The sequence below is a fragment of the Rhamphochromis longiceps genome, linkage group LG14 (assembly GCF_057381845.1).
Source record: "Rhamphochromis longiceps isolate RC_006_pf linkage group LG14, R_longiceps_female_GT1.1, whole genome shotgun sequence".
Lineage (NCBI taxonomy): Eukaryota > Metazoa > Chordata > Actinopteri > Cichliformes > Cichlidae > Rhamphochromis > Rhamphochromis longiceps.
The window spans coordinates 19,383,253-19,626,877 of record NC_140570.1 but is presented as its reverse complement, the minus strand read 5'-3'; the positions used below and the strand labels follow the sequence as shown (position 1 = coordinate 19,626,877).

Here is a 243,625-nt window from a genome sequence, read left to right as displayed (position 1 = left end):
CGCTTCCACTTTGTTATAATACCACTAACAGATTACTGTGGAATATTTAGTATTTAATTTCACAACTGAACTTGCACAGGTGGCGTCCTATCACTGTACCACGCTGGAATTCACTGAGCTCCAGAGAGCGACCCATTCTTTCACAAATGATTGTAGAAGCAGTCTGCATGTCAAGGTACCCGATTTTATACACATGCGGACATGAAAGTGACTGGAACACCTGAATTCAATGATTTTGATGGGTGAGCGATTACTTTTGGTATTATAGTGTAACATTAGTGGGCTATGACCCTTATTAGGTGCCGTGGTAATCACACAGAGCAGATTAAAGCAAATCGACTGTGTGTGATATTATACAGGTCAACCTCACAACAACAAAGTAGAATGCTTAGGTCATCAGTAACAAGGGCTACCAGCTAATGTGACCCATGGCACTGTCACTGCCACTACAAGGCTAAACATGCACACTGTCTGCTGGATTCATCTGTAGAAAAGAGTTTGCTGTTTCAAGTCGTAATACTGCTACCCTTCCCATTTTATCCGAGTCTTTTTTACATATCTTAAGGCTGTTTCCTGTCCCAGTTGTTGCTGTGGCAACCCTTCCTGTGCTCTTATCGTTAAACAGCAGTCTCCCCTTATACAGCCCGACAGTCACATCCCAGTACAAACAGCCAGACATTTGTCCATCCATCCACCATACATCCATCCATCCTGAGTAGTTTTTGAATTACCCAAAGAGAGAGAGAGAAAAAATCCAACAAAGTACACTGCTCTGAGTCCCTATGGACACGGAAAAGACTGAATATGAAACATAGAGCGAGATAAACAAGAGTGACCAGAATTAAGATTGAGCTTTAAAAAAGTGAAGTAAACAGAGAGAGACTGTAGGGAAAGGCAGATCAATCAGAAAAGAGAGAGAGAGAAGGTCAGAGAGAGACGGGGCATGTTGTTTGTTTGAGCCCATCATTCCTACACGGCTATTTTCGAGCCTGTCAGCAGCTTCTTATCTTTTCCTTGTGGGCAAACACACACAAAATGTCAACTCACTTTATCTTACAGATTAGGCTGCCCTCGGGCTATTTTCATTTTTTCTTAAACATGCATACATTTAAATGACTGTCGTGCAGCCCCAGTAGTGAGGCTTTCTCATTCTTGACCTGATTCTCTGCTTCCTCATCTGTGCCTTAACCCTCCACTCAGTCTCTACTCCACTCACTCACACTCTTTTAGCACTTTCCTTTAGATCGAGGTGTGTTTCACGCGGTCTTTCTGTTATTTCCTTCTTATTCGCATTGACTCAGTCTCCCCTCTTTGTGGCGTAATGATTTCTGTCTTTCTCACAGCATCAGGAGGAATCATAACCCAGCGGTTAACTGAGAAACCAGGAAATTAAACCTGGAGGGAAACATTCAAGGACCTTCATTCAAACCTCTGTTATGATATTGCTCTCCTGCCACTTCTTGTATATTTTATATTCCTTTTGTCATCTCCCTTTCTCTAATGGCGTTTAAGTGTACTTCTGGAAGCAATGGTAAGGAGGCTGTCAATTTTCAATCTTTTTTTGTGATTTATTAATAATAGAGTTAGTATCTTACGATCATAATACCTACCCGTGCTTGTGCTCTAACTGATTTATATATATATCTCCTTCTCAGCTGACTGGTGGTAATCCTTGATGATTTAATCTGGAAGATCTGAGGAGTCTGACAAAAGCAGAGGCAATGTTACAGATTAAACTGCTGCTCTCCCGCCTTATTTCACAGGACTTGAAGTTATTCATTCCATGTGTTTGTGTAATGTGTAATGTTTAGTCATATTACAATTACCCATGTTTTTCTAGTTTAAAGGTCAATCAAATGGCTAAATTAAATTGTAAAAGTATTGCTCATAGTGGCCCTTCAGCACTACTGAAATGTTGAGCGTCTTTAAGCTTGTTTTGGTTTATTGCCCTGACAAAGCTAGCATTAGAGAGCACATGGTCATTTTAAAAGCTTGCTTTTTAACATTTTTGTGTTCATACGAGCTGCAGTGCTGTTAAACTTGTCAACACTGAGTGCGTTTTTGTCTATCAAAACTTAAAGTTGAGTCGAAAGCACGATTTAATCTAGGGAGGAGGTTGAATTGTGCTTAATTAGCCTGGACAGTAGCGGGGATGGAAAGAGTTGGGTGAACTGATTAAGCGACAAACAGATTTCAGTGAGAAGAGAAATACACTTGACAAAGACAGACAGCGCCAGACAGGAAGATTTGAGGGGGCAAACTGATGGGAATTGACGGAGAGGAGAAGACTCATGAAGACAGAAAAAAAAGGCCTTAAGACAGAAGTGAGCGTTTGAGAAAAAGCGACACATGGGCAGATGATGAGGAGGTGGAGGATAGCTGATGAAGTCATTGAGGCGTGTAGGAAAGAATGGTGAGAATATGACCCTTAACTGAGACACGCTGTAGTGAGACAGCATTGCCCTACATCGCACACAGTGTGAACTGACATGCAGCAGAGACGAATGGGAGGAGCGCTGTCAATCTGTCCTTTCTTTAAAAAAAAGAAAAAGAAATTGTCTCCTCTTCTCCAGACAACTTCCAAGATAACAAAACAGCTTCTTTATGAGTATTTAGTCTTCAGCCACTTATATCACTCACAGAGTAACATGTGGCTGTTTTACTTTGTTGCCCACACGTGGGTGAGGATTGTCCTTTGGCCACTTTGGAAAACATTGCACAGTTTTTCTTCCCTTTGACTGATTCCTCTAATTACCCTTTTTACTTATACGCACACACATACAAACACCCACGACCTGCAGCTCTTCCTCCTTGTCCCTTGCCCCCATCTTTACCCTCTTTCACACTACATTATAGAACAGCTTTCATTTAGGTATGAATATTAGATATTTCCTTTGAATAATGGAGAGAGACTTTATGTGAGGAATCTGCAGACATAGAGAGAAAAAAGGACAGTCCTGCTCGCGGGTCTTCACTTGCACATTTAAAATAGTCCAATAAAAATGACATTCTCACATCCAAACTGTCCCATTAAATAAATGATTTACTTAAAGTGCAAGGCAAGAATTCAGGTCTGTGTCTTTCTGTACACTGTGTTGCTTCAAAAGGTGGGAAACTGGAGGTGTCTGCTTGCAATGCAACTGCAGCTCTTTCTGATATACTGCGAAGAAAGAGTACTGTGTTTTCTGAGTGATACCATATTACAGCAGTTAGTGAAAAGACACCGATTTTTTTCTTTATTGGGACATTTTATGGTGCTTGGTGCTCTCTAGACATTATGGCGGTGGAATGCATTAAAAGTTTCACACATGGCTTCTAAAAGAATGGAGACAAAAAACAAATATCAGACTTTCTTTTTTCAGTTCTCGAGAAGTCAGGTTTGAGAAATTACGTTTATAGTTGCATGATATTGGAAGAGAACAGGGAATTACAGAGAAAAAAGGAGAGCGAGGAGGGTACAGGAAAAAACAAATAACACAAGCCCCAAGGCGCAGGATACACTCAAATTTGATAAAAGTGATTCACTGCTGTGTGTGTGTGTGTGTGTGTGTGTGTGTGTGTGTGTGTGTGTGTGTGTGTGTGTGTGTGTGTGTGTGTGTGTGTGCGTGTGTGTAAAGGTGTGTGTGTACAGGTGTGTGTAGGTATTACTTATAAGAGTTCATTCTGGCAGGAACCTCATGGCACACTTGATTCTCGCAGCCTATTCAATTACCTGAATTATCCGGTGCACACACACACACACTCTGCTGTGTTTTTGGAGCTTGAGAGGACATTACTTTGACTCTCATACATTTAGTTGGGAACTTACCCTAATCACAAGTCACCATTATGTTCACAGGATCAATCATATCCATGTGTCTCCTCATTGTAACAAGCTATGCAATATGCTCTGGCATGGAATGTATTGCACAGCTCTTCATTTGCATAATCATTATGTCTTTATGCAAATCAGAAGAGTCAAGTGTGACTCAGTGCCTCTGGAAAATCCCAATAATCTTTTAAACTAACCTTTCCTTATCTACATGCCACTGCTGTTTAATTAGCAGTGGCATGTAGAAAGAACACAGAGTCAACTTTAAATGCTTTCAAAAACATGCCAGTGAACTATTTCTGTAACAGAAGCAAATTTTGCAACCGCGTTGCAAACTTTACAGTTTATTTTAAATCGGACTGTATGTAAAGGATGGACACCATCAGCATGATATTACCAATTGATTTTGGCCACCATCCTGTTGTTTTCTAAGGAGCTAAGAGTGATCATATTTACAAGGATAGGAAGTTGCATCCATAGATTCATTAGCACAGTCGCACATACCTGCTAGTGAATGTTAAATAAGCTAATAACTTCTCTTATCAAAACTGGTGCTCTGACCTCTTGGCCTGTAACTCACAGCGGGCTTTGATTTTTTGCCACATAATCCCACACAGCAAACCTGGTTGTTCACTGGCTCATAGCAGACATAAAACTTAGCAGAGAGCTGCCAGTCACAGAGTCGTTGCAACTTTAAGTCTAAGCGGCACCTGAATGGATGAGTCATTAAAAAGTTGATAGCCTTAGTTAATGCAATCCTTTTTGTACAGACTACATGTCTTTAATGCTTGTAATGTGGGCATTGTAACACTGCAGTCTATGGGGATTGACTCGCTTTACTCACCAGCCTCAAGAGGTCACTCCAAGAACTGCAGTTTTTGGTACCTCCATGAAAACCTGCAGAAAACCTGCAATTAGTTTTTGTTCAATTAGCCACAGCTGAGTGTATATATGGTTGTAAGAGACTGCTGTACAGGGATAACACCTGCCAATTATAGCATGTTTATCTTCTTTTGAAAGCTGTGAAGTGGCAACAACACACTGACGTGAACATGTACTATCACACCTATCCTTGTGCTTATTTTAAGCTGCATCTTCAGGCGAAATTTTAACCCTTTAAGACCTGTGAAATTACCAATAAGTTTGATGTGTCACATGGCCCTCTTCCTATTGAAAAAACAAAAGTTGTATCCAAGATGGCCAACTTCTAAATGGCCACCATGGTCACCACCCATCTTGAGGAGTTTGCCCCCTCACATATACTAATGTGCCACAAACAGGACTTTAATATCACCAACCATTCCCATGTTATTACGGTGTATCCATATAAATGGCCTACCCTGTACATTACATTAGCAGTGGCATGTAGAAAGGATTAAGGCTGGATGACAAGAATGTTACTTATATGCAACAAAAAAAATAACTTTTACACATGCTCTTTAGGACATTTTCACTTGAATTCATCATAAGTTACAAACTTGTAAGCTTCAAAAACAGAAAAGCCAGAAACTCTAAAATAAGTCATTTCTATACTCAGATAACAAGCCTCACGCAGAAAGTGGCGATAAGACGAAGCATCTCATCCCAAAGCAAACAACGTGATCTGCCAGACCTGCTGATGGTTCTGTTATTGATTTGCATGTATTGCAGCCAAACAAAAAACACAATTATTATTATTAATGATTATTTAAAAGATGTATATATGAGTATTCTGTACACTCACATTTAGCCAAAACACTGAATATTTCAATTATTAGTGAATCAATGATCTTAAATGTAGGGCTAACTGTAAAGTTGAATTCTGCAATTCTCTGCACAACGTAAAGTGCTCCCACATACTTGCTAACTGTTCAAATAATTACTCTGAATTGTATATGTGAACACGGACTTTGCTTTGTTTAATGGGGACAGGATGTTGAGAGCAAAAATCCCCAGGGGGATTTGCACCCTGATCTTTCATGTTGTGAGGAAATAAGGCTAAAATAAACGTGCTTTCACCCAGGTTCAAATCTTGGCAGCGATGTATTTGGCTCGGCCCGTGCAACAAACAGAGTTGGCAGTGACTGCAGATAGGAACACTGCCAGTCATGTCCTGGTCACTGTATGGCTGCCAGCGGTTGATCAGGACCCCTGTTTTGAAGGGATGGAGCAATCTGCACGAGGCAACATGAAACTCTCGATGTGAAGCTCCACACTGTGTATCTGGTAACTGCTGATCTATGCTCTCTTCAGAGAATGACAAGGCTTGGCCTGGACACAGAATACAAACATACATGATGTGAATTTGTTAATGAACTGCTTTTTTCTTTTATACCACATGCCTGTGTTAACAGTGCTTTGTGTACTACTTTTGGATGCCTATCAAGCAACTACAGATGAAAACTACTTGCAGAGTCAAAGTACATTTCAAGTGCACATGCATTGGTCCTGAGCCTGTGCTATAAAATAAGTTTAACATCTTTATATCTGCATGCACTTACCCCAACATCTTCAGTCAGGATAATACACAATGCTCAACTAATTTCAACTTATTTATCAACTCATATCGACTCATCAAAAGTTAGCTCAGGGTTTCCTCTACGGGTTTAGATGAAAGAGGTAGTGTTGGCAGCATCTGACCAATCACAAACATGGATAATTACTTTCAGCAGAGCTGCTGATTTCACTAATAAAGATTAAATTATAATATTAGAAAAATATGAAGCTATTAGACTCCAAGAAGGCTGCATAAGCACACAATAGTCAGAACTCATTCCCCGGCCTGATGGTGCAGGGAAATAATCCTGTCATCCACAGGAAAAATCCCCAAAGTTCAGGTGGCAAGCCGAGGAGATGCAAGAATACCCATCTTCCCTGCAACCTCTCACTGAGGGAATCTGCAGACTGGCACAGAGTCCATCCCCTCTCCATGAGACTGGTTCCAGAGCCCAAAATGTGCATTGAGGTGAGCCCATCTATATATCAACTATATCAGTCTCCTTCCCCACCAGAGAGGTGATATTCCATGTCCCAATAGTTAGCCTCAATAACAGGAGATTGGACCACCATGGCCCCCCGCTGCACAACATACATTGCACCCAGCCTTTACAGCGACTCCTGGAAGTGTAAGCCAACAGGTGGCCAGGCCTATGTTGTTATTTTGGGCTGTAAATGTATCCCAGGTACATTGGTACGAGAGAGTTAATCATGAAAGCAAAGTTGGAGGAGATGGCTGGGGAGAGGAGGTCTGCACGTCCCCATGGCCTGGACCCGGACAAGTGAAAGAAGATGGATGGATGGATGGATGGATGGTTGGAGTAGTAAAACACATAATACAGACTGAAATCAACACAGCTGCTCCAGACAAAGCAGCAATATAAGAAGAAAAGCACTGTACAGTAGTTAAAAGTGCTCTATGAGCGTGTGAGTCAGTAAGACTGGAGAAAACTACTATATTAATAATATTTTTGACCTATTTGAGGCTAGGAAAGAAAGCTAGCAAAAATGCTACCTGTATAAGTTAACCAACTTCTCAGTATCAGAACTCTATTATTAAGACACGGGAGAAACTGATGGATTATAATGAGCATCTGATTCCATTAGTGTTTAAGAGGCAGTTATATTGCTTATTCCTTCAGCTGCAGCCTCAGCGGTGTCTCCCAGTAACAGTCTGAGAGAAACTGAAGAATAAATCTAAAAACAGATTTTAAATACAGAATCAGTCTACTTGCAAATTTGATGTAAGGTCAGTTTTAGGATCATATATTTTTACCTATCAAAGAATAAAATCATAAAATTGTTTGTAGCCAACAGGGAAAAAGTTAAGAAATAAAATTCCTTGTAAGAATTTATATTTCTTACTAATTATAAGTGAGATCTGAACACATTAGACACAAAAAAGACTTTACGCCTCCCTATCATTGTTTTCATATTTCCATTCAACACTCTGGCCAAGCTCTGAAAATATTCATGTTTTCCCTGATCATACTCTTGTTTATCTCTCTCTTGAGGAAAGAATATCAAATAAAACAGAATCAAACACACATTTGTCATTGTCTAAGCTAAAGGAGGATTTTGGAAAGTGGGAGTCCTTGCCTCTTTCGCTGGGTGGTAGATTAAATATCATTAAGATGACTATATTTCCTAAATTTCTATATCTTTTTCAGTGTCTTCCAATTTTTTTTAACTAAGTCATTTTTTAATAATCTAAATAGTCAAATCTCCTCCTTCATTTGGAACAAAAAACCACCTAGGCTGAATCAGAGTGTATTACAAAGACCGCGGGGCGCAGGAGGCTTAGCACTCCCATATTTTTTGTTTTATTACTGGGCAGCTAATATAAGAGCATTATTGTACTGGATAAAAGACCATGATAATTTATCATCATCATGGGTAACACTGGAGCGGCTGTCGGTGAGTCAATCCTCCCTGAGGTCTTTGCTGTGTGCCAGATTACCTCTGGCGGGACCGATCTCCAGCTTCACCACGAATCCTCTTGTTGTCCACTCACTGAAATTATGGTATCAGCTCAGACGGCACTTTAAACAGACTGAACTCTCTCTTAATGCACCACCGCATAGACATTGCATGTTCTCCCCATCCTTAATGGACAAGGCATTTAACATATGCACAAAGCTTGGAATAACATCAATGACTGCTCTTTTCACGGACAATATCTTTTCCTCATTTGAACAGCTGGTGAACAAGTTCAAGATCCCTCAGTCACACTTTTTCAGGTATCTACAACTCAGGAATTTTGTTGCTTCTAATACTGACTGCTTTCCGTCCTGTCCACCTCCATCCCTTTTGGATGATATTTTTGATTTTAAACCAAATGCTAAGCGGGTTATAAGTGATGTTTATGAGCTGTTAAGTAATTTTAGGCTGTCCACATTGCAATCACTTAGGGAACGATGGGGAAGTGATCTTGGCCAATGGATTGCAGATGACACTTGGCATAAGATAATCAATAGAATTTCTTCGTCATCTATTTGCCTTAAACGTGGTGATTCAGTTCAAAGTTGTTCACCGTCTCCATTGGTCTAAAACTAGACTGAGCAAAATCAAGGATGGGTTTGACCCCACATGTGACCGGTGCAAACGAGAGCCTGCTTCCCTATTTCACATGTTCTGGGCGTGTCCAAAACTGGGTAGCTTTTGGAAAAGCATATTTGAAACCATGTCCAACATATTTGATGTTCCAATTGCACCCTGCCCGTTTATAGCTATTTTTGGGGTGACACCTTGTGATGCCAGTCTTTCCAAATCACACTCTGATCTTCTGGCCTTCTGCACTCTTTTGATATATAGAATGATATTATTGAAATGGAAAGAGCCACTTCCACCTGTATATGGGCAATGGGTTAAGGGTGTCATGTACTATACTCAGCTGGAAAAGATCCGCTACACTGTAAAAGGTTCGGTTCGGAGGTTTTATGACACATGGCGACCTTTTCTTACTTACTTTGAAAGATTAAGTCCGGATACTATTGCTTAATGTGCGTGTGAGTGGGGGTTTTTTTGGGTTTTTTTGGTTTTTTGTTGTTGTTGGGGTTTTTTTGGGGGGGGGTTTCCCTTGCCGTTGTTCATTTATTTTATTATTTACTTTGTATCTGTAATTTTATTTTATTTTATCTCTTCTTTCCTCTCTGGCTGGGTTTTAGTTACACTGTTCTGGATGGGTGGGGGGGGGGGGGGGGGGGGGGCACGACTGTTTGTTAATATTGCCATAATTGTTGTTGGAAGCAATTCTTTGTTCAATAAAAAGGCCTTGATCAAAAAAAAACACACACATTTGTCCACTTCTGCAGATAAACAAAGGGAACATTGTGAAGACTACCACAATAAAAGTATAATAGAAGGAAAGCTCTTCAAAAAGAACACTTTGATGATCTCACAATCGTGAGTGTGTGTGTGGTATGTGGCTTCTCTACAAATTAGAAATGATTTTTGTGTGCACTGGAAAACCCATCCTGGAGATTAGGTCAGACAAAAAAAGGCAAAAAAAGAGGTGCAAAAAAACAGGAAACACATGTTAGCAGGGGCTACATAGCTCACCTTTGAGTATCTATCGCACACAGTGTATTCTGAGAATGTTTTGATAGCCCTAGGGTTGTGTTGATAGATTCATACAATAGAAACCCAGAAGATACAGAGCAATGTCTCCTATCACATCAAAGTAAAGGTAAGGTAAATGTGAGAAGCACTGCGCCTCATCTGTTTAATACTAAAAACTGGAAAAGAAAAATGCGATTTATCAGAGACAGGACTTAGAGCAGGACTGAGATCCTACTGTCACACCAGCTGTGGCTCAGTGCACCACTGTCAGTGAAAAATGCTAATATGCTAATGTTTAATAGGTATAATGTGTACAAAAACACAAAGTACAGCTGACGCTAATGGTAATGTTGTGTTACGTTTGAACCAGAACTCCCAGGACACTGATGGAAGACGGGACACTGGAATTAACTTAAGAGATTTATGACAATAATTCAGACCGACTTAAATTCAGGGTGGCTGGATCGAGAGGCCAAGGATTGTGAGTACAGCAGAGTGGGCATGCCAAACTAGAACGGAGCACTTGATGCTGAGACGCTTGCTGGCACAAAGTAAAGGTCTAGGGCACAGGAGAGCCAAGGTTATTCAGACGAAAAACAAAAAATCAATACACAAAACCGAGAAGGAGAGATTCACGAGGGAGCCTGAGCAATGCAAGTGACAGAATGATCTGGAAACGAGTGTGAGAAAGAGCCAGGGTTTAAATGCAGCATGTGACTGATTAGCTGACTGGAGACAGATGCTAGAGCTAGAGAACCAGGAGGAGCAGGTTGCCAAAACCCTGGGGAGACACAGGACCCCCCACACTCACACACACATACACACACACAGTGGACAGATAGCAAAATCAGGTACGCATGGGAAGCATAAAGGACCAGATATTTTTGAAGGTATTAGATAAACTGAAGTGAGAAGACCTCCAAATTGATGAGGATTCACCTTAACAGGGAGATGAACGTGTGTGCTGGTGTCACTGCAATAACAGTAGACCAGCGGGTTAGTATTGGATTTTGTGATAGGAAAATATGTAACAGGTCCATTGGCGAGTCATTACCCGGTTAACTTTGAAGGTGAGCTCTCTAATACATGTTCAGATAAATGAATGTTTTTTAGTCCAAACTACAATCTTTTCTTAATTCTGCAAAGTAATTTAGGTGCCTAAATATTAACCATGTGAAATAGTAAATGGACTGATACATATTTATACACTATTTATACACTGAGCACCCGAATCACTTTTTTCAAGCCTCATTCACCGACTCACACACATTCACACAAGCGCCTTTTCTATGCTTTAACAAATTGTCTGCCATGTAAGCACTCCGATGAATGGCTCTGAGGCAACTCAGGGTTCAGTGTCCTGCCCAATACTTGGACATGTAGACTGGAGTAGTCGGGTATCGAATCGCAAACTTTTTGATTGGTAGACAACCTGCTACCAGCCAGCAGCTATGGCAATTTAGCAATTTAGCAACCACCATGAAATGAGATGACACATCCATACTCAGCCTGATAATGTTTGGAGGAGGATTTCTTCTGGTGATACTTGTGCAGGGCTCTAGACTAACTTTTTGCCATGGGCGTACCGGTACGCCTAACTTTAAAAAGTTAGGCGTACCGGCACAAAAGTTAGGCGCACACAAATTTTATAATAATTTATATAATATAATGTGTTTTTCTGGATACACTGTGATTTTTCAGCATTCAAAGATTGATGACACCGTGTCAGAGCACTGGCTATGAATTTCAGAAGGATCAGGCCTTAACTTAACAGAAAAGTTAGCAATAGTTCTTTTCCTATTACAGCTACATCCACTTCTGTCGTGCCTAGGCTGCTCACTAGGGCTGGGTATCATCACTGATTTCTATAATCCATTCGATTCCGGTTTTCAAAGTCCCGATTCGATTCAACTTAGCCTCAGACAGTCAGAAATATTATAATTCTGATCATTTATCAGTACTGACTTCTTCAGAATTGTGAACATCACAGCAGATGCCTTTGTGTGAAAGTAACTGAGAATAAAACACAGAAAAACATGAAGGAGATTTTCCTGGTCTGGCTTTTTATAGCAGATAACCTTAAAAATATTCTACAATGTTCTGCATATAAAGTTTAAATTTCTTCAGTATTGAACAACAGAAAAAATAGGCTTTCTTGTCCGAGGTCATTTAAGTGAAAAAAAGAAAAGAAAAAGACAGCAGCCACAGCGCTGAAAACAACGGTAGACTGGTGGGTAATAAGCGAATGAATAATACAGAAAACAGAGATTGGAGACGGGAAACTGTTCTTGAAGTAAAGAGAGAGAGAGAGAGAGAGAGCTAGCTGTGCATGAAGTGTGATTTTAATAGTCGTGGAAGCAAAACAGCAAAATTCATGACGACATTGATCAAATGTGAAGCGCAGTTTGCTGCTTCTTTTGCTGCTGGCTCGGTGGATTTTGGTTGGAGAGAGACAAAACCTGCAGCTCAGAATCAGCGCAAAAAGACGTAATCACAGCGCAGACCGGACGCATCAGAATCGCTAAGCTCCGACAGCGTGTCCGTCTACGGGCCGCCCGAGAAAGACAAAGTTGATTCTGATGCGTCGGTCCGTTCTGTGTTTACGTTCAAGGTTCAAGGTTCAAGGTTCTTTATTATTTGTCACATGCATAGTTATACAAGTATAACACACAGTGAAATGTAGCCTGACACGCTCCTCGACATGTGCAAAAATTGGGGGGGGGGGGGGGGGGGGGGGGGGGGGGGGGGTGTAGAGGAAGAACATTTTATATATATATATATATATATATATATATATATATATATATATACATATATATACATATAGTATATATATATATACATATATATATATATACATATAGTATATACACTGGGTGAATGTGCAGTAGTAGCAGCAAGCAGGTGAATTCTGTACATTAATATGAATAGATATCTGACTATTTTACAGGATAGACAATATAAACATATTTAAAATTAAAGGAATTGAAATGTACATTGTGCCTTGGTTTAGTGTCTGGAAGAGTCCTGTCTCAGTCAATTATAGATGATGTGAGAGGGCGGGTGTGTGTGTTTAGGGCACGGATGGCTTGGGGATAGAAGCTCCTCTTGAGTCTCTCTGTCCTTGCCCGGAAGATGCGGAACCTTCTACCAGATTGCAGAAGTTGGAACTGTTTGTTGCCTGGATGGGACGGGTCCTTCAGTATCTGCGCTGCTCTAGTCCGGCATCTCCTGGTGTAGGTGTCCTGAAGCGGGGGGAGAGCAATCCTGCAGCAGCGTTCTGCTGTACGGATCACTCTCTGGAGAGCTTTTTGGTCCTTCACACAGCTGTTCCCGAACCACGATGTCATGTTCTGTGTGAGGATGCTCTCCACAGCGCCTGTATAGAAAATCCTGAGGATCTTTGGAGAGACCCTGAACTTCCTCAGTTGTCGTAGGTGATACAGGCGCTGCCTAGCCTTTTTGGTCTGGACCTGAATGTGGGCAGCCCATGTCAGGTCTGAGGAGATGTGGACACCAAGATACTTGAAGGACTGCACCCTCTCCACTGGAGCTCCATTGATGATAATGGGCTTGTAGTCTCTGTGCTGACCCCTTCTGAAGTCCACCACCAGCTCCTTGGTCTTGCCAACGTTCAGCTGGAGGTGGTTGTCCTGGCACCACGATGCCAGATTCTTCACTTCATCCATGTAGGCCGCCTCATCGTTGTTGGAGATGGCACCCAACAACACGTCTTTGTGTGGAGTCCGTGTACCTGCTCTCATTTGCTGTTTGGTTGTTGTTGAAATGGTTTTGTGAGCTTTAATCTGAGAATCTGGCGTTTCTGGCCAAACACAGTTATATTTAAAAGTCCATTCAGGATTTAATGAATTGATATCGCTTTATTCAAGCTACTCACCTCCCACTTCCACCTGCACTTTCAACTGGACCGCGGCCAATCAGAGAGGTCCCGCCCCTTACTATCTCTGATTGGTTTAGTCCACGATAGGGGCATAATGTGTGTCTGTTGTTGACCACAGGGAAGGTTGCAGATTTTTTTTTTTTTTGCTACCCGAACAGTTGGTCGCACAGGTGCAACCAAATATATTTTTTTAGTCGCACCACTGAAAAATTTGGTCGCATATGCGACCAAATTGGTCGCACTCTAGAGCCCTGTTGTGGGATCAACAGCTGTAGTAACATGTGCCCAGAAATATGTCTGAAGGTTCTCAGTCATCCAGGTCATTGTAGTCAAAGGAGCTTGGAAAGAAAAGCGTCTGGACTTCTTTAAGTTACTTGAAGACGTTTCACCTCTCATCCGAGAAGCTTCTTCAGTTCTAAGGTCAAATGGTGGGGAGTCCCAGATATAAAGCTAGTGGGAGTTTCCCCCCAAAGAGGGGGGAGATGGCAGACATTATAGATGTCTGCCATCTATAATCCAGTTTTGAGTTCCCTCCCCAGACGCCTTAATCCCCACTCACATCCTGGGCCATCTAACCTCAGGAAATCACATGACAAGGTGGGGCCAGGTTTCACATTGAGCTCACCCGAAACCCTGGCTGATTAGGTCCCACACCCGCTTTCACAGCTTGGCTCATGTGATTAGAGGATCATCAGGGGGTCCTTTGTCCCTCTTTGGGGGGATACTCCCACTGGGTTTAAATCTGGGACTCCCCACCATTTGACCTTAGAACTGAAGAAGCTTCTCGGATGAGAGGTGAAACGTCTTCAAGCAACTTAAAGAAGTCCAGACGCTTTTCTTTGCAAACTCCTTTTACTATGTGCCCAGAAACAACAACAGAACAAATCTAGAGATCACCACAGTCATTTGTCTGGACACCCTGCATACATGTACCCAGCAACTGACAGAAATTGGACCAATGGTGGACCAATAGTACATTTCCTGCCATTTCCTGCCTACCTACAAGGGTAGGTCTCTCCTTTTCAGGGAAAATAAACTGAATAATCCCAGTGCAGTGTAACGAATTTCATAGGTTTGCAATTACATTCCCAATTGCTCAGTTTCAAATGCTCGAGTGCTGTCTATACTCACTGATGATCTGATTATAGATTATAGTTAAAATATGCACAACTTTATCACATCAAGATAGAAGATGTCATTAAATTTAACAAGGAGGCATTTCTGATCAGCTACACGCAGCAGTGTATGTTAGTGAATGACTGAGGCATGAAATGACAGATGGGAAGCACTGATCATTCAGATTATCACATCGATGTCCTTTAAACCAGCGGTCCCCAACCCCCGGGCCACGGACTGGTACTGGTCCATGAGTCGTTTGGTACCGGGCCACGAGAGTTGAGGCTCAGGTGTGAAATGTATGGTTTTGAGGGTTTTTATCGGTTTTCAGCGTTATTTTGTTATCGTTTATATCGTTAACTCGGTTTTCCTGGGTCTTTTCATGTGTGTTATGAATAACTCTTCTTTTTTTTCAGTACCGGTACTAGTCTTATTTTGTTGTATTTTTCCGCGACACCTTAAAGGCCAGTCCGTGAAAATATTGTCGGGCATAAACTGGTCCATGGCGCAAAAAAGGTTGGGGACCTTCCTGTTTGCCCCAAATTTCAACTTTGATTTTACTAAATCACATGGAAGATCTGTCATAAGAAAATCGCTGTTTGGAGGACAACAACTCATATATTAGGAATGCATTTTAATATTGAAGAAGTCTTGAAGAATGTCCTGTCCTGAAGTCTTGAGTTTACCTTAAATACAAAGGATCTGCACCAAAAAGTATGTTCTAGCATTGTACACCTCATGATGCTTGAATGAGCCTGAGACTTATTTGATAAAACTCTATAAGCAGCTAAATAAACAGTGAATAAAAACTCCATCTAAACTGCAGCTGCAGAGACATCTGTGCTCTTTGCACAAGTAAACACAACAAGCATCTCACTTTATCCTTGGCTACCTTCTAAAAACCCTTTACATTCCAAGGTTGTTTCCCTGACTTTGGGGAAAAACACACAGCCACTCATGTTATGGGAAAGTTAACCGCACTACAGACCCTGTTTACTTTGGGCTTTGGTATTTCAGCAGGTGCTGTGAAAGAATGCAGTGGAGTTTTTCTATAATAATGGTTATGTAGAGTTTCAGGATGAAGGTGAAATGTCTCCTAAGGAGACTTGATTCAATATGACTGTTGTTCAATATATGTAGCATCAATATACAGCAAATAATAATTCTTATTCATTCTTTAATTCATTTCATTTCAATTGATTTGATTTTAAATCCTTATTCTTGACAGTTAGACACTTAGGCCCCATCATATCTTAAAGATTTCATAGTGTCCTATAATCGAAGCAGAGCACTTCGCTCTCAGACTGCAGTCTCACTTCTGACTCTGAGTTCTGGGAGGCAGAGCCTTCAGCTTTCAGCTCTCCTGTGGAACCAGCTCCCACTTTGGATTCAGAAGACGGACACCCTCTCTACTTTTAAGATTAGACTCAAAGCATTCTGATAGAGCTTGTAGTTAGGGCTGGGTCAGATGACTCTGAACCCTCTATTACTTCTGCTGCTACAAGCTCAGGCTGCTCATATTATACTCTATAACCCTTATGAGCTGCTGAGGTTGGCCCAGAAGTCAACAAAAATTAAAAATTAAAAAAATACAAGACAGCAGTAATCCAGGAGTTTCGGTTGTTAGCACTTTTGCCTCACATCAAGGAACTCTCGGTTTGAAACCTGAGTAGGGCCCTTCGGTGTGGAGTGTGCCGTTGAAAACCACACTAGGTTAAGGCTGCCCCTGTCAGCCCAGGACATTCCTGGAAAACAAATTTTTAATCTCAAGAGTTTTCTGGTTAATAAAAGTATTTAAAAACAACAACAACAAAACATCACATTATCATTATATCAGAAGTGCAATGCTGCAAATACCCAATTGTACAAAATATGCAAACACTTACTGGCGTTGCTGTCATAATTAAAAAATGAAATTCTTTACATCAGATCCTAACAAGATAAAATTGAAAAGCATCTTCAGAACAGCTTGCCCATAATAGACCATTCCTCCAGAACAGAAGTGTCTTCAAGGCCAAACAAATCAGACACGACTTCACCTAAGCAACCGGCACAAACTGAACACCTCTGAGCAACACTCCCCTCTGCACAACAAATTTATGCTTCCCCACCAGTATCGGCTTTTTGACAAGATCTCCAAAATGCAATCACTTCCTCCTTTTTATTGCTGTCAAAATCCTTTTTGTGCAAAGCAACTCCAAAAAAAAAAAAAGATGGAGAGGACAGACCTCAAAGCTCAAACAAATTGTGCAAAGCCATTTGGAGGGCTAGGTGACCACAACCTCCTCTAGTCTATTCTCCAATTGTGTGGGCATTGCACAAAGCTGTGGGGGTGGAGCCAAAAATGCCCTTTTTATTATTGTAAGACAAGATGTTTCCCATCATCTGTATTGTTAGAACACAGTCATTTCGATGACAGCTTTACCTACATTTCAGTAATGATAACTGTTATTACAGTTTATTATCGCACTGTTTGCTGTTATTACCTGGATGTGAGCATTTATTCTTAGTGCGATAATCAGCCTGCATGTTACAGAATACTGTAATGGCATTTTGCTTATCTACGTGTGTGTTTGTGTGTGAATGCACGAGCCCCCCCCGCGGACAGGTTATCTGCCCTATGAAAGGAAGTCTGCTCTCTGACACCTCAGCGTGACTGCCATAACTCATAACTTACAGCAGCCACAACACACACACAGGCACACACACAACAGATACAGTGTGCAGATAACGATAAATGAATGCACTCAGCTCAACACACATTTAAAAAACAGAGGCAGTCAGAGAGACACACACAACTCCACTAAATAAAGTCCAGACTGGCTGCCCTGAATGCCCTTCAGCTACATAATTTACGGTGAGTGTCTGCGAGTGTCTGACCTGTTTTTGATGATGTTGGTGGAAACTTGCAGAGCATTATTCATGTCTGTACAGAATCCTGACTCAGGGACACGCATTTTTTTATTCGAATGTAATACAATGTGCTTGACGGGAAAAGTTTATTTGGCTTTTTTTGACTTGGCGCTTCTAATGTGAAATGTGTTTATCTAAGATAATTGCAACCACATTCTGCAGTGCGGGGAGTCAATCATGTGGTGTGATAAACCGAGCTCGAGGCCCAGCTGCTGATTCTCAGTTGCGGTGGTTAGTATTAACAACCAAGTTGTTTGATCAAACCTTGACATCGGCAATATAATTTAACGGCGCTTTAAGAAATGACAAGGCATGGTGTATGATTTATCTACCCCTGTGGTAATTTGCTGTCAAGATTCATCACCCTTCCATATTTTATTGAAAACTGTGATTATGGTGAACTTGATAAAACATGCAGACAGGATGTTTTTGTGCTGTACCTGTGATGTGCAAGACTTCATTCGCATCATAGCGTATCATTCAGATGTTTAATGCATACATGTACGACGTAGCAACAGATTCACGGTGTGAGGGAAATCTTGTAGAAATGACAGATTTATACTTTAATGAGGCAACTTTGAACAGACTTCAGCTTCTGGACAGATACAGTTCTTAGCCATTAATAGACTTCACCTATAGACTTCAGTTCAGCATTCAATACAATCCACCCCTCACAACTCATCAGGAAACTGACAGACCTGGGCATCAGTTCCCTCATCTGCAAATGGTTACTGGACTTCCTGACCAACCGCCCCCAACATGTCCGGCTGGATAACCGCTGCTCATCTACCATCACAATGAACACCGGTGTACCACAAGGCTGTGTGATGAGCCCTTTCCTCTACTCCCTCTTCACCCACGACTGCAGACCTGCTGATGGTTCCAACACCATCATTAAGTTTGCAGATGACACCACGGTGATTGGCCTCATCAGTGACAACGATGAGGCCGCCTACAGGGAGGAGGTGGATCGTCTGGCTGAGTGGTGCGACACAAACAACCTGCTGCTTAACACCGAGAAGACCAAGGAGCTCATCGTGGACTACAGGAGGAATGCTGACCCACATCCACCCATCCACATTAAGGGGACGGCTGTGGAGCGTGTGAGCAGCTTCAAGTTCCTGGGAGTCCACATCTCCGAGGATCTCACCTGGACGACCAACTGCTCCAAGCTGGTCAAGAAGGCTCACCAGCGCCTCTTCTTCTTGAGGACTCTGAGGAAGAACCACCTGTCCTCAGACATCCTGGTGAACTTCTATCGTTGCACCATCGAGAGCATCCTGACCAACTGTATAACAGTCTGGTACGGGAACTGCTCTGCCTCGGACCGGAAGGCGTTGCAGAGGGTCGTGAAAACTGCCCAGCGCATCGCCGGAGCACCACTTCCTGCCATAAAAGACATCTACAGGAAGCGGTGTCTGAAAAGGGCTGGGAAAATCATCAGAGACCCCAGTCACCCATCACATGGACTCTTCACCCTCCTGCCCTCTGGGAGGCGCCACAGGAGCCTCCGGACTAAGACCACCAGGTACCGGAACAGCTTCTTCCCCACAGCTGTCAGACTCCTGAACTCTGCCTCCTGACATCTGACCCACGTTAACTCATGGACTGAACATACACACACACACACACACACACAATGGACAACTGTACCCTCAAACACACAATAATAACATGGAGTGAACCACCACTCACAACCACTAGCACTTTATATAGCCTCTGTAGAAATTATCCACACCCTCACTTATCTTAACTGCACTACTGTATAGCTCTGTGTAAATAATCATTCTGTACATACGATAATTTTTAACCCTACAACTGTTTACAACTTGCATAGTTCCCATTTCTGTATAGCTGTATATCCCAGATTCTGTAAAGTTATTTATTTCATATTCTGTATAGTTTTTCATATTTATATCCTGTTCATATCCTGTACATAGCTTGTACTCACTACAGCCTGTACATACTTATAGTTATAGAATATTCACAACATACTTCATACCGTGTACATTATAACATAATAGACCCATTTCTGTAATATACTTACATATCTATATTATTGCTAATATATATTGTAATATATCTATATCACTAAGCACTTCTGGATGGATGCAAACTGCATTTCGTTGCCCTGTACCTGTGCATGTGCAATGACAATAAAGTTGAATTCTATTCTATTCTATTCTAATTAAATCTGCCTTTAAAGCCATAATAAGAGAAATGTATTACTCCTAGATGTTGTACAGCATACTAAACCAAAATAAGGCCCGTCAACCACACTTTCACACCGGACAGTAGTATGTTGACCAAAAATGTCCAAAAGCATGAAGTTTCTTTAACCAGAACTTAAAGCCTGAGCCCAACATCTGAAACACACCAACCCCACACCCTAATCCCCCCTCCACCAAACTTTACACATTGGATTGCCAGACAGAGAAGCGTGATTCATCACTCCAGAGAACATGTCTCCACTGCTCTAGAGTCCTGTGGTGGCGTGTCTTACACAACTGCATCTGCAGTTTGCATTGTGCTTGGTGATGTGGGGCTTGCATGCACCTGCTCGGACATGGAAATCCATTCCATGAAGTTCTCTACGCACTGTTCCTGAGTTAATCTGAAGGCCACATGAAGATTGATCTGCAGCAATGGACTCTGCAGAAAGTTCTCAACCACTGCCCATTATACACATCAGCATTCACTGATCCTCCTCTATGATTTTACCTGACCTACCACTTTGTGGCTGAATTGCTGTCATTTCCAATCGCTCCCACTTTGTTGCAATACCACTACCAGCTGACTGTGGAATATTTAGGGTAGATTTATGACTGGGCTCATTGCACAGGTGGCATCCTGTCAGGGTACCACTATGGAACTCATGAGAATGACCCATTCTTTCAAATGTATATGCAGAAGCAGTTTGCATGCTTAGTAGCTTAATTTTACTTTCCTGTGACCATGAAAGTGGTTGGAACACCTGCATTCAATGAATTAGATGAATAAGTAAAAACTTTTGGCAATATAGTGTAGATTTTCAAAGGGGGTAATCCCCTACTCAGATCACAATACTCCCAGAGGAGTGTGGCATTATTTACTGGTAAGGACACAGTTGTATTTTGGTAAAAGATCTATAGTCACTTAGAAAAGCACATTACCCTTCTCTCTTTTTACTTTTACTTATACATATATTGTGCTTTTTACTCAATTTTGGCACTAGTAGTACTTTTCTTACAATGTGCATCATTCACCCCCTCACACAAGTGTTGTGTCCTATGCCTAAGCACTTTTTACCTAACATTTCACACTCCAATAGATCCATCACAGGCAACTCAGGTTTCAGTAACCTGCCCGAGGATACTTCAGCATACAGGCTGGAATAGCCAGGGATCAAATCGTTGAACTTCCGCTCTACCTCCTGAGCCGCCTCCTATATCCAGTCAACCACTTGCTGTGACACTCTCGGAATTCCTTCCACCAAGAAGGTTTCGGTATATATGCTAACTGCATGTTGTGTATGCTGGTACAGTGTGGATTGAGAGGGTACGTAGGTGGGTTTTTATATTTCACATGGTTTCTGCTTTGTTACTATGTTTGTTTGTTAAAACATGTGAAAGTGACATGTTTGCAACTGTTGTGAGATGCTTTATGAATACAGAATAAAGTCCTAATAAAACAACTTTCTTTCTTTTAAAGCCACCATTGTTTACAGAGCTCGTAGCTGTAATCTTTACATGACTCAGTTGCCTTTCTTTTCAAACCAAATTTGAAATCAAGAAGATTCCTTTTGTCTTTAAAGCACTGAGTAATATGCTTTCCTTTCTTAAGCTCTCAAGCTATGAGCTCTCTATATGAGCTCTCTTGCACTCTTGTCACCTTGTTTCGCCAAGGTCAGCTCATAGTTTGAAGTGTTTCTCCTGTCTTTTTATCATGTTTTTTTCCATAATTAATAATAAATGTTCATAATAATAAATGTTTTCCATATTATCTGTGTGATTGCTAAGTAAACAGCTGTGTAAAAGTCTAGTGTTGTCACAGGAAAAACAGAAAAGTAAATAAACATTTATTTGGTAAATATTTCATCAAATAAATGTTTTTATTTGGTGAAAGGGCTGGACTGCAAACAAGCTAGTTCTCCACCTGTCTACTATGAAGTCATACTGTTGTAATAGATGCAGTATATATACCATTGTCTTGTTAGAGTATGCGAGGCTTTCCATGAAAAAAAGACATTGTCTAGATGGGAGTATATGTTGCTCTAAAGCCTGTTTATACCTTTCAACACTGATGATGCAATTCTACATGTGCAATCTGCAGATAGAAGAAGTGGCTGATATAACAAAATCCTACCAGTGACTCAACAAAGATGGACTGCAGTATAGCACAGAGGCACTTGATGCATAATAGCAGGGTGCAAGATGCTAGCAGGCAGGGCATAAATACTGAGCGGAGATCTTGTGGGACTTCCAGATACAGACAGATAAACTGGTGATGGCTAATCATACATAGTCATAGACATAGTAGCAGTGGACAAGCAGAGGAAGGTGGCTGCAGTGAAAGACTTAGCTACAACAAGTGAAGAAGGAGCATGCAAGGTCAAGCAATAGCAAGGGCTGAGAGAGGAGCTAGGGAAGGTATGGAGACCGAAAGCAACAGCGGTCCCCATGGTAACTGGAACCATGGGGGCAGTGATCCCAAAACTGGTGGCTCCAGCAAATCTAGCTGATCCAGATCTAGAAGCCAGCGTAGCCTAATTCAAGCAAGTTCATTCACCCTGAGTTCAGCTCAACCAAGTTCAGTTCAAACACCTTGTCTGAAATGAAGAGGTGGATACTGTCAATGGCTACAGGATTTACTAGGTCCAATACACAGACACACAAGTTATTTTTCAAAACTCAGAAACAGGCTGAAAGGCCGTTTCCAGCACTTTGTGGAACCACTCAGGAACATCCTAAGTTTCTGACAAGGTCCTGAGAATTGTAATAGCAAAAAGCAAGACGGGAAAGGCAGAAATCTGACTTGTGTGCGTAGGACTGTTAAAAGCATTTCAGAGCCATTAACACCATTTTCTCTCCCTGCACAGTCTTTTAAAGGCAATACAGTCTGACACTCTTTCAGACTTGATGTGTGCTGTGACTGTGTATCTGTTTCTAACAGAAAGAGTGAGATTGTGTTGGATGACGATGAGTCAACTTCACACTCCTCCCTTAAAGAAGTTGTCATCTTCCTCAGCCTATCCCTCTCTCTTTTTCTTTCCATCTTCTCCATATTTGTCTAACTCTAGGCAGATGTGAACATTCTCCCATTTCTTTCCTCCATTAGAGGAGCCCTATTCAGGCATATTATTTTTTTCTGACTCACAGCTTCCATCAATTTCTCTCTCTCCATGTTGCTCTCCTGAAATTCTTTCTCCTTAGTGTTTTGCCCTTGTCTTCCATCATATTAATTCTTACTTTTCATCTTATCTTGTTATGCTCTTATTTCATCTTCTATCTGCACCGGTAATATTTTCCCATTTTCAATTTTATGCTAAGAAATGTGACAATGAAATGCTTAGCTGTGCTAAGACATTGACATTTAACCTTTTTTACTTTCTCCACGCCTGATGGACTAAAAGCCTACCACAAGAAGGCTATTAACAAATACTTGCACATCTCAGTATTTGATATCGCTGAAATGTATTCAAAAGATGCCAAAATATAATCCAACCCTAAATTCACTGCATGTCTATACTCACATTTCTCGGCTCATTCTTCACTGGTTCAGCTGTTTTGTCAGACTGCATCTTGTCTGCCTGCTTGGCTGAGTTTATCTTTACTAATGAAGCATATTAGTGACAGAAATGCTGAGCTAATCTTTCCCTGGCTACAGCACTGAGCAGAATTGCAAAGACAACTGAAAAGACAGTTTAATGCTGGCTGTCTAAACTCTGTTGCATGATCTGATCTGAGTTATCTGAAGTTCAAATATTAGCATCCCAACAACATTCAGCAAACTGGCGAGAAGGATTTATGGTAATGATTTAAATATATCTTAATCACAAATAAAATATCAAAGTTTTCGAGGCATTTGGGGACAACTGCAACAATTTTGTGTTCCTCAAGACAGAGGATTGGGAAGAGATACTGTGGGACAAGTCTCAGTAACACTCTGCTGATGCAATCCTGATGATATAGACAAAAGTCAAAGATAGCAGTGTCTTACACTGAGATTCAGTGGAACATGCACACAAGAAAACAGTTATGAGCATCATTACTGACTCAGTCTGACACAAAGCTACATAATTATTGTTTCATATACACAAATATATAATATATGTTAGCATGCACAGGAATTAGAATTTTGTCAGGAAATGGTTGACGACAGGCAGTGGAAAAGAAGCAAAATTCACAAAAGGGTTTGACGACAATGGACAGACACCTTCCTCACTGTATTCATTGTTAAGTCAATCAAAAAAAATGGACACGTCTTGAAAAAGAATGTGTATGATTTCTGAGACTGAGAATGACTTGAGGGTGAACCTTTAAAGCATTTTGGGCATTTGGGATTCCCCAATCCTGTTTAAAGCTGGATTTCATTTAATAACCATTATTATTTTAACTTTAACCTGGTTTTCGATCAAGCTCGCTTCATAAATTAAAGGGCAACTCACCTGACATATTACAATCTAGTTATAAAACGCAATCCATTTTTTTTTTGTTCCTGGAAAAATAAAAGGGATAGAGGGACAGAGAGCCTGCTGTGTTTGTTTACAAAGTAATAGGCAAATTTATCAATCTTATTTTGATATATAGTGGGTAGAGCTTCCTGAAGTGCAGTGCTATGTTGCTTTAAGTCTAATAGCTCAGTCACAGTAAAGTGAAAATAGGAGAGCAAACTTCCACCTCAGAAATCTTGACAACCACTTTGCAGTCGCAAGACAATTCCACAGGTACCTTATCAGATGGATATATTCTGGTTATATTCCTATATAAAACGCAAGGTTACAGAGCACCTGCATGATTTCACTGTTAAACTACCATCCTGTGGCAATTACATCACTATTTGTGAAGGAAATTCTGAATTTCTGTATCAGATCTATGAAGTTCTGGCTGGTCTCTAAATGCAAGTACCGTAGTTAACGTGCATTTCTGTTTGTAACACTGCAAACTGTTATCATACAAAAACCCACAGACGCTTAGATTAACTAGATTAAAGTAAAATATTTGCAAAGTTTTATGTTATTTCCCCTTCCCCTTCTAAAAATCTACCTATTAGCCTGAGCAATAAAAAAAGCAAATTGTGCACAATGATCATATTTATTTAACCAACATAAGCAACACAAAAAATTGAGTTTCTGGTGTTCGTTTGAGGCATTAATTTATGCAACTTTCCCATCAATTAAACAAAACAAAAACAAACTTCCCTTGGCAAAAAGGGTAACCAAAAAAGCTTTAAAAATCACGGGTATGGTACTTGCATATTGGTAAAACCTGCAAAAAACATATTCAGCGCTGATAACACAGTTAAGCTATTACTAGTTTTACAAATACATTTACATTTGTGTGAAAAAGTAAAACACCCAGTGAACACAAATAAACTCGTTGCAGGCCTGAGTATGATGTACTGCATGTAAGCGAGCACACCATCCTTCCTCACTTGCAGTGCTATAACAGGGTTTCTCACCCTAGGCAATCAATGCTCCTTTATACTGTAGTTACTAAGAGTCCAACAATCCACAGTGGCAGTGAAGAAAAAACACAGCCAAACTCTGCATCCATGAAAAAGCAACGTTGGTCTGTCCAAGAGCAAGAGCCGAACTATGTTTCACTATTTCCCACTCTTCTCTGTCTCTCTCAGTTCTCAGTTCATGGGTAAACACTGGATTATACTGCCCCTCTTCTAAACGTATCGATGTCCCAACCAGTCATTTCTTTTTCACTCTGAGGTCTAACAGGTCTTCTTCTCTCTCTCGTTGCCATTTGCGGTTGGGACAGCGAACTGTGAAACACTACAAAGATGAAGGCGCACCAGGGATTACATCTGCTGTAACCTTGGTGATGCATACTCTCATCCCTCTGTGAATAATCACAGGAGGCTTTTCTCTGCTGGTTCCTGGTAACTCAGACAAATCATGGGGCTTACAGCTCGTTTAGCAACAGGAATACTCTTAGCATCCTCCCCATCGCTGGACTCGCAGGTCATTCGGATAGCTCCCACGTCGAGTCCTCTGACAGTTGTGTAATACCATCAATTCCCCCTCACGCAGATAAATCAAGGTTACACATCCTTCCATCGCTGCACACCTTGGGTTATTACTTCCCTCCCCACAGACTGTATCAGGCTTAGCCTCAGCCTGGTTCAGTGGACGATATGAAGGGGTCTAAACCGGCTATTCACAATTATTACTGAGTGTTTGCAATTCCTCTGCAAGAACAGAGAAGATCCTACTTCTCGCTCTGGGAAACATAGTCCTTTTTGCTCATCAGTTACTTGTTCCCCAGTGTTTTTTCTCTTTTATAAGCTGGGGCAATTGAAACAAACACACAGAAACACTTTACATGTAACTGTATCTACATTTACACCAACTATGAAAATGTGAAAATCTCAAAGTATCATAGCGGTTATGTCAACAACAGTTTTTCCATGTATTTGAACATTTCACCATTGGGGGGTTTACCCCACAGTTACAGCATGCTGACTGTCTTATTGCCGTTTTATCGCTGTGTTGACGCACTTTGAAGATATCAGTTGACTGCAAGAGGTTAAAGACCGGTCCTCCTCTTTGAAGCAACCATTTCAAAGGGAACGAGACTGCAAGTTTGTTGCACACAGTTGCAATCAAAACTGATGTTTTAAGCCAACTTTAAAAGAGGAAAGTTCAATACATGATTAAGAGAAGTTAATTTGAGCCAAAGTTGTTGCTTTATTTTAACTGGTAGGGCTAAGTTGTGATTGAGCTGAAGGCTGAGCTCTAATAGTCATGATTTACATGTGTCAACAGCACAACAATCCTTTACTGAGCAAGAAACTGAGTTTACTCTAATGTGGGAAGTGCAAAATCATCACACCTCACCTTAAATAAATGTGAGGGAACATGTTCTAGTAGAATTGGAGCAGAAACAAGACATTTGATGCTATTAAAATGTAAAAGAAGAACTTCAAGAATATCAGGGAAAAGATATTTCTAAGGAAAGCAGACTGTATTGTGGTGAGTACTGACAGTTCAAGATGATAATGTCAATAATTCTGTTCACCGAACAAAGGCGCTTTTTTACTTCTCTTCTTCTTTCAGAAATTCATGAGTCAAATTGGCCAATGTCAGCCCACAGCAGGCATTCACTGCTTGATTGTTACTGACACAGAACTTCCCCAACTGTGACTCCTCTCTGACATAACAGCAGCCAAGGTCATTTTGCGTCATAGAAAAACAAACAAAGAAAGAAACAAAATGGGCACAGGTGTGGAAAAATAGGTGATGACAACGCTTTGGTGGTGCAAACTCCCCCCACTGCGCCATGCTCTGTTACAAAGTTAGATCCCCTTTGAGCTGGCAATTTCTGATACTTTTATCACAAAAGAAAAAAATTATTGAGTTCCACAGTTTGCCACAAAAAATACAGAAAGAAATCATGGTTTCTGGATGTGGAAATAACAAAATAAATTGCTAAATCCTGCAAGAAGTGGGTCTGATATTGCACCTTAAAGCCTCTACTGCTACACAAGCCAGCAATGACAAACCTCAGATTCATTAGACTCAAATAACTGCATGCTCTCAACTTTTAAGTCACTTTTTTTCTCACTTTTTTTGTGTAAATTCTATTATCCAAAGAATTTCATCAACTGTAATACCGCAATGCTTCTCTGACACATGCAGATTGGATCTCTTTGCATGTGACGGTTGGTCACACGCAAACACAACAAAGGCCTTTTATGCTGTCTGAGCATGTGTATCGTCTCCACTGTAAGACTCGTGACCGTGTGCGCTTGTTCCAGTGATCCACGGTTTGTCTAAGGGCTGGTAGACAGGCCGCGGTCATAAATATGCCCAGCTGTAACCACGGTGATTTGCAGGTTTGGAGAAGCCATAAACACGGCCACTGAGCGGCCCGCTGTCCGTAGAGGAGGCTGAATTAAGTGGTGAGTGTGTGGATCTGTGCGTGCTTGTGTCTATCCATACTGGAATGTGTGCCTGCGAGCTTCCTCAAGGGTATTCTTCATTGGAGATGGGAGCAGTTTGGTCACTGGGTGAGGGTTTGAGGAGTGGTGGGGGAGGGTCATTAATCTATGCTGGTCCATTGGCTGTAACGGCGGAGGGGAGGGGTTAGTGCAGCTGGTCAGTTAACTGCTGTCAGCTTTCTAATATGGAACATTCTTCAATATTAGATGGCGAGTGCATGATCACTGGGGCCCAACCAGATCCACTAAAACACTACATCTTCTCTGTCCTGCATCTTTTAACCTCTCACATTTTTTTTGTTGTTTATTATGCAGCACGGTCTCTGGGTAGGTCGAAGATGGAAGAACATACTTGCTCTGCATTTCAATAATGCAGCAAGAACAAACTCGTTTGAACTGGTTAGCAGAATTATTGCAGACTGTATTGCAATACAGTTTGGCTACACAACCTGAGATGCAGAGGATTAGGCTAGTGTGATCCACATGCCTCAAATATAGAACTCTATGTGACCTCTTCTCAGGTTTGACATGTCTTTATTGTGTTTTTTTACCATTTATTTAACCAAAATGTCAAATTCTTGATATTGTGCCCAGCACCGGAGCTTCCAAAGAAAATCCACGCAAGCAAGTGAAGGATATGCTCCGTCAGAAATGTTTCAAACGCACGACAATCTTGCTGTAAGCCAAGAGTACTAACCCCTGAGCCAGTGTGCTTCTTACAATTAATTTGAGCACAGAAAAGCTATTCAATGTTCCAGTGATACATGCAGTACAGTATGGACAGATGCCAATTGTGGTCACAAGATGATTTCTGATTGATTCTGACTGAAGACCGTATGTAAAATCAATACAGAAAACAGCTTTTAGATGGTGTGTGTGGCCTGTGATGGTGGGATCGATCATAGATGGGAAAAACACAGCAAATAGTTTGCCCGAAAGTTCAATATCTGTGATGAAAGTCTCCGTCGCCTTCAAATGGATTTCTAAACAGTGTCAGATCTTAGAAAAAGAACAACCAAGTCCAGAGAAACAGTTTGCTGGAAAAAAAAACATTTAGATGATGTGACTTCACACTCCTCTGAGAGGTTATTACACCATTATATACCCTAATGGACTCCATCTCTATTATGCTGGCAACAGCACCTCAGCTGAAAGTTCTCAGCGAGTTTGTTTCATGTGATATACATCAAACACATTTACACTGAAAATGCAGCTTGTGATTAGCATGAATTAATTTCATATCAATTCTATACAACGCATAAAGAGAATTTATAGCAGGAAGTCGTGCTGGCGTCCATTAACTTTTGTTGTTTTGAATAGGTACAAAATAATACCCTGGTGCTAAGTGCTCTTAGCAACAGCCTGGGTCATCTATTGAGTACATGCATTTCATAAAAATGTCTTTACAACCACAATAATTTTGGCCATAATGACCACTACATAGCCCACTGTAGCTGACTTTAGACAGATGCTGGGCAAAGTGCACAAACTTCCAACCCATATTTTTAAGCTCCTGTGCAAATAGCCGTCAGAACAGAAGCTAGTTGGACATTTGCTCTGAAAGCTATTTGGAAAACAAATGTGACTTTTTTCTATTTTGTAAGAGGAACTGGCTCTGGCAACATTTTAAAACACTGATCGAAGGAAACCACAAGATACTTTAAAAAAAAATTGATAAAGGATTTTCTGGGTAAGGTAAAGTAATTTATCTTAGCAGGCTTCCTTAGATAAGACCAAACTAAGCTATGACTTATACCTATATAAGTAAGCTAAGTCTGATATAGAAGCTAAGCTTTTAAAGGACTGTCAAATAGAGCCAATACCTCATAGAAAGAAAATTATTTCTGGAGCAGAACGCCCCTCGAAGTATCCTTATTTTAAATTGTTTGGATCACAGTAATATACTGTACAGTGGTGTGGTTGTTACCAGTGTTGCTAACCAAAAGGTTTTGTGTTTGAATCCTGGGACCCTGCCGTGTGGAGTTTGCATGTTCTGCCTGCACCTGTGTGTAATCTGGCTTCTCACCACAGTGGCTAGGTAAGTAAGAAAGTAAGGTTTATTTTTAAAGTACCTTTTACAAAAAGTGGTCAAAAAGCATTGTACACAAAATGGAGCAAAACTAAATAAGAAAACATTAAATAACATAAAAACAATTGTGATTCAGAACAAATTCCATTAGAAAAAGAAACAACCTCTGCTCAAAAAACTCTGCTGTCTCCGTGCTGACCCTGCTGCAGACTGACTACACCCCACCCCACGCCCCAGGACCTCTGGGATAGGCTCCAGCCCCTTAATTGGTGACCCTCAATTGAATTAGTAGGGAAAAATTGAGTGAATGGATGCATCAGAGTGCATCAGAGTTAAAATGTGCCATAGACACCTTGGGGTGAGGTTGGGTGAGGGCTGAGCTACCACTGCCAGAGTTTCTGAAAGTTTTCTGTGCTGCCTAGAAATCAGGATGCAGTCCACAGTGCTGCTTACTGATCACACAGCGATACTTCCCCAAATCAAATCATTTAAGTTTAAATCCCTTGAGTTATTCACAGAGAGTAAAACGAACCAAAGCGGTGGGCGTCTGAAATTTCCCCAGTATTAACAGAGGGCAGAAATCGTTCATGGGTCCAAACTGCAGTCAGTGTGAGACATCACATTGTTTACACTGAAGCCGAGAGCAGAGTAAATGTTTTTCATGTCATTCTTTTTATTTTTTCACAAGTATTGAGTATTTTCTATGTACATTTTATGACAGAGCAGACTCAAAATGATGATTTTCTTCCTGATCAGTTAATCAATAATCTATGCTGCTCACATTATTAATACGAACCACAGAGTGATTGCAGGTCGCTTCTTGTTTCCCGTCCCCTCTGTGGACTTGTGCATGTAGCTCAAAACCTTTGATCATGTGGATTGTCTGCAATGCACAAACTGTACAACTGAGAAAGCAATTTTTCCTCATGTTATTTTTTCTAGCATACATGCATATATGTGCACTTCATATGTATAAAAATTAGAAACCTGACTGGTCTGAGTTCAAGTCCACAGCTGTCAGTATTTTTGCATGAGCTGGCTTTTAGTTTTGGCAAGATCTCACATAAAACATCAGAGGACAGTAGTTCATTTATGATTTACAGTTACACAAACTCATACTCACATACTTTACTTTAAAATATCTCATTTTTTCAAGCTAGTTTACAACACTAAATTTTAACCCCATCTCCCTGGCACAGGTAACAAAGTCTCATACAAAACATGACCTAAAAAAAAAGAAATCTTTTGATCTGAGCCAGTTCAACCACACAGTAGGTCTCAAATATTGTATCAGAGATTGCATGAGGTCTTCAAAGGAACCTAGTTAATACAATAATCTCAATAGTTTGCACAGAGGTCATTAATTCGAGTGAGAAGGGGGCAACAACGTAAGAAGGGAGTGCAAAATTAGAAATTGTAAAGAAAAAAAACTCAGAAGGTGAGGCAAAAAAAAGGGAAAAGGTGATACCGCAGAGGGGAGAATAAGAGGTGTGAAGGAGGAAAAGATAAGTGCAAATGACAAGAGAACAAAGTAAAGTTGAGACTGAAGGCAGCAGAAGAGGAGAGGAGCGAGGAATAGAAGCGATTCAAAGCAAAAAGAGGAAAAAAAGGGGAATGAAATCCCTCTTATGGGTGTTTGTGCCTCCTGAGAGGGTCACAGATTGAGGAGATGAGTGACCTTGTGGTCATCTGTCAGCCCCTCTGACTATGCTGGAGGCAGGATATCTCTCCAGGGAAAGGACACACTAGAACACACACACGCATGCACACACTTGAACTCACAAACCATCGTACAGTATACTGAGGAGAACATATGCATACTCCCACATTCTCACTCACACGTTTGCACAGGAACAAAACAAAAAGGATGAAATCATTTGGAGCACAACACAAAATACGTGTTGTGAGGCAACTGAAGAGAGACTGCACTCTTTGCAATGAACAAACAAGATCGCTTCATGTCACATCCTGAAGGCTTTCACTGTAAAAAACTGCTGCCGTCAACTTTTCTGTACTAGGCTGTCTCATACTGGTTCCCAGAGGTTTGTACACAGGCACAGTTTTACATATGTGACACTCACATGAGAGGAAAACATGTTTTTCTATAGATATTTTAAATGTAATATCGTGCACAGGCCAACAGACTGATTTTAAAGGACTTCAGACAGGGACAGGGATATCTGGCAGTAGTTAAAACTGCATCTCGTGCCCTTCATCAGCATGTAATCATGAAAACCATCAGCCTGCGGTCACCACTCAAAATGTATATAGAAAACTGAACAGTGAACAATTTTCATTACTATTTTATGCACATAAAAAACAAATGTAAAAAGGAAAATGTCTCTTTGAAAACGTTTGTTTCATGTTCTGTGCAGTCGCTCCAGAAATCAAATGGCTCTACACATTATCAAAGGAAATTACATTAGCTACAATACTGAACTTTTTTTCCCTCCTATGATTACACTGTATTTGTTCTCAAGGCACGAGGCCAGAGCTTCTTTTACACATATATATATATAGGATATATAAGATATATTTAAGATCACTTAGACCCCCGGAGAGCAGTCATTTTGGTTTTCTACCTTAGACCCCCGCGGAGTCATCATTTTGCGTTTCTACCTTTAAAAGCCGGAGAGCAGTCAGTCAAATGCTGGAGTCGTTCATATGTATATTAGGTCGTTACCTAGGAATTCTGGAGGGAGGGGAGTGGGGGTGAGTGATTGAGGGGGTTTGGGAGTGGAGTGTTTCAGTTTGCCATCTTAGGGAGAAATCAACACATGTCCTTTGTATGTCCTTTGTTGCTGACATTTATTGATGAAAACAGTACAAAAAACCAACCATTTGTACACATATTTACAAATAATGATAAAAAGTGAGTGAGTACATTTCAACATTTTCAGCAATCACTCACAATCCTGGCACTGCCACGGTATCTGTCGTCTGCATTTACCACATGTGTACCTGTAGCAGTGAACACATCGCACAGTGGCCTGATTTTTCTTGCATTTGTGTTTGACCTGACACGTGGCTCTTTTTCCAGGGCTCGGTGTGGAGGGTTCTGCCCGAAGCAACTGATCTTTTCTTGCCTTCTTCGCAGCTACATGAGAGTGAGCCAACTCTGTTGCAAGCGCCACCAGGAAGTCCACCCGTCTTTCCTTCGTCCCGGTGCATGCTTGATACAGCACATGTGCATTCAGTGCTGCCATGTCAATCATGTTATAAAACACGGCGACTGGCCAGCGCCGTGTTCCTTTGCGGACAGTGTACTCCCGAACCATCTGGTCCATCACATCCACGCCACACTTTGTTTTGTTGTAAAGGGTGACAGTGTTTGGCTTCCTTTTGGTGGTGTTATCAGTCTGAACCACGCTGTGCATGCTGCTAAGAATATAGACTGTCTTCTTCCGTTTGGCCGCATATGCCGTCAGCGTGGCAGCAGAGGTTGAAAACACCTAAGAAATAAGATAAATTGTTATTTTCATAGCCCTTTTACACACAATGAAACACATAAACATAGAACCACAAAAGACCTGCAACATACCTGAGTGGTGAATACATTGCGATCTGTCTGTCTAGTGGATTGAGGAATTTCCCTGCGAATCCTGTTGACTGTGCCGAGGATGGTGGTTTTCCGTCTAAGAAGTTTTTGTGCCAGTGAAAGCGATGTGAAAAAATTGTCCGTGGTAACATTTCTGCCCTTGTCTAGGAATGGTTCCATCAGCCTCATTACTACATTTTCAGAAAGTCTCTCCCCAGTGGGACGACTGGGGTCCTTGCCAAGATATGGGAAGACATTGCAAATGTACTTGGATTTTAGGTCGCAAGCCACCCAAAACTTGATCCCAAACTTGTCCGGTTTACTTGCAATATACTGCAGGAAACAGCACCGAGTCTTTGATGGGAAAAGCTGTTCATCAACGGTGATATGTAGACCAGGGTTGTAGCACGTGATGCAGTTGGTGACAAATGATCCCCACACACTGGAAATTGCAGCGAACTTATCAGTCTTTGCTCGATCACTGCGGGTGGACTTGTCATCAAAGCGTAGGTGTTGCATGATGTTTTGGAAGCGGTTTCGTGCCATAGTTCCAATTATCTGTGGGTTTCCCAGGTTTGCTGACCAGCAGTCATTTAGAGATGGAACCCTGTTAACCCCCCGCAAGATGACAATTGCAATAAATGCCATTAGTTCAGGGAGGTCCATGAACCAATGAACATGCTCCATGCACCACTCAGCAGGCCATTTGTAAATATGTGTACAAATGGTTGGTTTTTTGTACTGTTTTTATCAATAAATCTCAGCAACAAAGGACATACACCCATGTGTGTTGATTTCTCCCTAAGATGGCAAACTGAAACACTCCAAGTTGGTGACTTTTGGAGATTTATTTCCCTGGATGATTGAGAATGCATCAAGATGAAACACAAAAGGAAGTTCACAGCTTTTAGCAGCTCCCCCACCCCCTCAATCACTCACCCCCACTCCCCTCCCTCCAGAATTCCTAGGTAACGACCTAATATACATATGAATGACTAGCCAATTTAGCTTCCACTTCCACCATTTGACTGCTCTCGGGTTTTATAGGTAGAAAGGTAGAAGCCTGGGGATGCTAGTGTTAAACCTTTTCGCAGTGGGTCCCTTGCAATTATTTTAATGGGCTCTGGGGATCCTATGTTGTTATTAGGAGAGGAATGAAATGATCATCTTGGCTAAAGCAGCAGCTGACCACTAATACATTGTCTCATTATATCTTGTACTCTCATCTTGGATGGCAGCGCTGTGGCAAGGAAAGGCCCATTACGAGAGGAAGCTAGCATGAGGTAAGTAGTGCTCCTCATAATGTGTGGGACAAAGACATAACCTTTGTAGTTTAGCCTCTGTAACACCACCATAGTGGATTGTAAATCAAACAATCAATATGGGGCAGACTAAAGTGCAGACTTTCCGCTTTAATTCAAAGGGTTTTAGAAGTTTGTTTGCTCTGGGTTTTTGGGGGTTTTTTTTTTTTGCATGAATTGTTGAAGAATTACAGACATTTGAATCTACAGTCCCCCTTTTTTAGAAGTTCAAAATGAATGGGACAATGGATCAACAAGCTGTTTCTTGGCCAGTTAATGTCAGATAGGTTTGATAACTTTTAGAGGTCTGCAGAAGGGCAGTTCTGAACACCCAACAGATGCTCAAGAAAACTTGACCTTTGACCTTCACCTTGAGGTCGAGGTCACTGAGATTCTAACTGGTCCAAGATGTTTAGCAGATGAATCCATGGTATCAATTTCAAAATCCTAATCGCCTTGTTCTCGAGTTACCACTTCCACAAACTTGACTGTCCACCCCGTCTGCCCGCCCGCCGGCATGGTGACAACACCCCAGTCGGCATGTTTATGCTGAGGGATAAAAAAGGAAGTGTCGAGCTCTCCAGGGCCAAAATAATAAAATACAACCTGACACACTATTTAATAACAAAAACTCAATATCCTACATAATCAATCAAAAACCACTATCTTTGGCTCCTCAGTCACTAACACTGGAATTGAACAGATAACGGACAATTAACAGGTAACAACTGGCAGTATTTGTGATGAGGGGTGTGGCAGACCCAGTCTGAAACCAGTGGATCTGACACTATGATAAAATAGTACAAAGCATTAAATATGACAGTATTAAGTGGTCTTTTCATATCACCAGGAACTTTAATATCGCTTAAAGATAAACAGACACTATATGTACAGCTGCAGAGCGTGCATTAAGCAAACATGTCTTGGTACAATATTTTTCAGCTGCTGTTGCCTTTGGGTCAATCGAACTTGCTCACTGCCAGGTAGATCCCACTTTTCCTCTCTTGCCTCCTTGCCAGTAGTGTTCGCATCTCTCTCTACACCTCCTCCATTTTGCTCTCCTGCAGTGTATTTTCTGCATGTTTCCATCCGGCTTGACTGTGTTGGCTTCTTCCTCTCACTTCCCACCCCTGAAGAAAACTCTCTGTTGAGTTTGGACACACTGAAGCGTTTCTGTTGTCGTTTACTGGGAAAACAGCGCAGTGAGACTTCTGAATCAAATTGTGAAGCCCATGAAGGTTCCAGTCCTGTACTGCTTATTAAAATATGGCAAGTGCCCAATAAGGGAGTGTCTCTAACATTTTAAAATCTGGGAAGCAGATATTTTATCAGCCTTGTTTTATGGCGAGCCAACACATGTTGGCCTGGTTAGCATGCTGAATGCCAAAAGTTAAAATACCATTCGACACGCCGTGAAAGGAAGACTAAATGTAGACCAAACCTGACTCCAATCTGAGGAGGCCTGATTGTATATTTTACAGTATAGAAAAACAAATGACAAGGTCCTGTTCATTCCTGTTTATTTCCTCATGTTTATTTGGACGAAAAAGCCCCCCACAAGTGTTAGAGACATTATCAGACAGAAAACAAAATGTTTATGTCTCACATATGCACGGTTTACATAAGCATTATTGTATTGTTGCTTAAACAACACAGAAAATCCCCAAACACTTGTGGACGTCATGGAGGAAGCTCGGGAAGAATGGAGGGCGGGTCAAGACAAAGGCAAAGAAAAGGCCAAGATTTTTTTATTATTATTGAAAAGTGGGAGTTTTTTGAATGCTATGCGCGCACTAAACGTGGCGGTTTACAAACGGATTACAATGCTTTGCTGAGGTAAATCAGAAATCTGTCTATCGCAGGAATCTGCAGCGTGCCGCGTTTACATCATTGCTCTGACGTTTCACCGGATTACTCATGTCGTGTGGGTTTGTGATCAGAACTCCAAACAAACAACCTGCAAAGGCAGCTGCTGAACACCGTCGCAGCAGGAGTTTTATCACAATAGTTTCTCAAACCTGGAATGCTAATTTGAGATAAAGACAAAACTCTGTAAACACATTACCTTGGAAACAAGCCCTTGGCAAAAGCCTTTTTTTTCTCCCCCCTCTGCTGCAATGCTGATGTTAATTTTCCACCGCTGCCTACAGGATTAGAAGTCATCAAAACGCGAGGAAGAGTTGTGAAACAGCGCTCACTGTTTTGAATCCAATTTCAACGTCTCATTTTTGAGCAGAGAGAAAATAATCAGCCTTTAGATTCCCATTTTGACTTGTTACAGTGCAATCTAATGAAAACATTAAAGATCTTTATGCTGTTAAGGAAATACAGGACAAACTGGCAGTGTTTCCAGTACCGTAGCAGGTATAAACCTTTCTATAAGCTCCCTGTGTTTCACTTTCTCCCTCCCCTGTTGATTCCCCATAACTCACTCACTACTTGTCCTCACTCCCTCCATCCATCTTTCCCTTTAACCTGTCCTCCCAAACCCTGTCACCTTAGCCACACTCATTTTCCTGTTTCTCTTCAATTTTCTCGCCCAAGTTTTACGGCCCTTTTCTCGCTCTTTCCCGTCCCTGCATCATCACCTCCCTCTCTCCTCCTCTGCCTCCATCCTTCTGTCTGTCTCTCGCTCGCTCGCTCTCCCTCTCTGACCCAGAGGGCCATGTTTCGCTGAAATCCAATCCTCTCTCTTTTTTAAACCTGCTGTTCCATTTCACTCCCATTTTGTCACACTGCAGTGCACACACAATACCCGCTCCTCCCTAATTTCAACTCTCCTCTCCGTCTCCTCACACACACACACAGATGTGATCACACTTTCATACACTGACATTAACAGACATTTGCGCAAAGGCATGAGAAAAATTGAAAAAGTGAGTGGGGGAGGGGGGAATCTTAATTAAGCCATCAATCAAGCTTGATGCTTATGATTGGATTCATACACAAGCGCCCATACACACCTTCCAAATCACACGCCCACACTTGCAGCTCAGCGGCCATCCATCACAGCTTCACTGACTCTGTTCAACCTCAACTCAGAACCAATCACACAGAGGTTAGGGACTAACTTGTGCATGTGTGTGTATTTGCGTTACAGAAAGAGAACTGACACTGAAGTGCATCATGTCTGTAAAGCCCCTTTCAGCAGAGCTGTGGGAGAGGCAGAACACAGTGAACTGAGATCTGTACAGTTCACTGTCAAACAGTTCTGACTACTAATAGTATGTGACGGAGGGTCAGCGCCATTCTGAAACACCACGCACAAACACACACATCTCTTTTAGTACTTTAGCAATGTTATTCTATTGAAGGCAGGAAAGATGGTTTTTATTTTACCTTTATTTTGAATAAATACGTCCAAAAGTACAGCAGGGAATACAATGCCTATGCAAAAAACATTTTTTAATATGTAATAAACACAATTTTCTTGTGAGACTGGAAGTAGCAAGACTTACTGACAGTTTTAGTGTAGTAGTGTTTCTTGGGATCCAAATAATAATGCATGTATAGTTTATTAACAGTATCACCGCTGTTTGTCTTTTAGCTTTTTATTCAGTTTTAGTGTCGTAGCACAACCCGAGAAAGCATCAGTTATTCTTTGGTCCTGTTTTCCTTCACTCTGGTCCTTTCCCTTGTACTCTGTTATACAAATGATATGATATAAAGCAAATGTGTTTTAAAAGGTTTGGTCTATGAGCTAATGCGCGTCACTGAAAAATTACCCTGACATATCAGAGTGCTAACAATCCATCTGGTTTATTTGTTGCCCTGGTCAGATACTGAGCACAGAAAATCCTTTTTCTCTCTGTGACTCTCGCCACAACCAGATCCCGTCCTCTTACTGCTGTTTGAGAAAAAGAGCAGCTCCACACTGTATCCACTGGTTGGGGTTCGCTCCACAGGGCAGAGAGATGTGCGTGACCACCTTCACCCTCTCAGAGCTGGTATAGAGAGGCAGACAGATACTCTCCTCTGCTGCAGTGCAGGCAGCAACAGAGTTCTAGGATGAAGTAGAAATTTAGTGTATGAGCGTAAGTATGCACAAATACTGTATAGTCACAGAGTTTCATGCTAAATGATTAAAAATTGACATATCTCACAAACGTGATAACAAATAAATGACAACTTTCTGCCACTGCAATGTAACTGATTAGATAAAACATATAAAACTTCAGTCATTGGTCAGTGAAGACCTGGCAAACTCTGGTCACTAGGGAAAATGTGAATTCCTAGACCAGTTGGCGAGTGGTTGCTGGAACTTGCTGGCTGCCTCTAGGTTAAATCAGTCGCAAAGAGAGATCAAAGCAATCGCATTTCAGTGTAGCCTCTTTGCAACCAATCTCACAGCAACTACTCGCCAACCAGTCGAAAGGTCTCAAGACCAGCCTGTAGAGCCCAGTCAACCTCTTAAGTCTGACATCATTAGCCATTTCTTAGCCCAGCAAAGAAGGAGGATGAGGATTAACTTTTTTCCCCTCAATAAACGTTCGTGTGCGGGTCCCCGATAGGCAGAGACAAATGCAATCACATGGTAAGAAGAAGACGCCAAAAACTGACCCAACTTCAGCAAGAGAAGACCTGAGACGATCCATCTACAACATGAGTTTAGACATTAATATGCTGCTGCATGGTTTGGATGACTCGCTATGAACAATTCTTAAACCTAAGCTTGACGTCCACACTGAAATTTTAGTCAGAGCGATTCTTTTCTGGAGCACTCATATATTTGGTGTCCGGCAAACCAAGAGTCTGTGGGCTGTAGTTACGTGGAAGGGTTTTAAAAACTGACCATAAAGACATGTTGCACATGAATAGTGCTAATAAAAAGCCAGAGAGGCCGACGATGACCACTAATTCTTTTTAGGGACTGACAGAAGATTTTTAAGACCAATACTAATATTCGGTCTTTTACAAATATGGCAAACAGACAAATGTTATTTATTTCATATGTTATTTATGAATTGTTACTAAAATAATTAACAATCCAAGTTAAAAATAAACGTCTCAATGTCAACACTGAAGCTGTATAGCGCCCTCTGTTGGACAAACTATGCAACATCAACACTGAAAAATGTTCTAACGCAGTTGAAAGACGATCCTCTCGTCTCTTCATTACTTTTTAAATTAGTATTTATCAGCTGTTACATGTTAGCAAATATCAGCCATATCAGTCAGATATTTGGCTGGGCTCTACCTGTGTCACTGAAGCCTAAACAGCAAAAAACTCCCATCTGCACAAATCCCCAGAGCGTCCTCCAGACTTTGTGTAATTTTGATAAAAATTCATATTTCCACCATAACGCAACATCCAAGGTCAAAGAACAAGTACTTCATTAACAGAGTAGTCAACTGACATGAGAGCACCTGGCAACTGTTTAAAAAATGATCTAGTCATTTGTGTCACTTTTCAAATAAAATTGCAAACAATTGCTGCCAAAACCCTAAAATGTAAACAAAAAGAATTCTGTTTTATACAATTTATTAGCTTAAACTGTACATGTTTGGGTTTTGAAAGACGACGTTGCTGTGGGCTTTGGAAATCTTGAACAAAACATTTAAGATGATTACTGTCAGGTGCTGCACAGTGTGGTTCTCTCTTTTAAGAACACATGCATACCTGTGGAACCCAGGCCATGTAGCACGTAGGGACAGCTGACACGCTGGGAGAATCATGCTGGTTCTCACAAAGATGGACACCATCAAAACTGCAACCCTCCAACTGGAGACCTCCAATCTACAAAGAAAATGCAAATGATAAGATGAACAAGAGAAACAGACACGCGAAAATGGAACAACAGGAAAACAGCTACTCTGTGACTTAAACGCTGAACACTGGTGGGAGCCCTTCCCAGATTAACTAGCATGCTACATACTACATGAAAGAGACATCAAGTGAAGTCAGTCTAGTGACTCAGGGATTTTCCACAGTAGGACAGACAATAAAGGGAACTCTGGCGTCAAATCAGACACACACATACAAGTACTATATCACCATAATCTGGGAAAGAAAAACCCAGAGAGTGAGAGCAAGACACAAATCCAGAAAATGTTTTTACATATTGTGTGTGTGTGTGTGTGTGTGTGTGTGTGTGTGTGTGTGTGTGTGTGTGTGTGTGTGTGTGTGTGTGAGTGAGAGAGAGCTCATTGCTTCACAACAATTATATCCTTTCACTTTCTCTGTCAGACGTCTGAGTGTTTTCCCCTTCCCTCCCTGCAGCTGCAGCCTCTTTGTCAGCACCAACACCCTTTCCTTCTCTCTTTGTGTATTTTAACTAAGCGCATGTCAAACTGTGCCAATTTTTATTGGCATGAGAGTACTAGAAGTATTGCCTCAAAGTATTATATTAAAGACAGTCATATCACCCTTAAATCAGAGCATAAAATGAATAACTGATGACTGAGAGGAGTGCTGCACAGTTCTGTTTGGTCAGAAAGGACTAGAATTACACAATATATCCAAAACGCACCAGAGACCTGAGCTGGCTGCTGTCAGCAGCGGCTTTGTCCCTAATAAAGGCTTTATTCACACCAGGGGGATCTTTGCACATTTCCAAAAGTGCAGTTTGGGTTAGCTGAGTGATCCCCATGTCCCAAAATCAGGCATAATTCTGGGTAACGTACCCTTCTTAAAGAGTTGAGTTCTGGCACAATGGCTAATTCTTTGCTTTTCTTTTACCCCCAGTCTCTCCTTTTTCTTCAGTCTTGTAACTCCTGCCTCCTTACCTGCATCTGTATCTATTCTTGCTGTCTTCTCCTCCAATAATTATCACTCAGCCAGTGTACCTTGGTTATAGCAATTGTATTCTTCTGTAGATGGAGGTGAGGATCTGATGTTTGCATGCATGAGCAGTAGATGACTGGCTTTACCTTTACTTGTAGTTTTGCTTGTGCAATTGAACTCCTCCATGACGAAACAAACACCAAACTATCCATAGAACAGGACATGGTCCTTAAAAAAAGCAAAATGAATATATGTATTTTTAACATTGATATATACACTTATTCAATCCCCTATGAAGGTGTCCAGTGTGTGTGTGTGTGTGTGTGTGTGTGTGTGTGTGTGTGTGTGTGTGTGTGTGTGTGTGTGTGTGTGTGTGTGTGTGTGTGTTACCTGGCAGTTTCCTGTCTCAAAGCATTAAGAAAGGTATCAGGGTGAAATAGCTCAGATAGATCTAGGATGTCTGACAGGAGTGCCTGTCTATTTGCACGTTCCACCCAACTCTGTATGAAAAGAAAGACAGAGAAACAGAAACAGAGAGATGTGTAGACGCAAAGATTAATGAGCCAAATACTTTGCAAATTACAAATAAAGACTCAAAGCTAACACATAATGCAGGCATAAAATCTGTAACACAAAGGCGTCACACAGTTTTATGTCACATGGAAATACGACACAGATTTGAATTCTAAAAAACTTGTTTACGTTACATGCTTGTGCTTCTCATAAAATAAAACATACAGTTAGATCCATGTGCTTTTGGGGTTTTTTTTGTGTGTGTACCAGAGCTTATTCTAGTTTCAGTTAAATAATGACTATGGGCTTAAAGTGTAGCACAGGTTTAATTGGAGGGGTTGAACAAAAAAACCAAACACAAACAAAAAGTGCATGAACCACAGTAGGTGTCTTTATAAACAGAGGCTCAGATGTAATTGGATACATAATTATAAAGCTGTTTTATGGCCAAGTGTGGGCTACATTTTTTCATAAATTAGGTAGGTCAGATGTCCGGATATAAGCTGAAGAGTGGAAGCTGTTTGGGTTAATCCAAAATATGCTGTCAAAGGAGCACTCACTGCAGGAGGAACAGGCCGTCCTCAGGCTACATACACTAAACAAATCCAACAGAGAGGTAGCAGGGACTTTAGGAGTGGTCAGATCAAGAATTGAGTGCATTTGGGACACACCGGTGAGCACCGCAACATAAAAAGGTTTAGACATCCACTGAAGATAACAGTGCCAGATGACCACAGGGTCCTTTCCTATGAAAAAAACCCTTTAGAACATTCAGCCGAGTGGAAGGACAGTCTCCAGGAGGGGACTGACGTCACATCTTATGAAGACTCTAGAGCGGCTCTTCCTCAACCTCCTCCGACCACAGGTACAACATGCCCAGGACCCACTACAGTTTGCATACAAGGTGGGTGTCGGAGTGGAGGATGCCATCCTGTACCTCCTACACAGAGCCCACTCACACCTGGATGGGGGAAAAGGCACGGTCAGGATCCTGTTTCTTGACTTTTCCAGTGCCTTTAATACCATCCGGCCCTGTATGCTTCAGGAAAAACTGAACAGGATGGAGGTGGACCCCTGCCTGGTGGCTTGGATCTCCGACTGTCCCCTCTTCTCTTCACCCTGTACACCTCTGACTTCTGCTACAACTCTGAATTATGTCATATTCAGAAGTTTGCAGATGACACGGCCATCATGGGGTGTATCTGGGATGATCAAGAAGAGGAGTACAGAAGTCTGGTGAGGAACTTTGTCGCATGGAGTCACACAAACCACCTGCAACTCAACACCTCAAAGACTAAGGAACTGGTTGTGGACTTCGGGAGGTCCAGAGAAGGTCCACTGCCGGTTCAGATAGAGGGGGAGGAGGTGGAGGTGGTCAACAAGTACAAGTACCTCGGGCTGTGGGTGGACAATAAACTGGACTGGTCATGCAACACAGAGCACCTGTATAAAAAAGCCCAAAGCCGACTGTACTTCCTCAGGAGGCTGAGGTCTTTTAACATCTGCAGGAAGCTCCTGAGGATGTTTTACCAGTCGGTGGTTGCTGGAGTACTTTTCTATGCTGTGGTGTGCTGGGGGAGCAGCACAGCAAAGAAGGACTCATCCAGGCTGGAGAAACTGATCAGGAAGGCTAGCTCTGTGGTCGGCATGAAGCTGGACACTCTGGTGACAGTGGCAGAGAAAAGGACATTAAAGAAACTGATGGACATTATGGACAATGCTGGGCATCCTCTGCACACGGCCATAAACAATCAGAAGAGTCTGTTCAGTGACAGGTTGCTTCTCCCCAAGACAAGAACTAACAGACTTAAAAACTCCTTTGTCCCACACGCCATCAGACTGTTTAACTCCTCTCTGGAGGGGAGAGGGAGGGGAAACAGGAGGACAAAGGAGGGGGGAACAACTAAGCTGTAGTGCCTCTGCACCTCACTGTACAATACCTTGTGCAATACTTTTTGTAAATAGTCAACAGTGCAATAGACTCAATACTTGAAATGTGCAATTCACTTGTATTTTTATTTTTTATTCCTATTTATTCTATTTATCCCCTTTGTATATTTTATTTATATTTGTCTCTGTATTTATATATGTGTGTGTGTGTGTGTGTGTGTGTGTGTGTGTGTGTGTGTGTGTGTGTGTGTGTGTGTGTGTGTATATATATATATATATATAACAGTTCTGTAACTGTAACTTTGGTCGTTGCTGTGCTTTTTTTGGAAGTCGAATTTCCCAGAGGAACCCACCCGAGGGATTAATAAAGTTCTATCTTATCTTATCTTATCTTATCTTATCTTATATCATTATCCAGGTCTACCATAAAGAGAAGCATATTCATTACAAGATGCAAACCAGTCACCAGCCTCAAAACAGAAAGAACATATTAGACTTTTCCATAAACACAGCGTAGGACTTTGTTCATTTAAAAACTGCATTGTATATTTGTTTGGGTCATCTTTCTCTAAAATTAAAGCTTGTTGTGATGATCTGAAACAGGTGAATGTGACAAATATGAAAAAAATAAAAAAAACGAAAGAAAACGAAGAAATCAGGAAGGGGGCAAATAGTTGCAATCCATCAGGTTTTGAGAAGTAAATTAGCAGAATATTCTGCAGAGTTAATCACCTGGTCTGAGTCGATCAACAACAACTGAATGGAGCAGCAGTAATGGCCAAAAACATACACACACACAGCAGGAAAACCATTATTTGGGGAGGGCCACGAGTGCCACACTTCAGGGGATCATTTAAAGAAAAGGATTTTTACAAAGTATTTATTAATATGTTGATTTGTCCAATTACATATTGAACCTCTAAAAACACCGAACTGTTCAGAAAAACATTTCAGCTAATATTTTTATTCAAACCTTTAAATAAAAGGTGAAAGGTTGAGATTCAAACTCATATTCATCATGTAACTGTAACTTGACCACATTTTGGTGAACAGCTAAAATAATAAATAATGTCACAGTCCAAAAACACGTGGACCCAGCATGTATCTTTCAGTGGAATGGTTCCTAAATTGGACAGAGTAATTTTTGTCTCAGTTATTGTGTATTTGTAAAGTGAAGCCAAAGGGTTACAAAGGAGAGAATAAAATGCACAGCCTAATGTAGCTAATAGACCATTTAATGCCTCACCTTTTTATCACCGCATCAACAAGCTGATAAAACTGGAACACCAATTATGCACTAATGGGAACATAATACACATACAGACGCACGCCCACAAACCTCGCAAAGCCCAACGCCATTTTATGAGCGCGTGGACAGGGTTAGTGGTGTACATTTACTGAAGCACTATTCTGAGGTACAGTTTTAATGTACTTGATTAAGGTATTTCTATGTAATGCCATTTCTATTTCTATCCTTCTCTTTTAAGTAATGAGTATGTGTTTCAGCACTTTGTAAGAGAGTAATTAAATACAAAACAACGTGCAGTGCTGCTTTTCCCAAAGTATATCTGTACAAGGTCTGCGCATGAGACCAAAAACCATGCAGAATATTTTCTACAGCAATTTCTTAACTGTATTTATAATCAAGTATTAAGATTTGCCATCCCAACTTTAAAAATAATCCTGGAAACACTCCCAGATTCTTGGGTTTTGTGCAAAAACAGTAAAATAAAATAAATGCTTAACCCAGACAAACAGTGATGTTAAACATAATTCTTTGTGTAACTCTGCACAGATGGACTTGGAGCTTTGTTAGCCCCGTCCAATATGTTGATGCAGTCTGCTATATTCAGCAACATCTGCTTTGATTAGATGTCGGCCATCTATTGTGTCACAACAAAAAGGGATAAAAAAAATTATTAAATTGTGTGGCAAGCAAAAATACTTTATTACTGGTAAATGTTGCAGAGCACAACTGATTTCACTGTGCTTTTAAACTTTATAAATACAAAAGATTATTTAAGCCCGATTGGCTTCAGTTCTAAGATTTAATGTCAACTGAAGAAAAATGCTGACAAATGGAGGCAGAATGAGCAAACATTTTATCTGTCCAATAGAGATCCAATCTCTTTTATTAATAGATTCACTTTTACCACAGAATCAGTCTGCACTGGCTTTAGAGATAAACTGAGATGAGCTTTATGTCAAGAAGAAATGTGCATAAATCCTAGCTTCACATACACACAAGTACACACTTGCAACCGGGCGCATGTGGGCACACATAATCAAAGCGAGGCATGCACCAAGAAAGATTTGGGTGCATTAATAATAAAGCGAACCGAGTTGTGCTGATGTTGCTCATGCTATTTGTGCGTATATACTGTATGTGTGCAAGCATTTGAGTGCTGTCAAGGTCGTCCTGTTCGTCTGGGTGCACTGCTGTGCTGTTGGCTTTTTATTCTTCAGCAGCTCCACACAGCTGCAGCTCTGGAAGAGTCCGCCTTTATTGCGCTGATTAGCTAATAGAATACAGACATGCTGCAAACAGAGATATCACTCAGTGCTGATGGGCAGAAACAGACAATTAAGGACAGCGCAGCCTCTAGACAGACACATACTAAGACAGATGGAGTGTAGGTAGACAGGGAGGCTAGAAGACAGGGCAAAAAAAGAGAAAAAACAAAAATCGAGTATCAGGCAGACATACACGCAAACAGATGGGTAGACAGGCAGGCCAGCAGACAGACAGAGGCAGGGAGGCTCGCCCACGCAGATAATGAAATGCATCCACACAGAAATAATTTCTGAACGTGAGGGTGTATGTGTGCATTCTAGTCTGCCAGAACATATTGAAGTACAGTCAGACACAGTTGAGCGGAGATAGAGAGGAATTTCCGCCAGAACCCTTATTTCCTGGCACCAACCTAAGGCTGACACTTCCCAGAACCTCCTGCTTTTATAGAATAATCCCCTTTTATTTATGTACCCCTATTGAAAACAACAAGAAATTTTCTGGCAGCGTTTTAATAAACACATTGCCTAGACCACCCTGTATGTCATAACGTAAAGTACCGCAAATTCAGCTTAAAGGCCTCTTGTTGTTTTGAGATCCGTTTATAAAAAGTGGAATTCCACTTCATATTTTATGATCTCTGAAATGCGAGGTTCTCTTTAAATCCTTTGGAATTAAAATTTTTAGAAAAGAAATCTGTTAATATTCATCACTGCTGAATGACAAAGCTCTGGGTAGGATAAATGCATGATGAATTTAAATGGATCCCTCAAAGGCTGATTAGAAAACTCTTATACTTCTTAAGTCTCCTTCCGTTGAGAGCAGCACTACAGAGGATTCTCAAGGCCATCTCAATTTTTAACTCAGGCCATCAGAAAATACCATGTGTTGTTGAGGACAAAGGTGCTCTTATAGTAGTGGGCTCTTGTGAATTTCAGCCCGTGAAGAAATAATTAAAACTAAATGATAACAACTGTTACACACTAAGGTGCAAAGCCTTTTTCTTTTGCTTCTATGGAGCCACAATTTCTTTTCATTTTTCAAAGTGATCTCAAGCAATAGTTCTTCACATTTTTTTGAAGGTCTTTCAGTGTTTTTCTTTGGGCATTGGCTGCTTTTACGCTCAGTTTCACTCCAGTCCTTGTACCTGACCATTTTCAGGGAAATGTTACTTTTTGGTTGTCAAGCCACTTAAATACTGACCTATTATTCATTCATGTGTAGAAAATGACACCTAACATTAAGAGATAAACCTGTGCAAAGAACCAACACATTATTTACAAAAGTGGAAAAGACAACACATATATTTGCACGAACAAGGTGATTCCAAAAGAACAATTAGCCAAAAACGTGCCATATCTCGGAACGGTGTATAGAGTTTCGTTAAAAAGCCTGAGCGTGGGGGTCACGTGACGTCAATGGCGGAGTAGCTGTGTTTCTCGCCCGCTCCCGCAGCTTGGCATTTGTTTAGGCCTTTATATGTCTTGTTTGGTTAAAGTCTCTGTTTATTTCGACTTTTAAACTTCGTACGATGCCAAGCACCCAGAAGAAGCTCAACCTTGGGTCGAAACCGGGCAAATCCGGAGAAAATCACCCTCCGCTCAGCGATCATGCTGTAGCGGTTATGGCGGAGGCCCAGTCGCCCCCACTTCTCGACCGAATGGACGTCGACAAATTGGTGGAGAGGATATCGGCGGAGGTGCTGAGGGCGGTGGAGGCCTCCTTTGAGAAGAAGATTGATCCAGTTCTGAAAAGACTGGAAACATGCGCAGCTAACATCTCTGCATTGGATGTTAAAATGAAGGAGGCAGAGGCACGTATATCAACGCAGGAAGATGTTACAGCGGGATATGGCGCCAAGATTTCTGAAGTGGAGCTTAAGCTGGAGGCCGCTTTGGATAAGATTGATGACTTGGAGAACAGGAGCCGACGGTGTAACATACGTGTTATTGGGCTACCCGAAGGCAGTGAAGGTACCAACCCTGTGTCTTTTTTCAAAACGTGGTTACCGGAGTTGGTGGCTGTGAGTTTCAAGGGCGGCGCTGTTAAAATCGATCGCTGCCACCGGGTGCTTGCACGCCTCCCTTCCAGTGCCCAGCGGCCCCGCGCGGTCATCATAAAGCTCCACAACTTCCAGGATAAAGCACGGATCATGCAAGCGGCTAGGAGGAAGCAGTCCTTATTTCATAATGGCATTCCTATTATGATATTCGAGGACTTCTCCGCCGCTGTTCTGAAGAAACGCCAGGGATTCTACCACGTCAAACAACGCCTTAGGGAGATGGGTGTCCCCTTCGCTATGATGTACCCGGCTGTCCTTAGGATCAAGATCGATGGCCAGGAGAAATCTTTTAGATCTCCAGAAGCAGTCTCAGCTTACCTGGATAACGTACCTCAAGGGGCGGGGCCGCGCTCATCCTCGGTGGCTCCAGTGGACTGTTGATCTGTGCTCCTGTCCCATACCTGAGGCATTCGCCAATCCCTCGTCTCCTCCTCCTCCTTTTTTTTTTTTTTTTTTTTTCTTTTCCTTCCCTGTTTATTATTATTGTTATTTTTTCTGTTTGGTTCCTTTTTTTTTTCTTTTCGGGTCTGTGCGGAGATAATAACCCCATACACATAGACTATTTTATTTAGCCATTTATAATCCGAATTCTTGTTTTAGCTGCGGGCGGGCAACTGTTTCACGTTACTGATTAAGAAAAGACTCGTACTCTGGTCCAGCATCTTTCTATGTCCAAGTTGGAAAGTTTGCTTGCGCCCCCTGCTGGGCGTTGAAGACCTTTGTCTGACCTCTATACTTACTGGTTTCTTGACGGTTCTGTTTCTTATAAATAGTTTTCTGTTAATTGTTAGCAGAGCAGGACGTTTGTTTTTCTATGTGTATTTTACTTGCCACTGGTGTTGTAGAGCAGTGTTTGGGAGCCCTACATATCAGCTATGCTTTGGTCACCTGAGCGTGGTTCCATGCTTATTTAAAATGTTGTATGATAAGTGATAATTCAATGTTGAATGTTTGTTCCTGGAATGTAGGAGGTATACATAACCCTGTTAAACGGAAAAAAATATTGAGCTTTCTTAAGAGGGAGAATGTACATGTTGCCTTGTTGCAAGAAACTCACCTGTCTCCTCAGGAGCATCTAAAACTGAAACGTGATTGGGTCGGTCAAGTTTTTAGTTCCTCCTTTACGAGTAAGAGCCGCGGTGTAGCCGTTTTAATACATAAACACCTACCGCTGACAGTTGACCAAACAATTTGTGATAAGTCTGGTAGATATGTTTCCTTAAAAGGCACCCTAGGTGGTCAGGCGGTGTCATTTCTGAATATTTACTTTCCGCCAGTACAGTCTAACGACTTTATTGCTCATACTTTCTCTTCCTTTTCTGATTGGGTTTGTGATAATTCTGTGATAGCTGGTGATTTTAACTGTTATTTTTCTACAACTAAGGACAGATCCCCTCCTAAACAAATTCAAATGTCTACAAGGGCCAAAGCACTTTTAGATACTTGTAACGAACTTGATCTGGTTGATACCCGGCGGACTCTTCATCCTAACGATAAAGAATTTACTTTTTTTTCCGGTGTTCATAGAACAAGTAGTAGGATCGATCTCGTTTTCACCCCCAAGCGATCACTGGGAAACATTTTGAGATGTACAATAGGCGATATTATTATATCAGATCATGCGCCGGTTTTTGTTCAGCTAAGTGATCTAAATCCTGTCCCTCGGTCTCATACCTGGAGATTTAACAATTTTTTGATTCACGACCCAAAATTCGAAATATTTTTAAATGATCAGCTTGAACATTTTTTAAAGGTCAATGCAACCCCTGAAGTTTCTCCAGGCCTGCTTTGGGACACCCTGAAGGCTTACACCCGTGGACTGATTATATCATATTCAGCAGGCCTGAAGCGGAAAAATCAGATGGAACAACGGAAATTGGAACTGGAATTGCACGAACTGCAAGCTAAACATAATGAATCACCTTCAGAGCAATTAAGGAATGAAATTCAGGTGGTTAAAACAGCTTTGGAGGCACTATTGACAAGAAAGGCTGAGAAATCTCTTTTCTTCATGAGGCAGAGGTTATATGAGTTTGCTAATAAACCTAACCGCTATCTGGCCAATCTTCTTCATAATAAGGGTGCTGGTTGTAATATCCCATGTGTTAGAGACTCATCTGGTTTACCTAAATATGACAATTTAATTATTAATGATACTTTTAAAACTTTTTATAAGCAGTTATATACCTCCCAGTTTAAACCAACATTGGAACAAGGTATGCATCACTTCTTCTTAGGACTAAATTTACCTAAAGTTACTGAAATCCAAAGGGATGATTTATGTAAACCTATAACGCAAAGTGAAATTTTGAAAGTTATTCAGATGCTTCCAAATAACAAAGCCCCGGGTCCAGACGGGTTCACGGGGGAATTCTTTAAGAAATTTAGTAAGATTCTGACTTCCCCACTGTATAAGATGCTTCTGTCCTCTTTTGAGGCAGGCACTCTCCCCCCCTCCTTAATGGAGGCTAATATTTCGCTAATTCTGAAGAAGGGGAAACCTCCAGAAGAATGCGCCTCCTATAGGCCTATATCTGTTTTAAATCTTGATTTGAAGATACTTGCTAAGGTCCTGGCTGTACGTCTTGAGCCAATACTACCTTCGATCGTTGAGAATGATCAAACTGGTTTTATACGAGGGCGGTATTCCACACATAGCGTGAGGCGCCTACTTAACATTATTCAGCACTCATCTTTGTTTAACCCTGAGGCTCTAGTCATCTCACTTGACGCTGAAAAGGCCTTTGACCGTCTGGAATGGCCGTTTCTTCTTTTCACACTTCAAGAATTTGGTTTAGGTGACAACTTCGTTAAATGGATCCAGATCCTTTATACTTCCCCTCTTTCGGCAGTGATTACCAATGGTTATAGGTCAGACAATTTCAGTATTGAACGTGGCAGTCGACAGGGCTGTCCGCTGAGCCCTTTGTTATTCGCCCTGGCTATGGAACCCCTTGCCACAGCCATTAGGAAGGATGCTGCTATTGAAGGACTCTGTTTGAACAATTCTCAACATAAGATTTCACTTTATGCAGATGACGTCTTAATTTTTCTAAATTCTCCTGCTCACTCAATTCCTAGATTAGTTGCGTTAATTTCCCAATACGGCTCCTTCTCAGGCTACAAGATCAATTTTTCTAAAAGTGAGGCTATGCCCCTCTCTGTTCTAAATGAGGTTGATCCAAACATTTCTCAGCCTTTTCGTTGGTCTCCCTCCGGTTTCACTTATTTAGGGGTAAAGATTTCACCGAATCTAAAAGAAATGTATAGTCTGAACTACACCCCTTTAATTCAGACCATCAATCGCGATTTGGGTAGGTGGTGCAGCCTCCCTCTGTCTCTCTTAGGTCGTATTCATCTGGTCAAGATGAATATCCTCCCTCGCCTCTTGTATTTATTCCAGATGTTACCGCTTGCTCTGTCCAAAAAGGTTTTGTCAAAATTAAATGGTTCAATTATTTCTTTTATATGGCGTAAGAAAAGACCTAGGCTGAGATACAGTTTTCTGTGTTTGCCTGTTCAGAAAGGCGGTCTTGCCGCTCCCTCCTTCCCACAATACCTCTTGGCTGCACAGTTTAAATTTCTTACAGAATGGTTTATGGACGATCCGGATTCCATTTACCTCAGCGCTGAGTCCGCTTCTTTAAAGGGCATTCCGTTGCGGAACCTGCTATATATTTCCTCAGGTAAAGCCACAGTTCTAACACAAGATAATATGGTGCTAAAGAATATGCTCGTTATTTGGCGCAAAGTCAGGCGCCTGGAAGGATATTTTAATTGTTTCTCCCTTCTTACTCCTATTCATGAAAACCCTGACTTCTTACCTGGTCTTCAGGCTGGTTTTGCGGACTGGTCTCAAAAAGGGATTAATACAGTGGGTGATCTTGTTCATGAGAACTCTCTTCTTACTTTTAATCAACTGAAAAGCAAGTTTGGTCTGACCAATAAGGATTTTTTGAAGTACTTTCAGGTAAAGCACTATATTACTTCTAAATTGAAGGATTTGAATGGAGGGTTTGGTCTTTCTCCTATAGAATCACTCATGGTAAAAACTACCCAACTAAAATGTATCACTAAAAAGATTTATAACATTCTCTCTGATCTTAGAATGGATAACTCTAACAAAATCAAGGGCCAATGGGAATCAGACGTAGGCGCTATAGATGCTGAAGCTTGGGATGAGTTGTGTTGTCGTCCTTTTAAAGCCTTGGCATCTAATTCTATTTGGGAAAGGCAGTTTAAACTTATAAATAGGCTTTATATTACACCCGAGAAGAGACACATAATGTATCCAGCTTTGCCTAATCTCTGTAACAAATGTCAGTCTGCTGTTGGTTCCTTTTTTCATTGTCTGTGGAGCTGCCCTGTTATTCTACAGTTTTGGAGATCACTTATAGACAAGCTATGTACTATATTTAATTGCCGACTGCATCTGGGTCCAAGGACTTGCCTGTTAGGACTGAACGATGAGCTACCTGCCGGCTTTCGCAGCAAAGATCTCCTTCACATACTGCTGCACTACGCTCGAAAGTGCATTATGGTACTGTGGATTTCTGATAAGGCCCCATCTGTCAACCAGTGGCTACAGTCTGTGATATGTATCATGCCAATGGAAGCCTTCTCTACAGCACTTAAGGACAAACCTTTCCTTTTCTATCGCATATGGGACCCTTTTTTGGCCCACCTGAACACTCCTTCTGCTCAGAGGTTGAAATCGGGCTTACGGGATTTAGCCTGGCAACAAAGGGACGATTGTTAACCTTTTTCATTGTTTATTAATATTGCTGTTGGCTTTCTCTTTCTGCCTCCCACGTCCTGCTATACATGTAGATGCATCTTTGTCCTGTGTATGTATATGCTGGTGACTGCTGTTTTCCTGCTCTGCAATTAAAAGTTCAAAAAAAAAAAAAAAAAAAAAAAAAAAAGCCTGAGCGAACTGGGTAAGTAGAGTACAGGACTGTCACAGTCCTCTATTTCATCTGACCCTTCAGTTGATCCATCTACTGAAGCCTCATCAGAATTGCTCTCTGTGGAAGGGTAGCTATCAAGGAGCCATTCTTGAGGAAGGGAAACAGGGAGAAAATGCTTAGGTATGCTAAATTACTGGACTGAAAATCAGTGCCAATAGGTCTTTTGGAGTAATGGATCCAAATTAGAAATTTGGACAACAGTGAGTGTATATAGCCATTTATAATACATGATTGAAGCTCTGACATGTGGCTGTATTTCAGCCAGTGGGGTTTGGGATCTTGCCAAAATTTTATGTAATTATCAACACTGCAAAGTACTATCAGATAATGAACCACCATGCAATACTATCTGGAAAGCGTCTGATTGGCAACAGTTTAAATTTTCAAGCATGATAATGATCCCAAACACACTGCCAGTGTAGTAAAAACATACCTGGAGAGTAGAAACACACAGTAGAACACTATCAGTGATGGACTGGCATTCCCAGAATACCGACTTGAACATTATTGAAGCAGTGTGGAATCATCTTTATAGAGAAGAGAACAAAAGGAAGCCAACATCCAAAGAAGAGCTTTGAATATCCTTCAAGAAGCCTGGAGACCTATTCCAGAAGACTACTTAAAGAAATTACAAGAAAGCCTGCCTAAAGGTGTTCAGGCTGTGTTACAGAATAAAGGTGGCCATAACAAATACTGAGCTTTGTGCCAACTCTTTTTTTTTGCCTTATGTACTGATTTTCCATATATTTCGGCACCCATTTCCCATTGTAGCATTAAGCCTCAAAACATTTGCACTTTTCCATCCATCCATTCTCTTCCTTTTATCCTTTTCAGGGTTGTGGGGGTGCTGGAGGCTATTCCAGCTGTCTTAGGGCGAGAGGCAGGGTACATCTAGTACAGGTCGTCAGTCTGTCACAGGGTTAACATATAGACACACACAACTATTCGCACTCACATTCACACGGGGCAATTTAGGGTTTTCAATTATACTAACTCCATGTCTTTGGACTGTGGGAGGAAACCAGAGTATCTGGAGAGAACCCACGCACGAAGAATGCACTATATTTGTCATGTATTGCATAGCATGTTAATAGATGTTTGTCTGCTTTTTATAAATATTCTTTTTGTGACTGTGGTGAAAAGCAGGTTCCTAAAGAAAGACAGCAGATTATGTCTTTTTGCTATACCATCCATCACGTGTTACCTGTATGGCGAGGGCCCGTGTTACGACTGCTCTGAGGTACTGCATTGGCTCCTCTGGTCCCTCCCATTTATTCTGCCATGTTAAAGGACACTGAGACAAGAGGAAACAAGCACAGAGAATAAAGGTCAATGCAAGCAATAATAAAAGCAAAAATCACAAAAATGAGTATAAGCAAAAGAGTGATGTAAACCATGTTTTTTAAAAAACAAAACAAACAAAAACAAAACAGGGGTACTCTGCAGGTTTACTCTGCCACTATGTGAACCTGCCTCTATGTCCTTCTCCTAACCATGCTGGCAGCCAAGCCACAGTTAATCTGCAGGAGGACTGCAGCAACATCAGCCCCTGTCGAGTTGCCTTGACACGATTCAAAATACAAATTTAACAATATGTGTAAGTCACTGAAGGGCACGCTGCGCCCAGCTACATCCTCACTGTGGTCCAGCTAAAATGCAATCTATATTTAAGTTTCTGTGATGTCACTGGTGACATCCTCAATTTCTGTCATGACATGCAAAAACAGTTACAGCTGGGTGATACTGAGATAAATCTCAGGCACTATTTTATATATTGTAAAAATACTGAATATATTTGTGACTTGTTACAATGCTAACTTAAACTTTACAAGTGAAAAATACTCTTGTGTTCATAAACAGTACTGTCTGTCTGTCTCCTGATGTAAGTAACTGTTGCAGATCCACAGACAGTCTTGTCTGTGCAGCAATATCTGTAATGTCTTAATTTGGAAGTCACAGACAAATGTAAAATGTTTGCAGGGTTGGGAAAGGAAAGCTTTCTCAAGAGAAGAATGTTAACTCCTGAACACGTTAGGCCGTGTATGTTACCGTTAAACAGAGATCAAAGATTTGACTCACACACACATGCACAAACATGCACAGCAGGAGGCTGAGAATTGAGAATTTGGTGTTATTTAGGCATGAAAGCCATAATGGAAATAAAAGAGACTTTGCATGTCTCTCAGCTGCAAGTCAACCATTCACTCACTCACTCTCCTGCTGCGGGGATGGGTGTGTGTATGTATGTGTGTGTGTTGCACTGAAGTGTCTTAGGAGGAAAAACGTGCTGGTTTAAGTTAAGTCACTGCCATTTGTGGGGTACAAATAAGTGTAAAATGCTGTTTTAATTATTATTTTTTAACAAGATAAGGGTGGCAGAAAACAGAGACACAAACCAAATGTATACAGGAGTGCAATCAATATACACCGATCAGACATAACATCATAACCACCTACCTAATATTGTATTGGCACCCCTTTTACTCAATTGAATCCTGGATGCTCAATTGATTGAAATCTGGGGAATTCAGAGGCCAAGTCTGCACCTCATACTTGTTGTTGTTGTGCTCTTCAAACCATTCCTGATCCATTTTTGCTTTGTGGCATGCCACATTATCCTGCTGAAAGAGGCCACAGCCATCAGGGATTACCTGATATGTTAATGAAAGTGTGTACAAGGTCTGCAACAATGCTTAGGTAGGTGGCAGGAGCCAAGATTTCCTACCAGAACATTGCCCAAAGCAGCAAACTGCCTCTGCTGGCTTTCCTTTTTTCTGCATCCTGGTGCCTCCTCCCCAAGCGAGCAGTGAACACACACCCGTGTCATGCACATGATATGCATCAGACCAGGCCAACTTCTTCCGTTTCTCCATGGTCTAGTTCTGATACTTATGTGCCATTGCTGGGGCTTTCAGCAGTGGATATGGGTCAGCATAAGCACCCCGACTGATATATCCCGCCCACTAACAGGTGCCATAATGAAGAGAAAATCTGTCTTAATCACGTCAGCTGTAAGTGGTCTTAATGTCATGCCTGATCGATGTACAGTGGGGCAAAAAAGTATTTAGTCAGCCACCGATTGTGCAAGTTCCCCCACTTAAAATGATGACAGAGGTCAGTAATTTGCACCAGAGGTACACTTCAACTGTGAGAGACAGAATGTGAAAAAAAAATCCATGAATCCACATGGTAGGATTTGTAAAGAATTTATTCGTAAATTAGGGTGGAAAATAAGTATTTGGTCACCTCAAACAAGGAAAATCTCTGGCTCTCACAGACCTGTAACATCTTCTGTAAGAAGCTTTTCTGTCCCCCACTCGTTACCTGTATGAATGGCACCCGTTTGAACTCATCATCTGTATAAAAGACACCTGTCCACAGCCTCAAACAGTCAGACTCCAAACTCCGCCATGGCCAAGACCAAAGAGCTTTCGAAGGACACCAGGAAAAGTATTGTAGACCTGCACCAGACTGGGAAGAGTGAATCTACAATAGGCAAGCAGCTTGGTGTGAAAAAAATCAACTGTGGGAGCAATCATCAGAAAATGGAAGACATACAAGACCACTGATAATCTCCCTCGATCTGGGGCTCCACGCAAGATCTCATCCCGTGGGGTCAAAATGATCATGAGAACGGTGAGCAAAGATCCCAGAACCACACGGGGGGACCTGGTGAATGACCTGCAGAGAGCTGGGACCAAAGTAACAAAGGTCACCATCAGTAACACACTACAACGGCAGGGAATCAAATCCCGCAGTGCCAGACGTGTTCCGCTGCTGAAGCCAGTGCATGTCCAGGCCCGTCTGAAGTTTGCCAGAGAGCACATGGATGATACAGCAGAGGATTGGGAGAATGTCATGTGGTCAGATGAAACCAAAGTAGAACTTTTTGGTATAAACTCAACTCGTCATGTTTGGAGGAAGAAGAATACTGAGTTGCATCCCAAGAACACCATACCTACTGTGAAGCATGGGGGTGGAAACATCATGCTATGGGGCTGTTTTTCTGCCAAGGGGACAGGACGACTGATCCGTGTTAAGGACAGAATGAATGGGGCCATGTATCGTGAGATTTTGAGCCAAAACCTCCTTCCATCAGTGAGAACTTTGAAGATGAAATGAGGCTGGGTCTTCCAACATGACAATGATCCAAAACACACCGCCCGGGCAACAAAGGAGTGGCTCCGTAAGAAGCATTTGAAAGTCCTGGAGTGGCCTAGCCAGTCTCCAGACCTCAACCCCATAGAAAATCTGTGGCGGGAGTTGAAAGTCCGTGTTGCTCGGCGACAGCCCCAAAACATCACTGCTCTCGAGAAGATCTGCATGGAGGAATGGGCCAAAATACCAGCTACTGTGTGTGCAAACCTGGTAAAGACCTATAGTAAACGTTTGACCTCTGTTATTGCCAACAAAGGTTATGTTACAAAGTATTGAGTTGTATTTTTGTTATTGACCAAATACTTATTTTCCACCCTGATTTACGAATAAATTCTTTACAAATCCTACCATGTGGATTCATGGATTTTTCTTTCACATTCTGTCTCTCACAGTTGAAGTGTACCTCTGGTGCAAATTACTGACCTCTGTCATCATTTTAAGTGGGGGAACTTGCACAATCGGTGGCTGACTAAATACTTTTTTGCCCCACTGTATGTGTTGATAATATGTTGAATAACTACTTTTTGGTTACAAACCCAAGCTACTATGATGATTATTAGTATTGGCCTGCGAATTACTACAAGTGGTACTGAAAATCTAACTGATACCAGAGATTACTTCACCTTTAATCAAAAAGCCATTTCCTCATCGGTCACCATGTCCTGATAATCATGCTCTTTCTACCAAATGAAGGTAGGGGTAACACTTTTTCTGTCTTGCAGCACTGCTTATGACTCTCATACAACCCAAGCCCCCCATCAGAAAGTAGGTAGTTTGGGTTCTTTCCAATCATGTAATTATTTTTTTACTGCACAGCTGAGAGAAAGGGCAGCAGAGCTGATCCCCTCAGAACTGTGTCTGCTACACTTTTACATTATCACAACCATAAATGGAGCATTTTTCAAATGCATAAATCGCATCATCAGCTCATTCTAACCTTCTCTGATTTAAATGGGGTTAATTAGTAACAGTCGGTTATAATAGAAGCCCAAATGCAAAATGGCATTAATCCATGTGATCTGCTCATTGTATGCAACAGTATTTCCTGTAAAGACTCCAATCTAATTCATATTCTGTTTTGTTATAAAAGACACTAAATGCTCACTTAACTGTGTATCTGTTGTATGTAATTAGGATTTTTTCCAGTAATATTTAAAAAATTTAATGTGTAATACAAATTCAAGGCCTTACCTTAAGAAGCACCCGCTTTTATTTTACCAGTGCTATATCTGATCTCATATTTTAATTTTCTGCTTGTGTAAAAATGCTTCTGTTTGGTTCAATTTTCAGTGACATTTGTAGTAGTAGTAGTGCCCAGTCGCAACATAAGAACTTTAACAAAAAGAAAAGAAAAACAAACAAACAACCCCCCCCAAAACAGTGATTTTCTCAGCACCAAACCTGGCCACAGTGAGACAGAAAAACTCCTCAGTCAGGCACATGGAGGACAGCCAACTGCCTTGAACTTTTGGTGTGAGGGAAGAATATCATTGTCTGTTTAGTTTGCCCCCCTGGAAACCTTGGCTTTATATAGTCATAAATAACTGAAGCTGTACATACGTAATTACTTACTGCTTGGACAGTGATAAAGTTTCTTTAAAATACTGAGGTTTAAAATAATGTTAGAACCAAATATTATAGTCACGTACTGTAGCATTGCAGGGAGAATCGCATTTAGGCCAATTCACTCAGGGGCTTCTTGTCAGTGATGTAAAAATACTGCCAGCTAGGGTCACAGAAGTCATCAGGTGTTTGTTAAAAAATTTAGCTGCCAGTAAATTCGATGTATGCCGAGAATTTTGTGTTTCTGCAAAATGTGCAGCAGGAAACATAACAGCTGCTGCTGCTTTTTCTATGGTTCAACAACCTTTTTATACTCTAGGCAATATCTTTTTTCGCAAAACTCTGATTTAATTGTCAAGCAATGCTCCCTCTCTGGGAGAAGCTTCACATCAGAGAGCTTCAAACAATATTGTGGGTCAAAATTAATGATCTTTTTTTAATATAAAAAAAGAAAAAAAGCTATGATAAAAAGTTATGACACTGAAAAAATTCTCCTGATCTATACAGCTAACAAAATGCATTTCTGTCTTTAACAAAAAGGTAAAACACAGTATCTTGATTATGCATATTACAGAAATTAAATCTTTAGACAGGCCATAAAGAAAAAGGCTCAGAATAGGCTGAACAGAACTCTTATAAAACTTGTGTAAAAACTGTGATTGCATCTGTTTCATATACAGCACTGAGGAGTTACATAGGTCAGTTAAAATGGACGACAAGGTATGATCTTTTAGGAAAACAATGTAAATAATGTTAAAGGTTAAACACTTAAAAGTGGAAATCAGACTTTTAAAAAAAAGTTTTTATTTAGACCATAGTGTGCTAAAAGCTGATGGACAGTGTTTTGGGGTTTTTTGTGATACCGAATTATAATTGAGATATAAATTAGATGTATATTAGAGATATAATTATAAATTATAAAACAAATGGCTTTGTTTTATTTTATACATTTGTACAGTTCCCATTGATAACTGACTTAATTGTAATTACATATATTTTTAAACCACTAACATATTTTATTATTTTGAAATTCGGAATAGATTTTAAATATCAGAACATGATAAAAAGTCCAGTCTTTAGTAGGTCTTATAAGGTACACATAACCTGAGATGAACTACAAAGCATTACACATTACACAGTGACATTTATTAAAACAAACAAACTACCCAAAATGTAGAAGACGTGTGGAAAACGAAGTAGACCCTTCTTGTTTCAATAGCAATTAAGAGGGTCAGTACCAGCAAGGTGGTAATAAACCAATGCATAGTGGTCATCAGCAAGTACGAACACTAGGGATGGGTACCGGTGTCCGGTGCCATGATGGCACCAGTTCTGACATAAACGGTAGTAACCAGACCGAAAAGCAGCGCACATTTCGGTGCTTTATTTCGGTGCTTTTTTTTCCTGAGCTGTGATACACTTCTAGCCAATCATTTTACGTTTCCGAGGATAGTAGGCGGGCCCAGGTACGTACGTTCTTTTAGAGCAGAGCTACAGATTAAAAATGTCCAAGGCGAAGCGGTCAAAAGTCTGGTTGTACTTCACAGCAAAATATGCAAACTCAGCAGCCTGCAACAAGTGCTTTAAGCTGATACTGTGATACTGTCAAAGGAGGTAACACCTCAAATCCGATGAAACACCTGGCGACGCATAGCGTTTTTTTTAAAAGCCCAGAAATGCACCGTATGATAGCTTGCTGCGAGACCTCACACCGAGCACATCTACTGCGGGTGGGTTGCCTGTTATGCAACATCCCCCAAAAACACGAAGAGGAGAGTCCTGGCCCCTAGCCCTGCCAGTGTAGCAGAAATGATGACGGATGATGATGATGGCAGCAGCACCCGTTCTTCTCTGCGTGAGTAGCTTAATGTTGTTCGTGTGTAATTTACGTTGAGTAGGCTAACCATGTTATTAAATTAATGCATGTAAGGTGAACTAGCAAACATCATCATAGCTACATGCGGCTGTCTTCTTGTTTGATGGCAGATACTCCCTTCACCCTGGCCAAAAAGGCTAAAATGACCAAAGAAAAAGTGGAAAACAGTTAAACATGAGAGGTTTTGAACAAAGTTTGTGTTTTTTCCATTGTTTAAGCACTGCTTCCAGAGTGATACTGTATATGCCCCATAGCTGCAGAAAAGGCTAACATTGTTATCTTTTTACAAAAAACAGCTGAACATGAGAGGTTTTTGGACCAATTTTGTGTTCTCCATTCTTTAAGCACCGGTTTGAGCACTGTTTGAGCACCGGCACCGTTTCAAAAGTACCGGTTTGGCACCGGTATCGGATAAAACCTAAACGATACCCATCCCTAACGAACACCTCTATAAAAGCAAAGGTTGTGGCAGTTTGCTGGTCTGGAGCATGTTAAAAGAAGCTTTTGTTGTTGCCCATCAATCTAGGAAGAGTTATAAGGCAATTCAAAAGATTTTAAAGTCTATTTATTGATAAAGATTATTCACAAGTGGAAAACATTCAAAATTGCTGCCAATCTTCCCATCAGTGAACATCTCAGCAACTTCCCCCAAAAATCACACCGTGCAATGCTCAGAGAAACTGCAAAAGGGTTGGATCATAGATTCTATAGGTTTCAGAATATTATCTGTTGTTCTTTGAATAAATGAGACCAAAGTCGAGATGTTTGGCCATAATTTTGTTTGGAGAAAATCATACACAGTATATCGGCACAAACACTAACTGTCAAGAATGGTGACAGAAGGGCGATAATTTTGGCTTGTTCTGAAGCCACAGGACCTGTGCATATTGAAGTCATTGAGTTGACAGTCAAATCCTTTGTATTGTTGTATTGCTGTTGTTTATCTGAAGTTGCATTTTCCTAATTTGCCTGGTAAGAACCACATGATTTTTTATTATGTCCTGATAATATAAAAACCTTAGAATAGACAGAGGGTGCACTTTACTTTTTACCATAACTGCATATTAAAAGAAAAAGCTAGCAAGATAGAGAAAATGTAAGGAAATCAAAGATTGGAAAATGTGACAGATAAAGACTGGAGCTGGTCGAGAGGGCAACGGAGATACGACTAAAAAAACCTGCTGATTAATACAAAAAGAGAGAGAAGGCAAGCAGCGAAACAGGAATTATGCCCAAGGCTTCTCTCTGGAGATTACACACAGAAGGAGTGAAAGGTTGGATGTGTCTCTTCTTCTCTACCTCATAATATCCCCTTTGTCCCCAACTCAGCCTGAGGACATACAAGGATACATATTGTGTTTGCTACATGTCTACATGTCAGCTCTGTATACTGTGTATGGGCCTGTCCCTGTGGCCTTCATTTCACCACAGAATAAAAAGAATTGCAGTCCCCCTCTAAAACAATATGGTAAAAAGAAAGCTTTACTTTACATTGTCACTGTCACTGAAGACAGAGCTAACTGTGTATTTTATGGTAAGAGTTAGAAACCTTCAGCAGCATTGTAAAAAGATTTAAGATAAATGTGAGTTAAAAGATGCATTGCATACAGCATTTGGGACTCTGTGTGCATTTGTAATACTATCAGGGTAAGGCCTTCCATTTTATTTTCAATTGTATTCCACATTTATTGCACTAAGCCCCATTTAATAAATCATCATGAGAAACATTAAAAAAACTCTAGATAACACATGTACTCAAAAGCATAAAATAGCACATAGAGTGTTAGGGTTGAGTTTCTCTGTCTTTTGCCTGTCTTACCTCTTGATTTAGTAGGGCAGTGGCCAGTTTCTGGACTTCTGGAGTTAACAGTTGAGTCCCTCGGATGACCTTGCTCAGTGCGGCCAGAGACTGGTGTATACTCTGTGATGACACTTACAGTTTACATACAGTACATACTGTGCAAAAAAATACAATCATTAAAGTCATCAAACTCATTAAAGATATATGCTGTACACTCAAGCCCCAAAATACCATGACATTCATTCACATGATCCTGACCACAACTGTATGTTTCATAATGAGGCAAATGGCTATTGGATGCAGGTAGTGATCAAGCCTGCTTCCACTGATTGCCTTGGTTCATTTAACCCCCCCCCCCCACAACAAACAGATAACTGTGAGTGTCTAGAAATGAATAAAACTATTCCATGAGATAAGTAACATACTTAAACAATCAATGAAGGGAAATTAGCTTATGCATCTCCATGGCTTTTAATCTTAATCAGTTTTTTCAGAAGAAACAAAGCAAGCTTTATTTACATACAAGTCTCAGTCTTTTACTCCATGTTGAATTAAACACGGTGGGTACCACTACCTAACCCCCCCCCCCCCCCCCCCCAAAAAAAAAAGTATTCGGATACTGTAATTATGTGGTAGCCCATTTTGAATGTAGCTATCATTTCTAATGTTTTTACCCACCTGGACCAAGCGGATGGCATTGAACTGTTCCAGAGAAATGAATGAAAGGACTGGTGATTTCTGACTCTCTGTAGGTGGGTCCACCTTCTGGTGGATTAGTGTAGAGCCCTGATAGATGAGAGACATGAGAGAAACTATGAGAGAGCTATAGCTATTTGAGTCTACTTGTTCCAATACAGAAATGATCACTGTACATCAATGTGAAGTTGTTCAACGTGATCACCTTCATCCTATGAAAAAAATATTTCTTTCTGACGAGTGCTCTCTTTCAAGATTACAATGCTCTCATCTGTAGTTAACTGTATATAAATTGCACTGACGTGAAATGACAGTGCTCTGTACCACAATCATCGAAACAGAATGAGGGGATGGTTCCACCCAGTAGAGTTCATAAGACTTTCTGAGGGGCTTTTAATGTGTTCTAGTTCAGTGTATGGAACTTAATGTTGATTTCTCATTTCATTTGCAACATGTATTGTCTACATAATACTCAGAGTAAGATGTATGTTCACTTTAGGAACTCCTGCTACATTAGCATGCTATCTTTCCCCCCTTATACAGTACAATGGTAAAATATTATCTATGGATTTCCATATGGATCATTGTATATATGCATATACTAAATTCCTACAGTAACATCATATTACTAAACAGAATTTATTTTCTTGCTCCACACAGTGCAAACACAGGGGTGGAGGTTGAGCACTTGTTTACATTAGATAAACACTTTGTGTTCTGTATACAAAGTATACCATACAGTATACAAATAGGTTACAAAAAATATACAAATAAAAAATAGAAAAGCTTGGATTTTGTTGTAATCTATTAGAACCATCACACTCTATACCTGGATTCTATTTCGCTTTCCTTGCAACAACTCAGTTAGAGAAAGAGGCAAAAAAAGAGAGGAAGAGAAGGATAGCAGGACCAAGGGATGAAGACAGACAATGAAGAAAAAAGCTGGTTGGACGGGATTCAGATTGACTAGAGCTAAGCTATTGTTTCCATTTAAAAATGTAACTAAAAAGCCAAATAAACAGTCTCTGCTGTATCATGCTCTGCCCATGTCTTTCCAGACTACATAATGATTTGCCAAAAATAAATGTGTCTGTACATTTCCACACACACACACCTCTCACATATTTTCCACAAACCATAAAGGTTTGCACACACAACCAATGCACACGTGCAAGTACGTGCATTTAAATGGCACACTGGGAAGTTCAGATCCACTGAGGGTCAAACAACAAGGTTGGTTGATGACAAAGGGATAGTTAATTGAAAGCAGCCAGAGGTTGATTGTGATCTATGGAAAGCTTGCTGGTGACATAATGGCAACAATTAACACAGTTAACCATTTTCCTTTCAGTAAGTACAAAACAACTCCATCTACAAGAGACTGAAAGAGCAAGAAGAGAGACAGAAAGAGAGGAGACATAAGTGTAAATGAGAGAGGAGACAGTAAGCATGTGTGCTTGACAGCATGAGAGGCAGAGAGAGGAGACTGATACACGGTGACTAAATTGTTAAAGGTGGAGGCAGATGTCCTTTTAATTTGAAAACGTGCCAGTCTCCAAGCAACTGCACACAGCAGTACTTCTTGGCCAAGCAAGCCACTGTGTGTGACAGCCTTTGACAGCACTAGTAATATCCGATTACTTCCCACAACTTTTAATTAGGTGTCACGACCCTTGTTGTCTGTTGGTTTTGTTAAGTCCCTTTGTGTTCCTAGTTTTTCCATTACCCCCCTGCCTTCTGTATTCCCTGTCCCCTGTCTTCATGTTTAATGTTAGTCTTCATGCTTCAGTTATTTTAATTGTCTTTGTGGTAATGCTGTTTTACTTGGAAGGTTAGTTGTCTCACCGTGGCTTTACTTCCTGCTTTTGGGTCTTTCCCTCTGCTGTGACCCTCATGTTGACCTGTTTTGATTGTATTCAAATGTGAACAGTCTGCCCTGTCTGTGCATATAGCCTTGCCTCTCCCCTTCTCCATTTACTTCCTGTATATCTACGTATTGTTCTTTTTTGTTGCCAACTGGACTGTGTGTTTCTCCAATTTTTGATCATTCAATAGTTTTCCTTTTTTTATTTAATTTGCCTCAGAGTCATGCACTTTGGACCTCCACCCATTTCTGATATTACAACTAGTTGTTGTTGATGTGCAGTGACAGTAGAAATGCTGCAGTATTAGTACGGTTTGACTTTTTAAAGTTAACTAAATCAAGGCAAATGAAGTCCTTTAAAAGCTACAGATGCAGCTTTCCAATTTGGTTTGCAGGAAAAGGGCAACAAAAAGTAATGGGTCAATAAAAAGTCAATATGAAATGGTAAAGACAGCTAACCTGGTTGAGTTTCTTCCATAAGTTCAGGATAGGTGACAGTCCATTTGACCAGAGCTCCCTGTCAAACTTTGAACCTGTTGCGACTGAGCGACTCAGGATGCGCAGTTGAGAAATTACCTGTAAACAATTAAAACACAAAGAGTCAGTGGTATGCTGCATGTGCTCCTGTAAGAATAAACGGCCTATTTTTTAAAACACCACCCATATAATTTGAAGTAGGCACATGAATTTTGACTCCCATATGTAAAACCCAAAACACTGTTTCAGGCCCTGTAATGTTGAAAAAAAGAAGAAGAAAAGAGAACCATAAACACGCCTCCTTACATACCTAATCAGCCAAGCTTAGCTTCAGGATTAGAATCTTGGACAGTACTTTTATCTAGACTCAGTGTGTCTGTGTGTGTGTTTTGTGATAGTGCAAGTTTCCACTTATGTCTGCGTTACAAGTAAAGCAGCTTGTCTGATAAATGACTTTCATTTGGTCCAGGAGAACTCTTTACTAACATTTGTTTTATCTTCTCTGCTCAGGAGGAAAACGGTATATATGTGCATTTGCACACATGTCTGTTCGAGTACATCAAAGAGGGAGATGAAGGTAGGATTAAAAAAATCCTAATCTAAAATTGAATTGACAGCAATATGAAGGAGGTTGATATCAAATATAAGGTGATTCAAATAGTAATTTAAATATATTAAGATAACCAAGATTTTAATAAGCTGAAATTTCTGCCATAATTGTCTGGGGATAAAAAGTTACTGGACATTACACAACTTCATGCAGTCAATTTACTCAGTTTTTCACATTATTTCAGTATAACAGTATTCTAGTTTAGGGTTGTTAATAAGTCAAGCTGATTGATAAATTGAGCATAACAGAGTGAAAATCACAGATGCCACAGAAGGCACAGATGTCATTATATCTAAATATATAATCAGAAATGAACAGAAGCAGTATACGAGAGAGCTTCTATGTGTATATGCAAGATTTGGAGAAATAAATCTCTCTGCATTTAATGTCTTTTTTTTCTGTTATTGTAGTTGTAATGGCACAATGATACATTTTCACATGCTAGTTTTATCCAAAGTGCTTATCTTTGACATTGTGCATAAAAACTATGAATGCAGGAAATCATACCTCAAGCCTTTTGTAAAGACATTTCAAACCCGTGTCAGGTAATTGGTAAGATTAGACATTTATATTTAATGGTTTCCACAAAATCTGCAGACTTTTCCCCAGGACCTCTTTAGTGTATGTGGTTAACAGCAGAACTCAAATACAGTGAGAGTAAAGAAGGGACACATTTTGGGGAAAAGGGAGAGAAAAAGAGAGAAGATGAAAGTGACAGTGACAAATGACACCAGGATGGGAGACAATGACATATGGGGGAGATAGGTAGAGAAAGAGACACAGTAACAGACTCACATAAGTGGTCTTGTGGGAGTCGTATGAATTAAACTAGGTTGGTGGTTCCAGTGATCAGGAGACCACGCTATGAGTGAATTTAATTGTATTAAAACCCACATGGGGATTGTCCTTACAATCTGTAAAGGTTGCGTGTGGTTGAACTGAGGATAATTACAATCAGAAGACACAAAAAAAGGAGCAGCAGCTACTTTCAGCTGTTCACTTATTCACAAGGTTTCGCCACAGTTCCACATGTTTGATTTGACAGTTGTTGTTTTTTTTCTTTTAAATGCTGGATGTCCTTACTCATCCGAGTCCAGAAGGATTTGGGTCATCTCCTGGAATGAATGGATCTTTTGCTTGTAAACTCCGACAGTGTGGAATCACTTAAAATCACAAGATATGCAAAGTGTAAAAATCTTCTGAGAAATCAGTATCTGTATCAGTAGAGATCTTCAATGCAAACCACCAGCGACCACAGAATTACGCTATCGGTCAAAGCAATTATGAGGAGAACTTTGGTGCAGCAAATCTCTCCTAGTGACAGCCAGCAACCAGTCGCCAACTGGTCAGGGAATAGACATTTGTCCCTAATGCAATGTTGACCATCTCCGGACCTGTGTGACTGAGACTCTACCTGATGTAAATGTGGCCAATCTCACATTGAAGGTCATCATCTCAGACACTGACCTAAAATCTTCAGTATTTTCAGTGGACTCTAAGGGGCACAAGATAAGATCATCTGAATGTTCTCCTTCAGACTCCTCAGGACGATACAGTAGATCTTTACACTGACAGTCTCATCCTGGGGGTCAACTGAATGCTGCCTTTGAGCTTGGAAACTGCAAAATCTTCAACAGAAAACCGCTTGGTCACAGTCAGTGACGATCCTTCACATGAAATTTGGGTCAGTTTTAACAAGAAGATGATGCTAGCTCTAAGTTTGATGTCAGTGGTAAAATCACAGAGGGCATAAAGCAGGAAGTGGCAGTAGCAATCTAAAAATAGCTGAAAGCTCTCTGGATATGTCCCAGAACATGATCTTGAATGTAGGATGAGCAAGATTTTAAAAAGATCATACCTTGTACAAACAGAAAAACGCAGCAAAACGAGCTCATTGTAATGTCATCGCAATGTCACGTATTCCATTTTCATTTCATTCTTGCTTTGGTTCTATCAGCATGTTTCTTACGAAAACAATGATTTGGTTCTTTAAAATAAATGAACCCTTATATGTGCTCATGTTTTGGTTACTCATCCAATTTACACTAAAGCATCTTTATTTTCAAAAATGAATTCTTAACAACGATACCAGGCTTGAATGGAAAACAATGGAAAAACATATACATGTTCTTTTCTGCACAAACGACAATGATAACAAACATGCTATTGTAAAAAAAAAAACTCTTTCTCTAGTGCATGCAACAAGCAAGGTTTAATTGTGGTGTGTGTGTCACATTTATACTATTTCATCTTTCCTTTAGGGTTAAAAAGATCTTGGATTTTGCTTCCTCTTATAGATTTTGTAGCATCTGGCCAAAGTCCAGGCCAGTTCCTCAAAGACAACTGGCTCTTATGCAGCTTCCTTCACATGTATTATAGGTCAACCTTTCTACCATTTCGACATTTGCACAATATCACAAGTGGCAGAATCAAATCAAAACATATTTTTCTGCTTCACAGAAAATCTGTAAAAGAATAAAAATCAATAAGTCTCAGCCTGAAAAAAATAATTACCTGAATGTGTAAAGTAAACACCAAAGACAGGTTCTATCCAAACACTACACACAGATTCATATATTACATAGACTATATAGTTTGTATTATTAGATGTGAATATTGCAAAATTCAAATGATATGTTCACAGTCAGTGAACAATGCAGCCATGCAACCTTCAGTCTATATCCTGCTTCTGTCTTTTAAGATTTTCATCTCCCTCAAACTCACACTAACACACACACACACTGAAATAAAACATATTGTGTGTTTATGTGAGACTGTGTTACACTGTATTACATCAGAATCTGCAGTGACCATAAACCATTAAACACATTCACACATACACACCAGGGTTTTCCATCCTCTATAAAGGAAGAAAGTACTTGGCAGATTCAACTTACTATGCAGATTTTGCTCAAAGCTCCATAGGCTGAAAAACACCAACATCCATTTTAATCAGCTACAATCATCTATACAAACTGTCAGACTCAATATCTGTGAAGTAGTGGTAAATGTATTTACGGCTGAAATGTTATTAGAAACCCTCAAGTTGCTTCGGTTTATTGTCGTAAATGAACAAAACAGATTGAGTGCAGCTTTTGCAGAGTTTGCTTATATAGCTCAACGCAAGAGCTAACACAGATACACATCAATCTTATCTGATGCAAAATATATAAAATATTGCCATACACTTGTTCGGATGATAAACGTCAACTTTCTGATGTTATCAAATGTTCCTTAAAATGATAACTACATGCAAAAATCATCATATTGTGAAAAATGTTATTTTGAGATTTGCATGAGACATGATATTGAAATGAATGAAATTATGGTTTACAAAATTAGGAAAAAAATATTATCAATGTTATTATTTATGCAATTAGTTTATGTAAGAAAAATATTTTATTAATTATAAGTCATATTAATATGGTATCAAAACTAAACAGATGGTTCACAGTTGATTTTATCACTGCCATACCACCAACAAACGCATACATTCTTTAAACTGAATTATAAAGTATCATAAATACAAGTTTCAACTTTATAATATCCAGGGTTCATTTATTTTAATGTTTAATAAATACTGTGTAATGAATGTATAAACAGTTTTATAAATGTCAGCTGCAACTTCTAATGACATCCTGATAGTGTTTACAAACTAACTATTAACCAAATATTAAACATTTTTAATTGTCAATGACTTGTTGCCTTGACGAGAACAAAAGTTTTTGTATTTACTGTCAATGTGAAAGTTAGCGCCGTAGTACATTGAGTCTCAAATACCCAGATCCCTCGTCTCCTAGGCCAAAAGCAGACTATGCTTGATAAGTTTTAAATGAGACATCTACGTAATTCTACATGCAACAAACTTTCAACATCCATCCATCCATTCGCTTCCGCTTATCCTTTTCAGGGTCGCGGGGGGTGCTGGAGCCTATCCCAGCTGTCATAGGGCGAGAGGCGGGGTACACCCTGGACAGTTCGCCAGTCTGTCGCAGGGCCAACACATAGGGACAGACAACCATTTGCACTCACATTCACTCGCACATTCAAACCTAGTGGCAATTTGGATTATCCAATTAACCTATCCCCACAAACTTTCAACAACCATAGCTAAATGAGTACTTACAGCTTGCAGGTAGTTACATTACATGAGAGTACGGTATGTGCTTAAGTGTACTGGGCATTTTTTATGAGCATGCGGTACTTTTGAGTCTTTTCTGGAGAATATTCTCATTCGTTGTCATTGTTTTGGAATGTTGCAATAATAATAAACATACATGTGAATAAAGCGAGCATATTTGTCCACCCGAATACTGGTAAAATTCTGTTAAAATACATGTAGAATAGATTAAAACATCTGCTATAATTCACCAGGGCGAACGGGCAATCATATGATTCATGGTGATAAAATATTTAAATCAACTAAAAACCCTAGCCAGTGGGCAAAGGCGGTATTTGTCATTGGATGATTGGAAAACAGACATGAAACAAACGCCCAACAGTTAGCAGTAAGAGAAGGGGTATCTTTAACCAGACTGCCCTGAACTCTATTTTTCCAAACTGTGTTACACCTTCTGCTCAGCTTCTCTGTGGAGAAGGATATATGCTGCAGCAGAATAAAGACCCTAACCTCAAAGCTTTGCACCTTCTGCTTGAAGATCAAAGAGGAGGACTGACTTCAATGATTGTGACTTTTTGACAGTCACCTGACCTCAACTGTACATCTATGGCGGCACTTGAAAAAGTGGAAAAAGCCAAGTATTCCTGACATCACAAGGAGCTCTTTGGAACACTGTCAAATCACGCTGAGATAACATGGCTTATCATGTGGAGTCTACGCCAGCACTGCTGCTCCATCCCTCCAGTGGAGTTCCACTGACTTATGGGATCAGTGCCAAGGCGCACTGAAGCTGCTCTAGTGACACATGTTGACCCAACACCTCGCTAAGACAATTCGAGTTGATTTTCTTTTCATTTTTCATCTGTATACATGCAAGACTGATGTGAGCTGCAGGCGATATGAGCACATGTGCTTGTGTGAATAGGCAGACTGCTGTGTGTGGGTGCACCTGGGAGCTGACGATTCTCTGGGAGGATCTCGCTATGTTGGCAGGCAGACCAAAGAATGCTGGCCTGTCATCCTCTGGGAGATTCTCTATTACTCTGCGGTAGTCCTGGGAAGACACGCAGACCCATACAGGTCACACATTGACACACCCATATAAAGAGAGAGAAAATTAAAGCATTCTGCCAATTTATATCATGGCTTTAAGACAAAATACATTTTTCCATTTCTAAGCAACGATATCAAATTGAAAAGTAAAATCTTGTGGCATGCTTGTTAGATTTCTGTGTGGGTGTATGGGATTAATAATGCAATACTGAGCTCATTAGGGTGTGTTGTTTGTAACAGTTTGATGCAGGTTTTTTAACAACAAATATTTGCCTTGAATAGGGCTTTAAAAGCCTAAATTACTAAACTGATCTCCCTCATCACTCACTGCTAAATGCTAAATTCTAGCAATAGACTGTCAATTCAAATGATAGATTTCTATATTGATTGTTTTTTTAAACAAATGACCTCTCAGTGATTCTGTGGAATGAACTAACTTCTGGAAAAGAAAATATAAACAGAAAGCAGAGCAGCAGAAAAACAGAACCACATAACCACTTACTTGAGAGTTATTGCTGACATTTATTTGTAGTGGCTACTTTATAAACCAAGCGAAAATGAAGCTAACACCAGACAGAAGTTAAACACAAACCCCAGCTAGTGAATCTAATCAACCGTTTTTGCTTCTTTGTCACTGGACGTGGGCTCATGAAGATGTAAACAAACTATATAAACTTTCACCTTAAGCTTAAAGATGCATATATTTCTAATGCACGTATATATCTTAATAAAAAGTATATGTACAACTAGGTGTTACATGATGAGTGTTCCCAAAAACCTACCAATATGGCACAAGAGTTTGGGAGGCTTATCTGAGGTGGAAAGAATCCTCCTCTGCTTTTTCTCTGTCCAGCAGAGTGGGAGGATGAAAGGAGACGTGCGGAAAAGAACTGCTCAAGGTAGGAGCGCAAGATGCGGAGGTCAGACGGGTTGTCAATACGTCCCCCATAGATAGCATTCTCCAACAGACCATGGACAAACTCCCACTGAAATTGTTTACCACCTTAGAGATATCGAGACATATAAATACACAAATAAAAAGCAGGGTCCACACAGAAGGTAAATAACACAGAGATGCGAATGCTGAATTGCCCAGGGTATGCTCTTTCATAATTGGTCGTCAAAGAAACACTGTCATAAAAGGCAATCAAAGAAACAAGAGATTATCATGTGCAGACAAAAATGCAGAGCTTTCTGCTGAATTTACACATTTCATCAGCGTCCTACCTTCAAAAAGCCTGTCGATAATCTCAAAGCCAGCACGAAGGTCTGACAAGGAAAACTCATAGAACTTTGTCCAGCCCTGCAGATAAATCAGAGATAAGCGTACAAGTCAGTACAGAAATGACAAATGAAAAGTGACAAAAAACCTCTGGACTTTATTTAGATCCAAAACTCCATCGAAATTTAAAATCCAGATGGAACTGAAAGTACAAAGTTTAATAAGTCGATAAAACACACATTTTCACAGCACTGACCATTTCTGTAAAAACAAAAACAAACGAAAAAACATTTTTATTTTTTTAATTTGATTACATCACTTCACTTAATCACCTGTTGTAAACTGCCCACTGTAGGTGGATGAGGTGAGAGGTGGAGGAAAACTGTGTGGGCATCTTTCAGTGATTAAGTGTATGTTGTTTGTCCAGCAATTGTGTGCCTGAATGTGCGTTCAAAGACTTTTGTGGGACACGTTTCGCAGGGCCTAATAAATTCGCTTACAGTATAAGTGTCAACATTCACAAGTTTGTAGGCTTTTGTATTAAGAAAATGCTGCTTATTGAGCCACTGTTTAATTTAATGTATGGGTTATATTTGTGCTTACTGACTGTAAGCACTTCAGATGGTGTGCTATAAAATCAGTAATTTACCAGACATAGCTAACCAGTCAGCTTGTTGTCCTTTGGCCAAATGTTAATCATTCATACACACACACACACACACACACACACAGACGCAACTTTACAGATTCCCTTTCATTAGGAATATACACAACCTTGGAAATAGAAGCCTGTCCGCTTTGCTTCATTTTAATTCTACTGCCTTTGTCTTTTTAAAAGAAATATTTTTTGCAGTGGCATGTAAAGAGGATGAAAACAAGAGAATAAATGAGATGGGGAAGAAGAACAGTAGATGAAGCAAGAAGAAAATGAGTGATGGTGGAGTGGACAAGAGGCGCTGCGACTGTTTCAGTAATTAGGTGATCATGTTCTTGGATGAGAAACAACATTACCATCTCAAATGAAAACACTTACCAGAGATTCAGTGACTGAGCAAGAAAGAGAATGAGAGAGATAAAAACAGCAAAAGAGAGACAAGAAAACTGCAGACAGGCTAAAACAAATATCGGGGGCCGGAAAGGAAAATGGATTTTAAATAAAGGGGAATGCTGGCAGACGAGGTATTCTATGATTGGTCCTAAATTTGAGAAATGCATCAAGTACCATATACTGACACATAAATGACATCTTAAATTTGTTGAAGTCTCTTTTTATCTTTATATTTCATTAGAATGTACTCAGATTGCTTAATGTCAAACAAACCAGCACTTCTAAAGTTAAGAAGCTTTTTTTTTTTTAGTTGATTGGTTCATAAGGACACACGAGGAAACAAGGAAAGGTAAGAATCAGCCAAGACTGATTTCCAGTGAATCTCGTTTCGTTAGGATTTGAAAGGAACAAGCATAATAATACACACCTTCGGTTTTTTCTTTTATAATGTTGTACTCAGCTGTACACGTCAAAAGGGTACAAAAGTCACAATGCTGCATTAAGAAAAGAGCAAGAACATGCTTACTTTCTCTCCCCCGCACACCTGAAGCTGTGTGAGGTAGCAGTGAATGTCAGACTGTCACTTTACGAAAGCTATTTTTATGGGTTATTTCTGCATTCATGCAGACATTTTAAACCTTCAACTCTGATTTAATACATGAAATATAAAAACAAGAATTAAATACATTTTTGGAGTTGTTGATTAAAAAATTGTTATTGGTGTTTTTACACACGTTTTAAAGCTGTTTTGGGATTTTGGCATTTTAAAATTCTAATATCTAAAAAAACTCCTTGAGCTAGGTCCTTCAAATATTTTAGGGTACGTGATTGTATGAATATGGACTCTCAGGAGTGTCTCAGGTTAACATATAAAGATGGATGCTTTAAGTCTACAGAATATTTCCATATCCAGTCTCTGACAGCAGATTTGAAGGCCTGTGGAAACCTGATTGTTGTGGGTAGGCTGGGTGGGCAGATTTTTTATATTTTTTTTACTTACAGCTTCTCATAGACAAGGTGCATAACATTAAAAAAACACAGTCAACATCAGGTAAATTATTTAACAGATATTAAAGCTTGATTATGAGATAAAACATTCTTCCATCCATCTTCAGTGTGACATTCCCAGAATGTTTTTACAAAATGCAAGTTTCTATTAATATTACATCCAAAATTTGGCATGGCATTCTCTCTCATTTTCCTATTTTTGGCCTGAGGCTCTGAAATTTTGTATAATTATCATTAATAAGTGTATCATTCCTTAAGATGTTTTCAGTCAAATCAGAGATCGTCATTTGGAGGGATTTGATGAAGTGATATGGAATGACCTCAATACATCAATGCCCGAAACTGAGAAAATAAACAGCCAGATTTTATCTATAGAAATGGTGATTACAGAAATTAAACAATAAAATACTGATAAATACCTCTAAGCACTTGCTTTTAAATAACATATCAGATGCCTTTATTCTCATGCCATGGTCATTTTTAACCTAAAAATCTCAAGTTTGGGCATTTGTGCTTTCCAGCCTTTATCTGGATTTCTTTTGGGAGCCTGGATGACCATTTCCAAGAGCACCTCAAAGGACTCAAATCCAGCACGTGTTCCTACTTCAATACTGCTTAAATGCTTTTATATACGTTACACATTCTGAACTCGCATGGACTAAAAAAGCTCTACTTCCACTACGTGCCATGAGTCAAGACAGAGTTGTGACAATTTAATTTCCTTTCGACTGGCCACCAACATCAAAAGTATTCCATACTTCACTGTCTTTTATATTAGAAATAGCACACACATTGCTCTATAAGCAGTATGCATGACAAGCATCAGGTGCCTCACCAGTGTGGGGTTTATTGACCAAACTCAGTGTGTTGGCCAGCAGACTGGGTTACTACAAAGGCTTATATTGGCTGGATGTAAACATTTACACATGCATGGGTACATGCACACAGCCATGCACACACCCACACACACAGAGAGACTCAGTTTGTGTGTTTGCCTAACAGAGCTGTCATGCTTTTTTCTGTTTATTTCTTTTTTTTTGTAGGTTTTTATTTCACATTAATTTCAGGTTTACAATTTTTAAATGTTCATTCATGTTCAAACCTACATATTCAGCAGGGAATCAGGTAGTTATTTCTCCCACTGTATACTCTTCAATACTACAAACCCACTGAACATGCATTTTGGAATCTAATGTAAAATCCTTGTCCCATAGATGGCATCTCTGTATGTTTTACAATTGATTTCAAGATTTTACTGATTTATTGTGCCCAAGAACTACACAGCAATGATGCTGATTCAATATAAGCTGGTTTGGAGCCTTGGACCCTCAGGTGGGTACCTTCTGGCTGTCCCAAAGTCAAGGATTTAATCTAAAAGTGACCCTTCATCTTTGGAACCACCTGCCTGCAGAGATAAAGCTTGCAGAGTCAGTGACTTGCTTTAAATCCCTTCTTGAAAAACATTTCTACATAAAAATGTGTTCAAAGATTATTTTTATTGCTATGTTGCATTTCTTTTTTCTCTTTTATAATTTGTAATTGATCTGTTCATGTTTTTTATTATTGCTTTAATAGGTATTAATTATATTAACATATTTCGTATTTCTTGTTGTTTGAAGTCTGTCTTAAATTAACCATCATTTCATGCCTTCCTTGAATACTGGGCTTAATCTTAAACCACTATTTGAAAAAGGTATTTTCCAGATACTGATAGGTCTGGGAATGAATTTTGGTCATCCTAAATTTTAGAAACTCATAGCAGCAACCTTTCACCACCCCTCTAATGTGACATCCTTTATCAATCGTTAATCCGGCTACAGGCCCATCTATCAGGTTAATTATATTTTATATAGTTTAGAACCATGTTGACTATTCACAACAAATATTTTTAATTGTCCAGTGTCTGAGTAGGTTCTCAGTCATCCAGGTAATGGTAGTCCTTAAAAGCTTGAAAAAAAGAAGGTAACTCAACTTCTTCAAGTTTGTTTAGATGTTTCAGTTCTCATTCAGTTCTGAACAGAAGAGCCTCTTTAAAGTTGTTTAATCATTTTGTACGCCTTGATTAAATGGGTTAGACACCCTCTCTCATCAGAGGGACAAATCATTTTCAAATGATTTGGAATTTGAAAATGTGCTGTGTGCGTAGTAACAATGACAAGGTTGGAGTACTCACTCACATGACGATTAAGCACTAAGAACTATGATTATGTTAAGTATTTTACCTGTGGGATGTAGTTTCGTCTCTCTTGACAGACGGCATGGAACCAACCCAGACAGAAAAGAGACTGGGCTCTGGCCAGAATACCTCCTGCACACAATCAGTCACGACGTCACAACACAGAAGCTGTGATTCTGGTTCACATGACAAGCTGCTAAAGCTAATAGGCAGTGATATCACAAACAGTGATTATACTAGTGCAAGAACACGTACTTATATTATAATCAAAGAAAGTGAACTGTCATTTTACAAGACAGATTATTTATAATATAAGCATCAGGTCTACTTGTCAGCTATCTCAAAAGGCTGACACATGATGAGTTCAGAGATGTATATTCTACTCTGACGTATCAATTTCAGAGACGAGAGACAACCTTTACTGATCTGCTCTGGAGTCCAGGACTCATATGTCCTCAGCAAATTCTTCTTTAATCCAGGAGGATCCTGGAATTGTGAAAGAAAGATGTTGGAGGAGGAAAAGTGAAAGTGTGAAAGGTGTTAATCCTGCACATTATTCACATGTAAATTCAAAGCTAAAATTGCAAACATAAAAAAACATCCTAAGCTCCAAACACAAATATTTTGAACAAATGCATTCATACACAAAATACTTATGACCGTAGCAAAAATCTGGCAAAGTATGACAACTGCGAGACACTGAAAAAAAATCATAGCAGGAAGGCTGAAAATCCTTTCTGCACTTATTAACTGTAAGGTAAGTTATTTGTAGCCCATCAACTGACTTATTAAAAAAAGGAAGAGCTAAATTAAATATAAAAATAATTCTTTAGTTCGACAGTGTTGAACATATAATTAACCACAGGAAGGACTGGAACAGAAGCTTCTTGACACAGAGTACTTTGGTACTCTTGCAAGAACAGATTAGACTATACACAGAACTACTACATGTGCACATAACTACTGAATATAAATTATATAAATGTTTTGGTATAATTTAGCTGAAGCATCTGCCACATGATCCAACACATATTGTTCCTCTAAACAGTTCTCTGAACATTTCATTCCTCTGCCAACAATATGGCCCATTTGAGTTAAAACCAATCAGTATACATCGACTTTGTTCAAACATAAACAGCTTAGCTGAAGATCTTGTACACCATCTGGGGGGTTTCACAATGCACACTGCCAGTAAGGCGTACACAGAATTTGCCAAAGTTGATCAATGTACTGGATAAGTTGCCAAATCAGTAGATTAGATATATTTGTTTAGGTGTAGCACAAATCAACCAGTTAACCCATTTAAATAAATATTACATACATATATCAGTTTATAGCTTCAGATATTAATGTTAACACTTATCCTGGAGCCGAGACATTTTGTATTGCAGTAAGCCAGACTGTGTTATAATGTGTATAAACACATGTAAACTAACAGATTTTTCCAAGTGTTTGTGAAGAAAAAGAAAAGATGAAAATAGGGAAACAGACAGGAAGTTCATGCAGCATGCTTGGCTGCTGAAGCAGCTAACCCCATGAGCACAACTCGAATCAGAAACACACAGAGCACTAAAGCAGCGTCACTAACACACAAACTTCAGGCTTCTGTATCTCCTGGCGTATTATATGGAGTAGGGGAGATACAGATAGATAAATTCTGTTTCCAAGGATGATTTGAGATACTGTATAAAAAGTGGTAATAAGTATAAGGATATGTAAGCATGTGTACAGAATGCCTGCAAAAATGTGTTGGAACAGCTCTAATTTGTGCAGTGGGTTAAAACACCAAACTTATGGTATTGGATGTGTATTTGTGTGCGTGTGTGTATACCTCATAAGTGATCTTAAGGCTGGACTGCAGCAGAATGGGGGGAAATCTGGGGTGAACTTCTGCTGTCAGCCAAAGACGGAAGCCTGCTTTGGGCCGTAGCACATTTAGCTCCTATAGAGGAAAAAGAGTGTGCACATTAAATAGATTAATATATATACCAATAAATCAATGCTGAAATCTGAGTTTTATGACATGCATCCAGCACCACTGCTTCCCAACCCACATATCTGTGCAAATCTTAAATATTTCAAACTATAAACCTTACTCAGTGGTTGACATGATGAAACGAGTGCAAGAGTCTAAAAACGGCACCAAACTCAAGAAATGCGCCAGTGTTGTGTCTATGCAAAAAATAACTTAGCACAGAACCAATGTTAAATTGTATCTTTAGGCACAAAATATTGTTGAAAAAACTCATTACTTTCAATTTCTTTGGCTGAATATTTGAAAAGTGCCTAAAATACAGTTTGACAGGCATAAAAATTGTATTTTTGTATAAACACTATGATTCCAAAAGAGCTATTAGCTGAAAACTTGGCATATACCAGCCTGGTGTGCTGTGTGTCATTAAACAGTTTGGTATGGTGTGCCAAGATTAATAAATAAATAAAAAGAGAGGAGTAGAGGACCAGAGAAGTGATGGTTGGCCTAAAAGATCTACATCTACAGCACACAGATAGGATCTGAAAGTTATGTCCTTAAGAAATCTGAAAAAAAATAAGCAAAGATCTGACCCAGGAGCTTGGAGATGCATCGTAGCTGGATAGAAAAACACACACTGGTACATTATCACACACGGATTGGCCTCCCAAGAGTTCAGAATTTAAGATTATTGAAGCAGTATGGAATGATCTTGACAGAGCGGAACAACAGGCAGCCAACATCCAAAGAAGAGCTTTGAATGTCCTTCAAGAAGCCTGGAGAACTATTCCTGAAGACTACTTAAAGAAATTACAAGAAAGCCTGCCTAAAATAGTTCAGGTTGTGTTACAGAATAAAGGTGGTCATACCAAATACTGACCTTTTATATTGTATGTTTGCAAATTTCAAGAAATCACTGCACTTATTTTCCTAGCAAAATATAAAGAAATGAGAGGTGCCTCAAGACTTTTGCAAGGTGCTGCATGTAGGGAAATTATACTAATTAAACTAGACTTTTGAGCAGTATACTTCAAGTAAATACATTTCATCCTTTCATGTTTTCCGTCTGTCTTTTTATGTAATTGTTTCTCTTTTAGAATCATTGCACTGTGATAAATTCTCCACAATGACAAACCCATTCACTTCACATTCACTTTTCTTTTTCTTCTTTCAGCATCTTTTTTTCTCCTGACTCCATTACTCTCTCAATTTCTAGCTTTCTTTCTTTCACGTCTCCCCTTTACATTCCTTCCCCATCTCTTTCTATTTTTCTCAAAGACTCATGGTTAAAAATAGCCTGCTGGCACCTTAGGGTCTTGTGTCATCTGATCTCATACAAGCACAGACACACACACACATACAGTCAAACTGTAATCAATGTGTTTCTGCATCATTTAAAGCTCAAGTCATCCTCATGACAGCTCACATGATCCCCAAAAAAATCAAAGACCACAAGAACTGATGTCCCTTGAAGAAATACTTGATGTCCCCCATTGTATGTGGGTGTGTATTGCGTAAGTGTGTCTACGCATATGTCTGTCTGAAGCGTCGTCAATCAGAATTCCACTGCAACAGATTATAGCGTTGCAGGATGGTGTACGACCAAGAAGAAAACAACGAGGAAAAGAAAATGTGTAGATGTGTGGATAGAAAGCAGGAGCAGGAAGACGCTAGAGAGAGCATAAATCTATTTTAGTATTCACAAATCAAAATCTCTCTTTGTTGGAGTATATCCACACTGTCCAGAGTGTGAAAGCCAAACCACTCATGCACAAATAGATAAACTAAATAGGCTCTGAATCAGCACACCAGTGATAAGAATTATCCTTGTAAAGACACAGATATCATATTTCGATCAGTTACTAATTACATCACAGCAGATATTCTGAAACACATCACTGGCGGTATCTGATTTATCATAAAAAGTGTGGATCAAATTTTGCCATTGTTTCCTCATACTGGAATAATACAGACAGAAGCAAATTGATTGCAAGAGTGAGGGAAGGATCCATAAGTAGACAGATGGAGTGACTGATGTAAAAAATGAGACAGAAAATAGCACAAGTGGAAGAATATGAGTAGACAGCAATGAGAGGACATCTGCCCTGCCAACTCAGATTATGAACACTGACCACTCTTCTCTGCAGTCTCTCCACCTCTATTTCCATCTCTTTAAATGGCCAACTGCTTTAGTGAAGAAAGGAAACACCAGAGAGACAGATGGGCAAGAAAAAGAAGCTGGAAAACATAGAGCGGGAGAAACGGTAAGCAAAAGGACGAAGCTACAGAAACTGAAGCGTATACTAAAACACACCCCCTCTCTTGTTAGAATGTTGCGGTTCAGTTCATTTTCCCTGTTTTTTTTCTATTTTCATCCTCAGTTTCTCCATTCTTTCCTACGCTCCGTGCCTCCCTCGTTCCTCACATTGCGTCAGCTTTTCATTTCAAGCTCGAGTGCTGAGGCCCCAACTACATCGGTAGCTGCGCAAAGAGGGAAACAATGAAACAGCGAGAGAAAGGGAGAGACGGAAAGAAAGAGTTATACTTGTAAAATTTAGGGAGGGGTGTGAAAACCTGGTGAGAAGATGGCGGGGGTATAGAGTTGGAAACAAATAGAAAAACAAGCAGATAAATCCAAAGTGAAATATTAGGAGAAGAAGTAGAGGAGAGCTGTAATAAGCCATGGTTTAAGTCACACTCAGGGAGGGGGGCGCAGAGCTGACACGTGGGATCTCTTGGCTATCTCCAAGGCACGCACACAGGCACACATATACAGGTGAGGGCTATGCACAAACAAACACAGACACGGGGGGTAATCACAGCATGAAGTGGTTCCTCTCGATATGGTACCGTTATCATCCTGCACTGTCCCCGTTGGGTTAGGCAGGAGGAGACTCAGATTCCCACTCTTCGGTTTGGTCACCTGTTGGTCGACACTGTTATCAACAACCACTACTTAAGGACAGGCTCCAGCACTCAGAGTCCACCAGGTTGTGTGCCTCTTCAGAGTGGTAATCGGGCTTTTTTATGGCTCCCCAGCATTCTCGCAGATTTTTTAGTGTAATATTCTTGTTTTCCTGCTTTTCAGTACTTCCCCAGTGGCCAAAGAGTGGCTCCCCACTCAGTGCAACTCGCCTGTTTCCATCGAGCAGGTCTGTTCAACTTCACTGAAGAAGTCTATGTCTCAACTCACCTGCCTGCCTGCCCAACCTCCTATAACTAAAACCAATCATTCCCAGACTTACAAATTACTCCTCTCCCAGTGACTAACCTGCTCAGTCTTTTGGATCTCTGCACGATGACATCTTCTCTCCTTGAGTCAATAAACCAGCTAAACTTTGAAACTGTCTGCTTTGGGCTTTGCTTCCCATTATCGCTTTTTTTTTTGGCATCTGACAGATGTGGCCTGCTACAGCAACAAAAAAATGAAACTGAACCCCGGGAAAAAATAAAATAAAGAAACAACCAAAAATTTGCAAGACACAAAAGAATCCTATTTATTGTAAGATAAAAGCCCATCTTCCCTGAAATTAAAATATACAAGACATCACAACATGATAATCCACACATACTTAAAGCAAGATCCAAACACATATACACATAGACACACACACGTAAATGTCCAGAGAGACAAATGTAGAAACACAGCGGCATAAACAACACCAAAGAGTCTATTGTGGGCAGGCAGAATAGCAGAATACAAAATGTGTATGTGTAGACAAAGGACAGAAGGTAATTTTAGATATGGAAATTTGGGCAACCAGCAGAATGTGTTCTTGGCTTTGTTTTTGTATGTAGCAGTTTTGTAACATTACAGATAAACACTTACAAGCTGGAGTGAACCCCCCCGCCACCCCCCTCACACACACACACACACACACACACACACACACACACACACACACACACACACACGTTGATGTAATGTAATATCATTTTACATTAATGCAGAGCTAGTTAATAAAGTCCAGCTGTTGACTGACACAAGTTCTTATCCATGAATAAATAATCTATTCAGACTAACTAACTGACCCCTTTTCAGGTTCTATTGTTCAACCATTATTAACCCAAAAAATAGTTCAAAATACAAAAAAAAAACCTCACTCAGACGCATGAACACAGATAAAAGCTAACGGCTGATCCTCTGGCACTAACACAGAGTACCGTAATTGTCGGGCTATAAGCCGCTACTTTTTGCACAAGCTTTGAACCCTGCGGCTTTTAGTCAGGTGCGGCTTTTCTATGGATTTTCCATGATTTTTGTGATATCGTAAGACGATTTGTTTTGTTTGTTCCGCTGTTGTACGGCACTACGTTGCCTGGCGGAAGGATCGAGGTTCAAGAGTGGTATGTTAGTCACATGTCCGTCCGCCAGGCAACGTAGTGCCGTACGAAGTAGCGCGAAAAACAAACTTCAAAGTAGCGCTACGCATTCAGCGGGAGGCGTGGATGATGAGCGGCGATAAACTTGCGAAAAGCAAGTTATGCCCAACTCCACCGGTGGATTCTGACATCGTGGAAAAGTGCGAAAACATCCACGATCACCAACGGATTTTGAAGGGCTGGACTGCTGCATGATGGAGAGGAGGACACCGCCACGGCCCTTCTGAGGGTGTTCGACTCTGACACTGACAACGAGGATTTCTTTGGTTTTGAAAGTGACAACGAAGGAGAGAAGCGGAGAGTGGATGACGAAGCCATCCTGAGCCTGTTCGTTTCCGACATTGGAGAAGAGGACTTTGGTGGTTTTAGAGTGCAGGAAGAAGAGAAAGATGGTGAATGACTGACTTTTCTTCTCCGTGTCACTTCACCTGAGCCTAAAAGGTAGTCCGAATCTATTTTTCTGGTGTGCTGTAGGTTACTGTTATGTACTACATGTGCAAATATGTACCCATAACTTGTTTTTCAAAATATTAATAAAAGTGATGTCTCCAAACAGCCATCTCTTTCCTGACAATTCCCTTTGTGCATATTCTCTTACATATGATAAGTCAACATTGAAACACCTGCGGCTTTTAGCCAGGTGCGGCTAATGTATGTACAAAACAGGATTTTCCCCTGATTTTAGCTTGTGCGGCTAATATTCAGGTGCGCTTTGTAGTCCGGGAAATACGGTACTCACTTTTTCCAGGAGGGGAAGCCATGCGGTGACAAGGTGAAGGTTTTTCAGGCAAAGCCAGTCTCCATTTCGGGAGCATTCTCTGAGTGTAGCTAAGGCTACATCAGCCTGCCCCTGACCCATGGAGATCTACACAGAGAGGGAGAGCAGGAGAAGTGGGGGGAGAGATGGAGGGGTGAGAGAGAAACAGAGAAATTGGTATGAAACTTGATTACTACACTGTAATAACTCACAAGTTAGGCACATATCTGATTCAAGTGAGATTATCACTGAGTTTCAGCTTTTAAATTGTGATAATAACCACATTGTATTACTTCAGCTGTGTAAGAGCATCTTTTCTCAGACTTATATGCCAAATAAACATATGTCAACAACTATTTAGCAACAGGACATTTTGTAGCACCTTCTGTTTTCCCCTTTAAGGTGTGTAGTATATTACTAGATTCCAGGCTAGACTAAATTGAATGGGCTAGATTCTATAGTTGTGATCTTGCTGTTATGATAAGAAAAAATCCACCTGCACTTGATAATCTGCTGCGACTTCTACCATTTTATACTGTTATTCGCTACCTCATGATAATTGTCCCTGCCAACAGTTTCGGCTGCTAGTTCTGCGAGCTCCTGGGAAGGGTCTGCCCCTGGAGAGATGATGATCAACACTGGCTCCCATTCCATTGTCTCGGTGTAGAGACGCCGCAGATTCAGAGGAGGGGGTGAGAGCTCTTTCATAGCTGCACAGAGGAGGAAAAAGGGAGTAGGAAGATGACAAAAAGAGTCAGAAAAAGGATCTGTAAAATGTGTGTCAACATTACGTTCAAATTTGATACGGTACTCAGAGTCAGAGTAAGTGGATATATTGTGCAGGGAGGATACTAGCAATGTATAGAGCAAGGACTGAACACAGCAGGAAAGAAGAAATAGAGGGAAATGCTAGTACATAGCAGCAAAGCGGTATTTGGTGAGGGCAGATGGGTTAGAAGGAGACATAGATGAGATAGACAGGGAGACAGAGAGAAGGAGGGGAAGACAGCACCTAAAGGGGTGGTGATGTGAAGAGAGGTCTGGGGTAAAAAAGAAAAAAGGGAAGGATGAGGGAAAGTGGAAAGAAGGAGGTAATGGAGAAAGGGAGATGGGGAATAAGAGGAAGACACTATGAAAGACAGAGAGAGAAAGTTTAGGAGGGTGATGTGCTATGCATATTGAGTACTAGGTATGCAGCAGAATTCACCACACAGAGAAGAACACCTTTTCAGCCCCCTGGTGTTGAGAAGCCAAGCTCTTACTATATCAGTGTGTGTGTGTGCGTGTGGTGTGCAACCCCTTATTGAGAATACTTAAACTCTAATCCCGCTGTAATATATTGAATCACATATCAGATATGGGTTAATAGTGACACACATGCAATGATCCAGGCACGCCGAGCACGAGTGGCTGTGTTAGAAATTCCTCTGTGATGTTTTTTGTGCAAGTATCAGCAGATATTGCTTTCAGATACGAGCGTGCGCACACAAACAGACACACACACGCACAGTGCTGTCTTCTCTGGTTGGCGCAGCTGCCCCATCCTGAACATTCTTTTGGTGTCTGCTGCCAAATGCAATCTGCTGCACTGAAGTACACATGCATGCACATACACAAGGTCTTAGTGGAGAACATCGCCGAGTGACCTTTTGCCGCATCGCTATGGCAACACTAAGAAAAACAGTTCTCCGACCACATGGCTTGTGATGTGTCTCTGCAAAGTAAGGGAGAATTGGCAGAACGTGGGCCTGCACAATTACATACACAACTACCTTTGACGTGCGCAGGTAATCAGTATTCATGCTGCAGACCAGCATCCTCCGTCTGAATAGCAAAGTTCACCTTGGCCTTTACAACATGCTATCAAAAAACAGGGCTAAGATGAGCCTGGAAAAGGACAGTACTGGTCTCTCTGTGGTTCAAACAGTGCTGTTGAGGAAACACTGAGCGACTGTGAAAGAACGGTGCTCACATACAATCCTTGGCATTATGAGCATTCAAGTCTTTCTATAAAAATTTCATTATCTTTCTGTCAAAGTCACTATTTTTGTGAAAGAGGTTTTGTGTGTTTTGAGAAGTTGTATGAGCAAGCACCGAGTCTCTATGTGTGTGTGTCTGTTGTATTCACTCAGGCATGCCTGGGTGTGTGAGAGCAGTGCCCAGGCCTGGACTGGAGGGATTGAGTGAGATTAGCTGTAAGAGGATTACAGACCATGCCTCATTAGCATACTGATTTACTGCCAGAAACACATACACATAGACACAAAATCTTCTTCTCTTCTGTTTCTTTTTCATCTGTCTGTCGCTCAAGCTCTTTCAAATATACATGCACTATTATCCACCTCATCCATTGTACACGCAGTACACTGTTATCAGTGGGTTACTGCACGTGTAAGGATTGTGCAGATGAACTCTGTATAGTGATTTTTTTTAAAAGTCTACCTATGTATAAAAATAGATACACAGATGTGATACTTGTGTTTGAGAAATAAGCTCAGTCCACAACAGAAAATAACACCACTAAGACAGAGAGATGGAAAATACATACACACACCGGACCCTTTATTAGGTACACTTTGCAAGTATTGCCTTCAGAACTGCCTTAATTATTAATGGCAAAGATTTAACAACATTCTTTTGAGAATTTGGTCACATAGTTGCTGCAGATTTGCCAGCTGCTCATCCATGATGAGAATCTGCCGTTCCACTACATTTCAAAGAAAGCAGTTTGAGATTATTTGAGCTGTTGAAAGAAACCATCAGAAGATGGGAACAATGTGGTCATAAAGGGATGGCTGTGGTCAGCAACAATACTCAATTAGTCAATTAGTAAGAGGCCCAAAGTTTTCCAAGAAAATATTTCCCACACCATTACACCACCAGCTTGCCGATTTAAGGCAGGATGCATCCATGCTTTCATATTGATTACTGGTCCTACATCCGAATAACGCAGCAGAAATCAAATCTACTCAGACCAGCAGGGTTTTCCAATCTTCTTCTGTCCAATTTAAGGGATCCTGTGAAAATTGCAGCCTCAGTTTGCAGGTCTTAGCTGACAGGAGTGGTACGCAGTGTGGTCTTCTGTTATTCTAGTCCATCTGCATCAAGGACTGATGTGTTATGCATTCAGTGATGTTCTACTGCATAACCTGGTTGCAGCAAGTGGTCATCTGAATTACTGTTGGTTTCCTTTAGCTTGTAGCAGTCTTGCCATTCAAGTCTGACCTCTACCTTCAAGGCCTGGATCTCACAATTTTGATGACCAGTTTAAACTTCAGCAGGTCGTCGTGATCATACAGCAATTTGCCTAAATGCAAATTGCTGCCATATGATTGACTGATTATAGCTTAATACGTGTACCTAACAAAGTGGCAAATGAGTATACATTTCAGTTAGGAAATTATTTTGGAAATGTTTGACATTCACTGCATTCTGATCATATGGAACTGACAACAAAATGAAATGAATTCAAATGATTTTATTGTCAGTGTAAAATTTTTATCTGCAATTAACAACAATGCCAGAAAATGGAAAACCCACAGGGGTCCACATCCATTCCTTGGTAGTTTAATGCACCGGTGCAAAGGTGACTTGGAAATGTTTGCACAACCAAGCAGACATTCTGTTATGATAGATATTTGGTTAAGAAAGCAAACTACAGGGACGAGTGCTTCAGACTTGACATGGGGGTCATCGATGGAAACTTTGACAGATAAGCACAAGGACAGTGCATAACTCTGACCTTAAATTCAACAATCTAGTGAATTCCTCAAAGAGCGAGCAAAGCTGTACCCAGAGATCACACTGCTTAAGTGCAATATTTCCACTGTGTGGTTTCACAGGTCAAACAGAGAATTCAAGTATAGTTTTGGTTGTTTTGGCTGACGCTTTGGTCTGAAACTAAGGTATTGGCTATCCTCGTGTTAGAAAACATGACGCAAAACAAGAGTTACAAAGATATTTTGGATGCGTCTGTGTCAGTAGGAGAGAGAGAGATGAAAAAAGAGCACAGACAGAGATTTGTGTGCATGTGTGCGTGTGTGTGTGGCATTTACTTAAGGACAGTGACATTCTTGCAATGATGAAAGACAAATAAAGAGAGGATGCGAAGGACTATTGTGAAAAACTATAAAAATCACACCATTGATGGCAAGTGGGAAAATACGGCTTAGAAGTCCTGAATAAAAGCCTTGTCTGAGAATATTTTGTTTGAGTAGAGTGTGAAAGCAGAAGGTGCACTTGAAAAACAAAGCACCTTTCTATATAGTGGAGTGAAAGCAGAAAAATACTTTACTGAAAGGAATAAAAGAGGACATCTTCATATGTTTATATCTCATTATTCACAGCAATCACAATAAATTTCAATGTGCTTCAGTTTATCATTTCAGTCACATTTTGGTTTGTTTACTTTCAACATCTGCATTATATTTTGCATAAGAAGAGAATAAAGAGTGTTGGTGTATTTATTTTAATGATCTTGGTCTGACTAATTAGGGCAAAAAAGAAATCTTGTAAGCATCACTAAAGATGAAAGACACTGTGAATTTGTTGTTTTTAACTGGGAACCTATTTTTTATGTATATTCAGGTGCACAGCAAATATGAAAAGAACACACAGTAGTAATCTGAAACACTTACCTAGGGTTTGAGATGCAAAACAAGTCATGGCACTCTGCAGCCGGTCTGGTCTGACAGCCTGAACCAATAACAGCTGGAAAAAAACAAAAAAATCCCCACAAACCGATAAAATAAAAACCTTATGTCAAAGCAGTATGCGACATATTCCAAAGAGTCAGGTATTAAAAAGTAATTCCCTAAATTATTCATAGATCCACAGTCTGACTCACAGGGTGAGGGTTTGAGATCTTCTTTTTAATACATTTTAGAATGAAATATATATGCAAACGAGTATGTCACCTGCATGTAATGCATGTATTTGACTTTACAGATAAGTGGCTTCCAGTGTCTTTCTTTGTCTTGAGAATGGGTAATTTTTTTTATTCAATCTGGAACCAGGTGGGGAATGGTGTTTTTTTTCTTTCTATTTGACCATGGATTAAACAAAGAAAGATTGAAGAATTTTTTTATTATACTAAAATAAATTAGAATAGAATAGAATTCAACTTTATTGTCATTGCACATGCACAGGTACAGGGCAACGAAATGCAGTTTGCATCCATCCAGAAGTGCTTTAGTGATATAGATATATTACAATATATATTAGCAATAATATAGATATGTGAGTATATTACAGAAATGGGTCTATTATGGTATGTTATAATGTACACGGTATGAAGTATGTTGTGAATATTCTATAACTATAAGTATGTACAGGCTGTAGTGAGTACAAGCTATGTACAGGATATGAACAGGATATAAATATGAAAAACTATACAGAATATGAAATAAATAACTTTACAGAATCTGGGATATACAGCTATACAGAAATGGGAACTATGCAAGTTGTAAACAGTTGTAGGATTAAAAATTATCGAATGTACAGAATGATTATTTACACAGAGCTATACAGTAGTGCAGTTAAGATAAGTGAGGGTGTAGATAGTTTCTACAGAGGCTATATAAAGTGCTAGTGGTTGTGAGTGGTGGTTCAGTCCATGTTATTATTGTGTTTGAGGGTACAGTTGTCCATTGTGGGTGTGTGTATGTTCAGTCCATGAGTTTAACGTGGGTCAGATGTCAGGAGGCAGAGTTCAGGAGTCTGACAGCTGTGGGGAAGAAGCTGTTCCGGTACCTGGTGGTCTTAGTCCGGAGGCTCCTGTGGCGCCTCCCAGAGGGCAGGAGGGTGAAGAGTCCATGTGATGGGTGACTGGGGTCTTTGATGATTTTCCCAGCCCTTTTCAGACACCGCTTCCTGTAGATGTCTTTTATGGCAGGAAGTGGTGCTCCGGCGATGCGCTGGGCAGTTTTCACGACCCTCTGCAACGCCTTCCGGTCCGAGGCAGAGCAGTTCCCGTACCAGACTGTTATACAGTTGGTCAGGATGCTCTCGATGGTGCAGCGATAGAAGTTCACCAGGATGTCTGAGGACAGGTGGTTCTTCCTCAGAGTCCTCAAGAAGAAGAGGCGCTGGTGAGCCTTCTTGACCAGCTTGGAGCAGTTGGTCGTCCAGGTGAGATCCTCGGAGATGTGGACTCCCAGGAACTTGAAGCTGCTCACACGCTCCACAGCCGTCCCCTTAATGTGGATGGGTGGATGTGGGTCAGCATTCCTCCTGTAGTCCACGATGAGCTCCTTGGTCTTCTCGGTGTTAAGCAGCAGGTTGTTTCTGTCGCACCACTCAGCCAGATGATCCACCTCCTCCCTGTAGGCGGCCTCATCGTTGTCACTGATGAGGCCAATCACCGTGGTGTCATCTGCAAACTTAATGATGGTGTTGGAACCATCAGCAGGTCTGCAGTCGTGGGTGAAGAGGGAGTAGAGGAAAGGGCTCATCACACAGCCTTGTGGTACACCGGTGTTCATTGTGATGGTAGATGAGCAGCGGTTATCCAGCCGGACATGTTGGGGGCGGTTGGTCAGGAAGTCCAGTAACCATTTGCAGATGAGGGAACTGATACCCAGGTCTGTCAGTTTCCTGATGAGTTGTGAGGGGTGGATTGTATTGAATGCTGAACTGAAGTCTATAAACAGCATTCTGGCATAGGTGTTGTTGTTGTCCAGGTGTGAGAGGACAGAGTGCATTGCGATGGAGACTGCATCCTCTGTGCTCCTGTTCCGGCGGTATGCGAATTGGTGGGGGTCCAGGGTGGGGGGGAGACAGGATTTGAAGTGTGCTAGGACCAGTCACTCTAAGCACTTAGTGATGATGGGGGTGAGTGCTACTGGGCGGTAATCATTGAGGCAAGATGGGTTGGAGTTTTTGGGTATCGGGACGATGGAGGTGGATTTGAAGCAGGCCGGTACCACAGCGTGGGCCAAGGACAGATTGAATATGTCTGTGAGCACTCCTGCAAGCTCCCCAGAACACGCTCTGAGAACACGCCCGGGGATGCCATCAGGGCCTGCAGCCTTGTGGACATTGATCCTGCTCAGCACCGCTCCTACATCGGTGGGGGAGAGAGTCATAGGTTGGTGGTCTGGCGTCATGTCTGCTTTGGTTGTGGTTGTGGGGTTCCCTCGCTCAAAACGAGCATAAAAGTTGTTGAGCTCGTTGAGGAAGGAGACATCAGAGGATGCGGGGGAGGGTTTGGTGGTCCTGTAGTCTGTGATGGTCTGAGGGCGAGGTCCTCATCTGAAGCTGCCCAATCACTTTGGCTACAGTCACACAGGCCCAGAGAGGGTTGGCAACCTGCTGGCAGCCACTGGTTGCAAGGAGTAATTTGTATTCCCCAACTGGTTGGTGAGCGGTTGTCTGAGGTTTTGGGTAGTTGCAAAGGGAAATTGGTCATAAAAAGGTATAAAGGTGCTGCACTGAACATTCCCCTGTGATTGGTGCTGGAAGTTGCCTGTAGTTTGCATGCAAGATCGCAACTTGTCTGCAAGTGCTCAGCAACTATATTCAAGTAACAGTTAAATTGTGAAAAGTGTGTCGCAAGCTTGAAATGGAAACTATTTGCTTTCACAGTAATAGCTGTATCTGTTAAAACATGTTGGTTTTAGCAGTGAATCACACCTTTTACTTTGAAGTTCCCACTGGCCTTTTTTAGTTTTCTGGTGATCAACTGGCATTTGGCAAGTGTTTACAGACAAGTCAGCATTTTTCATGCAAACTATGGGAGAGCTCGGCAATCTGCTAGTGACCAAAGCATTCACAAGGCAGCTTTTGGTGTAGCAATCACTTTGTGACATTTGTTGACAGTCAGCAACCTTCAATAAAAACCTGCCAACCTAATACACATTTTTCTGGGGTCCTAGGTTTATGTAACCTAGATCTTAAATGTACTGTATGTATGCAAAAGCAAAAATCGATTACACAAACAATTACATCTATAGCCAAGTTAATATACATATACATAACTTCTGTACCATAATATTATGTATTTGTACATATTATCCTTTTAAGTAATTATGATAATAACTATCAAAATAAGAAGAAGTAGATACAAATTATATCTGGAGGGTAAATAAAAATGTTTAAAATAGCAGGCTGTCTGTTGTTGTAACAGCAATCAGTTTCTAAGCAGAAACAGGAGTGACCTATGCTGAAAGGTTCATCTTGAACCAACAAATGCGGGTGTTCAATGATTCTGTGGCTCACAGCTAAAGAAGTTGATTGAAAGCTGACCTGTTGGAAGGGAGTAATCTTCTTGGCAATGGAAGATGGGATTTCTTGTTCACAGTGCGAGCTCTGCAAGAAGGACAGCCAAAGGTCTGAGTCACTTAAACAGAGGGTCTGGTAGAGAGCCGGGAACGTAGCCTGCAAAAGAGAGGGGGCAAAAGTTAAAAGGGTGAGAGATGTAAGATGAATAGATCCAATCTTTAGCTTGGTAAGGACTGGTTCACTGGCAATCTATTTAAACACCTTTAAAAATGCATTTTTCATGGTCAGGAGGCAATATTCTACTGTTATGTCTGTGCTGCATATTGCGGCAGACGGTAGATGATGTTAACATGGAACTTTTAAAAGAAAATCCATTTCTATCCGAGCTGAGCATGTATGCTTTGTTTGCTATTTTCAATATCAGTGCATTTACTTTTAAAATGGCCACTGCTCCGTGCCTCTCCTGATCAATCCAAGAAGGGAACTCCTACCAAGACAGGGGAGACGTTAGAGAGACAGAAAAATATGTGGTCTTCTTGTTGTTACAAGAAAAAGTTGAATTCTTACCTCTTTCTTAAACATTTCTCCTACGATGGACCCAGTAAAGACATCCCATTCCTACAACAAGCAGAAGAGTTCAGATTAACACATTGAAAGCTAAAAAGCATAGCAATCGATTGTCATTGGAATAGGTAATAAAATCCTAAAAATGAACAAACAAAATGACTCACGTTCTCGAGGAAGAGTTCGGGGTACATGCCTTTCACAAAGTGTATAGCAAACATCAACTGGTCAGCCTGCCACAGATGTAATGAAAGGAAGTGATAGAAAAGGAGAGAAAGAGAGAGAGAGAAAGGGTGGGAAAAAAAGGGGTTATTTATCACTAGTGATAAAAGTTGAGTTCTGACATGTACAGGGCTATACTTTCTGCTCAGATTCAGCCAAATGCTTCAAAACCGACGAAATGAGCCTTCAAAGTACAAATTGTTATTTTTCAGGTTTCAAGTTTCAAGTTCCCCCTTGTGTTATTTTTGTCTAATATTTAAATTTTAAATATGAAATCAGGAAGGGGGCGAATGCTTTTTCATGCCACTGTAGTACACACTAGATGAAGGATGCACAATCACCTTCTTTTAAAGTAAAATAGGACAATTTTTAACAAGTTTAAAGCCCTCTATGATAAAAGTGAAAAAATAACACTGAAATATATTCTGTACGTACATAAAGGCAAATAGTAAAAATACATGTAAAATTAAAAAAAATAAACCAGTTTGAAACAAAGTAATTATAGTAACTTAGTTGCACCAGTAACTCTCAAGAAGTTCTTTCATTTCGAACATGCTTAATGTAAGACTTCAATGAGTCACGACTTTCTAATATAGCTCACATCTTACGTCTGTGGTGGTATAAATGGCCCATAACTGGCATTATATAAATCTATTGATTCTACTGAATTCTCATCATTTGCATGTAACAGTACCACAGTACTCAATAAACAAACACACAATGCACCTAATAACATTCACAGTGGAATACACCCACATTGCTTCTGTGACCGCCACACATATTTATGTTAATCTAATTTCATGCACTTAACAGCTGGCAAGGGCAACCACATTAGAATTAGCATGCTTGTCCGTAATAAGTCTCAATGCTCTATAAAGTGGGCAAAAAGAGGTTAAATGTGTTAATCAATTCAGCCGGGTTATTCATAGAAGCTGATGTCACTGCTATCAGATGCAAAGATTGTAGTCTGTCAGAGAACAGCTATTCATCATTTGGGTGTAGAGCAGGGCGATATGGCCAAAAATATTTATCACGATATATATTTGAAAATTTGCGATAACGATATAACCGACGATATAATTGATGCGAGACAAAATACAACTCCACAACATTACTAGCGCAAAAAGACAACCTTCCATTTATTTTCACTTAAACAAGAAGCTGGTTTTTATGTACATTAAAGCTTTATAAAAATGTAACAGTGCAAATGCAAATTCCTTGCTGAAAGTTTAACCAAAAGGCATTTCCAGTAGAAATGGGCTGACATATCCTGAGCATAACCATGTATAATATCCACTGAAGTTAAAAAGAGGTGCTTTGCAACATTAAACTGCAGTGTGCAGTACGTATTTTTCGGACCATAAGGTGCACAGGATTATAAGGCACATTAAGCGAAACAAAGCAGTCAGATAAATCAAACTTTATTAAACTCATTCTTCTTGCTTCCTCCACTTCTGTACCATTGATTCATTAATGTTGAATTCTCTGGCAGCTGCTCTATTCCCATGTTGTTGCAGTCTATTAATGACTAACCTCATATTGTGGATGGATTATCTCAGTTGTTCTCCTGACTGAAGTTTGGTCCGTTTACAACATCCTGCCATGCAATTGCATTTGTCTCTAACCATGAAGAACCTTCACGTTAACTTTTATAAGTGGAAAAGTGTTAGTGTTCGTCCTCCAGCGTCACTGTTTATGTTATGCTAACATAGCTGTGTCGCTAGCGATCACGTAGCACATCATTATATACCAGCTAGCCCAACTTCCGTAACCCTACAAACGTCACTGCTGTTTAGTTTCCTGTCTTCATTTATGTTGGAAGTGATAGCAGAACTGTACGTTTGATTTTTTTCAGAAATCTCTCAGTCAGAACATGCTATATCATGCTTAGGTAACTAGCGAAACTAGCGAGCTAACTTCCGCTAGCTTCCTGCTAACGTCTAACTCCGTTAAATGTAATAACTTTAGTTTTCATGGATGCCTGGAAGTTAAACTTCATAGTTACACCTGGTAAAGCAGCAATGCTGATCGTTTTATTAAAGATGAAAGAATTTAGACAGTTTTTAACTCTAAGTGATGCTGCAGTGTTGTTTGACCTGAAGCCTACGGAGTTTAGGACCCAGATTACTCCCAGATTTAAGAGCATCTTAGTCCGACAAATACGACAATAACAACGGCCGCTTGCATGTTCTGCAAAAAAATGTGCTTTATTGTGTATCTGACGGACAAACACCAAACCAGTTCCACATCACGGAAGTTGCACCATTTTTACAAACCAATTCTGGTTCATCTGTTTCACTCAACAATCGGCCATGTGCGTATGAAAACAAAGGCACTGCGCATGCGCGTTTTACTCCCATTCTATCGCGATATTTCATTTTCCTATCGTTGCCTAACATTATACCGGTATTACCGTGAACGGTATAATATGGCCCAGCCCTATTTGGGTGTATTTATTGGATGATTATCTAACACATGGTAGCAAAAGAGGAGGTGCACACAGGGCTCCAGAATCTATTTATAAATTAATTTGGGTGCATTTTAAACTAAATGGTAAATGGCCTGTATTTGTATAGCACTTTATTAGTCCAAGGACCCCAAAGCGCTTAACACATCCAGTCATCCACCCATTCACACACACTGGTGATGGCAAGCTACATTGCAGCCACAGCCACCCTGGGGCGCACTGACAGAGGCAAGGCTGCCTGACACTGGCGCCACCGGGCCCTCTGAGGGTTGGACAGAGGAAGAGCACCACCAGTAGGCAACAGGTGAAGTGTCTTGCCCAAGGACACAACGACCAAGACTGTCCGAGCCGGGGCTCGAACCGGCAACCTTTCGATTACAAGACGAACTCCCAATTCTTGAGCTACGATCGCCCCATAAACTAAGCACCACTGGCAACAAAACCAGAGTTATAGTGAAGAAATTATATTATACAGCGCTTTGTTTTGTCAGGACCAAGTAGTTGTTATTTATTCATTTGTCGCTCCCAAAGGGGCATCCACACAGGAAGTGGCTGGCAGTGGCAACCAGAGACAATAGAAATGCTTGTGACCTATGGACAGCACTGAGCAACACAAAGTAAACTTTTCTTAACTTTGAGGTGAGAGATTGAAGCGACTACCAGTAAGAGAGCAGCATGAAGGATAATCTTAGTTGATATTTGACAGGTTGTAAATAAATTAGAATGTTACCTAGGTAACCAGAGCCTGGTATGTGTGTGTGTGTGTGCGTGCATCTGTGTACCATGTTTACATATCTTTGTGGGGACCAAAAATTGGAATGTTACTATTTTTATCGGGACCAACAGCCCTTATAGGGACAAAAAGCAATTAGGTTATGGTTAAGGGCCAAGGATTAGGGGAAGCGGCCAGGGAAAGCATTATATCAATTACATGTCCCCACCAAGATATGACAGGATATCACAGGTTTACTTTCCTGAGAGCTTCCTGGTAATTACAGGACTATTGTGACTGAGTTTCACTTTGTTTTGTATCAGATGCAAGTGTTTTGTTAGACACAACACATCCACACGCCCCACCTGTAAATAACCTAAATAAATCAAAAAAGAAAATCAAGCATTTTTACATAGTCCACATCTTCAAAAACCTTCCTAACACATCTCTGCTTGTCACCTACTATATTCTGTACTTTTACCAACCAGATGATGACCCAGCTTGACGTGTAGCAAAGTTAATTTTTCAGGTTTAGACCAGACATCTAAACAGCCATGACCTCTGTCCAACCCTCTCTATGCTTCATCTCTTCATCCATGTCTAAGTGATTTACCCCAAGCTGCAAAGTTCAAGCCCGTCTACTGAAGTGCTGCAGCAGTGGATACTGTACAGCTGTGCACACACAAAGTTGAAGAGTAAAATGACTGATTACACAAAGCACAAAAATGTGCCACATTTCTGTGTGCATGTGTCAATCTGTGTGTATACATGTTTTTGTAGTGTGTGCTCTGAGTCAGAAAGAAATGAAGCTGAAAGAGTCTAAAACCATAAAAGTCTCTTACTAGGATAGTATATACTAGAATAGTAGCAGGTAAAGACCCCGGGTAGACTGTAAAACCTTGACTATATGTCATATATGCTACTACAAGTGAAACTAGTGCCTTGTCCAAGTCAAGAGATGTATCTAAATTCTCACATTAAGAATAATAGAACTAGAATACAAACACACATTCATAATCTGTTCATAAAGTCAATTCATTCTACAGTGGAATTTAACTAGATATCAGTAAGTAAAAAAACTAAGCAAGTCATCACACAATATATATTTAATATTTTATGACCACCTGTTAGCTGTCTATCTATCCATCCATCTTCTTTGAGCATATTTTGTAAAAACCATGAAAACATTAAATAGCTAAAGGAGGTCAAATGGCATCATAATATATTAATTAATTAATTTTAGTATTTTAACACCTTAGTACCAACAGAGCATCATTTAAATGCCACAGCCCACATGACCATGTCCATTTGTTTTATATATTACCCACTGATAACATACAAATCACCAAAATTACCCAAATAAATTATCCGAACAACGTTTGCTTTGTAGTTCTGTATAAATATGTGCTTTACCTTGAAAAGAGACCGACAGACATACTCATAAACCATATTCTTCAAGTTGGCGCCTAATGCCGCAATCCTGGCATCAGTATTCTCTTCTTCCTAAAATGTAAAACAAACAAACACACAGACATAAATGAGCTGAAGAAGAAGACACTGGACATTAAAGAGGACAAACTCATGTTACAAAAGGATGTCGTGTCACAAAGTAAGTTTTTATTAATACCAAGCAGGAAAAGTGTCTGTAACTGTATTTTATAATAAATAACTGTGTCCTAGATGTACTACCAAAAGTAGAATAATTGAAAACAGCATTTTTATTTTAGTGTGTTCTTTTTTTCTGTCATATCAGAGGAACCCAATTGTCTCAAGGCTATTCTGGAGTGCATGTGCAGCAATTACACCATGATAATAACACATATAGAGAAAGACACAAAAGAAACAAATGGAAATAGTACAAATAAATAAATAATTAAAAAAAAAAATCCAGATGGACTTATTCTCTGCCCCATCTGTTTTTCTTTCCATGTATGTGTCCTTCTGCCTCTCCTATCTAAATCTCTGCTGTTTTAAACCTTTGCAAAAGCTAATCTAGGCTTCGTAACCTGCTTCCACTCAAGGTGTGTGTGACATTTTTTTTTCTGTTATATAGTTATATTTGAAAAAAAACTATTTTTTAAAAATATAACACAAGTCTTTCCTGTTTCTTTTCCACGTGGGTATGCTTGTTAAAGTGTGACTGTGTGAATCTATGTATGTAGGCAAACAGAGAAGTGTGTCTGTCAGCCATGAGAGGGCAAAATTCTCTTGTTAGATTTCAGAAGCCATCTGCACTTTGTGACAAATTAAACTTGCTTATTCAACACACAAACCAATGGATGCAAAGATAGAGAGTCCATGAATCAGTGCACTATTCTGACTATACTGCTGACTGTAAGACAACATACACACTCATACGTAGAAACATGTAAGAGTAGTGACCAGCTGCTGCCTGGTGACATTCTTGGATGGCAGCACTGGCTCTAACAACCCACACAGGATTTGGGAGAGTTAGTGTTCAGTCTCTCAACCCACTCTATGTGTGTTGGTGTGTATGTGTGTGCACATGCATGTGTGCACTCTGGTTATCAGACAGTGCTTAGGGCTCAGATGGGAAACAGCAGTGTGATACATGCACGATGTGCTCCAGCTGTACAGGTCAGGCTGAAATACTCGGTTGCAGAAGAACACAAAAATGATCCTTCAAAAAATGTAACAAAGTAAATTAAGCTGAATTTATCAAAACTAAACTGAGCTAGACAAAATATTCTTAAATAACTACAGACACCATATATCTTTTGCAGTCTGCTTCAGTGTAAACATATTGTCTTGCACTCATGCTTGTACTGATGAGCAATAAATGTATTAAAAAAAATAAGCAGTAGCAAAACTGCTTTACTCTGGACATGCCAAAAACAGCAGTTTATATTATTGTGAATAAGTTTGCAAAGCAGTTTTTTTTTAATGTATGAAACACTGGGGGGTCTACCTATCAGATGAACAGTGGATGGATCCCAGAGTCCTCCAGTCTGATTGGTGCCTTTGGGCAAATTACTGAACCCCAAGTTGCCCTCTGATGTGTGTAAATACTACAAAGCGTAGATAAAAGCGCTGTATGAATGTGTGTGTGATTGGGTCAATGAGACTTGCAGTAAGAAAGTGCTTTGAGTGCTCAACTGAGTAGAAATGCATTACATAAGTACCACTTTTTTTTTACCATCAATGTAAATTGAGCTGTGATGGAAATTAAGAAAATTAGACCTTCCCGTATAGTCTCTTTCCCGATAACAGTTTGTAAATGAATTTCTATGTCACAGAACCAGCCTTTCCCAGAAGATCTGTAATGATGCGACGCTTTTTTTTTTTTTTTTCCATCTTTGAGGGTGCGTGCCTGATCAGAACAATCGAAGAGTTGCTCTGCTCTTAGTGGTTGTTACGTCATTAGACTTGCCCAACAACCGCCTGGGCAACGTATGAGGCTGACTAGTCGAAAGGTAAAAGGCCAACTGAAGAAAGAAGCAGAACTATCTGGTCAGAGCACACAATGCACTGAGCAGAACTGTTATTATATATTGGAAAAAAGTGAACAGGCTTTTATGAAATTTCCTTCTACGTTTCTTCCCAGGCCACTTTGCTAATTTAGAGGTTTAGGCTATCGCTTGAACAGAGCTAGCATTGTGCATAGCTCTGCCCAATAGCTGTGTGCATATATATCTATTGTGTATGAGCAGTTGCCAGGCAACCACAGAGACCCTCTGTTAAAAAAAACTTGTTAATTAGCGAGCAGTTTAGAGGGTTTTTTTTTTTTTTTTTTTACTGCTGGACAGAGTCGGGCTAGGACAGTTTCCAGTCTCTATGTTAAGCTAAGCTGATGAGCTGTTGGTGATAGTTTCATATTTAGTTGACAGAAAAGAGGAGGTGTCAACTTTCTCACTCAACTCTTTGCCAGAAATTAAATAAATGCATTATCCAAAATGTCCAAAGCTATTCTTTGAAGCTGAACTTATACTATTTCATCCATACACACATGGTCCATCTCCACTGAAACATCAACTACACTAAACTGCCTAAGCATCAATTAGCTGGTATATTAATAAAAAGCCACGGATTGTCCATATATCCAATAATACACAATGCCACGACTGAAAACACATGAACACACACTGAAAACAGTCAACTGTTATTTTAAACAGTTTAATTTTACGCCCTGATTGTGAGACTATTTGGAAGTGTGGGTATTAACCTTTTTTTAATCCGTTGAACTAATTTTTGTTTAGTCACAAGGAGATGTTTTGTTGATGCTGATTTCACCTCAAGAGTTTATTAAACACAATTATTAAAAGTGTCTTAAAACATGAGTGAGTACTGTAAGAGCTGTGAGGAATTTCTTGCTGCATTGTATACATTTCTGTATACATATTTTTTATTTGTTGTATTGTATGTCTGTATTATTTATGTATGGTGATCTGCTTGTATTTCTTTTACCGCCAGTGTGGGACAGTACTCCAATTCCATTGTACTATTGTACAAAGTATGACTGTGCAGTAACAATAAAGGGTTAGAGCTAAAGTTAGCTAAAGTTAGAGCTAAAAGTATTTAGTTACCTTCTTGGCCTGAAGAGCTCTTTGGAAGAGGCGCAGAAAAGAGGCGAGGCTGAAGCGGTACATGTTGTTGATCTTTGACAGGTCTGTGATAACAAAATACATCTTGCTAGCACTCTCTGCAAGAGGCAGGTAGGCATCCCGTTCCTAAAGTAAAAGCAAAGAAAAACAGAAAGAGAGAGAGAGAGAGAAAACAATGTCAAAAAGAAATAAGGGACAAAACAAGGAAACAGTGAAAGAAGGACCACATATGTTGTGGAGTTACAACAGATGGATGGATGAAGACAGAAAATTGCACTGACATGCAGAAAACATAACATGCGCGAAAAAGCAATTACAGGTGTTTATTTCAATCAAAATGGAAGAATAGAGGGATAAATTAGGATGGACTCAATGACTTGTAATGAGAAAGGAGCTGTGAGAGAAAAAAAGAGGTGCATGGGACCCGGGGAGAAATAATAAAATACACACACACATAAAAAAAAGAAAGAAAAAAGAGTAAAGTGCAAAATCAGTTCTGGTATAACACTGCACCCTAGAGGATGAGTATATAATGCATTTACAATGTGCCTACACTTTTACATATGTGCAGTCCGATGCCTGCAGCATTATATTGCTCATTTTATTACATTTAATATACATTTGGCTTACTTGTTTAGGTACACATTCTGTGAAATTGACAGCATGTTACATCTACCTAAATATCTTGTTTTAATAATTAATTAGCAACTGTTTTACAGGGTCTCAAATCATTTATTGGAAAGTAGAACATATCTCAGCTAGCGAAGCTTTCAGGAGTCATCTGTCAAAGATTAGAAGTTACAGTCTTTTCGATTTTCACTTACAGCCATTTGAACTATGAAGAGTCAGAGTTTGCCTCACAAACATCAAGGTATGACATCCGTGTAGAAGGCCAACATAACTCATACTGTTGATTCCCAAAGTGTTACTCCTTTTAAAACTGAACCCCAAAAATGTATTTAGTATATAGGATTTTCATGGGTTGTGTGTGTGTGTGTGGTTGAAATACCTGGTCCAAGGAAGCCTGCAGCCTATGTGATTCCAGTAGTGACTCCTGGATTAGGGCGCTGCTTGCTTTGGTCTGGTTTAGGCTGTCTATTAGCTCCCTGTTCTCCAGAATATTCCCCTGAGCTGTAGCCAAGGTCTGACAACCAAAAAAGGACAAGTTGCAAAAGATCAGCAGGAAATAAGGAGAAATTTAAATTACATAGAGAGAGTTCAATTGGATAAAATCTTTGATCTGATAAAAGTTGCAAGGAAAAGACAAGTTGTTTGCATCATGTGGGGTTTTTATTTATTTTGTTGTATTTAAGCATTCATTGGGTGTCAAGAGTCTTCCACTAAATCCTGTGGAATCTATTCTCTGAAACCAAGTGATAAAATGTATTCAAATAAATTCAAATACAATAGATGAGAAAGCAGCAGAGCATGGAAATGTCAAGTCAAATATGCTCCTACAATTCAAGAATAATTATATGTCTAGTACCACTGAAGCACTGACATCTTGGTGTGTGTGTGTGTGTGTGTGTGTGTGTGTGTGTGTGTGTGTGTGTGTGTGAACAGATTTCCCTTAGACAAAAAAAAAAAGATCATTAGGGTGAATTCCACAATGTCCATCGCTGATGTGTGCACGTTTCTCTGACTGTATACTGTATGCATGAAGCTTTTGTTGAGCTGTTGTGTGAAAGTAAAGAAATGAAGGAATCTTCATTGGAATGAAGCACTTGGCCAGGAAGAATTTGATGTTTTGCTCTATACTGTCATTACAATATGTGTAAAATGACATGTCCACACAATGCTCACCCCCTCTTATGGCTACATCTTCTTAAACCAGCAGTCTTTATGAACACACTCTAGCCACTTTATTAGGTGGCCACTTTATTAGGTGGCTTTATTGAATCTGTCCCACATGGGACAGATTCAACAAGCTGCTGAAACCATTCATCTGAGATTTTGATCCATGTGACGTGACAGCATCAAACAGTTGCTGTAGATTTGATGGTTGCTCATTGAATCTCCTGTTCCACCACATCAACGTGCTCTCTTGTAATGTGATCTGGTGACTGTGGAGGCCATTTCAGTACACTGTCATGTTCTAGAAACCAGGATTAGGTGATTTGAGCTTTGTGGTACCACTGTCAAGACATCAGCCACAGCAGCGTGGAGAGTCTGGGACAGAGCTGAAACCACATGGGAAGAAGAGTTCCCAATATGCCCCATGTAAGTCGCTATAGTATAACTTGTGGTAAGGAGATTATCAGGGATTCTAACCTGTGGCCGCAAGTAATGCTTATTGGGACTGAGGGCTTCATCTCGAGATATTATCAGTAGCAGCATGGCCTTGAGCAAGCTTGTGGTGTTGAGTAGGTAAAGGGGAGCTACATGCAGACACCCCTGAAAAAGGCAAGTCAGCCTCAGTAAAGTATTGTCAAACCAGGCCAGCCTCGTGGTCCTCTCAGTTAATGGCATACAGCTGGAGTTGATGCAAACATCATCTGTCAGAGCCTGCCTGAGATATTCAATGCCAAGACACAGTGGACATCTGTCATGGCCATCCTCCTGGCTTAGAGGGACCAAACATGCCTGCAGGATAGAGTACCTGTGCCAATTTCAATAAATGGTGTAGCAGTGAGGCACAAATCTAACACAAGCAGCAGGTATAATGCTGCCAAATTAGCAATGTTGAAGAAGAGCGATGAGCATTCAGCCTAGTAGTTATTTGAGTTACTGTTGCTTTTATGTCAACTCAAAGCAGACTGCCCATTCTCCTCAATGGATATTTTCAGTTTTTTAAACTATGATGGGATGATGATGATGATGATGATGATGATGATAGAAGGTTTGTTTTCTGTTTTTAGTCTTTATGCAGTTCAAGTAGTTGGACAGAAGAAGGTTTGAATGGGCTTTGGCTGTAGCTATTTAAATTATCTGTGTTGAGAACAAAATGAACACGCTGTGTTGTCAGTAATTGTTGTGTTCATATTTGTCTGCAATGACGAGAATACAGAATAACTGGCCCAGTTACTGATGATTAAGATATCACTAGTTACAGAGGCTAAATCATCAGAAAGCAGCCCCTCCAGTGGATACATTGTATCCAAAGTTTTCCATTTGGTCAGTCAATTTTCACAGATTCATTGAACTAAACTTCAGTACTCAGCAATAACAGCTTCTGGTTATGATGAAGTGCTCCATCAGACATATGCGTCAGCGTTCAGGGGAGGGAAACTGATCGCGACAGCAGCAACTCCTCCTGCTCAGTCTGTACACACCGTTCCATTTTGTCTACCATACCCTCCTCAGGCTTAGTCCTCATCAGTGGGTGGGAGCAAAAACAAGATCTGCAGTGCAGAGAAAACTGAGCATTCACACTGGAAGAAAATGAGGTTTCACCAACATGAAATCATCATCTCCACATTCAGGTCCGCAGGTATTTGGGCTCTGACATAATTCTGAATTTGCTTCTGCACACCACCAAAGCAGATTTGGTGCGAAGCAATCAACACATGATTTGAATGTAGACTTTTATCTTCTATTCGGGTGATTTTTTTTTTCAAATATTACTTCTTTTTTTAGGAAATATTCAATGGCCAAACTAAAATAAATTATAAATATCAGAACAGCTAGGAGGATGTTTTTGCCAACATCCAAATACTATGAACTCAACAACCTATAGCTTTGTACTCCATTATGTACAGGGTGGACCATTTATATGGATACACCGTAATAACATGGGAATGGTTGGTGATATTAAAGTCCTGTTTGTGGCACATTAGTTCATGTGAGGGGGAAAACTCCTCAAGATGGGTGGTGACCATGGTGGCCATTTATAAGTCGGCCATCTTGGATACAACTTTTGTTTTTTCAATAGGAAGAGGGCCATGTGACACATCAAACTTATTGGTAATGTCACAAGAAAAACAATGGTGTGCTTGGTTTCAACGTAACTTTATTCTTTCATGAGTTATTGACAAGTTTTTCTTTGTTCACAGCGATTGACATGTCGAAGGGGTTAACACATGAGGAGGGGATCAAAGCAAGAGCCCACAGCGTGGCACTCGTCGCATGTCACTGGAGAGTGAAATTAGTCGAACCTTCGGCAGATATTAGCTACTCACAAATGGCACCCTTACAAACTCCAGCTACTGCAGCATCTCAACGAGGATGACCCAGATCGACGCACAGAATTTGCAAAATTGGCAAAACAAAAATTGGAACAGGAACCTCAGTTCACGCAGAAGATTTTGTTCAGTGATGAGGCAAACTTGAATGTGAATGGTGAAGTTAACAAACAAAACCACCGCTATTGGTCTGACACTAACCCACATTGGATGGATCCCTCCAAGACTGTTGGAACAACAAAAGTGATGGTTTGGTGTGGTACATGGGGTACAACGACAGTGGGTCTATTCTTCATCAATGGAAACCTCAAGGCCACTGGATATTTGAAATTTCTACATGATGATGTGTTTCCCTCTTTGTGCACTGAAGCTGGTACGTTCCCTGAGTTTTTCCAGCAAGATGGTGCACCACCACATTATGGGTGCCAGGTCCGAGCATTCCTAGATGAACAGTTTCCTGGAAAGTCGATTGGTCGTCGTGGGCCAGTTGAATGACCCCCAAGGTCTCCTGATCTGACCCCCTTAGACTTTTATCTTTGGGGTCATCTGAAGGCAACACAGAGGTATCGAAACACGGGGGCAAAAATGCTCTGGCCACCGTCACCGCTGTCGTGGACGCCAGGGGTACCGCCTCCGGCCACCTGGTCGTGCGGTCCACCACAGTCAAAAGGTGCGTGAACCAGGTCCACATGAACGTGATCGAAATGCCTATCGGGGACACAGAAAGGTTCGAGGGGTGCCTGCGTGTGCCGGTGGATTTTCGAGCGTTGGCATGGGATACAAGCCGCCGCCCATTCTTTCACCGTTTTGCGAAGGTCCGGCCAAACAAACCTGGCGCTGACCAGCTTGACCGAGGCCCGGACACCAGGATGAGAGAGGGCATGCACCGAGTCAAAAACACGACGACGCCATGAAAGGGGAACCACTGGTCGGGGGTGGCCGGTGGAAACGTCGCAAAGCTTCACACACCCCCGTTCTCTGCTAGCCATCGGGGCGGGGGGGCTGGGAGGAGATGTTGGCTGTCCGATTGGCCTCCCTGCTGCTGCGGAGCCTGGGACGGTCTGCTTGCCTCCACCCCGGGGGGAAGGGTAACATCTCTTGGGTCTGGGTTCTGTTTCCCCCTCTGGGGGCAAGGGTACCTGGACCCAGGGTATAGAGTATGTTTGGGGAGTGTGATTGTGTGTACATGTCCATTTATGTCAATCCTTACGTTGGGTGAGTGCTGAGTGTTTGTATATGTGTGCATGAGGGTGGGAATGCATGTTTGTGTCTGTGTGTGCCTGTTTGTCTGTGTCTATATGTGAGGTTGGGTCTTAGACTCCACCTCTCTGGGAACTCCCAGGCCCTCCAAGGCCTATCTCCCCTCACCACACTCCCTGCCGGTGACTGATGCCCTCAGGGGTCGGTGCATTGGTGGTTCTTGGTGTCCGGGGCTGGGCGCTCAGGTATGTACCAGCTCACTCCCGGTGGCTACCTGGCGGGGCCTGGCGGCTGTTGCTCGGTCAGGCCTCCTCCGGGGTGCGGGGGGGCCCTCGGGCCTCCAGCCTCTGGGCCTGCGGCTCGGTTCACTCTGGCACAGCTGGCTGCTGGCAGAGCCGGTGGACACACCGATGCAGCCCCCTCTAGCTTCTGCTCGGTGGCTACTGGGTGACGCCTCGTCTGGGGATCCTCAGCCCCCAACATGTCCGGCTGGATAACCGCTGCTCATCTACCATCACAATGAACACCGGTGTACCACAAGGCTGTGTGATGAGCCCTTTCCTCTACTCCCTCTTCACCCACGACTGCAGACCTGCTGATGGTTCCAACACCATCATTAAGTTTGCAGATGACACCACGGTGATTGGCCTCATCAGTGACAACGATGAGGCCGCCTACAGGGAGGAGGTGGATCGTCTGGCTGAGTGGTGCGACAGAAACAACCTGCTGCTTAACACCGAGAAGACCAAGGAGCTCATCGTGGACTACAGGAGGAATGCTGACCCACATCCACCCATCCACATTAAGGGGACGGCTGTGGAGCGTGTGAGCAGCTTCAAGTTCCTGGGAGTCCACATCTCCGAGGATCTCACCTGGACGACCAACTGCTCCAAGCTGGTCAAGAAGGCTCACCAGCGCCTCTTCTTCTTGAGGACTCTGAGGAAGAACCACCTGTCCTCAGACATCCTGGTGAACTTCTATTGCTGCACCATCGAGAGCATCCTGACCAACTGTATAACAGTCTGGTACGGGAACTGCTCTGCCTCGGACCGGAAGGCGTTGCAGAGGGTCGTGAAAACTGCCCAGCGCATCGCCGGAGCACCACTTCCTGCCATAAAAGACATCTACAGGAAGCGGTGTCTGAAAAGGGCTGGGAAAATCATCAAAGACCCCAGTCACCCATCACATGGACTCTTCACCCTCCTGCCCTCTGGGAGGCGCCACAGGAGCCTCCGGACTAAGACCACCAGGTACCGGAACAGCTTCTTCCCCACAGCTGTCAGACTCCTGAACTCTGCCTCCTGACATCTGACCCACGTTAAACTCATGGACTGAACATACACACACCCACAATGGACAACTGTACCCTCAAACACAATAATAACATGGACTGAACCACCACTCACAACCACTAGCACTTTATATAGCCTCTGTAGAAACTATCTACACCCTCACTTATCTTAACTGCACTAATGTATAGCTCTGTGTAAATAATCATTCTGTACATTCGATAATCTTTAATCCTACAACTGTTTACAACTTGCATAGTTCCCATTTCTGTATAGCTGTATATCCCAGATTCTGTAAAGTTATTTATTTCATATTCTGTATAGTTTTTCATATTTATATCCTGTTCATATCCTGTACATAGCTTGTACTCACTACAGCCTGTACATACTTATAGTTATAGAATATTCACAACATACTTCATACCGTGTACATTATAACATACCATAATAGACCCATTTCTGTAATATACTCACATATCTATATTATTGCTAATATATATTGTAATATATCTATATCACTAAAGCACTTCTGGATGGATGCAAACTGCATTTCGTTGCCCTGTACCTGTGCATGTGCAATGACAATAAAGTTGAATTCTATTCTATTCTATTCTATTCCCATGAGGGTGGCACGGATGCCCCTCCAGTGGTCCTCCTTGGGCTCTCGCACTCTGGGGCCTCTGGATGTTTTTTTTTGGGGGGGGTTTTTTGGGCCTCTGGATGTCTGGGGCCTGGATCTCCTCCATGCCTGCTTCATGCCCTGGGGGACGGGGCTATGGCTCTCTACATCCTTTTGCAGACCATTACATGTGGAAACCATTTGAATACAAGCACGCTGATCCACACAGGTGTGCACACGGGTGTTCACTGTTTGTAGACTTAAATTACACCTTTCTTGGCTGCTACTTCAAAGCACATTGTGCGCTGTCTGTCCTGCGTGCTGCACAGCAACATTGAATATTTAGTATTTACTGCTGTTTACACTTAGCTAGATTAATGCGATGGTGTTGTGTTTAGTATGTTGCTTTGGGGTTTTTTTGCTTGTTTTCTATTCTTTTTCTCTCAACAGGTGATCCAGGAGATTTTTTTTCTCCCCCCTTTCTCACTGTCCCTCTCCCCTTCTGTTTTTCTTTTCCTTCCTCTTTCTTTCTCCCTTTCCTATCCCTCACTCATGTCTGTCCCATCTGTAACAACTGAAAATAAAATAAAATAAATAATAAAAACAAAGGTCCATCAAATGGACCAATACGGCAATGCCACGATGATCCATTTGGCAAAATAAATCCATTGGGTATCCTTGTTGGTCTTCAGACAACAATTCTGATGGCTAAAGAACCAAATGGGACAGACAAAAAAACAAAAAAAAAAAAAAAAAAGGAAACGTCGCAAAGCAGGTGCGGACCGCCGTCCCACACAGGGGTGTCCTCCAGCACGTGGCCAGTTTTTGTTGACTGAAGGGCAAGGACGTCCGGGTCAGCATGTTGCTCATGGCAGCGTAGTCCACGCCGACATACACCGGAGAAACCAACACGCGTGAGAGACAGTCAGCGACATGATTGGACTTACCAGCCACATGCTGAATGTCTGTGGTAAACTCTGAAATGGCCGCCAACTGCCGCTGCTGGCGTGCGCTCCATGGGTCAAAGACCTTGGACATGGCAAACGTCAAAGGTTTGTGGTAGACGTATGCAGTAAAGTTGCGACCCTTGAAGAAAAAACGAAAATGTCGTGTCGCGAGGTGCAGGGCCAGCAACTTCCTGTCGAAAACACTGTACTTGTGTTCGGCATCCCGGAGCGTACGACTGAAAAAGGCGAGCGGTTGCCAGAGACCTGAAACCCGCTGTTCCAACACGGCACCCACTGCCACGTCAGACGCGTCGGTGGTCAACGCGATCTCCGCCGACGGAAATGGGTGGGCCAGCAGGGCGGCGTGGGCCAGAAGGGCGGCGTCAGCCAGCGCAGACTTGGCTGCGGAAAACACCTGGACGCGTTCGGCAGCCAGTCAACGGGATCTTTGTCTGTTTTACCTTTTAAGGCAGCATAGAGCAGGTGGGCAGCTCTGGGAAGAAAGCGGTTGTAAAAATTTATCATCTCCAAGAACTCCTGCAACGCTTTAACCGATGTGGGACGCGGAAAAGCCGAAATGGCCCGGACTCTGTCGGGCAATGGAACCACACCTTCAACGGAAATGCGGTGCCCGAGGAAATCCAGAACAGGCAACCCAAACTGGCACTTGGAAGGGTTGATGATCAGGCCGTGCGCTGCCAAACGCTGGAAAACCTGGCGCAGATGGGACTCGTGCTGGCTCGCTGAGCAGCTGGCCACCAATATCATCCAGGTAAATAAAAACGAACGGCAGCCCGCGCAAAACGGAGTCCATCAGCCGCTGAAAGTGGGCGGCACCTTTCAGGCCAAACGGCATGCGCAAAAACTCGAACAAGCCGAAGGGGGTAATGACAGCGGTTTTAGGAACGTCTTCGGCGCGCACGGGAACCTGGTGATACCCCCGCACCAAGTCAATTTTAGAAAAAAATCGAGGTTCCGGCGAGATTGGCCGAAAAATCCTGAATGTGGGGAATGGGGTAACGGTCATTCTCCGTGGCATTATTTAAACGGCGGAAATCTCCGCATGGCCGCCACCGACCATCCGATTTGGGTTCACCATGTGAAGCGGAGAGGCCAATACACTGTTTGAACGCTGTACAATGCCAAGGCGCTCCATGGCTACAAACTCTTCCCGAGTGATGGACAGTGTCGCAGGGTCGAGGCGGCGCGCACATGCGAACACCGTGGGACCGTGGGAATATAATGCTCCACCCCGTGTTTCGTTACTGTACTAGAGAAATTAGGGACAGACAGCTATGGAAACTCTAAAAGCAAACGCTGAAAAGCATCCCCGGAGGTCACTACATTAGCCCAAATCAGGGGCTCGGCGGCCCGAGTAAAACAGGGTAGCGAAGAAAACGAGAGAGCATCAATTAAACGTCTGTTAGCAACATCGACAAGCAGTCCATGAGCACACAGAAAATCAGCACCTAAAATAGGTACAGAGCTAGTGGCAGTTTCAGCGCCACAGCTGCAACCGGAGGCGGAGGACCGGCGGCCGCTGATGCATCCAAAGCGGAGTCTGTGTTATCTTCGGCCCGTAGCATGCTCGAGTCAGGGGTCACCAATGTGGAGGTAAGTATGGACAACACAGAGCTCTCAGTTCTCACTCCTTCTTTATTCCTCTCCAACATCAACTGAACACATCGTGCCACAAAACACAGCAACACACTTCCTCAACACTGGGTGTGAGTGGAGCCCTCTAGTGGTCCACCACAACATTACCAATAAGTTTGATGTGTCACATGGCCCTCTTCCTATTGAAAAAACAAAAGTTGTATCCAAGATGGCCGACTTCTAAATGGCCACCATGGTCACCACCCATCTTGAGGAGTTTGCCCCCTCACATATACTAATATGCCGCAAACAGGACTTTAATATCACCAACCATTCCCATGTTATTACGGTGTATCCATATAAATGGCCCACCCTGTAGAATCCTTGTCTATATTTCCCTCACAGTATATGTTAGCATGAGTACCTCCAATAATGATTCTTCCAGCTGAGCCAGCTGTATCTTCTTGTCTTCCTCTTGTTGTAGTAGCCTTGTTTTCTCAGTCTCCAGCTCTGGCTTTTCTTGCTGGATGGTCAAGGCTAGCAACTAACATACAGACACACAAATAAAGAGCCAGTGGGCACACTGTATGGCCACATCAAGTATATATCCCATGTATTTGTGTTATTAACTTTAAAGTTATTATTGGACATGATTATGCTCAATAGGTACATTTTAAATTACTGGCATTGTACATTTTATATGCATTTGTATTTGTGTGCTGGTTGAATGGGTTACCTGTCCCCGCAAGCCTGCCCTAGTTGTTGTGAAGTTGACCTCAGTAACCACTGAGACGGCATCAGGAGGGATGAAGGGACTGGGATTCCGTGTTGCCAGGAAGAGACGGAAGTCCTCATTGTAATCAATAACCTTGTCTCCTATCTGGACCACATATCTAGGACCTGCACATGTGCAAATGTGTCTCTTAACAAGGTACCTTGTTTCACATCAACTTTTAACTTTATCCTACCTTCCGTCCTTTTACTTTTCTCCCTCTACTTTCTTCCCCTTCTGTCGTCTAGATGTCCGCAGTGCAGAACTGTCAATTTTTTTGTCTCAGCACTTTTTTCTTTCTTGTTCAACACTACTTTTAAGTGGATAACTTGCCCTTTCACATACTGTCTCTGCCCCCGCTCTTTCCAATTCTGCTTCAAATAGCGAACCGCCTCTCCCTGGATGATTCAGAGCCTTATGAATCACACATCATTTTTACAGGTATGTTTTCAACCTCTGTTTTTTATATATGTGATTGGAATGCAACTAACTAAAAGGAGAAACTAAAGTAAAATCATGCAGCCGAGTCCAAAACAGAAAAAAGGAAAAAAACTAAAAGAAAATCACCATGAGGAGTATTACAGCATATCTGCTCATGAAGCACTGGTCACCATGGGCTCTACTGGACAGAAAACTGGAAATGTTTGGTAAATAAAAACGGAAGACGCTTCAAAAACCAGTCGTCTATGAATACACGCTGTATTTGGGGGCTTTTTTTTGTCCAATTTTGTAAGACAATTTCAAAGAGTATTCATCCATAAAATGGAATGACCAAAGGACTGCACTGCATGTTTTTTTCTATGGACAATTTTAATATCCAACAGCTGCAAAGTATTTGAGAAAATTAAGTGGATAAAATAACTACCATTTTGAGATTTTGAGACTATTAATTTGGTGATATTTTTACTACATAGAATTCATTAGGCTTAAACTGAAGAAAATGGGTGGATGGATGGATTTTAATATCATATTATGTACATACAGGCTAGTCCTTGTGTAAAATAAGAGATATTTATGTCTAGTGAATGCATGTTTCTCATGTGTGAGATTTGCATAAACCTATGGACACTAAATGAGACAACACCAGGGTTCTACAGCATCTTATTCTCATGCATACAGAAAAAACCCTCAAAACTGAAAAGTCTAATGTGCTCTTTCTCTTTGCTGTTTCTCTTGCCTTTCCAAAAAGGCAAGGAACAAAGACTAGGTAATTCAAGGAAAATCAATAAGTGAGCTCCTACTGAGAAACTACCACACTTTACCTGAAAGGTCCATTTCTGTGATTGTACAAATAATGAGAAGTGACACACGGAAAGCAATTACTTCTTATGTACCACAGTGTGATAATGCAGCAAACCTGTTTTCTTTTTTCACTTATTGTTATTTATCCACCGTCTCCTTCGTTCACACTTTTCTTTTTCATTTGTAATGCTCGCCCACAGTATGCTCATTAATTCTTTCAAATATAACTAACACTCAAAATAATGGACATGGTACAAAGTTTCACAGGCGTTTGTTGAAAAAAAAAGTAAGTCAGGAGCAAGTTATTAATAAGTTATTAATATCACTGACATCAAGACTCACTATCAAAATGTAAGGCTTGAGACACTAATTTGAATCTATTGGCTTTCAATCATTATCTACAGTTTGGTAAAAAATTAAGTACACACTATTTAAATTCTAAGGTTTTATGTATGGGGACATAGTAAAAACAATCTGATCCTTAGCAGGTTTTACAGCTGGCAACATACAAATTTAAACAAACTACAACTGCTTCCACAGGAATTGAGGGGGATCAAGATCTGACGGTACTTTTCTATGTTTGTAAATCCATCCGCTTTGATAAGATCCACAACACCACTGGCTGAAATTCAGCCCCAAACCATGACAGAGCCTCCACCGTGTTTTATAGAGCTGTTACCACTGATTTCTGTCCAGCTCTTGAGTAATTCAGCATAGCTCAGCCTTTTCTCCCCTTTTGCCTTCCTTGAGAATGGCTTCTTAATTGCCACCGTTCCAATGGGACCATTTCTGCTGATGCTTCAGTGAACAGTAGATGAATTGACTGAAGGGCCAGATGCATCTCTGAGGTCCTGTGTCAGGTCTTTGCCGGATACTTTTTTCTATTTCTTGATGACATGACTTTATGATACTGCTCATCTGCTGTAGGCTGTTTTTTTAAAGCCTGCCACTTCATCTTTTGTGACCAGCTTTGTAGTTTCCTCAAATTGTTTAAGGACAAAGTCTACACCATATTGATATATGCCATGTTTTCAGCAAATAGCTCTTCAATAATCACCTTTTTAGCAGAAAAATATTATTTTTTATGCCTGTAAAACTATTTTATCTTTTCCATTTTTCATAGATTAATTTCATAAAGGCAGACATAGACATTTTATAAAGAAATGTAAACAAATGATGTGTTTTTGCATCAGGCTTCTAATTGGTTCTGTATCAAGTCATCTGTAAACAATTCACAGGACAGTGTTAAGCAACCGAACAAACAAAAAACAATGGTAAGATAGAAGGCCTGAAAATGAGTGGAAAAAAAACATGTCCAAAACTAAAACACTGAAGACCAATTAAAACATATTAGAAGTCTGGCAACTTTGAAGTAAATTATAGAGAAATGAGGGGTGCTTCTGCATTTTGGCTGAGTTCTTTTAACTTTCCCTTTACTGTGACTGTATTGTGGAAAGGTCTTGTCTGAATATAAAATAAAACATGAATAGTCAATGTTTAACCATTTGATTTACTTAATATTTTACAGAGTAAGGCTTTTGAGAGTGAGAAGAAGTACTGTGATGGCCCAATGCACTAGTCAGGATTGGTTAATTAAACTTTGAGGCAATATCCCTCAGAATGGGATTTCACTACGCTGCAGAAAAGTAGCCCCTGGATAGAGGTGAGTAGTCAGCAACCTGAGGTTGCTTAAGCCTCTGAATTATGCCCAAAAGAGTTCTTCAGCCCAACTTTGTATGAAATTGGTGTTTGTGCTTGTGAGAATGTGTGAGTACCCTGTGCTATTAGGTCTCTCCTCAGCAGCGGATAGAGCACAGGTTCAACTCCATCCATCTCTTGGATGATAAGGGTTTTTCCAAATCTGACTGCCAGCTCTAGGGATGTCATGAAGTTATTATCCTATAGAGAGAAGCCACACAGACACCCAGTACTAAGAGATTACATTAAATTCTAGAGGTGGATGGTAACACAGTTCTCTCGTGTATCTGGTGGATGGAAGAGTAATTATAGTTGTAGTACGATTACGATTAAAAAAGAAAAAAAAGAAAAAAAATTACAGTTGGAAGATGAATAAATCTTATATTTTCTTTCTAAACAAAGCATTTACATCTAGAGCATCTAGAGAGTTTTAACAAGTTATTAAGCAAAAACCAACCAATTTAAATACATATACAAAAAATAAATAATTAAATGAGTGTTTTCAGTGTACCTGATGACACTAATGCAGTAATTAATATGTAACAGTTAAGTGATAAGTAATGGACACCAGTGTTACTTAATGTAATCATCATAACTTTTTGCTAAAATCATTACCTGGACCGATCAAAGTATGGTTAAGGCTTGCTTCTAAATGATTAAGATATTCTAGTAAAGAAGAGAAACTTGGATTCATTAGACAAGAAGAAACTGATCAGTCAAGAATGTCTAACGGAAAACTTAGAAAAAGAAGAAAGAACGGGTTAGAATGAGGGTTAACTGAATTAAACAAAGCACATCACCAGTGTGTGCACAGGATTTTGCAAAATCTAACAGATTAATGACCCTCCATTCCACGACACGTTACTGATTGTGTGTTGTTACCTGCTGGTTGATAACCTCTAATCTGTGCTGTTTGAGATGTGTACATAGCCACTCTGTAGCTCGGGATGATGGGTCGATCAGGAATGGACACGCAACACTCTGAGTCAGAAATGAGGAGAAAGCAGGACATTTCAGCTGACGTTGTTTTAGGATAGTTTTACTTATAAAGCACACAACTCACCTAGAAAATGATGTGCACTGCATGTGTGTATGCATATGGTTTAGCCCCGTCACAGTGCTATCATACTTACCACCTTCCTATATCAGGCACAGGAGTCTTTCTCTCGCCGTCTTTCTTACTCCCTCTCACATACACACCAATGATTACAGTTTGTTTATACAGTGAAAGCTGAAACCAGTGTTTTTGAAATCTCTATCCGGATAGGGTCCACTGTTCTTGTACCAGCTGAAGTGTGCAGCAATATAAAAAGATCTCTAATGCCTTTAGGAAAAAAATGGTTGTGAATGCTCATGAGCCTGACAAATCAGTTCTGAGGCAAATCATCTACAAGTCTTGTACATGGAACCACTGACAATTTGCCCACAAGTAGTTACGGCACATTCAGCGAGAGAGCGGACCATTTGATGTCTCCAAGAACCCCCAAAATTTTATATGATCTATGTCATTTTTGCGAGAGTGTATGCGTACATATACTCCCTAGACACTTTATTGGGTACACCTGTCCATCTGCTCCTTAATGCAAATTTCTAACCACATGGCATGAACTCAATGTGCCATGTCAGAAAAGTCAAATAATCTCAAACTGTCTCATTGTTATGTTTCTTGAACATAACAATGAGTTCACATGACTGAAATGGACTCCACAGTCACCATCCCAGTCCAATAGTGCACGTCTGGGATGTGCGAGATCTATGCCACGAAGAATTAAGACAGTTCTGAAGGCAAAAGGTGTCCAACCTGGTACTCTCTAGGTGTACCTAATAAAGTGACAGCACATCTCTTTCTCACTAGTTTCAAGGCAAACACAAAAGCAAAAGAGAAACAGAGAGACAAAGAAACACTAAATAAATAAACTAGCTATGTAGGAAACAGCTACGAGGATGAATGATGGACTTCTTACCTTCAACTTGAGTGCATTGATCTGGTGGTGGCGATGATAAAAACAACACACAAACACGATACAACCAAATGGAGCACAGACGTATGGCAACAAGGACACAACTTTCGGTACAGCTAGACTTGTTTTATCATGTTAATGCTGGGTTTGTATTGTACTTTAATGTCTTTTTAAATATTTTATACAGTGATGTGAAATAAGCAAGCCAATGCATAAATAGTATTAATAACATCCTTATATAAAGTAGGCAAAAAGAGACTGAAATTAGTGTTTATATTTAGTAAATCCCTGTGTCACGTTGTAGATGCAGATTTGAAATATTAGTCTAACCTGCAGTATAACCAGTGCATTCTCCATTGAGAGATCATCTGATGGCAGCCCTTGACTCTTCCAGATCAACTGTTCACTCTCCGAGCACAGGAATGATCGCAAGTCAAACTCTGAAACAAGCAACAAAAAGGCTTGTGTCTTTATTTGTATTTATTGTCACCATACCTCAGTTTAAATATCACTGAGATAATAATTAGTGCTTTTCATGTACAATTTCAATGCATTTATATTAACGTAAGAGGAGATCAGTTACTGGGGTATTGATTATTGATGTAGTATCATATCATTAAAAAACACAAAGTCACAAAACAGGATTATCAAGTACTGTGATGCTTTCTGAGCCTGGGATTAAAACATAACATCATTATAAATTAAAATTAAAATTACCATTTATTTAGTTAAATGGCAAACAAGCTCTTCGAGAAGACCCTGGAGCTGTAACGTCTGTATGTTCCATGTTGTAACAGTAGAGTCCGTTATGTTGTGTGTGGGCAGCTGTGTCTGAGTAGGCTGCTTGGGACAGGACTTGCCATATGCTGTTGCTAGTGTGGTAAAAGAACTAGTGATATATTTACTCTGTAGTCCAGAGTGAGCCATCCACGAGTCCAGACACTGTCGTCTACGGTCTTCCGAAGCTGCAGACAGGTAGGTGATGAAGGCTGCCGCAAGCAAGGCTCTAACAGGGAGCGTATCCAACTCATTCTTTATCTCGGACATCTAGGACAAAATACAGGTAGGTGAACAAAGTATAAAAACTAATCACATTAGAGTGACGGGCAGTATCGGGAGAAAAGGCGTGGATGTGAGAAAAGAAGGTGGAGCAAGGAGAGAACTGAAGTTGGTACATTGCTCATATGTTGCTAATATGGCCCAGTGCAAAACATGTTTGGTTTTTGTTTGGTTTTCTTCCTAATGACTCTTTAATACTAAACACAGTTATAAATACCAAATGACCACATAAAGTGTTTAACTAGACGAAAAAATGCTAACCCACAAGTGCAGGACCTGGAACACACTTGCTGTTCTGCACCGATTTTACTGACACAGCTGTAAAGACTTCCAGGTTCATCAGGATTCCTTTGAGGTATTTTAATAGCATGTCAGGGGAACACGGGCGCACCCGCACATCTCTGTAAAATACTTAAACATCAGGCTTAATTGCTAACCCTTTTCCCCACTTATATCCACATCTGAGGTTGCAAGTTTTCATGACCTTGAGATCTCTAGTCTACTGCATTAATACATCCTACTTAAAAACTTGCATCTGTTTCACTTACACTGTAGCTGTGTACACCTGACTCATTGGTTTTCCCTTCCTGAGAAACACTAAAACAGCTTAGAAGTATTGATGTATAGTGACCTACAGCTACTGTACAGCGTTGAAGTGAGTGTATGTGTGTACACGTGAAAGTATATGGTAATACGTGAGTGGAGAGCAAACTGGCTCTCTGGTGTAGTCCTTGAGGGAGACGGTGGGACTGAGGGTGTGTGTACGAGCGAGCGTGTCAGGAAGAGATTGAGTGTTTTAATTAAGGTGCAGACAGATGCTGTGGAGAGGAGTAAAAACAGCCAGAAGGGACCCAAGACAGCGGGATCCATCCCCCCTGTCATACACACACACACACCCACGAGCTCTTAGACACTCACGGCTCCTGTTGCTCTTACATGGCAAATGAGCCTCTTTTTGAGTAAATGTGTATAACCTCCCCCACCAATACATATATCATCACAGCCATACATCAAACTACCTGTGCATTCCAGCGTGTGTGTTCTCCGTCCAGTTGTGATATAAGCTGCTGGGCAGCAGTGATCGTGTCCTGAGCTTTTGACACATCGGCCTCCAACTTAGCTGCCTCTGCAGTGTGACACTGAAACCTGCAGAGAAAGTAAGGAGAAAGAAAAGCCAACCGAAAGCAGATGCATTGTAAATATAACAGGTGAGGCTTCCTCTATGACATTTACAGCAGGTAGAGTCATATAGAAAATGAGTGTAGTGAAAGTAGGACATCTTTCAGTTATAAGATGATTGTATTGTATGATTGAACATGGATGAGGAGGAGGAAAACTGAAGACTAAAGAGGACAGAGCACAGGGAGCTCAGTGACACTAATGTAAAGTGTGAAGTTCGACCCTTTGTTGTGCTCTGATGTCGTAAACACTGATGCTGGTAAATGTCTGCCCATGTTTGTTGCTGTTGTTGTTCATTTTTAGGTGGCTCATCATCGCATCAACAAATCAACAGTTCAAGATTAAAAGAAACTACAACCCTAATCTCAATTTAAGACAACAGCACGCAAAAACCAGAAGCAAAACCCAAACTACACAGTATAGAAGGATTAATTGGTGAAGGAAGGATGCATACTTCTCTTTCAACTCATTGACTTTGGCTCCAACAGTGCTGAGCTGGTCTTCTAGTTTATTCTTCCTACTCTCAGTCTTCCTCAGGTTTCTGGACACATACAACACACGCATTGATTTATTGACTTACTTTATGTATCATTTATTGCATGTGTAGCATCGAGAAACTGAGCGTGAGTTAGAGTTGAGTAGAATTAGATGAAGTCAGTGATCACAAGTTTGTTTAAAATAATACAATCTAGATCAAAATTACTTCACAAAACTTAGCAACTTTTTAATTTTTTTAATCAAGAACTTCAACTTTCTTGTTTTTTGTTTTGTTTAAACATACAGCGTTTTACAGGTTGAAAGCATTTTCGGTCTTTTATAGAGTTGTGTTTGTGTGTTTTCCTACTCCAAAAGTCCAGCCTGTTCTCTTTCCAGTGGCTCTATCCTCTCTAGGACGCGGGAGTATTGGACATTGGCTTTGACCCAGGCAGCCAGAGGAGCAGCTGCTGCACTTGCACGCTTTGCATTCTGAATGAAACAACAGTAGCATTACAAATCAGTGAAACAGCCATAATAACTTCTTTAGAAGACAAACACACTAACAAACCAACAACAACAACAAAAAAACAATCAAGCTGTAATAACAACCTCCAACAGTACATCTAATTCTGATTCTGCTACTATGGTAGGCAGACCTTAGGGTCGAAAGAAGCCCTGTTCCTGTTGAGTAGCTCTTCCACACTCTGGCGAATCTCAGGAGTGATGTTCCTGGCTTCAAATGTAGCTATGTCCTCCCTCACACCACGTTTAGCTAGAAAGCTAGAGAAGAGAGGAGTTTTCATGTGTGAGTTCAACATTAAAGCCAAACACAGATGAAATCATCAGAAAGAGATCAAATTAACCCATAAAGCAGATAGTTTAATGTTAATTCAAGCCTAAAATATGAGCCTTTTTTTCCTTAATTAAGCATGAACAGTTGCCCCCCCACCCCCAGCACCACCCCGCCCAAATATACGCACACAACCTACACTCGCTCATTAGCAGTGCAGAAAGGCTTTGTTTATCCTTCCCTTTTCTTCCTCGTTTCCCACCCATTCTCTAACACCTCATCACCTCCTAATGCCTCTTTTTGCTAACCCGAGAGGTGTCGAAGATCCTCATCAATTTAATTACTCCCAACAGGGTAACTCTTCATCTTCCTATCCATCCCTTTACACGTTCTTCCTATCTCTTTTCTCTCACCTCTTCATGCTGACCCAGGAGGTGTCAAAGATGCCCATCAGCCTCAGTACCCCCTCCAGGATGTCTCTGATGACATCGGGAGGCATGCGGAGGGAGCGGATCTCAGACAGCGCTTCAGGCTTGATGTTTCCAACTGCACGCTTTGCTTCATCTACCAAAGGCTAGAGGGCAGCAGGGGAAAAGGCAGCGAGAGATGCACAAGTACGTGAAGGATAAGCACAATGGGGATTGCAAGCCTTGAAAAGGGGGGATGTTTTCTCGTAACTTACAGAAATGGGCATGCTCACAAAAACAGGCAACAAACCACTTACCTGTACTTCTTTCAGCTCGTCGTCGATTTTGGCTTTTCTCTCTTCAATTTTGGACACTTCTTGAGCCATTTTCCCTTTCAATTTTTCCATCTCTGCCTTCTGGTCACTGGCATTCTGGAAAATCCAAAAAATAAGGAAAATGTTCAGTACACTAGATTAAAAAACAGGCTTTTAGCATGTACTGAAGTTAGGGGAAAAAGGCTTAATCAGGATTGAAAGTAAGCAGCTGAATATATGATTTCTATATAATCATCTGTATTGTATTTTACATTTATAGGATTTTTTTAGGAATATTGTGACACTGATGATGAAAAAGCAGTGAGGACAAATGTTTGGCCGCATCATTTTCCAACAGGTCCTCTCTCTGACCTCTTCAAACCTGAAAGTTTTATCACATCACATTTTCATCTAAAGCTAATCCCAACATTGGCTTTTTTTCCCATCCCTATAATTCTTCCATAGTCAAGGCTCCAGGTCTTGCTATATGCCACATATATTCCCCTTTTCTGCTCCAAACCTTATTTTCATTCTTCCTTAACGGCTCTCTTAATATTTCCATCTTTGCCAAGCCTCAGTCAGTCTTCCATCTATTTTGTTTACACTCTTCCCATCGTTGTTCCAGTGTTCCTCGCTTCTCTCCCTGCTGTCTCCATCCCCACAGGCGACATAGCTACTACAGACCAAAGGGATGAGTCTAGTTCTTAATTATCACTCTGCAAAACTGACTCCTCTGACAGTTATTTCTTTTTCTTTCTTATTTTTGTTTCTCATCTCCTTTCTTCCTCCCGCCCTCTAACTCAACAAACCCAATCCCCACAGAGTGAAAGATAGAAGGATATCATAACTAATGAACAAGGTTCATCTCCTTTTCCCCTTCCACACATCTATCCAACCATCCATCCTCGAGACAGACCCAGCAGGAGGAAATGGAAATGGGGGTATCAGGAGATGAGAATGAAAGGAAAGTCACAAAACAAACAAATACACATACGTACACAAACTAAATAAATAGTGTCTTCACAGCAGGGAGGATATTGCCATGGGAAAGGCAGAAAGTTTTTTGTATAATGCAATGCAGATGAAAAAGAAAGCCAGAGAAGAGAAGAGAGGAGAGAAGTTGGATAGATAGACATAGAATAGATATAAGTTAGAAAAGACATGAAACCCTGCAGGACTACTGTCCTGAGCCACACACGTATACCCACATCCACCCATCCCAATACACAGTCACTAGCGGACAATGCACCAGCAGCACAGACATACACACCTGCATGGAGGTTGTGATTTCCTGCAGGGCAGAATCTGCCTCCTGTTGTTTAGTCCTCAGCAGTTCGCTCTGCTCTGCAGCCCGCCTCTTTAGTTCATCAACCAATGTTTTAGCTTCATTCAGCTTAGAAACGCCTGCCTGTAGACATAACATGTATTACTTTACAAGTAATGTCAAACTTGTTTCCTCTTAAAGATTCAATGGAATTTGTGTGTGCAATGTTTACCAACAACATTTACGGTTGCTTTGTAATTGTACTTTCTCATATCAGTGTGTAAAACTGCAGTAAAACTTTAAATAAAATACTACACAGGATGAATGCTGGGCACAAGCTCATCTATCAGGGCTGGATACAGTTCCAAAAACCAAATAACTTCTCTAATCCATGTCTTTTATTTGCTGTGTGTCGTTTTCACCGCAAGGCTCTTTTAAAACCCTTATCGTCACTAAAAGTCAAATCAAGAGCTATTTTATGTGTAGATCTATCGATTTTCAAGTCTAGGATAAACAATTCTCATCAGTTGTTCCAAAAATAAGTTGCTTCTTACGGAAGTAGTAAAACTCATACTACTTATAATTCTGTATCACAGGGTAGATTTGCAATTTTACCTGCAGATGCTGCTGTCTTGTAGTAAGCTGCTTTTGCTTCCGACTGTATAATGCGGTGTAAACATGCAGAAAGGCCATGTACTTGCTCGGTGTTGCACCGTGTTCGCGGCATGACTCATGGACCATCAAGAACAATCGGGACAGATCCCCCTGCCCAGACCCTCCTGAGAGTCACAGGTGAAAAAAAAGATGCACAAAGAGAAAAAGTTGATATAAAGTCATTCTGATTACACTAAAAATATAGAGCCATTAAATATGTCTAAGTATTATAAGCTTATGATACTACTACTATTAATAAAATAAGATAATTCATCTTAATTTATCACATGGTAGTGACTAAATGGAAATATGAGTAAAATAAAATAAACAAACAAATAAATAATAATAATAACAATAATAATAATAACAATAATAACAATAAAAGCCTTTATGGTAGACAGTTCAGATGGAAGCCCCTCCTCAGTAAGAGGATAGCCCACCTGGAGTTTGCCTGAAAGACTCTCAGACCATAGAAACAAAACTCTCTGGTCTGACAAAACAAAGATTGAACTCTTTGGCCTGAATGCAGAGTCTCATGTCTGAAGGGAATCAGACACCGAAACCCGACTGAACATCTCTGGAGAGATCTGAAACTGGCTATGCATCGACACACCCTCCCTATCCACCTGATGGAGCTTGAGAGGTTTTACAACAAAGAACGGGAAAAACTGCCCAAAAATAGATGCGCCAGCTTATAGCATCATACTCAAAAAGACTTGATTGCTGCCAAAGGTGCTTCAACAAAGTGTTGTGCAGTCTGTGAGTACTATTACACTGTAGATAAATAGAAAATAAATACGAGACTGATTATCTATTTATTTGTTTAAACAACATTGACCAGTTCTAATTTTTTCGTTTTTCAATGTGATTAATCATGCCAACAGCATGAACAACTATAAAATGGCTCAAATGCACTTTGTCATCACTCCTATTTCAAAGTCACTCACATTGTGAAGGTGATAGCTTCGCGTGTATACAATTCTGCATTGGCATTTATCAGCTATCTGACAACATTTTAAGTCCAGAGATCATCAATCATTCATGAACTGTGACTTAATGTTCATGTGCTTACCTGAGCTTTTCCTCTTGCTGCCCTTTTCTCTTTCGGTCTCCTCCCCTCCCTGCTCAGTTTTTGCCAACAACAGCTCAGGTATCTGACAAGCAACACGTTTAGGTTTACCAGATTTGCAAATGTGACTATAAAAGAACTGGTGTGTGCACAAATATGACCGCAACACCTTGATTTTTAAAAATAACCTGTAAAGTAAAAAAAAAAAAGTTTTCAATTTTAAAATTCCAACAATGAGAGAAAACCAATTCATTATTAGGGCTGCTGTATTAGGTCAACAGACATTAGTAGAGCAGAATTACACAGGTCTGTCTTTAAAGGTTGGAAGGAATGTGCATTGCTAATCTCATAAGCAACACTTAGCGTGAGCTTTATTAACAGCTGATGATTTAATGCCCATTTTGATCTTGCTGTTCTGATATTAACCTTTTTCATGCTGCTTTCAGACCATCCTTCCATCCACTGGACAGAGCACTTGCGGTAAAAAGCTGGGTTGCTCTCACAGTTGATGGTGAAGTTAGGGTTGGAGGAGTCCATGATCAGAACAATGTGGAGGTTCTGCTGGATTCCTGAGTGGGATGTGAGACAGTGGTGAAGGGAATTCATCGGGAAACTTTGATGAAAGGTGGACACGGTGTGGGACAATGACAGGCATTGGTATTATCACTAATAATACCAATATATATTATAGTTTTTAAGTATTTATCTTTCGTGATGTTGCACTGACCGGAGACATCTTTCAATTTCATTGTACTTGTGACAATGACAATAAAGAATATTCATATTCATAATAGCATCTTTATTAACTTGGAGAGAAAAGGTGAGGAGTAAGCTCTTTAGTGGTTTTACTTTGCCAATAATGGTTATTGATTTGATTCACAAGCAGCAACCTCTGTGACATTGCAGCATTTATACAGTACCAACAACAGTGCGCAGCAATGAAGCAGAAGAACACAGTCGGATATAATCAAGGAGAAAAACAGAAAAAACAATCTCTGTAACAAAATGTCACATATAATAGAGGTTTACAGTGAGAAGAGGCCCTAATGAAGGAACAATGAACAACAGAAAGACAGAGGGACCATGCTGTCAATAAAACCACAATACTGACTGTGAGAGAAATAGTTGTAGAGAGGTCCGGTGAATCCATCCTGGGAAGCACCATCTTTCAGTGACGAGAGGAGTGGCTCCAGTTCCTCAGGGGTATATAGACCTGGAACTTCACCTGAAAAATGTCCCCAGGATACATTAGAACTACAACTTAACTACAACAGAGAAAATTCTTGAGTGTATGATCCATATTCAAATGCACATCTCATATATAGTTTATAATTTTAGGAGACACACATTTCTTTCTTCTTCTTGCAAGAAGAAGAAAGAAATGTGTGTCAGGTAATCATTGAACATGTTCAATGATTACCTGATCTCAACCCAACAAGGCACACTTTTTCAGATGAAACTGAACATTAAAAACAATGCTCATATTTAAAGTTTTGGTAGTTTGCCCAGTTACTTTTGAGACTCTGAAAATGATTCCTGAACAGTAAATGAAATACTTTTGGTAAACCCCTTGAATTAGAGCTGAAAGTCATTTGACAAGACTTTGTACGCAAGATGAACAATATCACCCAATAACCACTCAGATCTGTCTGCTCAGAGTGAAGCTGGAGTGGGGGATGGTTGGATGGTTAGCCTAGCATGAAGTCTGTGAGCAGGAAGAAAATTCTGGTCTGACTAAACCCAAAGGTCAAAATAATTTCTTCTATCAGAACATAAACCCATCTAAAACCATAGTCCAGCTATATATTGCAAATACTGTTTAAGATTTGCAGTGTGACAATCGCAGTTTAAACATTAACTCTTAAATGAAGCTACAATTTCTTGAGTCCCAATAACTCACGTTTCTATAAATAAAAAAATAAGGCAAAAGCATAAATAAACACAACACATACCTGATGACAGCAGGCTGTTCACCATCTCTAAGAAAGCTGGGTGGACAAACTGATAGTCCTCTAATAGTAAAACCACCTGTTGGCCCTCCAGACCTGCCAGCTGCATCACCTAATCACACAGTATCCACACAAATATATTATATAGTGCCATCAGCTGAGATTACATAGTCTATGCTTAAACCTCCGCAAAGTGAGACATCTGTCAACATATGATAATGGGTACTGATTTAATGCATAAAAATCAACTAAAACGACAGAAAATTCTTTTATCAGTAACTATTCACTTTTAATGGTAATTATAGGTGTCACTCAATCTGAAAAAAACACACAAATGCTCAACAGGGAGTTCTTCAGAATAGGAACCGTATAGCCTGCAGGATTAGTGTGTAACGTGTGATTATCTCTAAGAGCATTTTGCAAATGCAATTTATTAAAGTATAATGTGAACCAGATAAAGAGATAAAATCTAATAAAGGAAATCCACTTACCGTCTTGAGATCACTGTTGAAATGCTTCAGGGTGTAACCACGGGAGATTTTTGGAGTAAACAACGTGTATCCGTGCATGTGTGACACTAGGCACGTGGCTGTGTGCCGACCCACTCCGCTGCGCCCTGCCAAAAGCAGAGACCCACCAGGTCTGCTTAGGACCCGATCTACCCTGGACACAAAGTCGCACACTTCCCAGAACAGGAGAAGATCCAGCTCCCTGTTATCTCGACTGTACAGCACGACTCCCTAGAGGAAAACGAGGAACAGACACACAGGTGAAGGAGGTACACAGCAGCAAACACAGTGAAGTGAAAATAAGAAAACAAAGACAAAGAAATGCAAACACAGAGTTAGACATGACGATGAAAAAAGAAGCACAAAAACAGAAGTTTATAAATTTACTAAAGCAAAGTGGCAGTACCATTTCTTTTACTTTAAATTAGGTAAAAAGTTTAAGCTTTTTTAGCAAAATATGACACTAGTGCAGATTATCCTGTCTAAAATGCTATTGATATACTGATGATTTATTGTATTAGTGCATTTGCACATAAGGACCATATCAGTGTTTTAGCTAAGAAGAATAAAGAGAAAATCCCTATAGTTGCTGTAACACTGTGTAGACACATCTTTCTGTCCACAGTTAATCCAACAAGTCTAACAACAGTCTCTTACTGCGTACCTTCTGTATAACTTGTTTTAAATCAGTAGAGTCCAGGCGTCCCAGTTGTTTGCCATGAGGAGGCAGAGACTGGCCAGGAGTGATCACAGCCCCCTCAGACGCTCCCCATGTCACATAGAAACCATCTGCAAACAGACAAAATAACAGACTATTAGTGGACATGTTAAATTACATGGAGGTTGTCTAAGAAAAAATAAAAGTGCAGCATAGACAGTGTTGTACTAGCAATCAACTGTGTATGAAACACAGAAGTGCAGAGAGTGCATCCACCATCAGGGCTAAATGGCCCATTTTGTCAGTTCAAAGAAAGTGATCCAGATCTGCAATCAGCTTTGATGGGTTTTTACTTTGCCCATGATTCACATCTTCACCAGATTTCCTAAAATGAGGGTGGGTAATTGTTGCACAATGTTGTTGACAAACAAACAGACATCAAATTGTATTCTCGAATGTAGTTTGTGCCTTTATAAGCAACTTGTGCACAAGAAATTTTTGTTTTTGCAATCCCTGTTTTCCAGGTGGCCACAGTCTGGGAGAGGCATTCCTCACTGGGGATACAAGGCAATCTACAAGCTGATTAGATTAAAGATTTAGATTAGATTTGTCTGCCTCTTTGTAACCGAGCCAGTTTTCTCTATAAGGGTTTTCAGTGCTATTTTTATGACAAAAGCTAGCAAAAGCTACATCTTTTCACAGATTTCCAGACTGCTGTAAAGCACATTATTAAACACAATACATAGTATTATTGCTAACACAGTGAGCTGGTTCCCTTTCAGTCGATTCACTCGGTACAACACATAAGTATGGATATGGATATGGATATCACGCCCTCGCGTGTCCTGGCTGAAGAAACGTTTATTCACACCTTCAGGGCAGATGACGTGTGATGACATGTGCATGGTCCCTCCTGAGGGATGCGGTTTCTCTTTGCACGACAGCAAACAGCACGATGCCTACCCTGTCTGCCTGGGGGTCGTCCACACTAGGAGAGCGTTGACGGAGCCCAAAGCCTGTGCGTTTTGTCGCCAGCTCGGGCGCTTGACCCTGGAAAGATGGGTGATGTTTGTGGAAAAAGTGCTGGGACGCTTGGCTGTCGCACGGCATGACCCTCTCCTTTCTGAGTCTGAAGACGAGGATTATCCAGTCGATGTCCTAACACTCTGACTCTCCCAAGCACAAACCCCCTGCACACAAAATGCCTCAGGTTGTAACTCCCTGTTCAGGTGTGTTAAATGTTCAGGTGACCACATCAAGTGTTCCTGCTGTTTTTCATTGTTGTGCCCCAGAAAAGGTGCATCCAACAAAATGTGTGAATGTACATGTTTCCATGTTACAGTCAATAAAGAGTGTTGTTTATTCTCAAACAATCACAAATGCTCAGCCTGCAGGCAGAATGAGCCAGGTCAGGCAGGTGGTGCAGTCCCCTGCAGACACACTGAGGGGCAACAACGCCCCGCCGTCAGTGCTGCAGGTCAGCCGGCTGGCTGCTCACTTCCCTCAGTGGCGCGCTTGCGCCCCCTCTCTGTGGGTGCTGCGAACCTTTGCCATGGGTTACCGGTTCCGGGTCAAACTGTCTCGTTTCCGGAGACTCGTAAACACGACTGTCGACACAGAGGCGGCCATGATACTCAGAGACGAAATAAAGGTGCTATTGCAGAAAAGAGCAATACGAGTGGTCCCCACTTCGGAGACAGACAAAATCTGGTACAGCCGTTATTTTGTTGTTCCAAAAAAAGGTGGAGGGCTTCGTCCCATCCTTGACCTGCGAGTCTTGAACACATATCTACGGACGTACAGGTTCAAGATGCTAACACTCAGACAATTCTTGAATGCAGTCGGCCCGGGAGATTGGTTTGCAACAATCGATCTAACAGATGCTTATTTTCATGTGGTTATACACCCGAAACACAGGCAGTTTCTGAGGTTTGCATTCGAGGGCATAGCCTACGAATACCTAGTGCTGCCGTTCGGGCTGTCGCTCGCTCTTCGCACCTTTACGAAATGTGCCGAGGCAACGCTACCGCCCCTCAGAGAGAGAGGCATCCGCATCTTAGCCTACCTAGGCGACTGGGCTCTCATAGCTTGCTCCAGAGAGCAGGCGGAGACACAGCTGTCGCTGGTTCTGTCACACATTCAGACTCTGGGGTTCTCTGTGAACTTTCAAAAGAGCTCGCTAACCCCGAGTCAGCTGATTTCTTTCCTCGGTTTGGAAATATGCTCACTTTCCAGCACGTTTGTCTGAGAACAGAGTGGCTGGTTTAATCGCTGCCTCGCTCAGTTTCAGCTGGGACGCAGACTGCGTTTCCAGACGATATTACATTTGTTGGGCATGATGTCATCTATGATCGCCATAGTGCCACTTGGACAGTTAAAGATGAGAGCGTTTCAACACTGGACTCTCTCTCACCGCCTGTTTGCATTGCGTCACCTCCGGAGCAGGCTGACGGTAACCGCATCTTGCATGCTAGCTCTCCGTCCTTGGAGGGAGCCCGGGCTGCTGCATCAGGGCTCTTGGATTGGGAGGGTGTTGTTTTGCAAAATGGTGTCCTCAGATGCTTCCCTAAGAGGGTGTGGAGAGCTGTGTGAGGGTGCATCAGTGAGAGGGATCTGGTCCGCAGCCCAGCACGAGCTGCACATCAACCACTTAGAGCTGTGTCTCTAAGGGCCACCTGAACCTGGGGCCAGACCTTCTCTCCATGGGGGGGGTCCTCCATTCTCTCTGGTGATAGAATGGAGGTTACACCCTTTAATAGTGGCTCAGATTTGGGATCTATTTGGCAAGGCGCAAATAGATCTTTTTACCTCCAGGGTAAATACTCACTGCCCCCTGTTCTTCTCCATAATCGACCACGATGCACCCTTGGGCATGGATGCACTAGCGCACCAATGGCCAGATGTGCTCCTGTATGCATTTCCCCCAGTGGAAATGATATCTCCAGTTCTAGAGAGAGTGCGTCGGCAGTCTCTCTCTCTGCTTCTAGTGGCCCCTTGGTGGCCCACAAGGTCGTGGTATGCAGAGATAATCAACCTGCTAGCAGCGAGTCCTTGGCAGCTTCCTCTCCGCAGGGATCTCCTCTCTCAGGCGGGAGGAGAAGTGTTTCATCCGCGCCCAGATCTGTGGCGCCTTCATGCTTACCTGCTGAGAGGTTAAACTTGACTCACAAAGGCTCCTCCCCTTTGTGAGTGTGGACGCTTCATCTCTTTGCTCTTGAATGCTTTGCTTCTTATATTGATTTTTATTGATTTTTATGCTGATTTTTTCCCTTTTTTCCGTGTGAGCTTACCTGCGATAACTTCTGGACACTTGTAGATCATTAGGACTAGAGTGTTCTTAACAGAAACAGCAACATTTTATGGTTACCTTGTCCTCAGCGCTCCGTGTGTCTGTGGCCTAGACACAGCTGAAGCCTGATTACAGCGTCTGGGCACCGAGCAGCCTCAATAGCCTGGAAAGGTGCTAACCGCTAGGCTAACTAGCAACAAGATGCCTTCCCTCTCCACAGATGACTACCACAGCCTCCTGCAGAAGATTGCAGTACTGGAGACAAAAATTCATCGCTTAGAAGTAAACGTGGAGGTAAATGGACTGTGTGGAAATGAAACAACCTTGCCTTTGATTCAAAACAATGGCGATGAGCAAGCTAGTACACAGCTAAGGAGCACAGATAACATGACCAAGAAAGTAGACTCTGTGCATTATTATAAATCCTCAAGTGATAATCCCCCCTTAGACTGTCTTGGTGCAAAACCAAGACATAAATCATGTCTCCTGGAAGGGGGAGGACGTATCACAGGCAGGGCACAGCGAGCTGAAATCTCTGAAACCGACTGGCCTTCACTTCCTACGAGACAGAGAAGCTCTTCTACCCCTGTATACGGGAGGAAACAGGACTGGACAACCGTGAATAGGAAGGTTAACAACAAACCTCCAAAACAACTGAATGTGAAACTGCAGAACAGATTTGCTCCACTATCAAAGGACCCTGGATCTATATCGGACAACCATCCATCTAAAAGCAGCGAAATAAGGTCTGAAAATCTGTTGAAAAGTGAAAGGCCACAGGGAAAGCTAAAGGCTAGGCCTGAAACTCTGATTGTGGGTGACTCTGCCGTAAAGGATGTACAAAGGATGTGCGGTAAGAACACTAAAGTCCTCTGCTTTCCTAACGATATGGTCAACAACCTGAAGGAGAGAATTCTTCAAATTGCAGATGAATATCCAACTGTGACAAACATTGTTCTGCATACAGGGTCAAACGATGTGTCCAAACAACAGTCGGAGGTTCTGAAACGGGACTTTACTGGATTATTAAATACTGTAAACTCTCTGAATGCAGCTGTATTCATCAGTGGACCTGTACCGCCGGTCAGAGGAGGAGACGAGAGATTCAGCAGGTTGTTTACACTGAATAAATGGCTTATATCAGCATGTGCTGACCACTCAGTGCATTTTATCGACAACTTTAATATTTTTTGGGAACGCAGGCATCTGTTCAAAGCAAATGGATTTAATTTTAACAAGTCAGGGGTGAAACTGTTCACCTCCAACTTGTTTTATTCCATACGTCATCCATCCGTGCTTGGTGCCAAGGCTGAGATAAACGAGGAGTTATCTCATAAAGAGGAACAAACAGTACTCCAAGAACAGACAAAGCCCAGCAGAAACCTTGAGGAGGAGCTCCATTTGCCCCCACCCGGGAAGAGCCTCAGAAAGGAGAGACATCCATGGCATCTGAGGAAGAGCCTCAGAAAGGAGAGACATCTAAGGCAAGAAGAGGGGTCCCTATTTGCCTCCAACTCTCTCAACAACACCAACGACCAGGACAAGGGACCACGACCTTCCCCAGTCCCCCAAACCCCTGACAGGCCATCACCCTCCTCCCCCTCCCTTTCTCCCTCCTCCCCACACCTGAAATTCACTGAGGAGATGATGGAGCGGGTCAGTGCTGGGCTCAGATCTACCCCCCGTCCCAATCCCTTTTTGTCCCCCATAAACCCCCCACCAGAGCGGCCAAAGGTTCGCCATCGAGCCCCACCCTCAACAGAGCAATCGAAGTCACATTGCCCAGCCTCGCCCCCCTTAGTTCCTCTTCATGCCCTGTCTCCGCAGTCTGATGCGTGATGTGTGAAGGGTCCGGGCTGTGAGGATTATGGCAGTGATGACTTTTCCCAGGAGAAGCTGGGACCCTGTTTACTAGAAGGTTTTAAAATTTCTGTACTTTTAGGTGACAGGAGACATGTGGCCTGGTCAAAACACAGAGAGCTGCACTCTAAAAGATCTTTAAACATAGTAAACATACCTTGTGTGCCACAGACTGCTCCCAAACACGAGGGGACAAGTAATACCTCTAAAACACTTAAGTTGGCTTTATTAAACATTAGATCTCTAGCTGGGAAAACATTTTTAATTAATGATTTAATCACTGAGCACAGCCTTGATTTTATGTTTTTAACTGAAACTTGGTTGGACCAAAGTAACAGTGGAGCTGTTCTCATCGAGACGACCCCTCCTAACTACAGTTTTATCAGTGAGGTCAGGGCGAGCAGGAGAGGAGGAGGGGTTGCTGTCTTATTTAATGAATCATTTCAATGTAAGCAGCTATCTCCTGGAAGTTTTCAGTCTTTTGAATATGTGGCTTTACAGCTGAAGGCCCCATCCAAAGTTGTGTTTCTTAATGTTTACAGGCCTCCCAAATACTGCACAGACTTTTTTAATGACCTCAGTGAACTGCTGTCTGTGATCTGTGTTGATTTTGACTGTGTAATTATTGCTGGGGATTTTAACATTCATGTGGACAACCCTCAGGACAAAGGGACTAAAGACCTGAGTAACACTCTGGGCAACTTTGGGCTGACTCAGCATGTAACAGAGGCCACACATAATAGAGGACACACTCTTGACCTACTGATCTCCAAAGGCCTGAGCATTTCAAAGGTTACTGTGTCTGATGTGGGCCTGTCTGATCATTACTGTGTTTTCTTTGAAAGTAAAATCTCAGCCCACACAAATATATCAACAACAGTGATCACAAAACGGTGTATAACTGAACACAGTAGTGAGATCTTTAACCAGGTCTTCCCATTAACACCTGACCTGTCCAGAGGGTCAGTCAATGAGCTCGTCAATAGCTTCAATGCTAACATGTTAAATGTAATGGACACTATTGCTCCCATTAAGGTGAAGGTTATCTCTGGAAGGAAAAAGTCTCCATGGAGAAACTCCACACTGGTGAAAAATGAAAAAAGAGAGTGTAGGAAAGCTGAGCGCAGATGGAGAAAAACAAACCTCCAGGTTCATTATGACATTTATAAAGAGAAACTTCACAATTATAATTTACAACTGAGGAATGCAAGGAGGTCCTACTTCTCTGACATCATCACTAAAAACAGCCATAATGCTCGGGTCTTATTTTCTACAGTTGACAGGCTAACAAACCCCCCTGTGTCAGTGGCAGCTGAACTTCATTCGACCATGGCCTGCAATGACTTTGCCAAATTCTTCACTGAAAAAATCCAAAAAATTAGACAAGCAATTGGTACATCAACAGCAGATCCAGGATATGTACTGTGTCCACCAAAAAACTGTTTAAACACCATGAAACAGTTTCAACCTATTAACAGCAAAGACCTGGAGGACATCTTAGGTCAACTGAACTCCTCCTCCTGCTGTTTAGATGTCCTGCCAACAAGTTTTTTCAAAAAGGTCTCAAAGACTTTAGAGTCAGACCTGTTACAGATCGTCAACTTTTCTTTATTATCAGGTGTGTTTCCAGAATCACTAAAAACTGCTGTAATCAAACCTATACTGAAAAAGGACAATCTTGACAAGACACAAATGAACAACTACAGGCCGATCTCAAATCTCCCGTTTTTAAGTAAGATCATTGAAAAAGCAGTTTCTCAACAGCTCAGTTACTTCTTAAAACAGAATAATTGCTACGATGCCTTCCAGTCAGGTTTTAGACAGAACCACAGCACTGAAACCGCTCTGACCAAAGTGTTTAATGACATATGTCTGAATACAGACAGTGGAAAAATGTCAGTCCTAGTTTTACTGGATCTCAGTGCAGCATTTGATACAGTTGACCACAACATATTACTCAAACGACTGGAGAACTGGGCAGGTCTTTCAGGAACTGTACTAAACTGGTTCAAAACATACGTAGAAAACAGGAAATACTTTGTATCAATAGGTAACTTCACATCTGAGCAGACAAGTATCACATGTGGAGTTCCCCAAGGTTCCATCTTGGGACCCCTTCTGTTTAACATCTACATGCTCCCACTGGCACAGATTATAAACAACAACAAAATAAACTATCACAGCTATGCAGATGACACACAAATATATATCACAATGTCACCAGGAGACCGAGGCCCTGTACAGGCTCTTGGTAAATGCATTGAGGAAATCAATGACTGGTTGTGCCACAATTTTCTCCAGCTAAACAAAAACAAAACTGAGGTAATAGTCTTTGGCGCCAAAGAAAAACGATTACAGGTCACCAGAGAACTTCAATCTATACATCTAAAAACCACAAACCAGGCGAGAAATTTGGGTGTAGTGATGGATGCAGACTAAACTTAGAAAAACACATTAAGACAATAACAAAGTCAGCTTACTATCACCTCAAGAATATATCAAGGATAAAAGATCTGATGTCCCAACAGGACCTGGAAAAACTAGTCCATGCATTCATTTTTAGTAGGCTTGATTACTGTAACAGCATCTTTACAGGTCTACCTAAAAAATCAGTCAGACAACTACAGCTCATTCAGAACTCTGCTGCTCGAGTCCTCACTAAGACCAAAAAAGTGGACCACATCAGTCCAGCTCTGAGGTCTTTACACTGGCTGCCTGTCCGTCAGAGGATAGACTTTAAAGTTCTGATGCTGGCCGATAAAGCTCTGAATGGTTTAGGACCAAAATACATCAATGACCTCCTGACCCAGTATAAACCATCCAGATCCCTCAGGTCATCTGGATCCGGTCTTTTATCAGTTCCCAGAGTCAGAACCAGACACGGAGAAGCTGCATTCAGCTTTTATGCTCCTTATATCTGGAACAAACTCCCAGAAAGCCTCAGATCAGCTGAAACACTCAGTTTATTTAAATCCAGGTTGAAGACTCACCTGTTCTCAGCTGCATTTGAATAAAGCACCAAATCCACACTTTAAGCTTAAATTTCAAAACTTACATTTAACTACTGATTTTATCTACTGTTCTGATTTTCTCTGTTTTGATTTTATATACTGTTGTTTGTTTGTTTGTTTGTTAATTAGTTAGTTAGTTTATTTGCTTGTTTTAATCAATTTTAAATCATGCTTTTTATTTGTTCTTGTTTCTAATGTCTCTGTAAAGCACTTTGAATCACCTTGTTGTTGAATTGTGCTATACAAATAAACTTGCCTTGCCTTGCCTTGCCTTGATTGCTAAGGGTTTGCCACCTAGTGTGATAGCGACAATTCAGAGCGCTAGGGCCTCATCTACTAGGGCCTTGCGCATGTCATCACACGTCATCTGCTTTAAAGGCGTGAACAAAGGTTTCTTCAGCCAGGACACGCAAGGGGGTGATATCCCATACTTATGTGTTGTACTGTACCTTGTTCCTCTCCTTCAGGGAACAGAAGTGTCGGGGTTTATCTTTTACTCTAATCTTTTTGATATCACAGCGTCCAAAGTAAAGCTTGTGTACAACATGGACAACACTAGATGACCTTCTGGTATTATCCAGAAGAAATCTCAGAACTTTATCAATCAGTGAATAAGACATACTACTAGGCACAGAGTTGGCTCTGTTGACACACTGAAAGCAAGCAAAGCAAATGGAAAAAAAATCAATAATTAAAATCATTACTAGTTTAGTATTCAAAACAGACCATTAACAGAGATATTGCCACGTGTAAATATATATGCAGAGCTGTCAAAAAGGGCTCTAATCATATACTGCTTTCATTCAGACATGCCCAGCCAGTAATATTGACATTAACTGCTTAAAAGCCTCGTTCAGTAATAGTCTTTCATGGTCAGACCTAATATTTGGCTTATGACTTAGAAGTAAGAGCACAGCCATCCCATACCAGTCATGTTATCTAGAGCATCAGAGCTCCAGTCCCCTCGTATGATGGAGGAGAGGATGTTATCAAAGGTGTGAAGGTCTTTGGAGGAAACTAGTCGGTCTCTGAAGAGCCTCCTGGCCTCGTATGCTACCACCTCCAACACGCTGTCTGTCACATTAGATTGAGCTAAAGGGAACAAGTGAGATACACACACACACACACACACACACACACACACATATATGAATTAAGACTTAACAGAATATAGTTTAAAAAAGACCTTTACACATTTACACAAAATTAAGATTTATTCATTTTGTTAGACCCCCCCCCCCCCCCCCCCCTTCCCCGATAATTTAAATATTTAGGTGATCTCATACCAGGTGTTAGCTAAATGTATACGTTAAATATACAATCCAAATTTTAGTCTGCCTAAACCTGGCATTTAGTTTCATAATAATCACACTATTACTCAGGATTTAATATGAGTCAAAGGGCTGTTTTTGACAATGCTCAGTATGACAAAATCACCTCCCTGGATCACACATATGTAATAAATTTCCCCACGAAACAGCAGAGTGCTACTTGCTGAAAACTGGAGGGACAAGCCAGATTTGTGATACTATGGAACACTGGTTTCAACGGTGCCTGAAAATACTGAAACATGACAAACACAGACACAGTTCTGTCTCTGGGGTTTTCCTAGCAATTTAAATTCTAAAAACCATTACAGGAAAAAAAAATAAATGTAAATTTTTCCTGCATTTTTTTTTATTCCCATGACTTTTGATTTCCAAAATCCACTTTATAATGATTCCGCCACCAGCAGTAAGGCAAATAAATCCTCGCTTATTTTGGAGTTTTAAGGCAAACACTGATATTGATATTTGTTAATATGAATAATTAACAATATTGGTTGTTTAATAAAAAAAGCAATTACCACAAAAACAAACAAAAAGCAATTCTAATTTATAATTTGTAAATTTCTGAGTATATACAGAATGGGCTCCACGAGCTGCATCCATCTAAAACTTGTCAGTGCTCTCTTGTGGATACTCTACATAACGGCAACAGATGTTCTTAAATGGCCTCAAAGATATGTTATTTTTTTGGCATTTTTACACTGATGTTTTAGTGAAATTGTAAAAGTGATATGTCAGCATCTGTGACAGTATCCAGTCTCAGTATCAACCCATCACCTCTAAAACACATCAAATAAAACTAGGAAGCACAGATAACACTGCCTAAAGGACTTTATTCAAGCTCAAATTCACCGCAGCCACAGAAGAAATATAAAGAATAAGGATTTTTTTTTTACATACCAAAAAGAAGGTAAGCAGCAAACCGGGCAGAGAATTCAGAAAGAAAAAAAGAAAGTAAAAACTGATGAGGACAGGAAAAGGGAAGTTTCTCTGCTGACGTGTTTAATTAAAATAAATGATTGGACTCACTATCACAGCAGGAACACATTGCAGAAGGAGAGAAAGAGTGACAGAAGGAGAGATGAAAGGACAGCAAAGGGAGAGGATGATGAAAGAGTGAGAGACAGACGAGTGGCAGAAAGGGACTGGGGAAAGAGAAGAGAGGAATCAGAGAGAGGCCGACAGAAAGAAGGAAAAAGGTGAGAGACAGAAACGGTGGCTCTGAGCTGAAAGAACACAGACGAGTAACTAACTCTGTGGGGCTGTATTTTTTTGTATTATTCTGGCATTAAAATGGAATTATTAATGTTACTCAGCAATATGAATAAACTAAGAAATTAGTAGTGGGTCATTAAATTCAACCTTCTGCTTTTGTATGTGTAGTGACTAGTGCCTCAAAATAGTCCCCTAAGTTTTTAACTTAGAGAAGGCTGGGCCGTGTTATTTGAAAAATTTTAACCTCATAAATCTTACTCTGTTTTCTAAAACACATACATATTTATATCGATCTATTTTTGGTTTGATTTTAGTTACCTGCAGTGAGGTCATACCGCAGCAGGCTGAGAACCCATTCTGTGAGAATACAAGGTGTAAACACATAATGGCTGTGGTCATCCACTGTGAACTTGGCTTTTACCTAACAGGAAAGAAGAAAATACAGAAAGGGGTTATTATATTATATTATTATACACTCAGCAGACAGTTTATTAATCAACTTAATTAACTGATTGTTAACACAAAAAACCACATGGCAGCAAATTGATGCATTTAGGCATATACTGAACTTCAAACCGAGCATCAGAACAGGGAGAAAAATGACTTAATTGATTTTGAACATAGAACAGATCCATCGTTTTTTTCTATTAATGGTAGTGGTGTAACGATGTGGGGGATATTTTCTTTGTTGACCTTTTACACATGCTTTATTACCACAATGTATGTGTCTTCTGATGGCTGCTTCCAGCAGGATAAAGCACCATGCCACAAAGCTCAAATCATCTCAAACTGGTTTCTTGAACATCACAATCACTTGATAAAACTGTGTTCCTAATAAGGTTCTTTGTTCTGCCCGCATTGCCGTTTTATTGTGAAGCACTTTGATGTACACTAGTCTTTTAATTGTGCTATATAAACAAACTTTGACTTTGACTTAATAAAGTGGCTGTGAGTAAATATCTATAGATACAGATAAAACCTCTTTTCATTACACATTTCTATCTACCGCAAACTAGATATGCAAAAAGATGACACGATTAAAAATAAGCACCTGAATCTCCACATTTATCACTACGCTGCATTTATAATCCTAATAATCCAATGGCGTGAAGAGCAATATCAAAATAGCAACAGAACAAACATTCCCCCCTAAGTGCGTACACAAATGCATAATAACTTGAAAATGTCACAATTGCTGAGAATATCTGACATTTGTGGCTGCAATAAAACAGTAAGAAGCTACTGTGAAGGCGAATAACAACACAACAGATTTCTTTAACTGATACTTTCTAACATCATGAAAGCAAAATCTCAGCATTCATCTGGACACATTTCTGAGTGTCAAGTTATCTTATGCACAAGTCTCTACAATGTAATGCCTGTACCTGTAATAAAACCGGCACGAATTATGTGAAAACCTAATGTGCTTTTGAAAAGACTGGAGAGAACTTGGCTAATACCCATTAGTTAAAAATGGATATCTGTGAAAATACAAGGACTTGGACAGTGTGATTTTGCATCACATAGAGACTGTTTTAATCTGGAATTACTCAGATTTCTTTGTGCCTTTTTTATGCTCTTTGCATCTCAGGAAAACTGTGTTTTTACAAACCTGGTTATAAACTTGAATGAACACCCTGTGAAATGCAATACCTGTTCATAGAGCTGCACAAGAGACCCAGCCAGCTGGTGTGTTTTCCCTGTGCTGGCCCAGGCTGCCTGGCTGCCCAGGCTGTGCTGGAGAACTGGCTGCAGGTAAGCTGAGTAGATAGTCTGCAGCTGCTCCCTGTCTGGATAACTAAAGTCAGGTAAAGTAAACAGTAGGATAACAAGAATGAATCACTGTCAAGTTTGAAGGAGCCCAAGCAGAGAAACGGAGAGAGATGGGAACAATGACAAAGTGCTGTTTTACTGGTATTTACTTATATGTTGCTTGTTTTGTACTTACTCTATTGTGCAGATGCGTACTATAGAAGAGAAGCGGGTTGTGAGTGAATGTGTCCCAACAGCACCTCCTGTGGACATGGAAGCCACCACTTGTATGTTCTCAAGACTGACCCACTCCAGATTTTCATCATAGAACCCCTTATAGGTCAACACCTGAAAGAAAGGTTAATATATATTGTGATGCTTGGTGGTGGACATGAAACAGTCTAAGTTTCTGAGAGTGGGCACTTGTATCAAAACTGTTTCCAACACATCCAGCCATTGACTGACTTTTTAATTTATCTGTCTTTTTACCTGCTGGAGGAAGGCAGTGAGGTTGCTGGTTCCCCACTTGTCCGGTTTGGGTAGGTTGATGTCTTTTAAATAAAGGACCAAGTTCTCGCAGTCCTTGGGTCTGAAAACTCGACCAGTGTTAGAGCTGAGCAACAGGCACGTCTGGCTCAGTTTCTGTAGGACGTGGCGTGATGATGTCTGGGCGCTGCAGTGAACCACAGCAACTTGGGTGGAACGCAGCCGAGAGAAGGCGTAGCGCAGGAGCATGCTGAACAGGACGAACAGAATAAGGTCAGGAAACACACAAGAACTCAAAGTACGTGAGGTGAGACATGAGCGCAGAGGATGGCAACAGTTCATCCATATGCTTAAATGTTTTAAACAGTTCAGCTTCACCCATTTTTAAGCTGATCTAAGGACAGCAAGAAAGGATAAGAGGATGAAATCTGTGTTACTGCCACATTAATCAAAAAAATAAATTTTTGGGACGTCAAGAAAATTGTTTACCTTTGACTCAAAGGCAAATTAAAGAAAGTAAATATGACGTGTTCATGGGCATGCACAGTCATTATCAGAAAATCTGTACTTTTATCAGAAGACTAAGTTGACAAATCCCGTGCCTTACTGGCACCGTAACGTTTCAGACAAAGTGAGGCAGGGCATGAGGATGAGAAAAGAAAAGACTGAGAGATACAAAAGTGGAGTGTAAAAGGCAAACTGAGGGACCCTTGCTCTTTTATACCCAGGGGAGGGACACAATTACTTGTGGGGCAGTTCAGAACTTGATGTGTACACGTACACAATCCCAAGCACAAACAGCACGCACACACACACACCCAAAGATTTGATCTTTATTCTGAGCTTTCAGTGCCTTTACAAGAAAGGTCAAGTCTTGAATAAAAGCAGCTTTGATTTCACTGTTGATTATGTGATTGTGTCATTCTGAGTATTCCTATTTGAGTGCCTCTGTCTCACAAACCACACTGCACACTCTGACCTCACCAGTGATTTTTGTACTAAAGGCTAACATGAGGATAGAATAAAAAAATACCCTTTGTGAATTGCTTCCGCAGAATGCCATTTGATCTTAAGTCAGGATAATGGAAGGTAATGTAACAGTTGTTCAGCAATCATGGCTTTGTGAAGGGCTAAATGGTTTTTAATGTGTTTTTGTATATGGATCCAGAAGTAATTACCCCTTTCCACAACCCTCTGGCCCTATGACCATGAAGGGCTGCCTGTGCTGTGTGGTGAGCCAAGGAGAGAAACCCTGCAGACCTCTCTGCATGCCTGGAGTCTCAATCACAGGTAGCATGTGTGTATGAGAGAACTGCTCCAGCGTGAGACCCTCAGGACGCTGGAACATGTAACTTGCTAGATGACCACTGTCAGTGTTATAGTAAGTATCCAATGGTTTTCTGGGGTCTGGTGGGCTTTCCCTGGCCCAGCTCAGCAACTACAGGAGTGAAAAGACATAAAGACAAACATTAGCAAGTTATCCATCCTTATAATTTTCAGCAGTTATAATTAAGACATGAATACAATTTAAATCCAAACATAAAACTGTTCTTGAATTCAACCTCTATTGATACCAAACGAGAACAAAATGAGGTCCTCACCTCTTTGGCAAACTCCTGTCGTGTTTTGAGGTTGAGGTTTCCTCCCATACCTCTCAGTAGACCAACGATGAACTGGCCCCTCTCCTTCACAGCATTGAGGTGAGACAGGCAATTGAACACTGTGCCCACTAAACTAGTTTCCACCACAAAGTCATTCTGATGAGGAGAGAGAAAGAACAGCATACAGATGTAAGGATCAAAGATCTTTTACGATTTTCAAATAAACCGGTTGAGCAAAAGAAAAATCCAGTCTGTAAGGATTATGTAAATTAGAAGGAAATAATAAATGGATCTGTTCATTGAGCTGAAAGGTCACAAGTCATTTCAGTTACTTGATTGCACTTTCATAATGTTACCAATTAAATATATCATAATAAATACTGGTAATTATAAATGAAGTTAACTGATCAAGGTTCTAAGTTGCTCAGTGCGTATGACACCACTGTGTCAGGTTCCAAACAAAAGATGTGTTTAATATTTAGAACAATGAAAAGATGTGACTGCTTTTCATGCACTGTGTAGCAGTGGGACGCTGACCTGCTTGAGGACCCAGTCCAGAGATCTTTGGAAGTAATCGCCCAGCCAGTTTTCAAGATTATTGTGACACTCTTCTGGCTGACCCTTTAACCACGACTTCACCAAGGCACCCACATCAATGTCCTCATCACTTTAGATATGAGGAAGTAAAATGCCAGTGAGACAAGTACTGAAAAGGTGGAATTTGGTAGAAATAAATGCTTAAAACTCTTTCTGCATAGGCTGACTGACCTGAGAAAGATCATGCCCATGCGGGATATGGTAGCTGGTGAGGCACAGCTGAGGTCATGAGTCTCAAACAGGAAGTTAACATTAGGTCCAAACTGGATGCGTTCGCCACTGGGCATGGTTAACAGTCGATTATCATCAAGGACAGAATTCAGACTCTCAATCCACTCAGGATCAATGTCGCCATCACATACGATCCAAGAGTTCACCTCTAGAAAACACAAATATACATGCATTCAGGATATTAATCACGATACGGGGTGTGTCTGAAAGAATCATCTGATTTCAAAAGTTTTACATACAAAACTTGTTCACAAGTGCTTAACATTGCAGAATTAAAGCACTTTGAAATTGGATGATTCTGGTGATGGCCAAACACTTTTCCAGTTTCAGTGGGCAATAATGTCAAACGTCTGGTTAATCACAAACCAGCAGTGTCCCTCTCTTATTACCCTGAGATTCTTTGACCACGTTCCTGGCACTGTGGGTGAGGACGCCATCAGACCACTCTCTGGTGTCCATGTCTATATGTCCCAACAACTGTTGTCTGGGCATGGCCTTAGGATTCATTGTGTACTGCTTCACCTACCAAACAAAAAAAGTGAATTGGCAAGAACTCAAGGCAGAATTTCTTTAATTTTGAAAATGTCGCTTTTTAGATTCTTTTATATGCTAAATAACACTGGAACTCAGACAGTGCATAATGTAATTTTAGAGGACTTGTATTACATCACTTTTTCCAGTTACAGCATTAAATTCAAGAGGGGAGGTTCTCCCTCTACTCACCACTTTTCCTGTCTTGCCGAGAGCCTCCCTGAGCATCCTCCACAGTGTGGACTTGCCTGCTCCGCTTGGCCCGACAACAACTACGCCCATACGTTGTCTTAGCTGTTCATTTAGCTCCAATGCCTTCTTTAGCTATAAATGACAACAATTACTCCATTTAACTATCTCTGATTTTCTTATACCATCTTTCTAACAAACAACGTCAGTTCACATAGTGTTTATTAGAATTCTTCATATACACACCTGGCTGGGTATAAGTTCAAGCTGTGCCTCCTTATAAACTTGTTCCAGTGCATGTGTTAGTATCTGGTCCTCCACGTCAGTGAAATCAACCCCAGAGAAGACATCTCTCACCAGAGCATCAAACCGAGAGCAATCGGCAAAGGTCAGCTTGGACATTGTGTTCAGTCTTAAGGCCTGCACTACCATACTACTCTCTTCAACTGCAAGTAGATGGACAGAGAGAGAAAATGAGTTAGAGAAAGAAAAGAAATTAATATAAATTTAATTTCAATCCAAAACAGGGATAAGCATAAAAAATACTTGAATAAGAGTATGGTTAACACTATAAAACAGCTATAAACTATGAAAAAGGCAATATGCTGAATGAAAAGAAAAAAAAATAGAAAATTATATAAAAACAAGGGGAGGAAAGTTTAGTATTGGTTTGCTCTTGCAAATGTCCCCAGTGAAAAATGTGCTAATTACCAAAACTTGTCACGATTTAAGACACTGTCAATACTTTTGATCTCTTGTCTTTCTGCAGAGAAGCGCACTTGGCCAGACTACATACAGAGACAAACACAAGGAAAAACCTCAGGGACTCATCGACAGACAAGAGGTTCACACAATGTGTCTGTGAATCTGTGTGTGTGTGTTTGTGTGTTGGACAGATAAAAGGTGGGTGCTGGAGGAAGAGAAAGATTTAAAGGAAAGAATGATAGAATCTGGGAAAGGGTGAGTAAAACCAAGGTAGAAGTGTGGGAGGTTATTGAAAACAAGAGGCATGAAGGGGACCTTTGGGGTGAGAAAAAGAGGGCACCGATTGCGAACGAGCGGGACGAGAGCAACATCGACAGCCAGGTATCAGAGAAAGAGAGCGCTAACAAGAGGTTAGAGGAGGGAGCAGGAACTGAGGAAGAAATGCTGAAGAGGTAAACAACAACGCTCTGGCAAAGTGTTTTGAGGACGAGAGAATGCAGAAGGACAAAAGTACAGACAAGTGAAAAACCCGAGGGAAGAAAAGTTTTTAGGGAAAGTGCTTGAGCTAAATGTCAATTCATGGCATGTCTGTACTAGAATATTTAGAGGGCAAGCGCAGCATGTGCACAGAAAAAGAGCTGGACACTAAAGCTTTCTGTTTAAGTATACTCGTGGTGTTTATCCGGCTGCATTCAATAGATATCCACACAAAGAGGCACAGATAAGCCAAGCACTTTTATTGTATCTCTGTTGAGCAAAGGATAAGCATCTCCAGACCAGTCAAATTTTTAACTGTAACCTTATCTTCCGATGCTTTACGTCAACTCGAAAACTTTCTATCCCTCAGGTCCAAAGGTTGCTATCAGTATAGCAGTTTCAGCACTTCCAAAAAGTAGATTTTCAACTAGACTTAGAAAAGTTGCTACTTTTTTTTTTTTATTATCAGAGACTGCGTCGAGATTTCTGTTACAGGTTCATCTACTTCTGTGGTGGATGAAGAAGTTAAGAAGTCTAAAGAGGCTAAAACTTTGACAAGTTTACTTGTGGATTCTTTTTCAATAACCCCAATGAGCCAAATATGTCAGTCTGACAAAGGGTGTTATTATTATTAAAAGTGTCAATAGTCTTTTGGGCTCCTTTAACTTTAGTCGATTAAAACAATCAGATGATATTAAAAGCGTGGTTTGGATGTTACATGACAGCACAGTTACGCTTACTTTGCCTTTGAGATATATTTATTTATGATGTGTTGAATGATCCTTCACCAGGACAAGAGTCCGGTCTCCAATAAACACAATGGATTGAACTATATATTTTTTAACATCTATCCATCCTCTTTTGCTTATATGAAGTCATGTTACAGTGGCAGCAGGCTAACCAGACATCCTCTCACTCAGTGAGACTCGACACTTTGAGATCCCTCAGTTACTCCTGAGGGATCTTGTACCCCAAAGTATTCCCATACGGAAAATATAATTTCTACTATAGGTTCTGGGTGTACCCCAGAGTTAGGGTGAACAACTGATATTAAAAAAAATAATAATAATAATAATAATCTGAGGACCTGCACTCTGTTCTTGACATATACCATGAGGGGATATGATGGCCTGGCCTGGTAAATGGCCTGTATTTATATAGTGCTTTACTAGTCCCTAAGGACCCCAAAGCGCTTTACATATCCAGTCATCCACCCATTCACACACACATTCACACACTGGTGATATGCAAGCTACATTGTAGCCACAGCCACCCTGGGGCGCACTGACAGAGGCGATGATATCCCATACTATATGTGTTCACCATCAAGGAACAGAAGTTTTACACATAGCTGCTTTTTATGTTAATTAAATGGCCCAACTTTACCCAATCACAATTACCCCCAAGTCACTGCTAATCCCTTGGATCCAGCTGAGTGACACACCAGGGGATGAAATGTTGACTTTAATTTCTCATTGGAAATCTTGTCAGGAGTGTGAAAACCACACATCATAATGTTTCCCTCTGCCAACAACAGACCAGTGGTCCCAGTATGAGGCATCGAGGTAACTTAAGGCCTTTTGTTTAGCTCTCAAGGTCATCATTAGCCAGGGCAGCTTTGAAGCATCTGTGCAGCAGCTGCCCACAGGGGAAGTGAGAGGAGCCCATAGCAAAAAGTTCGTTAGCTGGAGAAACAGCAACAGCCAAGAACACCTAAAAAAGTGTGTCTGTTTGTTTAAATTCAGCCTCCAGATGAGAAATGTCTTGAATACAACAGTAGACTTTCAAAACTCTACCCAGAGGGATGTTCTTTCTAATTATGCCTATTTTTGTTAAGTACAATACATCACTGTAACTCATCTGTAGGACTAGAATAAAGAATGTGTAAATTGGCTAAACAAATATGCAGCCCATAACTTTCAGACTTGTAGTCTCAATCAGTGTTGACTAAAGTGGCTTAAGACAATTTATCAGATTATGTGCAGCTCCCTCTTAAGTATAGATTTCATTCTCACCCCACCAAATGATTTCACAAATTAGCACAACCTCTGCTTCAGACAGAAATAAATCATTAATCAAGTCATCAGGTGCTGCTTGAATATAATGAAAGTCTGCCATTAATGTTGTGTAATTATAAACCCGAATAAAACACAGTGTATTTTATAAAAATCCTAGTACTTTGCATTGTTAAAGTTTTGACCCTTTGTACTTGGCAAAGAGTTTGATTTTGAGTCAAAAATGAACCCATTTCCTCCTAACTTTCTTTTAAAATACATTTTTGGCCTTTTTAGCCATTGTAATGATGTGACAGGCTGAAGGTGGACAAGAAAGGTTGGGGAGAGCAGGGGGAAGGGATGTAGCAATTGGCCCGGTACAAAATCAAACCGTGGTCTCTGGAATAACCTTGTGGCATATGAGTTGCCTGCTCAACCCAGTGAGCTATACTGGCACCCCCTCAAAACTTTCTTGACACAATATTGGAGAAGAAAAAATAAAAATGCCTCACAGAAATAATCTATATTAAAAAAAAGGAAAAACACCCAGAGGGGGTCTTACTCTTTTCTTTGTTGCGATTCCTTCTGTGTTGCTGCAGGAGACCGCCGCAGGCCTTCAGCACTGTCTTTAGAGCTCGCAAACCCCAGTCATAGTGTTGCTGAGGAGTCAACAACTCTCTGGAGAAAGAAATAAAGGCACATTTTTACACATCACACACTCGCAGTTGGCGGTAGCATTGTCTGTAACAGTCAGTGGTGGGAAGCAGAAAGGGTAATTTATCCACAAAAATCAAGCAACTGCATACTATTAATGCTAAAACGGAAAGTCCGTCTAATAATAACACGTGAAACACAAAAATCACACACAACACAGACATCAAACTACACAGGTGAAGCACATTGCATGTCAATTTGACCCTAATCCAAACCAAAAATGACTTAATTCTACCTTGCCAGGTTGAAGATTGCTACCAGTTTGCATCCCAGTATTTCTCCATTTTTGAAGCCCTCGGAGTAGAGGATGACTTCAGCAATGAGCTCATTGTCTGGCCTGCTCATGGCCACAGGCCTGAACAGTTGCTTTAGGTTGTCTGGAAGTTTCTGTCTGCCTCCATAGCCTTTTCCTGCCGGATTTAATGTGATAAAGACTCCAGAATTAGGGTCCAATTCCACCTAGAGGATGAAGAAAGGAAGAACATGTTCTTCTCAATATTACCGGTATGATTTTTTAAAACTGGCATTAGTAAAGTTTAAGCAGTTCCTTCTTGAATTATGACAAATCCAGTTTTTACGCCATATATGAAAACATAAATAATTTACTGTGGGACTGATTTGACTGAAAGACAGTTAAAAAAAATAGAAAAAATAATTGTATATCATGAGAAAGTGTCATCAATTACTGAGGTGGGCTTGAGAAATCAGAATGACCTGGTGTTCAGCATTATTGTTTTTGTCTGCATTTGTTTATTTTCTGACCTCCTTCCCTAGCAGATCGGATGTGTTCTTATGGTGTTTGAGAGAGTCTTGAATGGCCTGAATCTGCATGGAAACTGCAGACAGTACTGCTTCCTCTAAACGGTTAAACTCGTCAAAGCAGCCCCATGCTCCACACTTCACCAACCCCACAAAGATCCGTCCCATTGACTTCACATCGATACCCTGGAAAACAGACCAAAAAAAAAGCAGTCGTTGTCATTTGTACTCAATTTGCAATCCTACTTTGTTTGTGCATGTGTGTGGACTAATCAAAAGGTTAGTGTATGTGTGTGTCTACTACTGCACATATGTGATTCATGGATATATTGTATCCACGTCTTTAGTTGTAGCTTTCGCTTTGTATATATTTTTTGCTTTTCACAGAAGCATCTATACACCTCGTCACAGTTGAACACCAGCACTTGACGTCCAAACAGCCCTCCTAAGGCTTTGACGGACTCAGTCTTGCCTGTGCCGGCTGGCCCATAAGGATTCCCCCCGAGCCCCATCTTCATTGCCTGGGTCAGAGTCAGGTAGCATTTATCAGTCAGTGGAGTGTGCACCAGCTTAGCCACATTCCCCTGGGAGGCAGTAAGAGATAAGATTAAAGATTAAAATTAGGAATAAAGACAGCAAAGGAAAGTGATGGTGGCCAGACAGCATCAGAGATATGGGTGAAGGGACACGATGGAGACTGAAACAAACTTGTCAAAAAAATAAAGGAAATGAATGGAAAAGGATAGACGTGACAAATGAATGATGGACGGGCAAAGAAAAGAAAAGTAAACGGGAGTCTGGATGTGGTTGTAAAAAACTGTAGAGTGGAAATGCAAGAAGGCACTGTATTACACGTGCTCCTTATCCCTGCATAAACAGTGCCCCCCAAAGGTAAAAAAAAATAGGTTCAAATACATTGATTAACACCTACACAACAGCTCCCATAAGCGGGATACTGCAGCCTGCCACACTGCAAAAACTGTTTAACAATAGCTTGTGATAAAGCTGATCCAGCCCCCAAACTCCTGCCTATAGTGTAATTATTACTGATATAAACTGGGATTAAGAAAATGCATGTTCTCCTAATACTACCTTACCTGGGTCATACTGAAAGTAGCTACAGAATGAACAAAATGTTATAGGGCTTCACCTGAATATTAAACCCTCGGCTAGATTTAGATATTTGGTTTCCTTTTTTTGGTTGTTACACATGAATATAATAATTTTTGTTATGGTTATAAAATTAGACATGATGTCAGTCATTTATCATCTGTAAAAATAGACTAATACAGATGGCACAACTTGCTGTTGAAAATGTCTGCTGCTTTCCTCCCTTGCAAGTCAATGTGCTGTAAAATGAATGCTAAGAAAGCAGATTTAATTTCCTGTGGTTTAATATTCTTAATTAGAAAAACAAAATGTCAAGTAAAGATTAACTGGAGTGCAGGAAACATCACTGAATGTTTTGGTTTGTTCCATTTGTGTAATTGAAAAGAGGAACGCATATACAACACGTTTGCACTATATCACACCTGGTATTCATAGGTATAGCTGAATTGTGCATCCACCATATGTATGTGGCAGCATTGGTCCGGCCCCATATAGAACCGAAGCTGCTTCTTCCAGGCCCAGGCGTCAGTAGTGGTAACTCCTGCCTGGTTAAGTTGCTTCACCACACTGATGTTGTGGATAATATCCAGGATCAAGGCCTTCAGCTTCAATTGCAGGACACTAGACTCTGTACAAGGAGACATGCATAAATTTTAGGGTGTCAGAACCTGTAAAAGTACACAAATAACACATTTCTGACATAAAAGAGCATTGTATCTGTAAATGCAGGGTGCTGGATTTAACCAGGCCAGGAAATAGTTAATATTTGTTACAATAGTGTATTGAATTTGAATAAACCACAGTGTAGAACTGAGAAATTCTGAAATGAACAATATGATTTTTTTCAGTATGACTCAGGCAACACATTTAAACATTAAAAACAGTGCTGCATTACCTCTTTAGTTCATCACTGTTCAAGTTTTATGGAACTGATTAGACCAGCAGCTGTAACCCTGAATTTTACATTCTTGCTTGATATGGGATTTCTCTCTCTTTCTTTTGGTAAAGCGGTGATCATTCCAAACAGGTGTCAGTTCTTGACTTCAGGGGATTGTAATTTGTATTAAAAAATAGCATTTGAGCTTATATAACAGAAATAAGCAAGGCCTTCTCCCCAAAAAGACATTGCTGGAAAGCAGTAAATGTTCTTTTAAAGGCCAAAGAAACCACATACATGTCATTCAGTATTAAAAGGGCCTCTCAGTATGGGCAAGTTGCCCGTGCCCTGTGCACTAATGCGCATTGATACCATCGAGGATGCTGGCTTTTGTACTGTGTGCTTACAACAAGTGAGTGATGGCCTTTCTGTTTAGCCTGGAGGATTTCTAAGAGTTTTAAAATTTGACCTGTCAGACCACAGGAATATTTTCTGCTTTCCCTCAGTCCGAACAAAGGCCCAGAGAGAGCACTGGTGCTTCTGGGTCTGTTTATATGTGTATTTTTTTTGCCTAGCAACCCCCCAAAATCAATTATGGCTACACTCCTTTTTACCACTTCAAGCCACCTTTTAGGCATCTTTTATAGTCTTGTTGACATGTATGCATCAATAGTGTCAGCCTAGCTAGAGATGCATACAAATTACTTCAGCAAATGTATGCCAAATGTATCCTGCCAAATGTATCCTGCCAAATGTATCCTGTCTTGCCTCACCAACAAATGGCTCCTCACTTCCTGTGGAGTTTATGAGGCGATCGTGGCTGAAGAGTTGGGAGTTCACCTTGTAATCGGAAGGTTTCCGGTTCGAGCCCCGGCTTGGACAGTCTCAGTTGCTGTGTCCTTGGGCAAGACACTTCACCCGTTGCCTACTGGTGGTGGTCAGAGGGCCCGGTGGCGCCAGTGTCCGGCAGCCTCGCCTCTGTCAGCGCGCCCCAGGGTGGCTGTGGCTACAATGTAGCTTGCCATCACCAGTGTGTGAATGTGTGTGTGAATGGGTGGATGACTGGTTGTGTAAAGCACTTTGGGGTCCTTAGGGACTAGAAAAGCGCTATACAAATACAGGCCATTTACCATTTATGGACATTTTAGGCAGACTGGGTAATTAGATTGTCTTTCTTGCCATTACTTTTGCTGCTTTAATCAGTCCCAGCACTTTATAACCACTTGAGACAAACTGGTGTTAAAAGAAAGCACATCACATAGGGATTTTACCCTTTTTAACCCCTTTTCACAACGGTGTCCTGCATCCATCATTTCCTCTCAAAATGAATCATAAACGAGCAAAAGTAAGACATTATTAGTTAAGTTAAAACTAATAAGCGACACGACCACTCAAAATAGTCCAAAATGAGCCTTTGCAGCCTTTACACTGGTTTAGTCATAATAACCTTTTCAGCTATCAAAAGCCCCCAATTTGATACAGCTTGTCATTTTCAGTAGAAAACAAAATGAAAACTTCCCCCGGCACCATCCTGACACAAGAAGTGAATTACGTACTCCAAAGCCGCCTTTTTTTTCTTTAACAGCTAAAAGAAACAGCACTTGCAATATTACAGTACATCACCACCTAGGCGTGTCAGTCCTATCTAATGAAATCTCTAAGAAACATTGCCATATATTTTGGTTTTTTACACAGAAGCCAGTAATTTAATAATGTATTATCATGGAAATAACTGCTACAGGCATAAATGGAAAAGGTGTGCATGTAAGAATATAATATTTCCATATAATATAATCCAGTGCTGTACTAAAATAAAAGGTATTCTACAACTTTGTGAAAAAGTCTAAAAGCAAATTTAGCCCACACGCTGAAGTTAAGCATGAAGAAAATGACAGAAGAGATTTGGAATTTGACCATTTCCCAGAACGCCAATGTCCTGTGAAATGTCGGTACTGTTGGCGCTTTCATCTCATGAATGAGTAACTTGTTTAAATCTAAAAGTAAAGCAGATTTGAGTTCTGAGGCAAAAGTCGGCTGTTATGCTTTATGCAGCCATATATTCATCCCCGGGTCATTAAATTCGCCTGTCAGATATGTTGCCTACAGATTTAAAGCGTACTACTGCCCCTTTGCAGCTTCCTAGGAGACTATGAGTGATACACTCATTTGGAATTAATTTCCCACTCATCTCATAATCCCAACAGATTCAACCAAGCCTGAGATTTGGATCAGTATCTGATGTAGATTAAGTACACATATTAAGTAGCAATTGTTTATCTGGACTCTCACAGAAAGGTCAAAAACTAAAATAAGGGTTGTGAAATTTGCTGTAGAAATAACCACAGAGAGAGAGAGAAAAATCACACATCAAGTGTGGGGCAAAGACGTGAATATTTTAAGACCTCTTGGGGAAAAAACATTGTGTAGTTCCTGTTTATCACAACTTCTTCTGTCTTTCTGTGCATTACCCTTATGTCAGAGATCGTAACCAGTCAATATTGGCAATTCTAATTGCCAATATGGCCACTAGGGGTCATAGGACTCCACTCAAGTAGCCCTGCTATTATATATCAGTTATATTGTATCACTTTATATATAATGTTAAAGCTAGCATCTACGTTTAGCTGAATACTTGGATTAGAGGAAGAAAAACTGTAGAAACACTAGTGAACACAGTGACATGGTGATTACTGTTGCCTCAAAGCCGAACAGTAAGATGGTCCTGGATCTGGCCAGGGCCTTTCTGTGTGGAGTTTGCTTGTTCTCCTCGTGTCTGTGTGGGTTCTGTCCAGATACTATGGCTTCCTCAAGCACTCCAAAGACAGGCATGTTAGTAGGGTTAGGTTAGTTGGTGATTGGCTTTAATATGCTTCAGATGTGAATGACAGTGTGAATGGTTGTCGGTCTCTATGTGTTAGCCCTGTGACAGACTGGCAACCTGTCCAGCATGTACCCAACCTCTCGCCCTGTGTCAGCTGGGATAGGAGATGAAGTCAGAGATGCAAGGCTGAGACTGTTTTGGACATGAGCAAAAGAGAGGTAGTGGATATGTTGGGCAAAGGACGTTGAAGACAGCTACCAGGCAAAAAGAAAAGAGGAAGTCCACATAAAAGGTTCAGGCATGAAGTAAAGGAGGGCCTGCAGAGGGTTTGTGTGACAGAAGAAGATACTACGGATAGAGTGAGAGTAAGATGACTTGTTATGGCCATCCCTAAAGGGAGGAGTGGAAATAAGAAGAAGAAGAAAGAAACTGGCTGGTTGTAATAATCACAGATTTGATGTTTATTCATTAATGTTGGTTATAAATTGCTTTTAACTGTAAGTTTTTTTAATCCTTGTATGCACACACTAAGCTAAACGTATATGTTAAATAAAATCCATATCACGTGTGCAGAATTTCATGCCGTCCAGGGAAACGTTACACCTGTCTGAATGGGCACACATACTTTATCTTCCCCGATGCTTAAACACAAATGTGTTCCCTACCTGTGTTATCAGAGCTGGTGTCCACTGTGGTATAGACTTCTAATTTGCTGTTAAGCTCCAACTCCAACTGATGCAAATTTTGTTCTTTTATAGCTCTTTCCACATCTTCAGTAAATTGGATTTGCTCAGCCAGACACAGGATCTACACGAAAAAATGCAACATTGTTTAATGCTGGGGAGAAAAAAAACGTATTTTCTTTTACATCACAAGCTTTAAAGAATATTTTTAAAAAGCAGTTGTATAAATGAGTGTGTGCACCTGTGATGGATAACGAGAGGGGTCCACTTCCCCTTTCTTTGCTGCTGACACACATTCATACAGCAAGTGCTTTAGGGTCTCCTTCATTTCCACAGACAGCTCACTTAACCACACCTAGAAACGAAGGAAAACTGTTTATGCAGAACCACAAAGGAAGGTTCAAAGAAAAAGCATATAAAACGTTTAAAATGAATACACATTTGTGTTGCTTTGAATACATTTTTAAAAAGGATAAACATACTACAAGTACCTCCTTAGACCTCCAACAATGATAATACTATTTATCCATTTATATACATTCATAGCTTTACCTCCACAAGGCTGTAAATGTGTACAATATTTCTGAGTGGCACAATTTCTCCCTCCAAAGAACACATGGCGACAATGTGCTGGCATTGCTCATCAAACACAACACTGTGGATGCCTGCAAAGGGAATATATATGCAGACTACCTTCACTATCCAATACAACCGTTATGATTCAAACAATATGAACAAATATAACAAAAGGGGGAAAACAGGCAGAAGACAGAGCGACAGCAGATAAATGCAAACGATCATCAGCAACAACAGAATGTAAGAACACACATGTCTCTGACCTGCAAAGAGTTTTTTTAGGTGTGACTGGATGACACTAGGGTTGGTTGCCTGCCCAAGAATTTCTAACAGATCATCATCCCCAATGAAATAGAACCGTGGGAAGGCAGACCGTTTCTCCTGTGATGCAGACACAAAACCACATTTAGGTAGTGGTGATATTTGAAACCCATGTGAAAGAAAGCAAATGTCTTCTCACACGTGCGTATTCACCTCCAGGAACTCATTGAGTGACTTTTGGCAGCGCTGTAGTTGGTCCAGTATGGTGACGAGGGAGTTTCTGATGCCAGCCCTCGAACTCAGAGAAACAACTCTGTTGTCTCTCTGGATGTCTGACATTATAGACCTAAGACACGGAGCGAGAAGATGTTCAGTTATGCCAGTTTCTATTTGTCAGCAAAAGAGAAGCCACATGTAGTTTATGGTATATTATCACATGTAGTATATAGTGGTTTTCTAATCTTACTGAACACTCAAAGTGCGTCAGACTACAAGCCACATTTAACCACACAGTCAAATAGTGTTTTATTCTATACATTGCAAACATGGAGGTCTTTCAACTGTCAGAGGAAGCTAGACTACCCAAAGAAAACTCATGCACTCGTAGTGAGTGCGCACATTCAAACACCAGAAGGAAAGGTCCAAATCAGGAACGTTCTTGCTGTGAAGTATCAGTGTTAGCCACCATTGTGCCTAAATGGGCAAACGCTTCATTTGTGTTATTACACAGAGCTGCACACACTGTACCTGAAGTCTTCATCAACTCGTTTGAAGCGAGCTTCCTCTCGGGGCAATGCTCCTCGTCCAAAAATGGGCTCCAAATAAACCCAGCGCCTCTGGATGGCATTCAGACTGAGCAGATACTCATCCAAGTCGGACAGACGAACTTCCCACAGACTGACCTGGATATACGTGGAGTAAATACTCAAACCTTTGTCACAGTTTCTTCATCAGGGATTAAATGTTAATATATAAATGAACCAAATTTGTTTTTTAAAAACTGCATGTACCAATACAAGCTGAGAAAGGTATGTGAAAAGTACTTTTTCCATACATAAAAAAAATTAAGCACTTAAAGTTTATTCATAGATTTAAAGACCTTGACCTGACCTTGTCCTGGAAGCTGCGGTAATAAGGGGAATCTTTTAGCGACTGCAGCAGACAGCGATTATCTCCCACCTAGATAGACAGAGAAATGGTGAAAACGTAATACCTAATACATAAGATGTCATTTAGGCATTTAGTGTCAACTATGTCTCCCTAACAATTGAGTCAAGTATGCTCTTTTATTTGAACTGCCTGACATAACATTTCACTGATGTACTGAAACAACATTTGCATGTAAATATGGACAGCAACATTTAAAGAAGCAAGTACTAATTATATAAAAAAAAATTTTTTTAAAACAATAACACTGTTTCACAATCAGACACAATGGGTTCTATCTTGGTAAGCCTCTACAAACCTTATGTATGGGTCATTCTAAAGCAGGGGTCTCAAACTTTCGGCCCGGGGGCCACTTGTGGCCCACGTCACTCCTACTTGACGTGAAGAAATGTAATGCAATTACATATTGAACTTTTTTTGTAGGCATGATTTGTTTGTTGCTGAATGCAATGTTGAAATAAGTTCTTTAAAAAGCAAAAAATGATTTAATATGAAAACAATATGAGCAGAGAGTACAAACATGTTGAGGGATTGGCTGTGTTGGTTCAGTGAGAGAGTTATTTGTAAAGAAAACAATTTTCACTAGAAGTCAAAAACTAATGTGTACACTTACGTCTGCATTTTTATTTTGTTAAATACAAACAAAATTAGAGTAGAAGTGCTGCCACGCGTTTGATCAGAAAGACAGTAACAATTTGTTTATTTGATAGTTCAAAGTAGTAGCAGTTGAAAGGCCTCAGTTAAGAGTGAGGAAAAAAAATTACGTTCACATTTGCAGATTTGTCTTGTTATACAATATTTGACATTTAAAGAAAACTAGCAAAACACTATATTTCTGGAAATATTTGTGGGTGTTTTTGTGTTTGTTTGTTTGTTTTTGTATTACTTGAACACTAAAGTGGACCTCCAATGAGATGACAGTGCCAGCAGTGGCCCACAGCCCATTTTGGTTTGAGACCCCTGTTCTAAAGAGTTCATTGGATTCAAGTGTGGCACTGATGCAACAAGTCAGCTTGTGAAATTTCTACCCTTGTAAATATTTCACAATAAGTGGCATTACTACAAAGTGGAAGTTTCCAGAAACCACTGAAACTCAGCCACAAAGTGTCAGAGTGCCAAGTGCTGAGGTGCATAGTTCGTAAAAGTCGCCCTCACTCTGTTGACTCAGTAAGTCGACCAGACCGCCTCTGGCATTAAGATCAGCACAAAAACTGAGTTTGCTGAGATGAGGTTTCCATAGCTGAGAAGCTCCTGTACTGTATGTGTAGGCAGTCTTGTACTTTTGTCCATATGTGGTATATTCAGGGCTCATGTTCAGATACATTTGTGTTCAAGAAGTATCTTAAACCACGTTAGCCTAAATCACTAAAAGCAATACTTTAGTACAAAAAAAGTGTATAATTGCAGCAAATCCCTTTGTGGCTCTTTTTCTTATTCAATTTCCTCTGATAAATTAAACTAGAGGAAAGAAGCAGCAATCTTGTGCCACCCTATCCAAGGATATAATGAAGCTCAATTATATCTAGAGGCCATCGCAGATTCAATAGTCAACAATATAGAACATCTAAAACAATCCAATCTAGACAGGCAAAAGATTAACTACAGCAGGACAAATGTAAAGCAAGATGAGGATGAATGAGCGCAGCAGATAACTGAAGCTGTTTCTCAAAAAGGGATGCAAGTGCCAAGATTTGCCTGTTTGTCCCTCTGGAGTCATTAAACAGAAAAATCTCATTAGCCACTTGAATGTTCAAAATGTCTAAAGTTTCCTATTTGGCCATCATTTCCATCTTAGCAAACAAGTGCTTCTTTAGTGAATTTCAACAAGTGGATACATTTCAGGGGTTTTAATCTCGATTTGTATTCTTTTTACTATAAGTAAGTAGCTAATTTCTAGCTTATTTCTCTGAACTATCTCAAGCACTGTGCTGCCCAGCAATTTCTTATAGGCTAACTGCACCTGATCTAACTACATTAGATCTCTGTGTTCAACCTTCTCCTAGTTTAGTTCACAATAAATGAACTGCAATTTATACAGTACCTTTTTACACTCGCATTTTTAATGTAACACCTGCAAACCTAGATGGAGGCATCAAATGGTACTGATGATTCAGGATCTTGCCTAAAGGCACTTAAATTTAGCGTTGCAGGAACTGAGGATCGAAACATGGACCTTCTGAATAGCAGACAACCTGCTTTCAATTCTGGGTCCCCATATACAACATGATTTTTGAGGGCCATAAAAGAGAACCAGACAACCAGGGAGGGGTGCAAGGTCCATCCAGGAGATGTGACTATTTTTCATAAAATGATTTATGGTCAACTCTAACCAATTAAAAAAAAACTCAATTTACTTTCCTAGTCAAACTTCAGAGATTCAGTGTGGCATTGTGAACCAAATCTGCATTTTATATTTGTACACAACAGCTGACTTGATGTCTTTTTTTTATGTGTGCTCCACATCTACCTGGTTGACAATATCCTTCCAGTCCTTGATGAGGGTGAGAGTGCGCCCACTGCTGTCTGTGTACTCAGTGAGGGTGAAGGTAGCTGCAGCTCCCCACAAATCCAGCTCCCTCAGAGCTTCTCTGATCGTCACCTCCGCCTGAGCACGACTGTTCAGATCCTATATCAATGTGCACCACATGCACACACAAAAAACACACGCCTCTGCATCAGTCATATTGGGTTTTGCGTCTGGACCGCCCGTTTGCCTCATTACATTTCCAACACATCACTGAAATCTGCCAACATGCCAACTTTTTCTAAAAAACCTGGAAGACTAACATTTCTCAGCTTCGAGTCATGATGTACTGACTTTTTCACTTCCATTTCTGTGTTTGTGCGTGCACCGTGTGAGAGGTTGCTTTAATACCCTCAGGATTTCAAACAGGTTTGATTTTCTTGCGATTTTCTTGATCGGGAGCTGGTCGTGAGGTGTTAATCGCTTCTCGTTACCCCATGTATACTACATGTTGCACGACACATGATTAAGGCGAAACTCGGGCCAATCCAAATATACAAATGCAGGCCAAAGCAGCTTTATAGATATCAGTTACGATCTTTATCATGCCATTACTGAAAATTACTGAGTTCTGATTCCCTAAAGATTAGGGCGCTAAAAAAGACATTTATATACAATTTCAAAAGTATGTTTGTACAGACCTTGAGCTCCATTGCTTTCTCTATGATGGTATTTGCCACAGCAAGAAGATCACTAAAGGTAAGTCTCTCTAAAGTCATCCCTCTTGGGAGGCCTAGTAAACGGAACATGTCCAACCAGTGGTCCTGAGACAGGTGGTCCCCACGTACATACTTCAGCACTGGAATCATGTTCTAGATATTGAGACAAAAAGAAAAGGAAACAAAAACAAAAAACAAGAAAACAAAACAAGATTTGTAATTAGATCACTTATAAAGTCAGATTAAAGATTTCCCTCACAGCCGTGTAGATTCAAATGAGACGTCACAGCCCCCGAGGGAACATCCCACCTTTGCTGGGATTCCCGCTCGGGGGTGGCATGGTGGTACGACAGGGCAGCACTTACTGTTCCCTGATTTCAATTCCACCATCAGGCCGGGGCTTTCTGTGTGGAGTTTGCATGTTCACCCCTCATTTGCGTGGGTTCTCTCCGGGTATTCTGGCTTTCTCCCACAGTCCAAAGACATGCAGTTAGTGGGGATAGGTTAAATGGAAACTCTAAACTGCCCATAGGTGTGAATGTGAGTGGGAATGGTTGTCTGTGTCTATGTGTTAGTCCTGCAACAGACTGGCGACCTGTCCAGGGTGTACCCTGCCTCAAAAAGGAGAAACGAGGAGAAAGGATGGAACTGTGTACATTTTTAAGTCATGTTTCCACTTAAACAAACTGTATATGAAAATGTAGCAGCTAATTGCTGTGACATTTTCTGAGTAAACTCCAACAAGAACCAGAATAAGTTTTCTGGATATCTGACTCAGCCAAAGCATACACACATATTTCAGATAAGAAGACTTGAATTGAATACGAAAAGAAGGCAGCGACATATTATTACTTGAACTGTACTAGTATATACCTTGTATTTGTCGACTTCCCCTTGTAGTTTAACAGACATCACAGTGGGTTGCTCTAGTTTTCTTAGTCTTTCTTGCCAAGTAAACAAAAACTCCTCAAATACATATGTTTTACTCCTGTAAATTAAAAGAAAAAACACACACAATTACATGACTAAACACATAGTACTGATTAAAAACATAATCAGTACTCTACGTAAAAGTTTAGATATGAGCCCTAAACATGACCCCCCTCTACCTGAATGATATCCAGTCTTCCTGGGCCTTCTCTGAGAACCCTTGGTGCCACTCCTCATACAGACCCCACATTTGGCTGCATTCCTCCATGTCTCTTTTTGTCTCTTCGGCCACAGAGAAAGACGGAGTCTCCAGATTGAAATAGGCACAGTCTTCACTGAGGAGAGCACAGGAGAGTCAGACTTTTGGCCGTAATTGAACTAAATGCGATCTCTTCACACCAGAGTCATAACTGAAAATGATCTTGTACAAGTTTTTCATGTGGCACACGATAAAGGAAATAAAAATCCCAAATACTTTAAACATTCTAAATCTCTTAGTGAATAAACCTGAATGAAAATAAACGTACAGCAGCTTAGTGCGCACAAGCTCTAGCTCCTCAAACTCTTGCTGTTTGTCCCTGATTGTCTGAAGACATACAAGCAGGGCAGCATGATCACCAGTCTCAAGCATCTCATCTTTAGGTTTTAGCTGGTCCCAGCGTGCCTTAAACCGCTCCAGATCTGCCCTGTAAACATCGATACGACTGGCTGCATAACTTCGCATCACCTCCACCTAAGAGAGTACCATGCATGAAAAAGAAGGAGTCATTCTGAGGAAAATAGGATCTGAAAAACCAGTTGGAGCAATAAGCTGATCTAAGTGTGTCTGTATGAGTATATGTCACCTGGTCTTTGACCATTAGCTGGTGGCTCTCCATGACAAGCTCCAGCTTGTCCCACTTGGCCCTGAGTGAAGAGAGAGAGTCCAGCCCAGCTCCAGCCACCGCACGTAGCAAGCGGTTCTTCTCCTCAGCAAATTGGAACTGAGGTAGAATCTGTGTATAGACATGAAGCACAGTTTGTTTCAAATGACATGGTTAAATTTTAAACGGTTCCTTGTGGACTTATAGGACCAATGCTATAAATCAATCAGAAATATGACGAGACATACTGTAAAATGCATTAAGGAAGACAAAGCTTTTATTTCTTTGACAGGGAGCAAAATGTTTTACTAGGTGTATGAAAGTTAACCTTGAATTCTAAAATTACCCACAAACAAGGAAGGAAGAAATTTACAAAAAACCCTAACGAGCTGGGTTTAGGAGTGCTTGTGTCTTACTTCAGGTTTGCGGGCAAGTATCTGGTTATATTTGGCACTAGCCGCACCAATTTCCTCCATACTCTCTGGTCGAGTGGACAAGGCGTCCATTGATTCTGTCACAAAAGTTTCTATTGCTTGTGTGTGGCCTGCAAGCAAGAAGGAAGAGAATATACTTTCAAAAAAGGAAAACAGAAAAGGAAAGGGAAAGTGAGAGCAAAGGGGATATCTTAGAGCTGAAGAAATGGAAAACAAATTTTCAAAACACAGACACAAAATTGAGAAAGAGAAATAAAACAATGTTTTTTCATTGGTGAGATACACTTAATGTCTTTTATATAAAAGCATTTATTGATGCAAAGAGAGAAACAAAGTGGGGGCTTGGCTAGAGTGTTTTCGTTCTGCCACAAACATTACATACTGGAAAAAACAAGGAAAATCAAGGTGTCTGTGTTTACCTTGTATAGATTTCCTAAGTGAGAGGAGCAGCATGTCAAACAGCCTCTGAATCAGGTCATCTATGGCGGCTTTTACAGGCTCACAGTTGACGGTGATACAGTCCACTTTCTCCTGACTGACAAAGAACGGAGGCCAGTGACAGAAATGCAGTTGTTAAGTGTTACATTTGTGGTGTAAGTTCACTTTTAACTGCACAAACTGTACCCAATAAAGAAATATAATAAGTAAAACTATAAATGGATAAAGCAGGTCACTGACTCAGACAGTGAGACAAATTCTTAGTAGAGAACAGAACATAATGCCTTGGGCTTTTCTGGAGTGCATCATTTTCTAAAAGTTATGAATTTGATGTGTGATCTTTGCTGGTATGATTAAACAAACCTTCCCAAGCTGTTACAGAGAAAAACACTTCAGAGGACTCGGTTAACAATTAACTTGTAACAAACAAAATCACTTAAGATATCAAAACAATCTGTGAATGACCTAGTTATATAAACAGTATATAACAATACAGTCTATACACTTTTTGCAATGTTTACTGTCCTTATGTGTAAGCATAAATATCATTTTCATTTCACCAGGTTTAATTACATTAGTTAATACGTGATGTGTACCTGGGTAAACGTTCTGACTCTTTTCCCTTGGCTTTCAGGGCTTTGAAATTTCTTTCCCAGTCCTGCACAGAACTCAAATGCTTCTCGATCAACTTCTCTAAATCAGTCTGTCCCAACACCACCCACTCCTGCACTCACGCACACACACACACGCACACAGGATCACAGTGAGGCGGGGTGCAGTGCATATTTCCTATTTTTAAAGGTGTCTATGTTAAAGGTGACAGTAACGATATCATCCATCAAGACATAGATGACTAAATAAAAAGAGAAGTAAAGAGAAGATGAGATAAAAGAGAAGTCTGGTGCGGGCGGAGGGCTTCCCCCTGCAATTTATACATGCATGATCGCAGACTAAAGGGAAAAGACAATAAACTGTTCTGTCATGGTAGTATGCAGGGGAACACAGCAGTGAAACAACAGCGCTTCAGTACAAAAAAAAAAAAAAAAGAGAACCATGACTGATCCAGGTTTCATTCTTTCAAAGACAGCAATACAGTTATTCCTCAGTGCAGTGCTTCAGTGAGAAACTTGTGACAAGTGTTTCATTATTTTAAATATACGTACATATATAAAATGGTACGCTGCTGAAAGAAACTAAAATCAAGTCAGAACCATGATGATGATAATACTAAAGATTTAAGTGCTGAGCCAAATAACTGATCGGAAGTTATTAAATCTCGAGTCCGAATTTGACCAGCCTCAAATCCGGTCCAGGTGTCAAAGAGTTACACAACATGCAAATTTTCTTTTTTGTACATAAAACACTATACAGAGGCTCTCTTAAAGGAAAGTTAATAACAAATCACTCTCAGAGTAATTATAAAAGTCAAAACACCTTGAACTTGTGTTGTATAGCTTCCAGGCGACTAAAGAGGTCCTCAGCCTTGCTGAAAATTGTGAGGAACCCAGACGCATTCCTGTCAATCATGATGTTGAAGATGAGCTCCTCCCCCTGGGTGCTGACCCCTCGGAACTGGTTTGGGATCGAGATGAAACGCTTCATTTCTCTAAAATAGCGTGCACGCACCTCCTCAAATGGTGGCGAGAACTGTAAGCGGCCCTGCCTGTTAACAAGAACAGGATTAAAACGATTCCATGGTTTACTCTTAAATCCACATTAATCGATGATACCCTTTTAGAAGAAAGAGGAAGTGATAGAGAGGTAGAGAAAACTGTTGATATGACCAAGGGTGAGAAGTGAGAGGTGTGGGGAAAAGTCAGTAGTTGCTGTTATTGACAAGAGAAGTTGAAAATGCAGATGCAGAGAAAATGCAGAGAAGGGAAAAAAGATGACAAGAGTTAGAGGGCAGAGAGAGAAAGCAAAACCTGGACAAGTGAAATTTTGGGCACTGACTTGAAAGTGAGATCAATGTGTATTTCTGGCAAGTTCTTGTTCAGTGCTTCCAGCCCAGTCTGATACTGGTGTTCAAGAGCTTTGTACAGCTGATGGTTCCAGTGCTGACGCCATGCCCGCATGTCATCAGACCTGAAGCCCTACAGACACAAACGCACACACACACACTTTTTATTTCCTATACAAAAAAGATTTTAACTATTTATCCAGAATGATTTATCCTGAAATAAGAATGTTTTCATGCTGAAAACATGGAGACATATTTACTTCCGTATTTTAATTTTTTTTATTTACTATTATAGCCAAATCAACGCAACTATTTGTAAAAAAATATTTTATGCACAAAATAAAAATCCTATTAGGCAAAACATCTGCGACACATTCCATCCAAGACATCTCCAGTCAATACCTGAGCCTCCAGAGTGGCAAAACCAGCACGAAGCTCCTGAAGACCATCCTTCCATCGCTGCTGATGTCTCAGTAGGTCAACATTCATCAGTGTCACGACCTAAAAAATGTACCCACAGATACGGAGAAGAACAAAGAGAATAGTAAGACTTTTGCTGCTTATTCCAATTTGAGTGGGGAAGTGTTGTTGCAAAGAACTGTACTAAAGGCCAAAAATTTAAATACTGTGTCTCTGCTAGCACCTTCTCAATGAAGTCAGTGTGCCATTTTCGTAACTTCCTGTTTTCGGTGGAGAGTTTTTCAGCAGCAGCCTGCAGCTTGCCAATGTAGACTTCTAACTCTTTGGGGTTGTCCCAGGTGATCTGCAGCTTACTTCCTGTTTTCTTTGACTGAGAACGAGGATTCTTACAAAGACAAGCAGACCGATTATCTCCACGTCAAGACACAAAATTGATGGCAGGCAAATTTTCAAGGTGAACAAAGTTCACCATATATATATATATATATATATATATATATATATATATATATATATATATATATATATATATATATATATATAAGGTACTGGCAACTCATCAACTTTGACTCTTATAACATTACACATAGAAAAGAGAATAAATACAATTAGTATTATAAAACAATACTTTCAAATGTGTGCTGTACCTTAATGACATGCTCAAAGGCCAGGGCAAGATTTAACATCATAGGTCTCTGAGAGGGAATCATCTGCTGGTCAATGGTGTTGTAGAAATGAGCAACCTATGAAAACGGTAATATGTAACAGTACGAGCATAAAAAAAGCAATAGATATTCATAAAGATATACACAGATATACCCTGGCTACTATGTTAGGAATACATGTTCAACTGCTCTTTAACAAAAATATCTAATCAGCCAATCACATGGCACCAACTCAATGAATTTAGTCTAAGTCTGAATCTGAGCGTTTCAGAAACTGCTGATCTGCTGGGATTTTCCTTCACAACCATCTCTAGGGTTTACAGAGACTGGTCTAAAAGAGAGAAAACACCAGCAAGCAAACTAAAAAGACCTTGTCAGACTAATTCAGGAAGGCAACAGGAACTCAAATAACTATTTGTTACCACCAAGGTATGCAGAAGAGTATCTCTGAACACAAATCACACCAAACCTTATTGCTATATTGGGCTTTACTAACAGAAGAGCATTCTGCATGCCATTCCTGTCAGGTAGTAGCAGGAAATTGAAACTAAAATTCTCATGGGTTCAACAAGACTGGACAATAGAAGATTAGAAAAAGCATTCCCTGGTCTGATGAATCTCAATTTCTGCTGCAACATCCAGATGACAGAGTCAGTATTTGGTGTAAACAACATGAAAACATGGCTCTATCCTGCTTTATATCAGTGGTTCAGGCCGGTGGTGCTGGTGTAGTGGTGTGATGGTCTGAAGGATATGTTCTTGCCACACTTAGGCTCCATATTAAATACTGATCATCATTTAAATGCCATAGCCGGTTCTGCCGGAGGTTTTTTCCTATTAAAAGGGAATTCTTCCTTCCCACTGTCACCAAAGTGCTTGCTCATTTGGGGTCACCTGACCTGATTGTTGTGGGGGTTTTTTACCTTACAACATAAAGTGCCTTGAGGCAACTGCTGTTGTGATTAGGCACTTTATAAACTGTACTCAAATGGCCTCCACGATTACCAGATCTCAATCCAACAGAGCACCTTTTTTGGGCAATGGGCAAACCCAGGATGTAACTCAGGACTTCCTGCACGTAACAACTGAAGTGGCAACTGAATGTATATAAATAAATTAGGAAAGAAAAAATATTGCATGTCTTAGCTTCCGCTCTCACCTGTTTTAGGACAATGGCTTGTCTGTAGAATTTATCTGCAGTATTAGCAGCCAGTTGTATCTTGGCTGGGATGGAAAAGCCCAGGGCAGAGAGCTGCCTGACCTCCCTGAGCAGACTGACTAGTCTGTCTGAGTACTGAATCTTGAGTCTGCCATCATCATGGTCCAGCTCCATCACACGGTTACTGGCCTGAAGACTATACAGGGTGTGAGAATAGAGAAGTGCAAAATGTAACATCCATTCAAGCCAATATTCGTTCCACTCTGGGTATTTTAAATGATTAAATAAAAAATACAAAAAAACAGCATACAATTGCAAAAGGATTTAATAACATTGTAGAATTGCATGCCTCTTTCAAACTTGTATATTAATGACCAACATACTCTTCTGTGATGCTTCAACTGAAGTTCTTCTTTACACTTTCATTTCTAGGATTTTGTAACCTAAGGTCAAAATATTACAGACCTGATCCCTGACTTTGGGTCAGTCAGCTCAGAAAGTATATCTCTTGACCAGTCCTCAAACTGCTCTTGTTCATAGGCCCTCAGAATCTCCAGCAGGTCATCACAGAAATGCAGGAACCCTTTGAACCCAGAGAGATCTGAAAGCAGAGCCTCAGCTAGGCGGACAGAGTCTTCCACCTATTGTAAGAATGAAAGACATGAAAATAAAATACATTTTCTTTTGACTGTCACAGAAATTATTTTGTATTTGACATATTAGAAACAAAAAAAAACTGCAAATGTAACAGTTGTTTTATAGCACTGTACAAAAGTCTTGAGCACTCTACATTTATTTATATCTTGCTTTCAAGAATGAGACTGTCTCAAAATGTTTTAAAGTGGTCTTGAGCAATTGTTCTTCAGACTTTCTGAAGTTTTTCCAAAGTTTTTCTTTAAAGATTAGCTGCTTTTTCACTCATTTTCAGTCCACTCCTTGTACCTGACCATTTTCAAAGTTTTTTTTACGTTTTTAAGCTCCTAACACTGACCTATGACTTATTCCAGCATAAAAAAGGCACCTAACTAAATATATAAGCCAGCATTGTGTCTACATATGGGAGAAAACTTTATTTGCTATCTTTGGGCATTTTGAGGAAACTGGGCAATTTGAGGACTTGAATATTTTAGGAAATTCAAGAAGTTGAGGCCTAAAATTATCTACAGCACATCAACAGTATCTGAAAGCCTTGTCTTTAACAAATACGAAAAAATCCAGCAAAGAGCTGACACAGGAACTGAGATATGCATCTGGACTATCAAATGACCCAAATGACTTCTGAAGGCTCATCAGAAACGGTTTCAGTGAAAGGGTGGCTGTCAAAAGGGGAACAGGAAGAAACAGCCGAAATATGCCTCATTACACAAAATTAGACTGAAAATCAGTGGCAGGTCTTATGGAGCAATTAATCCAAATTTGAAAATGCTGCTTCACATTGCTTTTCATTGTCATCAGTATGTAAGGAGGAGGCCAGGAGGTAGATATAGCAGTAAGTGTCTACAGTAATCTGTAAAAAAACAGTGGAGGCAGCATTTCATCCAGCGAGGTTGAAAATTTTGATTGAACTATGAATGCAGAAAAGTAAATGAACAAGAAATTGTTCATCATTAAAGCAAAAGTAAGTGGTACATCACCAGCTTAAACACAGTACCTCATGTAAATCTTACATTTTGTTGGCATTTACAGTGTAGGGCCATAAAAGTTCCAGTAGCAATAATTTTTGACATTAATGTCGTGTCATAACAATAAAGTTGACAGAGTTTTTTTTAATGTCAGGTAAATCTATGAGCTGCTGCTGACAGTCTGGGTTGCTGTGGAGAAGCCTGGGTTTGGTGCTATTTGGCCAGTAAGGTAGGGTTAGGAGAGGTGTGCTCACATGTTGGTGCCATACTCTACATCGCCATTCTGGCAGCTGTAAATGAACCAGTCACCTTGTGTAGGAGCTGCCGCACCCAAACTATTTTGTTGACCACCTCAGGGAGGTTTCGGCCAATAAGGGGGCCAGACTTGTCACCAGGACTTCCATGGCAGCGTGTCTCAAAGTCAGTTTTCAGACCTGAGAAAACCAAAAGAGAAGAGGGGGGGTCAGAAATCAGAAGTGACAATTTATTACCACCTAGTTTCCCAAAAGAGAGAAGACATATTAGACATATTATTTAACATATAACACTGAACTAATACCAGCATTCCTAGACACTCACCATACTGCTCTCAGGACATTCACTCTAACATCTATAGAATTTTATTGCTCTATTCAAACAAAATCATTTCTAAATTTCTTTCTCCCAGCCTTACACAATAAAATCAGCTGTTATGGACAATAACATTGTTAAAACAACATTAATTCAGCATTCACTGTCACATAAATATACAGCATGCATAAACAGGATTTATTCAAGGTGTTTGTATTATCCTCCAGTGTTTAGACAAATCACTGTAAAGTCAAAAACTGAGAAAAATATGTATGTATGTATGTATGTATGTATGTATGTATGTGTGTGTGTGTACTATGTACCCTTGTTGTCGTCTAGTAATCTCGCCAGTAGGGTCTCTCTCTCTGACTGCAGTTCTTTGCGGATGGTGGGACGTCTTATAAGCTCCTTATGTTTCAGAAATACCTGTAATAGCTGGGAAATAAATACACACTCAGGCAAATCCAGTAAGTTAACTCATCAGCACACACCCACACAATATTTCACAATCTGAGCTGAAGTGTGATGTTTCACTACCTGTTGTGGGTTGTCCTGTACATCAGCTATATAGCTCTTCAGTCTGCCAGCAACCTCCTGCTCTGATGGAGCCATTAGACGCTCAAACTGAGCCACTGCTGCTCTCCAAAGAGGCTATAAAAGCACAAAAAAATCAGAGTAAGCACTGATTGCTATTATTAATCCTTTGCACTTCATGATCACTGATGATGATCATTCCTTCTCTATCTATTCCTGTCACTGTAATTTCCTTCATTGATCAGCTTCTCAAAGTACTCTTTTCATCTTCTTAACACACTCCTGTCACTTTTAAATACATTCACAGCTCCATCTTTAACCATCCTAACCTGCTGCACATCCTTTCAAGCCAATCTAATCTTCCTTAGCACCCAGCCTTACATACAATTCACTATAAGCTTTTTCATTTACCTGTCTACTATTCTTCTTCTTCTTGACAATCCCAATTTTTCTAGGATCTCTACTTCCTGTGGAAGCTGAGAAAAGCCCATCTCCCACCATCCATTCTCACCACCTTCTACAGAGGGACTATTGAGAGCGTCCTGAGCAGCTGCATCACTGTCTAGTATGATAACTGCACAAAATTGGATCGCACTACCCTATAACGGATAGTGAGAACAGCTGAAAAGATCATTGGAGCCTCTCTTCCCTCCATCACAGACACTTATCGTAACCGCTGCATCTGCAACGCCACCGGCATTGTGGAGGACCCCACACACCCGTCACATACACTTTTCACCCTGCTGCCTTTTGGCAACAGGTACCGTAGCATTCAGGCCCTCACTGCCAGACTGCGAAACCGTTTCTTCCCCCAGGTCGTCAGACTCCTGAACACTCAGTGACTGGACTGACACATACACACATACCTTCATACACATCACTACCAATCACTTATCTGCAGAATCTCATACACACACGCACACCTTCATGAACCAAGTGACTTTTTGCACAATACTTAATCTTTTGCACATTTCTATTGCACTGTTGTGTCTGCACTGTTTTGTGTCTGTATCATCCTGTTCTGTTGGGTGTTGGACTGTCTTTGTTTGTTTTTTTGTTTTGTTTTTTCAATTTATGCACATTGCACTTTATGTAATCCTCTGTTGATTGTCTGTTATATGTCATATGTAGCACCAGGGTCTTGGAGGAACGTTGTCTCGTTTCACTGTGTATTGTACCACTGCACATGGCTGGAATGACAATAAAGCCACTTGACTTGACTTTTGTTGGACAACCTCTTTCTTTGAATACTTTCCTGTGCTTCCTCATTCCACCACCTAGTGTCTTTATCTTCCTTCTTTGGTTCTGAACACACTAAATATCTTCCTGGAATTTGGTTTCTATCACCAGTTCAGCTGTACTTTCCCAGCCATCTGGTAGCACGTCTCTGCCACACAGAGCCTATTCAGTGGTAAATGTGGTTTAAACTGTGATTCTTCAGAAGTGATAAATACCAATGATTCACTTGAACTGCTACCACTCGGTCTACCACAATCCACAACAGTTGCATATAGATGACAGAAACAAGATACACAGACACGTGAAGTTCTTTATATCGAACCTCTGTATAAGGGTTGTAATGCAGAGGGTTGAGCCCAGAGAATGGTTCGAAAACACGCTCTACAGTCAGAGCCTGTTGCTTCGCTCCTGGTAGCAAACACAGCAGCTTCTCATGAACCACACGTAGAGTCACAACCTGGAAAACATAAACAGAAAAGTGTACAGTGTGCACATCAGTGTCCAATATCCATTCTCACAAGAGTCAACAATATGACTTGTGACTTCTTAGTGTAGAGTAACAAACATCCATGTTCCATCCATGGAAAACAGGGCAGATAAAATATAGTTGTCAGAAAAAAAGAAGAGGAAATAGTGGCTACATGTGTTTCAATTAATAAAACCTTTCTGAAATTAAAAACAAAAATAATCAAATACTCTATTTAATAACAGGTCTTCTTTATAAGAGACTGACAACTTATGAAATGACAAAACTTAGGCCTGAATGTATTTTAACAAGAGCTCCAAAACAATTTTTTTCTATTTATCTATTTATTTTAAGGGCCAATCTCTTTTACTGGTCTTATATTACACTTTTTTGTGTTCTGTTCTTCAGTAGAAAACATGCGAGGGAAAATTCCACCTAAATGTGACGTCTAAAAAAGTAGCAAGAAGGAAACTGATTATTAAAAGTGTGTCTGTAAGTTTCATTTAATCGCTGTATTCAAAGCAAACAACAAAGAGGTTGTGCAAGAACAAGCAAAACAAAACAAAAATTCTGCCTGTTCTCGTTAAAGTAAACAAGAAGTGTTCTGGAACAGAGCCACAGTTTACTTCATTCAATCTGTTTGCGAGGCACTGCAGGGTTTCCGGGGAGTGTTTGTTTCCCTTCCAGGGGTGGGGGGCATGTCTCTTCCACACCTGAGGAAAAAATAACAAAAATAATTTAACAGGTTTCTGGGACTGAACACAAATCATCTTCATCTGGCTTTTAATTCACAAAATGAAGAAACAGTATCTGTCAAATTTTACACACTATTTCCAGCTTGAAGAAAATATATTTCTTACACCATACAGTACATTTGGAGAGTATTCACAGCGCTTCACTTGTTCCATTTTTTGTCACGTTACATCATTATTTTAAACTTGATTAAGTTCAGTTTTCACCAGAAGATTTCACAGACAACACCCCATAATGACAAAGTGAAAAAGGTTTCTGTGAAATTTTAGCTGATTTATTAAAAATGTGTAACGTGACAAAATGTAGAACAAGTGAAGCCCTGTGAATATTTTCCAAATGCACTGTTATTTTTTCTCATTTTCTGAAGCTTCCCATACCTGTCCAGTTAAATGCTCACAGGCTACAACCCACTGTTCACAGATGGCAAAACCCGTTCTCAGGTTCTCTCTCACTAATACAAATGGTTCCTCAAAGATTTTAAGACCACTCAGCTTCCTCTGGACAAATCTCCCCAGGGCCCCGCCTTGTACAGGTAGATATAAAGAAATGCAAAAAGAAGATTAAGAATACAGTTGCTACATGCATATGCATATTAAAAAAAAACCAACAATTTAAAAAAGATTTCACAGGCACATAACAGGTATATTTGGCAACATATTATCCAAAACCCAGAGACCTCGATAGTACGTCACTGCAATCTAAAGCATGTAAGCATTTTATTTTTAGCATAAAGTACGTAATTGCAGTGCGTAGCAAGTACAAAAAAGGACATTTGTTTCAGTTCCCAAAATATGGCCAATTATTACTTTGTAATATAAGGAGTAAGTAAGTACTGTCATTGGCAAATATTTTCTCTCATTTCCCCTTTTTGGTTTGTGTGTGTCTGAGAGTCCTACCGATGACATCCATGAGGCGGACCATGCGTGTCTCTGGGTAAGGGTCGTAATCAGTCTGCCTCCAAATGTCATCCAGAGCGTCCCTGCTCTGTTCCACCAGATCCATAACATCAGACATAGACAGGCTATCGAGACCATCGTATTCCTGGTGGCAACACAAAGAGATCAGTGATCATTTTTAGTTTCCTCCCGGTGTGTTAACAGCTATGTAATAGTAACAAATTACTGTTGAAAACAGCACTTATACAGTGCTAAGCTTTAAAGATTTTAAATGTCTAAATTTGTCATATTGTAAATAACATTGCTTTACCAGCTTATTTATAGAATTATTGCTTAGTACAGTAACAGAATACAGTTCTCATCTCATAGTTTAATTACCTTCCCCCCTTTGTACAAAAACTATATTTAGCATCATATAAATGTATTCATTTTTATTTGTATTCATTTTTTAAATGAGTAAGTCTTGATACATGCATTCATACCTTTTGTATTGGTTTGAAGTGCTCAGTGAAATGTTGAGATCTTTCTCTCAAACTACTCTTCTCTGCAGACTCTGAGAGATCTGCCCAGTACTGGAACTCATCGCTGGGAGTCAGGATGCCTGCAGAGTGTAAGAAATATGATGTACAATGTCTAAAAGTCATAACGTAATCAGTGATATACAAAATGATATACACCTACTCGCAAGACGTTTTACCACTCATTATGCATATGATTACATCGCTCCAAAATCCAACAATTTAAAAAACTACCATAACCATTCATTAACACCCTTTCTGCTAAAATATACTCTGCAAACAATATGTGCGCATACCCAAGACATCTTCCTCTGTGCAACCCTTCTTGGCAGAAGGTTGTGTCCCAGACTGGCGAACTACTGAACCCAGACCCAGCTCCAGCTCACTCAGGAGGCCAGCCAGTTTAGGGTCAAATGCAGAACGCCAACGCTCATCCTTGAGAGAACAAAAGGAAAGTTAAAAAAAAACAAAAAGAAAAAAAAAACTTTCTTTCTTAGTCTAACTACAGATAATGATTTTTCATGTAACATATCTGGAACCTCTCAATGCACAGGGACAGACTCACCTTTAGCAGTACAGGTGCGAAAACCTGTCTGACAGCCTGATAGAGGGTGTTAATGGGAGACTCCAGCATGGATGAAACCAGAAGGCTGTGATGAAGGTTATCTTCTGTGATCACTGTGGGACGCAGCTTGAAGAACACCAGCACATTCTCTCTAGTCTCCCCCACAGCTTCAATCTGTGTCAAAGGATGGAGTTGTTGTTGTTTTTTATTAAAAAGGCACTAAACCGTCAAGTCAACACATGGAAGGTAACTGTACAGAACGTCAAATAACATTTTGTTATTTGCCCCTCCAATTAGCACCTCTGTGTGAGAGACCACAGTTCAGAGCCAGAAAAAGGTGCCCACCCTAGGTTGGAAATTAGTTTCTGCCTCAAGTGGAGAAGTTCAAGTATATCGGATGTTGTTCACAAGTGAGGGGAGAGTGGAGCAGGACACTGACAGGCAGACTAATCAAACCATCTAGAGAGGGATGTCTAACATCTCTACTTCTGCTGCCTCTTTGATGAACACCCAGATAAGTTGGAGAAAGTGAATCATGTATAAAAAAAAACAAACCCAAATCAATTTCTTTGTTAAGTTGATATTTAGAGATATAAATATTAATTGCATTAATATATTTATTGATAATTCATTTTTAAATATGGATTAGATTGAAAGATGTTATAGATTTAAACACTGCATCAGTTCAACAACTATCGATGTGTAATGTGACCCTTTTAATAACTTTTTTTTTTTTTTAAAGAAAACTTACCTTATTTGATAAGCGAAGGTCATTGTCATGTCTGCTGACAGATAAGACAAATTCATTTCCATCATCTAAGAAGTTATTGAGCTCTGGGCTGTCAGTCAGTGATGATGATGGCTTTAATCCATAGAAGTTTCCAGTTGTGGTCAGAATAAACTTCTTGCGGACATCATCTGAACCATGTGGCATCTTTCTGCTGGAACTAAAATACTGGCAGCAAGAAAGCAAAGACATCCAAATGTAGGGATAAATAATTGTAAAGGAATGCGTCTTTAAAGAGTAAACACAATTGTATTGCTTATCAAGCATAGATCTTGAGACTAAATAAAAAAATAACAATAATTAAAAGTAACCATAACGAGCGGCTTTGATATACATGGTTATTCAGGATAATCTCGCCTTTTTGCTGTTTTATCCAGCAAGAAATATGCCTTAATATCAAATACTATCAAACTAAATTTCTATTTGAACAGCCTACCGTTGGTAAACCCACGAAACCTTTTACATTCACTGGTTCAGTGTCCAGCTAGAGGTTATTGGGTAGTATTTAGAGTCGCTGAACTGACCCAGTGCTGACATCCCTGCTAAATTAGTAGCTGTTTTTGCGCTGAAACATCGTTAGCACATCAAACCACTAGCTTTTTTCGTTTTGTTTAAAATCAGACTTATGCCTGGAAAGCAGCAGTACCAGGTTGTGGCAAAGGAATGGCCACGGGCAGAGTAAACCATCAGCTAATAGCTAACACTAGCCTTGCCTGTGTAGATTAAAGTGCAGTGCATCAGTTCGCTGGCTCACTTTCGGCGCACAGTCAAGCTACAGAATATCTGGTTTCATACCGTTATGTCTCGAAAAGAAACCAAACTCCGAAAGCTTCTGAATGCTTAATCCATGGTTTGAAGTTTTAGCAAAATTGCCCCTCTCAGTTTGTAAGGGAGTTCGTCAATGCTAGTGTCGTTGCCAGGTAACAACGACGAGATTTTGTTTCACGTGACACAGCTATTCCTACGTAGTTTTTATGCGGCATTTACGTATGCGGCCACATTAAATTAAATGTTTGTTTTGCTTTGTTTTACCACATAGAAATGTTAGAATGCAATAGTATTTATTGCCTTGTTACTTTAATAGTAGAGTAGTATATACTTGCGATTCGGCTACTGTTTCAACGGCGACATTCCGGAAGCTACGCAAGCAGATTTAGATTTTCAAACTAAAAGATCTTATCAATCCGTGAAGCGAACTGAGCGAAACCGCGAGGGCAGAAAAAGTGTAGGTTTTATATTAGCATTAGGAAATGGTCAGGTAGCCTACTGTGAGCCAGTGTGAGTTGCTGAGGTAAGAAACCTTAAATAAGCATGCTTCTGTGTAAGAATAATGTTGCAAAGGATTCAAAACAATAATGACGCGTTTGTTTATCTTATTTAGTAAAGAAAGTGGGACATTGTAGACGTTAGGTGTATGCTGCCCCCCCCCCCCCCCTCCACGTTTGCTGTGTGCTTTCATTTTCACACAATTTAATTTAAGAACAATGTAAGTAAGCTGTGTTAACTGAATCAGTATTGTTTTATCTAATGTGGTTAGCTTCTTCTTTAAGACAAAGATTCCCTGCCAGACATAAATTACTCATCCTAGACTGACCATTTTCGGTCTTGGATAAGGAACTCATACTTGTAAACATGGCAAAAACCACTTCACAAATAGGGATTCCCTTCTGTAAGTAGTTTAGTTTCTTTCACTGACTCTGCGTTGATTCATTTGGCACACACTGTGCTCATATCGCGTTGCGCATTTACATCATGAATGAAGATATTGTTATATATGAAAGTAAGTATGTTACAAAATTGCAAACTTATCTTTAATGCTGAGAAGCTAGTAACACTGACAATCAAATCTGTGGTCACACATTTCTCAAATCACTGTCTAAAGCAATCTTTTCCGTTATACGAGTTCAAGTCAATTTTGTGTTCAGTCTTCAATCACTCAGTTACTAATACAGCACGTGCAAAGACCCTAAAGTGGGACTGATGAATCAGGGTGGCAAGAGAGGAACTGTGATACTATATGAGGATGTCAAGAATGACAAAGAAATATGTGAGTGTGGTACAGGACATATATGAGGACAGAGAGATAGTGGTGAGTGCCACAATATAAGTGACACATTGGTTTAAAGTGGGGATGGGACTACATCAAGGGCAGCTCTGAGCCCTTTCTTGTTTGTAGTAATGATGGACAGGTTGACATACACTACCAGTCAAAAGTTTGGACACACCTTCTAATTTAATGTTTTTTCTTTATTTTCATGGCTATTTACATTATAGATTCTCACTAAAGGCATCAAAACTATGAATGAATGAATACTGAATTTTGTAGTAAACCAAAAAAGTGTGAAATAACTCAAAACATGTTTTATATTTTAGATTCTTCAAAACCGCCACCCTTTGCTTTGATTACAGCTTTGAGTACTGGCATTCTCTCGATGAGCTTCATGAGGTAGTCACCTGAAATGGTTTTCCAACAGTTTTGAGGGAGTTCCCAGAGATGCTGAGCACTTGTTGACCCTTTTGCCTTCACTCTGTGGTCCATCTCATCCCAAACCATCTCGATCAGGTTTAGGTCAGGTGAATGTGGAGGTCAGACTATCTGGCGCAGCACTCCATCACTCTCCTTCTTGGTCAAATAGCCCTTACACAGCCTGGTGTGTTTGGGGTCATTGTCCTGTTGAAAAATAAATGATGGTCCAACTGAACACAAAGCGGATGGGATGGCATGTTACTGCAGGATGCTATGTTAGCCATGCTGGTTCAGTGTTCCTCAATTTTGAATAAATCTCCAACAGTGCTACCAGCAAAGAACCCCCACACCTGCTCCTCCATGCTTCATGGTGGGAACCATGCATATAGAGATCATCTGTTCATCTTTTCTGCGTTGCACAAAGGCATGGTGGATGGAACCAAAGATCTCAAATTTGGACTCATTAGATCACTTCTGCACAACACAAATGATGGTCCCAAGCCCATTAAGAAGGCAAGAAATTCCACAAATGAACCCTGACAAGGCCCACCTGTGAAGTGAAAACCATTTTAGATGACTACATCATGTAGCTCATTGAGAGAAGGGCAAGGGTTTGCAGTATCGTCAACAAAGCAAAGGGTGGTTACTGTCAAGAATCTAAAATATAAGACATTTTTAGAGTTATCTTTTTTTTCTTTGCTGCATAATTCCATATATCTTGCTTCATATATTATCTTCATTATCTGATATCATCAGTATGCATCTACAATGTAGAAAGTAGTAAAAATAAAGAAAAAAACATTAAATGAGAAGGTGTGTCCAAACATTTGATTAGTAGTGTATGAGGTCAGATGAGATCAAGCAGGGGTCTTTGTGAACTATGATGTTTGCAGATGACATTGTTATACGTAGTGAGAATAGGGAGCAGGTGGAAGAGAATCTGGAGAGGGGGAGGCATGTGCTGGAGAGAAGACAAATGAAAGTCAGTAGAAGCAAGGCTGATTACATGTATGTGAATGAGAGAGAGACAGGTGGAAAGGTGGATCAAAATAGCAAAAGTAGATGAGTTTAAATACCTGGGGTCAGCCATCCAGTGCACAAGACGGGTGAAAAAGTGAGTGCAGACAGGGTGTGGCTGGAGATGAGTGTCAGGGGTGATTTGTGACAGAAGGATAGCAGCAAGAGTGAAAGAGAAGGTTTACAAGAGGGCAGTGAGACCTGCTGTGACGTTTGGTTCGGAGAGGTGGCACTTACAAAAAGACAAGAGGCAGAGCTGAAGGTGGCAGAATTGAAATTGTTTTTCATTTTCATTGTGAATGAACTGAATGTACAGGATTAGAAATGAGTATATCAGTGGGACAGCTCGGGCTGAGCGGTCTGGTTAGAGAGGCAAGGCTGAGATGGTTTGGACAGGTGCAGAGGAGGGAAAGTCGATATATTGGATAAAGGATGCTGAATATTGAGCTGCCAGGCAGGAGAAGAAAAAAAGAATGCCACATAAAAGATTAATGGATTTAGTGATGGAGGTTGGTGTGACAGACGAGGATGCTAGAGATGGGGTGAGATGGAATTAGATGATCTGACTTGGACTGGTAGAAATGTGTAAATCGTGGTCATCATTTTTTTAGGCAGTATAAGCACATTTAAATGGCTTATACTGTTGCCATAAACATGCAGCTTTATGCAGGGACGCCTGTAAAATTATTTTAACAGAGATATTCAGCCTTTGCTTGGTGTGAGGGGAGTTTCACACATGGTACGAGCTGATTTGTTTAATGTCTTGTTTCAAATCTTAGAGCCTTTCCTCCCACATAGTGCTCATTGCCAGCACGTTTCTTTTTCACCAAGCAAGTAAGACAAAGTTTCAAGGTAGTATGTAGAAGATCTTGATATGAAAGTTGTAAGAAAAATGTATTTTGTATTTTATGTGCATTAAATAATATTCCTTTTCATTAAAGGTTTGTCATCTAAATGTTAAATGAAAAGCATAAGGATGAGTCATTTACAAACAATACTGCAGTTTCTTAAATTTTCCCTGGATACATTAAAAAATTCCCACATTATCTGATAAATCTTTTCCACATTGTTTCGTTATTAAATCCGAGTATATTTGCCAGGTGCTGTGGAGAATTCTTTTCTCTAAATGGGTGTGTCAGTGACCTCATGGCCTCGTGAGAAATTGCCGGCCCATCTTGGGTATTCCCCCTATTCCTCGCAGCTAGACACTCCCCCTTTTAACCGAGGCCACTCTAACCAACGTGTTTTGAAAAGGTCAATGCAAAGGAAAACAGAACTTTTACAAGAAACATCCCAAATAATTTCGTATGAACAAAATTTTTATTGAGCTAAAGGTCACTTGAAGGGAAATGCTTTGTGTGTAAATCTTTATCATTTACATGTTAAATTAAACAATAACCTTTCTAATACACTAGAAATGAGAAAATTGTCCACCTGGAAATGTCATATATGGGGAAATAATCAACTAATAATTGTGTCATCAGACACATTGTAATTATTTAACAAGAAAAACAAAAGAAGTTCTAGAAAAGTTGGCAAGAATTCAAAAAACATAATGTCAATGTGAAACACTTTGTGGTTAGTCAAAGAGATGATATGAAAAATCAGAGGTGGGCGTGTACTGTACACTCACAGGTCACTGCCTGTAATAAAACGTCAAAAGCCACAGAGAAAGTCCATAACTTGGCCACACAGAAAGCCACAGTCTTTGTGTTTGTGTGCGTTAACCAGTTTTAGCGAACGTCAAGTACATAGGTTTCCAAGTACATAGTCACATAGGTGGCACAATGAAACATTCACTGTAGTCTGTCAAACAAAGTTACACATGTTAGCTAAGATTCAAAATGAAAATCATAATGAATAATGAATATCACATGGTGTTTCATCTAAAGCCTTTTTTAAAAATGTGATTTTTTTTATTGTGTTACAACAATAAAACTGGGGTGCTTGCTTATGTCTGTGTTACTGTGCAACCTGAAAGAAAATATCCTTTTCCTACATTTGGTGAAATGTGACTGAAGCGCACTGATGTTCCTGGCATGTAGTGGAGCAGATAAAGTCGATGCCAGAACAATACCTTAAAAGGGCTAATAAACTAAGGTTAACTTTGCTCTTTAGTTTCTTTATTTCTCATTTATACAGTCTGTTACCAGGAGAACTATTTGGGATTTCTTCAGAAGAATTTCTGTCACATGTTCAGATGAGCCAGAAATTGATGCATACGGAAGTGTTTTAGGCTGATTGTATTACCACATAAAAAAGCAGGCACGCACAGACACACACACACCCACACACACACAATCAAAATCTTCACAGCTGTGTAATTCTTTATAAGGCTTGTTGATTTTGCCAAGTGAAAGAGGCAACGATTTGATTTAGATTTTCTAGTTATCGTTAACTACATTTTCAAAACAGTCAGTGATCATGCCTTTAGCCTTTATGCTAGTAACAACTGCTATCAGTTCTTACTAGCATATGAAAAAGGAACTGAGATGTGGCTCCTCCTCCCCCCGCCCCCTCAGCATACCAGACTAGTTGAAGAATTTACATTGATTTAGCGATTCATTTTAACACAGAGAGCACGGCGGCATGATGGTGAGTGTTTGCGTCATTTGAAGTTTGATAATGTCACATACTTAAACAGTGTTTGAATTGATTCGGGCTACCATCATCGTTCATGCTTATGCTAGATGATAATAATAATGTGAGTCACTCAATAATGTAAGCTGCTGTGTAAACAATCGAGGCTATGTGAAAGTGACAGAGAAGCGGAGTGTGCAGGCATGTGTGTCAGGGTCTCGGTGTTTACATTGCTTTATTCTAGCTTGCCTCAGGAGCAGTGAACAAATTAACAGTTCGGTTGTAGCTTGAGCTGAATCCTTATACAAGTTAAAACTTTAAGTGTTCAACTGAAACTAATACTGAGATCACGGATACAATGGCAAAAATAGGCTTTCTTCGAAAGGAGGGTGGCTTCTCCCTTAGAGATACGGTGAGGAGTTCAGCCGTCCGAGAGGGGCTCAAGGGTAGACCCAGGACAGAAACTCTCGGCTGGCCTGGGAACGCCCCGGTGTTCCCCCGGATAAACTGGAGGAGGTGGCTGGGGAAAGAGGGAGGTCTCGGCGTCCTCTTAGGGCTGCTGCCCCCGCGACCTGTCCCCCGGAAAAGTGAAAGATAGGTGGATAGCTGGATGGATGGAAAAGAACAAAAATGGCATGGTAAAGTGGAAACTGCATCAAGGACAGAAAAAAAATATACTGCTAATACAACTCTTTGTAACCAGCTGCACAGACAGCATGCTTATTGCAAAGCTAGCAAAGAACCGAGAAGGGTTTTATAGTTAAATGAATGCGGATAACCGGAAGAAAATGGATGGCTGTATAGAGGGATGAATGCTTCTCAGGAAATGTGTTTAAGCTCTGGAGTATAAATTGTGACGGTAATGGTAACGACTAGTATAGATGTGCTCTCAAAGAGAAAGCAGAGAAAAAAATCCTGAGCGTTTAACACAGATAAACAGATAGACATTCATATACATATATCGAAATTGTTATATGTAGATATTTTTTCAGCACGACTGAATGTCTGTGTGACTGTACAGCCTTTCTAGGAAAACGACTTTAGTATGAAACAGTGTGTCCACCATGCATGAACCCAAATAATTAAGAGAATGAGAAAGGAAAGAGAAAGTAACTTTTGTGTTTTGGCTGTCTCTGGGAAAAACAAAGGTCAAATGCAGAAAGTGTCAGCATTAGAAGACAAACAGAGGCACTCCACAGAATCCTTTACAGTCTGGCTTGTTGTTTAGTATCATTTAGATTAAAAAATCTAAAAAGAAGATGAGTCGTGAAACTCCATTTGGATGAATTCAGCTGATTGTGTGAACCAGGTGTGAGGTTTTTAATTTGTAAGACAAAAGGGGTTTAGAGGAGAGTATGTGTGTATGAGAATAGCTCAGCAGAATGAGTGTTCTCTCCAATCATTACGTCAGGGGAATTCCCATGTACTGCAAAGCCTTGCTGATTAATGCTGTTCAGTTTGCACAGCAGTGTAGTGATAAAGCAGAAGTTGCAAATACAATAATGAAAAAAGGAAAACAAAATACATTCACAGATTGATTTGCAACACAGAATCAGAAATTCTATTTTTAAATATACTTGTAAGTACTGTAATTTGCATTAGAGTTTGGAGGTGTGCCCTGTTGTTTTAACATCAAAGACCTGTAAATTATTTTATGTAACATTATATCAAACAAAATGCTATTCACAGCTTACTCTCACATGTCTCATTAGGGAAATGTAACCACCCTCCCCCAATGGCCACATCAGAGTTGGATAAAATTGTCACTTAATTTGAGTCCTTGATTTAAAAAAAAGAAATCCATCTGCATTAGTATCACTTCCACAGTTCATTTTGTATCAGTATTCCTGAAACCAAATACACCATGCAGTTACTTGACCTTTGGGATTTCCCTCTGTTTTTGTTTCAACTTATGACAGTCACTGCTGCTAAATGGCCACTCGTGAAGGGTAGGGGTGTTTCCACTGGTCAGCCTCTTTAAAACACCTTCACTTTAGATATTTACTGACAATGTGGAGAGAAGCATATGTGATTTTTTTTTTTTTTTTGTGCTTTATCCTACTACACCATATCCTACAACTGAAACAATCCCGATTTGATTTTCCAAGTGGGAATTTCCTGAGATTTCTGATCACTGCCAGCAAAGTCACATAAAAAAAAGATCACTTCCTCATGAATAGTTTTAGAAACAATTTCAAGTGAAACTAGTTCATCAAAAACAAATAAAGTCTGTGCTTCTTGTTGGACGAAACAAACTGATCTATTTGTTTATTATATTTCATTTTTTATTTTTCCAAATTTATATAAGACAGGGGAGGATATGTAATAAGCTATGTGCTTATGTGGTTAGCATTTGGTTCCTATGATACCAAATGCGTAGTAAAAGAAAACTAGAATGTTGTTTTCTCCTAGCAGGTACAGGAATACACCCTTTTAGAACAAGCCCTCTCTTATACTGACTGGGACTTTCCTTTTGCTTCTTGTATACTGAAAACCATTTGGGTGTGTTCTTTCAGGATGAGACAGCCTGTTTTCCCCCAAAACATGACTGTAAAGAGCCAGTCAAATGTTTCAAATAAGATTCTAGTTCACTGAAAGGGTAGGATTGGGTGGGTTTCGGGACTGGGTGTTTGATATCGCCCTTGTGTAGCATTAATGATATTTTAAGACAAAACTATCATTCTCCTGACAAATGTAAATGGTGAGAAATCACTGCATGCAAGTTATTTTTGAGTGTTCAGGTGTACATGTGCCACTTGATGGCATCTCACACTACATTTCATTTCAGTGATTAACCAGTTTGTCTTTCTAACAGGCGTCCACCTGGAGCCGGTATCATTTCCTGTAAGTAATGCTCCGATTTTCTATTCATTCCTATCATGATTTCAGCACAAGGCAGCGTGTGGTTAGGGCACTTTTGATATTTTAACACCCAGTCACATGTTCCTGTTATTAACTGTTGCTCTGATACATATCCATGTGCCACTGTTGTGACTGGACTTGTAAGACTTACAGTAAGTAAGGCCCAAAAGGATTACTAGGAAGTAAATTTTGGAATGTAATTTTCTGGTGTTCTAATTTTAAAAGCAGTTTCCTCCTATATATCTCCTGTTACTTAAATATTATATTATTAATTATTTATATTAGCTAGTTATGGGCATCAGCGTAAGGTTAATGTGAAAGCTTATGGATCCAGACATGAGTTTGTAGCCTTCCCACTGATCTCATGTGTGCGCTTGTGTTGTTACTTGAACTGAAAAGAGAAGTGATCATTTTAGCTTCAAGAAGTTGGTGACAGAAGAGAGCAAATCTGGCCCAAGTTCATTATCTGTGTTTTACGATCATTGCTTGGCCACAGATGTTGTTTACTGAACTGTCTCAGTTATTTCCTGGTTGTTGTTACTGTCAGCTATCTCAGCCATCTTTAGGCACTGATGCAAAAAAAAGTGTGTGTGATTCTTTATCTCCGCGTGCCACTTTAATGATTCACCATTTTCTGTGTTCCTAGAACTCAAAGGTTTTCCCTTGATCTGCTGCTATCTCTTGTTCTGACACTGACTTGGCCCTTCACTGTCACAGGTGAGCAGTTCTGCCAGCAGCACTCGTTCATTGTGGTTAAACATAGAAACCAGTTGTTTATTACATGAATAAGAATGTGTGATATGACAGTATTATGCTTGGTTGCACATCACTAGCTAAGGAAAGAAAGCAAAACGTGTGCTCCCCCAACTCAGATTTACATAACTTTAATTTTTTCTTAGTTTGATGGAGTGGTCTTATGAAGAAGTTAAACTTTTTAGGAGATTTCCTTTCTTTGTAAAAGGTGAATATGTAGATCAATGCTATTCGCACATCTTTGTAATGAATAGGAAGCTGCCATCCACATGACTGGACCAGCCATTACAGCAGCACCCTATGCTAACACAAGCTAAGCTAATGGGTTTTTGGGTTTAGCTTCAAATTTAGTGTATAAACACGAGTGTTGACTATTTCTTCTCATCTGACTCTCACCAAGAAAGCAAGGAACCCCATTTTCCAAACTATTTTCTATGTCTTCCTTCAGAATATTATAGCTTTCCTGTCTTAGTCCCTTTAATGCCCCCTGTTCAGTTTCCAGCTACCAGTCCAGCCCAGAACTGCTGGAAAATGCAATTAGTAGAAAAATCTGAATATCTGGAAGCTAAAGCCAGAGATGTTTTCTTACGAGTTGGTAGATAATCAGTCAAAAACACTCACACTTCAAAACAGGAAAAACAAAAAAGTTCTCTCCGTGTATTCTGCACAAAAAGGAAAGACAAAGGGGCTTATGAAGAAGTGAAATTAGCCTACCGCGTCATGCAGCGGAACTCTGCAGGAGCTTAAACAAAACCGCATGGAAACACATGTCTGCCCTAAAATAGAAACTGTTTGCATTCATTTCTCCCTTTAGATATTTTCTTTAATAAAAGATATATGCCCTAAAACTTCATCCCTGTTCCTTTTTTGTTTTTGTGTTTTTTGTTTTTTTTTAACAGGAGGTGCTGCTATTCTCAAAGGGGAGGTCGGTGGAAATGTGACTTTTCACTGCTCTGGTAAATCAGTAAAGAACATTGACTTACTTTACCTCCAAAGAGACAACGTCTTTGTTAATGGTTATTATGAATCTAAAAAAGTACCAGCAACGTGGAACAACACAAAGTTTGATCGCAACACTTCATCTGTGTTCATGGATAACCTAAAGGTCTCACACAGTGGGGAATACAAATGTCACATTCGGTACAAAGACGAGCAGCATATTAATGAAGACTCAATAACCCTCAGTGTCACAGGTATTTATGTCTTCAATTCATCTCATGAAGTTCATTTTTATATGACTGTCAGTGTGAATAGACCTTTAAGATGAAGCGTTACAATAGTGTAAAGTATGTGCATGTAATATAAATATAAACAAAGAAAACAGCTGTTTTCTTTGTTTATATTCATATATACGCCAGTCCCTTTGTACATGTTGGAAACACCAGGCTGATATCACTTTCCTTGTGTCTTTCTTCTAGCAAAGTACAGCAGGCCTTTATTCAGTCCTCCAGTCTGCAGCGAGGAAACCCAGAATTGCCAGACAACGTGTACATCAAATAATGGATACCCAGAATCCAGCATGATAGTTCAGGCTATAGTTACCAGCACTAATGAGACCATCAGGCAGATATGGCAACATGTGAAGTCTGTCTCTTCCCCAAATCCAAGTACATTTCTGTATAACATTACCACCGCTGTGAGTTATAACTGCTCGAACGGGGAGATAAAGTTCAGCTGCTCCGTGGGTGACGTCACTTCGGATGAGTTCTCAGTCTGTGAGTAGCCTGTTCATCTTAGAAAAGACAATTATTTCTTTATCAAAGTAGTTCCCACAATTAGCTACTGGACAAGTTTTGGGAAGTTTGAAAGCCAGTGGAAATCTCTTGGCATATATCCCCTTTATTGTTTTATTTCATAGCAACATCCTCTTATTCTGTCAGCATTTGTGTGGCTGACACAGAACAGTTTAGGTTGAGTTTTTGTGATTTTTGAGATTTTTAAAACTTATGTGAGGCTACTAGATTACATTTTTCAGCAAGACGAATGAAAGTGACTGAATAGCAAAGCATTTCCTGCAGAATCAAACTCAAATTACTGCTGAGACTGACGTGATAAAAATTACGTGCTGTATTTATTCTTAAACTGAGGTATTATGGAAATGTAAAATTTGTTTGAGCCTACTATATGTTTATTAATACAACAACAGAGTGGGTGCGTGGGGGAAGTTCCAGGTTTTTTAGAGCTTTGCAGTTTTACTATATGTCATGTTTTGACATATTAAATTATAATGATTGTTCCCTTTTCTTTTCTGATCAGTTGCTTGGTGGTTTTTAATTTACCTTCATGTTAAAATAGTGAAGCTGTGACACTGTGAATACATTGTGGTTGCTGGGTTGATAACATCACAATATCAGCACTGACAGCAGTAGTAGTGTAGTATTACTGCTGTGCCCAATGTAAAAAGAAAGATTAACGAGTCTTTTCTGCATATGCTAAGAGTGTGCTATAAACGTTTTCCTGAATCAAGAATCATACAGTTTAATCATACAGTGGGGTTTGTACTTATGTTAGTTCTGTGAAATGAATTCAGTTTAATTCAGATTTAAGGAAAACGATTCAGTTAAAACATTCGGCAGTTCATTTTCATGAAATAGTTTAAGTTGACCTTTAAGTTCCCCAGCATGGAAAAGAAAAGGCAGACATGCCTTGTTTTTAGTTCAGTTCACTTTTTTGTTTTAGTTCTTCAGGGTAATTAAATATAATAACTCTTTTTTTCTGTATTTCATAATACTTGTCATGTGGGGTTCTTTGTAATAATCTTGATTCTGATACATTTGTTCTCATTGATAGGTGCTCATCAGGATCAACGCAGCACTGATATAGTAATTATGACAGCCATTTGTATACTGGTGGTGGTGGTCATGATTGCAGGTGTTTTGTGCTGGAGAAGACGGACAGGTGAGCACAGAAATTGCACACATGTGTAAAACTGCAGGGACATGAAAATAAGAGAATGAATAACTCAAAATGTGCAGAAACTCATGGCAGGCTCTGTGTTGTTTTTCAGGAGGCAGTATGAGGCTAGAGAGAGTAAATACAAATGAGGCGTAAGTAAGTGTTTAATTGTCTATAATAGTGTAGTCATAATACTTTGATTACACAGTAATCTGTGTAACTTTTCATAGAAATCAAAATTGTACTTTTGATTTCTGCTTGTAGATTAGAACAGATAGTGCTTTCGCTTTCCTTGTTTTTTCCTTCTGCCTAATTATTTCCTTCTGTGTTTTATTTAATCCAGGGTGGAAATATCACTTTGTGAAAAAAATGGAGAAAAAGAAGCTGCTTGAGGGGTGAACCAGTGAAGGACAACATTAAACCCACGTTCAAGGATCTAGAGGGACAGATATCGTCTCCTCTGTGTCAATTACACACTGTGATCAGCTGGTTCCACGCAAAATAGGAATAACCTCACCAGGCCTCGCCAAGAGTGAGTGACCCATCACCAGGAACTACATGCTATTAACATTTCACACTCAACACTTGTGACTTTTAGCGTTTGAGGAAGTATCATATCTTGTTCTTTTACTGGTGAAGCAAAGTGCGTCAGTAAAGTGAGAATGGCTGACTTCACTATGTAAAAGCAAAAAAACAGACTTTATCAGCGGTGTGCGGTTAGGTTGTTGTTGAATACTGGAAAACTGTGACAGAAATACCTCCTGACGCCGTGTGACGATAGACGAAAAACAAGAAGTTAGAAGAATTATACATATGTATGTTTGTATTTGTATACTATGTATATGTGTACTTTGTTGTTACACCAACCACTGCGGGAAGAACCTGGCACACTCGCTACAATGGTCACTTGTGGACTATGAGTCATTTAAAAAAAAGAAAATACTGTCATTGCTGCACTTTAAAATCCCCTCCTGTACATTTCTTCTGTAGCCAATTTTTAATGTTTTTTTCCCTAGATTTTTAAACAACAGTGTAAATACTATATATTTTTTTTATTTTAATAAACAAAAAAGAAAAGTTCAGTCATCTTAGTGTTGATTTTTTTTGTTTTTGTTTATTTTTTAATAGAATAGTACTACATTGGGGTCAGAAATAATAACTGACATGTACTGGAAAAAATGTGGATGAAGAAAAGCTGGAATTCAGAACATTTTGTGCAGATTAACTTGTAATTTTAAGCAAATTTTGTGTATTGTGCAGTAAGTTCCAGTATTTTCAGATTTCCTTGTAAGGTGCAATGTTCAATACAAGGGAAATGTGTTTTTTCTGTATTTTATTTAAATGGCCGTTAAACGTTCCCTAATGGGGGATATTGCGGTCTTCTCCACAATTCTGACATTTTCTCAGGTGACTGTTCTCAGGTTATCACATGTAACCTTTTGTATGCTATTAAGCATAATATTTATTTCAGTCTAACTTTTACTTCCTTGAAGATATTTATCGGTAAAATGTTTGTGCTATTTACAGTTTTTGGTAAGAGGAGCCTGTCTGTTATTCCCCATTCCCTGGAATTACCAAAAATTCTCTAAAGGGTGTTTTCATTTCCTAAATTTGCTTGAAACACTCTTGTTCGGTGCCTAATTTATCTTTTCTTTTTGTTTTTAGAGTTTCAAATTCTGTCTGTGTCCCTTTTCAACCAATAAAAGTTATGTAATTTAACTGAAGTTGTGGGAAGAGTTACACTCGCACTTCACTACACCACACGCAGCTTTAAACCTCCAAGTTCACCTTCAGCTGCAATGTAGTCAAACTGCCACTAGATGTAGTACGAGCACCACAAAATTGAGCTGACTCTTGCTCACGTATATGATTGTTTTTTCAGGTTTATGTGTACAAGTGCATTTGGATGTTACTGAAATACCTCATGATCCCAAGCACACTTGTCTTAAGATAGCCTGTGAAACAAAGTTAACTTCCTTCTGCCTAAGAAGGAAACAGTGTTTAATGTGTAATTATATCAGTGTCTGCACTTTCCTTCCCAGTACAAGAAAGGTGTTGTAGAGTAGACTGGACATGCCATAAATAGGGTAATTCCCTCACTATTAAGTCTTTGAGAGAGGAGATGCAAGTGAATATGGTGTACACGTCACACTGAACTGTCTTTTTGTATATACACCAAGTTTGTACCTACAGCGCTGTGCAAAACTTTTTGGCAGGTGCAGGAGGGAGAAAACGCTGCAAACAAAGAACACTTTCAGAAATATAAATGATTGTTTATTGGCCCCAAATTTATTCTGCAGCAGGACGACAACCCCAATCATACAGCCAAAGTCATTAAGAACTATCTTCAGCATGAAGAAGAACAGGAAGTAATGGAAGTGATCGTGTGCCCCCCACATCATCGAGTGTGTCTGGGATTACATGAAGAGACAGAAGGATGTGAGGAAGCCTACATCCACAGAAGATCAGTGGTTAGTTCTCCAAGATGCTTGAAACAACCACCAGCCGAGTTTCTTCAAAAACTGTGTGCAAGTGTACCTAGAAGAATGGATGCTGGTCATACCAAATACTGATTTAATTTAGATTTCACTTTGGTTCATTCACTTCATTTTGTTGATTGATGAAAATAAATGATTAATACTGCCGTTTTAAAAGCATTCTTTGTTTGCATCATTTTTTCTCACCTGCCTAAAACCTTTACACAGTACTATATACTTAGTGGCCATTTTATAAGTTACACCTTGCTAGTACCACATTGGACCCCCTTGAGCCCTCAGGAATTCCTTAATTTTTGATGGCAAAGTTTCAGCAAAGTGCTCCAAACATTCCTCTGAGATTTTTGGTCTGTTATGACATGGTAGCATCACACAGCTTCTGTAGCTTTATCAGATGCTATCTATGATGTGAATCTATCATCACACTGCCTGGAAGATGCTCTATTTGATTGTGATCTATTGACTATTGAAGTCATTTGAGTAGAGTGATCTCACTGTCATCTTAAAGAAACCAGTTTGAGATGATTCAGCTTTGTGAGTGCATTTTCTCCTGCTGGAGCAGACGTCAGGAGATGGGTACGCTGTGTTCGCACATATATACAGAAGGTCAGCAGTGATTCTCAGTTGGTACTAACAGGCCCAAAGTGTGCCAAGAAATTATCCTTCACAACATTACAGCACTTTGTTTGTACACGGCAGGATGGATCCATGCTTTCATTTTGTTTATAACAGTTTCAGACTCTGCCATCCAACGGTTGCAGCAGAAATTGAGACTCATCATACCAGCCAACATTTTTGACCAATCTTCTGTTGGCCAATTTTGTGGCAGGCAGTATTTTTTACATTTTATTGCTCCCATTATCGTTCTCATTTCTCCAGAAGCAGATTTTCTCTCTCTCATCATGAGTCACTGTGACAGGCTGTCAGTCCACGTCTCTGCCCTGTGTTTACATTGCGCAGCAGAGCAGCACCAGGCTCGTTGCACTTCAGGAATGTAACCCCAAGGTCCGTGCCTTCCTCCTCCTGTTTTCCATTTTCTCCCCACTAACTTTCCCAATTTTTTCCTTCCATTCCTTCATTTTTTATTCACTCTTTGCAAAGACTCAACTCTTCCCTTTCTCCAGTCTTTCCTCTTCTACTCCCATCCTCCCAGAAACATCCTTTCCTCTGCCATCTCACCCCCTCCCACTTGTCCCATTCTCTCCTACTACCACCTTTCTCTTCTCTTTCCTTTACCAACCCTTTCTCCTTTCTCTTCGCCAAGCCTCCACTCCCTTTCTCACCCATGTTTTTCTTTTCCCCTTTTTAAAATTCAGAGCATTGTCCCCGCTCACTCACACCCCCTTTCCCCTGTCATCATCTCCTCACCTCCCACTCCGCCCCATCTCTGTCCTCCCTCCTCTCATTCCTCTGCTGCCTAACCCAAACAAACCAGGGAGGACCTTCTTCTCTGGTGATTGTAAGAGAAACACACCACATGTCAGAGTTGGTTTAAACATAAACATTAGTCAATCTGAAGTACTGAAAAAGAATATGAGGTACTTAAGTTCAGCATGAAGTGAAATTACTATTTTATGGTAAAACTAACCACCGAATAGACAACAATTAGAAAACAAAATGTCTTGGTGTATATAGGAAAAAGTTTATTCCCTTCTCCATTGTTCTGTTTAATGAACAAAAACCACTTAATAGTACTACACGCTAGCCTACAAGGAAAGCAAAACTATCCAGTTTTCCCTTTGTTTATAAAGCACAAGTCTTTATAGACACATTAGGAGTCAGGGCAAAGAGAGGAGTTATGATCATCATAAAGAATCTAAGCAGACTTTTGTGTTTTTCCAGTGACGCAGCAGAGCGTGTAATCTACTGCTTAATGGAGAATGCTCTCAGTCAGAACACAGGCCTGTGGCATTTCTCAGCAAGTGGTTTGTGACCTCTGCCACATTGTTCTGTGTGGGACTTATAATCAGATTATACTAGTTATGAAAGTCAACTAGATTAGTTTTAGTGGAGGGAGCTGGAGCACAAAGGCATCAATTCACAGCAGGAGAGGGGAGCTGATCAGCTTGAGGAGGATTGGTAATGTTTGCTAAATACACAGAGAGTGCAGTGTAGCAAGGCAAACAACGTAGAATAATGTAGACAGCTTAACTCAGCTCAAAACTGTACTTTTAAAATGTACTTTAGAATTGCATTGGAGTATCAGTAATCGTAATGTGCTCATAAATGTGCCCAAAATACTACAGCAATTTGTAGGTATTGTCAAGTAATACCACAAATCGAGTATTCTGATTGGACAAGAAAATGTTTGTATGTTTGCAGATATTGCTGATGTAAATAAACTGTCACAAAACACTAATAAGTTGGTGACTTAATGTCTGTCCCTTTACTAAAAGACCAGCTGTTTCATTCTAGCCTTGCACTTTTTTTGGTGTCGGCTTTTTAAATAAACAAGCCGACATACATTTGAGGCTGTAGGCTGTACCAATGGCTCTCATTTCCCATCATGCCTATAAAGGACCTACTAGTTAGTCACTCAGTCTGTGGTCTGTTTAGGTCTTCTGTCTTATGTTTACAAGTGTTACTTTTAGTTTATATTTTTACTTGCCAATTTAAACCCCAGTTCCAATAGAAGATGGAAAACATTTCAAAGGTTTAAAATGACACTTCACGTTCATAAAAATATGAGCTCATTTTGAATTTGATGCCAATAACAAACCTCAACAAAAATAGTTGGAACTGGAGTAACACAAGGCTGGAAAGGTAAGCGGTACTAAAAAGAAACAGCTGGAGGAACATCTCACAACTGATCGGGTTAATGGTCAACAAGTCATTAACGTGATTGGGTATAAAAAGAGCATCTTAGAGAGGCAGGTTTTCAACATGGGTAGAGGTTCGGCAATCTGTTCATTTCTTGAGGTTAGGCTGTCAGTCCACGTCTCTGCTAATTTCAAATGGACTAAGGCAAGGTAGAAAACTGTTCTGTGGTCAGATGAATGAAATCTGAAATTCTTTTTGGAACACATGGAAACTAAAGGGAGGAGGCACCATCCAGTTTGTTAACAGTCCAAACGCCTGCACCTCTGATGGTACAGTGGTGCATTAGTGCCTATAGAATTAGCAGCTGGCATATCTGGAAAGGCACCATCAATGCTGAAAGGTATATACAGGTTTAAGAGCAACATATACTGACATCCACACAACATCCTTTTAAGGGAAGGCCTTGCATATTTCAACAAGCCACACGAAACTGAAACCACCAACTAAAAACATCTGACGCATCATGAAGCAAACATGAGATAAGTAGATCCAGGACTGTTGAGCTGCTAGAATCCTAAGTCAGACAGGAGTGGGACAACAGTCCTCTGTCAAAAGTCCATCAGCTGGTCTCCTCATTTCCCAGATCTTTACAGACTATTGCTACACAGTGAAAAACATGGCCTTGTTCCAATGTTTCTGATGCTTGTTGTTCCATCCAACTCAAAGGGATTACTTCTTAAAATGATACATTTTCTCATGTGAACAATAGATATGTTTTCTGTGTTTCTGTTCTGAATAAAATATGGGTCTATGAGATTTGCATCATCAACAGATCAGTCTGTTTTTATTCACATTTTAAACCACATAGAAATGTTTTGGGGAACTGGAAATGTCAAATGATTGTGATTTCGGTGTAATTTCTGTAGGAGTTTATTGTTTTTTAATAAATAGTGATACAACTGTTGTATTTCTTTACACTAGCTACAGGAAATATACGGCAGTTTCTTTTTCATTCAGTGCTGCCTGCACACAACCTTACTGAGAGCCACTGAGGGAAATGGGCTCCACATCGAGAACCCTAAGTTAGATATGTTTTGTAGATGGTGCTCAGAGAAGAAACATAACGAGGCTGTTGGAGCGGTCGCAGTGAGGGACCAAGCAGGTCAGGAGGTTCAGCTCTGGTGCTGAGGCTGACTGATCATGTTGCTGTCACTGCAGAAACCCTCTCTCTCTGACCTCCAGAGACAGGAGAGGTGACCTGGAAGCATTTATCACCTCTGTGCTTTGTGACCCATGGGCTGGTGCCTGAGAGAGGGAAAATAACACTAACATAAAAGGAGAAAGCAAGGAGGAGATAGAGAAATAGATGAGGAAAATTGTGACCCGGACAACAATCTGTCACTTTTAAGCCAAATTCGTAAACTGAAAAACTTTTTTTTAGTGTTTCATTAAATGAGAATGTCCATATTTTTTTTGTCCATATTTGTGAGTAAAGAATCTCATTCTGCATTTTGAAAATTCTAGTGGCAGGTTTCTGAAACTGCTGGAATCCAGTACGGGCTATTTGAGTGTGCATTAATGAAGATATTTCTTAGTCGGAGGATAAAAGCATTGCTGGTGCAAATGTGTGGGCCTGGTTTGGTTGAGCCATTAGTTATCATCAGAGATTTGAAAGAACGTGAAGTATTTTGAGAAATAGTTGGCTTCTAGCTCAATAGAACTATTAACACCCCTCTGTAATGATGATCCACCAATGGAGCTCTTGGCAAGGGCTTTTTTAACTAGGCAATAACCCAATATCTAAAGCAGTGTGCATGTGTGTGTATATGTATGAGCGTGTGTGAGTGTGTGAGTGTGTGTGTGTGTGCATAAGCGAAATTTGAGCAGACATTGACTAGAGTCACATCTCCTTTGAATATTTATAGTACTGCTTAAGATTTGACCTTTACATTCGCACACTCATGCATGCAAACATATAGAGAGAAGACTATATTACCTATCTATCTATGTAGCCATCTATCTGTCTAGGGTAGGTGTGGAGTAGACACTGGTTTGCGGCCTGAAACACTCAGACAAGTGATCACTCTTGTGGGAAGACTCTATGAGGGGAGATAGTGTGAGAGACCAGTGAGCAACTAGTATCAAGGAATGGCTGGTGGGATGCCCAGTTGGCTGCAGATACTTGGCAGCTTCATGTTTCTGCAAAAGCTGAACATCAAAGACTACCAGAAGTATTAGTAATGTGTGTTGTGGATTGCTCTGTAGTGCATACAACAACTGCGCAGCCATAAGCTGTGTATTGAGTATTGGCTTGTTCTTGCCTTTATTAATATGAGTAAAACGAAAACTAGCACAACCTGAAAAATGTGTGTTATTGTTTTGTTCTTGGTACCTTATCAAGTTGAAATGATGAACTAGCTACATAGCCAAGATGGCAGCCAATGAGGGTAAGAAATGTACCGCATTCCATACTCAACTTTTTAACCAGTCTTTAATTATGAAAAATTTAACCCCCCCCCCCCCCCCCAAAAAAAAAACAACAACCCTCAAACAAAAACAAAAACAAAAAAATAGAGCTAGTATTTTTTTTATCAAATCAGTTGACCAGAAGCTAGTAGATGAGCCGAATTTACTTATAGGGAAATCCTAATATGTCGGTTATAGTTTTACATAGATGATTGCTGTTTGGTGTGTGTTTTTGTGCGTGTGAAGTGCATGGATGTATGCCATCACTTCATCATGGCACCATGGCAGTAGCTGTTGCTGCATAATATTGACTAAGCTGTGCTCTGCCAACAACATATTTTCTTCAGTCATACCCCCCTTCACCCTCTTTTCACAGCAAGTGTTTTCCCCTTTCTGTTGCTGGGTGAAGTTTCATCTCTTCTGGGAGCAAGAATCTATATGAAGGCAACACAGTTGATGGCAGTGTTCTATAGCTACTATGCAATTAACTTTTACTGCTTAGTGATAAGTTAAGGAGGGAGAAAGCTGTCTTTTACCGTTTTAAAAAAGTATGCTTTTGTGTTACATGGGCTAAAGGGGACATAATTAGCAACTGAAAGTGAAGAAAGATGCGAAGAAAAATGCTCTGCAAGCAGGGGATACTTGACACCAAAGGGTCCCTGCAGCAACCTAATCTTAAATTTATCTCTACATCCCAGACATGTTGAGGGATTTGAGGAGGGACATGGTGTACAGACACTAATGTGGAAAAAAAAAACAAAAAACGCACCCACCAGAGAATTTTGTTTCCATATGTTAGAAGAGTTTATCAGATTGAAGCCCTGTGCATGAGCTTGCATCTGTCTTGCACGTACGTTTGTCTTAGTGAACGAAGGTGTGCGTGCAGTATGTGTGCAATAATTGACACCTGAGACAGTTAGAAGGTCATTCCTGGAGTCTGGTCACATAGCTTTGATCATTTTCTCATCGCCTCAGAAATAGACCAGAGAGGACAGAGTTTGCACAAACACTCCCTTGCTGTGTGTGTACTTATGTCCAAGGGGGAGGCCAAGGGAGAACGTTCGTCTAACAGACTGACAGGGAATGTGCACTTGTTTGCAGTGCACAAGCCTTTGTTTGCATGACTGCCCTAATGCATTTGCACCCATACTTTTGTTTGCCACTGCTTGCATTTATCGTGTGAAAAGGCTCATGCGCATGTATGCAAATACCCAAGGGGGAAGTCTGTGTGCACTCATGTGAGTGTTGAGAGGGGTGATTGTGGTTTCTCAAGCTCAAAAAGAACTTTGAGCTCTAATTTGTGCATGTATGGATTTCTTTTATGAACAATGAACATGAGGAGTTTGAATTGGTTAGATTTGAGCTAATAACATATAGTAGAGGACGTAAATAGTATAAAATATTTATCTGCAGATTCGTTGTTTTAATCTTCCTCATCAGACGTTTTTAATGGAGTGTGGTGTTTCTTTACTTTGAGAACAAGTTTTACAAGAAGGTGCAGTGATTGTAGAAAGAGATACTCGGATCTTTATGTGGTTTATGGAATTGTGGATGCGGGAAACCTTGTAAGGCAAGGACATCGTCTGGGGGAGATGACTCTGAGAATCCCACCATACAAGTGTCCTTGTAACAAAAACAACTTGCTCTAATCTTCAGAAAATAAGTCCTATTTCTTGTTTGGTTTTTCACATTGAATAAACACATATAGACATATATTGGTGCAATTGGAGACATTGTCATGGCATAATTAAGTCCAAACATTGCTCATCAAAGTGTCTTTTTGCCACTTTTTGTGGTAGTAAAAATTGCGCTTTCTCACACAAAAGCACAGAATTATGTACCTAAATATACTTGACAATTACATACATTTTTTGCTATTAGTTATACAACATTTAAGCCATGCTATGCAGCATGAGAGTTTGTCAGATTGGCACAGCTAGTGTTTTAAATAGTCACATGTTTCCTGAAGATTTCAGCCATAAAAGACCAGAACCTAATTTAAACAGCTTGGTCTATAAACAGTCTGGTGCTTATCCTTCTTAACACACACACCTGCACTATATCTGTGCTTGTCCTAAAATAGCCACCAGGAGGAACTCTTTTCTCTCAGTTTTAGGACATACTTGTAAAAATGTTTTTTTTTTTTATCTCCTTTATTGGATTTACACATTTACTAGATGCTCTGATAGGTTTAGTCTTGGTGGTCTGATGATATCTTCAAGAGAGTGAGAGAGCAGAGGAAGAGGAAGCATGCATGGCTGGAGGTAGCTTCTTTAAAACCCCCATGCTCTTGTTATATTTAGTGCTTGCAAAGTTCAGCCCCGATCCTTTCTTTTCTCTCTCTCTCTCAATTCTCCATGTCACGATTGTACTTGACATAGCGAATAAAGTCGCCAACATTTGCAGTTAAGTACAAAACACTTTTAATGTTGCAGAGTAGCACAGTAAAATCTAACTCTCAGCTCTAGTCTTTTTACTCAGCCGTTCCTTCCTGCTGCAAGGAACAGTAAACGTGCAACATTAAAGCGAATGCTTATAAGTTTTTTTTAAAACTATGGTTTACTATCAATTTTTGGTTCAGAACAAGCTCTATAAAGACTTCCGAGAAGGGCAAGCCAATTCTCTTGTTTGAATAATACTCAAACTCTTGCCTCGAGACATAAAAATGAACACAAATATAATAAATAAGCAAAAGCATCACTCTCAGCCATTCTTAAGTCTGAGTGGACCATGTTTTTGATATCAAACACAAGAAGACAGCTGAAAATACTAAAACGCTTTTGAAGTGTGATCGTAAAAATCCCGCTTTTTCGTGTAAGTGTGCGTGCCCTGGCAGTCCGCGCTTAAAAAGATGAAGCTCAGCGGGATCCAAATCTGTGAAAAACAACAATAAATTTTGTGAACCAACAAGTCACCAGGTGTTAAACTTGATAAGAGTTTTGGGGCAAAGGGAAAGATCGCTCTCCCTAGATTCTCTGTAGATTAATACTTCTTCTGTGGATTCTTCAGCGCTGAGTTTTAACCACACATGGTCTTTGTCAGAGCTAACCTTTGCTTGATGAGGACTTCGGTCTGCTTCATAGCCTTACATAGAAAAATCAATGCTTGTTTGAATAAATGCCCAGAAAAAAAAGGAGTATCTTCATTTGAAAGTCTGCACAGAGACCATGTTTGGTTGTAGTTCAAATCACTGAAAGACCCGCAGGCACCATCAATCCATTATAAAGGTATTGCAGCATCTCATCTTTCTCATAGCAGAACAGAGCATCGGGGGAGGATGCACTGCATGTTCGGCCAACTCTCCCAACTGCTCCAATGAGACAAATTTCTGGAAGCAGAATACACATTGTTAAAGCACGTCACCATGGGACGTGGTCAGGCTCACCTTCCTGTTTCACAACCCAGAGAATAGCTGAGAAATGTACATTCATAGAGATAAATGCACCCAAACATGCAAGCATTCACTGCGAGGCCGGAGGAAAAACAAACATCGAGCACGCAGGCTCGCACTCACATTCACAGGGGACTGGGTGTAAATCAAAAGCATGTTATATGCAAACAGACCAGGGGAAATCAGGAGCCCTGAGGATGAGGAGGAAGATTGTGAGAGAATTTATAACGAGAGAGCGGGGAACGTTGGTAATTTGTGTCTCCTTTAAATCAATTTTTTTTCTTTAAACTGTTCCTGTGAGAATTTTCCACCCACATCTGTGAACATTAACAAGTCTCCAAAAGTAAAGGTAGAAACTGAATAGCCCAAAGTGTTCTCAGCTCTCAGTACATGTATTTAGGATGGCTCACGAGGGAGAATGGGTCATCTACGCAGATTCGATCTCGCTCATGTCGATGCACCCTGGTCTTGCCCAAGGATGTGTCTGAACCCTAAATTCCCCCTGATGCATCCATGCAAGTTAGTAAGTTATTAAAGGTATAGAATAAAATGCTGTATTTGCATGAAAGAGCAGAAAACCACAATTATTTTTTTTTTAGGAAGGACATAGCATTTTTTTATTTGCAGCATTATGGTACCATTAACGTTCTGGCTAGGATGCTGACAAGTTGAAATTCTGTTGTTGGCTCTTTTATTCTGTTGATTGAGTGTTCACAAGCTGAAAAAATCAAATGTGAAGAACACAATGTAAAAAAAGAACCCTGGGAGTAAGATGAATTTGTAGGCAGACATTACGCTCAGATGAGTGTGCCAAAGGGCTCTGATAAAGTAGCTGGGCTGTGCAAATCCAAAGTTTTTCCTAGTTGAGTATTTGTTATTCCAAGTTGATTACTCAATCAGTCATTGCATGTTTATGATATGAATTTAAATATACTGTTTTTACAGAATGGAATGGCCTGGCATTTATATAGAGGTGTTCTATTCATACTGGCCACTCAAAAGACACTACACTGTAAGACACAGTCAGCCTTTTTCTCAAATAAATTCACAAAGGACTTTCGTCTGAATATTTAAGCACTATTCTCATTTTGCATCCCACCTAATATCCATGTTCATGCTCTACATATGCCAGAGGAAACCCACACAGACACATGGAGAACATCAACCTCAACCTCATGACTGACATATGTAAGTACTGTCTTAAAGCCTTTGACTGACTGCGTGAATGTCGTCCCTTCCTGTGTTGACCAACAACCAACCGAAACAACAAAAGTTAATCAACTAAAGCCTACGGGACACAGACCTAAAGAGCACTTATTGACCATCTGGAAACCACCAGTCGTGACGGAAAATGAGTGTTTCCCGATCCCAACTTTGACTGGTTGCTCACTGGCACTGGGTGAAATCAGTTGGAAAGAGGGTGCTACACTAAAACTCTTGTGATTGCTTTGATTACAAGCAGGTTGCTGCAGGCACCCCTTTGTTTGCATGAAAGATCCCAATTTATCTGCAAACTCTTACCATTTCACTCTGTTGGAGCAAAACTTAAAAAGTGAAAAGTAAATTGGAAACAGAAAACGTTGGTGCAAATTTTACTTTAAAGGTCTCCATTAGCTTCTATTGTTTTTAGCCGAGTTGCTATCTTCTGTGCAAACTATGGGTGACTGAGGCAACCTGCTAGCGGTTGAAGCAATCAAAATGAAATTTTTGGTGCAGCACCGTATATGGATTTAATGCAAATTGACTTTCAGGAACCTCCAGAAACCATCCAGATGCAAAATAAACACTTTTTCTCTTATCTCACACTTTAATAGCCCCTTTAGATCTTTTGTGTTATTGACACGATCTCACCTAAAGCCTTTTACAGTATGTCACCATTTTTATAAACAATCTTTTTCATGTTCCCTTTATGCTTTATACAGCTAAACCTGTATGTCAAAACACTCATGCACGCCATACTGTATTGGGGAGACTAAACAGAACTGAGATGTCTTGATTTTTGCAATATTGAGATACATCAAATATAAATCAAAGAACCCCTGTGATTCATGATTTTAAAAGAAGGAAAAAAACACAAGCAAGTAATATCAAAGGTGAAAAGAATAGAACTCCATACAAAGTCTAGCAAAAGCAGAACCAATAATTAAATAAATAAATAAAATTAAAATATAGAAAAAAAAAATGCACAACTGACACCAGAATATTATTCTGGAAAAATATATCTTTTTGTAGCACCATATTGTCTTTGGTTTCTGGATAGCATTTGGAAACATCTGGAAGACAATAGAGACCAATTTCTTATGACCACGTGATCTTTTTGTGGACGGGGGATTTATTTTTGGCTAACAGAAGTTCCCAAATAGCCAAAATGTCAAATAACAGGCAGTGTTACAATAGATAAGGACACCCTGCAGAAAATCAATGGAAATGTACGCATAATAGATAATAAAGAAGGTGGGGTAGAGGGTTTGTCTCGTATATGCAGACATTCAGTTGCTACAGATGGACTAAATTTTATCTTGTTTTGTGCATTCAAAGCCTATCTTACCCAGAACGTTTATAAATCCTTTAAAAATGATTCGCTCCAAGAAAGTCTGCTGACTATCTGCAACAGTCAAAACACATTTTTAGATTAAAATATTGAAAAATTATTCAAGCTGTATCCATAAGAACAAAGTGTAGAATTCTGATAGAAACCAAAGACTGTCTCTGTGTTTTGTAAAAACCTTGTGCCTCTAATGTAGTGAGAGTGCTGCATGACAAATGTCTGAGCCAAACTCGAGAAAAATACTTTATCAAAAATTCATAATCGTCGATCAGAAAAAAAGGAAATAAAATAGCCTGATACATTTTTTTCCACAAAACCAAAGCTGGAAAGCAAAACTGATGAAAACCTAATCTCAGAATCAGAATGATTATCGTCTTTCATGTTGTTTTTGGCTGCGCTCCTTAATAGCGAATAAATTGACTTTGAAGCATTCCCAATGCATCAGTCTGTCCGCCCCCTGTCTATCCAGACTACCCTCCTCTCTTGGCCTCCTACAATTACCCCTCCTTCCCAACTCTCCCCCATTCAGGCAACCCCTGTGCCCTCTTGTATCCGGCTATTTAGCGTGACAATCCATTATTTTGATGGCTTCAGAGGAAAAATAAGAGGGGGAAAGAAATGGATGAACAGGCAGCACTTTGACTTTCAAAAAAGGGACACAATTTCTTTTATTTCTAACCTTTCTTCTTTTCTTTTTTTAGCTCTCTGCCTTCTTCAACCTATTTCTACCTTTCATTTGTCGATTCCTTATTCTAGTTTAACTTTATGCGCTGTTAGGATTTTACACATCCTCACTTTTTTTTTTCAAATATGTTCCCGCCTCCTACTGCGCCCCATTTCTGCTTGTTTTCTCCCCCCCTTCTCCTCTTCTCTCTCCCTCCAGACCTACTTTACCCCCCTTTATGCTGACCCCTGCAACCACTCTACACCCCTCTGACTTGTGAACCATCTCTTTTCTGGCTCTCTATTGCTTTGTTGCTGGCAGCCTTTTTGGAAACCTGATAGGGCCCATAGAAAGAGAGGAGCCAGGGTTTAAAATGTCTGAAGTCGACCCCCTCCAATCAGCCTCCACTTATATCTACTGTACAACCACCGTACCCCACCCAAACACACACACAAGCCTTTAAGCAACACGGGGTGTGTTTTCAACTTCAGAGCCTTGTGGCTGGAGTGTGGAGGTGGGAACAGTTATTGCATATGCATCCCAAAATGCTATGAAAGAAACACTGCTCCATACTCAGCATCGCCTTAAACCAATCTTCCTTTTAATCCACATTACATTCATCTATATCTACATTCAAGCATTTATAGTACATATCCATGCCCATGTCCTGCTCTGCTTCATAAATGTCACTTTGGTCTCCGGGCTATGCTGGGCAATGTGATGACATCATAATATTTTATATAGATAATGTTAGATTTTAATGTTGTTAAATTAAGGCGAAATGATGCTTTTATAAGGTGTTGAACTGCTAACAAAATGCCATTTGTTGGTAGGGGTTTGCTGGGTAACACGATGAAATCATATGTGACACAGATAAAACCTTCAGAGGCCTAAGATGTACCTGTGCGCCAAGTTTGGTCATTCACTTCCTGATTGAGTGAGAGCAGTTTGCAGACAGACAGATGCATTCACAGCAAATTCACATTTTGTTCTTTAACATGTTCTGTATTGAGAATTGAACTAAGACAATAATTTGCTTGTGATCATAAGTATAATAAATATTGTCCTGTAAATGCGTTATTCTGCTTGTGTTAAGTAAGCATAACAAAACTGGACAAACTGGGTGATGGATGCAGTGTTCTCTGATTACTTCTTTCTGGATTCTCTGCGCATCACGAAGAAGACAAGTCAGCTACAGGTAGTGGTTTAATGATATCATGTATGTGGTTATAAGTAAAATGGTCTATATTTTACACAATGTATGTGAAAGGGCCAATTCAGTCAAACATTAGTATTATGCTTTCTTATTTTCTGCCAGCTTGGGGTCAATTTTTATGGTGACTATTTATTTAGAAGCAATTTTTTGCAGTAAAAGTTGTTCAAAGAAAGCTCTATTATTTTTTTATTAGTTACTGACAAACTGTTTCTTGGTAAGATATTTTGCTAATGAACATAATGTGACCATAAAAAGCAATTTGTTGCACTTCATTTGCACTGCAGACAGAAATTGCAGTACTATCATAAAATAACACATACACAATCAAAGCTAATGACAGGCCCACTGGTGTGAGCACAAGTAAGCACAAACATGGCTTGAATAGACTTAATTAAGTCTAATAATAAGTTCTTTCATATGCAAACATTACATACATGGTTAATAGCACACCATAATTTAGCTGTATGCAGATTTTTGTGGTTAGTAATGCATTTGCCAAGTATAACTTTTATGGGCTCTGAGAAATGAATTTTTACATTATTAGTGCTTCAGTCTTGACTTGTTCACGTTTGGAGAAACAGCTAGGTCATCAGCTAACATTAGCAATGTTAGACAACTGTTATCTGACAAATAACAATTCCTGCTATGTACATAATAGCATTAGTACTATATCAGTGGTGCTATAATAATTCATGTTAGCAATGTCAGCTAGCTATTATCTGACAAATAACATGGCTTGTTGTACAGACAACAGCACAACCAATAGCAAAAAAAGCATCAGGACTAGCAAACAGGCTACTAGCTATCAAGCAGCTACCAAACTGTAACTTTTAACTTTGATAATATATAAACATATGAGTACAGCTATGAAAAGGGGGACATTAGATTAAAAAAAAAAAACCCAAATTGTGTTGTACTTGGTTCTAAATATGTTTTTAGCCTGAATTTGGGAATTTTACCATGAATATCTTGCTTGTTCCAAGTGGCCATTCTAGGAGTTGCCTCTTTTTTTTTGTTGTTGTTGTTTTTGTTTTTAGCATTTTCACATTGTGTCTGCTGCTCCTATCCTCGTCTCATTGTGCAATATGTCCTGTTCAGAGACTTCTCATGGAAAAAAATCCACCTTAAACTAAATGCAAGAGGATTACCAAATCTAATTGAAAGTGAAAGGAAAAGACATTTACAATAGTTCTTCAAAAGTTGATTCTGTTCATCTGGACGTAGCGTTTTGTGGGAGATTAAGGGACTGACCTCCCAGCCCATTGTTCCTCAGTGGGCTGGTTTCAGTCATTATGCAAATGTACTATTTATAAGATTTGGGGAAACCTGCAGTCAGCTGAGACTGAAGAAGTCATCTGGATGTCCAGATGAACAGAATCAACTTTTGGAGATTTACTTTCCTGGATCATTGAGAATGCATCAAGACATTTACAATAGTTCCATGACCTAAGTATAATCATGTGAGTTAAATTAGTGGAAAGGGAAAATAATTCATTCCTTTCCTTTAAACTGTGCTCATTCTGCATACAAAACCAACAGCCCCCCAAAGCCTTACAACATTCCCCCCGTGGACTATGTAAAATGTGTGTCAGGGCCTTAGAAGTGTGGCCAAGGCAAACACCTGGCACAGTTCAGTGATCTGCTGCATTTCACCATCTACCACAGAAATATACACACGGGGAGTTCATACACAGACATAAACTCAGTCTGTGTGCAGTCACAGTTTCTGCCAGCATGTGTGCGCATTAACACACGGAGCAGATGCTGCTAAATGCAGAAACATTTAAACGCACACGCGTGTTTAGTTGCATACACGCGCTCAAGCAAGCAGTCGCTATAACACAAGTGAAATGTGGGCTCAAGCGCCTTTTCTGTTTTTGTCTCCCTCCCTGGTGGTGTGTCATGTTTCGGGGGATAATAGGTGTCACAGTGAGACCCCTTTGGTCTCAGCGCTCTGGGGGGACTCTAATGGCACACACACATTCAACCATGTGAGCACAAGCAGCTCATTCTCTGGACCATGGGAACCACAGATGACTTGCCACTGCTCTCATCTTTCTCTACCTCTACCAGTTTCTTTCTTTATTCACTCCCCTCACTTTCTCTTTTTTCTTTTTGCTTTTATCCTGCACACACAGTCATCGGCCCCATTTATAAACCACATTTGTGTTATTAGCTGTAAGAGCTCGCAGTCTACTTCTTTTGATAAGTTTTTGTTTTTAATCTTAAGTTTCTTTCAACACTGTTAAATATAGAAACTATCGGGTCACAGCAGGATGAATGTGAATAATCCCTGAGCTATTTGCTTAGGTCCGGGAATCCTACAGCAACAGAAAAGATCATAAAACTAAAAATGTAAGAGGAAATGAAAATGAATGATAAAGTACTTACTGTTGTAACAGATTACATATAAACGTCCTGGATCAACTTGAGAACAATGATTTGAAATTGAAGCATTATTGCAGATAAGTGTGAGCAGTCTACAACAAAATATCAAAATATCAAATCGCTTTGCTGAATGAAACCAGTCTGTGCAGTTCACTTCAAAGATTTCTAGTGATGAACTATATGCAGTCGGGTTCGATTAATCACTTTTTATTATTTATTTGAAGCAAAACAGCTGAAACACCAACAGCACGTTTAATCTAGCTCAAACTTTACAATTACACTATACATCAAAATTAAAATGACCCAAAGCACGATTTCTCATTAGAGCTCTAGGCTGGTGGAGAGTTGTTACTTTTAGGCTGAGTTTGACTGATCGGTGCTGCTTGTTGCTAAGCAAAGCTAATTAGCACTTTCCTTTAACTTATGGTAGTTGTTTGCAGACACTGTTTTGCTGTGCAGTAGCATTGCTGGGTATTAAAAAGGGGTTTCATGTTTTGCTAAAGTGCTGGGTATAGTCAGCCTGTGTTATTTTAGCATCAAATGTCCCTAGATTTAGCAATGACACCACATCCATGATTAGTTACCACAATTAATTAATTTTAAAAAATAGCAGACTTTGACACCACATCTTACCTACTTTGTAAACTGGAATTATCTTTGATTGCTATTCCAGTAATATACATATTATAACATTTTGTGATGCATCTCCTGTGAAATTTTGAAATATCTGACAGTGAGACTGGAGTGAGGTAAGCTGTTTTATATTTAAGTAACAGTATATACAGGGATGGGGAGCAATAGCATGCATATTTCTCTAATGTGAAGGATTTTCCCTTCAACACCATGAAGAGCTTTAATCACAGGATTTTTTCTTTAGCAGCTGCCGTTCAGGATGACAGACACTTGATAAACTGCTATGACCTACACCAGTATTAGCTTTCATGTATTATATTACTTATCCTCCCTCTTGTCTTTCTAATGTGACAGGCAAAGTGACAACTACTCAAAGCCACAAGGCAGGGAGAGAGGGTGGATGACAGAATGAATTAAAGGGAGGAGGGGGAATATGCCTCCAGGTAATGTGTGGGAGGCTCCTGTCTTTTCTCCTCCATCTCCTTTATCTACTCACTCTCACCCAGGCTTGAATAGTGTGCTTCGTGTGAACATTTTAAGCTTGTTTTTATATAAATTTGTTTATGTATAAAGGTATTAGTCATTACTTACATTTTCCTGTATCTAAGTGAAATATTAGCCAATAAAAGCATCTGATCTTTCACACCTCCCAGGCACTTTGGTTAGGTGAGCACTGGGCCTCAGCCAAAAGTTGGATTACAACACCCAAAACAACCTCATCTTACTTCTGCTGTCACTTAGCTGAATCCATGGCCAGACAAGATTCCTCCAGTCTTTCTTGACAATACTTGCATTTTGTTAAGACATAATTTTTTAAAAAAAGTCTGTCTGTCATACTTGGAATATTTGATTTTATTTTGGAGGCAGAGGAAAAGCAATCATGTTTAAAAAAAAAGAGACACTTTTTAAATAAATAACCAAATTCCATTTTGGTTTTGCATGTGATTCTGGATTCAAACATGATATCAAACTTTTTTCTTACTTTGAAGAGACAAATATTACTCAGAAACAAAAAATGGCAGTAGAGTGATGGAGGGACAAAGATATATCAAAAATATGATTCAAGCAAGAAAATGTGAAAATTACCAAGAGGTAATGAATTTCTATGAAAATGATCTATGCGAAGCATTAAGCATTTATATGAACATGTCTTTAAATAAGGGTTTAAATATTATACAGCTAATTTGTTTATTGGTTGAATTTGATCCTTTTTCTTTTATATAGGTATAAAAAATGGCTGTAATTCCTAAAAAGTTAGTGCAAAGTTTTTGTTAACTCCCTTCAATTAAAGCTTACAGTTGATACTTTAATCACATTTTGATTCCTGATTTAAAACCTACTGTTGTGGTGTAGTATCATTATATAAATACTCATGGACCTAACTATACAACTTGGATTGGACTGACCTAGTACCACATATCAAACTGCACTGTTTTTATTGTGTGAGCGTGTGTGTGAGTTTAAGTGTGTGTTCTTCCTGGCAACAGTTGTTGCATGCGCTAAACAGACGAGGTTGTAATTTTATAACCCCGTGTCTTTGAATCTAACCACTGGTGTGTGGCGAGACATGTTCACACTTCTACCCTTAAATGCTCTCACTCCACGGCCAGATCATTATGACTTCATGCTGGAAACTCATCCAAAGGTTGCATAGAAATACAAGATGCTAAACATTTGGTATGGCAACGTTTCTCAGCTTTAAAAATCAAGTATGTGTATATATATATACAGCAAAGCTTAGTTAATGGCCATTTTCTGTTACTAAAAGCCTGATTTTTTGTTTTTACATGTTTTTAAAACACCCCTGCAGTGTACTTTAAAGTAAACAGGCAGCGAACAAGTCATTGTTGTCTCATGCCTTTAAAAAAAAAAACAGCTGTACATCATCAACACCTGGTGGAAGCAAACAGACATGAGATACGTGAGTAGACGATCTTTTCAAAGTGGAGGCTATAATTTATAACTTGACACATTGTGTTTGAACACAGAACAAGAATGATGATTTTATGCCTCGCTTCTTAGCCAACACTGATTTTATTTTTAACTCGTCTCTATGGAAGCTAAGGTAATATTTTTTTAACATTCATTGCCCTGAATTGCTCCAGATAGCCCAGAGATTAGAGGACAAAACTCTTTTAAAGTCAGCAGGCACCACTCCCACTGCAACCATGACATCAGTCAAGGCAACCATGACTTTACTTGTTTTTGGCTTCCACAGACATGAATATATGTGTGCACTCAGCAATGTTCCAAGGACAATTGTGTAGTCATAAGAACCTGGATTTTCAATCGCTGTCTCATCACACCGCTACTTTTAAGAGGCTCCCAGGCTTTAGTGCATGTGTATATATACCGTTTTTTTCTCCATTTCACTTAGCCGAACAGTACTAATTCTTACCACAACACCATCGATACTTGAAATTATAAAGAAACAAACCAATAACATAACTTTAAGTTGATAGAGGTCTTAACCCTGCTGTATTAAATGTACGTTTTTGTTGCAGTTGTACTTTGTCATGCACATGTACAGACCCGCCTTAAGTTTGTCAGTAAACATCTAAATGATTCAGAGAATGTTTGGGAGAAAGTGCTGTGGGTCAGAGTGTGACCCAAAGAACCCGTCCTCACAGTCAAGCAAGGAAGTGGAAACATTATGCTTCGAGACTGTTTTTCTACTAAGGGTACTGGATGACTTCACCACAAAGTCCAATTATGGGGGTCGTGTGCCATAAAATCTTGGACGCGAACTTCGTTCAGCCAGAACACTGAAGATGGGACGTGGATGGGTCTTCCAGCATGACAACGGCCCAAAATACAAAATACAAAGAAAAGTCACACAATGAAGTCATGGAGTGGCTTAGCCAGTCACCAAAACACAATGTTATGAAAACTTTGTGGAAGGAGCTAAAGCTGCAAGCCAAGAAACTAAAGGATTTAAAGAGTTTCGGTAAAGAGGAGTGGGCCAAAATCCCTCCTGAGGTGTATGAGAACCTTGTGACATCTACAAGAAATGTCTTATGGCTGTGCTTGGCAACAAAGGTTTTTCTTGCTTTAGGATCAAATGCTTATTTCATTCACTAACATGCAAATTAATTCATAACTTTTATGTGTAAGTGTTTTTTTTTTTAATTCTTGGTCGATACATCTCTCTCTCTCTCCATTAAAATGAAACTACTATAAAAACTAGAGTCATTTCTTTGTAAGTGAGCAAACTTACAAATTCAACAGGAGATCAAATCATTTTTCCCCACTGTATCTTCACCACACATAAATGCAGAGCATGCTGTCATCTCAGTCAGCTGCTGCACAACCTGTCCTCCTTCACGTGAACACACAGGTACCTGAAAGCAAGTCAGTTTGAGTGCATAAGGAGAAAGAAACACAAGAAAGAAGATAGAAGAAATCTATGAATCAAAAGGTGTTGGCACGTAAGCAGGGCCAGAGTGGCAGTTAAAGTTGTAATCTCAGGTTTTGGTCACTCTGATCTTTTTAAAAGCACCACAGTGTAATCGAAAGGTCAGCCATTCTGTTCTTCTTTTATTTGTCCTTATCCACCGTCACATCCTTCTCACTCCTCTCATCCATTTGAATCTGTCTTTGTGTCTTTCTTTACCCCCCCCCCCCATGCCCTGTCTCCACCTAACTTATCTCAAAGTAAGTAGTTTGTCTTCTCTCCAGGAGGTACAGTGAGGAACATTAAATTGTAAGGGTTACCCCACGCTTTTTTCTTCTGTTAAGAAAAAAAAGAGCCCCCACCCACCCCCACTCTCCCTTTGCTGTATATTTAAGTCCCTTCATGTCAGTGCTTCAATCATCCTCTCCCATAGCTTCACCTCAAACAGGACCATGACCTGCTGACCTGCCCACTGACCCCTCAACAGACCACCTCCCCCGAATGTTGCCACAGTGTGGGCTGAGGATTAGCTGCTAGGGAAACAGTAGCCACTCTAATCCTCGTGCTTTTGTTTTTCTTAGATCTTGAGAGTTGCAGTGACTATTTGAAAATGCAGTTTGAAAGGTAAAACTTTGAGTTATGGGGAAAGGAATGTTTGTATAAGCGTGTGTGTGTGCGTGCGTATTTGTGCGTGGGATAGGGGAGTATGGAGTGGTAACCTATATGACCCCTGGATTCCTGTAGACTCGAAGCCTAATCACTCCCAGCAGAAATAATTGGAACACTAATACACCCCGTGTGCTCACACACAGTGAGCTATTTCGACTCTGTGATAAAGTGTTTCTCATTTGGGCATGCACACAAACTCACACACATAGAGGATGAATTAGATAAAGACAGACTGACCCTGGACTCTTCTGTATTAACTATCTAAGTCTTAGCTTTTATCCACTGAGAGAAAGGAAGGGAGAGCAGAAACATCCATATTTTCCATCATATTTCTCTGATAAACTTAGATGAATGTTGTTTTGTATATAAGAATGATTTGGTTCTCTGTGCTGCAGACTGGTTGGAAACATTTTTCTTCTAAAATTATATTTCCAAAATATTATTTTTAGCCAGGATTACTATATTTTTGTTTCCACTGACAGTAAGTCATATTTAGTTATATGGCTGCTCTTCCACAAACTGTACAGATCAGGCATCAGTGACACTGATTAAGTTAAACACAGCTTGAAAACACTTGAAAACACTTGAAAACACCCTAACTCTAAAATCCTGGGTGGGTACTGGTGGGTAGCAAACATCCATACCAACTTTAGGCAGGCCAAAACAGTGTTAATAGTCAGTCAGATATATGGAAGGGCCATCATCTCATGATAGGTCAAGCAATCAAGCTCTCCCCACAATCCTATCTGCACTAACGTTATGTCCATTGTCTGGGAGGAAAAGGTTTCCATGCAGATGGTGTGTGGATGTGGGGGCCGAGTTACTAGACAGAAGCTAGCAGAACAGTCTCAACAGAGACGAAGCACTTCTTGGATTTAAATTGTTTTGGTTTCAGGTGCTCTTTGGATGGATATAGATTTAATAATCAAAGAACTCCAAAGCGCTCTCATTTTGAATATGATTCAAAATGCCTTTGGACTCCTTCACCTGTCAAGGTTTCAAAGTTTCCTCCTTTGGTGGGCACCACTGGTGGTATATTCCACTGTTAGCTAGAGGATTGTTATTATTGGAACACCACTAGAAAACATCTAGAGTTTTCAGAAACTGTGTTTAACTCCTGGATGAAAACTTGTACATCGAAATGCATCGGAGTTTTCGAGGTCAAACATGACCATCAAGGCATTTTGAATAATATTTGAAAAGAGAGCGCCTTGGAGTTCTGAACAGTCCGTCATATAAATTAAGATGTCAAAATAGGAGTCAAACATCATCCCTGCACATCATCGTAAACACACATATATTTACATTTATTTAAATTGTGTTTTTGGAAATGTCTTGTATTTAGTACATTGCATGAAAATACCAGGCAGATCAGTGCAGGCTCATCTGGTTAGTTTGCAGTCTTGTGGTAAAGTTTACAGTGATGCACTATAATAGACTGGTTGCATGTAGGGTGCTGTTGATAGATTACATTAAGAGTAGCAGACATACATTTTTTTTAAAGTATTTATAATGATAAGGTTATTTCACCCATTTTACCTTTTACACTAGCTTTATACTCTCTAAAGATTAGAAATCATCCATATATTTTGTGTAACATCAGCTCATTCCTTCTTTTTAAGAGCAGTGAATATTTGAGTAGCAGCACAAGTCAACTGATAACAGTCTGTACACAAAGAAAAATCTGCTGGAGCTTACCAAATAAATTATTATGTGACTTAACTTCTAAGTGAGTCTTTTCCACATGCTGCGCTGTTACACCTGATTTTAGCATCTCCTCGTCTCTGACCCAAATCCCTCTTAAACCCCCTATTAAGTGCTGTCAGAGTTTTTGACAACACACACCAAGAAACTCACAAATAACTGACTACCCACAAATCATCCAAGCTTCTTGCTTCCAGTTATGAGTGTATGCAAACAACAAACTATACTCACACATGAAGGGCACACACTGTTTAAACAAAGCTCTGTTTTATGTTTTATGGCAGTTGACACCATTACCAGACATGTGTGTAAAGCAGCTATCAGTCTGTCTAGATAGAGAGAAATAATTATTAACTGATGAGGAATATGGTATAAATTTAATGTTTTAGAAGAAAAAACAAAACACAAATACATTCTTCTCTCACCAGCTGGGAAATTTTCTTTCACATTGTCTATTTTGTGGCAGAACAAATGGAAAGAGGAAGAAGAAAGTGCGAGGGGTCAAAAGATTATATCTGGTCAGTGGCAGGAGTGAAAGGTTAAAGCTAGAATGCTTCCTGTCAACAAAGAGTCAGTGGGGCGATGTTATCAGCCAGCATAAAACCATGTATATTTATTTATGCATAACTTGCTTTCCCTTATGTTTAAAAGTATGACACTTAAAAGTAATAGACATACCAAAAGAAAAACCTGCAGTGTCAAAAACAACAAACCGTTGTCGTCTTTGTTCCTGATTTGGGTAAAATAAAAAGATATACTGTAATCAATATCCTTACCCAACCTCTCTCTGTAAATCTGTTCTCTCCTCGGGGTTTACCACAGGCCTGGCACTACTTAGCTGTGGTATGAGGGAGTATACGGGCAGTAACAATGGAAACTAGCGTTGGTAACCTAATAGGGTAGTTTTAGTATTCTGCATTAGAGCTAAAATCTGCTAGGAGATCCTAAAGTCTCAAAATAAGAAATCATAATGTTACAGCCGATTTGTTATGAAAATAATATTGTAGCTTAACCCACATATAGATTTAATAGAGATTTGGTAACATATAGTGGTTTAGGAGTGATTACAAAGTGAGCACACTTCTGGATTCTCTGTGAATAACAATGACATGATATCTGTCCAGGAGCTCAACCCCCCCCCCCCCCCCCCCCCAAACCATGTGGATTAAGCATGTGATAATCATCCCATGTTTTGAAAAGTGAACAAAAACTCAAATGTCCTACGTTCCATGTACTGTGTGTGGGGCTTTTTGAAGTAGTTTGTAACCAGATCTGCCTTTTTTTCCACTCACTCATGAGAAAACAAACCGATTCCCCTGAAATAAAGTGGCAGACAACCAGTGAGGCCTTACAAGGAAGAGTTCGGTTCAACAGAAACGCTAAAGAAACTGAGAAAATGCCTCACTGACAAGCGGTTAAAGAAAAAGAAAAGAGGAAGGTGTGGAGAAGACAAGGAACAGAAAAAAAGAGATGATGATGATGAAAAAAAAGTTTCTTTTTCCTTGAACAAATTCACTTCTCTCATCCTCTTTGGGATCAGTCAACTATTTGATAGATCAGTTTGTTTTTAAAGCAGAGCAGTGTACGCTCATCAGAGCTAAGTAATCTGTACAAAAGATAGAGGGAATGAGCAGGTCAATAAGAAAAAGGTAAGGTACATTGTGCTATGACTAGTTTGCCAGTGATTTTCGACACTCATGCTGTATATTAAAGTGGAGTCATGCATGGCATAATAAACTCACATAATTAGGTTAGACGGGTTTCCCCTCTGAAGCTTAATGTGAATATCAATCTTAATTTCCACTGATAGAAAGCATCAGAAGTTCAATATGAAAACACATTTAGAAAACATTATGTAACACATTGTGACATATTAGCGCTTTTGTTTGTCTTGTGTCCCTGAGGAAGATTCTTCGAAATCTTAACAGGTTTTCAGAAGAATGACTCTAACCATTGAGTGAAGAAGCCTGATTATCAATCACATGCGACACGATGAAGGGAAAAAGTGAGAGATGACTGGGGAGGTACACATGAACCAGTTAAAGCCTCTCTGGGATGTGGGTCCCTTTGTCATCAAACACGTGTAATGTCAGCTGAACAAGAGGCCTAAGTAATCAACTCGGAGGTAGGTGTCCCCAGCTGTACCCTCTGATCTAGCCCCAGTAAGCGAGTGCAGGGAATTACTGGATTAACATGACAAAGAAATGCTGTGATCCTCAAAGAAAGACCAGATAGGAAAGTAGTAATCCTCAAACAGCTCACATTAAACCAGCCTGTGCTTCTTAAGTGATGCCATGTTTGTGTTATCATCACATCTGTGGCATTTTGAGTTTAAATGTGGGCATCTGAGCAGTCGATGACTACAACAAAACTGTGTACCACCACCTTTTATTCTTTATCTTTTCCACAGTACTTATAGGGCAGGTGCAAACTGATGATAACATCACCGCAAATACAGCAGTGTTATCTAAGTGGCTAATGTTCAGCTCTTGTTCCTTTGCCAGGTAATAAAATATCCAATAAAAAGCAGTGAAGCTGAGGACTTGTCTTCACATGGCCTCAAACAGGGCAAGTGAAGCATCAAGCAGCATGATAGAAGTATGAATAGTCAGGAATAATAGTAAGGACACTTATTTGTAAATATGCTGTTGTTCACGTTCATGTTGCCTTGACAACAGAGCCTGTAACAGGAGTTACTACATGATGACTGGGTGCCAGCATGTGATTTAGGGCTGCACAGGGAAAACCAGTTTAATGTTTTTCAAACCATCATTGAGGGGATGGTTATATATTTCTCATATTAACTGCATTTGTCTGCGATCACATGCTTACAAAGCATATAGCTAACAAGGTGGACTTGTTACACTTGTTGTAGGCTGCATCGGTGTAATGCACAGTTACTTTTCTGGAAAGGTGCACATCAGGCGCTGACGTAGACTGCAGTTTAAGGTTTATGGTTCTGGCATGGCAGCAGTGTAGATTTAACCTAGCACTACAAATCAAGCTTTAAGGCCACTGGAAATGTGTGGGCCAAGGTCCCACATTCTTTTTCATTTTCATTGTATTTGTAACTCCCTTTATGAGGTATCTTTATTTGGTGAATAAACACCAGGCATGAGAACACACTAGCAGTCGTACAACTTCTTGACATTGGAGCAGCGTGATCCTGTTTCAACATAATAAGAGAGGCTGGAATGGTATGATCTTTTTTTTTTTGAAGGGATGACAAGTTGCGATAGAAATATGGGGCTGAAAGAAAATAGAAAGAGAGAGAGAGTGAAAATGAGCAAGGGAGCAAGAGATGACAGAAAGTGAGGCAGAGGTCTGTTTTTATTGGACTGTTTCTGGAAGCTACAAATGTTCCCTCAACTTTACAGGGGAAAAAATCTCCCACAAAGATTTTTTTTAGTGTGAGAAGAGAAGAGAAGAGGCCAGTTTGCCATTATACTTCCGAAAGCTGAGACAGAATGTTTGTTATGTCATGGAAATTAGCAGTAGTCCAGCACATGTCTCTCCAAGCACCGATTTGTTACCATAACAATAGATCCATTTGGTTAAACATTTCATTATTTAGCTTTTTCCATGTTACGGTGCTGGGTGGCCAATGAATATAGATGCCATCTTGGAACCAGATGGTAGAAGTAAACAACAGGGAGAATCATCAGGATGGTCTGTGGACCAAGGCAGAGAAATAAAATGTGTGTGAAGAGCTACCAGTGACTAATTTTGTTGTCCAGCATCTATGCTCTTCTGTTTTTTATCTCCTTTGTTGCAAATAGCATACACACAGCTTTTCTCATCCCCCATCAAAAGTCAGGGGACGAGTGTGTTTTTCTACATTTTCCCTTTCTTCTCTTTTCAGCTCTTTCAGTCATTTCTCCAAAAGGTGAGCTCCTCATGGGACAGGTGTGTCCCTCTCCATCTCCCCAATCTTCCTATTTGCCCCTCCCTGGCACCAAGGGACAGGTGTGGGATGTACTGGCCTTGCAGCGACCTCCTTTCCTGTGCTGTAGTCCGGGGTCTCCTCCCCCCACCATTCCTCATTCTTTTCTTCCTGTGCCTACCTATAGTCCTGCCTTCCACCTGCTCTGACCCCACCTGCCTCTGAGTAGAACGTTTATATCTCGGAGGGGGTAAACAAAGTGAGACAGCAGGAGAGATGATTAGGCTAAAAGAAGAAGAATTGTGGAGGGGAGGTTGGAAGACAGGACAAATGCAGAGAAGTCACACATCTCCTGGAGTGAATACTGAGAGTGCGAGTGAATAACAGAGCAAAGAGTCAGAAAGAGTGAGGCAGACATGTGATACGCCACAGCCGACCAGTTTTCTTTGTTCTTTCCCTCCAGCGACTGACAGACAGGACAATAGCACTGGGCACAGCTCCTTCTCGAGCTCTCTTTTGCTCTTCCACACTCTTTCTCTGCATTCTCCTCACCCATCTCTCTGCTCCATTCATCCGTGGCTCATACTGTCACGCATAGCGTTAGATCTGAAAAAAAAAAAAAAAGCCAACAAAACCTAATAATCATGTGTTTTGGTAGCATGTGCTTAGATGACTCTCACACTAAGTTTCCACCATTATCTCAGTGCCCCGGGAAAACATAAAGACAAAAATGGGAAACGTGGTGAAAAAAAAAAGAACCGCATCTGTGGAGCGCTGTGAGAGTAAAAATACATTTTAGGGAAGAAAAAATAGGAAAAATGTCCCTGAAATTTCCCACACTTTCCCCAACCAGTAATGCCCACATGATATTTAATGTGCATTCTTGAGCCATATTAAAAGAACATTTTTTGTGGGGTATTGAAGGAAAATGTTTGTTTTTTCCAAATATAACAAACACTGAAAATTACAACCAAGATCAACCGGTAAAAATAGGCATGTCTCTTGTTGCTAATAAAAATGTTCTATTCTGCATATAGTGTTAATATCAAGGAACAAAAAGTTACATTCAATTCAATTAAATGTTATTTACAAATCACAACTCAAGGTGCTTTATATTGTAAGGTAAAGACCCTGTGTTAAACAGCACCAGGCTCATCTCCAACGACTGGTTGGGGGTGAGAACAAATACAGTGTTTCATTAAACTATAGTGAGACAGTCAGTCACTGAAAGGAACGTTTCAATACGCAACTTCACACAGACATGTGAAGTTATGTATTGATGTACAGATTCACTTTTCCCTGATTTACAATCAGTCAGTAAATTTTCATGTGATTGAATTTCATCTGCAGCAAAGTCAGTCAGAAACTCGGTGAGGATTCTTTGTAATTAGTGGAAGAGCAAATTCAATAACAGCAGTTTCATTTAAAAAATGTACAAAAAGACACTGAGCAGCAGCAGCAGTTGTTTTGATTTTCACATCTTGAGTAAACATCCTCTCGTTCCACTTCTGAATGTTATGAAAGTCCAGACCGATGTCTTTCACATGGTCTGACAAACACGTTCATTCGAACCTTTCAGAAACATTTCTACTGTTTTTGTATTTTTCCTCTTTTTTCTGTCCCTTTGCTTTTTTACTTACTCTCTGTCTGAACTCTTCACCCCATGGCTGCACTTCTGACTCTGTCTCAGCTTTACTTGCCTACCTGGCTTGCACAAAGACTCATTCACACACTCGTACACCTGCCCTGTATTCAAACACACACCCGCACATATGAGCATGTAGCAGAAATCTGCTTCTTTGTTACTTTTATTGATGGTAGACAGACAGTAAGGGATGCAAAAGTCATTTAAATATGGCGTTGAAGACATAGAGAATATGTATGCTTTAAGATGGAATATGGTGGAAAAAGATCTTTAAACACAGAGCAGGGAATAAGGAGTGGAAAGTATGGTAAGGCCTCCGTTCCACACTAAGACTCCTGAGACCTATCCATTGTCCGGCCGACATCCTCTTTGTGTGTGTGTGTGTGTGTGTGTGTGTGTGTGTGTGTGTGTGTGTGTGTGTGTGTGTGTGTGTGTGTGTGTGTGTGTGTGTGTGTGTGTGCGTGCGTAACAGGATGTCCCTGACATCTCTGAAAAGCAACTTTACCCCCCCTCCACACTCTGCACGCCCATTCCTGTGCATTGTTTCCTACAGAGGAGCAAGAGGCAGAGAGAGGGATATCATACGTCTAAGTGTGTCTGTGTGAGCGGGAGGAAGAAACAAAGCAAGGTAGTAAAAAGGTGGATGCAAAAAGGAGATGGAGCAACTGTGCACATGGGAGATGCTGTTGCGCTGCAGAATCTGAGAGAGTTTCTCTGAGACAGAAAGGGGGAGTCGGGCACACATGACAAAGGGACTGAAAAGAGCGGAGGAGAGATGGATAATGGATGATAATGTGAGAAACAGGAGAAGAGCCAGTGAAAGAGATGATCTGATCTGACTGCTCCCCACACAGCAAAGACACGGTGGAAACACGACAAAGGGCAAACATGAGAGGAGAGAGGAAACACTCAGGACACATCCACACATATACAATTTACTTTTAAAATGTTTCTTTGTTTGCACCTAGCATCTGCACCCATCCAGCATTTAATGACCATTTAAAGTTTTAAATTGCTGAGTTATACCCACATTTACTTTTTGGCTCTTATTAGTTATAAAGATTAAGCCAAAAGCGAGCTGTGCTTGCATACCATGTTCCTTCTCTGAAACATTTGAATTCAAAACACTTTTTAAACATAATATCAGTTATTTGCAGCACTGCTTCACTTTTTGTGCCACTAAACCTGAGTTGGTAAGATGCCAACTTCTTGCCACCACACTGTCAGGAACATCAGTGCATGTACAGGCATTAAAAGTAAGACTGGATTTAAAAAAGAAAGCATAATAATCTGGGTTATATTTATATATTTGTTCATTTAGAGCAGGGACTTTACATTGAATCTTAATTGTGTCGGATAAGTGAAACTCCACTTAAAAAACGTGTAACTACACATTTAATTCCTGAGATATCTTAACATAAGATAGAGAAGTTCAAGTTCAACAGCATACGTGTTAAATGTTTTAAATGACAGTAAAAACCTCTGGTACATCACTGCCCCGACCGTCGTTCATTTATAAAACAAAGTTATTGTTGGTTGATGAAAATTGTCTTTTTTTCAACTAAAATGTCCATACCAGGCAGTGTTGGGACTAACGCGTTATTAAGTAACGCGTTACAGTAACTACGTTATTATTGTGGTAACGAGCACGGTAACTAGTTATTATGCCAAAACCAGGAACGCGTTAGTCGTTACTGGGATTTAGATAGGGTCGTTACTCGTTACTTCGTGTGGTGGCATCGCGGAGCTTCCACAGATTCAGTAACATTAGCAAGTGGTGGAGGCCAGCAGGTGGATGAAGGAAAGGGGACGCAGAAGGAAAAGAGACCCGAGGCGGCCGCCGGTCCAAGTGTGAACTGAACTTCAGGTAAGAAGTTATGACCTGCAGTCTCTCTGGGTCAGATATGAACCAAGTTTAGGTGGAGTTTATTTTTGTTATTCTGACTTTTTCCGTACTGCGTGCTAGCTAGCATGACGGAGTTTCTATACAGCTGGGTGGTGCTATGAAGTTAATGATGTTGAACCTTATTTTGTTCATAAGTTATTAGAGTTGCCAACCGTCCCGCCTGGTATTCAGAGAAAATATTATGTGTTTCTTATTGAGGTGAAAAGAAACACAGTTTGTCCCGGACTTCAGCTACAATGAAAAAGACACAAAGCTGGAGTTATTCTGTGTCTTTGCTGCACAGCTGCCTCTTCTTCTCTCATTCTCTCTCTCTCCTGTTTCTACTTCAATCATGAAACTGATCAATGATCAGCTGATCGGCTCTCTTGTTTGTTTATCGCCCACTTTGCGCCAGAAAGAGGAAACCAGCGGATGTCGCGCTAAACAACAGCAGCACGTTTAAGCTTGATCAGCTGTTGTTAGAATTTAATATTAATTTCTAGTATCAGCTGATGTTTGCTGGAGCCACAGCTGTAAAAAAGCTGCTGGTCATGATATGGTTTGGTTATCTGGTGAGAGGGAAACATGAAGATGAAACCAGGAGATGTCCTTACTGAGTCATCAGAGCTGAACAGGTGCTGGAGAAACAGGTTTACCTTTTAGGTGACATGGATGAGTTGAAGTTATGAACTGTTTCTGAGAGACAAATAACACCAGGATCCTTTTCTAAGTAGCTGACAGCTGGTAACTGTGCGGGGCGGGTCTAGCAAAGTGTTGCCAGGGGGGCCAGGTAGGGCATTAACAGGGGAAGGGGGGCACAAAGAAATACTTTTCTTTCTTATTCTCATTTCAAATGTCTAGCTTTTATTAAATAATTATCTGAATCTTACAACAAACGATTGATAGATTGATGCATATATACCATCAAAACAGTGAACATCACTGTCACAACAGTGTTTGTTTTCATTCAAAGGCTTTATGATTTTTCCTATAATGGTGGGCCGGTCTCTAGTCAAAATGCCCGGGACGATTTTCTGTCCCAGTCCAGCCCTGTATGCAGCTCATCTGCAGTCTGGTGTTACCTACATCTTCCTATTCAGAAGGCAGAATTTCCGAGTTCTGAGTACAATCGAAAGCACCACGACTGCAGTTTTTGTGTTGGATGTAAAAGACGCACATGACGCTGTGACGTAGGCTAGAATCATGGCAGCAGTCAATGACGGTCCAGGCGTGGGATTCCTCTCGTGGAAATATGCACATTATCTTTTCCTTTCTGTTGGTAGGTGGCACAGTGCACTGTGGCAAGTAAGCAAGCTAGAAGACTGGCAAAGTTATGGAAGAAACACATTAACAAGAGAATTCTGAGTAAAACCAAAGTTACTTTCTCTAGTAACTAGTTACTTTGAAAGTAACGAGTAACTTGAAGTAACTGAGTTACTTTTGAGAGAAGTAACTAGTAATGTAACTAAGTTACTATTTTAAAGTAACTTACCCAACACTGATACCAGGCAATGAAAAACAGGAACTTTTCTGTCATTTAACTGTTTATCTGTTTCTTAACTACATTGGTGTATTTAAATGACTATGGAGGAGGTCTTTATCTTTATTTATCAGCAGGACAAGCTGTAAAAATTATAAAAATACAGCAAAAAGATCAGAAATTTATGCAATTCTTCATATTTCCCAAAGCTGTCCAGTGGGCCAAAGTGGCGTCGTTGCCGGGCCAATTCTGGCCCCAGGGCCTTATGTTTGACACCCCTGATTTAGAGAGCTGCAAACTCAAAAATCTAAACCTGATTTGACTATAAATGTTCCTTTCTCCCCCCCTATTTCTTCTCCACTTGATCACCGTTTTCAAGGAACTTGGCAGACAGGTGGTTCCAAACATCTTGAAGAACTTTTTCTGTGGATTCAGGCAGACTCAGTTATTTCTGTGTTGTCATGTTTTTACTGAAAAACAGACCTGTGATGTTTTTCTTGTTGCTGAAAATAGTTCTTTACTTCAGTTACACAATCCTATATTTTTGGCACGGGCGATGTTCCTCAAAATTAGGACCGATTTTTGGACCCTGTTTTGGGATATAATGTCCACAAATCTTAAATACTGCAATAAAAACATGAATCAATGTTTTCTTAGGCCCTAGATTTAAACTATTCACCTTTCTTTAAGACAAATATAAAACCACAGCCAGTGCAGTTTGCTTAGCAGCTGAAAGGCTGACAACAGGACAGCTAAACTTGTTCTGCCAAAAGGTAACAAAATCCATCTATAAGGATCTCCAGAGCTCACTCATCATGGGGTTATGTGGATAACTAATTTTTAGTTTGGACTGGGCAGACTACCAGTGTTACCCTGGCACGGCAGCACAGGAGTCCAACTCAGCCCACACTTTGAAATAGTAAGATCAGCCTGCCTGCAAGTCTATATACATGATGTCCATAAAAGATGGACAGAGCTTCCATGAAAGATTTGAGCATTTTTCACCGTCACTATTTTGGTTTCGACAAAACCAGATGTGACTAAGGAGGGTTGGCTGTGAAACCACTTGCTTATTGGCTAAAGACTTGTCACTCATACGTCATTGTCCAATGAGCATATCAGGAATAATCCTCCATTTTAAACCACAATATGACCAAGATTTACAAAATCTTGTAAATCTAATTCAATATACCCTGATTTAAACTACTGAGCTCATAAGTTTAGCAGGAAAGTGTTTACAGAGGTCAAGTTGTAGGACTGGAAGTCTTTTTGCAATCACAACTATCACCATCTATGTTCTTTGAGGAGAATCAAAGAACCAAAGCGCTTCTGCATTGTTTTTTTGTTTTTTTGGACCTGGAAGCTACATCCGTGTTTTATCTTATCTGTGGCAATATCGTCTTCTATCGTCTGCCCCCAGTTCACCCTATCCCTCTGTCACACTAGCCTCTGCATGTCATCCTTCACTACATCCATGAATCTTCTCTGTGGGCTTCCTCTTTTCCTCCTGCCTGTGAGCTCCATGTTCTGTATTCTTTGTCCAGTATATCCACTATCCCTCCTCCACACATGTCCAAACCATCTCAGCCCACCCTCTCTAACTTTGCCTCCAAACTGCTCAGCCTGAGCTGTTCCTCTGATGTCCATCCTGGTTACTCCTGATGAAACTCTTGGTATCATCAGATTTGCCATTTTTAGCTTGGCGTCCTGTCTTTTTGTCCATCTGTCTGTTGACCTCATACATTTAAAGTCACTCACTACCTCTACTCTTTGCAACTTCACTGTTACACGTATGCCTGCTGGACACCTGGGAGGACTTTCTGCCTTCAAAGGGCCTGTGAGGAATCAACCATTAATGTCTGTTCGTTAGTATTTTTGACATCAGACATGAGAGAGAAAGAGAGAAAGATGAGTTTCGGTTTTTGATTTAACCCATACCATTAAACCCACTAATTTTTTTTTAATGAGTAACTAATCCCATTTTTACAAATAACGTTCCAGTGTCCAACAACCAGCACCAAAAACCCAACTTCAGACCAAAGAAGATACTCAAATGAAAAATAAGTTACGTGACACACTTCCTAGCCTATACTGTTATGCATGTCTAGTATGAATAGCTCACTGCGGGGATTTTGTCGGCTGTCGGCTCTCTGGTTCTTTGGGATGCTGGGTGCTTGCCAGACTATTTGTCTGCCTGACTTTGTTTTGACTGTCTGTACATGCATTCTTCGGTTTCATGTACTCGGCAACCAATGAGTCACGACTTTGTATGTTTGAATCTGAAAGCTCTACGAAGTGCTTCTTTCTGCATGAGGCAAAATTGAAATAATAAGACCATCACTTAGCCTAGGCCCTTAAAGGGTCTTGAACAAACACAGATAAGCAATGATGAGATTTCCAAGTGCTGATTTTTTTTCCATACAGGAGGGTAACTCCATAGGCTCAGTTGACCAGGGAACATTTTAGGAAACATGCCTCAGAGGCAGAGAGGGTAGAGGTTAACAAAATCGGGACAGGCTATCACAATTTGACCATGAGAACATTTCCATGTGTGTGCTTGACTTTTTGAGCACATTTTTGTGTGCAGCTATAAACGTTATATGTGTGGGCACTGTGTGTGTGTGTGTCCATGTGTCTGTCTTTGCTTAATCCATATATAATGAGGGATGTGTATAATATCTCTTGGGCTTTAGCCTTGATGACAGCAGTGTGTTTCCATTAAATCACCCTGTCTATTTCTCTCGTCTTTCCTTTCTCCTTTCTCTCTCTCTTCTTCCCCCTTTCTTCTTTTTTATGCTTCCATGCTATCTGTCGCTTGTCCATCTCACCTCTCCATCTTTCTCCGTATTTTCCTTGACCTTTTTCCTTTTGTACTGCTCTCCTGCCACTGTACCCATCTAATTTTGTTGTCCTCTCCTTCCTCCCTCATCCTTACTCATTCTTGCTGTATGTTTTCATGCCTTGTATGTGCTGACAGCCCCAATGAGGTGGTCTACTGGCAGACATCTGAAAAATGTACCTGTGCAATTACTACCACTCCTATGTAGACACAGACAAAGAAAAGAGCCCCAGAAAAAAAACATCAAATTCCACAATGGAGAAACGTGTAGTTAGAGTTTCAACACTTAACTCTCAGGTGTCCTAAAAGTTAGACAGTAGGTGTTGTGTGAGTTGCCAAAAAGAGACAGAACTGTACCTGTCGGTTTGAGATGATCCTCTGTGTGAACGTTAAAACATGCACATATCTCTCCACATGGGGGGTTACATACATACATAAAGATTTGATGAGTGAGTGCTTTGCTTTTTTTTGAAGCAGCTGTGGCTCAGGGGGTAGAGTGGGTTGCTTAACAATCGGACAGTTGGAGGTTTGATTCCTGGCTCCTCTAGGCTGCATGTCAAAGTGTCCTTTGGCACGATACTAAACCCTGAATCCGTGAGAGTGTGTGTCAATGTTAGACAAGGTGCTTACAAAAACCTACGTGTGTGAAACACACTCGTAGTGAAAATTGCTCTGAGTGGTCCGTCATAGCAGAAAAGCATGTAAGTATCAGTCCATTTATCTTTTTTCTGCAGTGATTGAGTTGTTTTCTTGGTATCTCACTGGAAAAATGCACACACTCATTCGCAGTCTCCTAATCAACCACGTCAGCAGTCCACTTTCGATGATGACAGTGTGGAGATATAATTTTTTGGCAGGAACTTTTGTGGTCCACAAGACCCACAGATCAATAGTATCTTCCACAGCGGTTGCGTCTATGTGCTGATTTTGCTGGTAGGAAGTGCTTTGACATTCTCTGTATGTGGCTTTTCTTCGGTTGCCTGAATTGACCATTTATTTCAGTCTAAGGCATCCTCCTCACAGGTGTCGTCATTTATCGCAGCATTCTTCACATGATGGAAATCTTTAAGGTGGAGTTTCTGTTACTCTGGTTTCCTTTGTCCATGGCTGAACTCTCTGTAGAGAACAGGCCTGACATAGCCAGTCCATCGCAGCTGAGAGGCTGTGTTAAGGGATAACACACTGACTGTCCCGGCTCATTTAAGCACTTCAACATGTGGCATTTTCTTTTCCCGCTTTATTTGCTGTACATGCTGCAGGTGTCTGAGTTGAGTTCTGGCTAGCTTACTGGTTGACAGTGGAAGAACAAACACGCTATACACTTTGATTTTTCTTTCCATTCTGATGTCATGAGTCATTTATGTAATGTACTAAAGCTTTTTGCTGCTGAAAGGATTCTCCTCTCACCTTCAATGTTTGATGAGTTGGTGTAGGTGACTGCACTGCCCCAGTGAGCAGTATGTCAGGTGGATGGTTCTTCTCAGGGTTGGGTGCAAGTTTGTTTTTGAGACATTCACAAACAGAGTTGCAGCAGATGAGAAATGATCTAAAATTTCTTGAATGCCATCAACATCAGTAGAAACTAGAGTAAAACAGAGTACATCTGTTACTTATCTGTGGCCCCCACAATGAGAAGGCTCAGATAAAATAAAGGCTAACATCTATGCTCTACCAAAAGTAAATTGTATAATGTTACTCTTTAAAGGGAGGATCAAACATGGGGTCAGATCCTGTGTAGCAACAAGAGGTGATGCAGAATCAGTTGTGATATACATTGTGTCTTTGCAGTACTGTATTTTTACTGTATCACATTCTATCTTTATAGTGAAAAATGCCTGAAATATGTTTGTGACTGGGGGCAGCATGGTGGCACGGTGGTTAGCACTGTTGCCACACAGCAAGAAGGTCCTGAGTTCAATTCCACCATCAGGCCGGGGTCTTTCTGTGTGGAGTTTGCATGTTCTCCCCGTGTCTGCGTGGGTTCCCTCCAGGTACTCCGGCTTCCTCCCACCATCCAAAGACATGCAGTTTGTGGGGATAGGTTAATTGGATAATCCAAATTGCCACTAGGTGTGAATCTGTGAGTGAATGTGAGTATGAATGGTTGTCTGTCCTTGTGTGTTAGCCTTGCGACAGACTGGCGACCTGTCCAGGGTGTACCCCGCCTCTTGCCCTATGACAGCTGGGATTGGCTCCCGCGACCCTGAAAAGGATAAGCGGTAGCGAATGGATGGATGGATGTTTGTGACTGCAACAGATTTTTGGGTATTTTTTAAATTTTAAAATGCTTTTTAAAAATTATAAACAGCAAATCTTTTCTTTAAGACATGGCTGAGTGTCAGAAAGCCTCAGAAATATTTATTTTTTAATTTCATCTGTATGTTTGTATGATCTGAAAACCACGTCCATGAATAAAACAAATTTCAAGAGACTGGTTGGGCCAGTTTCACGTCGTGTTTTCTGTTTACACTTATGAGAAAATATGAAAGGTTTCAGGAAATGTATCACGTCATTTGTGCAGTATTAAAACAAAGTGACAGAGAGTTTGAACATCACACTCTGTTCAAACACCCATGGTCGTGTGGGTGCATGAGTACAGTATAATGTTGCTGTACGTGTTTGTGTGTCATGATGTAATGTCCAGCCTTAAAGCAACTGTCTCTTGGGAAGTTTGGCAGTGTCAACTGTCGCAAAACAAAGAAGAAGACGACATCCCAGCGGAAATCTATGCCTCCGTCCATTTATGCTGTTGTGTGTGTGTGTGTGTGTGTGTGTGTGTGAGAGTGCATGTGAGTAAAACAGAGATAGAGGATATCATATACAGCCTTTCAGGAAGAGCCTTTGTCTGTTAGGAAGGTTTATATTGTCAACTGTGCCAAAATAACAGAATAGGGGACATCCCAACGGAAGTGTTTGTGTGTCTGTGTCTGTGTGCATGGGAGTATGAGTGTGACTATTTGTCGGTAGCTTATTGTGACAGTCAAGCATTTGTGAAGTTTTATTTGAACCTTGCAATATGGCTATAAATTAAAAACATAACTTGTGTAATTGTGGATTTTCTTTTGTGATGTTGACATGTTGACATGTGGTTTGTTTCCAGCTACAATCACATGCTGGCTACACGTTACTTTCCAGTTACATTTTTTTTACGAAGAAAACGACCATAGCTGCCTGGATGTGTCCCACCTCTCCATGGCTCCATGGCTCCACATAAGATGAAGACACAGTTATGAGACATCTGCTGATGATTCATTTACTGGACAACTGGAAAGGTTGTTTAGATGTTAAATTACACTGCACATGTTTCTCATTTCATCAGTTATGTGATAACAGAGTTAGAAGTTTTATATTTACACATCCAGCATTGTCACTAACTAATACGCCATTAGTTTTTGCTTTTTTTTTCTCTTACTTGCTGTCTCTGATGCTTTTCAGCTTCAAAATGCCTCAGAAATCCTTTGGTGCTGGAAAGGTACTGGTAATTTTAACATTTCCAGAATGTACTCTTCCTGTGCAGTTCCTTGTTTCTTCATGTTTTGCTTCTAAGGAGACTTTGTAATTTTTATAGTGGTCTTGAACAATAGTTCTTCCGGCTTTCTGATGGTCTATGAGACATTTTCTTATTTTCAGTTTAGTCCTGTCCTCACCATTTTCAAAGGAATATTTTTGTTTTGTTTGTTTGCAACTTAACACTGATCTATGAATCATTTAAACATAAAAAGGCAACTAAATCAGGAGAAGAAACTATTTTAAAATGCTTCTTCGCAAAGTGGTATCGGGGATCTTGTTAAAATTGATGTAAATATGACTGAAGAAAAGTACTGTCAGATAATTATCCACCATGCAATCCCATCTGAAAAGCACCTGACTGGCAGCAGCTTCATTGTTTTTGCATGACAATGATCCCAAACAGGCTGGCAAGTAAGTAAAAGTATACCTGAATAGAAAAACACACAGTGGAACAGTATCAGTCAAGGACTGGCCTCCCCAGAGCCCGGCCTTCAACATTATTGAATCAGTGTGGGATCATCTTGACAGAACACTGAACGAAAGGCAGCCAGCATCCAAAGAAAAGCTTTGAGTGTCCTTCAGGAAACCTGAATAACTATTCCTGACGACTGCTGAGAGAAATAATTAGAAAGCTTTTCTAAAAGAGTTCAAGGACTGTGCCAAAAAAATAAAAGTGAAATAGTGACTTTGAATTCATTAGAATTGTACAGAAGCTGCTTTATACTGTATTTCCATGTACATTTGCACTCGTTTCAATAGATCTTTTTCTCACCCACCTTTTTCCTAGTTTCCTAGCATCGTATAAATGAGGAGTAACTCAAGATTTTTGCACAATACTGTAACTTTCTGTTTAAGCCATCTAGCTTTGACATAATGTTACAGTTAAGAAAAAAAGTCCCACCAACAGTCGTTCAAGAGTTTAGATAAAATCATTTGTTTTCAGAGACCTTGGAGCCATAGTTTGAGCACTGAGGTTTACAAAGGACCCTCCACCCATGACAACAGGACCAGAGGTGCAGCGAGCCGTTTTAATTGCCCGAAGCACTCTGTCTCTGCTCTAATTCTTTGGAGTGCTATATACACCATTTAAATCAGCACTCTCATTCACCCTTTTCACTTTTCCTCTAGTTCACTCGATGTCTCTCTCATTCCCCAACTCCTCTCTCCTTTCTGTCCTACCCCCTCTCTCTTAACTAGCTCTCTAATTCTTTGCCTTTTAGGAATTTATTCCATTCAGCCTCTCCTGTGAAACCAGCAAACTGATTCATCTCCAGACAAATTGCCAATCAGCTGAGGACAAAGAGAAGAGGAGAAAAGAGACTGGTCCTCAATAGAGCCAATCGCTGTTTTACTAAATACTCCTTCAGAGGAAGGGAGGAGGATGAACGGGGGAGGGAGAGGGGAAAGTGCTTTTAAATGTGTGTGTGTTTGTTTGGGTTTCCTTGGGGTGTGTATAATTTTGGTGTGTGGGGGTATTTGTGCATGTCAGTGGGATCGTCTGCGTATACGTGTTTGTGTTTATTATGGCAGTGTGTGTCCTCGTCACCCCCTCCTGCCAGGGTTCACCACAGAGGTTAACGACCTCGCCGTCCAATCACATTCTCCTGTCAGGGCCCTGTCGCCAACAGCAACAGGTGGTCTGACCAATTGATATCCTGCAGAGCGGAAAAGTAGGGGGAGAAAGAGATCGGAGGATGAAGGATAGAGAAGGGGTGAATGGAGCAGACTGGATCATGAGATCATAGTTTACCCAAAATGATTTACTCTTTTATCCATTTCTATTGGCTCTCACCATAGAAAAGATCACTTTTTTCTTCTTTTTAAACACTTACTGGACCCAACTGCACTAGCGAAATCAGTGCCTTTAAGATAATTCCCCTCAATGAACAAAAAAGACAATTTTTGTCATTTTACAGCAGATATTTCTATAACAAAAGTGTTTTTCAACCTAAGCCAGGATTGCCTTTCAGTTAGAACTACCATGGAGTCACCACTGTGCACAGTGATTTCTTAAAATGCCCAGACTGCACCCAAATCCAGACAATTCTCCACCTAGATTGTTGCAATCCCACATCCTCAAACCCTACCCCAGGTACATCCAAGTCAAAGCTGACTCGCATTTTATCCTCCTGCTCCACCACTCACAACATAATCGACCCGACTCAGATGACTTGCTGTGGAGTAATTTTAGCCCAATTATCATCAAGCTCTCCAAGTCCTCTCGAGCAGAAAAGGGAATTGATTTTTTATTGATATCAAAGGGATTATCGATTCTGCTCATCAATTTCCTAATGATTCCCGCTTGTTTCTTTGTGGGAAACAATCACATCCCCACAGGTTTTCACCGTCAGTGCTTCCAGCTGTTTTGCTATCGCTACGTCCTGCTGAACACAATGGGGAAACGGTTGAAAACAAGTGATTTGAATGTCCAATAATTCCATAGTTCCCCTGCTATTTAACTGAAATGGCTAATCATATCTGCTTCCTTTGCAGTAAGCAAGACAAGGTTTTTGTCACTCGGAGCTGATGGGCGAGTGGAGTTGTGTACAGACTGAACTATACCAGCAGTCTGAGGCATTTAACAGCATCCTTCTTTTAACAAAAGAGAAGGCTCATCTGTAATTGACACAACGTCACACATGATTTGAATGAGTGCATACGTAAATAAGAAATGCCATTGTCAGAGCAAACGTATTCATGTATGTCTATTTTACTTTAAAACTGTGTATTGGCCAAGCCCTATTCATGGTGCTGTGTGTGAAAGCAGACTTTTTCCTGGTTACAAGAAACTATCTCATTGTTTTTTCCCACCTAAACTTCTGGTTCCTGCAGAGGAAGAGAGTGAAAGTTGTGGTCGTGTACAGGAAAACAAGATGTGAGAATTGATGGACAGGGCCAAAGAAATGGTGGAGCCGTGACAAGTTAGGCTATCGCTCTCTTAATCTCTTTCTCTATTCTTTCTTCATTCAGTCCACCCCCACTCTCTCTCTCTTTGGCCACTAATTAAGCAACAGACTGAGGAAGAGGAAGAAGAAAAGCTGCATTAGTCTGGGCTGAGTGCCCCTGTCTCGTTAGACAGAGGGGGAGACTTAAAGTGAGACTCAGCTCCAGTATCTGTTTGATCATTAACTCAGTTAGACAGATGGGGCTATAAAACCCACCTCCCCTCCTCTATTTTGGTGTACTCATTTACAATTATTGAGCTCTGTCATATCCATCAGCCACTTCCTTCAGTTTGTTTTTTCATGAGCTTGTCGATCTTGTTCTACTTCTGCTTCTACAAATGTGACCATAAGGTATACAATTCAGTCTCCGGTTTCTGTTCACACACACCCGTCCACCTGCTATAAGAAGGCTATAAGAGAAGCAGGGTAAAGTGTCATTGTTGCGAGTTTAGCATTGTATTTAGTACAAGACACTGCCCGAAGGGGAGGGGGCGTAGACTTATGTGTGCTCACACATTACACGCAAACACACGCTTACAAACATGAAGGCCTGGGATACGGAAAAACTGGACGAGGCAGTAGAGGCTGATAGTGAAGCGTTTCAGACAAGAGAAGACAAAATCCAGAAGAGGAAGACAAGCAACAGATAAAGAAGGAGACCAAAACAATAGAAGAGGAAGGAAAGAGGATTTGGGCACGTTTCCCAAATGTGATTAATACCCCTTTTGAACCAATACAGTGACGAGGCTTAGACCTGCGTCAGGGGACTATCAAAGATTAGGAAAACAGGCAGACTGAATATATAAGCCAGCGCCCCTGCTCCAACCATAAAGCCCCTGCTAAGTGTGTGCACGTGTGTATTTGCATGTGTGCATTTGTGTTTTGTCAAACTGCTCACATGCATTTCCCGTCACTGGTCAAATGATTAATTCTACTTTTTTTGATTTGTAAAGTCAACTCTGAGAAGGAAAACTGGGAGGTTTTCCAGAGTAAAGGTCAACCTTGTAGACAATATCTGCAAAACACATCTGCAGAGGATGGTGCTGCAATGGAGGACTTTGCATTTGATTGTACTTTACGGTTTCTTTCATAAGCAGACACTATAAGAAGCTCCAGTGAAATAATGCTAGGTCAGTATCCTCTCTTGTAGTTGCATGTACCGATCAAAGAAATGAATCATATTTGTATTTTGGATAATGGAACCAGTGCTGTCTTCTTGTTGACATGAACTCCACAACTCCCATTTGCAGCATAGGTTTTCTATTAAACTGCCTCCAAGCCCGAATGACATCAGCGGGATCCTTCGATCAGACTTGGAAAAAGTGAGAGCCACAGCAGGTATTGCACAACTGTTTTCCCTGGCTTAGTATCAACATCTTGACTTGTGAACAAACCTGAAATAATTTTATTGCCCCAGTAAGTACAAAATAATTGGATGAAAGATGGCTGTGACATTTTGTATTTTCTTCTAATTTAAGCTTCTGTTAAGCCCTGAACACCTCATTTTTTCATGCTGGTCCACAGGTAATTAAACATGGAGAAAAAAAAGTGCAGCAAAACAACAGCCTCAGGATTTATACACCAGCGAAAAAGTTTTACTTCATCAGTACACGGCAGAAACACCACAGCAAAAAAAATTGAATCGTACACAATGTAGAATGAAGACAGCCAAAGAGAGAAATATCAGATTGAAAGAATTAAATGCAGCTGTTTTTTTGTTTTTTGAAAAAAATAGGGCTAATTTGGTCACTACATGGCTGTGAATAGAGCATCAAATACATAGACTAGTATTTAAAGCTGCAAATGTTTCTGTATGTTTAAATTCTCTCTCGTTTGTTGCACGCCAAACTTAGCATGTTGGAAAGCCACCATACAGCTCATCGTGATGTCATCATTTTATACCCTGAGTGTTGAGGGGCCGAGGGTTTGGGGTTAGCTTAGTTGGTCCCATTTGCTGTGTTGAGTTTAACAAGAACATCATAACGTTGGCATGGCGGTCACTTTCAAACTATTTTTAGCTATTACTAGATGCTATGAAAAGGCACCTAGCTGGGTAACATTTGGCCATTTTAAACTTTCTCTCTATATTCACTTTTCTTTCACACTCTCATCTTTCTCAGAGTCCGTCTGCAGCAGGTTCAACCGGTTTCCTCCCCAAGCTTCACTGAGCAACTACAATGGCATTATAGTGAGCACTCAGATAACTTTCAAAATTACTGCAGAGTTTTCTTGTTTGTCTCGGTTTTTTTGATCCTGTATACATTCATATGTATACAAATTTCAGTGTAAGAGTTCTGCAGTGCTGTCTGAATAAACAAAATTCACGGTCTTCCCTTCGAGGAAGGAGTCCATTGGAGAGGCTAAGTGGGAGTGCTCTTAATGAATCTTCCAAGTGGTAATATATTTTTGCAGCAGTGCTAAGGCCGATCTGGACGTACCCTAGAAGATGACCTCTAACGGGAAAGGTTGTCTCTGTTGTTGATCTTTACAGGCAGGCTCCTTAAGCCTTTTGATCACACTGTTCCAGTCGGTATTTCTATGTGATTTGTAGCCTTACTTTCATTCTTAGGATGCTGTGATTGTGAAATACTTTCAGAAACCTCTTTTTTTCCCCACACATATCTGACACCGAACATCCAATCCTCTGACATTCACATATCGTTAGCTTCATAGCATAATTGCCTAAGTCATTTGACTAAGTCAATGACTTAGGCAATTATGCTATGAAGCTAACGATATGCTTTATGGAACAATTGAGCTTAACAAATTCATAAAACCACCTATAAATGTAAAGTTTTACACCCTGATTTAGCATTTTTTGAAATTACCAAAATCATTTTTTTTATGTTGCCCTGATAATCCACCAGTATGTGCAAGCTTTTTTGCTATCCGTACACACTCCATACTATTCTACAAAAAATGCTGAAATTTTCAGGCATTCCTAAAAAGAAAAATGAGTTTTTAGTGGTTTTATGTTCAATGTGTCGGATCAAATTTGGGTATAAAAATGAGAATTCATTCCATTCTTCTTGAATGTCTCCCAGGAAAGACAATATGAAAAAATGAATCAATTTGCAGGTCTGCCTATTTTCTTTTTCCCCCTCTAAGATTTCAAAAGTCTCACTACCTAAAATGGACATTTAGTCAGTCATTAATCTTTTTTGTCTTTCTGTTTTCGCAGCTCTGGCCAAGATTTCATCTCAGCAAGAGTACAAATGTACTTCCAAAAAAATACCACGCCAGACATACTTACAGTGTCCGCCCAAGCTTTCGTCTCTCGCTATTATTCAGAGGATATCCAAACATCCCTCACCCAGAGCAGGACCAGGATCAACAATGACTCTGACAGGGCCCACAGTGAGTGAGTGAGTGAGCCAAGTTCAATTATAGATAAACACATATATGGTATATGTCTGATTATTTCACCAAATGTATCAACATATACATATTTTATGTGAAAACCATAAAATGTTACTATACTGAGATTCCAGGTTTTAAGAACAGGTAATAAAAGTTATGAATCTAAACACACCCTCGCTCTCTCTCTCTCTCTCGCTCACCCACACACACACACACACACACACACACACGCACACACACACACACACACACTGCACTTTCTGTCCACGTACAAGTATAAATCATGTAATATTTATAGCCACTTTTATGGAGGAAAAGTGTGACAACAGTGAATGAGACTGAGACCAGAGGGGGCTTTCCTCAGACTTTGTCCAATCAGAACACAGGAAGCCAATCCCTTCCGTTTAAATGCAACACACACATACTGTAGATTCATCCACACACCCAATGGGGAAATAAGTGGAGCTGAAACAGTCTGATTTTCATAATCTTTCTTATACCAAGCTTGCTATGCCTGGTTCTACATGACCCCACTGACAGACACACGTAGACAAACAGCACATAATTACAGTTTTTTACAGACGCTAGGACACATGTCTCAATACTTAGGTCACTTTTGCAAAACACTTCACACAATCCTCCTAACTGACCGTCAGCTTGGCAAAGCAGTTCATTTCACATTCAAAATGCACTACAACTACCAAAACACTTTATTCAGGTCTCAAATAAACTCATTCTTCCAGAACACTAGCAAAGGTTGACAGCCGACAAACACACTTTGTCACCCACAAAACAATGACCTAAAAAACACTAACAACATGTAGCATTACACAGCGTTTTCTTGTGTAAACCAAGGACACATCTCTGTTTATAATTTCAATATATGTTACTGGAATGAATCAGACATCATGCAGAATTCGTTAATATTTGTTTATGTATTTTTATTTTTTTGCACTAAGTAATCCCAAAATACAAGAATTTGTATACACACCATCCACTGATACACATACAATAGTAATGCTAATCTACTCGGTCTCCTCCATTTGGCCACAGGTTGTCATCCACATCACATCTTATGTCATCTTGGACCTAGGACAGAATCTTCTGGCATGCCAGGATTGAAGGAGTTGAAAAATTGAAGGAGTAACAACTGTGTAGATGTTCATCTACAATGAGAATCAGCTGTGGCTGGTTAAACTGCATTTTTAGATTTGAAATATGTTTCAATAAAATATTGCTGTTGGATTTTGCTGTCTTTTCAAGTTTTGCATTGTGTTATTGTTTTGGCCATAAGTTTAACAGTTTTGACAACAGTATGTAAGCACATGCAAAATGTCCTGTACGTACAAAGGTTTTTGGCAGTTGTTGTGTCTGAGTGAGAAGATAATTCATGAAATTTGAGAGATGTAGTCATTGAATGCATTTTGTGCCAAAACAATGATAACTGGTCCTCAGTTTAGCCCACATAGACTTCTGTTGTGCTCACTGTGTGAGGAGTTTTGCAAACGTGACCTAAGTATTGAGAAATGTGTCCTAGCGTCTGTAAAAAACTGTAAGCACATTCCTACACTTTTTCAGCAGCCTGGCTTAATTAGTTTGTCTTCTACAAGGAAACACAGAACACTAAGCAACACACAGCTAAAGTCATTATGTTGCTTTTTTGCTGAGTGCTTATTAGGCAGGCATGTGCTCATAAAAAAGTGTATGTGCTTGCATGTGTTTAGGTGTCAATGCATGGGTTCATGTGCTGTTGTGTGTGTGCTGTGTGTGTGTTTAGGCATGCATGTGCATGTTGGGGGAAATGGGCTAATTTGTCTGTGTATCCTGACCATGTTCATACACGCTGCTGATGCTGCTTTAATGAGAAACACATTTGTGCTGATATTACTTCCACATGTTGTCGAGATAGGAGGCGGGGCTCTTAGAATACAAACAGAGCTTGTTCAGCACACACTCAAGCTGGTCCCTTTGACCCTTTTCTAATTGTGCTCATTTTTAAAAAATAAATGTTCCCATTGTTACAGAGATAATTGGATGTCTCCTTCAAAGTACAAAATGCTAAATATGTTTTAGCATTTTGTAACGTCTAGACCGCCTCACTCAGTACTGAAGGTGAGAAACTTGGATTGGGTTAGTTGTTGAAATTGAGCTGAAAAGTACAGTTTTCAAGCAGGCGTTTCTCCTGGCTTCTTTGAGGATCCCGTCAACTTCTCCAACAGCTCTGATTCTGCCTTTAATAAAAATCTTTCAACTAGTGGAGCTCATTTGGGGTAAACTAAAGCTACACTTCATGGAGGAAGAGATCGGTGTAAAATCTGATTGCAAATCAGATTTGAGAGATCATTATCATACTTTTCCAGCAAGCCCTGACATCCGATACGAGTGTTGATAATAGATGGTTGTGGAAAAACCCCAGATTATGGTCAAAGATGTTTTTTTTTACGTTCAGAGCTCTATAATATTTGCAGAAAATACAGTGCGGTTAGGGTTAGGAAAAGACTGTAGGTACATCAAGTAAACTATAGCCATACACTGTCAGGGCTAGTCAGGAAACACTTGAGATGAGGATATCCCTGGTAATACTCCCAGTGCATGTCCATGACGCCGAGACTCAAATGCAGTTGTGTTTCTTCGTTTGCTCGGTTTCTTACCAGGTGCAGAAGTGGCGCTCTTGTTGCGTACGTGGTGTTTTCCTGGGATAATTGACCGTATTACCTGCCCTCCTCATCTGCTCTGAGCAGCTTGACTTCCATAAAATATAAACCTAGTTTTAGGGATTTGGAGCAGGAAGCTGCCTCTGGGATGCTTCTGAAACAAACTATGGCGTATTTGGTAGAATCACAACCCTTGTCTTGAGTGGGTGAGATCTTCTGAATGCAACCAATGAACTGCACAATCAGTTACAATGAATACCATTCTTAATGGTTTGATACTTTCAGGTGGAAGTTGGAAAAGATAGTTTAAAAAAACCTAAAACAAATGTAGCATTTTAAAGATGGAAAGCCAGACAAAGATCAAATACACAGATCAAAAACAGTCTAAAGAACACATTTTCCAGGCACTACAGTCCTCAGCCTCCATCCAAAATCAATTAATTAAAAAAAAAAACCCACAAAAAGCCAAACACAGTTTTTGTTTGTGCACATTTTTTTTTGTTTGTTTTTTTGAGTGTCAGTTGCTGGGTGATGTCATTTGACAAATGATAAAGCGCCCTTAGGCTGACACACAGTTAATAGATAGATGCTGCCGAATTATTCACTGTCATAGAGACATAAGAGTGAGGCATGCAGGAATGTAAAGAAAGACAACAGAGTGGGTTCAAAAAGTGAGCAGGGAGAAGGGAATGAGCGAGGAAGACAAATCAGGGAATGACAAATAAAAAAGAAGAAAAACAGACTCGGACTGTTTTGTTATCTGAGGGAATGCAAGGAATCGACCCCAAGACATGTGAAATAGTGCAGGCCTGCACCATGTCAGCCAGTTCACTTGCCCCTGGAGGAGATATCAAAATAAGAAGAGGAGGAAAAGAAGTAGTGAATGAAACAGAGAGGCAAAGGTAAAGCGTTAGAAAATAATCTGCTGGATTTCTAAAAAGAGACAGAGAATCAAGAGTGAGGTAAATCAAACATGGCACAAGAGGATATAGGAAAGAGAAGAAATAAACAAGAAGCATTAGAATATAGTGCAGTTAGGGGACAGGGATGAAGGGGTAGGAGGGACAGAGACGAAGGGAGAGCAGTAAATGGAGCAGTAGAAGGAGGAGGAAGAGAAGACGAAGGAGGGGGTCATTAAAGAGCTCTAATGACCTGCTGATTGACAAGAGGCCCAAACTCTGACCCCAAATTACTGCAGAGCCTGAGAACCAGTCCTGTGCTCTGCAAGCATCTGTGCTGGTGGGCATCTGTGTAGAGGAGATTGCACAGTTTATACCCATGCTCAAACCTCTGAGAGACCTCAAAATATTCAGTGACATAATTTTAGAATACTTCTCTATAAGAATCTAAAAAGGAAAATGAATATAAGCAGGCACCATTTAAATATTTACCTGGGTTATTCAGTGCTGTTACATTCTTCGGTATCACATAACAAGCTGCTTTAGTGTCTTGAAGCAACTTTTTCAAAACAGAGAGCCCCACAAAACAAACCACTGGTGTCCTTCCAACTTCCTTATGCAGATGTTTGACACTATAAAACAGCACCACTGGTTATTGATGTCCAATATTGCCATAGCTTATGCATAAAGGCACTGATGTGAAACCCGCCCCCCCCCCCCCCCCCCCCCCCCCCCACCTCATTTATAACTTTGTGACAGTATTTGATGCTCTAGGGTGGAAAAACTCCTGTAATTTTAAAATCTGAATGTTGAGCCAGTATACTGATGCACTGATGCTGGTATAACTAATCCACTGGTTCGTCAGCTTCTCAGCTGGCAGAAGTAAATAAAGAATCGTGTCTTTGCTCGCATCCTGCAACAAAACATTTGGCATGCTTTGCTCATTGATGGGGGATTTTAGAGTTCCAGTTGGGGGAAGCAACTGTACAGAGTAAATAAAAAGCTTCTCATTCTAACTAGCTTTATTTACGATCACATAACGAAAGAAAAAGCCAGACAGCAATGTGGGAAGTAGACAAATCTTCACACCTGGTGACACATCTGACACATCAGAATCCAATACAGACATTTCTTATGGTTTCTCTGTGACAAACACTCTCACACAAACACACATGTGCAAGCAGTACAGAAGCAGCCAAACATTTATTACCAAATGAAGACCAGATGAAGCAGCTATTAGATACTGCTGAAACACATGTTCACACATATAAACACACACACGTTCACAATTCTTTCGTTTCATATCCATGCTTCATCCACCGCTGCAATCACAGCTCCGGGTCTTTTATTTATTTATTTTTTATATTCTCTCAAACCCTCATCTTCTCCTGAAAACAGTCACTTGAGGAGACACAGCAGGAGCAGCAGCACCGCTCCTTCATTAAAGAGTCGTAAACTACGCAGATCTGTTTGTTAACATGCAATAAAACTGAAGTTTTTCCATTCCCTCCTCCACCTTTTCCTCCTCCTTCTTTCTTTTTGTGAGTAAACAAACAAAGTTGCAAGACAAAATCACCCACACACCACAATAAAAAGCCACACACCGTCTCTAAAAAGAGGCATAAAATAAGCAAATTAGGACTTGTTATTTGTGTAATATTTTTTGTATTTTTTAAAAAGTCATCTGAGAAGAAAGAAAAGGAGGGAGTAAAAAGAGACTACTGTAAACTGGCCACAGCAGTGGGATTGGGTTTACTGTAAACTACTGATAATGGTGCATTTATGCAAAGAGTAAGGATTAGATTTAAAACTAAAATGTCTGAAGATCAAAGGTAAAGCAAAAAGGTAGAGAAACAAAGAGAGAGCTCAGGTAAAGGAGTCTGCGTGTGTGTGTGTGTGTGTGTGTGTGTGTGTGTGTGCGCGTGTGTGTGTAGGTGTGTGTGTGAGTGTGGGTTTGTTACTGATAGGAGAAATTGGCCAAAAGCACAATATGACCTCAGCGCTTGCCTGATTTCTCAGCATTCACAGTTTTACACGAGCTCAGATCAGGCTTACACATAGAGCCAACAGAGAGGCGCACACCACACACACGTACACACACAGTGACACACAAACACACATCTTTCAGCTGCCTGAAAAAAAAAGCTGTTTTCTGAAGCTTTGACAAACCACAGACTAATTTGAGAATACAGTTCTGTGGCTGTTGACACATAAACACACACACACTTCCACAGCAGAAAAAACATACATGCATGAACATTCTCGCTGCAGAAATACACAAGCCTAAGTGCCCCCAGATTACATCTTAAAACAACTATTACTTGTGGTGTGTGGTGTGGTGCTGAGAAGCGATGACTTTTTACCTAAAACAAATTCCAGGCACTGAAACAACACGCAGCCGAGGAGAACAGGCAAGAGCAGAAGTGGAGCGGACTGTAGCACAAAAGTGGGAAGATGATTATAAAGAATGGAGTATATTAGGTGTAATGATGCTAATTGTTAAAAGGGTGGGGAAAAGGCACCAAATGCATGTAACAGCCAACAGGAAACTTACTTAAATACATTTTGAACAGTAAATATTTTATTTTCCAAGGGGAGAAATGTAGAAAGACAACAACAGTGACAATAGACATAAAACAGATTGAGATTAACTTTACAAATCCCCCTAAAATGGGAATTTGTTCACAGCTTACCCACACATCCTAATCTCACAGTCAAACTCACACAACCACTAATCAAAAACTGTTACATGTCAACAACAATGAGGTAATAAATAAATAAATACATTAAAAGTGAAATAAGAAATAGAATAACAAGGTGAAATGTCTAAAAATGTACAACCACATAAGGATTTGTCTAAGTGGTGTTAAGTGATCCAATAGCTGAGGGAATGAAGGTAACAGTCACCTGGGAGCAACAAAGAAAAAAATCATACTAAGCTTACAGTTTTTTACAGACGCTAGGACACATTTCCCAATACTTAGGTCACGTTTGCAAAACTCCTCACACAGTGAGCACAACAGAAGTCTATGTGGGCTAAACTGAGGACCAGTTATCATTGTCTTGGCTCAAAATGCATTCAATGACTACATCTCTCAAATTTCATGAATCATCTTCTCACTCAGACACAACAACTGCCAAAAAGCTTTGTACGGACAGGACATTTTGCATGTGCTTACATACTGTTTTCAAAACTGTTAAACTCATGGTCAAAACAATAACACAATGCAAAACTTGAAAAGACAGCAATATTTTATTGAAACATATTTCAAATCTAAAAATGCAGTTTAACCAGCCACAGCTTATTCTCATTGTAGATGAACATCTACACAGGTGTTACTCCTTCAATTTTTCAACTCCTTCAATTCTGGCAGCCAGAAGATTCTTTCCTAGGTGTATTACCCTAGATGACATAAGATGTGATGTGGATGAGAACCTGTGGCCAAATGGAGGAGACCGAGTAGATTAGCATTACTGTTGTATGTGTATCAGTGGATGGTGTGTATACAAATTCTTGTATTTTGGGATTACTTAGTGCAAAAAAATAAAAATACATAAACATAAATACATGATGTCTGATTCATTCCAGTAACATATATTGAAATTATAAACAGAGATGTGTCCTTGGTTTACACAAGAAAACACTGTGTAATGCTACATGTTGTTAGTGTTTTTTAGGTCATTGTTTTGTGGGTGACAAAGTGTGTTTGTCGGCTGTCAACCTTTGCTAGTGTTCTGGAGGAATGTGTTCATTTGAGACCTGAATGAAGTGTTTTGGTAGTTGTAGTGCATTTTGAATGTGAAATGAACTGCTTTGCCAGGCTGAGGGTCAGTTAGGAGAAATATATATATATATATATATATATATATATATATATATATATATATATATATATATATATATATATATATATATATATATATATATATATATATATATATATAGGCAAACACCTGTGGGGCTCTACAAAACCCTGTTTGGAGGTAAGATAAGGTCCAACTATATTCATTCATTTATCATTTGCTATTTCTGCCATCCAAATGTCACAGCAAAAGTTACAGTTTTTTCTGAATGCTTAAGCACATTTTTTGTAACTATTGGCTAATTTTGCAAAACTCTTCACACAAATAAGAAAACCTGTCACCCAATCATCAAAACATTGTAGTTCTCTTGCAAAAGCAAACACAGCTAGATTAACTCTTCACACCTTCGTAAAAATGGTGTTTCCGTATCAAACAGTACACACAAGCCATCATCTACTAAGCACACAATGCGCCAACTGCACACTGATGGTATGAATACAAAACACATCTGGCCTTTGCTTTCTCTGTGCACAAGGTAGGCTATGTCAGTTTGAGCTCATACTTCTGTCATAGATCCATAAGCATAGAGGGATCCAAACTTCAAGTACTGGTGTTTATTCACACACATCAAAACAAACACAAGTGTTTATTTCCAAGTATAGGATTATTTGCAATCGCCATAATGACTCTATGGGTTACTTGGTCTGCAGTGAACATGCTTCCTCTGCCCCAGCATCTGGTCATCTAGCAATTCTGTAAAGTACAATTTCAGTATTTTTACATCAATGGTATTGGTGTGTTTCTCATTGGCATATGGCAGTGCTACAGATCTTAGTGCGAAGTGACTGTACTCACCGATTCTCATTTCAAGATGTCCTTATGGTACTTGCTACAGTGTAGCGGCTCGAGTTAGGCTGGACCCGTTGGCCAGCTACCCTCAGGGTCATTCCACGGTTGATTACATGGTCCACTATTGTAGCTCTGATGTCATCAGCAATTCTATTTCTTACTCTTCCTACCCTTCCTCTCCCCCCTCCTCGTCTTCCTCTTGCTCCTCCTTGTCCTTGTCGTCCTCTTCATCCTACTTCTTCACCTCCACGTCCTCTTCCTCGGCCTCCTCTACTTCTCACTCTTTCTGCTCCCTCCATTGTACTCCGCACACACAGCTTACCTGTATTATAGTGCTTAGGCTGATTGCAAAGTGAACTAATTATCTAAAAAAGTTTTCACATGTGAAAGTGTGCCAGACAGTTGGCAAATTAGTGTTAATGATAGCTATACATGTGTATACTTTTGCTAGGAGTGTGTTGGAAATTTGGTAATTTAGTGTTGTGCAGTGAATTGTGCCTACAGTTTTGCAAAGTGTGTGTTACAAAATTGCAAACTGAGTGCAAAGCAGTTTTTGTGCTTTTAGTTTTGCAAACTCAGTGAGTGGTTTTGCTATAAGTCTGAATAGTTTTAGAGATTGTGCTACAGGAATCACAGTTAGGGTTTAAGCAATCAGAAAAAACTGTAAGACTCATCAGACCAGGCAGCATATTTCAATCTTCCATTGTCCAGTTTTGATAAACCTGAGTGAACTACAGCCTCAGTTTCCCAACCTTAGCTAACAGAAGTGTCACCTTGTGTGATCTTCTGCCGCTGTTGTCCATCTGCTTCATGTAAAGATTCTCTTCTGCATAACTCCGCCATGGCTGGTCCCAAGACAGGATGAGAGAGGAGGAGGGTCGGGCGTTGGGCTAGCAACCCGACCCCATAAAAATTTTTTACCGCTACAGAAACGACAAGAGAGAAATATCCTCCCGCGCCGATCGGCACATCGGGCGACAAGAGAACGTTATCAAACTCGGTCTGCCGCGATAGACCGAGTTCGATGGCGTTCTCTTGTCGCCCGATGCGCCGATCGGCGCGGGAGGATCTAAGTCTAAGTAAGTCTGCATAGGTCAGTTGTACCAAATGGTTATTTGTGTTACTGTTGACTTTCTATCAGCTCAAAAGAGTCTGGCCATACTCCTCTGACCTCTGGCCTAGAAAACTGCTGTTCACTGGAAATTTTCTCTTTTTGGGCCATTCTCTGTAAACCCTAGAGACTGTTGAGCAAGAAAATCCCAGTAGGTCAGCATTTCTGAAATACTCAGACCAGCTCGTCTGGTATTAACGACCATGTCCCATTCAAAGTTACTCAAATCACCTTTCTTCCTCATTCTGATGCTCAGTTTGAACTTTAACTGTTGGTCTTGACCACGTCCACATGCCTAAAAGCAATGAGTTACTGCTGTATCATTTGTGGCAACAAGCCATTATACAGAAGCACCTGTGTGCATAAATGTAAATGTACCTACACAGCAGAACAGCAGTCATGTTTACTTTATTATCATCGTGTTTTTCTTTTTTTCCCCTTAGGACGGGATGCTGTGGTTAGTCTATGTGGGTGTACAGTGCACGGCAAAGTTCACACATGTGTGTGTTGTCCCTTGTGTGTTCGGATTTGAATGCAAAAATCTGCAGAAAGGCACAGCCAGGATCTTCTGTCATCACCAAACAGCTGGCCAATCACAGCAAACGGGCAGATGAGCATTCGAGTTGAAGTTTTGAAAGGGGTGTAGCGGGTTCTCAATATTGTCTGACATGCAGCTTTGAGAGGCTCCTACCAAATCCCCCAGAAGTGTGTGACACTTACACCAAAAATAAAAAGAGACAGAGAAGAAAGCCTGACACTAACCTCCATCAAAACAAGAAAAAGGAGAGCAAGCTGGACAGGTTCCCAGCCTGTTGATTTACAGCAGTGTACTGATGTGGATTGAGAGCAGAAAGTCCTTATAACTTCAACAAATAAATCATCCATCCTGGATGTCTCCCTTCCATCACAGAAGCTTATAGGTAAGCTTCAGATTGTCGATCGCACAGAGAAAATACCAAAATATTCTGGAGACAGCTGAAGATTGCTGGGGAAAATAAGAAGAATCCAGATGTAGATACCCCTTTTCACTTCAGTGTATCAGATGACACTGTAAACGCATATGTTATTCTTCCACTTCCTCTTCCTCTGCCAACCAGACTGTACGACATCAAATAAGTTGAACTTGGCAGTAGACTAATGATTTTAAAGAATCGTTAATATGCAAAAGGCTAACTTTCTACCTTACCTTAAAACTAACTCTTTCTATGTATATAACTGGTCCTAATGCAGTGGTTTGGGCATATAATGTGTCCATATTTCTGCAAGTATAAATTACTCATGTGATTGGAGCTCTTAGCGCTCAGAGCCTGGGGATTAACCTTGTAAGCCTTGGTTAGTAGCCTTTAGGACCCTTAATCAAATCTGTGTGTTATACACACATACCACTTTATAGAAATTTAAGTAGACTGTAGATGGAAAACAGGTTGAAGTGTGCATACGAAAATATCAAGTGTACCAGCTTTAGCTGACATATTTCAAATAAGTGGAGAGAAAATGAAAAACAAAGTGAGGTAAGAAAGAGGAAAACATTAGACATAAAACAGGAGAGCGAGAGGGAGAAAGAGAAAGAGAGAGAGTTGTTTTCATTTTTTTGGCACAAGCACAGCTGGTAGTACAGTGTAGTACATTTTCTCTCTGTGGGTAAAGAGCAAGTAGGAGGCCTCCTTCCCTCTCCACTAATCATACTTAATGATTCAAATGGGCCTAAGACATACCTTTGAAATCAAATCCACTTACAGCTACACAAAAACACACACACACATCAACAGCTATACACACAGTTTTACCTGAACTGAGGCATACACACGCACACAAACTTGTCTGAGAGCACAGCAAGTGATTGTTGTGTGGACTGTGTGAGAGAGGAGAGCGGAGAAGAGAGGATGTAACTGAAGAAGTGTGAGTTTGCTTTGTGGATGTTTCCAATCCATCAGCAACCTCCTAACTAGCCCTGCAGTGCCACAGCTAATTGCTTCTAATGACCTCATAGCCACACATGTGCACACACCCACGCACACACACTCACAACTTGTGCACGGACCTGTGTTAGAGGGAAACGTTGCACACACACACGTTCACAAGTGGCACATGTAAAGGAAAGTTAAGTTGAGCCAACTGGTGACCATAAAACACCGGCCTGTCAAACTGTGTGTGTGTGTGTGTGTGTGTGTCCGTAGGTGTGTGTGTGAGAACACCAAGTTATACAGTCCAGCTACATCGGGCTCCTATAGCGGCATTTCCTGAAACCTCTATTCAGCAAAAGATATCCTCTTTCACTCCCATTCCCAAACACACACACACACACACACACACACACACACACACACACACACACACACACACACACACACACACACACATTCAGAAATACAAAATGAGTGGGTCCGTAGACTGCAGGCTTAGCACGGGCTTTGAGGTAATTTGCTGTAGGATAAAATTAAGCTTGATTCTTCATATTTCAAAGAATTATACACACAGTACAAAAGTGTGTCATTGTGCTTTGTGGGGGTTTCCACAAGTAGAAAAAGGACCTTTTCCCTAAAGACTTTCACATAAAGAAAGTGGGGAGGAAAATAAAAATTGTTCTAAAATCTTGATGATCTTCTTTCTTCTACTTTGACATGAACCAGGTGAGGTGTTTTGGACATGTCCTACAGGAACAATTTGGTGTGGCAGAAAAAGGATGGACAGACAAATGTATATATGTATATATGGATGTATGGATGGATGGATGAATCATGATGAAACTGTAAAACTGGCATTGAGGGAAAACAAAGACACCGTGATCAGGGTCAAGCATGAATCTGTTTACATACCTGAACTGAATGAGATAAAAAAAAGTGCATTTAA

At 40.4% G+C, this 243,625-nt stretch overlaps 3 protein-coding genes across 6 annotated transcripts; 2 read left to right on the top strand and 1 right to left on the bottom strand.

Annotated features, from left to right (window-relative positions):
* Nucleotides 1-38,119: 38,119 nt before the first annotated feature.
* dync2h1 (dynein cytoplasmic 2 heavy chain 1) lies at nt 38,120-174,144 on the bottom strand. 3 transcript variants are annotated; one of them, XM_085381092.1, is made up of 97 exons: nt 174,109-174,144; nt 172,974-173,177; nt 172,223-172,396; nt 171,954-172,092; nt 171,622-171,740; nt 171,140-171,284; nt 170,621-170,766; nt 170,117-170,203; nt 169,347-169,481; nt 167,789-167,902; nt 167,575-167,686; nt 166,991-167,115; nt 165,525-165,700; nt 165,060-165,255; nt 163,883-163,978; nt 163,459-163,620; nt 163,218-163,316; nt 162,809-162,948; nt 162,290-162,518; nt 161,452-161,579; nt 160,837-160,952; nt 160,400-160,527; nt 159,966-160,115; nt 159,648-159,853; nt 159,300-159,455; nt 159,064-159,178; nt 158,173-158,343; nt 157,475-157,633; nt 154,951-155,019; nt 154,588-154,742; nt 154,054-154,186; nt 153,843-153,960; nt 153,556-153,668; nt 153,245-153,358; nt 152,986-153,127; nt 149,045-149,250; nt 147,914-148,096; nt 147,516-147,698; nt 146,989-147,212; nt 146,602-146,717; nt 143,110-143,309; nt 142,867-142,998; nt 142,533-142,665; nt 142,084-142,291; nt 141,853-141,982; nt 141,316-141,471; nt 140,893-141,152; nt 139,718-139,964; nt 139,425-139,576; nt 139,130-139,274; nt 137,795-137,897; nt 135,861-136,025; nt 126,780-126,904; nt 126,098-126,346; nt 125,610-125,718; nt 124,769-124,882; nt 124,084-124,226; nt 123,661-123,742; nt 122,550-122,713; nt 121,941-122,078; nt 120,674-120,787; nt 120,363-120,523; nt 119,816-119,939; nt 119,527-119,648; nt 119,137-119,223; nt 118,523-118,649; nt 117,350-117,491; nt 116,775-116,884; nt 116,448-116,468; nt 115,366-115,464; nt 114,561-114,684; nt 111,508-111,671; nt 111,196-111,315; nt 102,009-102,143; nt 100,982-101,125; nt 97,851-97,940; nt 93,204-93,269; nt 93,040-93,090; nt 92,906-92,959; nt 92,497-92,628; nt 88,890-88,962; nt 84,802-84,962; nt 84,235-84,360; nt 78,972-79,082; nt 77,557-77,626; nt 77,187-77,272; nt 72,914-72,989; nt 72,469-72,689; nt 71,583-71,687; nt 65,886-66,002; nt 63,545-63,652; nt 62,885-62,986; nt 54,673-54,762; nt 41,912-42,021; nt 41,668-41,749; nt 40,418-40,534; nt 38,120-38,800 (listed from the first exon to the last, which is right to left on the bottom strand). In XM_085381092.1, the coding sequence occupies exons 2-97, from the start codon at nt 173,154-173,156 to the stop codon at nt 38,639-38,641; spliced, it is 12,921 nt and encodes a 4,306-aa protein (XP_085237218.1). In that variant the 5' UTR covers nt 173,157-173,177; nt 174,109-174,144; the 3' UTR covers nt 38,120-38,638. The 3 variants fall into 3 exon arrangements, with proteins under 3 accessions (XP_085237218.1, XP_085237217.1, XP_085237219.1); XM_085381091.1 differs by lacking the exon at nt 174,109-174,144 and adding an exon at nt 173,805-174,086; XM_085381093.1 differs by lacking the exons at nt 116,448-116,468; nt 174,109-174,144 and adding an exon at nt 173,805-174,086.
* Nucleotides 129,962-132,050, top strand: LOC146653944 (uncharacterized). Its single transcript, XM_085380171.1, has 2 exons — nt 129,962-130,915; nt 131,030-132,050. The coding sequence occupies exons 1-2, from the start codon at nt 130,264-130,266 to the stop codon at nt 131,899-131,901; spliced, it is 1,524 nt and encodes a 507-aa protein (XP_085236297.1). The 5' UTR covers nt 129,962-130,263; the 3' UTR covers nt 131,902-132,050.
* A 4,841-nt stretch (nt 174,145-178,985) lies between the features above and the next one.
* Nucleotides 178,986-188,195, top strand: LOC146653942 (uncharacterized). 2 transcript variants are annotated; one of them, XM_085380173.1, is made up of 8 exons: nt 178,986-179,088; nt 181,889-181,917; nt 182,582-182,652; nt 183,588-183,881; nt 184,107-184,403; nt 185,479-185,586; nt 185,696-185,739; nt 185,927-188,195. In XM_085380173.1, exons 1-7 carry the CDS (start codon nt 179,083-179,085, stop codon nt 185,737-185,739), a joined length of 849 nt encoding a protein of 282 aa, XP_085236299.1. In that variant the 5' UTR covers nt 178,986-179,082; the 3' UTR covers nt 185,927-188,195. The 2 variants fall into 2 exon arrangements, with proteins under 2 accessions (XP_085236299.1, XP_085236298.1); XM_085380172.1 differs by having other exon boundaries at nt 178,987-179,088; nt 185,696-185,735; nt 185,927-188,192.
* The last annotated feature ends 55,430 nt before the right edge of the window (nt 188,196-243,625 follow it).

Coding starts and splice junctions, on each gene's coding strand:
- LOC146653942 (XM_085380172.1), top strand. Junction 181,918..182,581: donor TGGAGCCGGTATCATTTCCT/GTAAGTAATGCT, acceptor CTGTGTTCCTAG/AACTCAAAGGTTTTCCCTTG. Junction 185,736..185,926: donor AGAGTAAATACAAATGAGGC/GTAAGTAAGTGT, acceptor TATTTAATCCAG/GGTGGAAATATCACTTTGTG.
- LOC146653944 (XM_085380171.1), top strand. CDS start 130,264: ATGCCTTCCCTCTCCACAGATGACTACCACAGCCTCCTGCAGAAGATT. Junction 130,916..131,029: donor GGATGTACAAAGGATGTGCG/GTAAGAACACTA, acceptor TTCTGCATACAG/GGTCAAACGATGTGTCCAAA.
- dync2h1 (XM_085381092.1), bottom strand. CDS start 173,156: ATGCCACATGGTTCAGATGATGTCCGCAAGAAGTTTATTCTGACCACA. Junction 172,397..172,973: donor ACCTTCGCTTATCAAATAAG/GTAAGTTTTCTT, acceptor CCTTTGACACAG/ATTGAAGCTGTGGGGGAGAC. Junction 123,743..124,083: donor CTGAAAGCAGCATGAAAAAG/GTTAATATCAGA, acceptor GTTGCTTGTCAG/ATACCTGAGCTGTTGTTGGC.